Raw genomic sequence first — 288,358 nt, forward strand, 5'->3', positions numbered from 1 at the left:
TAAATGTATCAATCTCAGGATGGAGGCGCTGATTTTGATTTAAACATCCTTTATAAAGCCTCACGGCTATCTCATTAGAGGACATTTTACATAGCTTGAAGCAACACTTGATGCACATTAAAGATGTAAACAAAGCAATAGCCTCTTAATTTGAAGCATGTGTGGGAGCTGCAGCAGAATCTGAATGGTAAATATCAATAGAATGAGGAGCGTCATACATTTGTATGGACCGAGGCATGTTAAGTATACTGTATATAGAACGTTCTTTGATGCTTTGTTTCATTTACAAAGCTGCTGGTGTTGAGTGAAGCCACACCCTGTGCCTCTTGATAGAGGAAACAAGGAGCAAAAAACACCACACACACACACACACACACAGTCACCAGTAAGGTGTGAAAGGAGGGTACAATATGCGTCTTTCACCTCCTCTCTTACCCATTTCATTATTTTCATCAAGAGCAGTGTTACATAAAAATGTATTAGATCAATTGGTTTTTCACTATTTAAATTTATCTGAGAAAAAATACCAGATTTAACCAAAAATTTTAATTTTGGTTTATTTAATCTACATAAAAGTATACAAATTGGACTTTTAATGTGCATAGAATGCCCTAATTATAGTATATATAATACATACAATAGTGGTGCTGTACACTCAAAAAAACGACTCAAGCCCATCTTAAAGGTAACACATTTTTATATTATTAGTCCAGTGAAAATATATTACCTACAGTAAAAACTAAAAAAAAATTAATAAGTCTGACTGGAGTAAATCTCATTTGGACCTGTAACACAAAAACAATGGGTCACACAAAAGAACAGACTCAAGCCCTTCTTAGAGGTAACACATTATTATATTGTTAGTCCAGTGAAAATGTATTACCTCAAATAAAATTCAATAAAAATTAAGAAGTGTGACTGAAGAGAATCTCATTTGGACCTGTAACACCATAATATTGTGTCGGGGCAAGACCACGCCCCTAAACACCTTGGCCATTCTCTCCCTACTTGTGCGAGCACCCGCGTCCGCCATTTTGGGACTCAGCAATTTTACAAAGTCAGCGTCCTTGGATCAGGGAAAACAACATTGTGTTTTGGGTAAGTATATTTTAGTATTGTGAAATGTTCTGGAGGTTAGTTGTTGAGCAGGACAGTAAGTTAGAGTTGCCACCGCCATTGTTCTGACTATACTGTGTGCATGCTTGCTTCTTTTGGTTCGCTTTACAAACGTATTCAACCATTATTTAATTTCGAAGCGAAGTTCGTTGTCCAATAACTTTAATAAAAGGCAGTTATCCCTTCATTTTAACACTAGCATTGCTACTTTGCTGCAAGTACTTTGCTCTCGCTTTCACGCCACGGCGACAAGCTACGGCAGGGCCTGTGGGCGCGCTTATAGACTGACGTATTGTGTATATTCAAACAACATGGCGTTGCAGTTTCGTGTACGGTGGACATGTTTTTGTTATTAGCGGATCTAGTCCGCTAAGAAGACTATGTGCATTCATTCATGCATGTCGTGTGCATGTCATTGCTTACAGGCTTGCTGTGAACTTGCCCAGGCATATTTAGCCTGAGCCGACAAGTGTGTAGCGATGCTAAAATCTGACAATGCAAGCGAGTCCGTGCAGGGGACATCGGTAAAAATGCATTTCTTTCACAGGAAAAGATATATAGATGTTCGTTTGGTAAAGCTTCAATTTAAAATATACTGTGTGTTGGACCACATAATCTGAAAAGAATACTTTGAATATTAAGTCCATTACATTAAGCCTTTGAAACTAATGAATCAGAGCTTCAGGACAAGATAAAAAGTGTGTAGGATATAAATTGACGTCAATATCTATCTGCAGATGAAATTTCAGTAAAATCTGATGGTGCAAAATGTTTTTGACCTGGATTTAGTACTGCACGTCACTATTTCATTGTCCTATTTTCAATATGGATGCTCAATGTTCAATATGGTTTGCTGTGTTACCAAGCTCTCTTTTTGCAGCCTCTCACAGTTTGTAAGTATTTAGGTATATAGTTTTTTAATTTATCTACACTATTAATTTACTGTGTGTGATTTGTTGTTTTTGTTTTATAGGTTCATAAATGTGGACTTGCAAAGAGTGCAGTTTGGAAGCGGATACCAGGTACTTGGTGTTGAAACATTTTAGGCAGGTGCATGGGCATCTTCGAGGTAGTTATCGATATCCATGTCCCTACACCGATTGCCCTTGGAGTAAGCTATCTTCATCAAGCACTGGAGAGGCTGACCTGATCCCCTTGTTGAGTATATGGTTGGGGGTTTGCGGATGTTGATATTGAAAAGATTAATCATTGTCAGAGGTTAGTACCATTTTTAATAATCAGCCACTGATCAACTTATAATGCTGCTTTTTTCATCCTCATTTAGTATTATAGTCTAGGAGTAGCCCTAATGTTGACTGTAGGAGGCAACATGGCTCAGGAGGTAGAGTGGTTGTCTCTCAACCTGAAGGTTGTGGGTTTGATCCTCCATCCTCCCATGTCTCTAAATATCCTTTGGGCAAGATATTAAACCCCCGTTTGCTCCTGATGCATCAGTAGGTAAATGTGCTAACAGTATCAAAGAGCCTTGGAGGTGGAAAAGCACTATACAAGTGAAAGGAGGTAGTCCTAGCTTATTTGCAGTGATAGATGTGCTAAAATTACAACATATATTTTTTTTTATCTAAAACACATTTGTTTGTTTTTTTCACAGAGTAAGAAGTGTTTGAAAATGACATGTCCTGCTGTTCTGCGAATCATCTTCGGTGATGACTCCGACTCAAGAAGACTACCCCTGGTGTCTGGACTTCCAGCAACTGTGGAAGAGCTCCAAACAACGTTAAAGACATTTTTTCAGCTGGCAGAAGATTTCCGCCTCCAGTATATGGATTCTGACTTCAATGCTTTCATGAACCTAACAGATATGTCAGATGTTCAAGATAAAGGCACAGTGAAGGTAATATGCACGACAACCATGCTGCCTGAAGAACCTACCATTATGCTGTATCCAGTGGACCCAGGGCAGTTGAATCCACACCCAACCTCACCTCCTGAAACATCTCCCGACTCCCTGCTACCCCAAACCACTTCATTGGCTTCATCCAGCAGTGATGATACAGTCCACACATCAACACCACATTCATCACCTCAAGTACAGCTCTCCAAGTGCTCCTGCTGGCCTAAGATTTTTGTGGTCCCAAAGTTTTCATATGAGGCTGAGTTGGAGTTGCAGTTGAAAAATGATGAGTTTGAGAGAGATGGCGCATATTTCTACCCAGGACCAAAACTTAAAGGACAAATTCTTGATGGACTGGCTCAAGAAATAATGAAATACACAAAGTATCCCAAAGATTATCAGTGTGAAGAGGTGGCTGAAGCCTTAACTAGAGCCCATCCTTGTCTGGGGCAGTTGGGGAACAGGACAGGATTTTGGGGTTGGAAACAATCACTGAAATACAAGCTGCAGAACTATCGGACAAAACTGGGGCGGCTAGGTAATCCTGAAATTCATGTGAACTCCTTAAAACACAAGAGGAAGGGACAAGGAAAAGCAGCAGCCAGTATAAAGAAGCCAAGGAAGGCAGAAGTTCACTACATTCCTTTGCACCCAAAAGGCGAGACTGCAGAAAGTCTGGAGGAGGAGCGAATCAGTATACTATCAGAAATGAAGAAACGCTTCAATGAGGTGGTGATAAAGACAAAAATGGAAAAGACTTTTTCCCCACAGACGACTGGAAATTGTGGATGAGAGACCAATGATCGAAGACTTCAAAGACCGATGGCCAGCCTTGTTTCAGGAGAGTGGTGTAAGTATACACCACGGTGGACTATTGCATTTTGATATGGTTTAGAACTGGGTTGTTGACAGCTGTTCAGCTGTTGTTGTTATTTCTCCTAGCTTTAGGTCCGGTCGTCCGGTCCTGGTTCCACACACTTGCTGTATGTGATTGTATTTACATTTAATTAGTTTTTTTTTTTTTTTTTTTCCCACAGGTGAATGATGAGTTCATGAGAATCACCACAAAACCACTACTGTCAAAGTTTTTCGGCCAGCTTGACCACTTTACTCCAAAGCTCAACTCCCTTTTCAAGTCCAAAGGAGGAGCGAAGGGACAGAAGATGAAGAATATCCTGGCAGTCTATGATGAGGTGGGTTTTAATTACATTGATGTTATCAAATTCATTCATTCGTTCATTTTCTACAGCCCTTACCCTCACGTGGGCATGCTGGAGCCTATCCCAGCTGTTCCGGTATGAAATTTAATTTTTAATGCCAAGTGGCAAATTATCATACAGGAATTGGTTAATTGGTGACTCCAAATTGTCCATAGGTATGAATGTGAGTGTGAATGGTTGTTTGTCTATATGTGCCCTGTGATTGGCTGGCGACCAGTCCAGGGTGTACCCCGCCTCTCGCCCGAAGACAGCTGGGATAGGCTCCAGCACCCCCGTGACCCTCGTGAGGAAAAAGCGGTAGAAAATGAATGAATGAATGAATGAATGAATTGATTTGAAGTGAATTCACTACTCTGTGCATTATTTTTTGTCAAAGTCAAAACATGTTTTTCAATTGTAAATTTTTTGGCTTTTTGATCATTTTGGTGTAATTATGGTTGATCCCCAGCACACGATAATTATTAACTTGAACTTTTTATCTCAGTCTGCAGAAGTATTTCCATTTCTCTTAAATTGAAATGAGCTTTGAAAACTGGAAGATGACTGATGTATTCATAGTTGAAATAGCTGTATCCCAATGACAGCATTGTAAGCTAGCTCATTCTAACTTGTTTTCTCGTGTTATAATGCACAGAAAAGGGAAAGAAATATGTTAATTTTTCACATAAAGATTGAGAATGATGGGCAAAATTCCAAAAACTGCAGTTACCCTTTAAAAACTGCAATGTTCTATGTAATTGATAAAAACAAGAAAAAGTCATTATCTCCACAACTGGCTTTTTACGTTGTTTACCATGTCCCCCTTATTAAAGCCAAATACATGTACATGTGTTTCAGTGTGATGAAATAGATGCGAAGAGGGAGTGTGTTCTGAAGAGCCTGATTATCTACCTCAACGAGGATCCAGCTTCCCTCGTCAAGGAGTACCTGGTAAATTTCACTTTTAACAAAAGAGCATGTCTTAGCACTGGTAGTATGTTCCAGTGTTTAATCTTTGTTTTCTTTAATTAATAGCAGAACATTGGGTAGTGTCTGCCAGTGTTAGTGTTAATTTTTTTTTTTTTTTGGGGGGGGGGGGGATTAGTCAAAAATCTATGTACAATTTTTCCTTGAATTGCATGCATGTTTTGGTTATCATACAATGGTCATGGTTTAATTAATTTAAACACGCATCACCTTACTTATTGTATCCTACCCTTCCATCTATTAGTTTTACAGTCTGTTACATTTGTTCACTTCCTTGACATACAGTACATTGTTGTATTGTTAATGCATTGTTGCCCATCTTTGTTCTTGATGTATGTTTATCAGAAAACATCAATTTTATTAGAATTCCTATTAGCTAACTAAACAAAATGGCTGGCAAACTGAACTACATTACATTGACCATCTATGGTTGACTCTCAAAAATGTTAACCCCATGTTAACATTATGTTACATGTGTAAAACAATTGTAAATGCGTAATATAAACTACAATGAAAGGAATAAATTCATAATGTAAGGTTACTTCTGCCTTAATTGAAGACGTGACTGTTGTCAATGTGGGATCAAATATCACCACCTTCAGTTTTACAGTGAAGGTAAAAGTAACCTCAAATGTTCATTTATTTCTTCCATTCATCATTCATAAACATTTCCAATTGTTTTCCACATTTAAAACTATAAAAAACATGTTTTGTCTTAACATTTTTGGAACGGATTAATTGGATTTACATTGTAGAGAAATGTATTTAGGTTAGGAAGGAATTCATCCATTAACATGAAATATTCAAAACTAGCATTTTCCTGAGCTTATTCTTTCTGTATATCTGTTTCTGTTTTTCAGGCAACTGCTATTGAGGATGCAGAAAATGATCTTGCAACAACTGTTATGTGCATTTTTGTTGTCAGAGGTGGTGAGCGTGACTTTCCTGATAACATATGGGTTGTCATTGAAGGAGTTAAAGTCCTCTCCAATGTCAGAAGTGTCATTGTGGCCTTTGCCTTGCTCTTTGGGCTTATCTATGCCTTGGATCTCAGCTATCCAGACAACCTAAAATACACATTTGAGTTTGTCCAGAAGATTCTCATGAATATGGATGGACACAAACTCAATGTGAAAATACAGCAGTTGAAAATGAAGATGTTCATCTAAATGGAGGTATGAACTTTGGCCTATTGTTTGTTCTGTTGCCTGTTGTCTAACATGTTTAAACATTTGAAATTGCACTACTTTTCTAAACCTGTTTACCTCAAGAAACCAAGTGTGGAGGACCAAATGGGACAGAATGAAATAGATAAATGCATCTTTAAATAATTACATGTCGGTAGTTAAATTTTACAAATCTTTAAATTAGTCATTACATAATACACCATTAAGTAATCAAATGCGTCAATAACTGTCTTTAAGTCAAATATCAGCTCATTTACTGTAGAAACATAAGTATTTCAAATTATTTCACTATTTAATTATTATTAGTTATTTTAATAATGTAGTTAATTTTTTCACTATAATTGTTTTGTGGAGTTGTGGTTGCATGTTTATGAATTGTGCGGAAATAACTCCCAACTCCCTGACTTATGTGATCTCTAGATCAGCAGATCCTGCTTCCACATACTCTGTAAGGTTTAAAATACCTTTCACCAACTCCCGGGAAAGTTAGGAGTTTGTATAACTTCTGGACTTCAGACCATTCGACCAGATTGACGTTAGTCACACCCACAGATTTTGATGGGTGTTTGTGATACATAATTCATGACGCTGCACCCCAGAGCCGTGAAATAATAAAATTTAACTATTAACTACTTGACACATTTAGTTCTTTAGAGATTGATTTATTTAATTTTGTCCCATTTGGTCCACCGCACATAAGTAGAAATGTAAAGGTACCATATTAGTAGTGACGCCAATATTAACAATATACCTCAGCCCATCATGAGCAGACAGTGTGACATTTGACATATTAGCACTTTGTAACTCACAAATGATAGCGGTTGCACTTTCAGTGGTTGATCTGGTTAAATTATATTTTCGGATTGTTATTTCTAATAATGACAATTTTGGAAGGAAAGCTGTAGTGCATCTCTAACATGTTTATTGTAAAAAGCTGAAGTTTTGGCTATGTTGTACAGAAATGTGGCTTTATCCCTTGTTTTAAATAAATTCTTGTCAGGTGTAGTTCCTTGTACTGTATATTCTTCAGGAGTTTGGGATTAATTTGACTAATTGTATTAATCACACATTTTTAGTTAAAATGAAGTAAAAACTATTCATTAGTTTAATTAAATTACTCTGTGTTAACTGTACTTTGTAGAAATTGATAGAACTGTCTCAATTACAGTTTGTTACCTCAATTGCTGTAATTTGAGTTGGATGAACAGAAAAAAAGATAAACTAACACAAATATATTACAATGTGCTAACATAGTTTTTTTGAGTTGGGTCTAAACATATTTATTGGATGGAAATTCTGCCTACTATTTAATTGAGTTAGTCCAATTCGTTATTTTTTGGAGGGTTTAATGAAATTAATTTGTGTTACCTGTAGAGTTGGATAGACCCATCTCAATTATATTTTTTTACCTCATTTAGATTAATTTGAGTTGGATTAACAGGAAAAGAACAAGATCAACTAACACAAATATATTACAATGTACAAACATACTTTTTGTGACTTGGGGCTAAACATTTTAATTGGATGGAAATTCTGCCAACAATTTAATTTCGTTAGTCCAATGAGTTATTTTTTTCAGTGTATCATACAGTATACATGTATTTTGTATTGCCAAATTGGGAAAATGATATGCATGACAGTGGGTTACATTTTTGAAGGCACCATATATTTTACTGCCTGCACTTTATTGTATTCCATTAACTAACATACCTTTTGTTTGACATGAGATGAGAAACACCATGCCAGTTTTGCAATGAGTCTCCACAGATGACCACGCCCTGAAATGCTGATGTTAACATGGGTGTCTCCCACAGCTACCAAACAACCCCCCATCCCTCCTGCACGCTGGAGAAAAGCCCCTGCAATGTTATACAATGTCCTTCTGCTTGCACTGTGAACCCCTTCGTTTGTCTAACTATATTTAATGAACACTTAAGCAGTATGGATGCACTTTAAAAACATAGAGGAAGTGTATATTTAATTATACACGTAGATGTTTGCAGTTTTGCACCATATGAAACACCATCAAATGAGTTAGTGTATGTAATTTCTTGAAAATAAGATTAAATAATATATTAAATGGCGAGGAAACTGACAATGAAGAATGAGGTATCATGAATGAGCCCATGATGACTTGGCTGATTATCACAAGGGCAATATTGATGCTTTTAGGCGGAGTATCTGACAGAGTATCTTCTTTGTCTTTTCTGCAACATCTTACTACAGGTCATGGTGATGGGGCTTCAGGGAAGGGCAGTGGTGTTGTATGATCAAACTGCCCCCACCTGGTATAAAACGGTACTTTCCATAAACATATAGGCTACTTATCTAAAAATGAAAAGTAAAATATGACCCATGTCCTTTGGAGCAATCACATTACTTAAATGACCAATTACACACACAAATGCAGTCACCGAGGACAAGTGTGTTGTGGGTTTGACCTTTAGATTATTTTGAGTCTTTGTATTTTATTTTTGTTGTGAAATGGGTGAACTATATATTAAGAATTTCCTCCCACATTCCAAAAAACATACTGGGTTAATTGGCGACTCCAAATTGTCTATAGTTGTGAATGTGAGTGTGAATGGTTGTTTGCCTATATGTGCCCTGGGATTGGCTGGCCACCAGTCCAGGGTGTACCCTATACACCTCTTACCTAAAGACAGCTGGGATAGACTCCAGCATACACCACGACCCTAGTGAGGATAAGCGGCATAGAAAATAGATGGATGGATAATTAAGAACTTCTGGGGAGCAATGTAATTGCTGTGCCTGAACAATAGTGAATGTTTTGTTCATAAGATATAGATAAAATCCATTGTTAACATCTCTACATTTTACATATACAATTATAAATATGTTGTACACAAAACAAAACAAAATCCATATTTCTTTTACCTTTCACATATGATTAAAGAGTTGTGAACTGGATTGGACTGAAATGGATAGTGCACCACGTGACTACCAAGGCGCCCTCAAATAGTGACGTAATTCAAAGCTAGCCAATCAGGTGGCATTATGTAGCACCACGAGGGCCTGACTTTTTTTGCACCGTCGCACATGCGCAATTCATTTTGAAAATGGCGGCCGTACAAGGCGGTATGGCTGACGCTGTTGAAATAAAGGACATTAAAACAGAACCACCCGTGGATGGCATTCCAAACAACAATGCGAACGATGGAAAGCTACATTCTACGTCCCCTGGGCCCGGTGCTTCGGGTGGAAGTAACAAACCAGCGACAGGAGCTCCAGAGGAGCAACAGACGTTGCTGGCTATTCTGCAATTCCTTAAAAAGAACCAACTGTCGGAGTCCGTCGACATTTTGCGTCGCGAAGCTGGATTACCGGAGGATTTGTTGGATTTGAAGGCGAGTGATGTGTCCTCAGGCTCTGGGGGTGCACCGGGAACTGTGGAGGGAGGAGGTCTGGATGCCAACTCTCTTCTAAGTCGTGTGACATCCTCCGCTGCAGCCCAGGCGCCAGTCAAAGGTCTGATATCACCATGGAAATTGATATAGCAATGTTGTTACTCATTTAATTTTAAAAATTGTACGGGTTTTATCACTACGTTCTATTATCTGCGATCACTCAGTTTCAACAGTTTTGGATATTAGTATTCATGAGTATTCATTTTACAAAGGTTCTTTTAACCCATCATCATCAGAATCTATTGTGTGGTAGAGATGCTGTGCTGTGTTTTTTTTTGCACAGGTCATGACTGACCATTATAATTGAATTGGAAATATGGCGTCCAACAATAACGCATTAAGACATTGCACATCCACGCTTGATGCATGATAACAGATGCAAAAAAATGCCCCCCTTATATTCTCAGATTCTGTCCGTGTAACAACAAGTTTGCAGTAATAAATTGGTTATTAGTGTAAGTGGGAACTTATATACAGTGGGCAATAGGGGAAAACAATCTAAATTAAAACCTAAGTAACACACACTGTACACCGCACATATGAACAAACCCAAATAAAAACATTAAATGAGAGAGTAATTTTTAAAAGCAATTTATTACTGTTGATTTCAGAGGAACAGATCCTTTCACAAGTTCAAGGATATAGTTTCTATCCATCATGATGGTATGCTGGAGCCTATCCCAGTTGTCTTCGAGCCAGAGGCGGGGTACACGCTGGACCGGTTGCCAGCCAATCACAGGGCACATATAGACAAACAACCATTCACACTCACATTCATAACTATGGACAATTTGGAGTCGGCAATGAACCTAACATGCCTGTTTTTGGAATGGGGGTGGGGGAGGGGGGCGAAGTACCCGGAGAAAACCCACGCACGCAGGGCTTCCTGATCTCCTGACTGGGTGGCCTACATGCTAACCACTCAGTCACCGTGCAGCCTAATGAGTGGAAAAACATGGAAAAAAAAACAAATGTTTCGAACAGCAAGTGTTTTCTTTTGATGCTTTTTGGGTAGAAAATGAATGAATGAACTAATGCATGCATCAATGCACTAGGAGCTAGCGAGTGCTAATGTGATAGTTGCTAACTTGTTTTTCAGCACCCCCCGGAGAGGACCAGCCAGATGTGAGTGTGGTTCTGTCAGCTTACAGCCAGCAAGGAGACCCAGCTCTCTATGAGGCGTACTACAGCGGCTTGAAAAAGTTTATAGAAACGGTTTTGGACTGTCACAGAGCAGAACTGTCCCAGGTGTTCTACCCACTGTTTGTGCACATGTACCTGGAACTTGTCTACAACAACCACGAGAATGAGGCCAAGGCATTCTTTGAAAAGTGAGTTTCCGCACAGTCAGCGTTACCTTTGTCCGCTTGCTTGACTTTTTAATCAATTGTTTCCACTTTATGTCAGGTTTAGCGGGGATCAAGAGTGCTATTATAAGGAAGACCTTCACGTTTTGTCTGGTTTGACAAAGAAGGAGCACATGCGAGGCAACGAGACCCTGCTAGACTTTCGTACCAGCAAATTTGTCCTCCGAATCTCCCGTGACTCGTACCAGCTCCTCAAGAGGCACCTGCAGGAGCGCCAGAACAACCAGATTTGGAACATCATCCAGGAGCACCTCTACATTGACATCTTTGATGGCATGCCACGCAGCAAGAGTCAGATCGATGCCATGTCTGGCAGTCTGGCAGGAGAAGCCAAGAGAGAGGCTAATAAGGCGAAGGTTGGCAATGTTTAAATCCCCCTCATTTTGAGAGCTGTCTCGTACGGTCAACTGGCTTTTATAAGAAGTGTGTCATGTTTTGGCTAGGTTTACTACGGATTGCTTAAAGAACCGGAAATTGAACTTCCACTTGATGATGAGGATGAAGAGGCGGAGAATGAAGAGGGTAAACCCAAGAAGAAGAAACCCAAAAAGGACAGCATGGGTTCCAAGAGCAAAAAGCAGGATCCCAATGCCCCGTCACAGACAAGGTATACATTTTCATTAATTTTTTTTTTTAGGCGTACGTGAACAATATTATCTTAAAGCAAATAATGGTCTCTCTTTGTCCCGTTATTGCTATCTTTCCATAACAATTACATGCACTAATGTCGACGATGAGCACTCCCAACACCAACACAGATAGATTGTAGTCCTGAGGCAATGCAAGGAACATTTCATGTAAACTGTTCTCTTTGTTTCTCAGAATACCTCTTCCGGAATTAAAAGATTCTGACAAACTGGACAAGATAATGTACATGAAAGAGGCCACCAAAAGGATCCGACTAGGACCAGATAACCTTCCTTCCATTTGCTTCTACTCTTTCCTCAATGCGTATCAGGTCTTGAACTCATCACTTTTTCATGAATGTTCAAAGGTGTCAAGTACACCAAATATGGACTACCTTCTTCTTTTGGTCTGACTTTTTCTATGTCGTCTGTTGACCTGCAGGGTCTAACTGCTGTGGACATCACAGATGACTCCAGCTTAATTGCAGGAGGCTTCGCTGACTCTTCAGTCAGATTATGGAGTGTCACTCCGAAAAAGCTACGCAAAGTCAAGTCGGCAGCAGGTAAAGTGAATAAACACTTTAATTCAATTTCATTTAAATATGTTCTCATGGGGAATGTCATGGGAAGACCTTGGCAAAAAAAAATGGATGAATTGTGCACGTTTGTTCGGACCCAGAGGCAGTACCATGTGCTTTATGGAGACATATATTCATATTAGAATAGATTACATTATATAGCATTTTGTTTTATAAACAATGGAGATGTATTGTCCTTTTTTGATATTTTCCATGTCACCATTATTTAATTAAAAATACTTAAAATCACAAAAATCTTCATTGATTGGTGGTGAACTCCTCCTGGCGTCCATGCAGCAGCGTGTTGCACATTGAAGCCAACTTTGTCCTTCCTTTCTTCCTCAAGACTTGAATCTGATTGACAAAGAGTCAGATGATGTGCTGGAGAGGATCATGGATGAAAAAACAGCCAGCGAGTCCAAGATGCTGTATGGGCACAGCGGTCCTGTGTATGGTATCAGTTTCAGCCCAGACAGGTAAAACAACAGCCGTGCTCCATTCATCACACACATTCTCCTGAGTGAGCTTGACCTTCAACGCCAAACATGCTATCATGTACTTTTAGAAACTACCTGTTGTCCAGCTCTGAAGATGGCACTGTGAGGCTGTGGAGTCTCCAAACCTTTACATGCCTCGTGGGCTACAAAGGTCACAACTACCCAGTGTGGGATACACAGTTTTCTCCACATGGGTACTATTTTATCTCCGGGGGACATGACCGAGTTGCCCGGTAAGAACTGTAGGAAATACAGTGTAAAGAAGATGAACTAAGGTGTGCTCTGCTCTTTCTCTTGCTTAGTCTATGGGCTACAGATCACTACCAGCCACTGCGGATGTTTGCTGGCCACCTGGCAGACATTACTTGCACCCGCTTCCATCCAAACTCAAATTATGTTGCAACAGGATCATCTGACCGCACCATTCGTCTGTGGGATGTTCTCACAGGAAACTGTGTTCGCATCTTCACTGGTCACAAGGTTAGAACTGTAACAGTAATCCATTTTAATGTACCGTATATTTGAATTGAATGCTCGCTCACACACACAGAGGTCTAACATCCAAGTATTGCATCTTCTAGGGTCCGATCCATGCTCTGTCATTCTCTCCCAATGGAAAGTTTTTGGCTTCGGGGGCGACTGATGGCAGAGTTCTTCTGTGGGACATTGGTCACGGTCTCATGGTTGGAGAGCTCAAAGGCCACACAGACACCATCTACTCTCTGAGGTTCAGCAGGGATGGAGAGATTCTTGCCTCTGGTGGGTACCCGCCTTCCGCAAAGTTTTCTTTTGATAAATTATTATTTTAGGGTGGTTTCTTCCTTATTTTTGACCTATGGTCTTAAACTTTTGATCAGCCGATGAACAGCCTAATTCAGTTTGTTTGGAATAAAATGCTTACTCGGTTTTTGTCTCACTCCCATTTCTTATTTTTGCATCTTAAAGTTCTACTTAAGAGCCAAAAGAGTACACTGTAAATTCTTGCAATATTTCAACTGGTCTTAACATTTTCATCAGCAGTATATGTGAACATGTTTATCTCCTCCAGGATCTATGGATAACACGGTTCGCCTGTGGGACGCCATGAAAGCGTTTGATGATTTGGAGACTGATGACTTCACGGCAGCCACGGGACACATTCACCTACAAGACAACTCACAGGAGCTTCTGCTTGGCTGCTACACAACTAAATCTTCACCAGTCATACACCTTCACTTCACCCGCAGAAATCTCCTGTTGGCAGCAGGTGCCTACAATCCATAAGACCAAAAAGGTATACTGAATTGAGAAACCGTCTACAAAAGCTTCACATCGAGCATTTTAGTGTCTCCTCCACAATCGACTGATCGTATTGGGCAGTGTGAAAAGACTTGCATACATTTTGTAAATGATGTTTGCCAACTCCTACACTGGACCTAAATGAAGATGTCCTAAGACGGTGCCATTGTAACTGGTAACAATGATAGAAATACTTTTGTATTCTTTTTATAGCTAAACATGTAAATAAAAAAGGGTTTTCTATGTTTTGGCCATAAACGATCTTTATTGTTAACATAAGGAAACCAAACAGTTATTTTATTACAAGTACACCCAGCTGCCTCTTCCACTCCCAGCAGTCAGACTTGGTCAATATGTACATCTGTGAAGGACATAGGATAGTTCAGCAATACATACATATGTGTGTACATTTGGACTACCTTTACTTACATTACTTTTCAGCGATGGCGGCTTGTTTCTTGGGCTTTAATTTGAAGAAAAGGCCAATGGCTAGTAGGGAAGCATATGTGGCCAAAACACACTAAGGACAGAAGTTACAAATTACAAAAAATACAAAAGTGAAATTACTTTAATAGCACGCGTACAGAACTACTTTCAACTCACATTCCTCCTGCCTACGTTGGTGTACGAGTTGAAGTACTTGGCAAGTCCAGTGAACTGGGGGTTCGATCCGCTGTCATGACCTCCCATGATGGATGTTGGTGATCCTACATCAGGATGAAGTTAAAGGGATTATATTTTTATCATACAAATGACAAAAGAACTCAGTGCATAAGATATAAGTGAGATAAGAGATAAGTGCATGAAACAATACAAAGTTAAATAAAGTTGCAGGTTAATTTTCCACCATGGCCAATATTTTGCAACACAATAGTGTTTGCACCTTAGTAATGTCGAATTATTTAAATGTCCAAAACTCACCTCAGTATGAAAAGCAAATAGGAGCAGATATGATGTCTCCGCTGAGATTATTGATATAGGTTTGCGCCCTATTATGATTCTAACAGCATGAATTGGATCAAACTGACATTGACTTGTTAGCATAGTATGCTAACAGCCATGTACGGAGCACTACAGTGAGTTATAAGCGCCTGGTACATTTGTCAATAAACTTGCAAATTATATATGAATACACATTTGTACAGTTACGCCCTAACAGATAGTGAGTGACGAGATAAAGTATTTGTTCTTACCTTTGCCACAAGACCCTTGAGAAACTAGAGAGACGTGTGCCCTTCAATTGGAGGCCTTGACGCTAGTAACGAAAGGAAGTCCCGCCTACTTAGTTCATTTAATGTCTGTGATACTATTGGTTAAAAATAATGACGTAGCAAAATAACCGCACAACCTGATTGCTGAATGGCCAGAAAAGTATCAATCATCTTTGTTGTTTGTGATTCGCCGGAATTTGAAACGCCCACTCTCGTTGTTCTTCCGGGTCACCGAAATGGCGTGCTGATCAACATGTGAGTTTTTAAACCCAGATTTTGAAACATCGATTACCAGCGGTAAGATCATTTTTTAATATATACATACATATATATGGAAAAGGGATGGATGGTGTTTTAATATACTGGCAAAGCTGAAATAGTGTTGTTATTATGTTGGCATTTTTATATAATCCTCGTTGGTTTTGCGCTGTGGCCTGGCTAACAGGACTATACAACGCTATTGTGTTAAATTTCATACAACATTTTGCATACAGTGCCACGAATAACAATGTTTGTGAATGATTTCATCGTTTCATTCCATGCAATAATGAGTTGGGAATTTAGACAACCTGCAATTAGATAGTTATTGAGTTGTAAGTTTTGCCATATTGTACCCACTAAAAGTGATGTTCAATTTGCAGAGTACGGAAACAACAGAAACCATGGAGACAACAGAGGCAGACTTCCCACGTGGTGGGACAGTTAAGACTTCCGAAAGTAAAATAGTCACACGGACTGAGATTGACAACCTTTTCCAGGTATAAGTCTCTTTAATAAATGTCTAATCTGTGCAGTCAACTGCTTCAAAATTCTCACAACTTACTCTCCTTTGGGCACACCGGATACATTGCAAGCAGTTCTTGTTGTCCATCATCCATTCTTTTGAACATATGTGTATTCTTTGTCACTGTTAATGCTGTAAACATTTTTTTCCATGCTGCAGTCAAATGAACCTAAAGGAACGAAGAAAAGGAAGGCGACTCCCAACGATGACAGCGATAAAGTTAAGAAGCAAAAGAGTTTTGAGGAAAAAGACGTCCTGACACTCAATGCGACTGCAAAGTCTGTGGAAATACTACACATGAAGGTACCTGCAAGCCGTTTCTGTTTGCTCATCACTGTCACTCGTATGTCCGTGTGTGAATGGTTCTGTGGGATACGTAACACAACATATTCCATCCATCCATTTTCTGTACCGATTGTTCTCATTAGGGTCACGACTCGTGGGGGTACACTGGAGCCTATGCCAGCTGACTTCTGGCGACAGGCGATGTACGTCCTGAATTGGTCCCCAGACAATATATTGAGTTAACGTAACTTATAGAGTGTAAATTACAGTTTATAATCAATGCAATAAATTAAGTTACATTTACAAAACGAATATTATTTGATTAAGTCAAGAAACACACATTCCACCAAGACAGTATACATTCACATACATCATATACACTTGTGGTTAAAGAAATGTAAAGAAAATAATTCCACCAGTATTTAATTTTAATTGTGTGTGTGTGCGGATTTCTAGAATTTGAAAATAAACTTTGTCACATGTTTGAATTTTGCGACTTCTCAAAAATTAATATCACTGTTTTGTGCATGAATGCGGTCTATTGGTCAAAATTATGCTTATTTAAGCCCTTTTGCCTATTTTTTTGCCAAAATGGAGTGTTCATAATGCAGGTCAAGTATGATTTTTTTGCTCATAGGTGACTATGTTTTTTTCCCACTTTGTTGCAACACACATGAGCACTTATTTATATCTTAAATGGTTTATTTTCTTTTATCTTGTTTATTAAATTGGATAATATGGGTGTAAAGTTGACTATTAATATCTAGATACTCGTTAGAAAAAGCCAATTGTTAATTATAGTGTCTCATTTCCTATTGTGTGTGTGTGCTGATGTTTTCGCAGGACCTAAAGGAGGGCATGTTGATGCTGGGCTGTGTGAAAGATGTATCAGACTTTGAGGTCACTGTTGGTTTACCTTGTGGCATGCAAGGTTTCCTCAGCATCAGGAACATATGTGACTCGTACACCAAGATGCTCACTGAACAACTAGATTCAACTGACACGAAGGTACATCTTTGGATTATTGGGTTCTTACATGTTTTATATCAAGAGCTTCTCTTGAGATCACTGATGAGGTCAAGAACCTGATGAAGGAAATGTTACCAAGGTAGTACAGGATGATATGTTCAGAATTGGTAATGTTGAATACATTAGCAATTGATATGAAACAAAGGGGTGGTAGGATTTAAATAAGCTTTACAGCTTCTTACTCCATTTTTGGACATGTGGAATTGTCAATTGTAACGTGATGTATTTCAATATAACATGCATGCCTGTTCAAAATGGATTAAACCATTATCATGTTTGGATCTAGCTCATAACAGCTTTTCTTTTACAGGATATTTTCTCTTTGCCACATCTCTTCTACTCTGGCATGATGCTGAGATGTGCGGTTGCCAAGTTGGATACCACCAAGGGAGGCTCTGTCAGCTTGCAGCTGTCAATCAACCCAAAGCTGGTCAACAAGGCTCTCACCCCTAATGCTCTGAAGGCTGGCATGGTGAGTCGAAAGCCAACACCAGCGAACCCCGGGATAACTTTCTGACCACTCGGTGATTCCGTTGTCTCTATTTTGTCATGTTTCAGGTTTTGAGTGGGTGTGTTGATAGCATTGAAGATCATGGCTACGTTGTTGACATTGGTGTCAATGGAAGTAAAGCCTTCCTCCCCAATAAAACGGAGAAAAAGAAACAGAACACTAACAACGGTATTGCCGTCAAGAAATGTCATTCTTTTTTTTTTTCTCCCCCTCTGAAACAACACACTTTGCAGTCAATTATTTGTTGCTGTCACTTGTCCAGAGCTGAAAGTGGGCCAGTACATGACTTTTCAACTACAAGAAGTGAAAAACGATGGACGTGTAGTACGACTGTCTGTCTGCCCGCAATCTGTCAGCGAGGCTTGTGCCGAACTCCAACACGGATGGACCTTGACTAACCTTTTGCCGGGCCTTCTTGTCAAAGCCACAATTGCAAAGGTAAGGAAAGCTTCCATGGTTTCCGACACGAGATGGGCACGAGATCCCTGGTTTCCGCAACATACATGTACGCACATACACACAAGGGATCTATTTTACATCTATATATATTTGTTGTATCCCCACGTCTTGTACAGCCGTGTGGCTAATTTATGACCATATTCTTATCTCGCGACTTCAGAACTACTACTAATCCTTTAAACTGTGATGCTTGTGAGTCGGTGAGGAAGCGGTAGATCTTTCCATGGTAGGACCTAATCATGAGCTATAAGGGAACTCATGACAAGCTTGTCAACGTAACTCAATTATACCAGTCTGACTCAGTGTCATCTCAGATCAAAGGCTAAAATCCTCACCCAGCAACTTAACACTCAGATAGGTAGGGTGGATAGATACGTTAATAAACCCCTTGGGGAAATTCATGTAGCTCTCATGGCGCAAACAATCAGTCGATGCACCCAATAAAGACTGAAAATACAAGCAATAAAAGCGTATGATGTCACATTTCCATAAAAGTGTTGCAGTATGCTGGAAAATTGTAAAAAATCAGGAACCTCTGCTTGCACAGTTCTGTTAAACAACCTAGTGGCTGTTGGAAGGAAGGATCTAAATTGTAACCGCATTGTGGTAAGGCACGACATATAAAAGTTTATCACATGGTGCCAAAAGCATTTTCAAATTACACACATTTATTACCCTCGCATTAACTATCTACAATTTCATGACTGTTTTGGGGCAGATTTTGCAACATTGACATCTATCATTTTTTTATTTGCAGGTGACCAATCATGGACTGATCCTGGATTTTCTGTCCTCCTTCAAGGGTCAGGTGGACTTTCTCCACATGGAGCTAGAGAAGACTTCCAGCTACACACAAGGAAGCAAGGTAAAGCTTTCCTGGCAAATCAGTGTACTACTGTGTACTTTAGTATGTCACTTTTTGTCTCATGGTGATATCTCTGTATGACAAAAGGGGTATCTGGTTCAAGCCCCAAGACTGGCTCTGTGTTTGCTAAAAAAGGATTTGAATTTTTTTACTGTCACTGTGCACAGAACTTTGGCCTCACTCCAGCAGCACACACATGCACGAGAGGGATTTTCCAATTGCATTTTCTAGTACCGCAGTCACCGAGGAAAAAAACAGACATTTTGCCGTAATCAACTGAGCTCTTGCTGTGTTCCACACCTCGAGAAGTTTGCCAATAAGCACAGAATGAGCCAGAGAGCGCTGAGAAGATTGCTGCTTTGGTGATGGTTCTCTGCCAAGGCCAGAAGACAACTTCACTGCATTGAGGGGCTGAGCAGCAGGGCCATGTAGAATCTTGAACGAGAACCTCCTCGTTCAGCCACAACACTGAACATGGTGTGACAATGACCGAAAACCGATAAAGCCAAAGTAGTAGCCTAAGACGACGCACTTTAGAGTTTGGAGTTGATCTTGTGGACAAATTACAGAAGGATTTGAGAATGTAAGTTGCCAAGCGACAGCCTAAAAAAAACACATGTTTTTGTGTCATCTGTTTAGGTGCAAGCCCGCGTGCTGTACATTGAGCCATCCACCCGTTTGATAGGAATGAGCCTGCGTAGCCATCTTGTTCAGCCCGAGACTAGAATCATTACCACTCCTGCCGGGGGTGACCGTATTGGGAAAATTGTGAAAGACTGCAAGATTAATTCCATGCACCACATGTCTGGTGCCATGTTGGAACTTCCTGATGGAACCCTGACCTTTGTACATGTAAGTAAAACTTAGAAATTGTTAATGATGAATGTAATGCGTATCTCCATATTTGCCTAATATATATTTTTTTCCTCTTGACAGAGGAACCACCTGAAAGAGCCAAATTCAAAAGTTAAAGACAACGCAGTGCTGGCTTTACCCAAGCACACCTGCAGGATAATTGACTTCAGCCCGATGGAACAAATTAATTTTGTTAGTCTGCGCAAGTATGTGCTTTTGTATTTATCTGCCTAGTTAGTCATTGATGCTAGCAATCAACCGAATTGCTGACAACCTTTTTCCATTTTCAGTAGTGTGATTCAGAGAACCTTCTTTCGATACCATGATCTTCAGGCGGGTCAGGTCATAGAGGTAAGAAGTGGCACTGGATCTATCGCAGAGGAAATGCCTCTGCTTGCTAAACTTGCCAAAAAATGAATTAAATTCTGTTAAGTGGCAAACATAATATGTACAGTGGAACCATGGTTAGCGTCGTTCATCCATTCCAGAAGGGCCCAGTCTGACCGAAACGGACGCTAACGGAATCAGTTTTTCAACCAAAAATAGAGTTGATTACCTATGTCTGTGTGTGTGTGTGTGTGTGTGTGTGACTAAAACACACAGCAAAAATACATTTAAATTAGGGCTGTCAAATTATTATTAAAGCACTTAATCGAATTCGTCCATTTCAAAATTAATTAGGATTAATTAATCACAATTTTAATCACCATATGTGTGAAATATGCCAATTTTTACTGTATTTTATTAAAAAAAAGGATAGAGGAGCAAAAAGATGCCTTACAGGCAGGGTTCAAACATACTTGTATGTATTAACAACTGAATATTAGCTTAAGCTAAAAGATAGTGAGCCATGAAGAGTAACTTTTAAGATGAATCCCCCTATTTTGAGTGTTTTTGTGATTTCCGAGCATACTTATATGCAACATATTGTACTTATGTTAGTGATAAGAATATCCACTTACTGTTTTTCTTTGTCTTTCTGTTGATTTTGAGCATGCATTAATTATGCCAACTTAAAATATGTACTTTATATGCAGTGGTGTGAATTTTTTAATTTTTGTTGCACGTTTGTCACACTGGTTTCATATCATCAAACAATTTTAAATATTAGTCAATGACAACACAAAGTGCACTTTTGAAATTGAACTTTTTATTATTAAGGCGATTGACCCGCTAAACCTAATAACTGGTTGTGCCACCCTAAGCAGCAACTACCGCAATCGGCTTTAACACCAAGTCTCACATGGCTTTTCTTTTCAGGGAACAGTGGCACTCTTGTCAGATGATGGGATGATTGTGGATTTGTCCAGCCGCATCCGAGGGCTGGTGCCTCGGACCCACCTGTCTGAAATTTCCCTTAAAAACCCTGAGAAAAAATACTCAAGGGGTATGAAGGTCAAATGTCGAGTGAGTCCATCCTTCGCATTACTAACAAGAAGACATGTGTCGTCTTTCACAAATCTAATTAGTCTTATCTTTGTGTCCTCAGGTGTTGTCAGTCGAACCGGACACCAAAAAGCTCTATTTGACCAGAAAGATGGCGCTTGTTGAAAGCTCCCTGCCCTTGTTCCTGAGCTACACAGACGCACGTCCCGGACGCGTGTCCCATGGTTACATCGTCTGTGTCAAAAACTTTGGCTGCATTGTTCGATTCTACAACAACGTCAAGGGTCTGGTGCCAGTCAGCGAACTCAGCTCTGAATTGATCCTAAACCCTGAAGAGGTTTTCTATGTTGGTCAGGTACGTAAATCATAAGGTGTAAAGGTGTATTGCAATACCTTAGCTGCTAGTTAGTACATTGACATTTTTTCATATGATGTTAAAGGTGGTGAAGGCAAGGGTTCTACAGTGTGAGCCAGAGAATGCAAAGATGCTGCTGTCATTTAAGACTGCAGCGGTTGGACGCATGGAAGAAGCAGCAGAGGTTCGCTTTGGTTGTGAGGTGGGAAAGGTAAGTTAACTGAAATATTTGATATTGGTCTGTTTTGACAATTTACAAAAAAAAAAACGCTTAACCCTTTAGAGGGCAAGTAACCATATATGGTAACTTAAAAAAAACAGGGTTTCCCCATGTCTCAGCATCAAACTTCAAACTTCATTCAGAAGTCGGAAATTGCAATTTTCTGACGCTTGCGGCCCGACACTCTCGGCCCAAACATAAAAACTAACCATAAGTTGATCAGTCACTCTAACTACAGTACCTCTGTTGATGTCACCTTGTGCACTTTGACCTGTCCCTTTTCCATACCCTAAATGGGCAAGGAACCGTATATGGTAACTTCTTTGATCTTGATTTGCACCCAAAACCTGAAACTTTTTTAAAAAGTAAAAAGAGAAAAAATGTTTTCTTATAGCCCCCAATAACACTTAAGGATTGATATTTTTTTTAAATTTCCAAGTATTTCAGTGAGTGCCCTATAAAGGGTTAAGTTACCGCAAACATTTTGTTTTTTTATTCCACAATGTAAGTAAGTGTTATTTATATAGCACCTTTCTCAGACAGAAGTCACAAAGTGCTTCACAAAAGGCAAAACACAGGGTTAAAATACACATAAAAAATACAATAAAACAATGTACAATAAAAATAGACATAAAACAGTACATAAAAACAGTATACAATAAAATAGACATAAATATATGATGGTCACAGTACCCTAAATCTACTGAGCTGGGTATGCCTGCAAAAACAAGTGAGTTTTAAGGTTACTCTTAAATGCATCGACAGAGTCAAGCGAACGTAGAGAGGGTGGAAGGTCATTCCAGAGCCTCGGCGCAACAACCTGAAAAGATAGGTCTCCTCGGGTCCTAAAACGACTACGAGGGACCATGAGTAAATTTTGATCTCAAAGATGTCAAAGAATTTCAGTTACCCTTGGAATAGGACTCAGAAATAATAAATTACAGAGCAGGTGAAATGTTGCTTAACGTCAGAGTTTATTGGGGCACATACAAAGATGCAGAACAATACTATAAAAGACTATTTTAATTAAAACCCCAAAATATTAACACAAGACACATAATTCTCCTTAACAATATTTTTGTTCCGTCTCTGTTGTAGAGACTGGAGGCCAAGGTGCTGAAGAAATCGGTCAATGGTCTGGAGGTGTCTATCCTTCCCGAGGAGATCAGTGCCCTGCTACCCACCATGCACCTCTCTGATCACATGTCCAACTGCCCTCTGCTATGGGAGAGTCTGCAGGAGGGAGACACCATCTCAAACCTCGTCTGCGTTCTCAAGAACAAGCAAAAGATTGTATCCTGGCTTTGATTGCAACCAACATAGCATCATGACATTGCCTGAACCTTTGCAAGATGTTCTTATTTTCTGTAGAGCTGATTTTAATTTCCTTAGAAGTTTGTCAGACTGTCAGCAAGAAGCCGACAGTGATCTGGTCACTGGAGGAAGGAATGATTGCTAAGGATTTCTCCGAGGTCACAGTTGGAATGCAGATGATTGGCTGGATCAAGAACATCATGGACTACGGTGTCTTTGTGGAGTTCCCATACGGCCTTGTTGGTCTTGCACCAAAGTCTGTAAGTCCTGGGTCGTCATTGGCAGTGATTCAGTCTTTCTTTTAAGTGTGATTAATTTCTGTCTCCTGCCCGCTTTTAGGCCATCACAGACAAGTTCATCTCTGATATAATGACAATATTCCAGCTGGGCCAGACAGTGGTTGCTAAGGTGACGAATTTGGATGATGACAAAAAGCGATTCCTGGTCACACTTAATATTTCGGAGGTCAGTGTGCCAGAGGAAGCTGTCCAAACCAGACTTATTAATGCCGTGCGGGAGAGACGATCTGTGGCTCAAATGATTGCATTGAGAGGTATGTGTTTGATTAATATTCTTATTAACACATTCAATCCCAGACATGGTTGTCTAAATATGCCTTGTTGTTGACTGATGACTAGTCTGATGACACCAGTTTTACCATATCAACCCCCACGGACCCTGTGGTCCTCAGGCACCGGCCTTTTAACAATACCAAAACCCACGGTGACGCAGCATTTAGCCACTATGGCCCCCACCTGTGGAACAGCCTTCCGGAGAGCCTCAGGACTGCGGAGACTGTTATTATATTTTTAAAAAAAGAATAAAAACACACCTTTTTAATCAGGCTTTTAAATAATATTTTTAATTTTTTCTCGTGTTTTTATCTTTTTAGTCCTATTTTATACTTTTAGTCTTTAGCTTTTAACTCCAGTGTTTCTCAGGGGGGGTCCTCCACACTGGGGGCTGTGTCGGGTCTGCTGAGGGGGTGCCATCCTTGGGTCCCTTCGACCCGGCTGGCTGGGGGTTCCTCCCTTTTAATGTGGGGGTCCGCCCGTCTGTCGGAGTCGGGGGGGCCCGGGTGCTGGTCCCCCGATGGCACGGCCTTCGGCTCCTCCCAGTGTGGACGGCCCCAAAGGTGGCGTTTGTATTTCCTTTTAATTGTGGTAATTGTTTTTAATTCTGTAAAGCACTTTGTGTTGCATGTCTTTGCAGGAAAAGTGCTATACAAATAAAGTTGATTTGATTTTAGTCCAGGGTGTGCCTCGATTCTCACCCAAAACTTGGTATCGTAATATCTAACTAGCTAGCGTTGCCTCGTTTCAGTGCTAAATAAATGCAGACTCGGTCATGTGCATCAGGTGCTTGAAGGTGATTGTGAATCTATTTATATTGACGTGTGGTTAATGTGAAGTTTGGCTTCCCTGTCTGACCTCTCATGTGTTGTTCCTCAGACACCACTGATCTTCGCCAACAGCTGGCTGCGTTATCTATAGGCCAGAAGCTCAAGTTGGTGGTCGATACAGAGGGTGACGATGGTGCCGTCTTCAAGTCAGATGATTTGCCTGGTGCCACCATACTGGCCACAAAGCATCACGTGACGGGTACGTCTTGACCTGAAGGCTTAATAATAAATTCTGCAAAATTTCTTTACTTTTTGCATCCAGTTAGAATTATTTGTAAATGATACAATGAATAAATATCTAATGGAAAAAAATATGTATTCACCTCATTTGCATTTAAAGTGCATCTTACAGCCCTAAAATCTGATGCCTTTAGAGCAAACCCTCATAGCACGTTTTTGTTATGATTTCTTGTTGCAGGTTTTCAGTTGAGCCCTGGACAAAAGCTTACTTCAGTTGTCCTTTATGTTGACATTCATTTGACCACTGTCCATGTGTCCCTACTTGGCAAGTTGGTTGCCAAAAAGAAAATGGTAAGTTATTTTACTGAACACTGATCACTTCCAATTAACTTGGGAAATTGTTTAACTTCCGAGACCCTAAAAAATGTTAATGCTTGAGATTTCACCCAAGAGTATTTATTTATTTATTTTATTTATTTTTGAACAGCTGACAGAAGAGGGCAAGTACACGGCCATGGTGCAACACATCGACAAAGACCTTGCCGTCATCTCATTACAAAACACCGCTCATCTAACCGTCGTTCAAACACAAACCCACCTGAACGAGGTCACCCTGTCGCCGTCGAGCAAGCTGAGGGTGGGAATGTGTTTGGCCGCTGAAGTCGTTGAACCCACCTGTGAGCAACTGCAAGGGCTTCCTCTTGTGTCGTGGAGGCGTACTGGACCCAAAGGGCAGCCCGCGGTCTCTGAAGGCTCCACGGGTCACTGCTTTGGGAACATTGTGCACGGCAAAGTACGAACCGTGAAGCCCACCAGCATTCAGGTGACTTTAGAAAATGGAAGCACTGGCAGTGTGCACGTGTCTGAGGTGATGGAGGCCGCGGAAGTGTTACCGGGATCCTTCCCTACGTCCTCCGTAAAACTGGGCAGTATGGTCACTGGCAGAGTCATTGGAGGACGAGAAACCTCCAGCCACAGGTCACTGCAGCCATTTTGTTTTTATGAGTATTTTGGTAATGATTGAATTTCAGAACTTTGAAAATTAATCTGCCTTCTGTTTTTGTTTAGATTCCTACCCTTTTCCCATCCAAGATTCAAATACACCATCCCTGAGATCACTCTCGTACCCAGGTAAGTGTAGAAGATAATTACTAGTGTAACAATAATTACATGGCTGTCTTTTTACCGTCTACCCAGCAAATTGGAGGAGACGTTTGTTGCAGCAAAAGACAAAGTGAGCAATTACAAGGTTGGGGAGGAAATTACATGTTTTGTTTCAAAGGTAGGTTGCAATTTGGCGCCCGGCATTCTGTTCTGCAAAGCAGAGGAGAATTATGGAAATAATGTTTTGGGATTGTGTTGTCAGTTTCATGCCGACCGTAAGAGTTTGGAGCTCACCTGTAATCCTGGTGTCACTGGCAAAGTAGAACTGCTGGCCATGATTACTGACCTGAAAGTAAGTTCCTTAAGTTCCTTCTCCACGATACATCAATAGCGGGAATTCAACTTGACTCAGATATATAGCTAATTTTAAAAATGCATGCCAAAACATAGGTGGTGCTACAATGCTTAACCATTGGCAAATCAAGAATGATTTAAAAAAGTAAACTAAAGAGTACTGATGTTTAGAGTGTTAAATAAGAAGCTAAGTCAATTTATTTTGGATTTTTTTTTTCTGTAGGATTCGAGCCACCCGGAGAAGATATACAAACTTGGTCAAGCAGTCAAGGCCAAAGTGGTCAAAGTGAGTTGCAAGCCTCGGTACCTTGCACTGTCACTCACAGGTAGGAAGCAATGAATTTATTATGGTGTTCATACTGGTTAACTGAACTGCTGTCTTTTTTTAAGGCTTTCATAAACTGGAGGCAGGAAGTGTCACTTTGGGGATGGTCACTGCCGTCCTGCAGGAAATTGGCCTCGTGGTCAGACTGCCCTTTGGTTGCAAGGGAATTGTGGCCGTCACTGACCTCTCTGACGCATATAGGCTCAACCCCTTGGCGCCATTCAGCAAGGCTCAGATGCTCAGGTCAGTGAGAGCATTTGGCTAACGTATGTTTATATACTGTATGTCTAGATCAGGGGTCTCAAACTCAATTTACCCGGGGGCCACTGGAGCTAGGGTCTGGGCAAGGCTGGGTCGCATCAGGTTTTCCAAAAAAAAACGCATTTATTAAAAACAGAAAAATATACAAACTTTTTCAGTGCTTTGGTTCCGATTTTCTACAATAAAAGCTCTGATAAAACATTCCACTGTTCTCAAATATCTTAATTTTTATTTTTCTGCACAAAATAAGATGAAAAATAAACAAATTAAGAAAATCAATCAGTAATAAATAAATATAATAATAATAAAAACTTAAGAAACCACATATAGTTGGTGGGTAGACAAATAATTTTTTTCAGATTAAAATGAACAAAGCATTATTAGAGCCCTGTAGACATGACAAAACACGACTATAGTCACATTTATACTCTTTTTATTTACAACATATTGCGCAACTGCAGGGTCTTGAGACACATGCTAACTCGCAAACTAGAGAGCTAGCGACCTAAACGGTAGCCTTCAAGTTATTTCCTTTCAACTTAAATAGCCAAAAACTTACCACTTCCACACGGATAGGGAGGATAACTATTAACAGTTATTTAACCTTTAACATTAATCAAACGTAATAATTTTTTCTGGGTACATGATACCATACAGCATCCATATCAAACTTGCGCCAGCCGCACTAACATTAAACTTTCATATCAAGGTGGGGGCCTCAAACTAGTGTCCTGCGGGCCGCGTGTTTGAAACCCCTTGTCTAGATAGTATACATAGACGCATATCCTGTACATATTTTGAGCTGGATGTGATTCTGCTGCAGGTTTTACCTTCTAAGAAGTGAAAATGGCAAGTGGCAGTTGTCTCTACGACCATCAAGGTACACTGTTTAAAAATAAAAAAAACCATCAGAGTGAAACACAGTCTTAGTGTGGTGTTGATGTCACCTTTCTCGTCTAGGTTGAACCCAGGGGAGGCCAAACCAGCAAAAGACCCGGAACTTTTGTCCTTCGATGACCTGCATGCGGGGAAATTAATCCGTGGTTACGTCAAGTCTGTCAATGAGCAAGGAGTCTTTATCGGGTAAGCCGGTGGTTCCCTGTGCACGCATCAAATTAGCAGCAGCACCAGCGTGATTTTTAATTTGACATGTCCTTTCTTCTCACGTTTCAGATTGTCAAACAATATTACAGGGAGAGCTGAACTCCAGCATTCCACCAAGTACTTCGTTTTCAAGCACAAGGACCTCTCCGATTACCTGCCTCTCAACATGCTGCTCACCACGAAGATCCTGAGGTAAAAGCTGTAATACACCAGAATAAGCGACAAGCACTCATCACAAACACTAAGGTCAATACAAGGGCTGGATTGATATTTCTGCCCGAACAAAGATTATGACATTTGTTATTTGCAGTGCTGAAGAGCTGTACTGCATCATCAACTGCAATAAATGAACCTATTATTAAATGAATACCTCGTATGATATTCATCAAAAATATACATTATATTTTTGAACTTTTAAAGCATCGGTTTCAGGCACCAAAGACGCTATGTGCAGGGCTAGTTTATAGCGTCCCACCCTTCCTGAGGTGGTACTCAGACCCTCTATTAGGTCTTTTGGCAAGTTGTTCCTTTTTGTGGAAGTAGTTGTTTTATTTATTCAATGTTGAATCAAGTCCAAATCAAAGTTTCCGCGGGAATGTACCATCTGAAATGAAGCTACCTAGGCAGGTTTCAGGTAGAATGCAGAGTTTATTCCAAGACTGATTTAAAGAAAGTCTACTTTTAAACTCTTCTGATGTCATATTGCTGCACAATGCGGCTGTCATCCTAAATCTTCTCCATGTGCCAGGACACACATAAACACATCTTTTGACTGGACCAGAGCAGAAGGTCCACCATCGTGACATGGATCTTGTGGTGATAGCCATATATGCTCAATGCTGTGTCATACACCTTTTGCACAATGGAGCATTCTGCTGTACAACAAGCAGTACTGAATTAGTCACCGAGGAGTCATATTGAGGTCAACTCTCCTGTGAGAGGTTACCTGAGGTCATCATGAAATTATTTTATCTACTAGAATCAGAATTATATATTTTTTAAAAGGATTAAAAAATAGTTTATTTTGCTCTAAAAATATGAGATTACTGAAAGATTTAGCCTATGAGCACCAACATGAGGGTATTGTGTAAAGTGCCTAATTCTGCAGCTGCCGGCTCTTGTTTTTCAGTGTCAATACAAAAAACAAGTTAGTCAACCTGTCCCTACTCCCCGAGGACACTGGAAAGCCAGACATCCTTCCAGAATCCCTGGGTCTGCCACTGCGTCTAATGGGAAAGGAGAAAAAGAAGTTTGACCTTGAAAAGAAAATGAAACGCTCACTGCCAGAATGTGAAAAGGTAATGAAATGGCGTCCTTGCTCCTTTTTCTTTTAAAGTTAAAACAAATATATAATAGGGGAACATTTCACCATAGACCATCTTGTAGCCGCTATTGTATGACGGTTATGAAATGTATTGCATTTGTTTTGCCAGAACCAAAAAGATAGCCCTGCACCAAAACAGAAGAAGCAGAAGAAAGCGAGCCCGGAAGACAGCGACAGTGGGGTTGAGGTTTACTTCAGAGAGGAGGAAGATCACAAAAATAAAGACTCCAAACCTGCTGCTAGAAAAGTGAGCGATATCACTTTTCTTCTAAACTTTAGTTGCAGTTCCACTGACATTCCACTGTCTCTCAGCAGGTTCGCAATTCTACTGGACCCTCCAGACTGCAGGTGGCGACTGGATTCTCCTGGGATGTTGGCCTGAGCTCGTTGCAGCCGCCCACAGCAAACAAGGATGCAGATTCCAGTGATGGAGAGGACCAAGAGGAAAGCAACAAAGTAAGCCAGCTGTTGATTTGTTTAAATTCTGCTGTTTGTCCTCACCGCTCATCTCCATCGATTCCTTTCTGGACCTTGTCAGACTCAGAAGAAGTCTCGGTATGAACTGGCTGAGGAGAAAAAGGCAGCAGAGAAAGCTTTGATGCGGCGGGAGACTGAGCTGATGGACCCTCAACTCAGACCTCAGGATGCAACATCATTTGAGCGTCTCCTCCTGGCCTCGCCCAACAGCTCGCTCCTCTGGCTTCAGTACATGGCTCACCACCTGCAGGCCATGCAGATCGAGCAGGCCCGCGCGGTGGCCGAAAGGGCGCTTAAAACCATTTCTTTCAGGTAGGATTCCGACATGGAATTTGCTGTTTTGTCCGCGTGCAAACTTTTGGAAAACAAATCTTGTTTTCAGTGCTTGAATTGTGCTGCATAATTATCTTCCAGAGAGGAGCAGGAGAAACTGAATGTGTGGGTTGCCCTCCTAAATCTGGAAAACATGTACGGCACAGCGGAGAGCCTCAAGAAAGTGTTTGAGCGAGCCCTCCAGTTCTGCGAGCCCATGCCGGTCTATCAGCAGCTGGCCGACATCTACTCCAAGTCTAACAAGATCAAGGTAGACTGACAGAATGACGCTACTTTCTATGTTTGAACCCGAATTGGAACACTAAGGCCTGTATGTGTCTATCTTTGGTTGGATCAGGAGGCCGACAACTTGTACAAGTCGATGGTGAAGCGTTTCCGTCAAAATAAGGCAGTGTGGCTGAGCTATGGGAACTTCCTGCTTCAGCAGGGGGAGAGTGATGCTTCCGCCGCTCTACTGCAGAGGGCGCTCAAGAGTCTGCCATCCAAAGAAAGTGAGTCAAATAAATATACACCCCCCCAGCCGTGTTTGGGTATAGATATATAGGTAACTGCAATATATTTCTCACAGCTACATTTTAGGGAAGTATGTGAAAACCATGTGAAAATATAATATTTTAATAACTTTCAGTGCCTTACCAAGATAAGACTTTCATATAATGCATTTTAATCTAATATCTCGTTATTAATTTTTCTATGGTGGGTTCTTATGTGCATGGACGGTTGTCAAACTGCTTTATATACTGAAAGCTGTTGCTAACATGTGAGATAGTCCAAACTTTATTGAGGTTAAAAAAAAAAAACATTGAATACAAGTTATAAAATGTAGGAAATAAGTATTTGATCCCCTAACGTAACATTTTTGAGTAAGGATGATTGTGAGAAAAGTGAGGCAACGGCCCACAATTACATCAGAGGAACGTGTTAATGATCTCAAACAGTATCCAGTATTAAGCCATCAAAGTACTAGTAGGGGGATCAAATACTTCATATTTAATTCAGTCAAGTACAAATTACTATTATTATTTTGGGATATTCTGTTTCCACTGTGCATAACATTTTTTCATTATCAGGCGTGGACGTGATTGCCAAATTTGCCCAACTGGAGTTTCGCTACGGGAATACTGAAAGGGGTCACGCAATGTTCGACAAAGTCTTGACCAGCTACCCAAAACGCACAGATCTCTGGTCCGTCTTCATCGACCTAATGGTCAAGAATGGGGCACAGAAAGAAGTCAGGTGAGGATAGATTGTTTGTTTGGTAGATCAATTCCGTGTGTACGGTTGTATTCATGACGGTGTTCCCACAGGGCTCTCTTTGATCGCGTCATTCACCTGAGCGTGTCCGTCAAGAACATCAAGTTCTTCTTCAAGCGCTACCTGGACTACGAGAAGAAGCACGGCACGCCGCAAAGTGTACAGGAGGTCAAAAAGAAGGCTGTGGCGTTTGTGGAAGGCAAAAACATAGACGCTTTCAACTAAAGAACAAACGCAGGTGTTGTTACTCTGATTCTTCATAAGGAACATCAACATTCTCCCTTTTTTATTAACCAACCTTTGTAAAAAAATATATATTAATGTGATAATGGTGAACCAGAATTTACCATTCCAACTAGATTCCCTTTTATTCATTGTCTCGCGTGAGAGAATTGTGAGTTTGTAGAAGCTTTGTAATGACTCGCAATAAAATTTCCACCATTACTTTACATTACATGACATTTTATTTTAAAAGCAACAAATACAAAATAACAATATACAGGGACACATTTACGTACAATACATACAGGCTAGTTTTCTATCCATTTTTTTATTTTATTTTATTTTTTTAAAGGAAAGCTCCCGGGACACATTCTGAAACGTTGCCTACTTAAATGCGTCTTGCTGGTTAAGTCATCCAGACGGAGTGGCTTCCTCTTACCAAGTATGTCACCTACGTACACAGTGGCAGTATTGATTGTAAGATGCATGTGGGAGTGATGGATGGACTGATAATTGTGCTGGCTGGATTGGAAACACCCCTGAGATGGAAGAGGTATCGGTACTGCTACTGTTGTGTCCAGCAGTGCAGAACTCTGTGGCCCCTTTTCCAGTCAGGTTGTTGCTGAACTGTGCATTATGGAAGTTACGCTAGGACCGATATAACGAAAATGTCCCATTTCCTGACCTTGTATGCTTCAGTTCCCACCATGTAATATTGCTCAAGTCTGCAGCATCATGGCCGCTTGGGATCATGAAGATGTCCTGTGATAACGGTCATCTGTAGTCGTATTTAAATGGTTGTGTTTTCTTCAGGGAAAGTCTGGTTTCATTCCTCCCCGGCCACGCTCACACCTCTTCTGGCTCCATGGGGCCCTCAGCCCCCTGCGGGGCGTCAGTGTGGAGTCGGAGGATGGGTTTGTTGCACATCGGGCATACACTCCGGATCTCCAGCCACTTGAGCAGGCACCTGAAAGAATAAGTGCCTTCTTAAACATGTACTGTATTTATAATATCACTTGATGCATTTAAATTAGGGCTGCCACATGATTACAATTTGAAATCAAATGAATCACTTGGCAATTATGTCTGAAATATGCCCATATTGTATTAACATAATACGTAAATGACATGCCATTGTGTGGAGCCCTTAAGAGTTACCGAGTGAGTGAATATCCGCCTAGTGTTTTCCTGTTTAGAGCACAAACAAGCATAATTAAGTTATTGTGATATCCGGAGTGTCCATGAAAGCACTTTGCGGTTCTTATTGTCGTGAGAATGAAGTGTTTTTCCTTGGATGAACGGATGAGAGACTTTGAGTTGGAGATACATGGATGGTGTAGCTTTCCATTATGCGCATGCGTTGATGAAAAAAAAAATTTTATGGAATAAATTGATGTGTTGTTTGTGACAGTCCTTATTTAAATGTATGCATTTTGTAATTGTGGAATTGACCACCAAATTGTGCCATTTTAGTTTTTTTTTTAAGTTTGACAGAAAAAAAACTGCACAGCATCACTGAAAGGGTAGTAAAAATATACTTTGGCCCTCATACAGTACACACAAACCGACTAATGCTTTTTCATACAGCTTTCGTTTTGCATCTAACAACTTTACATGTTTATATCTTTATACTTTTGCCAAGTGCTGCAATATCGCACTTGTTTGTCAGGCCTTGAACACCCCATGGATGCCAAGACGCAAACTTGATACTTGTACATAACACACTTGCAGCGAGGAGAACACACGCAAATGTAAGATGGTAAGTCTTTACTGGAATCCCAACACTCAAGCAGCGTGGATTATGTTGACGTGTCTTCTCTGACAGCTGGGATGACACAGCGGCCTCCACAGTTTAGGGGAGCAGCATGCTAGTGCTAGCCGCTTCGGAGTGAGGTGGAGGCGGCTCCATAACAGACGTAAGTGTGGTTGTCAGGCTTGCCTGTAACTTCGATGAATCACTGCTTGCGATCATGATTATCATTCATAAGCGGTGACTACCAATACATCATCAGTTAAAATCAGGTTAATAAGTGTGTGAGACATATTTAAGCCTTACATCTACATTTAGCTTGTTAGCTAGTTAGCTAGTTCCTGTCAGAGTGACCAATGGCGGTTGGAACCCCCGCGAAAAGCAGTCTCTACCATTAAAGTAATATTTGTTTTCTTTTTAACATGGCAAGTGACATATCATGGTTACATATTAACAAAATCTTTTAATAGTGTTAAAATAGCAAACGTATTTGTAAGTCATAATCAATAAGCAGTGTACACTCACTTCTTGTGAAATGCATGTGAGCATGGGCACACTCCCAGTTCATCTCTGGTCCTGAATTCTTCCAGACACACTGCACAGGTTTGCTGCCAAAACCACAACAATAATGAGGTAAGACACAAAACACAGTCCATCACTGTATACTTCACAAAAGGTCAACACGTGTATTTGAAAGCAGTAATTCTGAGTTTCAGTGCATTGTTTATAAGGTGTTCTTTTTCATATATCTCCAAAATGTCCACTGCCTTTGGAAAAATAGAAATGCGGTCATTAAGAAAGACAGACAACTGTGTTTCTAAAGAGCACAGTTATTCTTAGTAGTCCTGAACTCTGCTATGAGAAGACAGGAAAGCACTTGGATTTGTGATGCAAGAGATTTCCAGGACATGTCCACTGTGACTGTGCTGAGTGTTCATCGCAGCTGAGAAACACTGAATTGAGTGAAGTACTGCACGTAGTAGCTATGTTAGAATAGTCAGTGCAAGATGGCTTGCAAACACATGTACTGTGTACTGTAAAAGCACTAGAAAACTTAAAAGGAACTTACTCCCAAAAGGCTTAGTTTCTTGCTTGCTCCCTTCAGCACCACCTTAACCAGAAAAGAGAACATGTAAAGACACATACAGTATATTTAGTGTCAGGAAATTCTTTAGATGACATATATATCCTAATATGACCTCATTTTACTATTTGCTGCATGGTAAAGAGAGTCTAATATTAGCATTTGTTTACCCTTCATCTGATGGTTTGCATTACAATTTCACGCTGTCAACCTTTTGAAATGAGGGTGTATGTAATGATACATGTACCGAGTCAAGATCATTTCAGGGGGGTGGGGGGGCATTGGGTTTCATGGTTGGATTAAAAACGCCTGAAATGCTGCGGTAGTATTTAGAGAGCCTCAGAGGGTGTTTTTACAGGATTGCAATCTGTCTGTGGTGTCGGGCGGGGAGAGGTGTGGATGTCTACGTCTAATTTGCATTATTACAATCAAAAATGTGGCCTCTCATCCACGAAAAAGTAGTTTTTTCTCCTTCTTTGGATAGATACTTTATTCATCTCCAAGAGGAAAAACAGCTATACAACATTAGCTTTAGTTTTTAAACCTTGGTTAACAACAGAACAAGAAGTCATTGACCTAACAGCATTCATTCATTCATTTTCTACCGCTTATCCTCATGAGGGTCGCGGGGGTGCTGGAGCCTATCCCAGCTGTCTTCGGGCAAGAGGCGGGGTACACCCTGGACTGGTGGCCAGCCAATCACAGGGCACATATAAACAAACAACCATTCACACTCACATTCATACCTATGGACAATTTGGAGTCTCCAATTAACCTAGCATGTTTTTGGAATGTGGGAGGAAACCGGAGGACCCGGAGAGAACACATGCATGCAAACTCCACACAGAGATGCCATGGTGTGGAATCGAACTCAGGTCTCCTAGCTGTGTGGCCTGTGCGCTAACCACTCGCCCTAAATTACAGCAGTGCTTCTCAAATAGTGGGGCTCTTGAATACGCTTGCATGTGTGTGGGGAGTTGTAAGACAAGTCCCATTATAATGTGTTTATCATGCGTAGTGGCAAACCCACGAAAGAAAAAAATGAACGCCAAATGAAATGAATGACCGGATGTATAGGAAACACTCCAGATACTGTAGCGACATACCTCATTGTAGCTGAACTGCTCTCTTGTTCCTTGCTGTTTCAACCTGATAGCGACACAAACAGGACATAATAAGCAGATTTATTTGATACATACAGGCGGTAATAGTTGGTTGTTACTTGTGTTACACCATATAAATAACCCTGTCGTTTTAACTGAGAAACACCAACCAAGGTCACAAGATGAGTAGAGGGAAAACCTATGAATTTAAGATTTCAGAGCCCTTCTTCCACAGTTAATACATCTGGAAACAAACCCTTCGTAGGGTCACATAGGGACACTCCCAACTTAAGTGTAGTGACGGTATTTTGGAAAGCCTCCCTTGGGAATGACAGGGTCATCTGAGAAAGGCCTGACGGTTATTTATGCTTTTGCACAGGTGTATCTAGTCTTTTTACAGCTCATGTGCACATCCCTGGATTGGCAGTGTAGTGGTTCACTTTGCTGACTTTTGTCTTGCTGGTGTTACTGATTTCCACTCGCTACCACATTCGATATTACCCTGATATAGAAGATAAGCAGTACTTGAATTTTATCATCAAACCCAAGCCACACTAAAGCCAAACTAATGTAGGTGAAGATATGTTAAGCCAGCCAAGGATTATGGTTACTCCAGGAGTGCCTGTTGGTCTGAATGACACCTGTCATTTTTGTGCAGTCAGTGGTGTTTGTCCCCAGTCTGAGGTCATGAACAGATGACCGGACTTTCTCCTTCAGGAGTTTTTGATAGACAGCAGAATTCATGTTTCTATTTATCACAGAGAGTGTTCCAGGTCCTGAAACAGCCCCAGACCATTACACTACCACCACCATATTTTACTGTTGGTTTGATGTTCTTTTTTCTGAAAAGCAGTGTTACTTTTATGCTAGATGTAATGGGACACACACCTTCTGAAAAGTTCAATCTTTGTCTCGTCTTGGGGATCATCAGATGTTTTCTGGCAAATTTGAGAGGAGCCTTAATGTTCTTTTTGTTCAGCAGTGTTTTTTTGTTGTCTTGCAACTCTGCTATGCAGGCCATTTCTGGGTCTTTCTTAGGGTGGGGTCATGAACACTGAACTCAAGTGAGGCCTGCCGTTTTTTGAATGTTGTTGTTGGGTCTTTTGCAACCTCTTTGAAGAGTCGTCGCTGCTATCAAAGGGTCATTTTGGTTGGCCGGCCACTCCTGGGAAGGTTCACCGCGGTTCCATGTTTTCACCATTTGTGGATAATGGCTCTCACTGTGGTTTGCTGGAGTCCCAAATCTTTAGAAATTGCTCAATTTCTCAATTAATCTCAATTAATCTCAGTTATGTTTGGGGGGCGACAGGGCTCTGTGGGTTTGGATTTTTTTTCTCCCTTAATAATTTAAGCTTTCATTTTATAACTGCATTTTGTGTTCAGTTATGTTGTCATTGACCAATATTCAAATTAGTGTGATGATCTGAAGGTTTGACGCATGTCAAACATGCAAAAATGTAAGAAATCAGGAAGGGGGGCAAACACCTTTTCACACCAGTGCTGTGATTTTAGCTCAGTAGCTCAGATTTTTTTCATGTGAGTTTCCAGGGCAACTATTTGTCTTTTTATTTGTTAACATAAATTGATCAGGCAGTTGTTTTTGTAGTGTCGGAGAGGAAGTGGGAAGCACTGCAGCAGTAGTGCAAGTTTTAGGCTACGAACTAAAAATAGCTTGCCAAAAGCAGCAAAAACACAGCAGAAGTGTGGCAAGACGTTTGGCGCACACAGTCATTGGACTCACTGAAATAATATTCTTAGGATATGAAAATAGTGTTGACAGCCCCTGAGGGAAAAAATGCATATTAGTTTTTGAAAAAAAAAAATCAGTAACAGTGTCAGCTTTATCACTGCGGTGGACTTTGTAGCTATATTTTGTCCATGGTCAGAACCTGTTTTCTACCTCACACATCTTCTGTCCGGGTGTTTTTCAGCTCGGCACATTTCCACCCTTACACGCTGTTTTTCATCCCATGTACCTACCTGAAAAGGTAGCAGCAGAAGATAAGACTGAGCATGAAGACGAAGAGGCCGATGCCCAGCACAATGACGTACACATTGAGTGGCAGGTGATACGTGTCAGACGTCATGATGCAGTCGTGTTCAGAGCTCAGAGAATTCAAACCACACAGGCAACCTGACCAAAAAACAAACAAAAACATATAACAAATGTTTATTCACATGGTCATGGTCATTGGTGATTTTAATAGCTGACTTTAAGTTTAGCCAGTCTTCACTTAAACCCAGGAAAGTAAAGGTTTACATTTTTTAGATAAAAGAATTGTTTTGAGTGAAAACAATATAACAAAACAGAAATATTTTGAAGTGAATATTTGTTTACTTCTTTTTTCATACACTGGCCTTTGCAGTGGATTATTTGCTTTTTGGAAGATTCTGGAACCATCCATTCCTGTCCCTGGCTACTTTGTCCAGATCCCAATGCGTTCCTAGGCCAGTTGAGAGACAATCTGCCTGTCAATGTTGTATCCATCCTTTCCTGACTTGTGAACAAAACCCCTAAGTATTTAAATTCCTACACTTTGGTAGGATCCCTGATTCAGGGATGTTTATATTATATTTGCTGTTTATATTGCCTGTATTATCACAATTTTATAAATTATTACCAACTTAGATGTGTTTTCTGAGGGGGAGAAAAACCTTTTTGACCAAAAAGCTGCAAATTTGCATAGCTGTCAATGCCGAATCGTGAATGAGCTGTGTTTTTGTAGGTATGTTATAAATAGATAGTTGTTCTTAATGCATTTCTTGCATAAACCATCTTCATCATTCTATATGAAAGAGTAGAGTAGTAGTAGTAAGATCTCATGTTCACCACAGTGGACATTGGATACATGGACTTCATGTCACTTGTTGTGGAGTGTTTTGCATTTGAAACAAGGTTGAAAACCTTGTTAACAAAACACCAAAACCTTTTCTCATAATTCTATATTAAATTTCTGAACATATTTTTTTGAGGAGAGTTTTATTTTTTTGATGCGGCTGGGATGCAGGTGTGTCCATGGTGCCGTGGCTGTGGAACAGTGGTGGCAACCCGTGCACAATAATTGGCCATGAAGAAGACAAACACTGCAAAGTGACACACACAGCACACCACCATCTGTTCCCCAGACTCAATGGAGGAGTGTAGTAAAGTGTGTGTATGCGTGACAGCATCGAGGGGGAGGAGGGGTCGTAGTATGGAGTGGGGCGTACGTCTGTGTGCATTTGAAAGACCACAAATGTGTGTCCTGCAGGTGGCAAGGAGTGGGGTGTATCTAAACAAGACTAAACCTGGGACCATTTGGCAAAACAATAGCAAAGGAAGCCCCACTTCCAGTCACCGCATGTGACCCTGTTCATTTGCAGCAAGCAGGCTCTTTGCCACACTCTAATTGCCCATGTGCTCTATAGAGTCAATGAATGGGTTCAGCTTGCACAGTGTGGGAGGCACGGGTAGGATCATTTGATATAGCTGGAGGTTAGGGGGGTCTTAATGAAAGATGGGTAAAATGGACACCAAGCGTAGAAGCCAAAAATGGAAGAAAGACTTGCCCCACACTTTTTCAGCTATAACGTTCTTTTGGATTATTTCCGACAGATTGTCGGAATCCAGATAAACAGACACGGGGCTCATCATTTTCTGGGAGTTTAGGTCAAGGCTTTCAAGTAATCCAGCATGCTTTTTCGGCCCTTGCTTTGTGCACATGCTGGGACAGAAAAGGACCTTCCCCAAACTATGGCCACAAAGATGAAAGCATAGAAAATGTCTTTGTCAGCTCCAGAACTTGATAAAGGGACATCAGAACAAGAGATATTCTAGCTGTATCACTGAAATAAACATGACCTTGAATGCAGCGTATTTTGTGTGCTGTCTGCCATTTGCATCAAAACACTAAACTCAGGCCTCTGTGCTTTCCTTGAAGCCATTATGCAGAACCGCTAAACGGCCAGGCAGAACCGGAGGTTATGAGCTATAAGTAGACAAAGTACATGTGCCTCCTTAGTATTAAACAGATGGCAGAGAAATCCACTCACTTACCGTTACACCATTGGAATGGTTGCATGAAATTTGATTCCTGGGCCAGCAGCTATAAATTCAGACCCTTTTAAGAAGAAGGCTGAGCCTGAATGGAGACCAAAGTCCTGGGTTGGTGGTTGTTGCCTGGGATCAGTCACTGTGTGCTGATCTCCTCCAAATACAAGCCTTAAGTTTTTCAGATTTGCTCAGATTTCCATAAATCCTGGAGAGGTGTGGTTTTGTTGGCTCAGCAGTCTGTGCGGCCCAGCATTCCCAAATCTGGATTAACCACTATGTGTTAAGATCGGGATGTTTGGGACATGAGTCTGGACCTGGACTGAAGACCTCATGTGCTCTTGGATGCCGACGAGAATGATGTCATCAGCTGAGACAAAGAAATGTTGTTGTGTAGCTTGGCTTGTCACTTGCCTCATACCACGGGTTATTTCGCAAGTTGTTGTCAAAATTCGAATCATGCGCAGTCAGAACATCATCGGGAGCACGGTCAATATTGACACTCTCAGCACAAAACGGCCTTCTTTGACTTGACTTTTTGTGTGCAGGATTGTCTCCGATGACGTCCGCTGATCACAATGACAGTCGTCGATCAATGAAGGTAATAATCTGGATTTAGTCTGCTTTGTCTTCTCCCTCTAAAGCTGCTTTTTTAACAGAGGATTTTCACGGGTATCATTCACCCCCACCTCGCATGTCCTCTGCTGTCTCCTCCTTCAGTCGGCTGATGTTACAGAGGGTATTCCACCAAAATGCTCCCCTCAGAAACCAAACAATAGTGAGGACGGGTCCGTACGACAGTTCTCAAGCAGGCTTTCCTGTTGTTGCTTCTGAGTGTGTTTGTTTCTCACTCAGTGCATGTGTGTGCTTGTGTGGAGAGGGAGATCCTCTCCCTCCAACCATCTGCTCCTTCAGTCGGAAAAAAAAAAACAGACAAAGGCGTTGTGTGTAAGCAAAGAGCTTGTCTGTTGCCGTCAGTCCGCCGCACCTCCAGCTGGCTTTGTCATGGCAGTCTTCTCCTCTTCCTACTTCAGTCCATAATGGTGCTCAGCCTGCAGTCTGCCCTTTCCCTCCCGACGCCTCCTGCGCTGCTCTGCTCTGCCTTGGGTTTGTAAACAGATCTGTGCTCATGTGACCATCAGTTTTGCCTCGCAACTCTGCTCGGCCTTAGCCCTCCCTCTGCTTCTGTCCTCCAATCTGTAGACAGAAGGAAGGCAGAATGAGCCAGACGCTGACGAATAGGGCGCCTGCAAGCATGCTGATGTGTATGTGTCTGTATACGTGCACCTCTTTGCATGTATATGTGAGAGGGAGAACGGAGGGGGGGTTGGAGGGTTCTTGCAGCAAAGTCAAGGGAGGCCCCGGTCAGCTGCATGCATGCATGGCTGATGTCCTCACAAACAAAACAATGTCATTTCTGACAAATGGAAATCTGCAAAGTCACGTATGTACCTTTTCCCTTCCATCACACATGTCCACGTTGTATTTGTAGACATGATGTTTACTGCACAAACTCAAAAACAATGATATAATGAATACAATAGCTGATGAATAATAGTAGAAATTGATTAAAAAGCAGTGGCTTTGTTTAAGGTGATTGCGATTTTTCTTTTTCTCTAAGGTGTACTTATGTCTGATCCTGTAGGGTTGAGTGCATAATTGCATCTGAGAGAACCATAACTAAAAAATCAACACCTTTCTTGTCTGTAAAAGGCAATCAATACATCATATACGTATGATTACGGCTGTGTAGCTCAATGATGTGTTTATTACTATAATTCTAGTTTGCGCTTTAATGTCAAGCTGCACTGCATCATGCTGAGAGCTGTGCTGTCAAGAAAATAGCCAACATTACTCCATTACATTTAAATTATAAGACAAAGAAGTGCTTCTAATGTTGTAACTGATGTTCAGCATACCATCGTCACATGTAGTAGGCCTACTAGACAGTTTTTTTTAATGAAAGTTAAATACTAAAAATGTACAGGAAACTATTTACAAGAAGGAAGGGTAAATATGAAATTTCCCCATGAAAAAACAGCAAGGTTGACAAGTATGATGAGTAGTAGTACTCTTTATTGTAGAGGGCAAAAAACTGCAAGCTGGACAAAGACATACGAATGCCTGCAACCACTCCCAGCCCCCAACACACCAGCCATCCTCCCTGCCAGTCCACTAAGGGAGAGAACAGCTGCTGGGCGACTGGGCAAGCTTTGAGGCAGTCAAGGGGAGTGCTTCACTAATCCCCAAGGGGGAGGGAGGGACTACAATGGGATACATGCCATTTCCATTCACCCCTTCTTCCCTCCCTCTCCTGCGATGTTCGTAACGTCCTTGCGGACGAACAGCTGGATTGTCCATGCAGATGTGGAGCATAAATGCAGCCTGTAGATGTTATTGTTATTGTTGACATGACATGATGGTGATAACAGCGTCCTGCTGTCCTCTTACAGCTGATCAGTGTCGAACTATTCTGACTGTCTAACACAGAAGACACGAGGAATCCGTTTGAAGCTCAAGGCCGTGTCTGGCAAAATAAAAACACACAAGAGAGAGAGATGGATGCAAATGTTGACCTCGTGTTCTTAGCAACAGGTAAATGGTTGTGAGCGCTGCAACCTTTTCTTTTGCATAAATCAAACAGACTGCAAATACAGTACAAGTGGAGCATTACCTGCCCTCGCATTCTTGTCAACATGCCCCTATTTCAGTGTGTTTTTGTCATGTTAGCATTTTGTGTATCAGAGCTTGGTAGTTTTTCATGGTGGCCCTTTTCTTGGGAGCAACAACACAAACAATTGTTATGAGTGTCATCACTGATTTGCAGATAAACAAGGGGTGTCATAAATGGAGCTTGGGGACAAAATTCAACACGGCCCTCACTTAAACATTACACAGAAAACCCCCCAAAAATAATACTACTAATAACAGCTATAATTGTACACAACACAGTAACACACTAGCCACTAGGTTCCACTGTATATGGGCTTTGATGATTTTTTGCGTCCTCTCATGATGAACATTAGTTCAGCCTAACCGCCATTTCCGCTTGGACGCATTTTACTGCAGCACACAACTTTCCGTGGGAGGAAAGGTTTTTTTGGAAGGGCTGTTAATAAAACTGCGTCTTGCATGGTCGCTACATTTTCGATGATTACATTGATCGGTTTCGGTCAAGTTTCGGTCAAGTGTTCCCTTTGACTTAAATTCTGAGGCGTGATACAGCACATGAATCTGTTAATATTGGAAGTGGGCATGTAAACTAAGTATAGCATAGAGGAGTGCCATTCAGCATCCACTTCCATAATATTTCCTGCGCTGATTTGCAGAAAATATGCAATGAACGACACATAATAGCTGGTCCAAAAGACAGTGGCCACCCCTTGTCACTTTCCAGTCACCCCACTCGCCATGTAGACAATTTAGGTATCAACTTATTGCCACCCCTACCTGAGTAATGGTCTCACCTTGGCCACCCCAGTTAAACATTTAGCATAAAGTGTCCTGTGAGTGCATATTGTTTGCATTCAGTACAACAGTTAATTGAATGTTAAAATCACTGAAATCTGTACCCAAGCCCAAGGCGGTCATGCATCAGCCATTGTCCCTTTTGCGGTCAGACTTTACTGTAGTACACTGCCCATTCCTTTTTGTCCACATTATGGGTGTGGCCGTTTGCAAACCCATTTACTGCTCCATTGGCCTCCCCGTTCAATTTGCATTTGTTTTCGCCATTTATTTGCTCCTTTCTCAGTGCAAGAGCGGGCTTGCAGGTGTGCCAGTTCCACAAAGCTTTATTCATGTCATCCTGGGCCCTTATACCCAGCAGTTTCTCTTCATCGTCCCTCCTCTTGTCGTCCTCGTCATGGTCGCTGTCATATTTGCTGGAGCGATGGCGATGTAAGCTGCGCATCTCTCCGCTGATGTTCTCAAAGTACTGATGAATGCAAACCTTGGCAAAACTCTTGGCGTGCTCCTTACAAGTTTCATCAAACATCTTACGCTCAATATCGATGTAGTGAGACCAGTATTTGGTTTTGAGGAAAGCGGCCTGAGTGAAGCATGGCCGAATGGCACGGATCAGGAAGGCTGTGAAGGTAATCATGAGTAAAAATATCCAGCCACAAGCCTGCGAACAAAGACAATATAGACACGTATTAACAGCAAGCTATCTATTTGATCTGGAGCATCTTGATTAGACATGACGGAAACAGACCCCCAACTGTTCATAGCGCTATAATAGAATCACTTAAAATGTGTTCACATCTATTAAACTGCCTTCATCTGATCAAAGAGCTAATAAGAGAGTGGGTGTTTTGGATAGATGAAAATAGTTCCATGAATAATACATTTGGAGGCTTATCGTTCTTATTAAGCCACTGAAAAGCCACAAGTGCGGTTGACTGCACATTATAGGACTAAAGTACAGCAATGGAGATGTGCTTTGTCATCATGTTTTGTTATTAAATTGTAAAATTACAACCTTTACTGAAGTTATGGAAGTGGAATTTTGGATGTGTAACACGGAATTGTATAATATGACTAATAGTGTGTTGTTTTTGTCTGATGGCGTATAGCCGTTATGCATTTTTTCATTGTAGTTTCAGGTCAATATATGCAAGCTGAGAGCATTGGCAAGAAACATGAAGCACAAAAAGATCAGGCCACCTGTGATATGCATTTGATGTACCGTGACGCCGCTGCTCTTATTTCGTGATGCTCAAACAAGTCTTTACATGGAATCTTCGCCAGTAGTTTTATCTTCTCTGTCTCGGGCATCTCCTTGATGAGACTGTAATTCCCAAACTTGTCAATATCCAAATTGATGCTGAAAGCACAGAGGAAGCTCTTCCCATCCATGAGAGTGACTGACACCCACACTGCAGGTGCAATCAAAGATCTCTGCGTGATGGAGCAGAACATGTAGCGAAGGATGGAGGGATCCTTCCTCCGTTTTCCCGTCGGCCTTCTCCACTCCTCAGCCAGCACGGACACGTTATTGTTCAATACAAAACCTAATAGAAAGAACCATACAGGAGGGATGATGAGCAGCCCAATACCGTAGCTGTAGTTGTACTCGGGAATACAGGGGCAGCTGAACTCAAACGCAGAATACATCTGAGCGCTAGCCAGAGCCATGATACCACAGATCCCATTCATAAAAGATTCCTGGTTGGACTGAAGGAACTGGAACATCATACGGAATTTATCCATCTTTACGCTCTTCTCTGGGTTTTAGCTCAAAAGTGATATCTGTAAAAAGAGGTACATCAGAATGTTAAAATGCAGCTTTTAAATCAGGGGTCTCAAACTCAATTTACTTGGGGGCCAAATAAAACAAATCAAGAATAAAGAAAATCAATCAGTAATAAATAAATAAATATAATAATAACAATACAACGGCAAATAATAAAAACTTAAGAAACCACATAGAGTTGGTGGGTAGACAAATTATTTTTTTCAGATTAAAATGAACAAAGCATTATTAGAGCCCTGTAGACATGACAAAACATGACTATAGTCACATTTATACTCTTTTTATTTACAACATATTGCGCAACTGCAGGGTCTTGAGACACATGCTAACTCGCAAACTAGAGAGCTAGCGACCTAAATGGTAGCCTTCAAGTTATTTCCTTTAAACTTAAATAGCCAAAAACTTACCACTTCCACACGGATAGGGAGGATAACTTAACAGTTATTTAACCTTTAACATGAACATTAATCAAACGTAATAATTTTTTCTGGGTACATGATACCATACAGCATCCATATCAAACTTGCGCGGGCCGCACTAACATTAAACTTTCATATCAAGGAGGGGGCCTCAAACTAGTGTCCTGCGGGCCACATTTGGCCCGCGGGCCGCGTGTTTGAGACCCCTGTTTTAAATGAACAAAACACAAATACAAGACATGAGAAAGCTAGTAATGCCTCAAAAATAAAAAAAAAAGTCACTTCCAAATCTTGTGAGGCTTCAACTGTGCCACCACAGCAAAGTGGTATAGTGGTATTTACAGTATAGATAAAGTAGGTAACAATACAGGTAAAATGTACACCACACTTTAACTATGAAATTGGTATCAAGCTCAGTTTTGACTATAGGTGACTCCCTTTTTTTCTACAAGATTAGAGATATTTTACACAGCTACAATATTATTAATTACATTTTATGGCTGACAGAGTCCTCAGTTGTATTAAGTACTAATAAATTCCCATCAACACTTCATGGGGTTTGTCTTACTAAGTGTCACCATATGTTCCTGAAGTACCAAGGCTTAGTCTAAGCCAGCTTTCATACAGAGATCCTGGCTACGTGAGTGGATATTGATCACAGAGTTAGACAAATTGCAACACTTACTGGATTGAGGGGTGAAGAGGATTAGAGCTCACACATTTGAATTGTCCATTTGAAGTCGTTTGCTGCCTTCCCGTTGCATGTCAGACTGAATGAAAGGTGGTTCCCTGACTCTCCGTGGGGATGGTCTTTATCTCGCACCACGCCTAGCCTCTCATAAGCACCTGTGCTTACGGTGACGTAAAAAGACATTTTCATATGTCTATTTCTCTTGATCATTCATTACATACAATTTTTAACAACATTTATTCCACATAGCAACAATCTCAGTTGTTCTTGCTTTGCTGTATCTTTGTATGTTTGCGTTGTGTTAAGTACTTGGACTAGACTGGTTGAGACATGCAAAATGGTAACAAAACATTCAAATATCTGTGGCTCATCTCTATAGGACAATTTGGAAACGCTTGATGTTCAATATCGAAGCACTTCACTCCACTGAGTTGGTTTGTAGGGGATTTGTTGGAGCCCCAAATGCTCTCCTGCTCCGTGATGTCGGATGCAAAGAAGTGGTGCATCGGAAAGCCATCAAAGAACAGGCTGAGGAGGTGGAGAAAGGCGGTTTCTTGGCTGTGCGGGAGTTGGGGGCCAGACAGAGAAACATGGACGACTGGTGGTACCCAGCTGATGATCTACATAGGACCATGTGTAGTACCTGCATAAAAGGTAGAATTTTTCTGACTTTTCTGTTCTGTGGCCTGGAACTTCATATTTCATGTCAATGATTACACTTTGAGATGTGCTCTTTGACTGGTATACAGTTCACAGGAAGTATGAAGCGTGGGCTTTGTGTATGTATTACACAGGAAAGTGTCACAACAAGTGGGTGTGCAGGAAATAAGTCATTAACCAAAGACTAGTTACATTAAAATAGGAAGCAGCTGCAGAGGCTGTGACCGTGGGTGCGAGGTTAGTCTTGTTTGTTTCTTTGAAAAAAATCCTGGAAAAGTGCAAAACTGTAGTTTATTGTCCTATGTATGCTTTTTTTTTTGACAGTGAATGGAAATAATTTATAAATGTAGATTCTAGGCGATCTGTTCTTTCTTGCTTTGCATTTTCTGATTTGGGTTTACCTGCTATAAATAAGTACTAACAACTCTAATACTATATATTCTGTATTGATTCTTTCACAGACAAGAGTGAAAATGCACGGAAATCTTCTGAAAGTGGTTGCTTTTGGGCTCCTTGTGTATCCAAGAGACGACCCTGTGATTGAAGAGGAGGATAACATCATCTTTCAAAAGTATGATGAGCCCATATTCGAGGAGGTAGAGACCCGGGACCCAAGACTTGTGAGTGAGGAAACTGTGAGTGAGTATTTATGCATCTCATCCAAAAAAAGCTAGCATGCAAATCTCACTGCAAGATGTACCTGGCACAGGTGAAGACAAATGTATGCCCGACGTTGACATACATTGTCAGCCTGCAGAATGAGACCAGCGTTTTAGGAGGAAAATAATCATCTCCAAAGCAGAAAAAACACCTCAGTCCCACACTGCAGAAGAGGAAGGTTCAACGATGGCCGTCGCTGACCGGGAAAGGGATTATCTCTGGTGCATATGGAATATATTCTCGTTCATTTCGGTGATCCGCTTCATCTGGAAATATCTGCGGAATGAATCTGCTAATGCTAAGATCTTCTGTGCCGCTGAAGTGCCACTTCCCGACAGTGGCACGCTGCGGGAACTTAACTGGAAATGTCTTCAGGTTTCATCCTGAAAGAAATGCAGGGAGGAGGAATTCTTGGAAGGTTTAATGGAGGACCTGCTGGAATCCATGAGGGCTACCAGTGTTGGAAATGGCGGTATGGTCATTGGGGACTTTCAGATGATAGATGGACGGAATTTTATTATCCCATTGACTCCGGCTCATCCTTACACTTTTGAGTATCTGCTCTGCAACAAGCAGGCAACTGACCTGCTGCCAGACCTGCACATCTGGGGCCAGATAAAACTGGTGGAAAATAAATTCCAAAATGACTCTCCCGATGCAGATGACATGGTTTGCTTATTGCATGGTGAGATTGAGGAAGCCAAGACAAAAGCCAAATATTGTGCAAAAAACAGCCCGTTTTTATCAAAGTCACGGCTGAGGAGATGGATCCAGAGCACCGTGAGGGATGCTCGGTCAAGGATTTCTCATAAATACAGATTTGAACTAATCACCTGCTACAGCAAGGCGGCCGGTACCCTTGAAGTTCGATTTCAATCAGGAAAGAAGATTCGATTCAATATAAGACCCGTTTTTAAACTCGACACGGATTCCTACTTCTACAGCAGCCCATCTTCTAGCACCCTGGATGAAATCTGGACATTGTCACTGAACATCTATGAGGATCGACTCTTAGGACGCATGTCTAAACAGCTCCCTGAAAACTCATGCCACATTCCGACTTTAGAAATTGTTTATTTCCTTCACAGCAGACGCTGTCGGGAAGCAGCGCTTTAACGGATTGGCATTGCAAAATTGCACTAATGCATTTGCTTTTTGTCATCGAGCCAGCACGGTGGAGGCCAGAGTTTGTGGCCTACAGGCTGCGTGACTTACTGGTCTTCATAGAGAGAAGCCTGCGGGAAAAGCTTCTTTACCATCTTCTTATTGGAAACACTTTGGCCCAAAAGACTCTCACACACTCCCTGAGGAGTTGATGCGTGCTAAACCAGTAAACCTCTTCCATCCCCTTGTGGTGCACGAGTGCATCTACAGAAATACGCTTACTTTTTTCCAGGAGATGCTAAGAAATGCAAACATTCAAATACTTGATTATGTAGGCAACTTTCATGCAAATACAATTTCTTCCGGATGAAGAATTTGTCAACATTTGCATTTGAAAATAAAGGACATTTTTCAGAAAATAAAAGGAAAAAATTGGGAGGAAAATTTAACTTTTATTATTTTTTATTATAAAGTACAAATCACTGAATACAGGGCTGAAACAGCTGACTCTCTGGCTACTGTCAGTCAAAATCAATGACCACTCCTCCACCATAGACCCTCCATGTATTTCGGTATTTAAGTTCAAGTTTAGGGGCGGCACAGCAATCGAGTGGTTAGTGCGCAGACCTCACAGCTAGGAGAGCAGGGTTCAATTCCACCCTCGGCCATCTCTGTGTGGAGTTTGCATGTTCTCCCCGTGCATGCGTGGGTTTTCTCCGGTACTCCGGTTTCCTCCCTCATTCCAAAAACATGCTAGGTTAACTGGCAACTCCAAATTGTCCAGTTTCCCCTGTAGCCAATGAGCAATGGCCACTGATTGACAGGCATCACTACCAATTAAACGCTGCACACCACAGATGAAATGGAGTCACTTTATTTATAAAAGCACACAGACCTTCAATAGCTTGTGTCCCATTGACTTAGGAAGTCTTGATGCTCAGCTACATCCTCTGAGCTGGAGGTTCCCCAAATGGAGGATCCGGGCTGCAGCTCAAACTCCGGGTTTGCAGCCTCCCCTCCGAAGTTGACCCTCCACGAGGGGCTTGAGACCACATTCTCAGAAGCTGTTGGACAGATCATTTTAATCAAGTTAGTTGCTGTTACATTCAAAATGGCTTTTGAAGCATTGGTTATTGCTTGCAGAAAATACAAATATTAGATGGAGGCCAACTGTACCTTTTGTTTGTGGCAAGCAGGAGGATTCACAGCAGGCACACACAGCATCACTGCCATATAACTCCTTCCACCTGAAGCAAAGACAACAATTACTGACTGATCAAAAGCGGTGATGCAATAGTTAATTTGTGACAGTTAACTGACTTTTTAGACGCTTGATCATAATTGCACGCCTTTGAACTCTGGGTTGGTGAGGGATCGCCCATCGATAACTCACAGTGCAGGTAGAGTTGCTGAAACTTAAAAAAAAAGGGCTAGTGCAGCAAATATGCTATTTGTTTACAGTTTGGAGGCATGTGTGTTAAACTGAGTTTACCGGTGATGAAGTATCAACCATGTGCTTGAAAATGAAGGCGCTCACACAGAACCTTTGGACATTTTTGAGGCCCTTGAGAAACATCGAGTGTCTTGTCATCATGCCGTCGTACATACACCTGCAATGAAAGGATGATGGAACTGTGAGGTTGAAACGCGACATCAAGCTCAAAAAAAAAAAAGAGTTGAACAATTTACCCTTGGTTGTCGATGACCGTGTATTTAGGTTCTGAAGTAGGATCTTGGGAAACCGTCATGAAACACTTGTTGATGTAAAGCCTCTGGTGTGTTGCCGTGTTGCCAGATAGCTTTACCTCAAAGTACATTGGCTGTCCCAGGATAAACGATTTGTCACCAACGATTTCATTCCCAGATGCTGAAAAGACAAAATACTTGCCAAAAAAACATTGAAATTATTCAAGTGGAAGATTGAGGTTACAGGGAGAATTTTAAGTACCTGGGGTCAACAGTCCAGAACAATAGAAATTGTGAAAAGGAGGTGAAGAAGCATGTGCAGGCAGGATGGAACGGGTGGAGAAAAGTGTCAGAGAAAGAGAAGCGTTTTGGCTAAAATGAAAGGAAAGCTATACAAAACTGTGGTGAGACCAGCCATGTTGTTTGGTCTAGAGACACTAGTTCCACTGAGGAAAAGACAGGAAGCAGAACCGGAGGAAGCATAGATGAGGATTCTGAGGTTCTCATTGGGAGTGACCGGGATGGATAGGATCAGGAAGGAGTACATCAGAGGGACATTACATGTTAGCGGCCTTGGAGATAAAGTCAATTATGTTATGTTATTGTATGGAGGGGATTGGTTTGCTGTGGTGACCCCTGAAGGGAAAAGCCCAAAAAGAAAGAAGACTATCCGTGTGTGAAGCATATCATATTTTTTTAACACTGACTACAACTAAATGTGTGCATTTTTAATCAAGTGAAGTAGGGATGGGACAAAATCCTACCATCTTGTGGAGTGAGGATAAAAGAGAGTTTGGGTCTGAGGGGTTTGTACACGGTGCCTCTCCTTAGCTGGATAGAGATGCCAGGGTTGAAGGAGTGAAAATAGCTGCACAACATAAACATTGTCGGTTAATGCAAAATTATGACTGCCTTATCATGAAATGTCCTACTCTACACTGCATAATACGCAATCGCTTGAAAGTGTAAGAGATATGAGAGTCTCTTACCGCGGGTATTTGCACTGCAGGGAAATGCTAAATGGCATGTCTCGTATAACCGTCGTAGTTGGGTTGTACTGGAGCGTAATACTGACGAGTAAATGGTCTTTCTGACTCTACAACACAAACATATGTATAGATTGTAGTATGCACAGTGACGGAACACAAAGAAAAAAAAGAAGACACAAACCTCTCTCACGAATCCGCAGTCACTTTTCAGAAGGTACAGAAGGTAATAATGATCTTTGGTGCCTTCATTAACAGGACAGGAACCTAGTTTCAAGTCTTTAAATGCATCTGAAGTTGAGAAGAGCTCCCTTCTTACTCTTACGTACATCCGGTCAACATGGCACAGGACCTCAACAAGCTTAGATGGACCTGTTCCTCCCGGTGTGGCAATGGGGGGAGGTGGTGCAAGTAACATTTTCCTTACAGAGTCAGGGACAAACCTGAAACCTTTTTCGGGCTTGAAAAGCTCTTTTGGGTCCTGTGAGAAAGAAACAATTCGATACCAAGGAGCCATTTTTCTTTGAGGTGATGAGGATCCACTCCTTAAGAATGTGACATCAGACATCAGGGACACTTTTTCATCCATCTCTGGTTCCATTTCAGCCTCTGAGCTATCCGATTCTAATTCTGCATCTCCATTTCCAGGAACATGTGTAAATGAATTTGGACAAGCAGAACAAACCAGGAGTAAGAAAAGCCAAGTGGACGTCAACCCCATCTTCTTACAGACTTTTTTCTTCTACAGCTGCATGTCTCCTCAGCTAATCAGTGCCAGAATCTTCAGCTGGAGTTAATGCCAACTAAAGGTGGCAATCCAAATATCGATACCAGAGTAGTATCGCTATCCAAACAGGACTAGTGATATTTTTCAGTTCTCTTCTATGTATATTTTCATTTTGTTGTGTTGTTTAAATATATTGTTTGGGGGGCAAAAATCCAAAGCATTTGAATGTGAGCCAAATTGTAGTACTTTTTTTTGCAATATTTGCTCAAATTATATTATATTCATTTGTTCATTTTCTACCGCTTATTCTCACAAAGGTCTCAGGGTGCTGGAGCCTATCCTGGACTGATCGCCAGCCAATCACAGGGCAAAATTACATTATATATAAGTTATATTATTATACAGTTGTATTTATATACTTGTAAGTTTCTTTTCTACAAATACTGTTTGTCTTTCCTAAAATCTATGTCCTGTTTTTTTTATTTTGATGATCAGCAAACTAAAGGCAAAAATCACAAACTCATTAGATGAGCTTGAAAAATATACAAGTAAAAAATATCGGTATTGACAAAACTGGCATTTACTTGGTATCGGATCGATACTTACAAGCGTAGTATCGGACATCTCTAATGTTGCAGGAGTCAAACTGTCACCCAATATGTCAATACGTACTGGCAAGAGGTTTTTTTTATTTGTCTCACATGAGGATGATGCGGTTCAAAATAACATCACTTGAATATCTGGAACATTTTTGAACGTCGCCCGAACCAGCGTTGCCAAATGTACGATAATTATTCTATTTGTACAATTGTTTCACCCCCGTAATTTGTCCAAGCAATAATTTCACAATTTCATATTCGTAGCACAATTTTGACACATTCAATATAATTACAATAGAAAAACATAATACGACATGCAATACGGGCTGTATTGCTTCACATGCTTCTTCACAGCCAGATAAGGTCGCTGTTCTACTAGTAGCATTTATGTCGCCATCGGGGCTTGTAGTTTATATAAACGTCATACTGCATTGCGAGCCATACTAAACTCCGGTGAGGTTTTACCGTAGCAGATGGTTCTGAGCAACATCAAACTGTGTATGTACGATATTTTCCCTCAATACGCGATAATTACTTTCCTATCTGGCAACACTGTCCCGGACATTGCGTACCCGTGACGTTTAACCCGGAAGTTCCAACACCAACAACCAGAAGCTGTGCTGTGTGCGCTGCTTGTTGTTAAAAATTAATTGTAAAAGTATAAAATCTTGATTTTTCTTTAGCGTATTTTACATTATAGTTTTTTTTAAACTTTGGCGTCGCTACTTTACAAATACTGGGTATGTTAATGGTTAAAAGGCATTTGTTTCGGCTGTTGCTAGTTAGGCAGCTAATGTGGCTAAAAGCTAGTGTTGTTTTGAACCTTGGCATTACATTGACGGCGTGTCTTCATTCTTATCGTGTGCCAAATCACTAATGACTGTCATTTTCTTACATTTTTGCTTACAAATGTGTACATACAGTGTATGAATTACAGTAGCGTGTAAACGACAGTCATTTAAGTCAGGCACTGCTGGGCCGCCTGGTTTTTGCCTTGCCACTGCTAGTAAAAGGCGGCGAGCTTCACCAGCTCCCCTGGAACCGGATTCAATGCGTGGGATGATGGGGAGCCAGAGCAGCCCAGTCAAGAGTTACGACTATCTTCTGAAATTTCTGCTGGTGGGAGACAGCGATGTCGGTAAGGGGGAGATCTTGGACAGTTTGCAAGACGGGTCCGTGGAGTCTCCCTACGCTTACAGCAGTGGTGAGTCGTTTATTTGATGTACACCCAGCAATGTAACACAGCTAGCATCAGCTTATCTGATTATGTTATATTTTAGGAATTGATTACAAGACAACCACGATACTGCTGGATGGAAGACGAGTAAAACTGGAGTTATGGTAAGAACCAATGTTGGCTACAGTGTTACAGGTGTAATAATAGCACGGTTATGTGTGTCAGGGATACATCTGGGCAGGGGAGATTTTGCACCATCTTTAGGTCATATTCCCGAGGGGCACAGGTGAGGATTACACATTATTCCTATCAAATCTTACCTGTGTACTAAGACTTTTATCCCACAGGGCATTCTGCTTGTTTATGACATTACCAACGGCTGGTCATTTGATGGCATTGACCGTTGGATCCGAGAAATTGACGAGGTAGTCTGAAAACTAAATGTTAGCACATTTATACATAAAAAAAAAAACCTCACAATATTGTTTTTTCAGCACGCCCCGGGTGTGCCCAGGATCTTGGTTGGGAACAGACTTCACTTGGCTTTCAAGCGGCAGGTTCCAACAGAACAAGCGAGAGCTTATGCGGAGAAAAACAACATGACGTTCTTTGAAGTCAGCCCCCTGTGCAACTTCAACGTCATCGAATCGTTCACAGAACTCTCGCGTATCGTGCTCATGAGGCACGGGATGGAGAAATTCTGGAGGCCCAACAGAGGTGAGTTTTTTTTGCTTTTGATGTACTTTTGTTATTTGTATGTAATGTGAATGCACACCAAAGCACCATCATTTGCATGATGATGTGTTTTTGTTTTTCTGAAGTTGTCTTTGCTCAATAACAATAATCATACTAGCATCCAATGATGTCACATCAAGGCCATGTCTACATGGACATGGATATGTTAAAGAAAAGGCATATTTTGTGCTTTTTGTTGTTAAAAACGGAGGTTTTGGAAAACTCCGGTGAGAGTTTAAATAACTCTGGCGTCCGCATTTGTATGTGGACAGGTAAAACAGCTTTCTGGCTTCTCGATGTATGACCTTATGTCATGTTCACTATTACGTTCGGGTCTGGTACGAGTTAACCGCGATAAACGAGGCACAGCCGTATGGGGAATACTGAGTTTACGTTCCCAATCCATCTTGTTTAATAGTTCACAGTAGGGCTTGGCCTGCCAACGCCCAGAGACACGGGCATATGCCCAATTAAGTGACAAGTTCATGCTACCAGTTCTTAATAAGTTTTATGTGATGTCAAAAACATCGCACTCCTTAACTCCATTCAATACCAGACACTTTTCAAAAGAAATCCCCCTTAGTATTGATTTTTTAAGGCACAAAGGATGTTGTGTTGTTGGGGCCATGTAAACAAGGTATATACCGAAAGAAAGAATAGACTTTCATCAGAACAAACAAGTTCGTTTCTATCTTATCGTTCTTTAGTAGTCAGCAATAGAACATAGGCAAGTTTCAGCAAAATATCATCTAATACAGGGGTCTCAAACTCAATTTACCTGGGGGCCACTGGAGCTAGGGTCTGGGCAAGGTTCAGGTTTTCCCAAAAAAACAAAACGCATTTATTAAAAACAGAAAAATATACAAACTTTTTCAGTGCTTTGGTTCCGATTTTCTACAATAAAAGCTCTGATAAAACATTCCTCTGTTCTCAAATATCTTAATTTTTATTTTTCTGCACAAAATAAGATGAAAAATAAATAAACAAATCAAGAATCAAGAATAAAGAAAATCAATCAGTAATAAATGAATATAATAATAATAATAAAACGGCAAATAATAAAAACTTAAGAAACCACATATAGTTGGTGGGTAGACAAATGATTTTTTTCAGATTAAAATGAACAAAGCATTATTAGAGCCCTGTAGACATGACAAAACACGACTATAGTCACATTTATACTTTTTTTATTTACAACATATTGCGCAACTGCAGGGTCTTGAGACACATGCTAACTCGCAAACTAGAGAGCTAGCGACCTAAACGATAGCCTTCAAGTTATTTCCTTTCAACTTAAATAGCCAAAAGCTTACCACTTCCACACGGATAGGGAGGATAACTATTAACAGTTATTTAACCTTTAACATGAACATTAATCAAACGTAATAATTTTTTCTGGGTACATGATACCATACAGCATCCATATCAAACTTGCGCGGGCCGCACTAACATTAAACTTTCATATCAAGGAGGGGGCCTCAAACTAGTGTCCTGCGGGCCACATTTGGCCCGCGCGCCGCATGTTTGAGACCCCTGATGTAATACCTTTTGAACCACATCACACCTGGTCCAGTTGTATCATTCCGATTCCCGTCCCTTAACCTCCAGTTTTCAGCCTCCAAGACCTGTGCTGTCGTTCGATTGTCTCCTGCACGCCAGTGCACCTCATCGACAAGCTGCCTCTCCCCGTGGCCATCAAATCCCACCTCAAATCTTTCTCCATGGCCAACGGCATGAATGCGGTCATGATGCACGGACGCTCCTACTCGGTGGCTAACAGTGCGGCGTCAGGTAGCAGTAGCGCCGGAAGCAAGGTCAGCAGTCTCAAACGCTCCAAGTCCTTCAGGCCCCCACAGAGTCCACCTAAGAACTCTTCATCCTCCTCCTCCTCCTCCAAGGGGAACTGTAAAATAGCATAGTGCAAGTGCTTGACCGAGGCCAGTGTTTACGATGTTCCACAGGTGGCGGAAAGTCGCTACCTACAAGTCAGCCATATTGCAGATGATGAACGCTGCCATTTGGCATGGTTTCTCTTGTCTTTGCACTTGCTGCTACCATCTTGTGGAGAACGTAGGAGGAACCAGACAATGGACTAACAGATGAGGAGCGGATTATCCCTCTCTATGTGACACTACAAATGACGGGAGAAATGTCTACTCCGTTTATTTGGTAAAAAATGATTAGTTTTTTTCTATTTAAATGTTAAATATGGTGTCAACTATTTGAGTCGGTTTTCTGTTGATTGGTCTTGTGAGGAACTTCTTCTACTTGTTTTGTCTTGGGCGTGATTTACAAAGTGTCTTACAAATCTCACTAAAGTCCAGTTTCCTTTCGAGACATTGACGGGCGGGTGAAACCTCATGACGTTTTGAGGCTTTGCTTTAAACTGTGCAGACTCGGACTTTCGGTGGTTCTGTGAAAGCAACATTACGGACATCTGGTGGAAGAATGGCGTCAAAGTGAAACAGTGGTCGCCATTACTGATGGGACAAAAAAATCCCATGTTGTTCAGTAGGTTAGCGAAAACGAACCGTCAAACCAATCACAGCCACCAACCTTGGAGGTTTCTTTACCGCAAGCTCAATTGACTTCAGATTTGAAGATTAAAATTTCACTCCTTTTTAAGTACAACTCATTGATATTTACCCAAAGCCATGCATACTACTGAGTTTATTTCATCCACCATTGGACAGTCTATCAAATCCATAAGCACTTATACAGAGTGCTTGGTGCTGATGTGAAAACTACCTGTACAGCATTTTTTTTAATTAAATCCAAACAGGTTTGCAATCTCCCTTAACATGGATTTGTATAACATATTAATGTTGGTTTGCATTTTGAGTATTTTATAAATGCCATGTATTTATGAATGTAAAACTATAGTCACCTGCTACCTTTCTGTGGCCATATAGAATCACATGGAATGTTGTGTCGCTGCCTCTCTTGAATATTCGTGTGCTTTTTAAAACCCGCTTGGAAGTAAGCACATGACAGGGTGGTTGATGTTTTTTTTTTTAGGTTGCATAACACGCACAATTGATTGACGAGATGTCATAAGAGCACAATGTGTTTTGGTTTAAAAAAAGACCTCAATGTTAAACAATCCACAAAGACCAAACCATGTGATTTAACAGCCGGAACTTCTACTGTATAATATAATAAAACAAAAAAAGCCTGCTGCTTATTTCTGCATTGAATGTCACAAAGTCAACTTGAGCACAAAACGCGCATGATTGACATGATGACTTTAGCTGTGTTGGAGGTTTCATTCTCATGTTCTCATTCAGCCGCGTTGAAAATGAAGACACCCTTCCGGAATAAAAGGGTAAAACCTAAAGCTTCTGTCATTTTTCATGTTTTTTCTCACCCGCTTCATTTAAACATCTATGAAGGTCATTGTGGGAATATGGTTGCTCCTCTTTTGTAATGTGGGGGCCACCGGTGCTGAGGAGCTTTTAAACCAGGGGGGAGTTGGGGGCCGCTGAATTGATTAGCTCCTTTCAGGGTGTTGGCTACTTTCGGATAACCCCGGCGTGAATGCATCACGGTCAAAAGTCATGCTAAGGTTGCAGGGGTCACTGCCAATGAAAAGATGAGGGGGGCAGCTTCTCATAGCCTCGGAACAAAGATGGCTCGCACAAGCGTGGAAATGTGTCCCTTTACGTCCTCCCACCTGACAGTGGCATCTCTACACTTGGTGTGAATGAGGGACGCCACTAAAATGACGACAAAAACATGTTTTTGTACCTGGAACATACATGGCTCTTTGTGCGTTTTGCTTAAAACGCACAAATATTTAACAGTCAGACCAGAAAAGAAAGTTAAACTAGCAACCGGTAATGGGAACTATACTTGATATCCTGTTTACGGAGGCAATAAATGATGTCTGGACACTTTTAACGTTGGACTTCTCACCGGAACGTTGATGTGTGTGCGCACCCTTGTTGGCGCAGCGCGTCTTTTCTTTGATGTTTTTTTACAATGTTTGTGCAGTTGCTGTGCGCATGGCGCTGCTTCATAAAAGTTTCAAGCACTGGACGCTCGCGGGGGGGGGTCAGACCTGCTCTTCTGTCCTCCCACCCCCCCACCTCAACTATTCACCCGCTGAAATCCAGACGGGTGGATCGATCCGGATATCGATAGTGCCGATCTCAAGGTCGTGGTTACACAATCCTACTAGCAACTTTTTTCAACTGGTCTTAAACTTGTGATTAGGTTTGTGTATAATAATTTACTATATTATATAAAAAATGTGGGCGGCACGACATAGCTAACCACTTAGCACGCAGACCTCACAGCTAGGAGACCAGGGTTCAATTCCACCCTCGGCCATCTCTGTGTGGAGTTTGCATGTTCTCCCCGTGCATGCGTGGGTTTTCTCCGGGTACTCCGGTTTCCTCCCACATTCCAAAAACATGCTAGGTTAATTAGCCACTCCAAATTGTCCATAGGTATGAATGTGAGTGTGAATGGTTGTTTGTCTATATGTGCCCTGTGATTGGCTGGCCACCAGTCCAGGCTGTACCCCGCCTCTCGCCCGAAGACAGCTGGGATAGGCTCCAGGCTCCATTTAATAAAGTGTTCATAAACATAAAATGACATCAAAATCACAAAATGATTCAATTATCTTGCAAAATATCGGTATCGGTAATACTGGTCCTGTATCGACTTGGTATCTAATTGACACCAAAGTGTACCGGATCGCCCACCCCGACTCTGAAAGGCTGATGTTGCGTCTTTCTTTCTCATTGTGCACTTTGGTTTGCGTCTTCCTGTGCGGGTAAATATTCGCTGAGTGAAATTGTTTTGGTTTTGACTTTAAACGAGTACTTCTAACTTCTAACTAATACGCGTTTTTTTTAAAATCTACTTATTTGCGCATGCGTTCCGGTTTTCAAAAGTGGAATCATTTAACTTCCTTTTGCGCACAAGTTGGATAATCCTCGAGACGACAAGAATCGACTATTTTGGGACGTATATGAATTATGGATTTACTCAGGAGGCGATTCTTGCAGAAGAGCGACAATGTATAACATCTCTTTGCGCCATTTGTATTGCACATGCGCTCAGGAGGACACAATCTGGCGTCACGCAACAAACAAGTCCAACAAGCAAGGCGTGGGGTTCATACGTGGATATTTAATAACTATTTTGCTTTGTGATTTACTCGGACTTTCTTTGGGTGCAAGTGTATCCGGGTCCAAAGTGGACCATGAGGGTCTTTGTCCCAACAAGCTGAACAACAATCTCTGGGTTGACGCACAAAGCACCTGCGAGAGAGAATGCAGCCTTGATGAGGTGAGGTCATTTTATTCCATAAAGTCAAACATAACTTTATTCATATTTTGTGATTTGTGAGCAGGATTGTGCTGAATTCGAGAAGTGCTGCACCAACGTGTGCGGCCTCAACAGTTGCGTCGCCGCACGTTTCTCCGACGGGACCCCTGCTCAGCCTGATGGCCTTGGCGGAGGTAATGGGGACGGCCAAGGCTCGGCAGCGACATGCGATGGCTTTATCTGCAGCCAGCAGGGCGCCACTTGCGACATCTGGGACGGCCAACCCATCTGCAAGTGTCGGGATCGCTGCGAGAAGGAGCCCAACTTCACCTGCGCATCCGACGGCCTCACGTACTTCAACCGCTGCTACATGGACGCCGAGGCCTGCATCCGTGGCGTGGAGCTAAGCGTGGTCGCCTGCCGATTCTACCTCGCCGGACCCCACACCAGCCCGCTACCTCAGGACACGACCGCTTACCCAACCCCGACGTCCTCCCAGGAGGACCCGATGCCGCCCACGTTGTACTCCAACCCCCACCACCAGTCCATATACGTCGGGGGCACGGTCAGCTTCCACTGTGATGTCATCGGCATCCCCAGACCTGACGTCACGTGGGAGAAACAGAGCGAGCGACGTGAGCGTCTGGTCATGAGGCCCGATCAAATGTACGGCAACGTGGTCATCACCAACATCGGGCAACTTGTCATCTACAGCGCTCAGGTCTGGGACACCGGCATCTACACCTGCATCGCACGAAACTCAGCGGGGGTTCTTCGCGCTGATTACCCTTTATCCGTAATACGGCGGGCTGATGACGACTTCTCAGAGGATCCGGAGATGCCCATGGGGAGGCCTTTCTCGCCGGCAGACTGCCTGGCAGAAGTGGACGCCAGAGTGTGCAGCGGTGAGCGCCACGTGGATTGGTTCTACGACAGCAAGCTGGGATCCTGCTTGGCCTTCAGCAACGGCGGATGCGAGGACAGCCGCAACCGATTTGAGACTTTTGAGGAGTGCAAGGCGTCCTGTCAGAGGGAGGGAATGGGGGTCTGCTCCCTGCCTGCCGTTCAAGGGCCGTGCAAAAGCTGGGAAGTGCGTTGGGCTTGGAATACCGTGATGAAAAAATGCCAAGCGTTTGCCTTCGGCGGCTGCCACGGGAATGCCAACAGCTTCCAGACGAAGAAGGAATGTGAAGCAAACTGTCCCACGCCCAAAAGGAAACCTTGCAAGACGTGTCGGCTTAAAGGGAAGATGGTGCCCAGTTTATGCCGCAGTGATTTTGCCATCGTGGGGAGGCTGACCGAGCTGGTTGAGGATCTGGATTCTGGGTTAGCACGTTTTAGCTTAGAAGAGGTTCTCCGTGATGAAAAGATGGGCTTGTCTTTCTTCAACACCAAGCATCTGGAGGTGACGATAGACAAGATAGACTGGAGTTGTCCCTGCCCAAACATCACCGTGGAGGAAAACCCTCTGCTGGTGATGGGGGTGGTGCAGGACGGCATGGCCATCATCCAGTCGGACAGCTATGTCAGAGCCGTAACCGAACGCAGACTCAAGAAGCTGCGAGACGTTCTGGTTAAAAAGACCTGCCAGACATTGTAAAAAAAAAAAAAAAAACAACTCCCAGGACTTGTTATTGCACAAATGGCTGCAGGAACAAATGGCCCTGTGGAACATTTAAGTACTCGGGCTGCCATAAGTCAAATTATACATGATGTCACAGGAGCGTTATTATTATTATTATTATTATTAGTAGTAGTAGTAGTAGTAGCATCTATCTTCTACTTTAAAAGTAATTCACAGAGTTTTGGTCAAAAAAGTGTTTATTTCGATTTTTTTGTCCAGAAAATTGACCATTTATTCCACAGAAAACACATCTAATTCACTCTGAGTAATAATTTCTAAATATGTGATTAATACATGTAAAATGTATAGCATAAACATACCAGCCCACATCTTATTTTTACATGTCTTAATGCTTCAATTATTATGTTTTTTTTTTTTTTGCTAAGCAGTGAGATGTCGCACTTTGTTTGGCGGTCCTTGAACACACCGTTGTTGTGTGATGCTAAGCAAGGGTTGGCATTCAATTTTTGTCCAAAAATGAAATGTTGTGTCTGAAAATAGTTTTCCACAAAATACACAATTCACTATAAGTCATAAATATTTTAAAATATATGTGATAATACAGGTAAAACATACAGCATACATGTGCCAGCCCACATTTTTTAAAAACATTTGATGTATTTATGCTTCACTGATAATGCTTTTTCTCCAAGCGTTGCAACGTTGCACATTGTTAAGCTTTCCTTGAACACACCACAGTTAAGTGCTGCTAAGGAAATGTTGCGTTTAAGCGTTTGTGATGCCCAAAATTTGAAGATTTTTGGTGAAAAAAAAAAAGGCCAAAAATAGGTAGTTTTTCACCCAAAAATGTAAAAGATACATCTACCAGCCCCCATTTTTTAAAACATGTTTATATCTTTATGCTTCACTGAAACAGATGAGATGTCGCACTTTGCTCAGTGGTCCTTCAACCCACCGTAGTTAAAAGTATCAGTTAAAAGTATTATTCATTATCATTCACTGCTCTCATTCATTAGTTGTATACTTTGTGTATACTTTGTGGTTCTAAAGTGGTTCTTCAGCGTGCCGGGCATATTTAGGGCTTAAAACTGAATTATGTGGCGTTTGGAGGCCGTATCAATTACTCGCAGATTTTCATGGGTGGGTCCAGAACCGAGGGATCTACTGTACTACATTCCAGATGTGTTATGTCTTCTGATGTTAAAAATACTTTTCAATAATGAAAAGGATGTGAATTGTGTATATTTTTCCCTCCCAGGAATGTATAGCAGTCACATTAGTCTTAACTTGTGTTGCTTAGCAAAACGTAAGTTGTGTCTATTGTTTTTTTTTTATTAATAGTGTTTTATATATGCAAAAAGGTCTCATGTGCAACTTATAAATATCTCTTTTTCTGCAAACACAATTATAAATAGAATAGGAATAGCAGTACAGAAGCAAGGACAATAAATCGAGATGAAGCAAGAAGTTGCTTTTACTGATGTGCAGCAACGTACATTCATTCCGGCCGTGTATTCATCCTAATGTGTGAATTTGGCAACATGTCTCGCGTGCTTTTGTGTTAATTTAAGGCGCTTTTTACCGTCCGCAAAGCAACGAACCTTCACACCAAGCTCTCCTTCCTGAAAAGCAGGCATTTGTTGTTTGCTGGCATGTCCACCTAGAGAAGAAACAAAATATGAACAAATGTGTTCCACTTTGCTTGAAAAAGCTGATGCCTTACAATTTTCTCCAGGAATAAGCCATTTATTTCTGCAAGCGATTTAAGGAGGGCGATATCCCTGAGTCCCCACTCCGGGTTCCTGTAAAATGAAATGTATTATTTTTTCTGATGGGTTTAACTTTATTCATACAATACTGTTTATAACACTACTTTACCTCTGCCGTAGGCTTATGTCAAACTCAACATTGCTTTGTGGTGTGATGTCACCATTTATAGCATAGGGCTGAGAAACAGAGTGGAGATGGTATTGCTTATTGGTATGGATTCCATATTCCATCAAGGGCACACTTTCAAGTTGCTTTAAACTCACCCCATACGTCAGGAGTAGCGCTTGGGGCTTCAGCACCACCCCGGCCCCTTGGAATAAACCCTAAATGGGAAAGAATTGTGTTGTACATCATTAAGATTTTTCTTACTACTATATGTATTCTTAAAAAAAGGTTTCATAACCACCAGTGAAGTACTCCCTATGTTTGTAGTTCACAGTAATTCACCACCAAAATGTGAAAGCTTATTATGTAATGTGTTATAAATTTGATTTTTTTTTAACAATAAATATAAATAATGGACAAATAAAATCTAAGGAACCCAACAGAAGAATTAGATTAGATTGTCCATGTGTACCTAATGAAGTGGCCAGTGGGTGTACAGGAAAAAAACCAGTCCAGGCCTCTTGGCTAATATGAGATACCTGCCTCCGTACAAGCCATGGGAGAGATGTGCATCATGTTAATGTTGAGCACCAGATCCAGGCTCTCTGGCTGGATCCCTCCCCAGTGATGATGGGACAGAGAAGCATCCAGGTGGATGGCAGGCTTCACATTGTTCAGCTGATGGTGAGCTCTATAGGCTTCTATACTGAAAAGACAGCAGTATTGTTTGTCCGGCACACTCACACACATAATGTATAGTAGGTATAGTAAAGTAATACCTGGCCAAAGATCGATGGTCGTACTCTGACGGCTGCCAAGTGATGTTGTGGAGAACCCGAGCGAAGTGTACGACGTGCTGTCCGGTACCGGAGGAGATCTCCAGCGCTTGCAGCCGCCTGTCGGTGTTCACGCAGCCCAGCAACACAGCCAGGATAGGCTCCTTATTCCTCTCCGCGGCGGCGGCGTTCAGCATCTTGCCAAAGCCCGGATAAAACTGTGGGATAATGCGAGATAACCTGCGGATCCAATCCAGGACATACAGCTGTTAGCCGCTGAAAATGGAATAACTTGGATCGACTGCTCCGGATGTTTTGTTTTTGACTAGAAAATGCTCAACTTCCGCCTTGTCGCCTGTCACGTGAGTTGTCACAGCCAATGAGAATAGTGAAGATTCCCCTCACCCTCCCGCTTAAACAAGGACGCGTAGTTGTCCATTTTGTTTAAATGTTTACTTTATTGAAGGGATAAAACACAAATTATCTTATCAAGGATTTGCACGTTATATACACAGTTCCTTTAGGGTAAATCCAAAATCAAGTACTGGAACACCAGGACACAAAAGGTACAGAAAAAAACATTAAACTATCAAACACAGATACCCATGTACAGTATTTACAGTGCGCAAATACACAGACTTAACTAATGATTTTCTATGTAGTTGTGAAATTAGTTGTATAATAACCCCCAAGGGAATGGCCTCAACATGTGCTTTAATTGAAGCATACAATATGATAATATAACAGATGATTTTATTTATCCTTCTCTTCCAGTCCGCCACCAACATTGTGGCGCCAAACGGTTACTAACAGACTCCTGGCTCGCTGGTGGCTTTACATGTGGACTCGGATAGGAACAGGTCTTGCGTGCTCGGACCAGTTGTTCCTACAGAATCACTGAAGATTGTGTTAGAAAAGACAGAGTTGAGTGTGAATTGAGAGCTGATATCCGACTCCTGTACAGGGGGTTTGTGAAGTGCTGGGTCTCTGGGAGGTTTGACCGGAGGACTGGGCTCCAGCCCAATGTTCTCACTGACTTCTGCTTGTTGACCGGGCTTGAATGTTGTTTCTTGTTTCTCCTGGTTATTGCACTTTTCCGGCACCCTGCAGTTGCTGTTGATGCTGGGGCGTCTGGACGGGCCATCAGCTGTGGAAATCACACTGCTGGCACGTGGGAGACCTTTAGGAGACCTGAACCCCTTTAGTCGCCCGTCTTTTCCCAAAGGATTGGAAAAGCAGTTGAGGCACCCAGACATTGAGGACGACTTCCCCTGAACATAGAACACTGTAACTGGTGCACAAGCTGAGGTCTTAGTACATTCAGTATTACTGGAGCTAGATTTTACATTTGCGCTAACCGTGCCGCCTAAATCTGACGAGCGACGTGTCTCTTTTCCTTTTGATCCCCGTCTAATGCTCCTCGTTCCCCACGTGAGGAAGAAGTCTTGGGTTGATGCAGGCTCTTTTTGATTAAAATCTGAGTCATGCTTCTTTTCCATGGGCATGGTGGATTCTGTGGACGAGTCCTTGTGTACATGCTGGGGTGTGGAGGTGTCACGGGGTGGTTGGTATGACGAAGAAGAGCGGCGAGACAGCGACTGCTGGACGGGGCTGCTGCCATTGGACCAGGGTTCATTATCCAGGCTCATGCTGAACTCACCACTGCTCTCGCTTTGAGCTCGACTCTGGACCGCGTTAAGCCCTGAGGAAGAACAGACTGTTTCATTCATTGCACAATCCACTGAGCTTAGTTAAGTGATGTACAGTAACAAAATATTGCCTTTATAAAAAAACAATAATGCTTATTTTTGATTATTACTATGAACAGCGGTTGACATTCCCATTCCCAGATGTGCAAAAAAAGCATTGAGGACAACTTAGCTCCGATGATCATCGGGACACATCGTGATAAGGTAAGAGACAAAAGTATGTAATCCTAACCAAAGTGTTATTATGCTAAATTGTCAAAGTCAGTATGCAGATCTCCAAAATCAGGAAAAGCCAAAAGAAACCGACAGCTCTCAGTATGACTGCATTGCAATACTGGGAAGTACAACAATATCCATGTTGTTCGTTTGGTTAACTTGTACAGGTGTACCTAATGTTTTAACCAGCGAAAAAGAATGAATCAGACACAAACACATGCATAGAATCGTTAACGACAGAAAGGGGGCAGTAGAACCACGTGCTCCTTGGGAACGGTTTTCTGCTTGTGTGGTCAGCATGCAGATTAATATAAAACAAGGTCATGATAGCGATTTGATGGATTTATTCTAATTCCTGCGAGGGTAATACATCTGTATTTGCGGAATCCTCTAAACGACTATCCACAAAGCTTTACCATGATGATGCAGCACGTCGTTGTCCTCAAAACCAGATGGCACAGCACTGTCACTTGAATCCTTATCTGTTGGGCAGAATAAGTGAATAAGTAATTTTTTTTATAAAATATAAATTTCCATGAACTCAAGAGTTGATTCCAATGATGTCAATGAATGAATGACTTGCAAATGTTTATACCTGTCAGTTCTGACACATCTGGGACATCCGTGTCAGTGGCTAATGGGTGGCGTTGGATGGGTGGATCAGTGGTGGGATGCAGGTGGAGGATGGACATGATGGATGTGCTAATGAATGAGGTCAATGCTTTTTTCCTGTCCTGCACATCAGCCTTGCACCCTTCCAGCTCCTCTGAGCTCTCTGCCCGTTTCACCTCCTCCAATAGGGCTGACGGACACACCATGCTGCTCAGGGCTGCATTGTTGGGGCAACGGATGAGGATAAACAAGTGGACCAAAAGGCATAATTCATTTAGAGGGAAATATTGGTGAATTTCTGTAATACTGTTTTATGCACTGCACAGGTCCAAGAAAAATATTCTAAAATCAGACACTGGATGCTCATATTGTTATGGCTAATTACGTTCTGGGAATGTGATGGGGTAGCATGGATGAGCAAACAGTACATTGTCATAGCAGACAAAGTGTTAACAGGCAAGATGGAGTCTTACACAAGGAACGTCGGATGAGGGACTTGACTTTGCCTTTGTTCTTCAGTCTGTTCCTCATATGGGGAAACAGTTTGAGAGCGGCTATTTGACAGAAAACCACATGGGAGGTAAAGAGAGATGATTCACGGGAAGGGGTGGTGTGTATGAAAGGGTAGGGGAAGAGGGAGTGAAGAGAAGGGGAGACATATTGGTTGTCGCATAAGGAAAAATGAGGCTCTGGACATGAAACAAATAGAAGTATCCCCAAGTGATAGTGAGATTGTATTCATGACTCATTACTCATACTCACTGTTGTCCCGCTGAGGTGAGACGGCGTCGCCTGCTGATGTGGAAGTTGAGCCTCCAGAGCCGTCTGAACTGATGATGGAGCTGCTGTCGTGACATGAGAGTTGTGCCTCGGTCGGCTCTGAGTGTGTTGGTGCGAGAGTGTGATCCAGTCCTTTTTCACGGCTGTTAGATTTGATCAACTTCTTTAACTTTAGAGTAATCCAGCTGCCTCGCCTGTAGAGAACATGTCAAGGTTTAAAAAAAAACATATTCTCCTCCCAGGGACAAAAGAAAATCAGTTCAGGTACACCATACAGCATAATTAACGCCAAGGATATATCTATTATGCACATATATATATATATTAGGGCTGTCAAAAAGAATACGTTAACTAATTTATTTAATTATGTTAATTGATTGTTAGTGTAATTAACACATGCACAACAGAGCTAGCACGCCTCTCAAGCACACCTCTCTTTTAGAACTTCATTCAGACATCAATAGCAGTACAATGCCAACACATTATACTGTAAATATACTGTATCATATACATATACTGTATCTTGCCACACTTGCCACATTTAAGTATACTGGAAAATACACTGAAAATAAGTACATTTACCTTAAATTACGTGATGACTTTGAACGCAACTCCTCGTTGCTCATCATAACTTGGTTTAAAGTGTGATTTAGATGTTCTGCTACTATTAAACAGGCTTGTGTGGTGTCTTCAGCTCGACATATTTTGTTCACTTTTAAGCTGATAATACATATAAATACGTACATATCTTCCTGTCATGTCATGAATGGGCATATTTCATACAGTTGCTAATGGTGATTAATCATAATTAATCAAATTAAAAATTAATCTGATTAAAACTTTCATTTGACAGCCCTTATGTACAGTCATGGAAATAACCTCCCTTTTTCTTCACTTTAATGCCTGATACAACTAAAGATACATTGTTCTGGACAGATATAATGATGATAACATCAATAGCTCAATAGCTATTTTTGTTATATGTGTCCAAACAACTGGTAGTTGTACCAGGCATTAATATGAACAAGAAACTGAAGAAACAAAGTGGTCTAATAATTGTTTGCTTGTATATAGTCGGTAGCAGGTACATTTACTCCTATCATTCTTTTTATTGTGCGGTTACAAGTGTCAAGCTACTTACCTGCGAGGAGGCGAGGGCTCATAAAACCTATACTGGTCCATTATCTTCTCCTCCAGCTTCTCTTTCTGCCTCCTCAAATCATTAAGCTTGTCACTTAACGTACATAATGAGAGAAAAAAGATTTGTTTAGATTAGAATGTCAAAAATGTTTAGTAGGTGCACAAGGAATTCTGTTTGTATTTATATTTGGGTGACATACAGTAGTTTAGTTTCATGTTTTCATGTTGGAGGTTGCATGATTTCCCCATGCACGAGCTTTTTCCCGATACTCCGGCTCATTTGCGGAAACTTCCCACATTCCAAAAACACTCAATTGTCCATAGGTGTGAATGTGAGTGTGATTGGTTGCTGACGAAGCTGGAATGAAAAGCTACACAGAGAAGCTCGTTCTAATGTGTTTGTGAACATCCATCCAGCCATCCATTTTCAAGACTCATACATCCTGGACTGGTCGCCAACCAACAATAGAGCATGTACAGTCAAACAACCATTCACACTCACATTCACAGGTATGGAGTTTCCCAATTAACCCAACAATGCATGTTTTTGGAATGTGGGAGGAAGCTGGAGTACCTGGAGTAAACCCACGCATACACGGGGAGAACATGCAAACTCCAACCAGAGATGTTCAACAAAGATATGAATCCAGATCTCCTGATTGTGTGGCCAACATGCTAACCACAAGATGATACTAAATCTGTATATGATAAACAGTGAGACGGTTCTCTCTTCTTACATATACTGCCGTTCCTCGATGTGAAACAGATCCTTGCTCTCCATAGTCTGCTCTAACAAGGTACGGTTCTGCAGCATCAGTGTCTCGATCTGACTGAGAAGATGGTGATTTTCCTCCTCCAGGTTTCCCTTCAACTGGCTTAGCAGCTGGGCATCACACAGGTAAGCGTCGAGTGAGTATTCAAAACATTCAAGTTAACGACAAACTGTAGAATCCATGTTGTTATTACACCTCGCACTGGTTGGTGAGCTTTGTGGAGGTGATGTCAAGCTGCTGATACTCTTTTTTGAGCTTGGAAAAATCAGCCTCCAGCCAGGTGTGCTCCAGTTTCGTCTCATTTAATTGGCTCTTAAGCTGCTTGTGATCTGATGACAGCAGTTGATTGTCGTTCAGGAGCTGTCGATACGTTTGGTTTAGCCTGAAAAACACACGCAACGTGCCCTTTCGTTGAATATGTTTATGTGTACACCCACATCTGTCCATTGATGCCTCTGTTCTGGCAATTATGTGTGTAAAGCTTTGTCACTTTGCATACCAGTCTTTCTCATCCCGCAGCCTGCAGCATTCAGCAGCAGTGGTCCTGTGATGTTCCTTCTCCATACTTATCCTCATCTGCTCCTCCTTCAGTGACTTCTCAAGATCTTCTAGCTTGGTCCGCTGTTGTAAGAGGCTGTTGTATCTACAGTACATATACACAATATATGCATGCGTGAAACACAACATTGCATTGGCACCACAAACTACAATTTAAACATTCGTTCATTCATTCATTCATTTTCTACCGCTTATCCTCACGAGGGTCGCGGGGAGTGCTGGAGCCTATCCCAGCTGTCTTCGGGCGAGAGGCGGGGTACACCCTGGACTGGTGGCCAGCCAATCACAGGACACATATAGACAAACAACCATTCACACTCACATTCATACCTATGGACAATTTGGAGTGGCCAATTAACCTAGCATGTTTTTGGAATGTGGGAGGAAGCCGGAATCCCAGGAGAAAACCCACGCATGCACGGGGAGAACATGCAAACTCCACACAGATATGGCCGAGGGTGAAATTGAACTCGGACCTCCTAGCTGTGAGGCCGGCGCGCTAACCACTCGGTCACTGTGCAACAATTTAAACATTTAAATAAAGTGAATATGACTGACTGATATGCCAACTAAACTGCTAATCTAAAATGGTACACATAATCCACCTGTAAAATGTACTCATTCGGGTTGCAGATGCACTGGAGCCAGCTGACTTTGGGCGAGACCAGGTACACCCTGGACTGGTCGCCAGTCAGTCCCAGGGCACATAACACTCACACCTAAGGACAGTCTAGAGCCCTACATGCATATTTCCCCTCACCTGTCCTGCAGTGTTCGATGCTCCAACTCCAGTGTGCGATGAGCTTTTTTCAGACAGCCGTGTTTCCCCATGAGGACCTCATACTCCGTGGCTTGGCGCTCATGAAGAGCCGCCAGCCGCTCATGGTCACGTAATAGTTGATCATGAGCGCCACGCAGCTCTTCACGCTCCCGCATGGCGCTGTCTTTCTCACTTTCTGTCCCGGCCTGTTGCTGCTGCAGCTGGGCATTTTGAGCCATCAGGGAGGCACTCTGCGAGTTCAGTGTGGACTTTTCCACCTGGAAAAGCAAAAAAACTCAGTTTATTTGAACATACTGTAGATGTAGTTTACTGATAATATTTTATTGTTCCCCTACCTGCAGATTTGCGTTGTGTGTCTGCAAAGTAGTGTTGATCTCCTGCAGAGAGGCTGCTTGCCTCTGAAGGGCAAGGATCTGAGCCTGTTGACCGTCAGACTGACTCTCCAGTTGCTTCAGCTGGGCCTGCGTCGCCTGGCGCTCTGTCTCCAGAGTTGCATTCTGCATCCGAGAAGAAAGAGGTTGATGACAGGAACTGGCCTTCGTCAAGTGCAATTGGAAGTAGGAGAAAAGGTTTGTGGAGTTTTAAAGAGCGACTTATCCATCCATGTTCTATAGCTATTTCCATTTATGCTGTTTAGTGTCATGGCAAGGGATACCCCAGATGACTTAGGGTAGAAGGGATTACGACCAATGACAGGATAAAATCATAATCATACGCCGATTTAAAAAATGTCCATTCTTATTGTCATGAAACTATATCTTACATTCCTCTCCACTTCAATCAGACGGTCTTTGAGCTTCAGCAGTTCTTTGGTTGCTTCATGACTTTCACGCAGCCATTCACTCATTGCCTTGCCATCCTCCCTCGGTGAGGTGGGGGCGGAGCTTGATGCCTCCTCCTGTTTCTGTTGCAAGGCTTCGTAGAGCAGTTTCACCTGTATCGTGGAACAAAGTTCAAACACCTGGAAAAAAAACTGCCAACTTGTCTGCAGAGTTGCGTCATGACTTACAGTTTTGAGCTCATGGCGTAGCTGTTGATTAAGCGTCGAAGATTCTTGAAGACGGGCCTCTAGGACAGCCATCTTCTCTTCTTTAATTTGAACAGACCTTTTCATGGACAACTGCAACTCTGATTCCAGCATCTTGAATCTACTGCAGAGACAATTGCACTTTTAGTTATATTCTTCCTATATTCAAATACAAGCAGTACAAGTGAACCTGTCTGCGGAGTTGAGTTCCACTTGTTGTTTACTCTCTTGGTTGAGAAGCTTCAACTCCTGCTCATGGGCAAGCTTCTCTAGTTCAGTGTCTTTCTGCTGGGTCTTCAGTTTCTCACCAACAAGCTCCTAAAGCAAGTCAATCAGAATAAATGCATGGACAATATTTAAGATGGCTTTTTAATCTTTAAGCAGGTGATTCATGTGGGACCGTCCTATTTGGCCCTAGACCCTTGGCAGTGGATGTTGAGCCACAAACGGGAACAAATATGGAGCGGAAATGGTGAAAGAAAAAGGTATTTGGAATGGTAAGTTTAGCTTCAAAGCCCTGGCAGATGACTCTCTCAACAAGACCAAAGTTATTCGTACCTACGACCACTGGGTGGAGTTTCCTCGTAGTATGTGTTTTTTATTGTCATTTATACGGTGGTATTTTTGACCTCACCTTGTCACAACGAACAAGTGTTTTTTTAGATGTGATTTTTGTGCTTTGAACTGAGACTTAAAATTCAGGTTACAAGCTGTTAGTTCCTGGCAGAGATGACAAGGATGATGATTTATTCACGATTTATTAGCGTTTGTGCTTAAATTGCAGTGTTTGTCAAAGACGACAGAATAAAAGTTGCATGTTGAAAGTCCCGCAATATCATACTTCTGTGCCATTGAAGTCGCCACACTGAAAAAAGTGTGTCAGTGTGTCTAAAACAAGTGCAAGTGCAGTATAAGCTATAGCCTTACTTCATTAGAGTATATGGCCGCAGTCCTGATTCTGTATACTACTGACTATTCTTGGGCACTCTATTTTTGTCCAAGTTGTCAATACTTATTTTTTCTAACACTCTGTTTTCATTTCACTTAGGCGACCCTTGTGAGGATAAGCGGTATAGAAAATCAAACGGGTACATTTGACTTGCTCTGCACTTTTGACCATGCTTAGATTTCCACTTTATGCAGCTCAGTCTCCGTTTTACCTCTCTAAGAGTGGCCAGGGTCTTCTGGTCAATAGCAGCCTGCTTGGCCAGCTCTCTGTTGTCTCTCTCCAGGCCTTTTATTCTTTCTGCCGTCTCCCTCAACTCCTCCACCTCCTTTACGAGGTAGCGCATCTCCCTTTCCAGGCTCGCCATGCAGACATTGCTGCTGTCTAAATTGGCTTCTTGAATTTCACTCTGAGAGCAGGAGATGCAAGTTGTTTAGATTATGAATATTCGAAATACGTCTCCTTTCACCTAATGGAAGGATTGACTTACCTGCTGGCGAAGTCGTCGATTCTCTTTCTCCAGCTTCCTTTTTTCCTTCTCCAGAGTTGTGCTTTCCTGTTCCAAACTCTGCTTCTCTGCTTCGATTTGATCCAGGCGGCGTGCAGTAATCCTGAGTTCCTCTAAAGTGGCTTGGAGGCTTTGGTTGTCTGCCTCCAGCTCCTGAACCTCAGATTCCAATCGCTGCACTTTCCTTTCTAAAGAGAATGAAGAAAGAGGCAGGATGTGGGAATTCAAGGGAATTCCTCACTTGAGCTGAAAATTGTATTCTTTTTTAAAATTTGACAAAACCTACCAATGTTACCAAGAGAAGCTTGTAGTTGCTGATTAACAGAGTCCAGGGTCCTGCACTTGCCCTCCAGACGCTCTGTGTGCTTGTTGGCATAAGTGAAGCGTGCTGGCAGGCCCGTGAAGATGCCTTCATTGCTGGAGCTGCTGCTTATTGAGCCAGGGGAGGGATCATGTGCTCCAACAGAGTGACTCTTTTCATGCACTTCCAGGTCAGATAGAAGCACTTTGAAATGCTCTCCGCTCTCATCACCATCAAGCTGTTCTTTCTCCTCAATATTGGGAGCTTTATTAGCTAAGAGGAGGTCCATACGAGCTCCCTCGGGTTCTTGTGTGAAGAGTTGCTGGTATTGAGGATCCATTATGGATATCTGCCGTTTTACCAGACTTAGGCTAGATGCATTTGCGGTGTTCCGTGACATTGTTTCTTCTGTTGATGAGGTCCATTTATCTGTACTGCACAGCTCGTGGCGGACAAGGCCTCTGTCGTTATGGTGGACGTGTTTCTTGGACTGTGTGTTACAGTGAATGGAGGCAGCCTTGAGTTCCTCAACAGTTTTCAGGAGACGTTGGTTCTCCTTCTCCAGTTTTAGCAGCCGACTGCGGATCCGCTCACTCACTTCCTCACTTAAAGTCTGCTGCCCTTTAGACAAACACATAGTGGTGATTAACATTAGCTTAGCTGAGAGTTTCCAAGTTTTCCGAGATTTTGCACTTTATATCTCCCTGAAAGGTGGGCATCACCCCTCATTTCATCCAAATACCTGCTCTTACCATGAGAATGATCTGTGTTTTTGGAAAGCTGCTCTAGCTCCCATCCCAGGTGTTGGGACTCATCCATGCTCCTCCTCTGTGCTAAACACAGTGTCAAGTTTTCGTCCTGCAGCTCCTCGATGCATTTACGATCTGCCTCCCTTCCCTGAAGTGAAGACACGAGGTTGATGAGCTGGGTTCCAGATGTTTGAACCAAGTGTAGAAGAGGATTATTTCAAATCTACATCAGCCATGTCCTTCTTTTGTAACGATTACTAACTTGTTCCATGTCGTGGATCCGGGCCTTTAGGAGAAGACTATGTTTCTCCAGCTGGTGGATTTTATCCGAGCGTGCCCTCCAGCCTGCCAGCTGATCCTCCAACACCTCCTTCGTCTCGTGGAGCACTCTGTTGTCCTCCTTGAGCTCCTGAGGTACACGTACACAAAAACAAAAAGTTAAATGTCTTAAGTGTAGCTTCTGTTTTAGTTCTTATTTGTATTAAAATATGTAAGATTATATACTGTACTTAACATATTGTATAATTTCGCTCAAATTCCGTCCATCTCACAGAAAAGTTGCATCATTTTTTCAAAAGGTGCTCACAGTAAAAGCCAGGCAGTGATAACTTCAATATAAAACGTTAGTTCAGTGCCTTTACAGACACTATTATGCGTGTTAATCAATAGTGCAGATCTATGAAACATTACTGGAGTCTAAATTGTCTATAGGTGTGTAGTGTAAATGCAAGTATAATCAATCCAGTTACATTTATGTTTTTGTTGTGTGCATCAAGGTAAGATATTTAGTTGTATGAACCTCCACTTTGGCCTTGTAGAACTCTATCTTGTGCAGTTGTTCCCTGTAGCGTCCAACCTCGCTCTCCAACCTATCTGCTTTCATTGCTTGCTCTCTCAGAGCATCCAGCTCGTCGCGATAGGTGCGGGCTGCTCGGGCGTCGACGAGCAGCTGCAGATTCTGATAAAGGATAGAATCGTTCATGATAAAATGATTCTCCAACAAGAGAGACAGATGAAATTCAGAAAATTCCACTTATGAACCAGACATCAAACAGCAGACCAAGCAACATTTTTAAAATTAGACTGTGACCATAGTTATTTATAAAGATGCTTAATACTGCCTTCTTACCGATTGGATACCCTGATCTTCACGGCACATCTTCCCTCAAATTAATGTCAGGTCACATTTCATGTAATGATGCTTCATTCACTGTAATGCATTTTTGCCAAAAAAATATCAGCAAAAAATACAATACTAATATGAACCAATATTTAATTTATACGCCAATATTGGTCGATATCTGTCAGATAATATTATTATATTTATAATTATAGGATATCTTTAGTAATTTCACAGATTTTTAAAATTAAAACAAAACCGCTTGTGTCTGTAGATTGTTTCAAATAAACATTTTCCTATTTAAGCAATTTGGGGTATTAACTAGAGATGTTCTTCAAATGCCGTATGAAATCTTTTTAACGTGATACCCTTGCAAAATAGTTTTCGTGGCATGTGTTAATTTCAACATGGCAGACATGAAAGGTAAAAGGTCAAACATTATCAATAAAAATCAATGGTATAATTTTATTGCTAATGAGTGTTGCCAAACTAGGTTCCAAAGCTTGATTAAACTAAAACTTGATCTCCTGTTCAAATGCCAGTGTTAATCTGCACTAAATGAGAGCTTTAAATTGCAGTCGGTAAGCACAGTTCGGCATCTGAGTGCGGTGTGCATTAATCTGTGTAATCTGGACCCGGGGTCAGAAGGCTACGGCATGTGTTCGAAGGAGACGCAATTCCATGTCTGTCTCGTTTGACTTCTAACCTCCTGCTGAATCCTCTTCAGCTCTGCCTCCATGTTCTCTAGTTCATGTCTGCTGTCCAACATCTGTTCACTCTTCTCTTCTCTGCAGGATGGACAAACAATAAGATGAGTTGTTAGGGCAATCTTTGAAATGACCCTTTTCTCTTTGCTATGCCTGTAACAAAATGCATGATGCATGGAAGGTCCAACTCTAATTAAATAGAGACGTCATGCCCATAAAAATTAAATAATCAGAACAAATCAAAATGTTCCTTCACAGGAAATATCAGTGTCTGACCCTACAAGCGAGGATAATACAACGATGAGAGGGTGATTATGAACAGCAGTGCTAGAGCAGATCTTGAGATCAGGGGCGGTGTGCATGTGCATGCACTCGACTCGTGCGACAAAACCAATGTGGGTCAGTGGTATAGTGCACACCCATGGAACTTGCCAGGCAGCCGCATTAATGTGGGCCAAACTCCCCGGGGCATCTTTTATCCTGTAGTATCTCTCTCATTCATTCTCTATTGGAAGTTCTCCAGAGGAGGCAAGATACCAGCAACCCATGGCCACCACAGCAATACATTGTATTTTATGCAAAATCTAAATGAAAATCTAATTTTTTAATAGCTACATACAAATAAACAGTTGAACCTCGGTTTTTGTATGCCTGGTTTTCACAGGATTTGGTTTTCAACGAAAATGTTTGCCACAAACAGGTGCCACAAATAGATGAATTTAGATGGGCATTCAATCGCATTATGTATTTCTACATGCTAAAGGCGTCTGCGATTTTATAACATTTATTTTGCAAAAAAAAAAAGTTCTAAAAGCAGAAAGCAATCAAGTGACAATCTATCTGATTACAATCATTGTCTAAACATTTCCTGTCATAAACCCCGATAAACATCCTCGATTAATCACACCCAATAACTTACTCAGATAAAAAGGTTCCATCTTCACCCGCTAGATACTCACAGCTCCTGTCTAAGTCGTCTGATCTTGGCCTTTGAGTCAGCAAGTTCCACCACTAAATGTTGGTGATTCCCAGTCTGCTGCTGTTGCTGTTGCATGCTGGAAGGATACATGGCGGGCTGAAGGTTGGATGGGATGCTAACCCCACCTTCCCTTTCCTGTGTTAGTTCAGCGATAGTCTTTAAAAACAAAGAGATATGAGAATAAAACATGTTACAGGTTGATTATACAGTACATATTGAAGAACATAAAAACAACAACAAAAGACAACATTTCTAACTATTAATACGACCTACTTCCAGATGTGCATCTCTCTGGGTCAGCAGATGTTGGAGATGCACGGCCATATTCTTTGCCAAGACCTCCAGCTCATGAGTGGGTATGCCGCACGACTCCAACCAGTGTAAGTCTAGTAGTTTGTCTTGACTGTGGGTTAGCTGGAGAAGAGTGTTGGGACGTCACTAACTTTTATTTACATAACCATAACATGTACAGCCACAACTCTTGATTTGTTTTATCATGGTCGACATACATTGCCTGATTGTTTCCATTTCTATAATTGATTTTCTTTCAATGTATCTTTTCACATATTTCCTAAAAAGCAGCCATAGAGACTTGTAGGAGCATGAAGCCTTCATACCTCTTGAATATGCAATGCGATGGCTGCTTTTGTGTCAAAATCAAGCGTCTGGATTCTCTCAATGTACTCCTGTTTCTTTTCACACTGAAAATGAAACATAAAAATTGCTCATAGAGGTTTATGATAATGAGTTAAGAGATTACTATCGCAATGAAACCTGGATAGAGTAGTCAATGTATAGCTGGTACAGAGTATGGCTCAATACATTGTCATTCGGTCTCAACAGCTAGCAACACAATTGAGTACAAAGATAATTGTGTACAGCCAAAAGTGGTGATATCGTCATGGTCTCAGGCTACATGAGTGCTGCCAGCACTGGGGAGCAACAGTGATGTTCTGAAGCAGTCCCTTCCTTGGGAAACGGGATCCCATGGCAGTTTTCCAATGTGATAACGTGCTTTGTTGGGGAAGCTAAATGTGATGCGGTAGCCAAGAATATACAGAACCAAATTCAGAACCCGAGGAGTATTTTCACACATGTTCACTGTGAGATGTACTAACTAATGTTGCCAGCTATTTAGACAAGATGCAGACAGTACATCTACAATATACTTTCACTTATATTCAACTTTAATTTCTGTAATGGTGTCCCTTGAGAAGATACTGGTGAATCAAATAGCTGAAATATTAGTGTAAGAATACAATACATGAATAATATTGATTACCAGACATGACATGTTTACCTGTACTGCGCATCCTAGCAGCAACAACAAAAGTTTCTTCATTTCCTCCAGAGTTAATTCTGTCAAGAGTTACAAGAGAGAAAATACCTTTAAAAGCTAACTAAAGAACTAAAGAACATTTGACCAAGTATGGTGAATTTTTGTAAAGTAGCCAAAGCGCTTGCAAAACACTCCAAACACTTGCCCGGATGTGCAAATAACCTGAAATATAATTGAATTCATCGGATGAGATTACCAGCCTTTGTCATCGGTGGAAGACACTGCTCTCTACCTGTCATGCTAGGACTCCACTCATGTACTCTCACATTCAAAGTCTCCTTAGAGAAGACTTCTCATCCCCTGTAATTACCCGAGTGATATACGTTCTCTTAAAAAAGTAAGTCAAATATGTTTTTGTCTGAATTAAGGAGATTTTAGGGTTTCCCCTTTATACAGCACCCCTGTGTGATCGGTATTGGTATTTCACTCGATTTCGGTATCTGTATCAGCAGCATAAAAACCTGATTGGAGCATCGCTAATAGCCTTCACTTTATCGGCTAATACAAATACATAACGAAACATGATATCTTCGGGAGGAAGCTTTATTACCAGTTTGAGGAATCCTAGCAAGCAGCAGCACATTTGGAACAGGAATCAGAATCAACTGTCTCAGGTTTTCCTGCAAAACATCATGTGACCAAAAGGAAGACATGAAAACATGAAACTACATTTTGAAAAAGCCTGCATGAGATGGACTAAAAATGTTTCAGCCAATGAAGAGGTAAAGCATCTCTTGCTGATGTCACAGGGTAAAAATAGACATTTTGTGCTTGAACGAGAGGCGAAAGTCTTCAAAGACAACCTGCAATGGATTTAATGCCCTGAAAATACAATGATTGGATGAATGAGAGTATTCACACACATAACATAGAAAGAAATTATCATTATTATACAAATAGTTGGAATGACTACATTTGTTTTATATACAGTTATTAAAGAGATAGGTATTTTCTTTAATATGTGTTTTGCCACCTTGATTATTTAGCGAATTGACATGCTGCATTCTCCTTGAAATTACTTTCTTGTAATCTCACAAGACAGCTTATCTCAAACTGTGGTTAATTAATTTGACAGAGGAGGAAAATCCAAGCCTCATCACATCAGCAGTGGTGTGTGTTCCGGCCTCTAAATGCTTGAAATGTGCCCTTTCAAAACTCGGACTCCGGCTTTAGACGTTAGGATGGCTCATATTTAGGGCAGGCATCTTAAAGCAGAGCTAGATGATCAGCAGGGGCACGAGTACTACGGACTGGTGGGTTTGCGCATGTGTGATCCAGTGCTAGCGTGCTTTCATGTGCAAAATTGAGGTGAAATTGAAAAATCCAAAGCAAATGTTCCAATATCATAAGCCGATGTTGAGGAAGGGCTTAGCAACACGGAGCTTGAATGGATGCAGGAGAAGCCACTGGAGCAACTCACCAGATAATATGTCTTGATTTGCTGAACAAGGACGGTCAAGTTCCGGACCCTCTGACTTGGATCCTTGATCAACTTATTTGCAGTTTGATGTGTCACTGGAGGATTTCTGCAGACAGTATAGACAATTTACTCTAATACCAAGAAAAACAAACTGTTGTTTTGCAAAAGTGGAAAGTAGAAGCTGCATGTTCGTGAACATGATAATGATTGATTCCTCTTTACTGAGTATTGATTAATTCATTCATTTTCTATCGCTCGTTCACCTGCATTGGCCAAGTTGGCCAGTGACCAACCACATCCAAGAGATGGCACTGCAGTGGCATAGTATGGCTTCGCTTGTCATGATGTTTCAATCAAACTGGTCAGACAGACGTGTAGGATGCGTCAGATGGTTGGCAGACAGGAATGGGTTAAACGACAATGTTGTGATGCATGTTATTGTGAAGGCCTGACACTCAGCATTCACTAAAATGCCCTAGTCATCACACCATTCCGTCTTCTCATCACCATTTTTTTTAATGTCCCATTTCTGTGCCTGCACCTCCCTCCCATCTGTGTCCCAGTGCCACTAAACACCAGCAACATGGCTTTAATCCTGGAGGGTCTCCCAATCCAAGAGATTATCCCACCTCTTTCCCCTCCCCTCTCCTCACTCCTCAGCATTCTTTCTCATTTTGAGCTGTTTTTTTGTGACCATGGCAGATAAAATGAATGAATGAATGCTAAGGATTCAGGTTTACCAGATATCCTTAAGGATATTGGTTGTCAGTTTCACTCATTTTCAGAATAAGAGCGTCCAGTCTGTTACTCGATGCATGTTTAAAGCCATAAACTGCAAGCAGACCATTTTTTCTAAGTGGCAGTAATTCTTATAGAACATACGGCGCTCAAATCATAATCTCTTAAATAGCATCTTGACCGTATTCATGTCTCCTCTGTTTTGCATAGATAGCTTCTATGTTTCCTTCGACAGTGTTTATACATTTATTATTATTATTTATTATTATACATTTATACTAAGCCAGCCACAAATAACTTTTTTGTTACCAATACCATGACATTCAATATTAAAGCCTGTATGATAGGAAAATACCTCTTTGTAAATGGAAAGAATACATTTGATTACATACATTGAACCTGTCTTAATATTGCAAAAATAATTATACACAGTATATTGACTAGAAATAAAGCATCACTTACATTTGGCTCATAATATCATTCAATAAGACTCCATCCAACAAGTCAGAAAAGTCCAAGTGTCGGCCTTCATCGTGTGAAACAAAGGTCTTCACCTGCAGAGAAGCAGGTGATCAATCAAGTCCACCAAAGTTTCATATAAGGGTCCTGCATAGTGGACCAGATGCACTTACCCAAGTGACAAGTGGGCTCAGCATGAACTGATCCAGGGAGGACGTAAAAACACACTTTTCCATCTTCACCACAAAGTTCGAGAGAAGTATATCCACTTGGAATTCAAACCAGTTTGTATTTTTAACTACTCCATGAGGCAGTTATACTTGTAAACATTGTAGCTGCTCTAAAAAAAAACAACAGTCCAATTCACCTCATTTAATCTCGCTGACGAGTAATTTCTTGGTGGTCTATTGAGTCCTCATACATCAGGTGTAATGTGGCCTGGATGAATCAGACACGATGCCATTCCATCCACTCGACAAGCATCCTCCAAGTCAGTGACATGTCGCAAATGAAACGGCTCTTTGAAGTGAACGCCACTGGGTGACACCCTCCTTTTTTGTTTCTCCTACCCATTCGCTCGTTCGCTTTTTTCCCTCTTCTAGCCCCACGTGATTGGTCAGTATGTGGAGGGACGTCTCTGCGCCTGCGCTGAGCAGAAGTGGCGTGAGCGCCAGGCAGTTAGAGCACACGTGAACAGAACAGGAGGGAGGAGCCGTATGAAAAGAGTCGGTTCTCAGAAAAGTACCGAATTTTCCGTCTGTAATCCAAATGCAGGCAACAAAACAGAGGCCACTTTTTATGGTCCAACACTACCATCACGTGTCAAGTCTGAGAACTACAGGTCAACTGCTAAAAGCAAAAAAAAAAAAAAAACATACACTGGCAGTTATTAACCAATAGCCACATATATGAGTGATTGTGTAACAGTTATACTCGGTGCAGACAGTAAAATAGGCTAGTGATAATAAAACTAAGTAATCTAGACTGAATGCTTTTAACCGTCCCATCATCCTTGGCCAAATTGACCCCATTCTATGTTTGTCATTCAAAAATATTAGTTGACTTTTTATGTATTGCTGTATATTTATACCATAGTTCAATTCCACCCTCTGCCATTTCTGTGTGGAGTTTGCATGTTCTCCTCATGCATGCATGGGTTTTTTCCAGGTACTCCGGTTTCCTCCCACATTCCAAAAACATGCTAGATTAATTGGCGACTCCAAATTGTCCATAGGTATGAATATGAGTGTGAATGGTTGTTTGTCTATATGTGCCCTGTGATTGGCTGGTGGCCACCAAACAAACTCCACTAACAAATTAAACACCACAGTGTTCCGACCAAAAAGACAAGTGTGAACTGAGTTTGATTGGTTTCTTCCCACTTTATCAATCCAAAAGTCACATACAGAAAAAAGATTTGACTTGTATCAGTACTTGTACAGTAGTTGCATATATATTTGGTTGAATATTTCATATATTGTTTTAAATATCCACGTTATACTGTATTATAAACCAGTGTAAACATGCAAGTCTCAAGTCCCAAGTCAGTGGCTTGAAATTTTCAAGCCATTACATAAGTTTAGTGTCTCCCAAATAAGATTCAATTTTAACAATCTATTAAAGTTGACAAATGCAGTGAATGCATTTTGAATTGTTTTATTTTTTCAATAAAATGAGACCAGTGTGACAGTATTTGTTTGTTCTTAAACCTGATTGAATATTTATAGTTGCTACCAGTAGAGGGTGTTGTATACTCAGCTCCACTTCTCTCAGTATGTGTTTACATGATAGTGGGGCGGCCCCCCTGGTGGTGGTTTGAGGGACTGTCAGGAGGGTACAGAAAATCATTCAGAAAAGCACTGCTGTAGGGGCATATTAGGAACCCAAAGTAGACAATAGCCAAAATATACAGTCGCGACAGTCTGATTGGCTAAGAGAGAACGCCTCCATTGTGTTCTGCGTCTTGATTGGCTCTAGACCATTGCCAATCAAGCTCGTGGGTGCCGCTAGCAAACTATCTGTGTGAACTTCTTGCTAACCGCCAATAAACAATAGAAGAAGAAAATGAAGCCGCAGCTAGCAAGCTAAATGGACGACGAGGAGGATAACGACGGTAAGAGTAATAAATGCGCCTGAGTCACTTAATAATATCTTGTGTCCAACCTAGTAGAATGATTATTACATTTCAAACGAAACTTGAACTTTGAGAGTGTTTAAACATGAAAGAAAATGTTAATGCCCGTCTGAGAAAATTGTATGAAGTGTATTTTCAGGGATTTTACTGTCGTAAACATGTATGATAATTGTAAACAAATGAAGTTGACTACTTCACTGATTTCACTTATTGCAGGCTGTTTTGAGAACCTATCCCCTGTGATAAACGAGGGAATACTTTGAATGGGGACACATTTTACTCCACATACTCGCTAAAAATGTCAAGTATTTTCAAGTCATCAGATTAAAGTCCGAGTCAGGTCCTGACTGGAGTCTGACTCGAGGCCAAGTCACATGACTTGAGTCCACACCTCTGCTGTATACCATCTATTTATATTCATGCAGCATTGCTTTCCAATATGACTGTCAACAAGTACAGTCGATGATTACATAATGGTTAACATTTGAAAATCAAAGTCAAGTATAATCCATATATAGTAGTGCATAGTACGGATATATAAAGTCTAATAATGAGCACATTAAATAGAAGTTATATAAATGAAATGCAGTCTTTGTTTATAAAGATAAAGGGTCATTCCATTCATGTTCCTTCAGAGTCTCCACTTGGTGTGGATTTCTGTATTTGCTTTCTTGATTTTTGTTCCCCAGCAGGCGTTTAGAATAAGGGGACATCCAGTCTCTTTCAAAGGCAGCTTTGACTTGTTCCATGAGTTTCCCTCCCTGGTTTTTCATCTGGACCACCAGCCCAACTCCGCCATTATCAGAAAAATCATTTCCAACCCAGTCGTGGTTCCCTGTGGAGGCAAAACAAAAAATTAAAAAAAGAAAATGAGATTTTGACACCTGGCACAGTCCTCGTGTGACATTAGTTAAAAAAATAGGCATATTTTATTATGTAATAATAATGCAAAATACATTGCCTACCAACGTAAAGAGCGTTGTCGGTCACCATGTACTTGTTGTGATTAAGTCCATGTTGAATGTCGTCCATCTGCTGCTTGTGACTGAAAAATCTCTGGAATCATATATATACTGTATACAGTCCAAGACCAGTTGAAAAATGTACATTTTGCATTGCTGTATTTGTTTCAACAGGCAAAATGAAAAAAGATTTTAAGTAACAATCATTAGTGAAATAGGCCGTTCATCAGCTGATTAAAAGTTTAAGACTACAGCCTCTAAATGCCACAAAAATGTGAATTCCATATCATTTTCTAAATTAATGTTGTTACTGGTGCAGAGTGCAGTACAACAACCGTCATGCGGCATCTGAAAAATAAGTGTTTTAAGAACCAAAAGCATTTAGAAAGGCATTGTCTACTTAAATGTCACCAAAATTGAATTTTGCACAAGAGCACCAAACATGGGACATTGAAAGGTGGAAGAAAGTTTTACTCTTTGATGTGGAAAAAATGTAACCTTGACGGTCCTGATGGCTTCCAATGTAACTGATATAACAAGGAGATCCCAATTGAGATGTTTTCTGCACAGGGTGCAGTGGAAGGGCCACCATTATGATCCTTCAGTGGAAAAATGGAACTTCAGGTTCTGCTGGCTATGTGGAGTTGTTTCAGGGGGCATCCCTCATGACCGAAGGCCCTCCTCTGTGCGTGTTTTTCAACAGGATAAGGCTTCAGTTCGCAATGCCTGCCTGCCTGCCTGAGAAATTACTTCTTCTGAAGGAATAACCTCATTTTTTCCCCATCCTGCGTGTTCCCCTGACGTTAATCCAATTGAGAACATTTGCTGATGGATGGCAAGGAAAAATTACACAAATGGACATCAGTTCCAGACAGTGGATGCCCGCCTCGAAGCCACCTTCACCAACTGGAACAACATTCCCACTAGCCTCCTGGAAACACTGCAATAGAGCATGCCCAAACCGATTTTTGAGGTGATTAACAAGAATAGCACAGCTACCCACTACTTTTTTAAATTTAATTTTTGTTTTATTTACATATTTGTATGTTTTTTTCTAGTTATACTATTGAACATTTGATAAGCAAATGAACAGCCTATTTCAGTTTAATGGTTGTTTGCAATTGCTTGCTCAAAATGTTTTTGTCTCACTCCTATTTCTTATTTTTGCATTTTTAAGCTCTACTTAGAACCTATAAGTGTAAGTAAGTAAATTCAGTATCCTGTCCATTCACAGACATACATAGAGAGGAGTTCACGTACGTACCACATCCAGCGAACAGTTGTACAGGTGGATGCACAGGGACCTGAGAGAGGTGGCAAAGTTAAAGGTGAGCTGGTGAGTGTTCTTCCAGAAGCTTATCAGCAGGCGAACTTTGACCCCTCTCAGAACCACAGCCTCTCTAATCATCTCATCAAGGTGTGACCAGTACCTATTGATAGAGACATTTTAATTAGATGAATCCTTCACTGCCAGGACAAAGAAAAGTTAATCTGCTGTGCTGATTTTGCACAAGCAGCAACCCAAAGCCAGTCCAAAGATGTTCAAATGTGCAAGTACTGACATAAATGAGCCTGACATATAGCATGTCACATGAAGCATAGTTTTAAAAAAATTCAAAGCTCAGTACCTGGTGACCAAGTTTCCTCTGAAGCGCCTGCTCACCAGAGGGAGGTAGTCCGTCACGGAAATGAAGACAAATGTCTTGGCAGTCTGCATGACATGATATATGGCATCCACATCTCTAGTGCGATCTTTTGCACAGAAGAGATCAGGGGAGGACTGCAGAGAGCAAACATCAGTCAGGTGAGTGTACACCTACAGTAATTAAAGATGCCGTACTATAAGAGTTTACACGTCTGTTGCAGCCGAAATCAAACCAGTTTTTGTTATTTAGTTTTATGTGCCATCATTGCAGTACAAGATGGTACATGAGCAAGTTGCTGCTGATAATAAAATGGCTGCAATGGTTTTGGAAGATGATGAATGGTTTCAGTGTAAGTCATTAACAATTTGTCATTTCGTGAACAGGGAGACACATTATTGTCAATTTACTGAATCATTTTTACTCATGGTGTCAAAGATATATCCTAACATGATTAATCACATCTCTTGTGTGCCTATTATTGGCTGGCAAATAACCTTTCACAAGATGCTATTCTGAATATATCCGCTCTTTACCAAAATAACATCTTTAGTATTGCGCGTGTCGGTTCCAGTGGTGCACACTGCAGCGTAATGACCCACAATTAAAAATGACCCACAATTCGTGCTGTCAAAGTTGACGTGTTTATTTTTTGACGTTTGAATAACTTGCCCCTTGGCCCACACTGTAGTTTGATTGAAGCTCGGTAACTCTGTCGCCACAAGCTGGAACAAATATTGAGCAGAAATGGAGAAAGAAAGGAGTATTTTGATTGGTAAAGTTAGCTTTAAAGCCCTGGCAGGTGGCTCTTGTAGCAAGACCAAAGTTATTTGTATGTACTGTCGCTGTGTTTGACCAGAGACTGGAGCAGTGCAGTTAATGTTTTTATTGTCTACATTTATTGTCTAAATGTACAAAAACTAGAGCGTGAATAAGTTTGTGTGAACTTATATCTTTTGGCACATTTTTCAAGTGGTTAGGAGACTTTAGGACATTTTATTTTCATTTTTTAAGTAACCTCCCAAATCCGTTTGGGTCATATGCTGTACTTTTCATACAAACTCTACCTTACATTCGTCAAGGATTTATGTATCTGTACTATATGCTACAAAAACATCCCACCGTGAAAAATACGTTTTTTGCCTGCACTTTGCCTTGCGTCACGACCAATCCACACTGTGACAGTAAAGGTGACTATAAGGGCGTTTCATGTCTAATGTTAAAAACTGTATTTAGACGGTTATGAACAGGTTTTTAGGAATCATACTTTGCAGAAAGCTCTCTGCCCCAGGTAAAAGCATAAACTATTTAAAGAGAAGAAATTGCTCGCTTACGGACATATATGCAGCTGCAGGGGTATTGTTGAGTTGTAGTTCCAGGGCCTGGTGTCTCCCATAGAGGGCTGTAACTCTCTTAGACCAGATGGAGGGGATATAGTCCCTCTCGTGGAGCTGCCAGTAAAAAGAAAAGACTCTGTGGAGGTCCAGAGCCAGACAGCTGCAATTGTAGACCATCAGACCCAGCTCCTTCCTCTAGATAGGAGCAGGCAAACAGAAACAGGCGACAAGTTGCAGCAAGATTTTACATGGACTGACTGTTGACTTGAGAGAAAAGGAAAGGATGTTAACATGAGTCAGCAGAAACATAAACTGTTCTAAGTATACAGTACAGTACTCATTAGAGGGCCCCGGCAATCCTGTAATCATTCATTTTGAACATGCATACAAGTTACAATGGAATACATCACATAGTACAAATCACAGTTCCACATGTTCAAACCGGAGTAGGAAGAGGCAAAGCTTATTTAATCCTACCCCTTTCTGTTTGACATTAATTACAATGTATTTGTTCACTTCCTGGATCCCAAATGTACTCTTTGACAATTTCAAATACACAGGAAAATGATAAGGCAGTATAACAATGTCGAAACCCTTGCGTAAGTTTCTATAATAAATACATTGGAGGCTAACAAGTTAGCTTGGTAGCATACTAATGCTTACAGTGTAAAGGTCAGAATCCTAATAACAACACTGGCAACTGTTGCAGTACTAGTCACCGCAATAAACGAGGGATTACAGTACCACATTCAGTCTGAAAAGTTGGAAATGTTGCACACCTATACGCCATATGCTGCAAACAAAATGAAATCCTACCGTTGGATCTCCTGAAATAACTGCTTATTGACTCAAATATTTTATCCTTCAATTGTATTTGTGCTTGGTCAGCCTTCTGTTCAGATACACCGTGAACGGGTCTAATTAGAGTAGTTCACCTTGACTATTTTTGCACAGCACATGTAAAATGTTGATGTTACCTTAGAGAATGACCTCCAGTCCATATCAGCGCTACCGACATAAAAGTGTGTTCGGTCCACGATCCAGAACGAGGAATGGAGGCCCCCTCTGGTAAAAGCTGACATGTTAACTAAATGGACCTCTGCATCTGTGCAGGGAGAGAAAGACCAATAGACCAAACCAAGACCAAACGTTCTAATGAAAATTGTTTGCAAGCCACCTACTGTGTGCTGCCAGAATTGTCTGTTCTGCAGAGTTAGTCAGACTGCTGGCAATCTTGAGTTTGACTCCACGAGATTTCAAACTGAGCAATCTCTGAAATAATAGTTGACCCTGTGGAAATGAAGTGTGCACAGTACGCACTTAAGAGTTTGACACTTAAAGTATTAAAAGGTCTGAACTCATTAAAAGGCGACACATAATCTTTACTAGAAAATAATTAGGTTTTTTTTTGTGTGTCGACCACAAATGCAAGTGGACACATGCTCATTTGGAAACAAAGTGATGCATTCAGACTCAACTTGTACCTGTCTGGCTGTACTTGGCATGGTGTCCGGGTCCCATGGCCTCAAGTTCCAGACCGGTGACACCACTTGGACTGAGTGCTTTGCTTGGTCCAGCAGGGTGTGAAAGCCATCTGAGAGTGAGAGGTAGGGTCCAATGTGCTGATTGAGGTCTGCTGGGATTGTCTCCATAAGGACAATGCTGAAATGAACAAACACAGGTGGTCCTCGGGTTACGGTGTTCCATGGTTTACAAACGTGTGCCCATAAATTCATGTGATTTTGATCAGTAAAGACTTGATTCGCTTGAGAACTAGTTGCAGTGTGTGCAGTGGGTGCCAGAATGTACAGTGTGTCTCATTTGTGTTATTGTGTACCTTGTGTGTCTAACTCAGGAATAATGTATCTACAGTAGGTATAATTTAGGTACCGGATTCAACTTAGACCAAAACATCACAGTCTAGGAACGGAACTCGTTTGTAACCCTATAACTGATCTATATGGGACCATAACCAAACCAACCGTCTTCTTATGGTTTTATATAATTCCCTTGTGTAGAACATCTCACCGGCAGTCAGTGCGGCAGTTCTCCTCCGTGATTCCATCCTCGCTATCCCCCCAAATGTCAACGGAAGAGAAGATCAGCACCAATAGCACAGCGAAGCAGCACAGCAGGGCAAAGATGGCGATGCACTTTTGCTGTGTCTTGACAGGTGAGAGACACACAGACACAACAACAACAAAGATAGAATGTCAACATAAAACGAAATGGGAATTTATTATCCAGCCTTTGGAAAGGAACGTAACGACGCCATTGAGGTTAATTTTCTCAATTGATTTAACTAAGGGAGGCAGGTTCCTCATCAATAAACCCTTATTGTCTTTGTACAGTAATTTGACAACAGAAAGAGACAAATGACCACAGTGTTCCATGACAGGAAAGCAATCACAAATGTAAGGATAATGTAAGGCTTGGGTTGATTACTTCTTTGTTGTTCAAGCATGTCCCAAATGAACGGGATTTTATCACCTCAGGCCCAGGTTGGAGCAGGCCAATGTCTTGTAATATTAACGGGGATGTGTGTGTGCATAAGTGTATATTATGGTTGCAATAAACCTGGGGAAGAGTCAGCCAAATGGTGCACCAGCCCTACTGTCCTGATCCAGTCTCATAAGCCTTGATTTGTCTGCTTTAAACAGACAGTGGGGTTCTTCTGTTTTTGCATACATCTGCAGACTTTTTGTCATTGCTTTCTCTGCCCGATGTGACATTGTTGGTTTAGGGAGCTGTCAACATTGGCATATTACATACTCACTCGGAGGGGCATACTATTAAATTATGGACCCCCATGCATAAGCCTCCTGAATAATGGTAATGGTTTTATTTCATTTGAACATGCATCAGATTACAATTGAGTGCATCCCATAATCAGTTCCCAGTTCCACATGTCCAAAAGGATTGGTACTTTTCCAATCAGTAAGTGTTACATTTGTTCACTTCCTGCTTTCCATAATATAAGGACATCCCCACTTTTCTTGACATTTCCATTTTTCGGAATGCAAAATGCCTTTGATGTAAAGAGTTGCACTTTTATGGTAGGTGTTACGTTGTTAAAATGCTAGTATGCTAATATTGACGTAGTATTGTTAGCATTACTATGTCAATATTATTATGTTACGCTGTTAAAATGCTAACATGCTAATATTGCCATAGTAATGTTAGCATTACAATGTCAATATTATTATGTTATGTTGTTAAAATGCTAGTATGCTAATATTGACATAGTAATGTAGCATTACTATGTCAATATTAGCATACTAGCATTTTGACAACGTAACACCTACCATAAAAGTGCAACTCTTTACATCAAGTATGCTATTACTATTGACATAGTAATGTTAGCATTACTATGTCAATATTAGCATACTAACATTTTTAGCGATTTTCATGTGTAGACACATGAATACTTACCATATTAGCATTACCATAATAACATTTTTAGACTTAGCACTTAACACTTTAAAAAACTTTGTAACATTAGCATAGTTGCATGTTTATCCATTTTCATAGCTTGACATAGCATTGGTAACATCGACAGCATGCTAACATTAGCAATCTAAATATATAGATAAAATAAAAATTATTTTGTTGTAACTCACAATATGGGGGCAACTTTGGCGCTTGGTGGAGGTCTGATTTTGTAGTTCAAAAATGTTTTTGCATTTTTAAGCTTTACTTAGAGCGTCATTAAGACCCAACAAAGCAAAATATCAATTCTTTCAATTTTCCAACCTGTCTTAAAATTTAGCACAGTAGCACGGTTAAGCAAAACCACAATGAAAAAAAAGTGAATGTAACAACTAAAAATAATGTTACCCATATGACAAGGCCTTACATGATATTAGGACATTGTCAGCCCCATCTCTGATCTGCCCTGTCTTCCATCTCAGCTAATAAGGCTGGTGCAGCACAATGTATTGTACTCTGGTCTCATATCCACCGAGACCCTGAGGTCTTCATTAGTCTAACCTGAGGCAAACATCATGCTTGACTTGCGGATATGCACATTACTGCTTGGAAAGTCCCATTGAGCCCTGGGTTGGTGTAAAGGTTATTTTTGTGCTGATTCATCGAAAGCTCACCTTAAAAAATCAATTATGGAAATTAAAAAAATGAGAGTTGCTGATTGTTTACATTTAAAAAGAAAAACATATGACATATAGCAACACAATTCCATGACATTTACATTTCAACATAATGATTACATACATACATGAAACAATGTGTCAGGAACGCCATACATGCATGCACAGTGAAGCATATGAAAGCATGGGGGCACCTCACCTTTACGGGTTCCTGTGGGGTCGGTCCCGCCATGACAGCTGCACTGCTACAAACTTCTGTGACAGAAGCTCATTTGCATAATATTCACCAGTCCGTTTTTACCTTTCAATCAGCTCTTCTCCATACTCCTACTTTCAAGCCTCAGCATGCTTCACGCTTCACTGTCCTCACGCATGCATGTGTGTATGTGCGCCCGATGTCCCGATGTTACCTGCAGTTTGAGTTGTGTGTGAGTGTGTGTGAGAGAGCAGTCTTGAGTGTGCTTGTGACACAACAGAGGCTGCTGGAGAGATGGAGACAGACCCTCCCCCCACATCCCACCCCCTTTGAAACCACCAATGCAAAGCTGTTGTTGCGAATCCCAGCAGACCCCTCTCCTTCCCTTCCATACGTCCTTTTTTTTAAAAGTTGTGTAGCTACCTTGCGATCGCAAACTGACATACAGTACACATGAAATAATAATGCATTACCATGCCACTGGCGACACACACATGTTCAATTGATAAATTAAAAGACACATAAGTACTCCTTCCTAACTACTTCATCCATGCAATACTGTCTGTTTTAAATCACTAACAAATGGAGCTTTTTGGAGAAATTTCCAATAAAAGTGCACCCATTTGTGTTTTACTGCAGCATCATGTCCACATTCTCTGCAAAACTCATTAAAAATCCTCAGTAGAGCAACACAAAACATCGGAAAGACTCTCTCTCTTTTTATTTACCTCAATCAATAGTGTTGCCTAATAGCAGAAAACATATGTTGCCAACAGCAGGCAAGCTGCTCCTGTTAAGAGAGGCATGGAAACAGAGTAGGGATGGCCCATTTCACTTTTACTTTATTGTAACTTTGGGTCATGTGAAAATACAAAGACTGAATGTTTTTGTTAAATCCCTCAATATTTAAAAAATATAACTGGGGCTTTTCCTCTTATAGTTGGTGAAATACAAATGAAATTATTACTTAAGTAATACCTTAAAATTATTTTTAAAAATTGTATTGGCTGGGACCACCAGTGAATGCCAAGAAAACATGAGTAATTGATACACATATACAAAATTTCATTTTTTGAGACTTATCAAAACACTTCTGGCAGCTTGATGTTGATGTTCTTCCTTTTCTCTTCAATTGCCGTTGTTCACAAGCCAGGTTTAAATATGCATCTCACACTTACTAAACACATTTAAAGTATAAAAGTCTATCTAATCTAAGTGACAATGTGGTGAGTAGCGGCACACGGCAATGGTGCATTCAAGAACCGTCGAAAAAAGTTTGAAATTTCAATGCTTGTTGAAGAAACAGTATCAATGGAACATGAATGCATAAATATGTCGAAACTGTGGCCTTTTTAACAGTAATACATGTATGCTGTACTTTTTTACCCGTATATCACATATTTATAAATGATTACCAACTTAATGTGAAATAGATGTTTGTTGAGGGGAAAAAGCCTATTTTAGCTAACATACAACAGTAACTTTCATTACTTTCTAACTTATAACACAAATGCCAATCTTTTGTACAGATAACTTATCATATATTGACGTCCAGTGGTTTTAGCATCTTTAATGTACACATGCATCAAACTTGCCCCGCATGTCCTTCAACTTTTCTTTTTCAAGGAACAAAAACAATGTCACAGCATGAATGTTCGGGCTCCTTAATGCATGTCCTCTCCTTGGTGACAGAGCAAAAGTGTAGAGAGGGGCTAGAAAGGTCTGAGTCACTACCAGAGGGAGGTAACGGCTCTTAAAACTGCATCCATCGGGGCCAACCCTATTTTTACACAGGACAAAGTCTTCAAGTACGTAACGTGCCATCAGCCAAATAGAAGCTGTAGATACAGCAGATAGATGCCGAGTGAGAGGGATCACCTGTGAGAGCAGTTTGTGGCCCTTTTAAATCTGCTGATTAATCTTGTTGGCATCCCTGACATGGATGCTGCCCCTTTTCTTCAAAACTTGATGGGACATAAGTTATCACGTTTTCAAAATGAGTAATGCATTTTGGGACTGAGGACACTGGGGCAGTAAAATATTTCAGGTGTGTATCTCATTTATTCCTGTGAGGTGTAATGGGTATAATTTTTTATTTTTTTTATTACGATGTGGTGATTAAAGGTGGCGCTTACACAGAATTCTACATTTCCTGTCAACCAAAAGCACCTTAGTGAATGCCTGTGAAGGACGTTTCACTGTGGGTGTCTCACCTTCACACCAGAGGCTCAGCGGCAGGTCGCAGAGCATGCTCAGGATGCGTTGGCATTTTATGACTTTTTTTGGGTTTTCCACGTTACTCTAACATCAAAGTCAGGGCGATATTTGCTAAGAGAAGGCTGACTGGGCACAATGCCATGATGGAATACAGCTGGGCCACGTGCCAAAAGCTGCAGATTGGGGTCCAGTGGTAAAAAAGGATCTTGGCCGTCTACTTGAAAGAGCCCAATCAGTGTCTGGACACAGTACGACTTTTTCAAAAAACCACGCTGCAGGTTGCAGTCAGCTACATTTTTAGCTGAATCACGGACTATAATGAAGTCATTTATTGATGGTAGCCATAAATGTTTATGTCCACTCGGGGAGGATAAGGACACCCATTTGATGAATTCCCTTAAATGGATAGCTTCTGAAAAAATGTAGTTATGAGCAGGGAGACAAGAAAGCAGCAATGAAACAAAGAACAATGTGTCATATTTTGACACCATCTCTGCTGTGGAGTGCGGGAAGATAGACTATATTCCTTCATGCTGAATGATTAATACTAATACGTAGAAAGCTTAATGTGATGCATTAAGTCTGCTAAGAGCTTAGCAACCTACTATTGGTTTCAGGTTTTGCCAATATTTGTCATTTGTTCACTTCCTGCTTTCCATAATACAGTTTAAGGTTTTTCTTTGTTTTTTTTTATAATACGTCTCGTACTGAAATATGAGGTGATATGAACATCCAATGCCATAATGTGTACCATAGTAAGTGTCAATATAGTGATATATATAGCACATCATGACTGGTTCAAGACTCTTCATCCTTGTATTTAGCAAACATCAACTGCTTGTATTGTTTCTTGAATTGGCTCATCGTTGTGCATTGTTTGATTTCCTTACTCAATCCATTCCATAGTTTGATTCCACATACTGAAATGCTATGGCTTTTTAACGTAGTCCTAGCATATAAGTCTTTCAAACGTAGTTCTTCCCTGACATCATATTTCTCCTCTCTTGTAGAGAAGTATTGGATAACATTTTTAGCTAATTGGTTGTTTTTAGCCTTATGCATTATTTTTTTATTTTTTTATTATTATTATATTATTATTACTTTAGCTATTTGAAAATTAACTATATCAGCAAGTTGAAGTATAAGTGATTTTAGAAATAAGGAGTTAATATGTTCTCTGTAGGCGGCATTATGAATTATCCTTACTGACCTTTTTTGCAGTACATTTAGCGAGTGAAGATTGCTTTTATAGTTATTACCCCATATTTCCACACAATAAGTAAGATAAATAAATAATCATCAACTTGTTCAAACTCACCGTTTCACTTGCACCTTCCTAAATACACAATGAATCTGCAAGTCAATCTACAAATAATTATCTGCTATTTTATAGAATTGCATAAACTGACCAACTAAGAAGAAAACCTTCTTGGCTAAGAGGTTTAAGTCTTGTATCTTTTGCGTGCTGGCTGCGTGGTAGCAATGAGGAAAGTGGTGATCAATACTCATCTGAGGCTACAGAGCTCAGCTACACGTCTCGTCCTGCAATCTATTGTGCTAAACATGATGCAGTTCAAACATGAAGAGTTCTTCACTGAATGTTCTTTCACTGAGTAGATGTTTTCCTCTAATTTTACAACCTTGATATATAGTATATATAAACCTTATAATCTCACCATTAAATATCCCTGGTTCCCTTGCGGAAAAAGGAACATTAGGAAGACAAACAAACATTTGGTCATTAAGTTTGAAATGTCGCCTTACCTTCTCCAATTTGTCTTTGCGGCGCAGAAAGATGGTTGCAGAGTAGCCCTGTTGTTGGGCAGCACTGAAGCTGCTGTTTTTCACGTGGGACAGATCGGAAAGCAGGCCTGGGGGTACCTCCTCATGCCCCCTCGACCTTGGATCATTTGACAGTTCCATTGATGGCCCCGTGTGTCTGTGTCTGTGCTGCATGCAGAACCACACACAGTCTGACACGAGCTAACCTAACAGCGACATGCTGTCACTCCTGTCTACATTTTTCCTCTCCATCTGTCATTTAGCGCTGAATCAGCCACAAGTCATGTTTTCTCTTTCTCTCAGCCATCTGACTTGCAGGCTGCTGCTCTCCCTGTGCTGTTTGTGACCAGAGCCAACGCCTCTTCTCACTTGTTAGGGAGGGTCTGTCTGTCTCTGTGTGTGTGTTTGTATCTAGTTGATCTACTATTGGCAGGATGGGAGGGGTGTGCAGTTGGTCTCTGCCAGACTCTCTGGACATGATGCAAATGCAACAGGAGATGCTGTACTTGCAGAAAGTGCGGAATAAGGTATATTGGAAATTGAATTAAATATAGTACACACAAAGACCAGGAATATGAAATACTGACCTGCAGCATCAGTGTACTGAGTCATTTTCAGCAGAGAAAGCTTGCAGAGAAAGACACCATATGCCTGCTGAGGATGATTGGAGATTCATATAGCCTGCATAATTCATGGCTACAAATAGGTGCCGTATAGAAGCATTGACTTTACTGTACTCTATGCACAGTGGATATGAAAGTAGACACACGCATGTTACAGACAATTTTTATATGAAAAAGCCCACACAATATGAATGTTGGCCTGTTGGCTAGTTAAACTGTCAATCAAATGCAGTGGCGGGCAGTGCATTTAGTAGTACTTGGGCATTCAGTGGACCAGAAGAGTTGTTTTCGCCAAACAGAGCCAGTACCGAAAAGCAAAAAAAAATGAAGTTACTGTATATGTAGTATTCTGGTCAGTAGGCTTCAGTAATGCATTAGCTTTCACACTGCCTGGCGAATGGCTACCAAGCAAGCAGAGCCGAGCTGACCAGCCATGCCAAGGCTGAGATCGAATTAAAAAAAAAAAAAGGTTCTCCCCTCATTCTGTGTGGAAGTGGTACATTTTTAGCTTCTTTGTCATTCCCTACTGCGGTTGAACTAGGCATCTTCCTTCTCTCGTGTCACATCCAATATAGCAGTGATGTGTGGACGTATGATTCCATGCTCAGTTGACCAAGTTTTCCCTTGCCCAAACGCAGATCATCGGAGTCCTCCCCTGGAGCCAGACCAATTGGCTGGGCCTGAACCCATCAGTACCCAGCCGGGCACAGCCTCAAGAGGAGGGAGGAGGGACCAAAGGGGTCGAAGATGAGCGGCAGTCAAAAATGGTGACCTTGGCGAAGCTGGGTTTGTACATATTATACAATATTACGTTATTTATTGTTTCGCCTCCGGTGTCCCACATTGGTCACACAGTCCAAATCGACCACAAAGTAACACCAATGCATACAATATACAGTATTTAGCAGATTGAAAATAAAGTCAATGTTATGCTTAATCAATTGTAGCGAAGGTCATGATGTATGAAGCAAAAAAATTAAATACAACTACTATTTTTTGAATCACAAACATTGAATCGGGTCAAATTGACACCAACACCTAAGAGGATTAAAAGGTGGTCTGGAATGTTTAAAACAGTAGTGGAGCTACGTGGTGGCCAGTGGCCACCATTTGTCATTCTCCGGCCATCTCGACATTTCAGGTGTCAACTTATTACCACCCCTATGTGAGTAATGGTCTCACCTTGGCCGCCCCAATGACACATTTCGAGCTACAACACAACCCTCAACTGTCGGACACCGATTCCTCCGCTGTGCAACTCCAGCTCCAGCTTGAGTTCTGTGCTGTGTAGACCCAGGCTAAGGTCTTTTGAATAGAACCCATTCAGTCTCACCTTTTTAAAACGTACATTCTTATAAATAAAATGTGTGTTTGTTAAGTCACATTGTAAAAAGTAAAAATAAGATTATCATGCATTTTATTGGAAACAAGGCAAACAATACACAGGTATTGTGAACAACAACAGATCAACAATTATAACAAAATCACTACAAAGGAAAATAAATGTACAAACCATCCAAATAAAACTTTTCCAAATCATCAAGTGCTGATCACAAAACGCAGTTAGTAATCTTTAGTAAATTTGTTTGGCTAAAACGTATTCAGGTTATACATTCATGTGTAAACATTAGTAAGATGATACACTGTCCATCCCTCCTTTGCAGGACTTGGAGGTAGACCCTGTCTACAGTTTGCTGGCTCAAACACAACAAGTAGAAAATACTCTGACAGACTTTTTCCCTATAGACTGCAACTCTGCATACTTTTTGGTTAAAAGATCACCATAAAGGAATGTTTAAGGGGCATGTCCTGGTGTGTCGGATATTAATTGTGTTACACCAGCATCAAAATGTGCAAAGAAACATTTTTATGACCCTTTGACCATCTCATATGCAATGTGGGATTTCTATAATGATTGCTCGATCCAGGGCACTTGTGACAAAATATATGAGGAAGAGGAAAAGCCTTTCGAGAAGCTACATTTCACTTATTCATACACAGGTTGCTAATGAAGATTTTCACAATGAAAAGGCATGTTGTAGGTAGGGATTGAGTTTAGGTAAAGTTTTTTTTCACAGCAAATAAAGTTCTGCAAATCATTACTGAGACTGACCTTGGGAATGCCGACAATTGATGTCACGTATTTACAATTAGGTCTTGTCGTAGCAGATTTTTGACACCTTTGTATTTCTCTGTTACAGTATTTAATCATTTGCAAATCAATGACAAGTAGGCAAAGAAACGTTTATGAATCACACACATACAAGACTTTGGATAATAATATAGTGCAAAAAGATGAGTTTGTACTTAGCCAAGTCAGAGATGCATACAGATTTGGAACATTTAACTTACTTTGTCCAGTTATTTAAGGTTCTTAAATCAGGGGTGAGGCCACTTCTTCTCATTAAAAACCAAAATACTCAGTCAAAAAAGCATGTTTGTTTCCAGGGGATCCAACGTGTCTCCAATATAAAGAGTGCATTAATCAGACGCCTTAAAGGGTTAATTATCCAGAGGTCTTTTGGGAACCTTGTGACGGTCCGTGAGGTTCACTGGGCGCCACTTCATGCTTTGTGTCTGACGGTGCAATAGACGAAGCTTCTGCTTCTGCTTGCTGAGCTGCAGGACTCTTCTGGTCAGTCAAAGGGCTGGTTAGCCCCAAGCTGGTCAGGGCATCCAGAGTACCATCTGGGTCCACCATCATGTCAATGACTGTGAGAGCAAAAGAAATCAGAGTTCATATGCTTCCAAATTAGATCTTTGGCAAGGCTGCGTTCTGAATGGATGGGATCGACTAGACTCTGATTAGACAATACTCTGACAGCACATTACTGGAGGTCCTTGGGTTACAAACAAGTTCTGTTCCGAGACTGTGATGTCAATTTTTTCTGTGTAGTCGGACAATTCTCTGTCAACAAATCAATGGACGTTGTGTCTCGCTTCACCTTCCAAAGCGAACCACAGCATGTCATTGATTGTTGACTGTCAATTGTGGGCACTCTTACAATGAGAATACCGTAAATTTGAGCCAAATTGACTGGGGGATAAGGTTAGATAATAGCATCCTTCTACTAGAAATATTAAGTTAACCAAATCCATACCAAGCAGTTGTCTTTCCACTCTCTTCAAATCTTGAATAATTGTGGAAATCTCCTGGCAAAAAGAACATAGATCAAATTCAAACAGAGCTCATTTAATGTATTTTTTAGGCATGACCTGTGTACACTCATTCATACTCTATGAGCTCTTCCACAGTGCTCAAGACAATCTGGGGTTCATATGAGGCATCTGGACACAATTGATGACCGTGTCCATGAGTCAAGCAGTACCTCTGAGCACACCAGGAACTCATAAGTCTTTTTACCCCATCAGATACTGTATCTGGTATTTTCTCTTCTATTCTAAACAGGAGTGTAGCACAGCATCATTAAAGCTGGCCTCACACAATCGTAATACTGTCAACATGTTCGATGACTTCCTCTCAAAGTAATCCGATATTTTATGTTTACTACAGAGAATTACTCGAGCCATGACAAATTACATTTCATGCTGTGTTATTTTGTATTTATAACAAAGTACACAGCGAACAGTGTTTACTCTACCATTATATTATTGCGTGCCGAAGGAAGGTCAAGTTCATTTTATTGTATTTTATTTCGATTTTCTGTAAAGTCAGATTAAGTAATTTAAGGATACCTTTCAAATATAATTCAGTCTGTTTGTCTTTTAATTGGTGGATTTATTACGCTCTGGCAGTGTCAGAGAACGTTATTTATACTTTTCCCCTTTGCTTCTCACAGTACATCACTGTGGCGTGTTCAAGTACTGCTGAAAAAGTAAAAGAAAATGACGAATGAATGAAACAGACACAAATTAGATGACGACAACAACACCCAACACCATCACAAATACATTGCAGTCCTGTGGGAAAAAGACAACTATTTATTTCATGTATATTTATCTATACCAGGGGTCGGCAACCTTTACTATGAAAAGAGCCATTTTACCCAATGCCCACTGAAGAAAAATAGCCTGGAGCCGCAAAACATATATTATGTTTAAAACAACATTAGAGGGAATTTGGGGGTATCAAAGTAGTTCAGATAAGAAAAGACGAGTTGGAGTACTCTTGCTAGTTTTGGAGATAAACTTACATAAATGTATGTGTAAACTACTGTAAACGTAAAAACAAGTTCCCATGCCGCTGTTTTTAAATTATCTCGAATTTATTTTTTAGATTTGTAGGTAAGTATTACTTGTTTTTCTTCATGTACTGAACTGGATAGCAGTCAGAACTCACTCAGGATGCATTCATGGTCTCAGACAAAGTTGGATTTTTTAAAACTCATTACAAAAGACGTGCATTTTCCCCACTCGGGTGTTAAAAATATTCAAGCATCGCAAAGGGAGCCACAATAAAGAGGCTGAAGAGCCACATGCGGCTCTGGAGCCGCAGGTTGCTGACCCCTGATCTATACATATATACACATATTTATCTATATTGTACCTACCCCTAGCATGAATTTTCAATTCTGTGATTATCATATGTAACTGTTGAGGAGTGAATACACTCCAAATTGCACAGAAATTATTTTTTCTAAATCTTTAAAATTGTGAGCAGTTAGGACCATCACCTTGTTGGCGCTCTTCAGCAGTAAGGAGTCATGCTCCGCTTGAAGTTTGTTCTCAATCTCTTCCCATTTCCTGTCTTTGTCCTTGAAAAGTATCCTTTGGGTTGAAAGCAGCAAAATAGATTAATCAAACAAAACAATGTACATATACAGTAGATAAAAGGTTTTTGCACTTTTCTGCTTTGGCTTCGTCCTGTGGTTTTTCCCAGGGGCCCGTTGTCCTTAGCTCTTTGTGAATTATGTATATTGTTGTATAAGTTTATGTAAACAAGTTCCTTAGTGATTGTTGTGATATGGAAAGGGGATTAAATAAGATCTGGTTCTTTATACTCCTTTTCAGACATGTTGAATTGTAGAACTGTACATATAAGCTATAGTAACCTTGTATGCATGTTTGAAATTAATCAGATTAAAACTAAAACTAAATTACATTCCTGTATTTTAAAGGTTTCCTCAGTGTATCATATTAAAATGTTATACTGTGCTATACAAATAATTAAACGTTTTATGTTTCCGATGAATCGTGATGCTTACCTGATCTTGCTGGCTGTTTTGTCGACTGATTGACGTATCCTGGTTGAGAGTTGATTCACGGACGGTAGAAGTAAACTTTCTAGAATTGCCTGATGGGTGTAAAAAATTTTTTTTTATCACACTGTGAAAATAATATTGCAGATGTAAAAATGAGCTTTAAACTACCACTACAACTAAGCTCATGTTAAATCTAAATTATTACTTCTATTTATTCATTTTGCACCACTCATCACCAACGCATACAACTATTACACATACAGGTGCCTTGCTCAAAGGGACTGCTGCATACTCCAACAACTAATCTCAATTCCCAAATCTACTTTGTGGTTTACAAGCTGAGCTACTGCTGTCACATTTTATTGTGTATACAAAGTGCTCCCTCTAGTGGTCAGTTGATTTTAAATCATGCTACAAATGCAAACAGATTAACATCAGTGCCCTCCACTTCATAAATGTATTGTCTATTGAAATACTGCTTGTGATTGCATGTTGTGATTGATTGTTTTGCTGCCTGTCCAAAGTTGAAAAACATCACGGAAACTCACCTCGTCTCTGTTCCACGTCTGTCGGCGAATGGAGCGAGACCCCTGTGACGTACAAGATCTCGGTCTCAGTTCAACTGACGTCCCGTTACTTTCCAGGATGCTGTTATGATCTGTGGAGGGACCCCCTTTGTCCAAGCTGTCATCACAGCCGTGCTCCTTCAACTTGAACACAATAATACAGATTCAGGGTATTCCAATGATTTGATGGGGGGATCTGCCCCGTTTGCATTCGTATTACATACAGAGCATCTGAATCTGAATCAACTGTTGTTGTACTTTAAAATATTATGACAATACCAAGACTCCAGAATCAGTGGCTGCTGGGCTCACTGTGTCAATTTCACCAGCTACGTCGTGAATCTCTCGTGCAAGCATGGCGAGGTCTTTGGCCAGGTCCTGGCTGATCCTGTTGATTAAATACAAATGTCCAATGACGACTTCAATCAGTTTAATATACAGTCATCTCTCGCAATATCACAGTTCGATTATTGTTCCCTTGTGGTTTGCCATGGCATGTCTGACATGACAAGTGGGAAATTTTTGGCTTCTTATGTTTAGAAAAAATCAACATGAGGCTAATTGGTTAGCTCGCTCATTTGCTAGCAGGTGGCTATCTGGAGTACTTGCAGAATAGGAGTTGCAATGTAGTGTAAACAATTAATAACGGGACTGTAAAGACGACTTAGAGTGTTATTTCATGTCTGCAGGGCACTAATAATGTTAAAAATCAGATTTGTCATTAAATTTAATATATATTATATATTTATAATATATATTTAAATTTAATATAATTTAATATTATATATTTATAATATATATTTAAATTTAATATATGACTTTCTAAATACAGTATTTAACATTAGAACCCTCTAGACATGAAATAGCAGCACTATTGTCACCTTTACACTCCTATTATTCTTTGTTTACACCACATGGCAAAGGTTAAGGGATCACTGCGGGGACATATGAGATGGTTGTCGCTACCATAGCAAGCTACCAAGTTGACTACTTAGTTAAGAAAGTGTTTAAAATGGAGTGTGGACAAAGTAGGAAAGTCAAAAACCTACCACTTCCACATGGAATGAGAGAACTTTTTTTCTCTCTGTGACGTTGGACAGAACGTCATGTCTCATCAAAGTAACATTACTGATGCCTATTGACCAGAATACTACATATAACTTGTCTTGCAATATTTTTTTGTACTAATAACAGGCCATAGTCAACCGCAAAACAGCGATCATGTATGAATTAATTAAGAGTCCAATCCCGCTCTAACTGCTTGTGTTTGACTTTTATTACAAACAGTGGCTAGTATTACTGGGGGTTTGAAAGCATAGTACATTTTAAAATTGCCTTTCCGTACCTGGCTATTTCCTCACTGTGTGCTGTCCAGTCTCTCATATATTCATCCTGATCTCTAGACTGTGGCTTGAGTCCAGCGGGATTAGGAGGGGTTGGCCCCGAGCCTCCTAGCTGGGCCACCCGTGTGGATAGAACCAGCCGCGCCTGGCCCTGTTTGGACATATGGCGGTTGGAACCGTATTCATCCTCTGAGGTGGAAGCGTAGTCTACGGGCACACGGCGCCATCGAGTGCTGACTGTGGAAAGAACAAAAGGTATTACTTCACATTTATAACAGTGAAATGTAACGTTAATAATCATATATAAAATATAATTTGTGACAGATTAATTTTTTAATTTTTCTACTCACCTGCTGGTGTAACGTTCCCATGAGAAGAGGTGGCTTTACTTTTGTCTGGCAGCTTGGAGGCGCTGTTAGCCCTGGCCCTCGGTCCAGCGACTGAAGACACACTGCACCCTCTTAGTCCTTGTCGAATAGCAAACTCACCGACGGTACTTCTGGTTCCAAATCCTCTATTCCTGGTCACAGTGGCTTCAGAATCACTCTGTGCTGAAGGGGAGCCAACCCTTGGCCTCCTTGGCTGCGCCAGAGCTTCTATCCTAGACATTCCCCTTTTTGCCATCTCCGTTCTGGATGTGGAGCTGGTGGTTGAGGCCTCGGAGGCCACAGACATCCTGTCCAGATCGGCAGGTTCGGTGTCAGTTGAGTCACCAAGACGAGCTCTCCTCAGTATGGATGCCCGTGTGGGTCTTGGTTTTGGGACACTTGTAGTTTTACTGGCTGGAAGAGAAGCAGGGGGCTGGGTGCTCTTAGCCCTACTGGACTTGGTGCTGGCTCCCACTGTTGTGCTTCCTGCCTGGACTTTAGCACGTGAACCTCGGGTTTCCTGTGTGGATGCGGGCTGGGTGTCAGAGAGAAGTGAGTTCGAATTGACATCATCATCTGTGAGGTCCAGAGAGGTCCACGGCTGCTGAGGACCTGGTGTTCTGCTCTTAAGCTTCTTGTCTTGAGTCTCTCGACCAAAAGCTGGGCCTTTATTGTTGGAGCAGACCACGGTTTTCTCTTTTTGCTGCCCTACTAGAATCCGCCGCTTTTGAACCACTTTCCTAGCTCCATCCGCCTGACTGACGGTACTAGTTGTGTCCACGTCGGACTCGGGAGACATGGAACCTTCAATGGACTGACTTGGTGGATCGCCTTGGTCTGATGTGGTGCCCTCTAAAAATGCCGCAACTGCCTCAGAGTCTTTCTGTAGTGTGGCACCGTCAATGCCGGCCTCCCGACTCGGGGGTCTGTTCCCATCAATGCGAGGTATGAGCTCAATGGGTACGTTGGAACTCGGTTTCTCCACAGTGAAGCTCTCCTGTCTCAAAAAGGGTTTTCCGCTACTGTCCCTGATCTTCTCATCTTCATTTTTCCTCCTTTGCACCTCCTCCTTTCTTCTCTCTCCGCTAGTCTTTGGACGAGGGGGTAGCTTGGCCATTGCGCTCGTCTGGCTTGATCTCCCGTGACTACCGTCCTGTGACCTGGCTGACAAGGAGCGACTAGGGCTGCCATGACCAGGAGCGTTCTTCCCCCTCACAATCTTTTCAGCCTGGTTTTCTTTCTCTTGCAGTTCTGTGTCCTGCTTCTCCCCCATATCTGTGCACATCGGGGTCCGCCTTCCCTGCGCAACCTCCTCACCGGGCACCTGTGGCAGAGTTCTTCTTTTTCGTTCTTTTTGACCAGATGAGCCGAAGGAATGGCTGGATTCGCTTACGTCTGCTGATATTAGAATAATAAAACAATATAAGCTATTGGTGGCGTTGGTGTGAGCAAAAACTGGTTGAAATGCTTGCTAGCCACATAAATCTTTCTCGGTGACACTTAAGATCAGTACCTTTGTCGGTTACTAAACTGTGACTCTCGCCACCCGATCCCTCTGGGTCTGTCCGAATGTGGCTGGCAGCAAGAATAGCCCACTGCGAGACCCAGCGAGGACCACCCACCACAAGCTCCTCGGGCAGTACCTAGAAAAAGGCAGCATGTACCAGGATTACATAGCAAAATTATCTAAAATAAGAATGTAGACCTCTGCCCGGTTAATCAGTTCTCACTTGAGTTATACAAAAGATACAACAAAAAAGGTCAGTAAGGATAATTCATTATGCCGCCTACAGAGAACATACTAACTCTGTATTTCTTAAATCACAAATACTTAAACTTGCTGATATAGTTAATTTCCAAACAGCTAAAATAATGCATAAGGCTAAAAATAACCAATTACCTAAAAAAGTCATCCAATACTTCTCTACAAGAGAGGAGAAATATGATCTCAGGGAAGAACTACGTTTGAAACACTTCTATGCTAGGACTACGTTAAAAAGCCATAGCATTTCAGTATGTGGAATGAAACTATGGTCTTGAACCAGTCATGATGTGCTATATATATCACTATATTGACACTTACTATGGTACCCATTATGGCATTGGATGCTCATATCACTTCCTACTTCGGTACGAGGTGCATTATAAAAAAAAAAACAAAAAAAAACCTTAAACTGTATTATGGAAAGCAGGAAGTGAACAAATGTAACAGTTAGTGATTGTAAAAGCACCAGATGGAGGGGTAGGATTTAATAAGCTTTGCTTCTTCCTACTCCTTTTGGACATGTGGAACTGGGAACTGATTATGGGATGCACTCAATTGTAATCTGATGCATGTTCAAATGAAATAAAACCATTACCATTACCATTACCATTACCATTACCATTACCATTACCATTGGAGCCGAATCCATTTTCAACATCTTGGGTTATACTCATATGAGCCCACAAGCAAAACTAAAACAAAAATGTAAAAAACCCAGGAAAAATATAATAACGCAGAACAATACTTTTACACTTTCATGGTAATTAAAATGAGTGTTTTTGTACCTCTGTTTCCATGCATACAGGTTTTCCACTGTCTCTGGTATCAAATCTCTGGGAAGGGAGGGTCTCTCGCAGGTCTGTAACTCCCCCTCTGGACACACGCACGGTTTCCAGTTCATCTACACCAAATACCTGAAATATATATGAAAATAAAAATGGCCAATTGCAGTGAACAGTAATATAGGGTGTCCTGAAAAAATCGACATCATTTTGCAGGCCAATAATTTTGTCAATTGTTGAAATTTTCATACAATGATTATTTTTGTTCTGTTTTCCGGTCAGCGTTGAGCTGGACTTAGTAGTTTTCAAGATAATTGCTTTTAAAATGATGTGAAATATTTTGGGACACCTTGTACTTCAAACGATAGGACGTGAAAGTTGTTTTTTTTTTTTAATTCCAACCTTGTCAATCATTTTTCTAGCCTCTTCTTCTTCATGATCTCCATTTTCCAGTTCAATGGTGTATGTCCCTCTGTCACTACAGTCATCTCCGTGGTGGTAGCATTCATCACGACTACTCGGTGGATCTGGCACACCATGTTGCCTTTCCACAAAGCCGATTGCCACTTTTGTACTCGAAGACCTGCGACGGCGTGCGGGGCTTTCTTCCTCTGCAAAGAGTCCCTCTGGTACGTTAGCTCGCCCTTCCCTGATCTTCATTCCTGGTCCGCTCCAAAGCCCCCACGTGCGCTCCTCGAGAGCGGCAGCCCTGCGTTGCTCACCAAGTGCGTTCTCTGAGTCGCTTTGCGTTCCGTCCTCGTGTTTGCTGTCTGGCATATAAAACGTCATTTTTAGTCATATTTATACAGTCATTTGTGTCGCATGTACGCACCTTTCAGACTCCTCAGCTGAACAGGTACATCACTCTTCACACTTTCCCCGCCGTCTTCTGCAGCTGGTTCTTTGAGAGTCAAAGGCAGCTCATTTTGGGCCAGCCAATCTGCTACTTTGACCTCTGCTGCCACCATGGCTGTCTGAAGTGGACTCAGCTCCTCCCCCACTCCCTTTTTCGGGCGTGGTTTCGTATCTAGGCCCATTTTTGCCACTCGATCTTTGACCGTAACTTTGCCTGATGCTCCAGGATCGAATTCAATGGTGAAGGATGCATGCCCAGATGAAGTACCGACCTCTTGGTCTTGTGATGGGCCCTCAGCGCCAGCTTTACCTGCTGAGGGACCATCCTTGGTTGGGATTTCAAAGTAGCTTGGCTCCTGAGTCGAGGTTAGTTGCTGGGCAGACTTTGACTTGTCTGCAGTCTTCTTGGTGTCTGGTAGATATAAAACAATGAAATGCATTTAGTACTTAGTTTACCCTCTCAACTCTTTGCATACAATATGGTGATTACTAATAATTAGGCCTGTCAAAATGAACGTGTTAATAATAAGTTCACTGAAATTCTGTGTTGGTCAAAGATGACAGAATAAAAGTTGCATGTTGAAAGTGTCGCCAGAGTGAGAAAAGTGATAAAGTGTGTAAAAGAGTGTTTGTGTGTATGTCTATGTCAAGTGTTTGGGAGTGAAAGATAAACTATGAAGACCTAGTTCTAAAACTAACTGAGTTGTCAATATTCATTTCAGTTACTGTTGGGTGTTTTTGCAAACCTTTATTTGTAATTTTAGTCACAATTACGATTTGTGAGAAAGATAAACATTTGAATGATGGACAGTTTACCTTACTAATACCTACTTGTTGTACATTGTGTTTGTTTTTTATACATTGAGGACCATTTTGTGTTGAGATTTAAAAAAAAAGAAAATTAATGAAGCAAATTATCCAGTTTCATGTTGATACTTTAAAATGATCGATTAGTTATTATCAATAGCACTTCTATCAGTGATTAAATGCGTTATTTATGAGTTAACTACTACAGACAATATGTGATTAGTCACGATTAAATATTTTAATCTATCAACAGCACAAGTAAAAATCAATTAACCTGAAATAGTTTAAAAGGCAGGAAGTGAAACTTGACCCTGAATGTAAGCACCACTTATCATGAGATAATGTACATTAGTAAAAAAGTAAAAGATAATGTAAATAGTATTATTTTACCAGTTTGAGCTTTTTCACGCTTCAAATTCTTTTCTTCAGGCTTTCCAGGGTGGTGATCATCATCCCCATCTCCCCACCAGGCAGGTTGCCCATAAAGTGGCGTTCCCCTGTGTAACACCGCAACATCCCCTGGAGGAACACACACACGTGTCACTTGGGCTTGCAGAGGAGGGACAGCAAAAAGAACACAAGAAAGAAAAGTTGCGCGGTGCAGGTGAGTAGAGTGACGTGCACAGAACAGACAACATCGAAACAACAGCAGAAATGAAACTGGAGGAAAACATGGAGACATTCAACTGTTTCCTTGAAATACACAACCTCAATATACAGTAGCTAAGGGTGGTTAACTCACAGTCTGCACAGTAATGATTAGTTAATAGGTTACAACTATTGCCTGGCAACATGAAGATATCTCATGATGTTTCTCATTAAGAAGATAACAAGAAGGAGAAAATAATAATTCCACTACTTTCTACTCCTTTTTTGGACACGTTTAACTGTGAATTCCAATATAGCTTGGATGCATAATAAATGAAAGCATCACCATTACAATACGAGTGATACACATGGAATAACACTGAGATGTATCCATGGCACTTTATCTTTATTGATTACCAACCTGTCATCTTTTCCTCAACTCTGCTGGGCTCTGGGGGATTAGCAGAGGCTCCCTCGCACACAGGTACTGATGCCTCGGAGGTTTTGCCTTCTGATTTTGACGACTCGCCCTCTACAGGCCTCCTGAGCTGAAGCTGGCTACTGAACTTCTCGTGCTGACAGAGGAGAAACGAGTAGCTAGGTGAGCTGACAGTAGTCAAAAAAATACACCATTTGGAAATTCTGGAATATGTTTTGGGTAAAAATGTATGCATGAAAATACATCATTGTTTGTGAATATTCTCATCCATCCAGTTTATTGTAGTACAGAGGCTCAAGCTGTCCTATTTAGTCTTTAACTAAACAGGAGCATTCAATGAGTGCTGTGAATGGAACCTACCAATTAAGATACAAAGTCGTGATTTTGCCACATAATGTATAATATATATGCAGCTAGTCTCACCTTTAGGGCTTCCTCAGGAATAAGTAGCTCTCCACGAACCACAGTAAACAAGTTGGTATGTGGGACAAGTTAAGGCGAATGACAACGAGATGTTTGCATAGCGAGAAGCTTGTGGTAATGGCGTGATCTATAATGTAGAAGAGTGCCACTAATCATATTACAGTACTACACAAGAACACGCTCAAAGGATATCGTAACCAAACCTCAGTTTGTCATCGATCTTCAGCGTGACATATATTTGCTCCTGTATTCTCACATCATTGACAAAGGTCTGCAAGCAAAAACAAGGTTGCTGAGATAATATTACAGAATACAAACTATTTTGTTTCATGCTGAACCGAATATAACATAACATTCCTAAAAAAAAAAAACAGTCTGTAAAATGCAGGTTATATTATATTCGGGTCCGCTGGACAATTAGTGTGCACACACTCATTCGTCACGATCCACGCAAAGACAGGAAGTCCCACACAAGGCAGATATGGTTGTTCTGAATGCTTACAGCTGGGGGCGGAGCTGATTGGCGGAAGGGATCGTCATTCTAAAGCAAGTATTGGCCGATATCGATACTGTACTTTTTAACAGCTATGTAGTTGCTCTGTGTTTAGCCAAACTTGTTTTTAAACTTTGTCTACAGTAACATTTAGAACAAAATCAATGAAAATCTGTAGCTTTACATAATACTTCTGAAATATATACTATATTTGATTAAATATTTGTAGCTATAAATATTTGTAAATATTTGCTGGAGCTGTGTTTGGGCGAGAGGCGGGGTACACCCTGGACTTGTCACCAACCAATCACAGGGCACATATAGACAAACAACCATTCACACTCACATTCATACCTATGGACAATTTGGAGTCGTCAATTAGCCTAGCATGTTTTTGGAATGTGGAAGGAATCGAATCTCGATCTCCTGACTGTGTGGCCTACATGCTAACTACTCATCCACCGTGCGGCCCGAATTGAAGCCAACAATTGTACATTTAAATTTGATATAGCTAATCATTACAGACCAAAACTTACCCCATTTAAGCTCCCCAGGTCCTTAACTTTGTGTTCATCTGTATCTTCCTCGTAGTTGATGACAGCATGTTGCTTGTCGACACTGCGGGACTAAATCACACAAAATCCAGCCCATCACTGCCAACCATGCTCATCTCAATGCATCGGATTCCAATAAAGCCACAGCTCGGTGTAGTTCATTTTTACCTGAAGCATGAGTTCACAGTCGTCTCTCCCCACAAAGATCATCTCTCTGGGGAGACGATGGCGTGTCCCACCGCCACTCACCAAGAACCAAGATGTCAGACTCATATCTGCCCTTCAAGATCACCTTAGACCTTTATTGCATCCTGCTGAAAAAAGGGTACTGCAGATGTACAGTCATTCAGTGCATAGTATAATCAGGTCCAATACAAGTCTATGTCTAAGTACATTTGTTTGGTAATACTATGTACACTTGTGACCAAGCAAACATCAGCACACAATTTTTTCGATTAATCGATGGATTTTTTTAGTCAATTTATCTGAAACTTGTTGTGTCAATTGATCGTTTTAATATGAAGCAAACACCTGCAGTTAGTTGCTGGGTCTGCAACCTTTTACATTACACCATTTACATACATACACAAAAAACAATCGATTATCAAATTAGTTGCCGATTAATTGGATTAACCATCGATTAATCAACTAATTGTTTCAATTGTTGAAACAGAAGCTCTGTCTTCCCGAAAGGACTGTCTATACCGAGCGGTTCGGTTTTTTGTTGTTTATTTATGCAGTTACTATGTTTTAACGGTAGAAATTGAGTGTTTAATCAATAATTTAAATGGCTTGTGCAGTCATTTTGATGATACTGAAAACATGACATTTATTCAACGGTTCCTGTGGTGGACTCCAGGACTTAGTCCTGGGCCATCGGTGCCCTTTGCATTCCTAGGAAATAAAATGCACAATAAGATTAACTGTAATGTAAGTGTCATACAGTATATACTGTATATATGTACATATATCTATATATATACGTATTATATTTGATAATGACAATTTAAAAAACTACAGTGAACATTGGAAAAATTGCATTTCTTTCCTGTCCCACTTTTTAACTTTAGTTGGAATAGTCTACAAGTCGGCTGCACGGCGGTCGAGTGGTTAGCGTGCAGACATCACAGCTAGGAGACCAGGAGACCAGGGTTCAATTCCACCCTCAGCCATCTCTGTGTGCATGTTCTCCCCGTGCAAGCGTTGGTTTTCTCCGGGTACTCCGGTTTCCTCCCACATTCCAAAAACATGCTAGGTTAATTAACGACTCCAAATTGTCCATAGGTATGAATGTGAGTGTGAATGGTTGTTTGTCTATATGTGCCCTGTGAGTGGCCGACCACCAGTCCAGGGTGTACCCCACCTCTCGCCCAAAGACAGCTGGGATAGGCTCCAGCACCCCGCAACCCTCGTGAGGAAAAGCAGTAGAAAATGAATGAATTAGTCTACAAGTCACATGGTCCACAGTAAAAAGTAAATGAAACTAATTTTCTGACCAAACAAAAACCTCTTGTAGAATATTGTTTTCACCCCAAATAATAATTTAATGCAAAAAAATTCAACTTTTGTAAATCTCTGCACAAATATCACAATAACACACCGACTCAACACAGTCATACAGACTTGCTGCAATAGCATCACAACAGGCCTTGCTGACTCATGGCGGCAATAGTGGGCAATAATTCCGGACGTTTGGCCATACAGTAACCGAGACTCCTTTAAGAGTATCATCTCACCCCAACTTGACATCCTCCCTCCTCTTGGGAGGAATGTATTCCACAGTCTCAGTGCCGTGGCTTGAGCGGGTTGGTGTCCTGTTAGACGCTTGAGCACACATTTACATGCTCGGATGTGCTGAAAGTCGCCTTTGGAAATGACAACACACCAATTGTGCTCGCAGAGGAGGAGGCAGTTGACGGCCAGTCAGCCAATGACAGCGGCTTCAAATTAGCTCTGTGCTGGGCTAATTTCCGTAGAGAAACAAGCTATTCTAATAACCACATCAGATCGCCGATGCCACTGTTTATACGTGGCCGTGTTGTGCTATTTACACTACCATTAATTATGTTTAATCCGGAAACGATGTGTTGATCCCTACGCATAACCGCCAATGATTTACACTCGCTCTGGATAAGTCAGGCTCATTTAAAACAAATTAATCCGTCCGCGAACGTTGCCTGTTTGCCCGTTTATGGTTGACATTTAAGGCTAGCCTTCTCGTCATAGCGATGCTCATCTCAACACAATCCTTCCGGAGAAATGAGCCTCTCGCATCAGGACCAAAGGCAGGAAAACATTTGGAACCATTCGACTCACCAGCTGCTGTGAGGGGAATTATCATCCGCTATGTACTCGCTTTTTGGACCTTGGACCAAACTGGAGCTGCTGGTGCTTCTTTCTTTCAGCCGGCCGCCCAACCCCAGTAAACGTTGTGGCGTCTTGGCCTCACGATGGCGCTGTGTGCTCATGTTACTTGCAGAACATGATACGGTTACATAATACTACACAAGTGACAAACTCCGAGTGACCCATATACTACAACCTTATATTAAAGTGGTGCCATGTTTAAACAACAAATACCACATGGAATGGTTTATCAAATTGATTAAATACTATATACTTTTTAAAACTTGCTATTATCATCATCATTATTATCCCCTCTTACAAATATTTATTATAGATAAATTAGATCAAAGTCATCAACCATAAAATATTTGTAAAAACATAGATTTAATTATTTGAAAAATGTAATTAAAATGCCCCTTTATTGCGTGAAGATTTATATTTATTCACTGACAAGAACACTAGATGGCGCCAAAATATCAAGTAATACAATCATGCAAAATACATTTTTTTTTAAATTTTATGTTTTATATAATAATTGAATCTTTAGCCAATTCCACACGGTCTTAATGATGTTGGATGAATGTTTATATCTTCATTTGTTGTCTTCCGATGGTGAAAATGCCAAAGGTCCCTTATTTTTTTTCCAAATTCTGGATTATAGTATCTGGAATTATTCCATTATCTGGATCAGTCTTTGATATTTTGTAGAACTTTTTTTCAAGTGCCCTTACCATTTTTTGGTGGTATTTTATGCAAAATTGGTCCTATCTCACAATGTTAAAGAATCCTTGAAAAAATATTGTATCCAGACGGTGATCCGGATCGCCCCCAACAATTAATCAATTCATCCATATCACATTTCTGGCAATTCCCGACAGTTTCAACCAAAGTGAAAGCCAGCACAAACAAACAGGCAAACAAACGCCAGCAAAAATAATAATGAAAATAAACATATTGTGAAATAGTGGGTAGTGTGCAGGCCACACAGCTAGAAGACATGAGTTCGATTCCACCCTCGGCCATCTCTGTGTGGAGTTTGCATGTTCTCCCCGTGCATGCGTGGGTTTTCTCCGGGTACTCCGGTTTCCTCCCGCATTCCAAAAACATGCTAGGTTAATTGGCCACTCCAAATTGTCCATAGGTATGAATGTGAGTGTGAATGGTTGTTTGTCTATATGTGCCCTGTGATTGGCTGGCCACCAGTCCAGGGTGTACCCCGCCTCTCGCCCAAGGTCATCTGGGATTATCTCCAGCATACGTTTGCGACCTTAGTGAGGACAAGCAGCATAGAAAACGGATGGATGGAAGTAATTTAGCAACACTGTGTATCCTGTAACAAACCAGTTGCTTTACACTGTGGGTTTGCATAATGACTCCATAGGAATGCTTGCATGCAACTATCTTACATGAATAAAATATAGACTACATTATGACCAGAAATAAAAGAAATTAAAAAAATAAATCAACACTTGTAATTATGCTGATACAATATGGAACGTAAGCGTCCTCCAATAATCAATCCACTTTATATTTTGGATAATAACTGCATACTGTATATTAACAGTATATACAATAGCTTGCAATATATATTTGTATGCATTTCAATAGAGTGGAAGCATTATGGTTAGTGTCATTTGTTGTTTGTTCCAAAAGGCCCGATTCTAACCAAATCATTTTCCCATAATAAAGACAAAAATGTGAACACGAGAGGCGGGGTACACCCTGGACTGGTGGGCGACCAATCACAGGGCACATATAGACAAACAACCATTCACACTCACATTCATACCTATGGACAATTTGGAGTTGCTAATTAACCTAGCATGTTTTTGGAATGTGGGAGGAAACCGGAGTACCCGGAGAAAACCCACAAACTTCAAACAGAGGTGGCAGACGGTGGAATTGAACCCTGGTCTCCTAGCTGTGAGGTCTGCGCGCTAACCACTCGCCCACCGTGCCTCTAATAAGCTTGTCTTATACTGTTTGTTTACATATTTACAGGGCATGCATGCAATAATATTATATATACAATCATATACAATGGTTAGCACTGTACTTTATTTATTATGTACTATTTATATTGAGGGTTTTCATTATGACTGCTTGTATGCATTTTACATAAGGAAGTTTTTTTCAACACTTTCAGTTACTTAATAGAATTTATTTACACTGTTTGCATACTGTACAATAAAAATACATACAATTGGTATAAATATAGATTTTTTCATTATTCAACAATTACATTTGCTGTACAAGTATAACCAATAGAGTTGGGTTGTGGATTACTCTGAATTTGTGTAATTGCAATAGTCTTACAGTATTTATGATAACCTCACAACATCACAACAGTGTTCTTTATTACTATCATAAACCTTAGTCTTAGTCCTAGTCCTAGTCCTAGTCCAGCCCCCCTGCATCCTCTGCCCACTGGCGTGTCACCCCTCCTCGGTTTCAATAGGTAGCCCATAATGAGTGCCCATTGGTGCATGTGTTGGGTGGTCCCGCCCACTGGCCGCCTTGGCCCTGCCCACCTTTTCCCTTCAAGGCTCACTTTAGCCCATCTCCTGACGTTCAAGTTCGCGGGAACGTCACGTCCACACTTGAACTTGCAGCTCAGGGTTTGGAGAGGGGAGGAGGTGGAGGAGGGAAGAAGAGGGGGGGGTCGGGGGGGGTCTTCTCTCACTGAGCGCCCCATCATCATCATCATCATCATCACCACCACCACCACTCTCTCTGTGCGCAAAAAGTCATGAGGATCTCCTACACGCAACCCGTAGCGCGCTACTCCTCCTTGGCCGTGTTGTGTTGTGCGTGAGATCCTTGGTGTCCACCTCACCCCGTTGCTGCTTTTTTTTTGGTGTTCCTCTCGGACGGTCAGACGCATCCATGAAGAGGTTTTCACTTGGAGTCTACCTGGATTTCCCAATGTGATCTCCGCTGAGAAGCCGCCACTTGATCCAACATGTCTCGCCGCAAGCAAGGCAAACCCCAGCACTTGAGCAAACGGGACTTTTCGCGTAAGTGCTTTTTGTTTCTTTGTGAACATGTGCTACCTTATTTTATTTTTTTTATTTTTACAAAGGGGTTCTCCCGTGAGACATTTTATGCGCGGAAGAAGACTCCAAACTGTTGGGGGTCCAATTGGGTTTTTATCGAAAAGCTGTCAAAACAACGAAATAACTTCAATGTGTTGTATAACGAAACAAAGTATGTTTCTATTAGCCCCGAAAGGGCATTATTGACGATACATGAGCAGATTGGAGTGTTTAGAAATGTGCAACAATCACAATTCCCGTCCATGCTGCAAGAGTTTTGTTCCGTGGTTGGGTCAGGAAGTGGTGTTTACATACCCACTTGTCCACAGCGCGGTGTTATTTTGCGTGTGTCACTATAAGAGCCTTCTAAATATGACATAAATGTGCCTTTACGTCGTATTAGCATATGTGTATATATTTATATTCACAGAATCAGTGAATTTCAGTGCTACAGTATAGGCTATGCACCTTTACGCGCGTCCAAGTAAATCTATCCGATGCCAAATAAAAGCACGTAGTCATTTTTTTTGCTTGATTTGCTGCCATATATGTGTTTTTCTCTTAAATGTATTTGACGTAAATGTGCCCCCGTTCCTTCCGGGTCGGCTGAAAGCAATTATGCTCTCGTAGAACGTATGCATTTGTTGGGGAAACTGCTATCATAGTGTTTGCCAGTGGGGGGCGCACTATGCTTGTACTCCTGTATGAACTTGAACTTGAGCCACTTTATTATTATTACTATATTGCTTTGCTAAAGCAATGCAGATTAACACTTGAGTAGAGATACATTATGTTGTGTTTGTAGAAATAGTAATAATAGAGAATAATATAGTCATGGGGAACGTGTATTCACCTAAAGGCTCCATTTCCTTGAATTTAATGTCCTATATTTTAAACAGATGTATCCAATGAAAACATTTAAAGAATATATATGATGACTTAAGTATGCATATATTTTAATTGTGTAGCTCTCAAGCATTCATAATGCTGACACGACGCAATGAACTAGCACACGTCTCATGTACGTAATTGCACACTTCCTGGTTTTATTACCAACCCAGGGCCTTACTTTAAATTAATTTTACATTTTTTAAAATTTTGCACAGCAAGACAGGCAGCTTATATATTGAGATACACGTAAAATGCTTGCAGCATCAGTGTTCTATTAAAGTAGAGTGGACCTACGGTTTACTTGTACCAATATTTAGTGACTGCAGCCTGCTGTTTATTGCCGTTTGCCCACTCTATAGTGGCCCACTACGACACCGACCCAAAACCACTTGAAATTCTGGTGCAGTTGCCTAATAAAAAGATTACATTTTCCCGTTGAAACTTATTCACATGACTCTTGCTCGCTATCAAAAATGAGATGATTTGGTTTTGAAGGAAATGGTTCTCCTTAACCCAACCTCACACACCTCGCAGATGTCCGTGGCGTAAGCTGGTTAAGATAAGCTTCAGCAAAAGAGCGGCGAATTCCCTCATCTTTAATGCAGTCCAACATACAGGTAGCAGACCCTATCTTGCATAGTCCCCCAACACCTTCTCGTCTGACCTGACATGGAATTAAAGGTTGAACCAGTGGCAAGAATTCATCACATCTTATCTCAACATCCCAGTTGGCGGGTCCAATGTCATTTACCATGTGGCGAAGATGAATTCTCTCTCTCTCTCTGTTGGTACTTCAGGGACCTACTCCACATCCAACCCACAATGTCTAACCATGGTTCACGAGATCCCAGCACTTTTAACGAAATGGGGTCCAATCATCTTGAACTCAAATTAGAATCTATTTTTTGATTCTCTGAGGTGTTAGGTTCATTAAAAAGCGAGATTGGCAGCACAATAAAGAGGGTCAAGCAACTTAATCGTTGGCTGCCTGGTTGCTGAGCTTATCGAAGTTCTTTCTTTTCCTTCTGTGGTTCTTCGCCGTGTTTCTACGTGGCTGTGCGCGTACGCCACGTGATTTGTTTACATCTCACATTCTGCTGACTTGTCTTTCCCCCTCTTCCCTCCAGCTGAGCCGCTATCAGGTGTTGTGCCAGACGAAGATTGTCAGGACTCCCCCAGACTGGGAGTTGCTCAGGGCGAACCCCGAAAAGGGGACCAGGACCTGCTGACCTGCGGCCAGTGCCAGTCCCGCTTCCCGTTGGCCGACATCCTTCTGTTCATCGAACACAAACGGAGGCAGTGCCACGGCGGCCTTTGTATGGACAAACCTCTCGACAGGCCGCCGTCCTCGCCGCTCTCCTCGCCCCTCTCCACATCGTCCTCGCACTCGAGGACCCACCACCCACGTAGGGCGTGTCACCCTGTCGAGGTGGCCGTTCAGGTGTCGCCGCAGCAGGACGAGGATTGTTTATCTGCACCCTTGCAAGGAATAATCCCCAAGCAGGAGAATATCACAGGTAAAAACACAAATGGCCGCCGCGGAGGAGTTAAAGAAGAAAGCTTTGGGTGGGGGGTGGTGTGTGGGGGGGGGGCTGGGCTACAGAAGTGTCTGCTGCAGGCCTTTCAGTGTCCTTCAGCTTGACCATCCTGGCAATTATTGTGAGGAACGGAAACATTTTCAGTGAAAAACGACACACAGAGTCAGACAAAGAAAGAGATTATGTAAAGAAGGAATGGATTACAGATGTGCATAGATCCTGTGGAGGGATGCATCGCTCTCCTTCCCTTCCAGCATTATTCCACCGTCACGTCTCTTCCTTAAAACATCTGCTATATAAAGCTTACCGATAATAAATAAAAATAGAATTCTGCTGATTTTTGGAGTGAAATTGGTCATTTTCGGAGCTCCAATCCTTGTGATTTTGAGTAATTAAGGCCTTGTTAATGCTGCTGGTTTTTATTGGCGGTCCACTGGGACTCAATGGGCCTTTAGTGATAACAAGCGTGGGTCTCTTATGGCTGGTTTTACATGGTGGGGTTTGATTTTGTAGCGGCAAAGCCTATTCAGATGTTTATTCATTTCCTCACCGTGTGCCAGTTTGGCCTGATTGGCTTGGAAGGGGTGGTTTAATTTGAAGCCAGTTCGGGCTAAATGTGCACGGAACGCCGCTCGACAATGTGCGCTACTGTCCCCGTATTAGCGAGATCCGCGGTTCTGCAGATGGCACCGCTGTTTGGAGTTGTTAGCTAGTTAGCTCCGTGCTGCAATGAATGACCACTGTTCATTAGCGTGCAGTTTGTTAAACATCTGCCCTCTGTGTGAGTGCACACAGGCTTACACACACACACACACACACACACACACACACACACACAAACATCCTCATACTCATATGAAGCCCACTTGCCTCTTGGCCTTGTCAGCTGCTTGAACATGCTTTTCTTTGCTCATTTAGATCCTCATGCAACACAATTCACATGATGTCGCAGGGTCAGCAGCTCACATCGGGGGCAGATATTTATTTATAGGCCTCATGTAGCTGGATATTGTGTAACGCAGACACTGCTTGGCTCCATTTATGAATAGTTCCATTCGGTCCAGGCTGATAAAAAAAAAAAAAAAAAAAGATGCTTTAATATGACAAAGAGCAGTTCCGTCTGAGAAAAGAAGATGCAGTCACGCTTGTGAGAAAGAGTCCATATCAGTCGTGTGCAGTAAAAAGCCGTCCCCTCCCACCTCTGTTGTACTGCAACCGAGATTGATGGATGCCGACTGGCAGTGCCAGTGAGCCACCCCGTTCTGCATATGGTCGCTGCCATGTTCTTTTTCCCTGCTCTGTGCGAGATGAGGCACGGAATCTCTTCCTACACGCTGGCAACGTTACATTCCAGTGGATTATGTTTTACAGCAGAGGTAGGGAACCTATGGCTCGGGAGCCAGGTAGGGCTCTTTTGATGACTGTATCTGGCTCTCAAGCATTTCTTACCACAATAAAAATGTATTTTTGGGTTATGAAATGGGTATTATGAAATACGTCTACGGAGTACGGTGCAAAACTATGCAGCAGCAAAAGTTGTATTAATGGCAACAAGTATTTGGTTTATTATTAGACACTGCGCTGCTCATGAAAGTGTGCTGGCCACACCCCATTGGCGTGGGGTAGTGTGCCTGGTCTACGTAATTAGAGCCCATTATCTAAAACTGTTGGTCTTACATAAAAATGCACACATTTTATTGCATTCAATGTTTAAAAAAAAAGTATATGTCTCTCACAGATACACATTTTAAAATATCTGGCCTTCATGGCTCTCTTCGCCAAAAAGGTTCCCGACCCCTGTTTTACAGTATGTGTAGTCTGATGTATCTTGTTGCAAAAATGACGTCATACAAATGGTAATCGGTTGTAGGCGCTACCGAAATCAGCGAGGAGCACGCTCGAACCCGAGGTTGTGGGGGGTGCCAGACCTGTGCCTCAATGGGACAGCTGAGGCTGTCTGGGAAGTCTCATGGCTGCAGCTGGGGGCTGCGGTCTGCAGTCTGGAGCCCTGGGCCGTTAGGAGAGGGCAGAGCAGCCTGCGTGTCGTCATTTGCATGATAAACAATTTAAGATATGCACAGGGACAACGTAGCTTGTCTCCAGATTATGGATGGCCCAGAAACACGGCAGATGACCGTTTCTCACACTAAACTATGTTTCAGATGGATTATATTGCATTGTGATGCAATGCAAATGAAAGTGTTATTTGTTTGGAATACATTTTTTTAATAATTTAAATGCAACCATCATTACGTCACTGTGCGCCATGTTGCTAATGCTAATGCTAATGCTAACAAAAATCCTAGCAGTTGATGCAGCAGTAGAAATGTCTATATTTGACACACAGCACTCTCTCTCTCCAAAACCCTTCTGCTACGGTGACGTTCTTCTCTGATTTCAGATCAACATTTGCAATAAGACTGACAGTTGTAATTATTAGATTAGATTCAGCTCTCTTGTTTCTCTTCAGTATAACTCAGACTCTAATCAGCATGTTTGACTGTATAAAATGTACAGATACTCACCGGTAATTAATGATAATTTGAGCTAATTGATGAACACATGGAATCATATATATAGATATATAGATATAAACATGTAAAAAATGTGGGCTTTTTTAGCAGTGGTACATGCATGCTGTAAATTTGACCTTTTTTTTTTGGACTTTTTGCAATGATTATGAATTACAGTGTCATTTGCGGGGCCGTCCGTGAATGTGCGGGGATCCTCTGTATAATATGGCCGTCATTTATCCACCCCGACATTAGCATCACCGGTGTGTTAATGAGGCCGCTGTAACACCCAATCGAACACCCTCTCACACTTCCGCATCCTTTCCAGGACGCCGATACTGAAAGCTTGACTTTGAATCAATGCTAACTTAATTATGGCAGCCACTTTTCTTTCCCCTGTTCGACTACGTGGAGACGTAGGAAAAACCTGATTTCTCGCAGTATCTCTCTGAGGCTTTTGTGCGTCTTTCGTGCAGCAGCTTGCCTGTCCTGTTTGTTGTGGAGACAAAGGTATTTAGCCGGGTTGGGATTGGAACCGTGCCAGTTTTCTCCAAACCACCAGTCCCCCTGTCCTTCACCAGCTTACACATATACTCACTGGGTATCTGTCAGGGGGGGTTTGGAGGGGTGAGTAATATGTGTGTGTGTAAGGGGTTGGGGGGGTGGAGAGGCTTCTTGATCGTGACGTCTTTTTCCTGTATCCGGCATGTGTGTGTGTGTGTGTGTGTGTGTGTTTGCGCATATGGTTGGCTTTGTAAGTTCACATACAGTGCTTTGTTGGGGTGATCACTTTAATTGATACTGAAAAGACCCAGACGCACGCTATTCCATCCATTCACAATATCCATTGTCTGAAAAATTACTGTAATTGGATCCTACAGTTCTGGGCTCTGATGAATTTGGTTCTATTTTTAGCCGTGGGCTCTGACAATTTTTAATAAAGGTAAACAGCAGGGGCATGGAAAGCCCAAAATCTTGTTGGTGGGGGGGGGGGGTAATTACAGTGAGGTGAAAAGGGCTTTTCTTAGAATAAAAAGAAGAAAATGATGGCACAATTATCTGCAAGGTAAAACATGCAGGGTGAATTATTTAGTATTTTCACTTTGAACCAACTCTATAATCTCGCAGTTTATTGTAAACAGTTTTTTTATACTGAAATTATAGTTGATAGTTGTATGCTTCTGCACCTGCCTTTTACACTAGCATCACTTTCTCCCAGAGTGCTTAATGCTGCTTGCCTCACACGAAGATATGAATAAATGGATGAATCCATATAATGAATGTTATTTAGAGAGGTAATAACATCATGTTTATAATTTAACTATTATATGTGTAGAATATTTAGTTTGAATGCATTCCAGTGGAAAAAAAATGGTAGGTGCATATCTTAAATTACCTTGACATCAATGTACAGTGAGGAAAAAAACAATTTTAGTAAGATATTCCACAGGGGTCCACTGGAGCTAGGGTCTGGGTGAGGCTGGGCTGCATCAGGTTTAAAAAAAAAAAAAATATATATATATATATAAGAAAAAATGTAAAAAAATTATAATAAAAATATTAATAAATATTAATTATATTAAATATATATATATGTATAATATAATAGTCTTCAATGCTTGTGCTATACCCTCCACTTCTTTCAGTGCTTTGGTTCTTTGCAAAAGCTCTGATAAAACATTAAATTATAATCAATTATTTTAAATACATTTTTATTTATTATTAAATTATTAAATAAATGTTTAATGTTAATTTTGACACAAAATAAGATGCAAAAATAAATAAGCAAATCAAAAAACAAATGAAACAAGTGAAACAAATTAACAAATCAATTTTTATTTATTATTAAATAAATGTTTAATGTTAATTTTTATTTTTTGACACAAAATAAGATGGAAAAATAAATAAGCAAATCAAAAAACAAATGAACAAATAAATTTTTATTTATTTTATTTATTTATTATTAAATTATTAAATAAATGTTTCATGTTAATTTTTATTTTTCAACACAAAATAAGACGGAAAAATAGCAAATCAAAAAACAAATTAAACTTTCATATCAAGGTGGGGGACTCGCGTCCGGCCCGCGGGCCGTGAGTTTGAGATCCCTGTTCCACAATGTAGAAATGCTATTGCAAACTAATTTCATCCTGATAACTTTGAGAAGAAGCGTTTATGAATATGAAATGTGCGTCTGTGACTTTTTGTGCGGTTAGCATGTTGACCAGATTGGGAAGATCGGAGTTCAATTCCACCCTCGGCCATCTCTGTGTGGAGTTTGCATGTTTTCCCCGTGTGTGCGTGGGATTTCTCCGGGTACTCCGGTTTCCTACCCACATTCCAAAAATATACACCTTAGGTTAATTGGAGACTAGTGTGAATCGCCCAGAGGTATTATTGTGAGTATGAATGGTTGTTTGTCTATATGTGCCCTAAAATTAGTCGTGCACCTCAGAGGTATACCCTCTTCCCTGAAGTAGCTGGGATTGGCTCCAGCACACCCTTACGACATTTGTAAGGAAAAGCAACAATAGAAAATGGATGGATTATAATAACACATTTGATTCCTACTATAAAATGAGAGTTATGTCATTTATGCAGGCCAGTAGCTTTGGCTTCATACAAGCGCTGAAGTGAAGTGGATGTTAACATCTTGGGTGTGAATCTGCAAGCGTAATAATGCTCGCGCGTACGTGTACAAGTACGATTTTAACCACTTCAATGTTTATGGCGTTGTGTGCATGTGTGTGCGGGCTATTTGTTAAAGCTTTACTACCCTGGGCGTGCAAGCTGAACATGAAAGGGTCTTTGACTTGGCAAGCCCTGCCTCAGGACACCCCTCTGTGGACCATGCCAGCCCAGACTTGGCACAGAGTACCGGTCCTGGGGGACGGGCTGGGCCTAAATACTTGCGTGTGAGAAGGTGCACAGTGTGTGCGCGTGTTCAAGTGATGTTTTGCGGGCTTAGGAAGCAGACCCTATGGTGAGGTGGCAGGTGTGTGTGTGTGTGTGTGTGTGTGTGTGTGTGGTAGACAACGGGCGAGTACGTGTACTTATGAGTAGGTATGCAATAAAGTGTGTGTGCTGTCCTCGGGGCTCCTGGCTTGGGCTTCCTGTGTCTCTGTTTGTCTTCTAACAACCTTGGTACCACAGCCTCGGGCCATTCAGGTGGAGGCTAGTTGAAGTATGCACACACACACACACACACACACACAGGGCATACACACATGCACACTAAAAAGCATGCATTTACCCACAAATGTGCACAGACCCACACCTGCCCTCTACTCAAACGTTACACACACTGTGTAACCCCCCCCCCCCCATCTGTGAACCAGTGTTTTGTCAGTAATAAATGCATTGTGGCAGAGGCCCCATCATGTGTAGTGACTTGATAAGATCTGTCAGAAACATACGATCTTCATTTCACCCCCCCCTTACACTCTTGTCCCTCCCTCACGCTCATCCCTCGCTCTTTCAGGCAACGTTAGCATGTCTGCACCTTCTAAAAAACATCTAGAGCTCATTATCACGCCGCCAGCTTTGTCTATTGAGCACACGCGTGTGTCATGCAACAGACACGACACACCCATACCTCAGAAACCCCCCCTACCCCCCCAACATGTTTGTCGACAGTCAAGTCACACAGGATAAAAAATGTATCTATAGAAAAAAAAGCCTGTCCTGTCAATAGCGTGGCAGACAAGTCACATCTCGGGGGTCGGGGGTCATCTGACAGCGTCAAGGCCTGTCACGCCAGCCGCCAACTTCACCACCTGCAGGTTAATGACTTTATTTTTAGACATAACAGAAGCAGAAGACACAAAAAAATGACTTTGATGCAGCTGTACCTGCGGAAGTGGCAGGCAGCAGCAAAGACGGAAGTGGTGATGGTACAACTATTGATGTGTACTTTTACCTATAGTACCAATATCCGGTACACGATTTTCTGTACTTTTTTGTGTGCTCCACAAGAAGTTGGAGCTACGTGCTATTACGGTGGGAAAGTGGGAGCAGGACGCTGCCCAAGACGTTACTGAGGCCAAGACACTACACTGCAGGGATCACTGGGGGACCACAGGTCATCGACTTTTGGGATCTGTGTTAAAAATCAGCATTTGTCGATCACTTGATTTTTCGCAGAAATCATCCATTACTGATTGGTGGCATCTTTGGTTCGTGTGGTCCTGACAGAAAAAAATACCAATGTGGTAGATTGACCATCATTATAGCCTACAGATGACAACCGGACGTACGGAAGATGTATGAAATCCGAATGTGTGTTGGGTGCACCAATTACGACACGACAATAGGAGTTGCCCATTTTGCCCAAAATTGACACCAGCAAAACATAAAAAAAAAAAAAAAAAAAGAAACACAGATGACACACAAACACGTACAAAGTACTTGCAACCTGAAAAACACGTAATCACCCTTGGATGATGTTTGACATGACAAAGAACCGTTTCTAGAACAGCCATACGAATGACACATGACATATTGTGTCTGTTATGACTTATTGAAATACAAACTGTCTACTTTGTAGTGAATTACTTGTAATAATATGTCAATGATATATTAGTTACTTACTAAATAAGGTATTACTAAATTACTGATTTATTGTGATTTTCAGTCATTGGTATTAAAAGTATGCACAAAAGTGATGTTTTGGTGGTTTGGTTAAAATATAGCTCTTTGATCTTTTTGGTCATTATTAGGTCACGTAAATGTTATTGTATTCACATCGTGTATTTAAAAATATGACTTATTTTACTTTCTGTAGCTTGAGTTTGTTGGTGTAAAGATTGCCGCCTCATCTTCCTCTGTTATGACATTTAGGTACCGAATCATTGGTACCTTTTGATTTCCTCGGTAGTATCGATGAGATTGTCTATAAAAGTACCGTTTTCCGTATCCATCCCTGGTTTAGGACAGAAACAGACCTTGACAAGGTCATTTTCATCCCCAAATGTCAGGATCATTCAGGCTAAAGATTGAACAGGATGACTTTGAATGTAGTTTCTCCGTGTTCCTGCACGTTTATCATACCGTGTTTCACCATTCAGTGTGTCGGGTCATCCTCCTGTGTCGCTATTGTGACTTGTATTTAAGGCTGTGGGGCCGAGGTACCTTTTGCTTTGTCTTCTTCACCGCCATGATGATAATGCCGAAGCCTTCAGAGAGTCACATATACAAGGGCGTTGTGATAATGTGAACCCGTTGATCCTGGTCACTATCTGTCTTTAGTCTTTCTTGCACCACTATCTTCTCCATTGCAAGTCCCAGTGCTGGGTTTGGCCTGTCCGAGTGTGTGTGTGTGTTTGTGTGTGTGTGTGTATGTGGTAATGTATGACTCCGTGACTGTATTTGAATGGGTGGTGGTCTATACCGCTGTGTCTTGCCACCCTTATCGCACATAGATATGAGACCCATATGGGGGGGGCCCAGCCTGTGTCTGACTTTACACTTGCGAAAACTCACCTCTCTCTGAATGTGTGTGAGGGAGCGTCTAAGCCAGGGGTGGGCAAACTACGGCCCGGGGGCCACATCCGGCCCGCCAAGTGTTTGAATACAGCCCGCCCAATCCTTCCAAAGTATTTCATTTAAACTCAACATACAACCTGGCATCATGGCCTGAGCCAACCTTTTGATGGTTTTATCAATTTCATTTTTTGACATGGTCTGTTGTTTACAAAGTGTTCCTGAAAAAAGGGACACAAGCACATAATAATAATAATTATTATTATTAGATTATTATAATTATTATTAGAACTACTATGATTATTATAATTATTATATTAATGCTAATTATTATATTAATCATATAATATTATTGTTATATTTGCATATTTTACATAATAATAATATAATTATTATTATTTTAATTTTATTGTAATTATTATAATATTTTATTATTTTTAAAATATTTAAATATAAATATAAAATAATAAATAATAATAGCAGATTGCATGACAATTTTACAGATACAATAATACCAGGTGGACTGTTACGTGTAAAATACATAGTCTGCCCCCCCCGTAAATTTTGTCATATGAATGCGGCCCGCGAGTCAAAAAGTTTGCCCACCCCTGGTCTAAGCATTCATTCGCACACACAAAGCGTGTGTGCTGCTGCACGTATCCTAATAGGCGATCTTTTCCTCTGGGAAGGTTGCGTTCAAAAGTGCAGTGCCTTGTAATAGCTTAAGTTAGCAGCACATCTTAACTTAAACGCCTGAATCTTTTTAATGATGATCACAAGACGGCGCCCGCTTTGATTTAGGAGTTGAATGCGTTATAAGGCATTTATGGAGTTTCAAACGTGCAAAGATGTTTGTCGGAAAACACACACAAATACACTCGTACTTAAACATCCACCGCATTACCTCGTCCACAACGAGCCCCGACCCAAACACACATGTGCTAACGCTCATAAATGCACACTCCCGTCCCAGGCACCCTTTACTTTTTGCAGGCTGAATCTCACTGATAACATGCTGGTGCCCTCATTTAAATTTGAAGCGCTTCTTTAATCTTCAAAGGCCTGATTGCTTTATGAATATGCATAGACTGCGCTGACTCTCAGTTCATTACCTTGTTGTAAATTCTAATGACCATTAGGGCCCTGCACGGTAATTGCCAATTGTTTTGCATTTTTGATTAGCCCATTACTGGAGCGCATTCTGAACATGTCTGCCCTGCCAGCCTGTCAGGCCAAGACTAGAGGCTGAGATGAGTTGAAAAGAAAAGTGCACGGGGACTGGCGGGTGCGGATGTGGGAGTGGCATTAACATTTTTAGAAGCTTTGCAAAATGTAAGTTTTGTTTTGCGGGTGAACAGTGGTGACTTATGACAGACACAAGACAAGAATTGTTGGCCTTGATGTTCCCTAAATAAGGTTCATTCCGTTTTTTTTTTCTGGAGAGCTTGAGTGGAAGAACGTGTACCCGACTGCATTCATGTCAGCATGTGCTTTTGTTGATTGTGTGCATGGATGCCCGTCCGACTGTGTGTACATGTCTTAAGTTTGCGTGCAAGCCAGCGAGTTGAGCGGGGCCGCTGGTGTGCTGGGAGTGGTTGGGAAGTTCTGGTGGTATATCCCCATGCTCGGCGTGCCTGGGACTCATGAAAGATTGATGCTTCCTAGCAGAATGGCACGGCCCTGCTACAACTTGATAACATCTAATGGATAATTTAACGCTCTAAAACCGGCAGGCTGGTCCCCCTCTCCGGCGGGATGGAGCGGACAGCAGCTGCTGGGCTTTTGGGGGAGATGCTGCTTTGACTGTGTGTCAGAGGGAGACTTGAGGACAAGCAGGAAAGGGGGGGAAAGACAGGGAGCAAAGGAAATGTGTGTCCATGGCGTGACTGGAAACCCCACTCTAGTGCCCACAGTGAACTTCATAGTGTCAAAAGTTGATTAGGCAGCTCTTGTCACAGTTGTTAAGCTGTAAAAAAAAAAAAAGTTTGCTCTTCAACTTAAATGCACTCCAATTTACCATTTTGTGCAATCCTTTTTTCTATGTGAAAACAGGCGTAGGAACGAGCAACATGGCTGATATGTTTCACTGTACACTATACAATAAAAATTATATTTTTATGATTTAATTTGTAAACATGGTTCCCATCCACTAGGTCCATCAAGACTAAGTGACTATCCACACAGAGACATTCATTCATCTACCGCTTATCCTAACGAGGGTCGGTGCTGGGTGCTGGAACCTATCCCAGCTGTCTTTGGGCAAGAGGCGGGGTACACCCAGCCAATCACAGGGCACATATAGACAAACATATGGACAATTTGGAGTCACCAATTATCCAGTGGGGCGGCACGGTGGACGAGTGTTTAGCGGGCAGACCTCACAGCTAGGAAACCAGGGTTCAATTCCACCCTCGGCCATCTCTGTGTGGGTTTTCTCCGGGTACTCCGGTTTCCTCCCACATTCCAAAAACATGCTAGGTTAATTGCCGACTCCAAATTGTCCATAGGTATGAATGTGAGTGTGAATGGTTGTTTGTCTATATGTGCCCTGTGATTGGCTAGCCATGGTAAAGCATAATCCATTGCTACACAATCTCTATTTTTTCTCTTTAATTAGAAAATGATGACATGAACACAGGGAGTAAACAAACATTCAATGACAATATGAATATATATATCATATATCATAAATATGATATATAAATATATATGTGCCAACATGTACAAAAAATATGATATGAGCAAATCATCAATGGGGAAGGATTAAATAAGTTCTGCATCTCCCCACTGCTTTGCGGACATGTTGAATTGTGCCCATGAGCTGATATGTGCCCTGTGATTGGCTGACGACCAGTCCAGGGTGTACCCCGCCTCTCGCCCCAAGAGAGCTGGGATAGGCTCCAGCACCCCTGTGACCCTCGTGAGGAAGAGCGGCAGAAAATGAATGAATGAATTAACCTATGAATGTGAGTGTGAATGGTTGTTTGTTTATATTTGCCGGATTGGCTGGTGAGCAGTCCAGGGTGTACCCCGCCTCTCCCCCGAATAGGCTCCTATTATTATCCTATAGAGGATAAGCGGCATAGACGATGCATGGATGTAACATATACTGTTGTTTACAAACATCAGTGTGTAAGCGTCTATTTTGGTACTCCCATAGTCAGTGTGTGCTGCGCATTGATCCATTCTTTTAGGACAAAACGCTCATCTAGGAGGTGTATTTCTATCAATGACGGTTGAAGTTATTACTCTCATTTTTGTTGGTAACAAGTTATCTCGATAAATTGACCCATATTCTATACGTATGATGCAAGTGTCGTTAGGGTGTGTTCAGTCCTCGCTCCCGTCCCATTCTCTCATGGAGGATTCCTAATCTCTGCTGTGTGTACACGCCGCTCGGAGGTCTTCAGTTTGTCTCTTATTCCCAGACTATTAAACCGTTGACAGTTTGGTTAATCGGCTCGCAGTTGGACTTCAGGGGGGATGGAAAAGGGGTCAGCCGAGTCTTTTCCAGAGGTGTGGAGAGAAAATGGCTACACCAAAACCAGGTGTACGCACTGTTCTTTGCTCAATGGTGGACTTCAAGCAGGCAGTTTTAGTCTCGGTTTAAAAAAAGGATAGTACGGAGAGTAAGGGTGAGCAAGCCGTGGCGGCTGGTCTACGTCTGTCCATGTCCAGCCTGCATGTGCCCCCCGCTCCTGCACACGCTCGGATAGGAAGGTAGCAGAGTCTGCTTTAAGGCGTCTCATGGAGACAGCATGATAGATGGCTTTGTTAAAGGGTCCCAGGGTGTCCTCTGAACTTGAAGCACTGTGTTTATCTTGAATGGGAGACGTGCAGAGAGTTGGAAGGGGTGGGGGTGGGGGTGGGGCAGTGTGCAGGAGGAGAAAGGGAATGATATAGCTTTCAGAGAGGAGGAGGGTGAGTAAAGGTCTGTATCTGGGCAGCCCTAGCTGGGGGTTAGGGGGTTAAGGGGGGGGGTCGTGAGCAGGCACGGCTGTTGGAGGGTAGCACAGGAAGAAAGGGGGACGGGGGGGCGAGGTAGGGCACCTCTCCTGTAGCTGTCCATTAACAGATGAACTTGGCAATGGTCCAGGCCTCAAAGGTCTTGAGAGACAGGCATACACACATTGACTTGCTCACGCAGACATGGACGCCCACTTCCCCGGTACCTGCTGACTGTTTCTGGAATGCCACCAGAGTTCTTTTTGTCCACAGGCAGAAAGGAACACGTCTCTGGTTCACCTATGTGAGAACCAGTTCAGGCCGGTTATCCAGCCAGCCAGTCCAAAAGAAGGAGGTCGGAGAGGCCTGGTTGCCCTGCCCTTCTCTCATTCTCTCAATATCCTGCCCGTCTCTTCTTGTCCTTTATTTTTTAGACTTAGAGGAGTAAACTGAGAGAACCTCTAACCTGAGGGCACAGGACAATGTTGAGGGGAGACAAAAAGACACGAGGGAGCGTGGGAAGAAAGTCAGAGAGGAACGGACCCAGTTGTAATCAGGGTGGGAAGACGAAGAAAAGGGTTTAGTTGTGTTGGTTGTGCTCCCCCTTGACGGGGCAACAACACCACCTCTGCTGTTGTGTGCTAAAAACATTACAGTAAACACGAAGGGAGTTCAAACGTCGTGTGGGGGTCGTGATTGAGAATTCTTATTGGGGGAGGAATTATCGTAGCGTTAATGTTTTATTCACAGCATCTTTCTCTTTTCCTTATTCATGTCTGTGTTTGTGCTCGTCATACAATATAGATGTAGCTCTGCTCCTAATTACAACTTGGATGGCTCCCGTGAGTTTTGAGTGCATTCCACTTCAAATGCTTTCAGCTCACACACAACACAAATGCGACCTGAAGATGTCAGCTCATGAAGCCGATATTCAAGCACTTTTGTACATTTGCACAATTCAACATGTCCGCAAAAGCAGTAGGGAGATGCAGAATTTATTTAATCCTTACCCTTGATGATTTGCTCATATTTTTTTGACATGTTGGCACATATACATTTCTTATGTTTTGTCATTGAATGTTTGTTTACTCCCTGTGTTTATGTCGTTATTTTCTAATTAAAGAGAAAAAATAAATTGTGTAGCAATGGATTATACCGGTCGCCAGCCAATCACATATAGACAAACAACCATTCACACTCACATTCATACCTATGGACAATTTGGAGTCGCCAATTAACCTAGCATGATTTTGGAATGTGGGAGGAAACCGGAGTACCCGGAGAAAACGGGGAGAACATGCAAACTCCACACAGAGATGGCCGAGGGTGGAATTGAACCCTGGTCTCCTAGCTGTGAGGTCTGCGCACTAACCACTCGACCCGGAGTAAACCCACACATACACAGTGAGAACATGCAAACTCTGCACAGACATGCCCAAACCGGGAATTGAACCCGTGTCTCCTAGCTATGTGGCCTGATTTAATGATAAATGATTTCGGTGTTTGTGTAAATGTTGTGAATATTTTTGTCATTATGACTTTTACAAACAACGACAAAGAGCATCAATTCAGAATATTCTACTGCAGCATGATTCAATCACGCAATTAAGCAATGATGGCAATCATGCTATAATTACGTCTTGGCAACGCAACAAACTAATTCATCCAATCAGATTGCTGTGATGTCATCCCTGCTTGTCGGTGGGTAGTTGCATAGTATGTGAGGACTGTTATGACCGGATTTGATGGACAGTATTAAGCATCCATATACTTTGCAATTCATGCGGCTATTATTTCATGGGATCCTTAGCTTCGTGACAGCATCTTTCACATGCATTTACCAGATGGAAGTGCTTTTAAAAAAAATGTTGACTCATTGGCTGGAATGTACTGGCAAGTATTTTACCTCAAGATTGTCGTCAATTTTCCATTAAAATGCTTAGTCAGGCATTGTTAACTCCTTTCTCACAACAATTCATTGTGTGCCAAGATGTTTACCTGCCATGTCAGTCTGCATTGAATCAGCCGCTCACATGTGCGTTATGGCGCTCATTGTCCGAGAGCGCCTCCTGTTTCCACGCCACGGAGGATCCAAAGGCTGTTTAGTTGTGTCAAAAGCCGCCGCCGACTGATGGAGTGAGTTGCTTATGAATTCATCACATGCATGCTGTAGGGCTGACATCGATAATGTATGTTTGCGTGTCTGCGTGTGCATGTGTTTATGCGTTGCCGTGTAAATGCATGCAATCTCATTTGCATGTATTTCACACACGCTCACAGTTAATTTGTTCTTTAAAAAGACGCTTTTCCCTTTCATGTGCCTTCTCCTTTGCTATTTTTCTTGCGGCCTTCCAGCTCTTGGTCTATTTGTTGGAAACATGCTCACTTGTGCTAAACTCCTGGTCATGAAGCCGACTAAATTTCTTGCTGCTGTGTGTGCAGGGCTGTTTTTTTAATGCCCCCCCCTGTAAATTTGCATATGTATATGTGCAGATTGTATGAGAAGGGCTCTCACACTTAAAGCAGTTGGGGTTGGGGGGGCGGGGGTGATGGGGGATGTCGCAAGGCCAAACCAGTGTGTATAGTTTATGTGTGTGTGTGAAGGGGGTCGTGTTGGCACTTTGAGACCTCCCTAAACCCCCCCAGACAAAGCCATCCACCACTCCCAGATGGTAGTCTGCTCTCTTCGGCCATGTGTCTAGTGTAGATGTGTGGGCGTGTTTTCGGACAGGGAGAGCTACAAAGACAGAAAGAGTAAAGGAGAAATTTGCAAGTGAGAGTTTGTGCAGAAAAGTGCAAGACTGATGCGGAGAGAGAAGGTGTGTGTGTGTGTGTGTGTGTGTGTGTGTGCGAGTGTGCATGCATGCATGCTTGCATGTGTGGAGTTTAAAACGTATGTGTACTTATTATAATACATAATGCAAGACACGGGGACAAAGAAAAGGAAATCGACGTAGGGTGCAAATAGAGAGCTGCACTGGCATGGCAGGGCAAAGGGTGGGGGTGGCAGTTTTTTTACTTTGATATTGGGCACTGGCGATTATTTCTCTTTGTGCTGATGACCTAAAGATGGCCATGGATGTCTGGCTAATGGGGTCAGTCAGCGTTAAAGAGTACGCATTGGGATTATGTCTTTGCCAACTGCCTGCTGGACACTGGGACAAAAAATGGGGTTAAATTGTAGCGAACATGTGAATGAAAAAGAGGCTTATAAAGCAAAGATGCCCATCTTTTAGGCAATGGCTTTTTAGCCATTTGTACTGCAATTGAAAATATGTGTAATGATTTTACCTGCTGTTGAACTTTGCAAGAAAGTGAGCAAATATGCAGCTCTAACCATCCATTCTTTAAAGTTACGTTTGTATATGTATGTCGCATTATTTTCTGCATGTAAAATTTTAATAACAGTGTTCCCTCACAATTTTGCACATTTTAAAAATGTTGCTCTACGTCCTTGTGGTGTATGACAGCGATCTATCAGCGCTCTGTTGTGCGAATCTGTCATTGTGTTTACTCGCTCATTGTGTTCTGTGTCCTGATTGGCTGCAGGCAATTTTCAATCAATCTCCTTTGTGCCACTAGCAAACCAACTGTGAGCTGCTTGCTTGAACTGTCAATAAACAGTAGTAGTAACAGCTAAGTTAACAATGATGCAAAAACTCTACAGCTGAATGGCGCCAGGATGAAGCACTTATAGGAGTCACTTGATAGTTTCTTGTGGGCGCACTAGTAGATCGATCATTAAAATTCTAACGAAATTTGAACTTAAACAAGAGAGAAATATCATCAAATGTGAATGCCGACAATTATTCTAAACAAATGAAGTTGGCAAATTTGCAGATTTCACTTATATAAGAGCACTGCATTCTCTATAAAATGTGTTTCGGTTTTCAGTTGATCTTTTGGAATGGATTAATGACGAAAACCAAGGTTCAACTGTGTCTTTAGACGTACGTTAAAACATCTCCATCCTGGTTGCTAAGGCTCTAATAAGGATCCGATAAAAACCATGCCTGGAGTGCTGTCTAAATCCTGTTGTTCCCCTGGGGCTGTATGTTGAAACAGGCCTGCAGCTCTGTTAAGAAGGAGCTATCTATCGCCTGGAATGACTCCAGCTTCTCTGACCTTGATGTTTGTTTTCCTTGTATCCTCAGACATAAACATGGCTCACACGTTCAGACACAGCGAGGAAGAAAGTTATCCTTTCTCATGTCGTACTTAGTTCTCGCTTCTTGGTAAATACTGCATAGATATATGGGATTTTGACATGTACTGTGTGATAGATATTTGAATGCCCTCATCCCCCCCATCCTTTGCTTCTCCCATACCTGTTAGACTGGTTCTCTCTGTCTTTCATAGAACCAAAGCCAGCCTCCCTTTTCTTCACCAGGTAGTATTTTTTTTTAATCGGGCAGGAAACCAGACTCCCTTATGACAACACTTTAGCCCATAGTTCAAAGTGCCAAGATAACAATCCTCTAGTTATACCTTTATTGAGGCAAGCCCTTCTCTGCCAATAAGCAGTCTGGCACAGAGTTTTCTCCATGCTGGACATGCCCTCTTCTCCCCAGGCTCTGGTACTGCTCTGGTCTGCCAAGTTGCGGGGCCAGATTGCCTGTAATAGGCCTGCCATTTCCTTCTCATCATCTGTCAGCACTTTGGATTCAACTGCATGGTCCAAAGAAGGCGACCACTTTCCAATTAAAAAGGTTAATTTGTCCTTGCCTACCCCCCCCACCGGCAGTTTGCAATGTCTTCATTAGCACTCATTTGAATCCCCGTATGGTCCTTCCTTTTATTGTGTATTTTTCCATTACATGGAAAGGTAGGTTGTGTGTCCATTAGTATGTCATTCTCAGCAGACAAGTGCTGTTTTTATTATGTTTACCAGTTTTCCTCGGATAGAGGGCCCATTTCTAGATGCAGTGTTAATGTGTAAATGAATGGCTGGGTGGGATGTCAGCTTGAAAGACATCATTTCTCTTATGCGGAGACAAAGGATTGACAAAGAGTAAACTGTTCACATTTGAATTACGTTACCGACTTGCTAACCAAAAGAGCAGCGACTCCGAAAGCATGTACAGAAGATCAACACTCCACCCCAGCAGCAAACTGATATGCACATAAAAACGTCTATTTTTAACACATGCCTTGCTATTACCCCTCCAAAGCCCCCCTGCGAGCTTAGCTCATTTGCAACCAAAGTGGCAGTTGTAATTATTAGATTACGTTCAGTTCCAGAGCCCTCCACTTCTCTCTTTAGTTGCCATTGTTCCACTAGTGACAGTTTTAAGCTCTAAACCTGACTCACACGCTTATTAAGCGCATTTATTATAACGAGTATACAGTAGCTACTTCTCACCACTGATGGATGGTAACGTAAGGTATTGATAAACAGAAGAGATGACAGCATATGGCAATGCTGCGTTCAGGGACCGCCAAACAAAGTGTATCTCATGAAGAAACATTATCAGGGAAGCTTAAAGACATACACATGTAAATTATTTATTTTTTAAAAAGAACGGTACATGTATTATCACAGATTTGTAAGTGTGTGTGAATGATTTTCCGCCTAAAGAAGGAAACGGCCGTGGATGTTAAATGGCAAACGTGCGTGGATCTACTGTACTGGAAAAGATGACTTTGCTGAATAGTGTGGAGTTTTACCAACTGCTACTCAGATTTAGTAAACGGATCAGTACACCCACTTTTTACAGTCTTTCTTGGCCTATGCAGTAAATACGGTTTTATCATGGTGAACCTTAAACATATGCATTCACATATGACATCATATATTTTCAAATTTAAACAACTCGGTAGGGAACAACAACCTGGGGCCAATTGCACAAAACTATGATAGTATATGACAGGGGTCTCAAACTCAATTTACCTGGGGGGCCACTGGAGCTGGGGTCTGGGTTAGACTGGGCCCCATCAGGTTTTCAAAAAAAAAAAACAAAAAACGCATTTATTAAAAACAGAAAAATGAATAAACTTTGCTTTGGTTCTGATTTTCTACAATAAAAGCTCTGATAAAACATTCCACTGTTCTCAAATATCTTAATTGTTATTTTTCTACACAAAATAAGATGAAAAATAAATAAACAAATCAAGAATAAAGAAAATCAATCGATCGGTAATAAATAAATATAATAATAATAACAATAAAACGGCAAATAATAAAAACGTAAGAAACCACATATAGTTGGTGGGTAGACAAATTATTTTTTTTCAGATTAAAATGAACAAAGCATTATTAGAGCCCTGTAGACATGACAAAACACGACTATAGTCACATTTATACTCTTTTTATTTACAACATATTGCGCAACTGCAGGGTCTTGAGACACATGCTAACTCGCAAACGAGAGAGCTAGCGACCTAAACGGTAGTTATTTCCTTTAAACTTGAATAGCCAAAAACTTACCACTTCCACACGGATAGGGAGGATAACTATTAACAGTTATTTAACCTTTAACATGAACATTAATCAAACGTAATAATTTTTTCTGGGTACATGATACCATACAGCATCCATATCAAACTTTAAACTTTCATATCAAGGCGGGGGCCTCAAACTAGTGTCCTGCGGGCCACATATGGCCCGCGGGCCGCGTGTTTGAGACCGTTGGTATACGCACTGATCCAGGATCAGTTTCACCTGGCTTGATTAATCCATGTCCACTCATCCTAGCTTGGGTTTTTTTTCAAGCCTAGACGCTCTTATTTTGGCTTCATTCATCCTGGACGTCTGAATCCTACTTTCATGCAAAGAACCCCAAGCTGAATGACGTGTAAGAGCATCCTCTGTCTCTATCTCCGCAAGCTTCCGTGCACTCTGCTCATTTCAGTACATGCGCTCCCCACTCGTACCGTCCTTTTACAGTATCTGAGAGCTCAATGGAAAAAGGGCCCGGTGCATTTCCTGCTCCTCTTCCTCTTTCACTGAGCTGCGGTGGTGGCATCACCAGGCCCAAATAGCCCCCATCTCCCCTTCACTGCCGCGTCTTTCCCCCACATTATCTGAATAAAATGTACCGTATGTGGTTTCTTTGTGCACCTAAAGCCCAGCAAGGAAGCGTCTCCTAATCACCGCCTGTGCCATTGCATCGTTTCCACTGCTGACATAACTTCTGCTCTCCGTCTGACGCCTGACGCCAGCAGAGCCAGCAAAGTGTAGAAACCTTATTCGTATTTACTTGAGAGCATCTCGACTTTTACGAGCCGGATATTGAGAGTGTAATTCTTTGTGAAGGATCTTTGTTGGCTTTTTGACTCATCTTATTCATTGCTTGTTTAATTACCACTGATACAATTATTTTCAATTAGATGGCAGTGGATCTGTATAAATGTTTAAATTTTAAAAATGTTCAGGGTTTCCGCTACATGCGATTGATCATGACGCAGCGTTTCTACATTACATGTAAAAGTGAAACGAAATGATGGTAGACTCCTGGAAGTTGAAATGACTTGACGTAAATAAAGCAACGGTAGCAGATGTGTCATCATCTGCTGTTAAGTAGAACGGCATACTAAATGAAATTGGGGGTCACTCTTGGTTGTTTTGGTGATTAACATAATCTAATGACTTGGAAAAATGAACAGGAGGTGGAAATAAAGGGGGGGGGGTGTTGTCTATTAAGGCGCTGCCTGTGGACAGCGTGAACAGGCCAGTTTCCCATGCACTGGCGGCTCAGACGAGGCCTCTCTGGTTACACAAAATGTCTGCCTGTCCAGCCACGGAAAGAGAGAGATATTAGCATTATTTTTGCCTTAGTTATCTGAGAGCATTGTACTTTTAGACACCGTGTTTGAGTGCCTGGCAGACACTTGAGTTTCTGCAGCAGATTAAAGGACATTTTAGCAGCTTTTTCTTGGGGCCAGGCCATAAAAGCACACAAAGGGAGCAGCTGCCACTAATGTAATCTACAATAGGCCACTGCAATGTAAAGCTGTCCGGTACTCCTTTGTTTTGAATTTTTATGCCATTCTTGACACCCTCCAACACCCATTCCTCTTTATATTTGAATTCCTTGTTCAGCGCTAATGCTGTCTACTGAAAAGGTGCTGAAAACGAACAACAGCAAGGCCATATGTTCTTAAGACTTTTCTACGTATAGTATATAATTCCCGCTTTCCGACGGTGTTACATTCCAGGACCACCAGTGAATGGCATAAAAAACGGGAGTAATTTATGATGGCTATTTTTGACACATGGCTTGCCGCCTCCAAACCCTTGATGTAGGCATTTTTGGATCAACATTTGCAATAAAAAATTATTATATTCAGATTTAGTTTCATAAGCTTCTCATTCTCTCTTCAATTGCCATTGTTCACTTGCGACACCAGCTGATATCATAAAAAAATAACATAAACATGTATTACACATAGATTAAATGTCAAAACTTTGTATTTTTATTAGTTATTAGTATCAACATTTTTGCCTTTTCTAGTTATATTATTCCTTTTTTCCTCTATATTCCACTTTTACTGCAGTGAGCCACGTTATTACTGCGGCAAGGCCATGGAGGATTGTATCCAAGGTCTTCCGTCTTGGTTCTGTTGGTCAGGAGTTACATTGTGAGGAGGTGTTTATTATTATTATTATTATTTTTTTTTTTTTACAGCATTCAGACCTGCATTGTACGGCGTTACAAATATGGCACTCACTCCTGCTCGCCTGCTCAGCTGATTCTCCACCTTTGTTGAAAGAAACTCTATAGGCGCACCCTTAGTCGCTAAATATATCAACAATGTCAACACAGATCTCTTCTATGTATGAGGTGCTTGAACGTCGGCGCTGAGACAAATGCTACCAGCGTCAATGGAATGGCTCTGTGATTAAGGATGATTTACGTGGGTCGATCTGACTAATCTTTAAATAAAGTTGATCAAATGTAGAATTACTACAGCTTCTGCTCGGACATCAACAAGTAGCAAGCAGCTGTTCAACTCCGTTGGGAAAAAACTGCCTCACGTCACTCGCTGACGCTGTAAACACTGAAATTGGCTGGATTATAAGAGCATGCTTCATACACTTATCATCGATGTAGCGCTAGTAGTGATGCCGTAGTTCATGCCAAAGCCTGATTGGCTTCTGGCTACCCTGTTCTTGACATACAGATTTTCTCGTCAGGTTTTAATAAACAGTACTCACCACTAATGAATGATTGATGAGCCACTAATTCTAGTAATTGTAATTTTAGTAATGACTTACATTAATCAATTAACTTGTGTTCACTTCTGTGCAAGTTTTGAGTTTGGATTGACAATCGTGTTACCACTAATAAACGATAATTTAATGTTAATGGTAATGGTTTTATTTCATTTGAACATGCATCAGATTACAATTGAATGCATCCCATAATCAGTTCCCAGTTCCACATGTCCAAAAGGAGTAGGAAGAAGCAAAGCTTATTAAATCCTACCCCTCCATCTGGTACTTTTACAATCACTAACTGTTACATTTGTTCACTTCCTGCTTTCTTAATATAGTTTAAGTTTTATTTTATTTATTTTTGTCACAAGGTGATATGACCATGCAATGCCATAATGGGTACCATGGTAACGGTCAATATAGTATATAATATATATATATTTATAGCACATCATGACTGGTTCAAGACTGGTAAGACGATTGCCGAAGACTTGGAATCGGATTCAAGGTATAGCCTTTAGCCTGGTCGTCAGGCTAACACTAGAAGCTAACAGGCTAAAGACGGCATTTTCACCACTTGCTGCAAGTTTTGAGGCCAGATTGAGTGTTGAAGCGAGTACGTCCGTAGCCTAAACACACGACTATGGTGTGTGACTATGGTATGAAATAACGTCCATAAACACGAAACGTTAAGCATGAAGACAAAGATGTAAAATGATGAGCTTTCTTTCTATTATCACATATTTATACATTATTCCAATGTGCAGGGATCCGCTGTATCTCTCCAGTAATGTCAAAGTACACAAGATAACGTCCAACGTCCAGCGTCCAGGCACTTCCCCACATTTCCTGTGTGCTTTCACAGTGTTAGCTGTGGAATGAGTATATAGGATCTTCCCAGTGTGACCTTGCCCCATGCAGCTCAGTTCTCAGAATGCAACTCAAGCTGTCCACTGGGGTGGATGCCCCAATGACCCTTACGTCAGTCAGGGTTTTTTCAGCTTCTTTCAAAATGACAGGGTGGATCCGGAGAACCTGAGTTCACCGTGAAAGGAATACATACGCTACATGGCTGTCAGAACTGTTACTGAAAACAGAAACACGAGAGGTGACCAGTCGTGAAATGGTTATGCAGCTTATCATTTTTAAAAAAAAGCTATGTGAACGACTGGAGACTGGACACTGAACAGTGTCAAAATTATAATTGCAGGTTCAAGCACACAAAATGTTGCTGAGACTACATTGAGAAGCAGTCGTTTCCGACTGTAAATTCAGTTTTATAGCACATCAGAGAAGAAATGGTATAAACATCTGGCCCATAAATCTCCGGTGCTGGTGCTGCAGGAGTGTAGTTTAAGACGTTAGCTTCACACTCATCCTCTGATTAGCCATTAATCCAAATTAGTACACACATTTATTTGTACAAGTATATGGTTCGTTAGCTGGGGTGCATGCATTCCACATTCTGTAGATCAGGGGTCTCAAACTCAATTTACTTGGGGGCCACTGGAGCTAGGGTCTGGGTGAGACTGGGCCACATCAGGTTTCCCCCCCCCAAAAAACCCGCATTTATTAAAAACAGAAAAATATCCAAACTTTTTCAGTGTTTTGGTTCAGATTTTCTACAATAAAAGCGCTGATAAAACATTCCACTGTTCTCAAATATCTTAATTTTTATTTTTCTACACAAAATAAGATGAAAAATAAACAAATCAAGAATAAAGAAAATCAATCAATCAGTAATAAATAAATATAATAATAATAATAATAATAAAACGGCAAATAATAAAAACTTAAGAAACCACATATAGTTGGTGGGTAGACAAATTATTTATTTCAGATTAAAATGAACAAAGCATTATTAGAGCCCTGTAGACATGACAAAACACGACTATAGTCACATTTATACTCTTTTTATTTACAACATATTGCGCAACTGCAGGGTCTAGAGCAGGGGTCGGCAACCTTTACTATGAAAAGAGCCATTTTACCCAATGCCCACTGAAGAAAAATAGCCTGGAGCCGCAAAACATATAGTATGTTTAAAACAACATTGGAGGGAATTTGGGGGTATCAAAGTAGTTCAGATAAGAAAAGACGAGTTGGAGTACTCTTGCTAGTTTTGGAGATAAACTTACATAAATGTATGTGTAAACTACTGTAGGTAAGTATTACCTGTTTTTCTTCATGTACTGAACTGGATAGCAGTCAGAACTCACTCAGGATGCATTCATGGTCTCAGACAAAGTTGGATTTTTTAAAACTCATTACAAAAGATGTGCATTTTCCCCACTCGGGTGTTAAAAATATTCAAGCATCGCAAAGGGAGCCACAATAAAGAGTCTGAAGAGCCACATGCGGCTCTGGAGCCGCAGGTTGCTGACCCCTGGTCTAGAGACACATGCTAACTCGCAAACTAGAGAGCTAGCCACCTAAACGGTAGCCTCCAAGTTATTTCCTTTAAACTTAAAAAAAGCCAAAAACTTACCACTTCCACATGGATAGGGAGGATAACTATTAACAGTTATTTAACCTTTAACATGAACATTAATCAAACGTAATAATTTTTTCTGGGTACATGATACCATACAGCATCCATGTCAAACTTGCACGGGCCGCACTAACATTAAACTGTGGCCCGCGGACCGCGTGTTTGAGACCCCTGTTGTAAGCTGATGTGCTGAGCGGACATGCATTTTTATGTATGCATTTGTCATACTTACCCATTGGCTACATTTATTCTGTACATGTATGGGTGTCATGTCCCTGCCTGTTGAGGAATGTCTGACTCCACTGACCCTCTCTATGCAGAAACGATGGATTCTAGACGGACAGCCATGCATGGAGCACACCAATGCATCTACACATGCGTGTGTCCTCACTTGCAGCTGGCCATGAATAAATCCTTCTGTCACTATAAGCACCAAAGCATTCTGCACATATCCTACTCATTAACTCCTTCCTTGCTGGAGATAATACTCTTTGACATATGTATGTTTGTTTTTTTTAACCTGTCATGTTCAGCAGCTTAGTCATGCAGTATGAGTGAACTATATGATAACTATCCGATTAGATCCAATAGAATACGGTTGGAGGAACGACAGACAAAGAAGAAAGCGACAGGAGAGAGAAGAGACAGCGTTAGGTCACATCAATAACTGTCATCAGAGTGGATAATAAAGAGTGGCGGATATGGAGAACCCATCCACATGAGTTAAAAAAAAGTCAAGTTAAAATAAAACAACCTTTTCTACCTGTTGCTAACATATCCTCCAATAACTTCTTGATAGCATGTCCTTATTTCCCATACTTTGCTGCTCTTTGTTTCTTTGTTGGCAGACCAGACTTTATCTTAATGCTGCACATATGCATGCATGCAACACACACACTCTCATGCCAACACGGCATATGTTTGCTTAAACCTGATGACCCAATAGAAATAGCCCTTGCACCCCCTCTGTCGCGCTCCTTTTCTGCTCCTGTGTTCCCTCCTCTTCCCCCTGGGGTAGGTTGCTATACCCCCCTTATAAACATAGAGATCTATAGGAGCCCAGAACCCAGACAGGTTCTTGGCAAGATTGCACAGGTAGTACTCCAGCCTGGTTTGAGATCTTAAGGCTCCAGCCTCGTTAAAAGGCTGATTTATGCTCTACAGCTGGGCACAAAGGAACTTACAGGTTGGATACCTAATTAATATCACGCTCGCTACTGCTTAGATGCATGTTCCTGACAAACCTCTAGGGAGGATAAGCGGAAGGGTCCGCATGATGCATTTTTAACACGGCATATACATAGAGTGTAACTAAATATGCACAGGTAGTCTAGTCATTTACAGAGACACACGTAATCATACTTAATCACGCATACTATTTAAAATGTACTTCGAGGTGGTAACTCTCACTTGGACTACAAGTACAGACAATGTTTCCACCATTTTAGATGCAGCATTTGGACTGCGGCTGGTCATGCCACATGTTTTCAATTAGTGCGAAGGAATCTGTTACGGTGAGCGTCGACGATGAAGAATTGTGTAAAGCGTGGTCTGCCGTTGCCAAACATATGGCTCATCCATCTTATGGTGAGTTATTGATGGTCAACATTACCAGTAGGTAATCGCTGGCCGACTGCCTCTCTTTTGAGGGTATCCGATACTAAATAATGCAAATACGGTATAAGATGATTGCATCAACAGTTATTAGTTTTTTGTATCCAACCCTTAGACTTATAGTAGATCCCCATACATTCACAATGCAGCATTCCTAGCCACCAGAGAATGCATCTTTTTCACCATGTCAGTGATAATTTACAATAACATGACAATAACAATAAAATGTACAACATACACGTGGCACTGTTACTCCCACACCTCCTCTGGGATAGGCTCCAGCATACCCATGTGACCCTATTGAGGACAAGCGGCATAGAAAATAGATGAATATGTCTTATGCGTCACTGATGAGATTTCACACTTTGTTCAGCGGCCCTTGAACACACCTTAGATGTGTGCTGTGATAAACATATGATTCCATATGTTTATTAGCATTCGTTAGTACGTATACTTTGAGTGAACAATGAAGAAATGACACAACAATAAGGGTAATTGAAGAGAAAAGAGGTTCCGGAGCTGACAATAACCACTTTTATTGCAAATCTTGATCCAAAATCGGATATCACGCACGAGGAGGAGTGAGCTGTATGCGAATAAAAAGATATTTATATGTGCATTTTTTTTTGTAATTTGCAAATGTTCCTGAATTTGCTAGGTTTCTTTGGATATGTGACCCCACCTCATTCTGTCAAGTTCCTTGCAGTGTCCATCAGAATGTCTTTAAGGGGCTGAACAGGAGGCCATTTTGCAATTTTAATCAAGATTTGGAATGCAACTGGGTTAGGAAGTGGCACAACAATGCTTTCTCCCCAATTAATTAATAATAGGGAAGGGACTTGGAGGGTGAATGGATGGTGATTGGTTAGGCCATTTAGGTGTCTTTGTACCCTGAAATGAGTTTGCTAAATGTGTTTTTTTACGCATATGGAAGCGCTATGTCCGCCATAGTCCATACACAGACATCTTGACTTCCAACAAATTGATTTGTATACGTCTGACCCCTTTGTTGCCATCTGATCATAAGAGTCAGGCTGTTGCCTCTTCCTTAACCACTCGACCATCGTGTCACACAGTCACACACACCAGATGGGATGCATGTTAAGGCCTCAGTCTCCACAGCTCTGGGCCACGGGACGCGCCAGCACACTGGTCCTCTTGTTTTAAACGTCCATGTCCCACCACAATGCCTTAAGGCTGGTCTGCATAACGAGCTGCGATGCTTGGCCCGAGCTCACATGCCCTGGTCCTCTCACCCTGCGGTGGTAGGACATGATTGAAAAATACCGACGCGTTCAAACGCCTCTTCATAAGAGTCTACTGAGGCTACTTCAAATACTTCAGGAAGAAACAATAAATAAATATGTTAGTATTTATTGTGCATTACTTCAGCTTCACCTACTTCAGCAGTAGTATTTCATCTCATTTATATATGTATTTATAACATACTACAGTAGTAATTGGCCCTGTACCCTAGAAACCACCCACGAATGATACGGGAAAAGGCCGAAATGATACCGTGTCAAAGCCCAGGGCGGTGATACTGATAAAATATAGAGTTTAACCATGTCCAGTATCAGCCCTTGTAGCTGTCCACTCTGGTATCGTGCCCGTCACACAACCAATCAGAGAACAGCACACGAGCGTGAACACACAGCGTTTGTTTTGCTGCCGTTTGTTGTGCTCTGTCAAAATGTCAGCGGTTGACGCTCCCGGCGAAAGACAAATAGGGAAAATAGCAAACAGAATATTAGAAATGGAACGTTTTATCACTATTAATGAGGAGGACACTCTTGAAATGATCGAAAAAACACAAAAAAACTCGTAAAAAATGCAAATACAAGTCGCAAAACCAAGGGCGAAAACCTCAAGATTTTTTCTGAATGGCTCATCAACTGCAAGAACGAACAAAGACTGGTAGAAAGTATTCCCCCGCCTGAGTTAGACAAATATGTGTCTATGTTTAATCAATCAATCAATCAGAAAAGAAAATGTGGATGAATACGAGCCTGATTATTGTTGAAATATTTTTGCAATTATGGTGTTTACACTGTTTAGATATAATACATGTAATAAACTGAACATTTTCTGGAAACAAAATGGTCTTTTGATTAAATAGTACGTGATAATAAGCTCATGATTAAATAGTATGTGATAATAAGATCATCACATGGTTTGTCTGGTATCAGGCCCAGTATCGTGCCCCCCGCGTGTATCACTGGATATGGGAAAATACATTGTAAATAAATTATGATTAATTATTGAGAGCCAATACTTGTAACATGTAACCATAGAAGGTGATATAATTTAGTAAGTATGCATGGGTAAGCAAAACAGAGGAGTAATTGTTGTAGATGTGTGTGTGTGTGTGTGTGTGTGGAGATGATGTCCGGACTGCTATTAACTCCCAGATACCTTTGCTGCAGGTCTGCACATGCCCATAGTCTCCTTTGCCCTCTATGTTTATGTTTTTCACGTTGAAAACTCTTCCATTTAGCCCGTTCATTCATAGGCTTAACAATGCCACAGTTGCTTCCTTGCAGGTTCACTTCTGGTTTTCATTCACTTCCACATTGATCTTGTTTTTTATATATACATACATAATATATATACAAAACAAAATCATCTGTCCAGGACAGCCTGATTGACTTTTAAAATGGCTTGTCTTGATTGCTTTGTCCATCTTCCTGCATGTCAGCGAAGACAGAAGAGGGCTAAAGCGGCGAGGTCAGATACGGTGCCCTCTATGCTCCGGTGAAGCTGAATTGCGTACCGGCAAATGGTATGCAGGCTCATAACGCGCTCCACGCGTACAATAGCTAGAGACGAAACAGTTTTGACAGTGTCGAATGCCCTGCCCTGGGGGCCTTATCATCCTCCGCTGCTTGCTTTGCCTTCCTCCTCTGTTTCTGCCCCCCCTGATGCTATCTGTCTGGAGATTTATGCAGAAATGTGCAGCAAGCCGACCTCCCGGTCCCCCTCCATCCTTTCTGCGGGGACGCCATGCTGTCATAAGCAGAGCGATGCGGAGATAGTGAAGCTCACGCTGCTGCTGGCCTCATGTCTTACAGAGGCTATCTGTGCCTGTGCTCCTCTAACCTGACTGATGCTGCTAAAGACAGCATCCTTTTATCTCTCGTTTTTTTGGAAAGGAGCTTGCATTCTCTTCCAGTCATACAGTGTTTGCTGTTTTTTTATTTGACATTTTTTGATTTGCTTTCTGTTAAGTTGCATGACAGTAGAATCCCCGTTCTTTGCACGGGTTACATTATGGGGCCACCAATCAGTGGCGAAAGCCAGAGTGTAATTAATACACCCATAAAAATGTATATTTTTGACACATGGCTCCCTCTGTCCACCTCCAAAACTTCCAGCTAGCTTGATATCCGATTTTGGATCAAGATTTTCAATAAAAGTGGTTGTTGTCATTATTGGATAGGATCTAACTTCTTCTCGCTTCAATTTCCCTTATTATTGTCATTTGTTCATTGTTCACTTAATGTATAGGTACAATTTTAGATGAACATTTGCAATAAAACTTCCTCCTATTATTACATTAGATTCATAATCATGATACAGTCAACCTTTAATCCCGACCTATGCCTCATTCATTTTATACCGCTTATCCTCACGAGGGTCGCAACGGTGCTGGAGCCTATCCCACCCTGGACCGGTGGCCAGCCAATCACAGGGCACATATAGACAAACAACCATTCACACTCACATTCATACCTATGGACAATTTGCTTTTGGAATGTGGGAGTAAGCAAACATACAAACATACAAACTCCACACAGAGATGCCCGAGCGGGGAATCGAACCCTGTTCCCCTAGCTGTGTGGCCTGCACGCTAACCACTAACTCACCGTGCAGCCATTATTAAATACATATAAAGTAGAAAATACTGGTACTTATCACTAATGAATGATAATGTGAGATGATTGATGAACAAATGTAATCGGAGTCGGTAGTCAGTCATAGCAGACAACTGTGGTGCATTCAAGTGCCCCCGAACAAAATGTGAAATCTCAATGCTAGACAAAAAAAACCAAAAACCTCATCAGTGAAGTGACATTTACCCTCTGATGCATTCAGACGCTCCTTTCCCGTGTAGGATGCTACCAGAATCCAAAAATACTCCTGCTTGATTAAGCCTTTTGATGTACCTGCCTGTGTCTGCTTATATTCCCAATTGGCATTTTCTCAATGTATTCCTTTATTTAATTCCTACTCCACAAAGCGTTGGCTCATCTGACAGCAGTTTGATCCTGCGAAGCACATCCCGATTCAATAAATAATCACTGCAGATGCTCACATAAGTGATGGTCCATTTAATTAGACTAGTTAAGCTTAGAAGCCCTAAGGCCTTTTTCTATGTACCATTAGAGCTACAATGAGAAACTACAGCATCCAGCCTCCCACTGTTGTTAGTAAGCAGAGAACAAATAATGAGACACGGCTGGCCCAGATTTATAACAAGGTCTGCCGGACCAAGCGGCACCCAAACATGAGGCTGCCCAGCTGAGCTTTGTTTGAATGGATGGATAAACGGAAGAGGGATGGATGCATGAATGTGGGTGGATGGTCAGTTCAAACATGGTTCAGCGGACTGAAAAGATCAAACACAATAAGGTTACACGGGGAGACAGTCGATGTGATGCTTATTTTCAAAACTGTGTTGCTCTGTTCCAACACACAGTAGACTTTGGGTTAGCTTCACCTAACGTGAAAACGTGAAATGTTTGATTTACAGGTTGACCAAAACACAGAATCACAAAACATTTGAAAGAAACATTTAAATTCTCAGGCACACAAACAAGCGCTCTAGTGTGGGTACCATCTGTGTCTAATGGTTTCTTCATGGCCCAGACGCCTCTGTTCCAATGAGAACTGGAAAGGTAAGGACTGTGGAAGTCTGATTAAAGCGGATGACTTTATATCGGGTGCAATCCCTTTAAAAACCACCGTGCATATTTTATCTGAAGATGTGCCTCTTGTCCGTGCCAGCGCCAACTTTTCTTCTCCTTTTTCGCTCCCTTTCGTTTGGCATTTTGGGTCTCCATTTTTCTAGTAGCGGTTAGTGGTCAGTTTCTCTGAATTGTGTGTTGTGTGTGACTTGTACAAGACCGGGGTTTAGGTCTGCTCTGTCGGCTGGCTGGGTTTCTGTTTAGTAAACAGCATTCCCTGTATCCGGCTTTGTCTTCGGAACAAGTGTTGGTCAAACAAATCTTTTGTGTGCGGCCACCGGCTCAGCACGCCGCACCAAGTTTTGGCCGGTGACAAAGAAATAAGTGTTGTGTTTGAGCACGTGCGTGTGTGTGCGGTTCTGTCAGAGAAACACAAGCAGAAAAGATGAGTTCCAAGGCCGCGCTATAAGATCTTGTCAAACATTTTTTCCATCCAAGCTTTCCCAGCAAAGTCACGTCAAAGTTATGTTGAGTTCTAACGACATCCTCTCAGCCAACATCACCCTTCACCTCTGTCCAATCCCTGCCTGTGAATACACAAATGACATAAACAACATAGTAATCGCATTAACGCCAGTTACGGCTGAAGCGCTCTTAAGAGGCACTGTATTGACAACCCTCAGTCTTCCCGAGGCGCACACTCCCAACACCTATAAACACTTTTGAATATTGGCAAAGACCTGCTATTAGCATAATCACTTTAGCCGCGTGCGAGTACTCCCAAGCCCGGGCGACTTATAACTTTGGGAAATGCCGATGACATGTGGTGTCTCAGCCGTCGCTTCTCTCGCCACCTTCCTCCTATTCCTTCTCCATTTGGAAGACCTGCAAGTTAATCCTGTTAGCTCTCTCCTCCATTAGCTAAATAACCAATATCATTGAGAGCTATGTGGCCTTACCAGGACAGTAAGGTCCCTTGATGAGGTTTGGCGAAGGACATGGAGATCAAAACGCAGTTGTCCAACTTTTGGATACTTAGCTATAAAGTTTGATAGCTTGATGGATCGGAAAAAAACAGGAAGCTATGTGTTGTGTTTTGCATGTTTAAGAAGAAAGTGGTTTTTAACTCCTTTGTGCATGTGTCTCTGGTGGTCATAGTAAACACATAGTAAACACAGTGTTAGTACTACTATAGTACTACTATTAATCGACAGGGCTGGCTCTTTCCTCTTATAGCCAATGGCTTTTTGCCAACGAAAAAGACGTTGCATCTGAGAGCAAAGCATGTCATGCACAAGTTTCCCATGGTGGCACAGAACCGTGGAAGTTTAACACGATCTATCGCATCATAAATGTGAAGAAGGATTTTTAACAATTACACGACTTCCTGAAGCATCCATGCTGGATACTCCCACCGTTCTGTGCCACCACGGGAAACTTGTGCATGACAAGTTTTGCTCTCAGCTGCAACGTCTTATGTGAAGAAGGATTTTAACAACTACACCACTTCCTGAAACATCCATGCTGGAAACTCCCACGGTTCTGTGGAAGAGGAAAGCAAACTCCCACCGTTCTGTGCCACCACGGGAAACTTGTGCATGACAAGTTTTGCTCTCAGCTGCAACGTCTTTTTTGGACTTTAACAAAAACACAACTACATGGCTGACATCACTTTGACTGCTTGCTAAACATGGTAGCACAGGCTGTTGTTGTTATGACGTGGGTTCTATTAAGATGGCTGTTGCTAGCATAGCATGCTGTCATGCTAGCTAGTTAGCCTCTCCAATGTCGTTATTAAACTTAAGAAAGCGTTTCAAATGGTGTGGGGAAGAAAGACAGTGTAAGAAGCCAAAAACATACCACTTCCACACGGTACGGGAGAAGAAAGTATCATGTCAGACATACCTTGGCTCGCATTGCAGCGTGAAGCTAATGTCGTGTCTCATCAATGTAACACTAGCGCTTAGTGACCAAAATACTACATATAACTAATCTTTCAATATATTTAATAGGCCATAGTATCCATGAAACAACAATCATTTATTAATAATGTTAATAAAACGGCAATATAGCTCGGGTTGATGTATGGTCGGGTATTTGAGCGCTTTAGACATAAACGATAAGGTCTGAGGCTTGGAAAAAAAACATACAGTTTTAGTGCTGATCCAGAAATGTTTATATTAAAAAGCATTTGTATGGCATCTCCCTTCCAGAAAGATGGTGGACATTTCATCCCCCTAAAGGACAGGTGTTCATTTGACCGTCTGCCCTCTATTGATTGCTGCGTGGTCGTGCTTGGCCGGCAACAAGGAGCACCGGAGTGGATTGGTGGCATAGTAGATTGTGTGTGCATGTGGACTGCATGTGTTAGTCTGGATTTGGGGGGTTGGGTTGCCAACAATAGAACAATCTGAAGGGTGCTTGCTGCCTCAGCCTCCAACTGGTTTATGTGCTTGGTCAACAATGTGTCTGGAAGAGTGCTGAGAACATGGCACCAGCGACCGCAGGCGAAACCATGTGCTCTTTAAGGTGCAATTAATTCCTTGCGTCAGTAAGCGTTGCGCTCAGGATGGTATTATCTGCCTATTAGATGACAACCGTTTTTCTTATTCAGTACAGTACCCTTGCCTGCTTAGTGTTGCAATGTAACGAAATGGCTTTGGAGGACTTGTTAACCTCCTTTTTTCCCTTTGACTTTTTTTTCCAAAGCTATATTTTTTTTTTTATTTTTCTTCTCTGTCTCACTTAACCCCGTTCTTTTTCTTTTCACTTTTCATTTAGGCTTCTTTGCCTTTACTCCACCAAAGTCCCCTCTTTCAGCCCTTGCCATGAAATGGTAGCTACAGGGTTGTCAGTGTGGTTTCTCCTTTCGGCTGATCCTATTTCAAAGGAAGCAGGAGATCCAGCATTAGCCCAAGCTCTTCTACCCTCAGTCCTAACACACCACAGACTGGAAGGGGAGACTCAGACAGAGAGAGTGAGCTCTCCTTTATTCCATTAGAGGACAGACTCGTTTATAATATCATTCTTCCTCCCTCCTACATCTCTCCTCTCTCCCATGGTAGAAAAAAAAAACTCTTCAAGGGCATCAAACGCCATGTCAGAATAATTTTTCTTCGTTTGAAAAACTGTCCTTCCATCCGTTTGAGGACAGCGATTAAGGACAATGGTGGGCTTATTTAGATATCTGCTCTGCTGCTGTCACCACGCTGGATATAGTTTGATTTGGCCTTTTGATGCCCATCAATGTCCCCACCGCCTGGCTGGAATAGCAATTATTTGTGTTTCTTTTGCTTTTGAGCAGGTTGACTAATGTTTAAAGATGGCTTTCTGATTGCACAGCACAGGACATGCTGTCTTTGACACGTAAGAAAATGAACTCACGAGCAGCACGTGCAAGTGCGATGTTGTGTCCTTCACAAACATGCCGGGTTGTCATTATGAATGTCGCCTTTCACGCCACAATTCTCTCCTTCCTCTGATCCCCTTTCCCTGCTCTCTTTCCTTTGCTTCCAAGATCCTGCAGTGCTTTTCCTCCTCCGTCAATCGTAGAGTGTCTCGAAGGGGCCGCCCCCCACTCTTACCCCACACTCCCGCCGCTTGCTTCCTCCAATCCCTCCTTTGTCGTTTGCAATAACAGAAAAAATAATTTGTTTTCTTCCTCATGCATATACACCGTCTGTTCACACATGGGGCGAGGAAATATATACAGGCTGCTAATCAAATCAAAGTGAACAGGAGATGTCAGGTTATTGCAGCCATAAACCATAAAAACACACACACTGTTTCAGGAACTGCGTAGCGCCAAAGTCAACGTTATGAGCACAATGTATTTTCGATTGTGAGAGAGGGAGCCAAAACATGTATGGACAAATGGCTTTTTTATGATGGAAAAATTCCATAGTGGGTCAAAGCCCCTTGCAGGTGGCAGCAATTAACGGCAGTTTTTTCAGATTGTAATGATCCATAATTTACCAGTATACCCCCTTCCAACTCCTTTCACTCGGGAGAAAGAGGAGTGCATGGAGGTTTGATTGGGTGCACATTTTATGCCAGGTTCTGGTCTTGAAGTAAGATTGTTCACAGGGGGCCACCCCGGTTACGGACCCATGAGATAGAAAGGAGGCCCACAAAACGCCATTGGGTTTCCATTATCGTTCATCCTCAACACTTATTTTACCTAAGCAACGGTCTCTTTTTACTGTTCCATCCTCACCTCTTTGTCTTAGTACGTTTGCCATAGTGAGTTGAAAACATGCAAACCTGACCACCATCTTAGGGATCACTCATACACACAATCTATGGCTTCCAGTGGACAACCATTCTTTTGTTTTTTTTTTTTTTTGCAAATGACTTCAGAAAATTGTCCCCTGTGAAAGGATAAAGAAGGCAAGAGATGAAAGACGGTGCACATTTGCAAGTGGCGGATGCTTCTTATTTAGCATATTTCTCACTTCTGCTTTCCCTCCTTCTCCTTTTCTGTTCACCTGAGAGGATTTAAATAAATCCATACAGCATGAGATATAAAAGCACTGCATGAAATGCATTTTGAAAAATGCTTCCCCCGGTGACGCAAAAAACACATTTTCATTTCCAAGTGAGAATGTCTACGATTTATTAACATGTGACCTTGTATTTATAGTCACTGTTAATATGCAGCGTTAGATACATGTCACAATTTAGCCTTGTTTATTCTGAACACGAGGGAGGCGGGGGGGTTAAAACCTCAGGGCGGCGTCCAAAAAAAAGCATTTTTCTATTGAGTGTTTGTGGCTCAAGAATTTTGCAATGATTACTTTTCTATTGCTTATCTATTATCTTCATTCCATGCTGCAGTCTTCCACAAGCTGCTATTTGGTAATGGTAATGGTAATGGTAATTTCCCAGTTCCACATGTCCGAAAGGAGTAGGAAGAAGCAAAGCTTATTAAATCCTACCCCTCCATCTGGTACTTTTACAATCAGTAACTGTTACATTTGTTCACTTCCTGCTTTCCATAACACAGTTTAAGATTTTTATTTTTATTTTATTATTATATTTTTGTTTGGATTTTTTTAAGTGTTTTAGGATGGCATTCATATTTTAGATGATAATAGATAATAGAAAACATAAATATAAGTCACCACCTGTGAATCATCTGTGTATTACGTTTTAAAAATAACGTTATTCTTTCTCTTTCTCTCTGTGACAGATAAAGACGAGCCCAGCAGTTACACCTGCACCACATGCAAGCAGCCTTTCACAAGCGCCTGGTTCCTTCTCCAACATGCCCAGAACACCCACGGTTTCCGCATCTACCTGGAGAGCGAACCGGGCAGCCCCCTCACCCCTCGTGTAGGTGCTGCTCCCGGGATGGGAGGTGACTGCGCTTCGTCCCAGCCTCCCCTTCATGCTGTCCACCTGGCTGATGGCAGTCCCTACAGCCTGCTGCGAATGCCGGGTTCCGGATCCGGACGGGATTCCGTATCCACTCCTCGTGAGGGTCGTTATCCCCGGACCCCACCTCTTTTCAGTCCACCTCCGCGCCATCACCTCAGTCCGGACGACTTGGCCTTGGCAACCCACCATCCAAGCGCTTTTGACAGGGTGATGAGGCTCAACTCTGTACCACTTGAACCTCCTCCTAGCATGGACTTCTCCAGAAGGCTCCGTGAACTGGCTGGAAATGCCACAGGAGCTTCGCCCCCGCTCTCTCCCAATCGGCCCAACCCTATGCAAAGGCTTCTTCAACCATTCCAGCCAGGTTCTAAGCCTCCGTTTTCGGCAACTCCACCTCTCTCGACTTCTCAGTCACCCTCTGGCTCGAGGTCTACCCCGAATCCAGTATCCAACGCAGCTCAACCCAGCACGCCACTGAAGGCAAAGTCTTGTGAGTTTTGTGGGAAGACCTTCAAGTTCCAGAGTAACCTTATTGTCCACAGACGTAGCCACACGGGAGAGAAACCGTTCAAGTGTCACCTGTGCAACCATGCGTGCACCCAGGCCAGCAAGCTAAAACGACACATGAAGACGCACTGTCAGAGTAAGTCTTTGGTGCTGGGAACCAAGTCAGAAGATGGCCTCTCAACGGCCAGCTCTCCTGAGCCGGGTACCAGTGAGCTGATGGGCAGCGCCACCGATGCCCTGAAGTCAGTGGTGGCCAAGTTCAAGAGCGAGAACAACGGTCTGGTGACTGAAAATGGAGAAGAGGATGAAGAGGAGGAGGAGGAAGAAGAGGAGGAGGAAGAAGAAGAAGAGGAGGAGGAAGAGGAGGAAGAGGGAGAGGAGGAAGAAATGGAGGGTAAACCTGTGGTCGGAGAGGCCGACGAGGGCAGGAATGACTATCGCTTCAGCCTGAGATTGGAAGGCGCCCGCCACCACCAGAACAGCGTCGCTCTGCACCCTCGGCATCGGAGCACGCCGCAGGAGCCCTGCGACGACGACTCGGCAATGGAGTCCGACCGAGCGGATGATGGAACCACCACAACTTTAAATGGTCTCGGACCTTTATCTGCTGACGGCCTTTCCAGGAAGTTGTTGGGTGGAGCCTTGAGCCCGGGTTCCCTCAGTCCTCTGTCCAAACGCATCAAGGTGGAGAAGGATCTAGACCCCCCTACGCCCACCATCCCTAACTCAGAGAACGTCTACTCCCAGTGGCTGGCGGGGTACGCCGCCTCACGACAACTCAAGGACCCCTTCCTCAACTTCACGGGTGGAGACTCCAGACAATCGCCCTTTGCCTCGTCATCCGAGCACTCGTCCGAGAACGGCAGCTTGCGCTTCTCTACTCCGCCCGGCGAGCTGGACGGGGAACGCGCCGCTTCGGGACGCAGCGGCACGGGCAGCGGCGCCAGCACGCCTCACGGAGGCAGCGGGAACGGCAGGCCGAGCTCCAAGGACGGCCGCCGCAGCGACACCTGCGAGTTTTGTGGCAAGGTTTTCAAGAACTGCAGCAATTTGACAGTTCATCGACGCAGTCACACTGGAGAGCGACCCTACAAGTGCGAGCTGTGCAGCTACGCCTGCGCCCAGAGCTCAAAGCTCACGCGTCACATGAAGACCCACGGACAGATGGGCAAGGACGTTTACAAATGTGAAATTTGCCACATGCCTTTCAGTGTCTACAGTACTCTGGAGAAACACATGAAGAAGTGGCACAGTGACCGCCCTCTGGCTAACGACATAAAGACGGAGTAAGCGGCGAGCGGCGGCATCATGCTGGACGTTTTCTCACTCAGCTGGCTAAAATGCAACCCTGGCGACGGAACCGATGGATGGGGATAAGGAGCACAGGGTCAGGCAAGCGTACGCAGTACAGCCCTGTTATCGTTCCCGACCACCGGGGCAATACTCATGTATCAAACACAAAAAAAAATGTCGAGCCTTTCTATTGTGCAATAATTTACACATTTTGTAATTTTTTGTAACTGGACAGCATGCTTGGTGTGTTTTTGGCTGCGTAGAGAAAAACGATCAGTGGCTGGTGGGGTTTAGGTTTTACTCGTGTTGCTGTTGATTCTTTTGATTTAGCCAAGATATTTCAACTCGCGCTGCATTCACTGCATATTGTTTTACATATCATGTACAGTTTTGTTTTTCCGACGGTGTCATCATATTATTCAAACATCAAGACAAGCAGGGTCACATTTGAAACTGAATGATTTTCCATGCAAGATTGACTTAAAATACCTATATGTACATAAATATATATACAAGGATTGGGCTGCCTATGAAGTGCTAGGCACAAGCACCATGACCTATTTCTTTTACAAACAGCAATGAAATTAATAATGTGGTGTAAAATGACAACAAAGAGTGCCTTGGATATTTTACCTGCATTAGTTAGTCCTCCTTTTGCTATAAGCTCGGAGTTTCAGATTAGATAGTAGATGATTACAGGACATTTTGTGCACATATGGAATGAGCAGGTCCTTGCATCAAGCACCTGTGCAACCCCCACACCCCCCCCCCCCACACCCGTGGTGTCGTGACTTAGCAGCGTGTTAAGGAACCAGCTGAAATGAAATTGAAAAGACAAAAAGATCATGTTTATCTCTGGTAAATCATTTATCTGCCTGCCTCGTGTATATTTTCATTCTTCAGCTTATGGTTTTGTTTACTGGCATGTTACATGCTCAAGGGTTAGTGTTTATGTTTTCTGGTACATGTGTATCATACTGAGAGGGTACTCTGAGGAGTTGTTTTAAACCAACGTGAAGCTCTTAATTTTCCAGAGTGTTTATGTTCTTTTAAAATGAAATTTAGCTCTTTTTTTTTTTTTAAGTAGCACAGTTTTTTTTTGTTTTTTTGCAGTCAGTGTAGCCAACAGTAACTTGAAGACCACGCAGTGGATTTTAGTCTTTTTAAACCAGACGGATTTTGATTTTGGTGAGGATGGGGATGCTGTGGTTTCAGGGTTATGGGTGGGGAATGGGAATGGGAATGAGTTAGTATCCTCGTTATCCTCTTGATTGCATTAGATTTAAACTGTTTGACTTACATTTGTAATATTCGAAAGTTTAATTCCCAAATTGAATAGTAAAAGCAAGCTAAGTATTCTCCACCCTCATGTTTTAAAATGTTCTTTTTGAATGAACAGCCACTAGAAGTCATTTTATCGGTAGTAGTTCCTCTCTCCATCCCCTGTCATTGTTAATGATATAGCACTTGTCACTCTGCCTTGGAGTCTGTATCTGTCTCTCTAATCGGCGGTACAGTTGGTTGAGTATAAAATGAGGACCGGATTCCATATCTGGGACTATTTACATGCACTGTTCCATTTCCCCAGTTTACAGTTGGACGCTCAAGGGAAAAAAACTTGGCTTTTATGCTGACAAATAACTGTGGTGTCATTAGTTTGAATTAAAAAAAATAAAATAAAAAAAAGACAAAAAAAGTGAGCTTCAACTATCGCCAGCCATAAGAGCAAAACATCAGTTTGGCTCGTTGGGGTATCCATGCAGGAAACGCCATAGAAATGTCCTGCATCATACTAACTTTAGAGATGAATGAAATGATTTTTTTTAAGAGGCTAACTAAATTGTGTTGTTTTTTTAAAGAACATGTCAATGTCTTTTTCGGGGAAACGTTTATTTAAATGTTATTTTGAATTTCTATTGTTGTTTCTCTTCCCTGTCTTGTTGACATTCAGGACTTGATCACTATGTAAAGAATTGTAATGTCTCGCATCTTTTTTGCCTTTACTATACACAAGTCTTCAGGTTGAACAAAAATTTTGCATCGGGGGAGATATATGATATATAAATATATAAGAGAACTTAAACACATAGGAAAATGCACACTCATGTAAGTTCCTAAGTTCAAAACACATTTATGGTCGACTTTTTTCCTGTATTTAGAATGGTATTTGAAATTAATGTTCACTTAGTGTAGGCACTTATAGTATTTATGTTGGAGCCTGTATTTTTAATGGTTTTTGCCTGTACTCTTTAAAGGTTTCAATGTACCCTTTTTTTCTGTAGTTAAAAAAAAAATCCCAACAAGCTGCCACCGTATATTTTCTTAATTTGGCAGGATAATATAGTGTGAATAATTTGTATGCTTGAAAATAAGTATGTTTTTCAAAACTAAAATGTTGTGGTGTTCCTCAAGGGTGAGAGGTCATATGATGGCCTTTTCAGGCAGTCCCGCTGAACTTCCCACAATGAGGTAAAAACAGGTGGTTGTACATATCTTTTTTTTTTTTTGTTTGTTTGATTTTTTTCCTGCCATTTTATATGCAGTAATACAAGCTATTGTTGGGGTTTCTTGCTAGCCAACTTTTTACTGTCCTTAAACATGTACCACCTGATGACATTCCAGCTGTTAATGAAAAAAAGTAAACTTTTGTCATATGCAATCAATACAATATGAATCTGAAAAGCATTTTTTTTTTGTCTTTTGCAGAATTTTATTTTCTTATTTTAAATTGATTTCCTGTTGGTTTTATTTTTTTATTTGCCAAACGAACCACGGTGCTTTATGATTTCCATAAGGTACATGTCATATCATATGCAAGTCGTTCTCTCAAAATGACAAAACGGGAGAAAGAAAGGTTTGGTACATGTTTTCTCTGCTGATGGTACTGAGGTACGTCCACGTTTCAGCTTGATCTCGTCCTGTGTTCTGTATTTACTCGAAAGTTATCTGCTCTCAACTGAACTTGAAGTTGACCCGCGGCATTGGTTGACATTATTTATTATGACTACACCCACATACTGTACACTATATGCTCCGTTCGAAGAGTCACAGCAAAACACATCTGTTAATTTCCCCCCCCCCTCCCGTGAGGAATTCTGATGGCTTAGGTTCTTTTGTTTGATGACCAAAGGTCACAGACCAACACTTAAAGAGTTCCAGCTACAAATATTGTTTTTCAGTTACAAAACTGTCAGTCTGTTTTCAGCTGTTGCCTGCATTAGTCTCTTCACTCAGCCATTTTGTCTTGGAAAAAATAAAATGTATTGCATACATACTGTATATGATTTTGGTGTTTTTTTTAATATATAAGACCTAATTTCCTTCCATTTCCCAGGTGCTGGTGGACCACAGAGAGAATAGCGGTACATTAAAATAAATTTATATAATTAAAAGTATGTTCATTCCCACTCAATACTTAGTTGGGGCTCCTTACTGCATCAATGCGGCATGGCATGGAAACGATCAGGTGTAATGGAGGTTGCTTTGATTGCAGCCTCCAGGTCATCTACATGGTTAGGTTGTCTTGTCTTCCTCTTGCTGATACCCCACAGATTCTCCTTGGGGTTCAGATCAGGTGTGTTTGCTGGGCAATCAAGCACAGTAACACCACGGTCATTGAAGCAGCTTTTGGTACCTTTGGCAGAGCGGGCAGGTGCCAAGTCCTGGAAAATGAAATTAGCATCTCCATAAAGCTTGTCAGCAAATGGAAGCATGAAGTGCTCGAAAATTTCCTGGTAGATGGCTGTGTTGACTGTGCACTTCAGAAAACACAGTGGACCAACAGTGGACCATAATTTGATGACCAAAAACCAGGACACTCAGTCTGGCCTCTCTGACTTTATCTCGAAGGCCTCTAACATGTAATGTCCCACTGATGTACTCCTTCCTGATCCTATCCATCCTGGTCACTCCCAATGAGAACCTCAGCATCCTCATATCTGTTACCTCTAGGTCTATTTCCTGTCTTTTCCTCAGTGGCACTAGTGTCTCTAGACCAAACAACATGGCTGGTCTCACCACAGTTTTGTATAGCTTTCCTTTCATTTTAGCTGAAACTCTTCTGTTTCTCTGACACTTTTCTCCACCCGTTCCATGGGTCTAAAGTGTCTAAGGTGTATGTTAGGGGTTTTGCTTAAAACAGAAAATTGTAAATAAAAAAAAAGTTGGCTACTTCACAGATTTTACTTTTGGGAACCTATCCCCCACGATGAATGAGGGAACACTGTACCTCATTTATTCACTCAAAAACTATTAAACTAGAGAAAGAACTCATCGCAAAGTAAATGGCGTCTATGTGGCTGATGTTTCCAGGTCGTACGGGAGGTCCTGAGGAAGAAAGGAAAAAAATCAAGGAAGCTAATTTTGTGAAAAAAAGTTCAGAAGCTGTGGATCCCGTCCTCCTCTGGTTTTTGCATGTAATGCAAAGCTATAATTAGTCCCTATAAAATAGCCATCCATCAATTTTCTATGCCGCTTATCCTCTTTAGGGTCACAGGTATGCTGGAGCATATCCCAGCTGTCTTCGGGCGAGAGGCGGGGTACACCCTGGACTGGTCGCCAGCCAATCCCAGGGCACATATAGACAAACAACCATTCACACTCACATTCATACCTATGGACAATTTGGAGTCGCTGTATGAAATGTATATTTTTCCTGAATATTTGACTTTTTAAATTTCCATTTTGGTGGAACGAATGAATTGTATTTATATTATTTCATATGAGATCTTTTTTTGTCATTATCTTTTCACTTTTTGCAAAAAAAATACTTGCAAAAACCGAGGTAGAACTGTATTTTTTATCAAATAATTCCCACTTCACCCTATCAGCTGTTGTCCTTCCACATCACCTGTTCAGCTCCTACGCCGTTACTGTGTCGTCTGCACGAGCCCCTTTTTGATATTCCGTATTCAACTACATATTATCTTCCTACGTCCAAATCCCTTTTCTTCCAATCTTTCCTCCCCCCGCCTGCTGAGGCACCGGAGGGCAATGTGACAGAGTAATCACTCTCCTTGTCCGAGCCATGGTACTGTTTGCCTAGCAGGGCCAGATTAAAGTTCACAGATAGAAAGAGGTTCCTGCTTAGGCCAGGTGTTGACAGTTAAGATAAAGCAGAGTTGTAAGGAAGTGAGGCTGGTCGGGTGGGTGTCGGGTGAGGATTGTTAGCCTGTGTGTGTTTTCTCTCCCGAGACGCCACATATTCCAAGTTCAATGTCAAGAGACCAACAATGCCTTGGCTAACAAATCCTGCACCGGCGAGCCTCTGCAGCACAGCACGCATACTTTAAATAGAGTTTTGGTACAATCCTGATTCTGACACTTTTCGTTGATGTATTGGAGTTTAAAAGCAAAAGTCATATAGATTAGCTAATTCAAGGTGGTTCATGAAAAGACAGACCTCTTTTACTCTCCCTTCCTCCCCTACTTCTGTGTCCTGACTTGCTGGAGGCCTCCCAGGCATAGCTGGGGAAATCCTGTCCTGCTTGTTGAATCCCCCTCTCTAATCCTCATAATATGACCCTCGTTCTTATTTGCTGCTCTGCTGTTTGGCTTCATTCTTCTTCCTGCAGTTCTAGAATCTGTTCCGGCCTTGCTTTATCTTGGTTTTTTTTTTTTTTTTACTCCGTCTTATGAGTACCAGTGAGAAAAGGAAGGCTGAAGAGCAGAGATGGAGAGGCAGACTGCAGCTGTGCGGTCGAGCAGTGAAGAGGGGGGCCTCGTCCGGACTCCTCGAAACAATATAAAAGCACTAATCACCCAGGACAGCTGACACCCAGTGCCACACACACACACATACACACACACACATGCACACACACACATCTGAGAATTGCAGTAGTGTGGAAAAAGAGCTCTGCCCAGACAAGACTTACAGGTCTGGCCCAGCAAGAAAACAAAGTCTGTGTTTTGTCTATAGGCAGCAACGCTTCGGGGCTGAAATGCTTTCACACAAACATGCACCTACACATTGTACAGTAGAACTTGTACACCTTGAGAACCGGGAAAGTTACGCAACATGAAATAACACACAAATGTCATGTAAGACAGGTTTGAAGTAAAAGCAGAATCAAAGCGGACCGGGCACACACACACACACACACACACACGTGCATACACAAAAGTGTCCTCGGGAATGTGACCTTTCCCCAAAAGCCTCCCTTTCCTGCCCCGGCTCCCCTCCCCCTCTGGCTGTGTGAAGACTGAAGGGGTCAGGGGTCAGGTTTTGGGGGGCTGGAGATTAGGTTTCACATGACTGAGCACCTTTGTTGGAGCAGGCCGGCAGAAAGGAAACGTCCAGGAGGGTTTCTGTGTCTGTCTGAGGAGAACCAAGAAGGGGGAGGGCGAAAGACGAGACAGAGGGATGGCTGAAGTTGAAGTTTGTCCAAGCTGAAGTTGAAGTGCGCCACCGAAGGAGAGATTGAGAAGAAAAAAGGTAGCAAAGATGAAAAACTGGAACAACCTAAACCACATTTCTCACCCTATAGCTCTGCTTGATTCTATACACTCGAACTCCCTCTCTTGCTCTTTTTTGGCTATGTGGCTTATGTGTCGGCCTGCAGTGTCCTCAGAGCATGCTGGCAGGACTGATCTCCCACATGACCACACAGCGAGAAGAAAGCCTCAGCCAAAATAGTAAACTGGATCACAGAAAAAAAAAAAAAATCCCCCTTCTCCACCTCCCTCACAACATTGGAGTCCCGGGCTGCCCCTGAGACAATAAGTGCAAAACTGAGAGGGAAAAATCTTGGCCGAGACTTGGATTACCTTGCTTGTGAAGTAGCACTCCAATGTGTATCTGTGTTTTTCCAACATTTCAGAAGTACACCATGCAACGGTTTCAACTAAATGAGTCACAGAGGTGGGACTGGTACTACTGATGGCTTCCAGATAAGGTGAAAACTTTGACCTCGCACCGAGGGTGAAGGTAGAGGGGGAGGGAATGTCTTCAATACATGCTGACCATAATTGAGAGGACAATTTTAGTTTCATGCGCAATCAAAAGTCCGCCGTAGGGTATCATTATTAATTCTCATCTTTCGGCAACTGCTGCATGTTACTAATTTACCAGTGGCTTGGCTATTTGCTCCATATGTGCACTGTTATAGAAATAAAATGGCTTTACAGTATGTCTAACTATTATATCATTATCTGTTTTCACAATGAATCAATAGAATTGTGCACAAAAACATTATGCACCAAACTTCCATAGGCATTCTTTCTGCAGAAAGTGCATCTAATTCTAATCCCTATGTGCTCAATTACACTGAATTTCCCTTTGAACAATTATAATAATCAGTATAGTCCAGTGTTTTTCAACCTTTTTTGAGCCACGGCACGTTTTTTACATTGGAAAAATCTTTTGGCACACCACTAACCAAAAATGTTCCAAAATGTCACCACGACCTCACACGTGCATCAATAAGTCTATCGGAGGAACAAGGTAGGTGTTGCCACACGGACCAATATTACATTGCTCTGCCAGTCTTTACACCACAGACACTCCACAGTAGCCATGTTTTTACATCACCACTTTTTCTCTTTCCGAATGACCTTTCGGGAAACAATGGTATCCATAGAAAGGAATATTCCAATCTCTTGTCTACATGCGCCGTGAAAATCAACCAGAATAGTCAATAGGGCATGCCCAGTAAAACATAAAAATCAACATCACGTGATACCGGCTTCCCCGGGTTATTCTTTCACTTGTTGGAATAACTCCGTATTGCCAGTTTTTCGTCTGTCCAGTCTTGAAATTTAGTTTGAATCAAAAACAAACTTTGCTTAGTCCAGTGCCGATTGCTGGCCTCCATTTTTAAAAGTGAAGAACGTCTGGATCTGCGTGTTACGTCATATCTGAGCATACGCTGAAAGAACGCACCCGGGATCAATTTAAACAGAAAAAAGATCAAATTCAATCTTTTTAAACTCAGGACATGTTTTATATAGATATATATTTTCTTTTTTTAATAAAACTGCACTTGTGAATGGCGTATAGAAGGGTTTAGATTCTGTTCCACAGATGGCGCTAATGCACACGAAAGCTGCTTGCCAACCGCCAATAAACAACAGAAGAAGAAAAACACCAGGAAGAAGAACGCAGTATTACAACTTTCCGTTTGAGCGGGTACAAGATACCTCAATCGGATTGGTTAAAGGAATATTCCATCCCTGTTCAATTCTTTCCGTTTGAGCAAATAAGCCAAAGTGAATTGGAGTATTTGGGTCTATGTATACTGTAGTGTTTTCAACGGGGATGTTGGTGACACCAAGCTAAACCACGAAGGAAGACCCTGGAGTTCCACTGGAAAGTTTAATTGTCTTATTTTACATATATGTCTGTGTGTGTTCGCGCGTGGTGAAAACTGTAACAGAAAAGGTGCATCTCAACATCTTGAGCGGCTGCTACATTATAAAATGCCCCAAGCCCAATCAATCACAAAAAACAATATCCAAATATACCAAAATAAATCACAATGCAGTCAAACTCACGGCATTCCTGCGTGATAACTCAACGTGGGTAACATCCACAACGTTCCGTGCAGTCTCAATGAGCGATCTCCTTCCTCGCGATATCCGGAAGTGAACCGGAAGTGCATCTCCGAAAATCGGAAGTGGGCCGCGGCGATTTTTTTTTAAAATACGAATTTGTATAAACCATTAATTACTTGCCTAAACAACTTTTAATCACTTCTAGCAAAATACTCACCCTTAACATTGCTTATTTAAACCCATTAACTTATATTCGGAAAATTGCCTTAAGGGCAGCACATATACTATTGACATAATGGCTATTGACATAATATTTGCAAATTATGATTAATAAATGTTAATTATAAAAAGTGATATTGGATAATTCCCAACGGCACAGTGGCACAGTGGTTGAAAATCACTGATCTAGTAATAGTCAATAGTAACAGTGTCCAATAGTAACAAGTCCATTGGTGGCTCACTGCAGAGAATACATGAGTGAGTGTGAAGTTCAGAAAAAATGTAAAGAAGTTGAACCAAATCCCGGACAGCGGATTCCTAAGATTGTCTGACCTGACCTTGAACCACGGGGTGTGTAGCGCCAACTGTAAAAAGTCTTAGTGCGCCACTGTCACGGCTAAAAACAGCATGTTCATGCATGCATCGCGATCTGCATGTAAGAAGCGGACAGGCTGTAATGATAGACGTGTCCTCTCTGCTTACAGTCTACTCTGTTCTCGAGGTGCAGCACTAGGGAAACAATTATCTGACCGGTAAAATGGGGTCATTTTGTCTGTACTCCCTGACCCTGGTGTGCTTTCCAGTGCGCACGTAAAAATGTTCTCTATGCTATGTGTGCGGTGTGAAACACTATAGGGCACGTCTTTACCGTCCTGTAAATAAGGAGGCAAAGTTCAGTCTCCGGACTCTGAGCCATAATGTCATAATGTTCAGGCTGGACGGTAATTTAGCAAATACCTTTCTACTGCTGAGTCAGGATTCACACAGAGTAGCTGATGTCTGACTAAAATATAAGAAGTTGTGGTCAACACCCCGGTCACGAATGTAATGGCCGTGTTGGACTTTCTATGGCATCTTTGAACTACTTTTTATGGAGTTTCAAGGGTGGACAGCATACAATTTACTATGAGAGATGGCTGCATGTTTATTGTTTGTACGCTACTGTATAAATGTTTAGACACTACAACAAAATGCTGACACGTCATGGTCAGAAGTTTACAGAAATAAATACTTAGACCTCAGGGCTCTACATTAAAAACAGGCAGGGGTCTCAAACTCAATTTACCTGGGGGCCACTGGAGCTAGGGTCTGGGCAAGGCTGGGCGGCATCAGGGTTTCAAAAAAAAAAAACAAACGCATTTTTTAAAAACAGAAAAATATACAAACTTTTTCAGTGCTTTGGTTCCGATTTTCTACAATAAAAGCTCTGATAAAACATTCCACTGTTCTCAAATATCTTCATTTTTATTTTTCTGCACCAAATAAGATGAAAAATAAATAAACAAATCAAGAATAAAGAAAATCAATCAATCAGTAATAAATAAATAAATATAATAATAATAATAAAACGGCAAATAATAAAAACTTAAGAAACCACATATAGTTGGTGGGTAGACAAATTATTTTTTTCAGATTAAAATGAACAAAGCATTATTAGAGCCCTGTAGACATGACAAAACACGACTATAGTCACATTTATACTCTTTTTATTTACAACATATTGCGCAACTGCAGGGTCTTGAGACACATGCTAACTCGCAAACTAGAGAGCTAGCGACCTAAACGGTATCCTTCAAGTTATTTCCTTTAAACTTAAATAGCCAAAAACTTACCACTTCCACACGGATAGGGAGTATAACTATTAACAGTTATTTAACCTTTAACATGAACATTAACCAAACGTAATAATTTTTTCTGGGTACATGATACCATACAGCATCCATATCAAACTTGCGCGGGCCGCACTAACATTAAACTTTCATATCAAGGCGGGGGCCTCAAACTAGTGTCCTGCGGGCCACATGTGGCCCGCGGGCCGCCTGTTTGAGACCCCTGCCTTAAGGTGAGAACTACGTGCCCGAACTTGCCCCATGTAAAACGAAAAGACTGCCATAATGATATCATCTCATTTTTGTGGCATTACATGAGAATCTCTTGTGGTTGTTTTCCTACATAGATCATGACGTTGCATGGAAATCCGGATTTCCATGACATTATTGAATAGACACATTTGTGTACTAGTAAAGTGTTTTTAATCCAGAAAAAAAAATGCTCAATGGTTAAACAATAATTTGTGAAGCAAAGGTGAGAAAAATACACAGAGAAATGGAAGCGCTAGATTTTGTAGCTTGTGCAAAATCAGCACTCGGTATTGGATCTAATCGCTGGTGTTTTCATTGGGACCACTTCAAATTGTCACAGCAATGTGATTCACTCACCTGTGCCATCATTTGATTTGCTAACCGCTAATAAAATACTTGTTTAGGAGGCACTGGTTCATCACTTTTTGCTGTTTTCCTTCAGAAGTTGTTGAAGAATTAGACCATTGTTGGCAGGGACGCCATGATAGATGTTTTTCTAGTCAAACCATCGCTGATTGGTTGATCGCGAACATGAACGGGTGTGGGTAAAACGCGGACTGTGGACTGCGGACCGCGGTCTAAATAAACGATTCTGATTGGTCCATTTCAAGATTTGCAAGGATTGGTTTGCAAATTACCACCGGAATTACGCAGTCCGTGTTTTACCAACACCCAACAAGAACCGCTTTAAAAAAGAAACTCACGCCAAAGTACACTTGCCTGACGGGAATATCACTGATTGGATTTACTTGCCCGAATTTTGTTTGAACTTAATCGCTACATCGTTATTATCGAGCCCTGGACCTGATGATATGAAGGAAGTATCTTCCTTTGCCACTTTCATCCAAAAGCAACGCCTTGCAGGGTTGGCTTTGCTCTTCTATACGTACGTGCTGCTCTTGTGTCAACCCTGCTGGATGTTTGTGTGCATTAAAGGTGTATGTGGCTCTAGTTGGCCTCCCCGGGGCCAGCAGAGCGCTTTGAGCCACTCCAGCTGTTGCAGGGGTGAGAGAGGCTAAGACCAACCAGGGTTGAGAGGTGAGAGGGCTCTGGAAGTTTCTGAGAATTGCAGTGCCACTCCAGGTTCATTCCTGAGGCCCGGGGGTCAAAGAGAGCATAGTGGGGGAGGGAGGGTGTAGGGGAAGGAAGAGGGGCTGCGGGGCCGTGGTCACATGCTTGACCTGATAGGCCGACCTTGCTACTCTGCACATACTTCCTTCTCTTTGCAGTGGTTGCTGTTTTCACCACAGATATTTCTGTTTCTTGTGTTAAGAGGATACTGAATGTGTCACACAGGTAAATACTTTGTAAACACTCCCTAAGTCACTCCCCGGTTTGCTTATATGTTACTCTTTTAAACTGAACATAATGTTTTAACAGTTAGTTGGGGTTCACTTGTAAATCATCCTTATGTGTAGTTTCTACTCTTAAGCCAGTCCTTTAATATTGCAGTCTTTTTGGGGGCCAACCAGTGGTCCTTGGTAGGGGCACATTCATTGTGGGCCTCTGTCCGACAAAGCACTTGTCAGTCATTGTGGCGAACTTGTGTTCTATGCGGCGCTCGAGCAGCCCAGCTGTCGTCAAAAAGACCCAAGGCTACTCTACATTGGCCTGAAAGAAACAAACAAACAAAGCCGTAAAACAAGAAAATGAAGGACAAAAAAAAGGGTCACAAATAATGAGTGTACAAAAACCATCCTGTCCAATTGCACCTTGGGAGCCTGCCTTTGGGAAGAAGGCTAAGAAGCTTCTGAGCAGACCGGGGGCACAAAGGGACTTGGCCCCCCCTGTGTTACTGTTAGACAAACCCTTTGGATGAACTTGTCTCCATTCAGCTGGCGCTCTTATGCACAGGTGTGTCCTTGTGTGTGTGTGTGTGTGTAGCACTGACATCTCTTTGGCCCCAAGTGCTCTATTGAAAATAAGACGGAGAGCGGAGCGAATGAAAAGAGATAAAGTGCAAAACAAGGATGGAAGGAAGAATAAAAGAAGAGTGGCTTCCTTGCTTTTCAGGACAAGGACAATGTTCAGGCCTTACTCCCACGCTCTGTACAACTCTGTTTGCACCCACGGTCTTCTTAGTTGACCACACCTTCCATCTATGGGTCATTTCATTGGAAGGCATTCGGAAATTAATTGCACTCTTAGATAAAAAGTTGTCTTTTTATTGTAATTCTATGTAATCAATTGGAAAGTATAGAAAAAAAATCTGTCAGCCTCATCTTAAGGATATCGACGATTCCAGATAAAACAGACTGGCACTGAATTACATAACGCGTCTTTTAAGAATATGTTACTTTTTAATAAATTTGTCGATATTTTCCTAATATCGCGATGGCTGCATAGATCTCTTGGGTTGTAGCTCACTGGCCGAGCAGCCGCCCAGACAGGCGAGTGAATGGCTCCATGCCAAGGCCAATTGAGAGGTGCTGCTGTGGTGGAGAGCCAGAGGGGAGATGGTCATCCATTATTCATCACTAAGCCAAATAATCCCCCACAGAATTGGTCTGGTCTTGTCTGGCCTAACGGTTGAGGAATGGATGGGATGGTCCGGGGGCAAAAGGGGAGGGTTTTTGAGGCTGGGGGGGGGGGGTGGCAGGTTTGAGGGTTTTTTAGGGGAAGTTTAGTAGGATCTTTTGGGGGGGTTGAAAGAGGGTAGCGGGTTCTCTGTAGGAGAGTGGAAGGGGGGGTTCTTTGAGGATTAGATGCAAATATGTCTTTGATAGCTTTCACAGTCTGGGAGTCCTATTCTGTTTATGGATATTCATATTAAGTCTAATCTTTGGAAACAATCCTTGGCATGGAGCAGTGAGAGGCTGCTGGGATCAGGATGGAGCACCGAAGCAGCAGGGGGTTCATGGTGCTGTGGAATGGACCTGAATGGGGTCTCTCTGACCCAGATCTGGGGCAAGACTGGCAGTGGGTGCTTGTGATTAAACCACCTTGTGGGCCAAAAGGCCAAGTGAGTGGTGACCCTCGCCCCCCCCCTGCTGACAGCATGCAGCTATGTAAGCGTAAACATACCCACACACCATGGATTTTGTACAGAAACATATGTCGTTATACCGTGTCATGTATACATCAAGTGTATTTGTCCTCCACGTGGGTTCATGAAACTGTAGTGTTTTTAGTTAGGAGCATTTGACAGTTTCAGTACACAACAGTACACACAGCACTTTGAAATGTGCATTATTTAAATATAATGGGCATGAATACATGTTTAGCAACATTTACTCCAGGGTTGATTCCGGCACGTAATGGTCTGTACGGCACATACAATGAACAGAAAATCTAGAAAACCTACCTTGGTGTATTGTTGCGTACACGGTACATTCATCTACTGCATGCTCTTTGTTGTTCTGGTTGTTCTGGTGCTTTTGCCTCCTGACACGGATGATATAAATAATTGACCTGCTTTCTGTCAACGATAAATTGTACACACGTAATAATGTTAGTGCAGCTGACTGCATCATAATAATTGCAGGGAGAGAGTGGGTGTGAGCTACAGTCACACGGGTGCCAGAAAACACTCAGGATCCACATTTCAAGGTAAGTTGGAAAATTGCAAGAATTTACATTTTACACTGTTACAGCTTAAGTACAGCTTAAAAAATAATTTACGATTAAAGTGAAATTAGGATCAAACAGGCCTCCTGCTGCGTTCCATTGCTGCTGAGGTCGGACACAGTAAGACCTACTTTAAAGATTCTGATGGTTATGGAACAATAAATAAATTCATGCCAGTAATGTTTTCCAACATTATCCACCTGATATGTTTTTTCACACAGTACAGTGGAGGGGGCAACATCATAATCTGGGGTACTTCTTCCTTCAACGGAACATTTGGGTTTCAGGTTGTTCAGGGGCGTCAAACGGCAACTGGGGGTATACAGCATGTTATATAAAACTGTGAAATATGGAATTTGATGCCTGAGCTATTCAACTTTTTTTTTTTTAAGGTGAATGCTGGTCGCTGATCCTAAAAATGTTATCGGTTTTTCTCCATCAGTTCTGGTTATTATTATTATTTATGCAAAATTATTTAAATTATTTGTGCAATTTACTGTTTACGCTGTACATTGTTGATCACATTTGATGTCATCTATTTATTCTCCACATTATTATTTATTATTTATTATTTATTATTTATTTTTAATTTTTAATTTTTAATTTTTAATTTTTAATTTTTAATTTTTAATTTTTAATTTTTAATTTTTAATTTTTAATTTTTAATTTTTAATTTTTAATTTTTAATTTTTTATTATTACACGGGAGCCAGGCAACGAAATTTCGTTGGCAATTTCACTGCTGTGTTATTGTGGAATGACAATAAACAAAGTCTATGTCTATGTCTGTTGTGACACGCTTGTGAGATATATTTATTATCTCCTGTTACACGTGTTCAAAATAACTTGACAGTTTATTGGATTGTTGGAAATGGGATATGGAAGAACTGACTAAATTTCGGGGGTGATCGTTCTTTAATTTTTAACATTATGAGATAGGACCACCACCAATATTTTTATGGATTACTGGTAGTATAAGTATCTTATAATAATAATATTAATCTTATAATAATCTTACAGCATACACAACTCCCACTTTCCTCTCTTTATAACACAGTGGCGTTAATTCAAATAATACATTTCCAAAAATAGTCCATGCTCATGATACAAGTCCCGTTTATTCATCCATAGCACGAGGTGGTCCAGACACGATGACTCCTCCCCCTTTTTCAGCAGGTCAGGGAGCAGAGGGTGAGGTGAAGGGAAAAAAGGAAGGAGCGGAGGTCTTATTTTCCTCCCCCCAACCCAGCTGGGCCCATGGTCTCTCCTCTCCACACAACCGTCCTTCCATCACCTCCCCCATTTACCTTCCAACTCTGGTAGGCTGAACTCTGCCTCCGGGTCAGGAGGTTCATGAAGGATGCAGAGTGTTTCACTCCCTTTCTGAGACTTTGTGTGTGTCTTCAGCCCTGTGATCATGTGTGCATTTGTGGGTGCGCGCATAGTCGGTGTCCCAGGGGGCATGAGGGGAAAAAGGAAGCGTGCGATACAACAGATCATCCCCTGAGTTTAGACATAGGTACTTCTTTAACGCATATTGTATAAGAAGAATAAAGTCTGCGAAAAAAAATATCCGCTAGTGCAAAACATGAATGTAACTCAGGTAAGTTCCTGTAACATTGTTGCGACAATGCACGGCTCTGTTTGCAGGCTAGTGCAGCTATTTACATCACGAGGAGACAAAAAATTGGTCACAATGGACTGTGTTTTCCATTTGAATGTGCTCGCCCTTTTCTTTTATGAAGGTCCACGGGTGGGAGGGATCGAGTTGAGGGTGTCTGGAAGTAGACTCTCAGTGGATGCTGACCAGCATGAGATACATCTCTCTTGAGGATTTCATTCCAAAAAAAGTAAATATACTTCACTATTACTGTATCTTGTCTTTAACGAGTACTCAATTAAGATGGTGGATATTTACATGTATATATATGTGTGTGTGTGAAGACTGGAGGGGTTTGGAGACATGGGACCCCCTTTCCCAGACATGCAGTGACCTTTCCAACCAGACATGGATAAAGGGACAAGGAGGGAGGGCACAAGGGCACTGGTGTGTGGACGTGTGTGTGTGTGTGTGTCCTTATTTTCATATGTGTGTGTGCAAGTCCATGGCAACGTCCATGTGTTTGTCTGTTAACCGATACTGTGAATCCCTAAATCAGGCAGTTCCATCAAACACACCTCACTCTCTTTTGTTGCAAGTCATTGTGTGTTCTTCATGCAACAAAAAACAACAAAAAAACAGTGACACTCTAAAGTTCACCAACTATGGACCCTTGCAAATCAATTTGACAATGGAAGGGCTGAGGGCAACGAGATAGGATGGGGGTGTTGTGGAGCCCTGATCAAGTGCGGGGTAAATTAGGTCTGATGTATGTAACTTTTCTCATGAAAATATAATCATTAGAGAAGCTCAATATTGAATATTGCACAGCATGCATCTCCAGGATAAGCAGCGATTTATGCTATGTTCCACATGACAGGTTGGACGTTTTCCAATTTTCCTTACTTTTCACACCATTTCTTGTTTTGATTTTCTGATTCCTGTTTGGTGCGACATGCTGGATAGCAGTTTTATCTGCTTCTCATTAGTAGTCAGTACTACTATTTATTACATAACACTTTACAGCAGGGATGTCCAAGTTTATTGAAAAATGAAAGGATGCAAAGGGCCACTTTGACAATTTGCAAGGCAAAACTGCGACAAAAAATTATTTTTCATATTGCAGGTTTATTCTTGGAATATTGTGACTCTTTTCTATTCATATTGGGGCTTTTCATAAAATAACAGCATTTCTTTCATTTTTCTTGTAATTATAAAATTCTTGCCATACCTTGACTTTATTCTCCTCACATAACTTTTTGTGAAACCTAATTAAAAAAAATTTTTTTTTGGTTTAGTTGTAAAAAAATACAATATTTTTGTAATATTTCAACTTCATGATACTAAAATATTTAATTTTCCCTAGGTAATATTATGAGTTCATCATTGGAAAATCACAACTTATTCTTTTTAGATTACATTTTTTTCTCGCAAGAGTTTGACTTTGTTTTGAAAATGAAAATGATGTTGTTTTGAAATGTTCTTGTTAAATTCTATTTTTAGAATGTGCCTTAGGACATATTTTCCATACAATGAACTTTGGATACTCCTGCAAATTGTATATTTACAACTTGGAAAATAATTCTTGATGGTGCGTTTTGCTCTGTGCAGCACGGTGCAATTCGATGGTCTCACTTCTACACAAAAGAAAATGATACCGATATGGGCTAATGTCTCATTTTCATCCGATATAATCGGACGTCCCTCATAATAATATTAATATTGTCACCTCTCCATTTGCAGTAATTGTTTAAACCAAACGCTAGTTCAAGCAAAGCTAGTCTGAACATTTGCAAGACAAACTGTCGATTTGCTGTTTTCACAATGCAATAATGATGTTGTAACCAATGTAATGGCAACCAATAGAACATCTGCTTGTTAGTTGGTAGTTGGTCTACAGAACTTCCACCAGATACGTCCATTGTAACTATCGGGAGTTGTAATAACTCCATTTGTACAGTACTATCAGTAATGGATTGTGCCCCATTAAGTTTTTATTTAGTGACTGACAGATATTTTTTTTTTGCTGTTGTCAAACAGAACAAAAGTAAATCTAGATTGACCCGGCTGAGAGGGGATCAGACATTGATTGTGGTTGTCTCTCTGTCGAGTTCTCTCTCTCTCTCTCTCTCTCTCTCTCTCTCTCTCTATCTCCTTGGATTTAGACAGGAGGGTCCCTGAAGCATGCAGGCTTCACAGGGTCTTTGCTTGACTGGAACAACAATGATCAATACCTGTCACTTCTGTCTCGTCTGACCAGAGCCGTGCTCCCCTGCCCCCCAGCACACAGTGAGGGCCGGACATGCACACGCACACACACACACACACACACACACACCAACATGCACAAATAGCTAAATATGAAGAGGACATATTGTACACACACAAATGTCCACAGATAAGTGTGCACGCAGTATATGCAGTACATGTGATCCATTACAATGTGCATGCATGATATGATGATATGATGATAGGGATGCACATGATGCATCTTGTCATGTGGACGGAACCCCAACCACACACACACACAAACACACACACACAAACACACACATAGGCAAGCGTCAGCGAGGTCAGACAGGGCATTCAGACCCAGACACCAGTCTCTTCTCTGGGGTCAGACCACAAGGCCAAGGCCTGCTCTCTAACCCCAGTAGCCCTTAACGCATACACACACACACACACACAAACACACACACACACACACAGACACTGAGCAAGCCAGGATAAGTACTTTGGGGAGGGGTGATATGGGAATGAAGGAGGGTGGATGAATACATTTGAATTAAGGCATTTAAACTTGGGAGCAAATGGGTATTGAAATATAAATATGCAACAGCTTTGTGTCATAGCAACCATAACTTTAATATAAATCAACAGATAAAGACGTTTAAAAGCTCGCTACCTTTAAGCCACTCCCATATAGGTTTACGTACTGGATTTTTTCAGTCTCTGGATTGTCAACTCTTTCCCTTCTTCCTTTGTTCTCACTCTGCTTACTCAAGAGACCCTTGCTCGACCAGACCAGAGCGATAAGGAAGTGGAGGGGCCAAGTTTACCTCAGCAGATAAGCTGTAATTGCAGGGTAATAAAGTGACTGACAAAAAGAAAATGGAGACAGGAGAGGAAGCGAGCGTGGACACAAAGGGGTGAAGTGAGCAGCTAGAGAAATGATTGATTTAACTGGTGACACGGTGGTTCACTGACGGTTATCAGCCAGGGCAACCTTTTGCTCACGACAGTCATCAATGTGCGGCCAGAGGGTCAGCGGCTGTACTCAAACAATAACCATCAGCCTTGACCTGTCTGATAAACAGCATCTGCAAACTAAGCTAAACAATCGCTCCTCTGTTCCTCAAAACTGCAGTGATGTTCTTGAAGTCTTCGCATCTAACATTGATGTTGTACCCACAAAGAATTTATATGGTTGTCATAACCTTGTTGGTTATTCAATATTCAAACAGTGGCTTTTATCTACTGAAATGAGCCATCTTAGCTTGATCAGTTAAGTTGAGGAAGCAAAGAATTTAAGAAAACATGTAACAGGTTAAGAACTCACACAGACCAAATCCTGCAGTCACAAAACCGGATCCCGGCCTAGAATTTCTGTCTATAAAAATAATGTAAACGGAATCTGTGGCAAAGAGCAGCCCCATGGAGTCCAACCTGCACCGGAACCGAGTTTGACTTATCGGCAAACAACCTGGACCAAGCTCTGACACAGGTCACACTTGCCGAAATTAGATGGTCCGGTACCCCATACTCTAAAGAGTACCCATGACAGGAACAGGGTCAAATGCCTTCTCCAAGTCCACAAAACATATGAGGACTGGTTGGCCAAACTCCCATGCAGAGAGTGTAGAGTTGGTCCACGGTTCCACGAACACATTGCTGCTCCTGAATCCCAGATTCAACAATCCGCCAGATCTTCGTCTCCAGAATCCCTGAACAGACCATACAATGACGGTTGCGGAGTGTGATTCCACAACAAATGGCACCACCCCAATGAGTGTCAACCATCCACCCCCGGGGCACTGCCACTGAGGAGGCCAATATTAGCAGCTTAACAAGATAGTTTGATCCAATTTAAGGAAGTGATTTTCCTGGTCTAGCATGACCAGACAAAACAAAACAAGGTCCACTAAGACATTCTTGGATGAGCATGGTGCCCTGACCTCAGGACTCTCAAGATGAATTAGGAAAGACGAAAGAGATGGTTAAGTTCTAGACGTGACCGCTACAAGTGAATTTTTACAACACAGTATTCAATATTATTAAATAGAGTATTTTTGTAGGTAGAGCATAGAAAACTTGTTTATGACTTTCTAAATATGATTATTACCATTATTAGAGCCTTGTATACATGTGTAAAGTCACCTTTACACTCTCATTATTCTTTGTTTACAACACAGTGTTCAAATGTAATGTGCATGCTATGGGATCATTGTAGAAACACAAGAGACGGCCGCCGCTTTAAACGCAGCATACTACCAAAATAACAAGTTAGCTTCAAATGTATTTATTCTAAACCTGAAGAAAGGATTACAAATGGAGTGAGCTTCGAAGAAGGACCAAATAAGAAGCTAAAAACATACCACTTCCACACGGAATGAGAGGAGAACTATAGCATGTCTGACAACATGCAGTGTGAAGGTAATCTAATCTAATGTCATCGAGTGAAAATAATACTACAGACACATTATCTTTTGGTATTTTTTGACAAATAATAATAATTCATGAATTAATTAATTTTCAAAAAACCCTGAGTGAGGGAACAATGAATGACTTCACAAATGTGCTTCTTGATGTACAAAAAATCCCTCAGAAAGTGGAATGTTTGGCTTTACTGTATGATGGTGGTGACTGAATTATAGTAGTATTGCATTATTTACTGGTGTATGTATTCATCCCCGTCTGTGTCTGTGTGGTAGGTCTTGTTGTCTGCTCACCTCCATTGCTTGTGTCCAATGCACCTGTCCCTTGTTCTGTTTAGTCTACGTGAATTTGGCCTCCCTTATTTTTCATTGTTGCTGTCTGTTGTGCTATCCTTCCCATGCTCAGTCTGCTGACCTTTGCCCCCGTGCTCTTTGTTTTGGACTTTTTGAAGGATTATACACCTCAAAGTTTCTAAATGGCCCTGTTTGCATTAGTTTCTCAGGCTTCCTCCCACATCACAAAAAATCGTATATTAGGCTGATTGTCCATTGGTGTGACTGTGGAATGTGAACGTATATCATGCTTAGATATAGTTTGTGGAGTGCCCCAGGGGTCTAGACTGTGACCAAAATTGTTATTTTATATAGAAATTATACAGTGTTCAATTTATATTTTGATCAATGTGTATCATATGTGCCAAGAAAATACATTTTGTTAGTGTTTCAAAATATGGCACTGCTTTTGTCGGACATAGTTTAATACTATAGACACAGAGAACATATATCTATACATAAATGTGCATTTTATGGAAGAAAAGTGATGCAAGAACATACAATCTCCACACAGAAGCAGACATGCTAACCACATACGGTGCAATTTTATGAGCGTGATAATACTATGATAGAGATATATAGATAAATAATGAACAGTTTATGGTTGAATTGGGACACACAGGTGCTCGTCTCCATTAACAAGTTAGTTCATCCTAATTCATTTTAAAAACTATTTTATGCCATGCCCCCTTTGGGGACAGAATTTGCTTCATGCCCCCCCCCGACTTGAATTGCTTTTGAGCACTTCAGTTCTGACTTTTAGGTTTGGAGTTCCCCTCTCTACTGTATAAGTCCCTGGTGGGCTTGTCCCCTGGGGATGGTCACCACAAGATGTTGTTGTGGTGGTGACCCTGTTGCATAGCGATAGGTCCTGCACCTGGCTGGTGGCAAAACAGCTCGTTAGAGTCCATTCTTCACATACAACGTCCCTAAAATCTCACTGCATTCGTATGAATACTATATACACCCTGTGGTAAAAGACTCTAACCTTGATGAAGACTCGAGATTCCCTGACTCACCGTTACTGACAAAGACCTCGGTACTCAATCAAAAAATTGCATTCTACCAAACAGAATCAAAGCTGCACGGTGAACGAGTGGTTAGCACGGAGGCCACACAGCTAGGATACCCGGCTTTGACTCCCCGCTCGGGAATCTCTGTGTGGTGTTTGCATGTTCTGCCTGTGGGTTTTCTCCGGGTACTCCGGTTTCTTCCCACATTCCAAAAACATGCTAGGTTAATTGGCGACTCCAAATTGCCCATAGGTATGAATGTGAGTTTGAATGGTTGTTTGTCTATATGTGCCCTGTGATTGGCTGGCCACCAGTCCAGGGTGTACTCTGTCTTTCGAAGACAGCTGGCCTAGGCTCCAGCATACCTATGACCCAAGGAAGAATAAGCGGCATAGAAAATGGATGGATGGATGAACGGAATCAAATAATCAAATTTGCATCATTGCATGAGAGAGGTATTTGTTTATTCTGAATCAAATTATATTTACTATTTATCATATTTATCATATAAAAGAAAACAAACATATTTTATATATTTACATATATTAACAACAGCTATTTCTTATTGGGGTTACACCAGTGAAAGGAAATGCAACTTTGTGTGTGTGTGTGTGAGGCGGAACAGACAGCTCTACCGTTGGTGTGCTTGTGTTACCACCAGGCCGTACTTCCTTCCTCTCTGATGGCCCGAGGAAGACTGTGAGTTCTGTTGCTCGGTTCCTCTGGGGCCAGCGTGTGTGCGTGTGTGAGTGCGACATTGTGGGTACACGTGTACATTTGTGTGCATTCGGTCACAGTCCAGTGCTCACACGAGGTCAAGTTAGATTGGGTTTAGTTTGTGGTTCCAGGAAGAGTGGACAGCTGCAACATCTCATACAAACGTTGCTACATGACACACACATATTTTACACACTCTTCAAACACTAACACTTTTGTAGCCCAGTTATTGCTCTTTAACACAGGGGTCTCAAACATGCGGCCCGTGGGCCAAATGTGGCCCGCAGGACACTAGTTTGAGGCCCCCGCCTTGATATGAAAGTTTAATGTTAGTGCGGCCCGCGCAAGTTTGATATGGATGCTGTATGGTATCATGTACCCAGAAAAAATTATTACGTTTGATTAATGTTCATGTTAAAGGTTAAATAACTGTTAATAGTTATCCTCCCTATCCGTGTGGAAGTGGTAAGTTTTTGGCTATTTAAGTTTAAAGGAAATAACTTGAAGGCTACCGTTTAGGTCGCTAGCTCTCTAGTTTGCGAGTTAGCATGTGTCTCAAGACCCTGCAGTTGCGCAATATGTTGTAAATAAAAAGTATAAATGTGACTATAGTCGTGTTTTGTCATGTCTACAGGGCTCTAATAATGCTTTGTTCATTTTAATCTGAAAAAAATAATTTGTCTACCCACCAACTATATGTGGTCTCTTAAGTTTTTATTATTTGCTGTTTTATTATTATTATTATTATTATATTTATTCATTACTGATTGATTGATTTTCTTTATTCTTGATTTGTTTATTTATTTTTCATCTTATTTTGTGCAGAAAAATAAAAATTAAGATATTTGAGAACAGTGGAATGTTTTATCAGAGCTTTTATTGTAGAAAATCGGAACCAAAGCACTGAAACATTTTGTATATTTTTCTGTTTTTAATAAATGCGTTTTTTTTTTTTTTGGAAAACCTGATGCGGCCCAGCCTTGCCCAGACCCTAGCTCCAGTGACCCCCAGGTAAATTGAGTTTGAGACCCCTGCTTTAACATATAATGTGGCATAACAAGAATTATACACAAAGCTACTCCTTTTCCACATGTGGTCCCTGTCTGGTATCTAACATGTAATACGTCTGACCACCTTTGTAATCTCATCCTGTCTTATCTGTCCACATTGCTCTCATGTACACAGATGAATCTTAGCCGCCATAATAACAGCTTCTCCCTGTGCTCCTATCTTCACAGCTATTGATAAGATACCTGAGCACTAGGGAAACGAGCGAGGAGTCCAGTCAAGGTCATGCTTTCTACTTCTCACACACACACACACACACACACACACACACACATGCATCCACACAGGACCATAAACAGGTTGTCTGCAAAGTATCAGCGACTGTGATGCATTGGAAGAGCCTCAGCCTCCTTCTCTCTCTTAGCTCTGTGTAAATACTCTGCTCATTGTTTATATAGTGTGGCGTGGATTCAGGTTCCAGGGACCATCACTCTGGGTCTGGGTCAGGTCGCCAGGAACACATACACACAAAACTTTGAGAAGTGCACACACACGCACACACACACACACACACACATGCATGCATTTTCATACTAATGCAAACCAGACTCTTTCCCCCTCTGCCGCTAAGAAAAGAGGGAGGGAAGGGAGCCCAGTTGAGAGACCGCACAGCGTTGGATCTCGGCCAAATGGACCAGCGGAGCTTGTTTGGAAAGCTTTCAGTCAGAAAGCCACTTTTTGGCAGGGGCCCTGTGAGTGCTGCTGAGCCCTGTGAAGCTGGCTGGAGCTGCTAAAATAAATAATGGTTAGGGCCAAGGGGGTAAGAGTGGCGTTTTGGGTAGGGTGGGGGGTGGATGGGGGGGGATAGGGTGTCTTGATTGGGCGCGGTGAGGGGGGAGGTTTTAGAGACCGCTCCTGTAATTATATCTGTCAGTCGACACCACTTGTGTCGCCGGCGATCACGGTTCTTCTCCTCTTTTTTCTGTCAATAGAAAAAAATGGCGATGGCAAGAGGATGAGCGAGCACATGGGCTCTTTATGTGTTTAACCATACGTGCGTGAACAACGTTGCAAGCTTCCTGAGGAGAACAGGCCTGCATGTGTGTGTGTGTGTTTGAGATGATGGGCCTGCAGGGAAACAAACCTGGGAGGGCGAGATAAGAAGGTGTTTCACACAAGACTATGCTGGTCTTTCAGCAGGGGGCAAAGTAGTGTCCCATCTGTAGCCAAAAACAGCTTGTTGCACTTGAAGTAAGCACTAAATATGTGAAACTGCACCAAAAGCGACTTGGTTCTTTCCCCTGTGAGATGAACAGATCATTTGGTCGTTGTCTATTTCATGCCTGGAGTGGGTATGTAATGGGATCTATATTATATAAGTTGAAAGTCTTTTGTTAAAGGATATATTGCTAATATAGTTTTCCTGCTTCGTCTAATTCATTTTCCGACATTGCTTTCGACGTTGCTTTCCCGACCTCCCCAATTAAGGAACTTTGTAAGTAAAATAATAGTCACTCAAGAAGGAATGTTGGCAGTCAAGATTACACTCTGCTAGATTGGGGCTGTGGACCATACTTCCCGTTTTCTTTGATCAATCCAATTTGTGTATTTAAAGCTGCAGTGACGAACACTTACCACGGACAAGCCCAAAAAGCACAAGAAAAAATCTTGTTATTATCTGTTTGACAGATCGTTGCAGGCAGGATGATAAAAAAATCTACCAAAACTTCCCATTTAATTTTGTAAAATGTGTCAGATATTGAGCCATATCTGTAAACATCATAATATCAACAATGTTTTTTCCCCTTTCCTTATCACTCTAAGGATGCTCCTAAAGGTAACGTGTGAAGTTGGACAAAATATGCATTTGTTGACATCTTGTTTAAAACTAATTAAAGCTAATAAATACTGTGCCCCTGTGCTGATGTCTGTACTTTTTTCAAATTGTACGGCTGCAAAGTAACCCACCAAGATACCAAAGACAGGTGCAAGTGACAGAGATAATAAAGAAGGTAAGAAACACTCTTAAATTCATGGAAGAACTCATGGCATACTACAAATTATCGTTGTGCCTGCGGCTCAAGTTTATGATAAAGTTGAGATGAGTATATAACGCTCACCTTACTTTTGTTCAAGTTAATTTTGAATTTTTTAGCGGACTAGAGTGAAAAAGCGCCCATGTGGCTCCCCTCCTCCGTCCACTCATAGCCGTGTTCAGCAGTCTTCATAAAAGATAAAAGCCGTGGTGGGTGGTGCATTTGGCACCTGGGCCTTCAACGGGGACGAGACTAGCCAGAATTTAAACATTTTTTTTGGTAGACACTGTAACATGAAAAAACATGAAAAATAAATTTATATATACATATATGTTACCTGCAAATTAATTATATTAATAGCCTTTTCTCATCACAATCAATGGGTCTACACAAGTTTTTAAGCACGTATAGTCCCACAAAAAACAAGTAATGACCACATTTGCACCACATAATTATCAAATCCTATACCGACAAAATTAGTTAGCGGTTCGGCAGCTGTCTGGAAGTCCTCGGGAGCCCGTGGGAGTGTGACCAATCACAGTTGAGTGGGCATGCCTGGAGGTGGGCCATGGGTGGAATACATTAAAACAGACCGTTTTGATGGGAAGCAGGAAATACAAGCAAACACAGCTGGTATAGGTGTAGATTCTGGACGATCTAGTAAGCTTTCTGCGCGGGTTATCGTGTACGAGTCCAGAACTCAATACAAAGGGCCAAAAATGAGAATAATAGGTCCCTTTTAATGCCACATTTATGGTATTAATACATTCATTCATATGTTGTAGTTTCGGTTACGACAAATTCAAAGTGGCAATGAAACAAACCATCCAACTACCAAGCAAATACACAGTATTCTCCAGATTTCCGCTTCTCTCTCCATCTCACACTTGTTTTTTTTTCCTACTTTGTAGTCATCGGCCTTGCCCTCTGATCTCAGCCAGGATCAGGTCCAAGGAGATCACCCTGGAGACACAATTATCACACCGGGCTAAGTGTGCCGCCTACAAGCAGCAGTTCCTATCGAAGGCCTTTCAGTCCTTACGTTTTCCTTTTCGTATTTTTTCCCTTCCAATCCCTTCAGTCTTTCTTTTTCCATCACCACCATGTCTTGCTTATACATTGTTTTTGCTCTTCTGGCTGCTCCTTTCTTAACCCTCTTTAACAACTTGTGAAATGACGTTGACGATGAAGAGGTAATTGAACGGGTGCGATGAATGAGTTACAATCAACACAGCATCTTGATGAAAGCAACCTGATGCCCCCCAGTGCCAATTGAGATATAAAGAATATTCCTAACTGTGTTGTCAGTTGAAGCAGCACCAAGATAGACAGTCGGGCCGAGCAGCAGGCAGTCGGCGGTGGTGGTCTGAAGCTGTTCAGAGCGCACGAGAGGTGTTGATTTAGCTGTAGGAAGGAGGATTAAATGGCTCATTGGTGGGGCTCGGAGGGGAGAAGGTGTGAAGCCATCAGCCCCCTCGCTCCCGCCACCCCCAGCAGCCAGGAGAGAAGGCCATTGGGGCTGAACAAACAAATCACATGGCCATCAAGCGCTACTTACTACTGCTGCATTGGGACTTCATTTAGACGACATTTTACTAGTCTCCACAGTGTGTTCAATACCCACAACCAAGGATGTGCACTCCCAACACACATACGTATACGGTTGAGCCCCCCATTGGCCAGACAATGATTTTACAAGTCCCCGTAGTGTGAGGTCTCTTATTCCCTGCGTAGCTCTACAACAACATCAGTACAAGCTGAGGGAGAGGTGGGGGGGTGAGGAACAACTTGACTATTGAACTGCTGGTGCTGGGCTTTGTAGAGTTGTCAATAAAGCTCATAAAAAGGGTTGTGAAAGTTGTAACTGTTTGGTAAAGGGAAGTCTGTGTCAACTCCTTTTAAAGTTATGACCCCTTTAAAGAGAAGTGCGCTTTAATGTGACGAGGATGCACCTTGCAGGGCGTTTAGATTGATGGGAGGAAACTCTAAATGGTCGTTACGTCTGGGACTTAAACGTCGTATGTGCTGGCAAGTGTGTGTGTGTGTGTGTGGTCTGCGAGGGTGCACGTGGTAGGACAATCTGCCAGTAACAGAAACCATAGGCTGGCATTTTTGTTTTAAAAATGAAACTTTCACTTTTATGTTCTCTCCGTCGGCCCCTTGGCGAGCCGCTAAATGTCACTCCCTCCTCTTAAAAACAAACAGAAGCAGTCACGTCTCATATTAGTCGCTATTTGAAATGGCTCAGGGCCTTTCAAACGAGCATCAGCAATTCCTTCAAATATCTCCATGCACCAACAGTTCAAATCAGATGGAAGATGTTAGCGAAGACAACGGCTGGACTTATAGCTCACAGATGCTGGTCATTAACTCTTAGATATGCAACACTCGTTGAATATTCAAAATGACTAAAAAGTAAGCTGAACTTGCATATTACAGAGAAAAGTGGGTTTTGTTTTTATGACTGTTTGCGGCTCTGAAGTTGAGGTCCATGCTGTAGTTTTCCTGGTAAAACTGGTAAAAAATTTTCATACAACATGCAAAATCTGAATAAAAGGTAAATACAATGTCTAAATATTAAAATTGTGGAAAGTGGAAATAAAACAAATAATAATAAATTATCTTAACTTGTGTGGGATCCCTCTTGGGGAACTACATCATCAATTCCATTTCCACATTAATTGTTTGTTTAATTAGATAATTGGCATTCAGGTGCCAATGCCAGAAACTGCCACTGGTTATATTTCATTAACTATCAAATACCTTCATCTTAGTTTATCACATCCATTGCATAATATGGTATATACATAAAATAATGACATCTCTCAAGGGTTGGCAACCTTTACTATCAAAAAAGCCATTTTGCCAAGAAAAACAGTTAAAAACAACACCTGTGAAACGGAGAGGGTTCTCGGCGTGGTGAGAAGGTCTCCAAGGATGAACTGGTTTGGAGCGGTCGAAGGTATAAAGGTGTGTTCAAGTCAAAGAACACGGCAGGCCGTCCTCTGTTTGGTGGATTTATTAAGGCTTTATGCTGTGGTACTGTAACAACATATATACAATACAAATACTTAAATAAACGATAAGTAAAGTAATGTAACTAATATTACATAAACATAATGATGAGCCAAAGGTGCATTAAATACAGAAATCAACAAAGAAATTAAGTAAATATGACGCTTATTAGAACAATAGTTGGTCAGACAGTTAGCTTGAATGCTAATGTTAGCGCCAATGAACAAAGGAGCCTCACTTAGCAAAAAAAAACAACACAGCTCCCACAATGGAACCAAAAACTCACCTCTATGCATCCACGCACAGAATCAACCCACGGAGATGGTGGATGAGGCTCAGGAAAGCCTTCAGAGAAGAAGAAATAGTAAAGCTCAACTGACGTAGCGGCGCTTACACTGTGGTGAGTTTGTTGACCGTCGAACACAGTGGGACAAAACAACGCTTAAAGCTCAATTATCAGTGACAAAAACCATATAAATTATGGACTTTCTAACAACCTGATCAACTTTTTAAGGTTTGAATCTCTCTTAATTGATCTTAATCTGCTCTGTCTGTGTTAGTATTAACCCAGGGAAGATGCCCAGGGAGCGTTCCCGATCATGTTAGTATTAAATTTGTCACTTTGAGACAGTTAATCTGAGTTAATCCAAAGAAAAGTATAACATGTGTATTTGAATCTTTTTTAAATGCGCTTTTTATTTATATGAAAAGTTGAATTAGAGTAACTGGACTTCTCAGAAACATCATGGATTAAAAACCTTTGCGGACAATTTTGGTTAAAATTATTGTAACTTTGTGGGGAAAAAAGTATTGCGAATGAGTGCAGGAGTTCTACCGAAGCGAGTTAGTAAACCTTAGTTTCAAGCTACATTACATCCTGGCTTTGTGAAGTGAAGCACACATTACATAAAGCTATAGCTAAAGATAAGTCCTGAGTGGCCTATCTGTCATAACATAATCACAAAGAGCTTAGATGAGCCCTGCTGCCCTTGGCTTACGAACACTCGTCGTGTCATTATTACCCTTAGTGTTCCATCAGCTGCAGGCCCGACACAGGGCCGTGCTAATTCCCCACATAGATCTACAACTGACTGACAAGACAAAAAAAATTTTTTTCTGGCGGGGGAACCTGTGTGTTCGTGCATAATGCACATGCACACAAACCGCCACGGCCTCCAGGATGTTGCGCCATTGCAATTGCGCTAATTCTTGTCCTTGTTTACAATGAGAAATCGATGCTAATCTCTCGTTGGTATAGTGTTATCTACTTCCTATGAGCAGTATGGGCAGCATCAGGTGCTAACAACAAATAAATATCATAGCACACCAAGTCTGACGTCCTGTATTGCCGACCTTAACACACCACAACAGCAGCACCATATTCTTAAACTTAAGTTTCACCAATACTTTCTGCACCAGCAACACCCAGCCTTCTTTGTTTTATCCACCAGTCCTACTCACAGCAAGGTGCATTTGCAACACAGTCTGAATCCCCGCCATCACCGTTGCAGTGCCCCCCAGAGAATGCCAGTACTCCTGGGTAACTGCCTATGTAGCCCATACCGCATCTTCAACAGCCTCTTTTCTTCTTTTCCATGTACGATGATGTCATCAAGGTATTCACGGAATCAGCTTGAGACATCAGGCATGATGTGTACAAAAGTGTTTGATGTAAACAAAAAAGTTTGTTGGCTGTAACGTATGCCGAATGGCGGACTGCGTGGCAATGTCTGAGCGAAACCTTAACTCTCTGCAGTTGAGGCAAGCTACACTTTTTACAATACATGGATGACCACATGAAACAAGCGAGAGCGCTTACATTTGGTCAGCCTGCCCACACAAGAATGTTATTGGATTGCTGTCCAGTACTCGGAGTGGTCCAAAACATGTAGACTTTTGGTGGTTTTAATATAAAAATAAACAATATTGGCTGATTTCTGTGTAAAATCAAGTGGTCGACATAAGTATGTCAATAAATGCCTTTCAGCATCGATGGTAAAAGCCTGTGACTGTTACTACTGCAGCCCGTGGTAATTTCTACAAGTGATATATGTTCTCTTGAAAAAGTACGTCAAATATGTTTGTCTAAATGAAAGTGACTTCATGGTTGTTTTTTTTCATATCACATATCCAGTAGCAGGGGTGCAGCCAGGAATTCTGGGCCTCATAATGCTCAAATTCTGTCAGTCAAGGAACTTGGGAATTGTCCTGACTTCCCCTCTTTATACTACACCCCTGACCAATAGCAGTCATACATGTGGTCTGTATTGTATTGCAACAAATATTTGATATATCTGTCACTGATGTTGCTGGGACTGGTCCATTAAAGCCAGAACGTAGTACTTTGGTATGATTATCTGCTAAATCCGTGTTGATTTGGTTGAGACAGGGAACTATCCAATCTTATTAATACACTTAAATACAATTAAATATCCTACTTACTAATAATTGACTATTTTTGGGATACATTACTAGTATAATTTCACTATTTTGATTCACTTCCTTGCCGACTGAGTGGGATTAAGCAAAGGGGTGTACTGTGTTGACAAATTTAGTTAGCTCCATTAAATTCTCAGTCGGAAAACTTTGACTTGGAGGCCACTTGGTTTCAACCGTTTCAACAAAAGAGTGCAAAGTATTTTGTGTTTCTGAAAAAGACTACTACAACAGGTGAATGATTTCATGTTACTTAACAGCAGCATGCAGTAGAAATAGCCCTGTAAGTCCGAGACAATGCATTGAGAATTTTTTTCAGGTTTCAAAATGAAAGTTGTTAAAAACATTTGCGTTATTGTTATAGTCAAAACAGCGAATCCGCAGGAAGTGGCTTCTTAATTTCCTCCCGATGCGTGTGTTGCATAAAACAGTTAACCACAGCATGTTTAATGTCCCAGATATCAGGGGCTGAATTTCCATTCCGGTGACAAGCAGATCTACCTGAATGTTACAAAAATGAATTTTTTGCACCGTTGTTCTCTCAGGGCAAGGTGTTTGTCAAATCTCTGTCTCTATCGGGATGCAGTCTGACATCTGTAATGCATTTTTCTGTTCTTTTTGCATGATTAAGCAAACTTGGCATGCAGGTGCTGCCCAGTGGACTGCACCAGTACAACAATATTCCCAGAACAAATTAAAGTAGCTGTCGTATGGATCGGTCTCGCCCTGTCTCTCCCGTTCCCTTACACACACACCCATTTACACACACACACACACGTGCATACAAACATGCACACGTGAAGAAAGCCGGGCTAAATGAAAACAACACGTCTCACAATCTGACCGGATGAGAGCTTCACTTCAGAAAGCTGTTACCACAGTAATGGTAACAGCAAGACGGTGCAGAAAATCCTCCAACCCAAATCACCCACATCCCGCTCTAAGACTAATGAAGGGGCCTCAAGTGACATCATTAATGCGCTAACTAGTTTTGGTCCTCTGCAGTCTCATCACTTATTCAGATAGACTGAGGGAGACACACAGACAGACATAATCAGACAGAGGTGACACGCACTTCACACTCTCAATTACGCAGTGGAGCTCATCACTTGGCAATCTGTCCCGATCATTTTAATTGGCTTGTAATACTGCCTCTGATCTCGTCGCCCAATTAACAGGCCGGTCTGGCAATCGGGCTTGGAGGCCCGATGAGCATGTGATGCCTCCCTGTCTGTACCATATGGTACAGCACCACTTAGAAGGCGTCGCTTTGCCCCTCAACATGGCTGCATGTTCATGCATGTCTGTGCACGATGGGGGGAAGTCACAACTGTAGTTTTACATGGATAAATATGCAAAATACGGTGTTGCGGTTCTTGAATATGATTTGCGGCAATCAATGTGCCATACTCGTACTTGTACTGACAAATTAGAAGCGGTGTTGGGACACCTGACAATTAAAGCTATTAAGGTGGAATTAAAATATGGAGTCGGTCCATCTTTTACTGTGGCAACATTCACTCTTTTGCAAAGACAGGGTTTTGCTGTGTGATGCATTTGTGAGGTCAGAGGACATTTATGTTGGACCTGAGAGAGCGCCTGGCTTATGGTGGATGGTGGACTTGTCAAAAATGTCCCTGTAAGCCGAAACATTAAGAACGGAACTACTGTATGCTCTCCATGCAATTGTGGAATATTTCCAGTCTAATTCTGAGTCATTCTGATTATTTTTAATTCTAAGCCTTTATTTTCTCAAAAGCGACTAGTGACAAATCTAGCTACTTTTTTGGTTGGTTTAAAAGTGAAACCATGTATTGGGAGAACTTTGTGTGATAAGTCCTAACTACACGATAGAAGGTTAGCTGGAGGCAAGTCCAGATGTAATTATTAACGCTGTCTAGACTTTGGAAGGTGCAGACCAGATTTTGATGACGTGATGGTGGCCAGTTTTAACCAAGAAGTAAGTTTATTTGGAGTACTATACGTAATTAAGGTGTTTTTTTTCTCCTATGAAGTTATGCCTTTTTCCTACAGTATATGTTACAAAATCATATGCAAATAACATGCAAATGAGTCGATGAAGTCTTTTAGTGACTTTTGGCGACTTTGAATAGTAACTTTTCTGACTGAGGAGTTGGCTCGGCTCGACCCGTTTCAGTTTCGAGTGGGCCCTTTTGCCATAATAGTCAAATGGAGTAGAAGAACTACTAGACTTCAGGCCTTGGATTTGGTTTTCATTCATTCATTTTCGACCGCTTATCCTCATGAGGATTGCCAGGGCGCTGGAGCCTATCCCAGCTGTCTTCGGGCGAGAGGCGGTGTACACCCTGAACTGTTCGCCAGCCAATCACAGGGCACATATAGACAAACAACCATTCACACTCACATTCATACTTATGGACAATTTGGAGTCGCCAATTAACCTAGCATGTTTTTGGAATGTGGGAGAACATGCACGGGAAGAACATGCAAAAAAGAGATTGCCGAGGGTGGAATTGAACTTGGGTCTCCTAGCCGTGTTGCCTGTGCACTAACCACTCGACCCGATTTTGGTTTTATCAGTCGTATTTATGCATGTAGTTTATGTACTGTATTACTTAACAATAGATGTCATGTTTTGTGACTTTTGTCACTATATTGTCTATTATAAATGTATTATTATTTTTATAAGTTTGGCTTTTAGAAGCAACTTTTAAGGTTAAGCATTTCCAGAAAAATGTTTTGACATTGATGTGACATGACATTGATAGATGTCTCTTGCTGACCTCGTTCTACATTGTGGGAATGTAGATTCCCAGTCAGTGATTGTAGCCAACCTATTGGTTTATCATGGGGAGGCTAAACCAATATTGATAAGGAAAAAAAAAGGGTGATTCACATTTGTGGGAGCGTCATTATCACGGCATGAAATTACAGTTTGATTCATTCACATCAGAGGAAATCAACCATGCTTGTTATGTAAGTAAAAAGTAAAAAAGTCAGTATATGTACATATATATACGTATATATATATGTATGGTGATGGCATCACTAGACATGTTTTATTGTTAAATAAAGTGTCAAGCTCTACAAGACTAGTTAGAGCAGGGGTCCCCATACTGTGAGGGCTACATAACTCTGATGGGGGACCAGAGTCAGTTTTTTTGTTCACGTTCTATGACGTTTTATGGCAAAGTGAGGTTGTACTAATATGGCTCACAATAGGGGTTACCATTTCTGGTCCATGACAGAAACTGCACCCTGTCAGAAATGTATGTACGTGCAGGTACCGAGCAGGTACAGTTTTTGTCGTGACACGGGTTGTATCGTGGTAGCATATGTGGAAGCGGGCCATGTGTGTATTTTGGGGACCACTGGGTTAAAGTCGTGTTTGCTTTTTCTATGTTATGTCATTGTCTCCTTTTTGGTGCCATCCATTGTGAGTTTGTGCCTCGCAACGTACTTTGCAGTTTTATTTTTTGTGATCCTCTGTGTGAGCTGATTGTTGTTGCATAAAAAGGTTAATAGAAATAAAAAAATTCTTGAAGATACCCATGTCCACATGGACAGAGCCTGACATAAGAGCAAAGCACGGTTCATAGAATGAAGTGTAAGTCCTCTCAACTCTCCCTTTTTAGTTCCGTGCAGTTTAAAATTCCTCATTGTGCTGTAGCTAAAGCTGTCTGTCCATTAGAGAGAGAAGCAGCAGGAGCACATAATCTCTTTCCATTCCTCCTTCATTCCCAGAGGATGCAGCGATATAACTTGAGAGGAGTCAAAAAGTCAAATCACTGTAAATCTTGTGACTTCACAGTCCAAGGTGTTAAACTTGCAGCGGCTCTGCCTCCTGACCAAAGCTCAAGCTTGACAGATCTGGGCCTGCAGACCAGCGTCCCCGAGTGCTGAATGCTTGGCACATCTCAACTACTGTAACGGCGCATGGTGCAGACTGGTCCAGCCGTGCTCCATTTTGGAATGCTTCCATATTGGAAGTGACAAAAATGTTAGGTAAAAGAGAGGATGGAGTGAGGAGTGAGCTTGTCTGGCCCCGTGTTGCTGTCCACTCCTTTTTTTTTTTTGGCTCTATTAACGTGTCTACTGAGCCATCCCAGCACTGCTATTCCCCCATTAACAGAGACCCACATCTGTTTCTCTCATTCCAGTCGTGTTTTAAGGTCCCAGAAGGTGCCGTTAAATTAGAGCCAGTACAGGTTTATAAATGTAAAATCCCCCAATAATCTGGAGCTGACATGACCCCTAATCTTCTTGCTCTTGTCAGCGGGGCGATTAGCGCTAACTAGCTCTTTGGCAGCATCAACATGTGTTTTCTTGGCCAGACTTTCAAGCCGTAGGTGGGGACAAGAGGGATTTTATGGGGGGACTGTTATTTGTGTCTGGAACATGCTTGCAACATGTTGATAGGTGAATGGCAATTCAATGGGTGGTTAAAAAAAAAATATGGATTAAAAACAATGACACATGTCTTAGTCACTGAATTAATTAGTTAATTCATGAAGCAATCGGTGTATTGGTTGGCAAAGACCTTTGAGAAACCAACATCAGTTGACCCACTGACCTCACAAATGTTGTTCACGATGAATGTACACGGAAATATATGGTAAAAAGTCAGTCCGTTAAATTCCGCTTACTCATTATGAAGTATAAGACAACAATATATCAAGAAAACGTCAAATTAGGGGAGTCATGTCCTTAGAAATATTTTTTGTGAAAACTCACTTCTGGTCATGGTGGGTCATGACATCATCGTTGTCGTATTGCGTTGTCGACATGGCTACGCTAATCCTGCGTTTTCAGATTTTCCCACTCTGGAAACCGTTGTCAAAAAATACCACAAAGAGCGCCGTTGATGAAAGGCTGAAACGATAACGCTTCCGTGCGGATAGTTCCTTAGATATATAGAGCAAACTATCGGAATAAAATTAATATACAGAGAAAAAACATGATACAATAGTTTTTCTAGTCCTCCAAACTATCCTGTTCCATAAATGGACACATGGAGAGTGTTTGAAGGTTCGCTTCCCTGCTGTGTTTCTTGTTTCTGATTGATAAACAAACTAAAAATGATGGCATCCTTTGTTGTGTCACGATGACATACCAAATCTCCATGCTACATTTTTTTTTAGGTCCAATTCAGTAGAACGATAATTCACTGAAGTCACCTTGTTGAGCCTCGCAATCACAACATAAGTCCCAATCTCTTTGCTTGGATCTGCATTTATTTATTCTTGACATTTGAGTTTTTTTTTATTTAATCCAGGAACATATGCACATGAACTCTGCATATTTTCTGTGAAATCGTGTTAATGCGTGCCCTTTTCTATAACCTTGATTATTTGGTTGCGGACATTGATTTCTGCCCGGGGCTACGCTACTGAAAGTGGAGCAGCGTAGCTCAGCGAATATAATGAACTTAAGAGAAAGCTAGCTATTACCGCAACCTCTGACATTTTGACATTATCAAATGCCTTTTTTAAATCGTACATATGGAACAAAAACACCACATGATGTGCATATCATTTGCATGCCATTTTAATAACCGATGGAGAGTATCATTCTCACAATTATTTGATTAAAGTTTGTAATCAAGTATTAAAGTTGATTATGTCATTGTCATGTACAGCTGGGTGATTTTTTTTTTTAATGAAGTGGGTGTTAGTGGGTCTGTAGCAGTGGTGTCCAAAGCACAGAACCAGGGCTATTTGTTGCCCACTGTTGTCTTTTCATTGGCCGGAGGTATATTCTAATAATGTTATTTCATAATAAAGCTTAAAAAAACACAATGGTAAAAATTGAAAAATCAGCAGTAATTGTAAAGGAATACTGTTAAAATATGAAACTGTAATCTAACATACTAACTATACTAACTATACTTTTATTAGAATAACATAAGGTTATGAAGAAAAGTAGTAACATTTTTCAGTAGCACAAAGTTGAAATAAAAAAAACAACCCATAATTTGTTAAATTTGTCATGTTATCAAAAACAAAAACATATATAGTATTTTTTGGGAAAATTTGGTTAAAAGAAAATTTACATAAAGTTGAAATAGTTGGAAAAAAAATTAAAATTTTTGCATGGCCGTCGAGTGGTTAGCGTGCAGACCTCACAGCTAGGAGACCCGAGTTCAATTCCTCGGCCATCTCTGTGTGGAGATCCCCGTGCATGCGTGGGTTTTCTCCGGGTACTCCGGTTTCCTCCCACATTCCAAAAACATGCTAGGTTAATTAGCCACTCCAAATTGTCCATGGGTATGAATGTGAGTGTGAATGGTTGTTTGTCTATATGTGCCCTGTGATTGGCTGGCCACCAGTCCAGGGTGTACCATGCCTCTCACCCGAAGACAGCTGGGATAGGCTCCAGCACCCCGCGACCCTCGTGAGGATAAGTGCATAGAAAATGAATGAATGATTGAGGAAAAAATGCAATTTCACGAAAATAAACTTATATAAATAAACGTAAAAAAAATTTGTAGCATATATAGGTATATATGTAGTTATTATGGGAATAAAGTCAGAATATTACAAAAAGATAATTTACTTGACGTTGATAAAAAAACTTCTTATCACATCTACTTGTGGCGCTTGCATCCGTTCGTCTTCCAGTGTTTTTCCCTCAGAGGAAAAAGTTTGTACACCCCTGGTTTAAAGGTTGAGGGGGGGGCTCCACTTACCCAGCATAACCTTTGACCGCATTAATTGTTCTAAATTGTAACCCTTGAACATATGGGCTGGTGAAAAAGCAGGAGGCACCCTAAGGAATGCCGTGGCGTCCCCGAGAGGGCAGGTATGAATGTGAGAACCGCCGTGACCCAGGATGCTTCTGTGTGTCGGGGTCCATCCAAATTGACCGTGTTTATTTTCCTTTCCTGAACTTGTTTTCTCCCCCTTTCGCGGTGTGAACGTGTTTTCACTTTCTGTCTTGATCCTTTTCATCATTCTCCTCTTTAGTCTCCCGAAGCCCACCCCCCTTTGTCACCTTCACTCCAACCTCCGCACCCCCCTCCCTGTCCTTCTCGCTCTGTCTGGAGAGGAAACGGTGGCCATTAAATGTGTCTGCTGGGGTCTGGGGGTCTGGAGAACAACCGTCACATTGTGTGACCCCGCCTTGGACCCCAGACGGACTAATGAATAAGGGTAGCGCTGCACCCCCACCTTTTTTTTTTTTTCTCCATCCCCCTTCATGCCAGACCTCTGGTAGGTAATTCCCGCACTTCTTTCACAGGATCCCAGACATCTCCCGCGGCCTTTGACTGAGGGCTTATCTTTTCAGAGGGAAATGTGTGTCATTTGGGGTTTAAGGAAAAAGCAAAACAAAAACATTGTAACTAATGTACAGTTCAACCCCCTGTCTTCACCCGACTACGTTCTCGTCCAAAACTTCCAGGGTAAGGACACAGGATTAAGGAAATAGTTTGAGACATCTCCAGTCTCCCCAATTATCTTAAGGAATATGTAAATTAGGGATGAGACAGTAGCAGGATTATTTGCAACTGGCAACACTCATGACAAGAAGTGGACGAAAGGGTCGGTGGAAAACAGGATTATTCTAATACGGCCAGGACAATGGTGCACTGAGACAACTGTGCAGAATTTCCAAAACATGTTGACAAAATATGTCTAAAAGGACCAGAAACCAGAAAAAAAACAATAAAGCTCTGAAAGTTGAAACAAAAAAATGGTCCATCTTATTGTTCAGGGACGCCTACGCTCGCAGCAGACTCTTAAATAACCGTGTTTCCCTCCGAGATTTAACAATGGTGACGTGCATGAGCTCAGTGCATACCAAACATCTCGCAGCTCCTGCTGGGTCTCATCCATGTACCTTCCTTGGTCTTCTCTTCTCCTCATATTTGTCTTGTGCATGAATTGTGCCGGATGAGTGGTTAGTGCACAGGCCTCACAGCTAGAAGACCCGAGTTCAATTCCTCGGCCATCTCTGTGTGGAGATCCCCGTGCATGCGTGGGTTTTCTCCGGGTACTCCGGTTTCCTCCCACATTCCAAAAACATGCTAGGTTAATTAGCGACTCCAAATTGTCCATAGGTATAAATGTGAGTGTGAATGGTTGTTTGTCTATATGTGCCCTGGGATTGGCTGGCCACCATGCCTTTCGCCCGAAGACAGCTGGGATAGGCTCCAGCACCCTCACGACCCTCGTGAGGATAAATGCATAGAAAATGAATGAATGAATGAGGAAAAAAATGCAATTTCACGAAAATAAACTTATAATGTTATGACAATATAGTAATATAAATAAAGAAACAAATATATTCTTTTAAAAAAGTAATTATTAAGAAACAAACATAAAGTTGCAATTAGATTGGGGGAGAAGATATAAGTCAAGTTATTATGGGAATAAAGTAAGAATATTACAAAAAGATAATTTACTTGACGTTGATAAAAAAAAAAAAACTTCTTATCACATGTACTTGTGGTGCTCCTGCTCCTGCTCGGTCTCATCATCCATGTAAGTTCCTTGGTCTTCTCATCTCGTCATGTTTTTCGTACACGGCGCCTGACCGCCTCGTTATGAGTGTTCCTTCAGTAGCTTAACGCACTTACACTTACAACTAATGTATTCTGCACGCAGCAAGACTGACTGCCGCTATCAAAGGACTTGCCTGAGCGCTTGTAATAACTGGAAAATTATTTCTGATAGCCTGAAACAATCTTCCAAATCATCACAGAACTTTATTAAAATAATATCAAATCAAATTAGCCAGTGTCCCCCTGTAATGAATTAAGTAAAGGGTTATGCCAGCATTAATCCCATCATGCTCTGAGGCACAGGGGCGGTGGGAGCGTTTAATAAACCAGTCAGTCCCTCCAAGCAGATGGGCAGGCTATGGCTACACAATCCACCCCGATGCCCGCACTGGAACAGGGAAACACATCAAAAGACTTCCTCTCGCCTTGCTCGCCGTACCCTCCAACCCTCCATCTCCTTTTATTCTCTCCATTCCGCTTCTCCCGTCTCCCCCTCATCCTCACTCCCTTTATTTCTTATTCCCCCTCAAACTATCACCGAGCCATCCTGTGTCTTTCTAAATAATCTGTCGCTTCCCTCCTCCCTCGCAATGCACCATTATGCCGGTGGGTGAGATTATTCATAAGGGGGTGAATCTTAGTGGAATCTCAGAAGGCTGCTGATAAGTGATGAAGCCCTTTGGGATGGATTGGCCTGTCCTCCCAGTAAAGGCTCTCCCACAGAACTGACGGAGACTAAATCAAATAAGCTCCTAAACCATTGAATGTGGAAAATATATTTGCTATTTAAGTGCAGTGAAATGTTCATGTAAAATTGCTAAGGACATATTACATTGAAAACGGAAACTACGGTTTGAATCTGAATACAAACAACAGATTTTTAATCTTCAAGACATTTTTAGAGATGCCTATGAGGGGAGACTTGCTATCCGTCTAATTTCTATACCGCTTTGTCTTCATTAGGGTCACGTGTGAACCGGAGCCGATGCCAGCTGACTTTAGACTGGGCCAGTCAATCACGGGACACAATTAGGCAACCATTCATATGCACATTCACCACTATGGACTATTTATAGTCTCCAATTAACTTAATATGCATGTTTCGGGGGGGGGGGGGGGTGCACTGGACACACATGCAACTCCACACAGAGATGCCGCAGCTGAGACTCGAATGCTCCACTTCCTGCAGACGTGCCAGCATGTATGCATCTTCCATACTTGGCGCACATTTTGATCCTTGACGATGCTTCAATGTTCTCTGGGGATTCATTTTGTTGCATTTTGCAGGTTTCCGTTTCAGGTTTAGTCTGAAACCGAGATCATGGTCCTGCTGTTGCTGCTCACTCCTTCCCATGCAAACCCTCTTGCTTAGCGTAAAAAAAACAAATCTAACCCTGTCCTGTTACAGAACTGTAATTGGTGCATGGAGGCCACAATTTGAGGAACCAGTAAGTAGAAAACTGAATAGGACATGAACACATTTGTAAGTCTTCTTAAAGGAGACCTATTATGTTTATTTTTCAGTCCTTCGTATTGAGTTGTGGACTCCTATAGAGCAGCTACACACAATAACCCACATAAAACTTTTTAGATCTTCCAGAATCTGCACCTATTCCAGCTGTATTTCCTTGGAATTGGGCTTCTCGCCTAAACGTTCTGTTTTAATTTATCCCACCCATGGCCCGCCTCCGGGTATGCCCACTCTGCTGTGATTGGTCACACGACCAAAGTGCTTCCTAACCCACTTTCTAATATAGTGGGTATAGGAGTTGATAATAAATGAACAAAGTCTTTGGAGAGCTAATTGAAAAGTGTTTAGGAGCTACTGGCAGCTCATGATCCACTGGCTGGAGAACCCTGACTTACCGTGAAGCTCAGGAGAAGCCGGACATGTGGCAACCTCGCTTGCCCGAGGGATAGCGCTCATTGTCGGGCACACTTTGGCAGAGGCGCTGTTGGTGCGGTGGAGTTCAGAAGCTGGACGTGAGGGCGCCGCTTTGACGCACAGCGTGTCCGAAATTATTGCACCTTTCTTGGCGAGAGCACGTTGCTTCTGGCTCCAGCAACATTTTGCCTGATTTTTTACGTTCATGTGTGAAATGCCGTTGATAGAATACAATACAACTAAATACAATAACGTCTGCCTGAGCTTGTTTCGCGAACAGAGTAGCAGCGCTTGGGTGAGAGTAGAGAATTTATCTGGTTTACAGCCACGCCCATATAAGGAAGTCTGCCCCTCTGTGACATCACAATGGGGCAGTTTTACCACACCTTTTGAACTGAGCCTTTTAAGCCATCCCCAACTTTTTTCAGGGCTAACTTCCAAATGTGCAAACCTCATTATCTGAATCTGAATATGAGAATACAACATTCTAAGTACATTTATAGGTCAGAAAAGTGCAAAAAGCATAATCCCCTTTGATCATTCTTATTATTACACCTTGTACTTCTCTACGAGGTGCATTATTAAAAAAAAACAAAAACAAAAAAAACCTTAAACTATATTAGGAAAGCAGGAAGTGAACAAATGTAACAGTTACTGATTGTAAAAGTACAAGATGGAGGGGTAGGATTTAATAAGCTTTGCTTCTTCCTACTCCTTTTGTACATGTGGAACTGGGAACTGATTATGGGATGCATTCAATTGTAATCTGATGCATGTTCAAATGAAATAAAACCATTACCATTACCATTACCATTACCATTACCATTACCATTACCATTACCATTACCACTACCATTACCATTACCATTACCATTACCATTACCATTACCATTACCAATTCATATTTCTAATTAACCTTAACCATAAGATTGGTGTAACAGCCACATTTAAGATGATGTGGCCAAGTTACTTTTTAGTACAAAAGACAACCCAGCAAAAGACTGTTTTACAACCGTGTACTCTACATGACATGCATCATGGTACTTTGATTGATATGACCAGCATGGGCAATCCCAGCATATTTCACTACTCCCACATTGACTCAGGAAGCTCCTTTGGCTGTGAACTGCTCACCCACAACAACCACCACCTCTACTCCTTATGAAAGCTTTTGGACAGCATTGGTAGGTCCTGTTGCTGCACAGCGCAGGTCCCGGTGCGGGTCAGTGTCGTTGCGTGCAGGTGGAGATGAGATAGCATCACCACGTAGGAGGGCACGGATGGCAAGACGAAGCCAACGTTTGATGTTGGGTAATGTCCGTGTGGCGGCGCAACAGGCCTGAGGGCCAGTCAAATTCTTCACCTGCCTCTAAATATGTTGAGACGTGCCTTGATATCGCTGCATCTTGAGAGTTAGTCACTGCATAGCTTGTGTGTGAACGCTTTGATGGGCATCACTGATAACCTCGTCTCCCCCACTCACACACTTCAGCGTGTGAGAAAGTGTGGGTGAGTGAGGGAGGGGGTCACCACGCTGTCTTCCCCTCCGGAGGGCTTGTCCTGTGCCATCTGGCACCTCAGATGCATGGGCATGGCAGGAGGAGGGGGCCATTGTGTGTGTGTGTGTGTGTGTGTGTGTCCATGTGTGGGCGTTTTAGTGGGGAGGGAATTTGAATGCAAGTAGATGGACAAAATTATTGGGATAGTTGGCCATCACCCAGGAAGTAAATATGGTAGAATACAGTGCATTCACACATATTTTTTTGTCGAAAAATCTACACAAAAAAATTATAAAATATATAAATATGTGATAATATATATACGTATATGTGCCACTGTTATAAAAAAAAAAGCCCAAAATTCACCTTTATGTCTTTATGCTTCACTGATTATGTGAACAATGACAATTGAAAGGTTTTGGATCATCTAATAGTTTCAACAATCGCTTGTATTGCAAATGTTGATCCAAAATCAGAGGAGAAGGTCAAAGCCAAGTTGTTTTTATATTTTAAGGGGGTGTCAATTACTTAGTATAGATTTTTGTCTTTTTTTTGGTACATATGGACAGTAACTGGTGAGGTGTTCTGGGCATGCCCAGCCGGGAAAAGGCCCCGGGGCAGACCTAGGACACGCTGGAGGGACTATGTCTCACAGCTGGCCTGGGAACGCCTTGGTGTCCTCCTGGAGGAGGTGGCCGGGGACCGGGAAGTCTGGGCTTCCCTTCTAAGACTGCTGCCCCCGCGACCCGGACCCGGATAAGCGGAGGAAAATGGATGGATGGATGGATGGATGGACAGTAACTGTGGCTCATGTACTTTGGCGCAAGACCAAGGAAAAACTTGTAGAGCTGTTTTAAAGTCTATTCTCTGGGTGACAGGAAGGCCAGTGCCGAGACCTGAGTACTGGACCAATATGGTCATATTTGCTGCTTCTAGTCAGGACTCAAGCAGCAGCATTCCGGATGCACTGCAGCGGTTTATACTCGGTTCCACTCTGCTAAGAAGACATTCGACTAGAAAGTGTCTGAGGGACTTTTTTTTTTTATCCTTTCATCCACAATAACATTTGGGAGGTCGGAGGTCACCGATGCTGAATGAAAGGGTCAGGCTCACAGTTTTTGATGTTTTAACTGAGGTCTGTTCTTCCACAACAAACGTGCCTTCATCTTATCGGCCTCGTGATGGACGAGTGGTTAGCACGTAGACCATACAGACAGGAGATCGGGAACACCTGTGTTCGATTCTCCGCTTGGGATCTCTGTGTGGAGTTTGCATGTTCTCCCTGTGCATGCGTGGGTTTTTTCCGGGTACTCCGGTTTCCAAATTGTCCATAGGTATGAATGTGAGTGTGAATGGTTGTTTGTCTCTATGTGCCCTGTGATTGGCTGGCGACCCCGCCTCTCCCCCGAAGTCAGCTGGGATAGGCGCCAGCATATCTGTGACCCTTGTGAGGATAAGCGGCATAGAAAATGGATGGAAAACATTGATAATTAACATTTAGGGGAATAAAGAGTTCTAGCACAATTTCTAATTGATGAATTAGCCAATAAAGAGAAATATGCCCAAAGTCTAGTGTGCCTCTTTGGTCCAATAAGGACTACCTCCATCTTTTTTGATGTCTAGATTTGGCAACACAACATTCCTCACCCACATTTTTTTATTGCACCTCCCCTTCGTTCTCCTCAGAACCAACCTGAGATGTGAAAGGACATGTTTTTTTGTGCAACAATGACCTCTTTTTCCATTCTGTGTTTTTTTTCCCTTTCTTCCAATCACTTTCCCACTACTTTTACTCCTAACCCTGCTGATTGATTCTGTGTGTTGGCACTGTGGTTATTGTCTCTTTATTCCACTGCCTCCCTCCAGTGTTCCCCTTTCTCTCCTGAGTGTGTGACGCATGGGAACAGCTCAGCCAGCTGATGAGGGCCGGTTAGAGATAGCACCCAACCTTGACACCCACAGCTGCAGTCCACACACACACACACACACACACACACACACAGGGATTGAGGGCATTGCGCTATGTTAAATATCACAATGCATTTACATTCATTGTGGTGTGGATTTGTTGCTATAATAAGGCAGTAAAAATCATGAATATTCACACACACTTTAAGCAATTATGATAATCAGCATTAGTCCTCGCCTCACCGCTATCTGTCACAGGAGGCGAAAAAAAAAAAAAAACTAGGTTGGGGTAGTCTTGCACCGGTTTTGCATTGTAGAAATTATGCTGAATTATTCCTGCTTCTTATTTTCCGCTCATCCCCTTCCCTTCTGTCTTTGTCCACCTCATTGTGCTCCTTCACGACGATGTTTCTTGGTTCCTCCTCCGCCTGTGTTTTTTATCTCCGTCTTTCCTCATATCCTACCCTCTTCTTGGAGACTTGTTCCGCGCTAAACTCCATTGTTGCTGTATGAAGAGGAGGGGTAGAATCCCGGAGTGAGAATGGCCCTTGGGTGCCGCAGAGCTGGCAGCAGTGTTGGTCTAATCTTCCGGGTCAGGCCTGCTTCTTTCATCTTCTCTCACTTGGAGCCCCTTGTGTTTGATGTGAACTTAGCTCAGGAATAACCATTCTTTTCTTCTATGCTAACCTGGTGCTGGAGCAGAGGAAAGCACTTTGTTGTTGTCCTCCGAGTCTTAAAATGCTGGAAGGAGTGTAGAAAACTTAATGAAAGCCTTTTGATCCAGACAGATATTAAAATGCGAACCTTGAGTAAAGAGACTGTGAGCGAGCTCGTTGTATAAAGTGCAGAAATCGCAGAAATCAAAATGCAAATTACAAAGGAACAGCAGGATGGATTTTTTTTTTTGTTTAATTCACAGCCTTTGAAATTAATTACTTCAGACTTGACTCCGATTGTTTCAAGTTGCAGGTGAAAAAAGAGTAAAGAAAAAAACCATTTACTGTTAAAGTAGAATAACAAAATATCCCAGAAAGCCTAGCAGGGTTTGAATGATTAATTTCACCATGCGCGGCTGCACGATGTACGACAGCTTCTTTGCCTTTCATGATGCGAGAGGCAAGTGGAACCTTCAAAGTCCAACTCTGTAAAGTTGTTCTTAATACATTTTCTAACAAAATTGAAGTAAAAACTCAGGGATCTTCCACTCAGTGAGCATCCAAAGAAAAACCTCCACAGGTGGTTTACTTTTTCTATGTCTTTTGTGGGTCCAAGGGTTTCAGTTTAGTATGAATTAAGTGATTAAAATGAATTTATAATCATTTACATCAGGGGTCTCAAACTCAATTTACCTGGGGGCCACTGGAGCTCGGGTCTGGGCGAGGCAAACGCATTTATTAAAAACAGAAAAAGGAATAAACTTTGCTTTGGTTCCGATTTTCTACAAAAAAAGCTCTGATAAAACATTCCACTGTTCTCAAATATCTTCATTTTTATTTTTCTACACAAAATAAGATCAAGAATAAAGAAAATCAATCAGTAATAAATAAATATAATAATAATAAAACAGCAAATAATTAAAAATTAAGAAACCACATATAGTTGGCGGGTAGACAAATTATTTTTTTCAGAATAAAATGAACAAAGCATTATTAGAGCCCTGTAGACATGACAAAACACGACTATAGTCACATTTATACTCTTTTTATTTACAACATATTGCGCAACTGCAGGGTCTTGAGACACATGCTAACTCGCAAACTAGAGAGCTAGCGACCTAAACGGTAGCCTTCAAGTTATTTCCTTTCAACTTAAATAGCCAAAAACTTACCACTTCCACACGGATAGGGAGGATAACTATTAACAGTTATTAACAGTGACTTCAGATATTCAAATACAGGTATCGGATTATCCATCTATCCATTTTCTATCCTTATCCTCACAAGGTCATGCTGGAGCCTATCCCAGCTGTTTTCGGGCGAGAGGCAGGCTACACCCTGGACTGGTGGCCAGCCAATCCCAGGGCACATATAGACAAACAACCATTCACACTCACATTCATACCTATGGACAATTTGGAGTGGCCAATTAACCTAGCATGTTTTTGGAATGTGGGAGGAAACCGGAGTACCCGGAGAAAACCCACGCATGCACGGGGAGAACATGCAAACTCCACACACAGATGCCCAAAAGGGGAATTGAACCTAGGTCTCATAGCTGTGTGGCGTGCACGCTAAGCACTCCACCACCATGCAGCCTTGCCTGCAACAATGTTTTTGTTAACCAGTTTTAACAAATGCACAGTGTTCAATTCTGAGGTTCCACGACAAGATTCCGTCTTTTTCGCATTGCAGCAACGTAAATCAACCAGGAAGTTGTGACTCTTCCGATATTCAAATAGGCATCGGACTAAAACGCACCAAAGCAGTCACAAAGTCATATATTTACCCACAACTGCTTTTGAAGTGTCAAAGCTGAGCCTCTCAAGTTTTAAGGTGAAAACAAAATAAAACCCAAAGGTCAAGCTAACACTTATTTTCAGAGAAAGCAAATGCACCTTGTTTTTTGACAAGCTGGCTGCCATGGCGATAGCCCAAATCTCTGCGCAACAGCAGCACATTAACCCCTTTTGACCTTTTATTCTCACCTGTGATAAAAGAGGAAGAAGAGAAGGAGGAGATGCCCCCCTTTTTTCCACAACGCCACACTTTCAAGCACCCGGGCACCAGCAGGCCCTTGAGAGCCCACAGTCATTAGGAGTGCTTTATTCTCGGCGAGGTAGAGAAAAGGGGAGAAGAGGGAAGGATGGGGAGCATTTAGTGTGGAAGATAATGTACGGTCAAGACTGGAGACTTGTGGGCACCGGGTGAAGAGTGGGTCGGGGAGAGAGGCGCTCCGAGCTTTTTAAACAAGAAGTGCGAAGCGAGGCAGCTGCTTTTGGGACTTTTGCTTGTCTTTCATTTAAAGTAGAGAAAGGTAGGCTAAAGAGCTACGGATAATTGGTCCGGGGCCACTGGCTGTGGACACGGTGCATAGTTTCCAATTCTTTGTTCCTCATGTTGCTTATGTCTGATTCTGTTCTTGGTGTGTTTTATGCACATGTCATTTTTCATGTTTTTGCATACACATAAAGGCACTAAGCCGCACACGAGAGGGTAGCGTGTGGCGACACGTATACTGATAAAAAGGGCCGGGCATCCTTCCATTGACTGGTGGCACTGAGGGGGTAACCTTAACTTTCTCTGGGAGCTAATCCCTCTGATAATCAATAATAAAGACTAGCTTTCATCCTTTCAGCCTTGATAAAGTTGAGAGGCCATGAATGAATGAATGGAGCGAATATGTCCCGTAAGACCCTGAGAAGTAACGGTGGCGAAAACATAATAAATGCTCCTCCCCCAAAATAACCGGGTGCGGCTTATGCACATCTGATGAAGTGATGAAAATAAATGAATTATGCATTGGCTATCAGTGAGGGAGCAGAAGACGCATTGCTTCGGGCCATTTTTAAGCCTCTATTCATAAAGAAGAGACAGACACAAAGGCCTAAGGACTGTGGGAGTCCACCATCGGGAGGGAGGAAGGAAGGAGGACACTCATTTTAAGAAGGAAACTGTTTTTCTGTACTCTGCCCTTGTGCGGTATCATCTTCGGTCATATTTTAAATAATAAATTGCTAGGAATATTTGTTGACATGCCTTAAAAGGGCTGTTAGTGGGAATAGAACTTTAATATCTGCAATAAAATGTATTCATAAAAATGCATCACTTCTGAAATGAATGCCGGGTATCTTTTATTGGTGATTCGGCTTCAGTGTTTTGTAATCGAGCCAATCGATACCAGCGTCACCTTGCCTGATGTACTGTATATCCAATAAACATTGGATAAGGTGGTGATTTAAAATACTCATTTAAAAACATTAAAAACAATATCTACATACCTGAAAATACAACAACCGTTACAATGCAATACAATAAAATACAATTCAAACAAACAACCCAGATTAGGCACAGCAAGTGAAGACTGGGGCTGCTGGAGCTGGTCATCGGTAAAAGCTGGCTTTTTAATGCACAAGACTAGACACGCACAAACTAATAAACACGTCTAAAAACCTCTCAGGTCGGGTTTAACAAGAAGATACTGATGTTTGGGTTGGTCACCTGTTCAGACGCAGTCTCAAGTTCTTGTTTTTTTTAATGCACAAGATTAGACACATGCAATCCAGGAAATGATATGTAAATGTCACAAAAAAGTGGGCTAATAAATTGACAATAAAAACACAAATACTGCAGATTTCAGAAAATAATAGATGGAATGATACAGCACTCTACAAGAAGCAATGAAGTCTGTAAAATTAAATAATAATAAAAAAATTCAAAAATTGTTAACTATAATATAATATAATAATGATAAAGATTATAACAATAATGATAATAATGATAATAACAATAATAATATTACAATGGGGCGGCACGGTGGTCCAGTGGTTAGACCTCACAGCTAGGAGACCAGGGTTCAATTCCACCCTCGGCCATCTCTGTGTGGAGTTTGCATGTTCTCTCCGTGCATGCGTGGGTACTCCGGTTTCCTCCCACATTCCAAAAACATGCTAGGTTAATTAGCGACTCCAAATTGTCCATAGGTATGAATGTGAGTGTGAATGGTTGTTTGTCTATATGTGCCCTGTGATTGGGTGTACCCCGTCTCTCGCCCAAAGTCAGCTGGGATAGGCTCCAGCACCTCCGCGGCCCTCTTGAGGATAAGCGGTAGAAAATGAATGAATGAATGAATGAATATTAAAATGATAATAATAACAGACATGATCATTAGGTAGGCATTTATAAGCTTTTGCTTCAGTCTACTCCTTTTTTGGGCTTGTGATCAGATAGCTGAATACAGATGTAAATAATGGAGAGTTGTATTTTGATTGGTGTGGGAGATGCACTGTGGTGTTCCATGTATTTGCCCAAATAAATATATAATAATAATAATAATAAATATATAAAAAAAAAACATGCAAAAAAAAATATCTTCCTAAAGACGGGCAGCTTGAATGCAGACCGACACACCAATATCTACTGACCCTGAAACATGCAAAGAGAAGAGTACAGGGGTGTCCGTTCTTTACCTCCTTTTGCGTCATATTTTAGCTGTCTGTGCATATACGTGTCCGACCCTGTTCATCACTGATTGTTAAGTGTTTGGAGAACAAAGAGTTAATCCTGGAGTCCTCTCTCCAGTTATTCCACTTCGAAATGTCTTCTTTTGTCAGTTTTCCCATTCTTCTCACAGGCCCCTTTTACTCCATATTTAAGTCTGAAGGATAAATACCTCGGTTGACTTTGTGACCCAAGGCCAGCTTACATTTCACAACATTCCTGCTTGGGTGACATTGACGAGTCTCAATTATTATCTGCTGTTGGTTTGTGAGGATTGCACAATGAAGGACACTCGGGCTTTAACTGGAGCTACATAATTTCATCTTCAATGGTATCTATTTAAAACAGCTCTTTGCTTGGCATTGGTAGCTCTGCTGCATCACTCATGGAGAGCATGGACATATGTATTCAAAACACTTTTAAGGACATCATAGCGCCCTTAAAATACCAATGGCGATATTTGATATTTGATATTTGACTGACTTCGGCATTCACAGCCTTGCAAATGTGAAGATTTGGAACTTAACTGAGATCTACAGTATTTATAATGTTTTACTGTGTTATCTACCTGCCAGTTTGACTCCTAATCGGCGTCCCAACAGCCAACCATTGGAACGGTTGCAGCACTTGTGTTAAGACCAGATAAATGGGATTGTTGCATCGGGTTCGATCAGGCTTTTTGTCATTAAACCTATGATGCACAACAGTTTTATTATCAATGGACGCACAATGACTTTCACACAACATACAATAAAAATATATTTACCACTGTTTGTTAATACTGACACTAATAACAAGTTTTCTTAGGTGAAAATGCATATAATATTTGTTGTTTTGGGTACTTTTGAGCCTTTTTTTGCCTGATAATCCACACTGTCTCCAAAGTGCAAGTGCGCCAAAGAAAAGGAAAGACAAATGAATATCATAAAAAGCTTAGAGAAAAGAGAAACACACCAATTTTGAATTGCTTGACCGTTCTGACAATCACTAGGGGGAAATATTATTGAATGTTAGAAGGTTATGTTAGAGGTTATTCTTCCAGTCTAGCCTGGGACAATATTTTAAGAAAGCGGAAGGAGACTTGTACAAGAGCAAAGGCTAATCGTCTTTTTATAATAATTACAAATTCACCACATGTAGAAGATGGCTCTGTAACATGGTGACATAGTTTGTCTAAAAATCAAATTGCACCCAGTGCTGAAGCAGTACTTCACAGCAAAATATGAAAAAAATGCACAGAACGAGCTATTTCCAGTAACCTGTGCTTGCACTGATTGTCCTCGTCCGTTTTTGCAGGTGTGTGCGAATGTGAATCACGTCGCTGTCTGCACACATACATTTTCAAAAGTAAACATCGTAAAAGTGCTAAATCAGTTGAAAACCGGAAATAAAGTCGACACCTGAAGTCTGCTTCATGTTACTAATATGATTGCTCTGCTCCATACTCAGGTGCTGAGTATGGACACTTCCATGACTTCAGTACTCTTGGAAGAGAAGAAACTGGGCCCCGGCGCTTATGCACACAAACCATACGTGTCGTATAACTACTGCATGGCTCCTTCTGACATTTATTCATGAGAAGCTCCGCCTTGCACAATAGAATTAAACATAACAAATAGGCATGTTACAGTAGGTGCCACTGTCCAAATCCCAGGTGCCAGAGTGTGATTGCACTTTTTAATATTATGTAACCAAAGAGGAAAAAAAACTTGAAATTGTGAGAAGACAATGATGTATTCCACATGTTCAACAGTGAAATGAGGGAAGTAAAGCATTGCATATGATGGACATTACATTTATTATATGTCAACATTAGGTTGGATCCAGGAAAAAAAGGACATTCCTAATATGATTTCTTCCTTATCCGAGCAACTTCACATGAGCTATTACTTACAACATATTCTCCTTGAGGTGTCGCCAAAGCATGGCCTGGGGTTCAGTTGAGGCCTGTGGCTCAATTTTTAGTGGCCCTTGGCAAATTTTAAATACAAAATGAAAAATGATCTTGGATCAGAACAATTACAGACGATGTTACAAACTGCTGTTTTATCATTGAATATATACGAGGTGTACATAATCTCTCCTTTATCACAGTTAATTAGGTCCAAACCCAACAGCTCCCATTCCCTGAAGTGTCAAAGCTATGGTAATGGTAATGGTAATGGTAATGGTAATGGTAATGGTAATGGTAATGGTAATGGTAATGGTAATGGTTTTATTTCATTTGAACATGCATCAGATTACAATTGAATGCATCCCATAATCAGTTCCCAGTTCCACATGTCCAAAAGGAGTAGGAAGAAGCAAAGCTTATTAAATCCTACCCCTCCATCTGGTATTTTTACAATCAGTAACTGTTACATTTGTTCACTTCCTGCTTTCCTAATATAGTTTAAGGTTTTTTTTGTTTTTGTTTTTTTTTAATAATGCACCTCGTAGAGAAGTACAAGGTGTACTAATAAGAATGATCAAAGGGGATTATGCTTTTTGCACTTTTCTGACCGATAAATGTACTTAGAATGTTGTATTCTCATATTCAGATTCAGATAATGAGGTTTGCACATTTGGAAGTTAGCCCTGAAAAAAGTTGGGGATGGCTTAAAAGGCTCAGTTCAAAAGGTGTGGTAAAACTGCCCCATTGTGATGTCACAGAGGGGCACACTTCCTTACATTTGTTCACTTCCTGCTTTCCATAAAACAGTTTAAGTTTTTTTTTTGTTATTTTTTTTAATAATGCACTACGCACCAAAGTAGGAGGTGATATGAGCATCCAATATAATAATATAATACATAATGGGTACCATAGTAAGTGTCAATATAGTAGCACATCATGACATCTAGAGATCCTTGTATTTAGCAAACATCAACTGCTTGTATTGTTTCTCGAATTCACTCGGCCACATGTTTGCGTGTCACAGAGCACACACTTATGATGCGTTCAAAGACTGACATAAAAAAGTGCAAAACCTCAACGTTTGATGAAAAAACACAATATTATCATTGAAGCATAAGACATAAACATGTAAAGTCTGTGAGTCATATGATGTTATTACGTATTTATGAACTATTACTGATTGAAACAGGGGGTCTATTTTTGAGGAACAAATACAAATTAATATTTATTTGCGATCTGCAAATTTGCAGAGCTGTGAATGTTGAATAAGTATTTTTGGAGATTATGGGTTCATATGGCTAATTTTGGTGCAGTGCAGCGCACCGATTTATGTTTTATGGCACAGTGAAGAATGCAGCAGGGCCTGAAGGCCACGGCTCGAAACACGCGTCTGTTTCTTGTCATGTCACATTTCTTGGAAGGAACGTCTGGGGTATGCTGGCATTTTCTCCTTGAGGGGTTGTGTTTATGTGGCCGAGGGACGCTGCTTAGTCTCATCAGCCTATAGCCGCTAAACACTGGCCCTCATCACAAAGACACTTGTTATGTTTTTCAGGCTTTGGCTTGGAAATTTCCTTTCCCTGTAAATACGCCATTATTTAAACCATGAAATGAAGTTCTTGACCAAAACAGCCTTCGATGTCAGCCAGGGGACATTTAGTCATCAGCAACATTTCAGCAGGCAGCCTTTATAAATGTTTTGACATGTCATTACAGGGCATCTGATGAAAAGGGCAGTGACATACAGTGACCATTCCGCCACTGTTACAACGCGTTACTTCACCCGGGCTCCACATAAGTCAAACGAACCAATGACACAACTCCTGCCAGTGCCCCAACGTCCTAATGTCACACATGTCCCAACAGGTTTACTTCAAACTTCTCTCGTCACCCCTCCAACCCCGCATTGGCCCCGGCCCGTCCCCCTCTTGTTGCGTCCGCCCTTTCATGCGCGGCCTCCTCGTTCCTTTCAACATCTCAATGCCCTCCCTTCTATCCTCTGTCTGTGCGTCCATTTGTCATACTTATCATGCTTTACCTACTTTGCTTCACCATCTCAGCTCAATCGCCCCCCCTCCTCCTTTCTTGGTGCTTTTGTCCCTGCGTAGCATATGCTTAGACTGGCATGGCATCTCCGAGGTGCTGTGAGGCTTGTCCATATCACGTCGTGTGAGGATGGTTATTTGAAGAGGCCTGCAGGCACCTCTCTTTGTCACCAGCTCTTAGTCTCAACACTGGCGCAAATCTGCAGTGAATACTATCGAGGATACAGCATGTTGCATGTTGTTGCAAGTGTGAAAGCGTGTGCAGACGCATTTGAGACGCACCCATATAGTATACTCAATTTAGTTCTTCACCCCATGTTGGGCTCTACCTAGTCCTCACCCGCCCGTATGACCAGAGCATGTAGATTTCCTTCAGACACAATAGCGGCTTTGTCTTGAGGTTGTGCTCTGACAGTTGTCACGGCCTGATCCCTCCTGATATGATAATTGCTTTGACAACCGATGAGTCTGTATTGGAAATTAAGAGTCTCTTTGTCCTATTTTCCTTAACAGCCTTTCAGACCTGCCATCTAAGGCAAAGCTATATTCAAAAGATTACGTGGTTCCCCCGTCAGGCCACAAAAGCCTTAGAATATTTCCCACATAAGTTATGCTACATATACAGCCTCACCATGTCCATCAGATTGTAAGAATCACAAAGACAATGTAATGAGAGGTTGTGGGTGCTGGGTAATATGCTAATTATGACTAATAGCCATTATACGTATTGTTCTTGGTGCCAGGAAAGTGTCTACAGCAATTTTAATTTTGTGCTCTTAAATGTTCTATGATAAGGTTAACGCACGGTGTTACTTCACAGGAAATGGTGGGATTTTCAGAATAAATCAGGGGTAAGGTTAAATATTATAACACCCGTGAGATTTTTTCGTTATCTCTTCATTATACTGATCTGCTCATCTTGTCCTGTTCAAGCAGTGAGAGTTGGTTTCGCTGTTCATCACGGGAATCATGGAAAAACGGGAATACAAGCGCACTGGAGTGAACGGGAGCGGGAATCTGGACTTATTAAGTGCATTTAAAGTATCAAATGTATGTACATATAATGTGAGATGATTAATGAGCAGATGTACGTAACCGGTAACGATAACTTATTGACTTGTGTTCACTTCACTGCAAGTTTTGAGGCCGGATTGACTTTGGAAGGTAGTACTTCGGATTGACTTTGGAAGGTAGTACTTCCATTGCCAAAAAAAAAAAAAAACACGTCTGTGGTGTACAAAACGGTAAGAAAAGAGTCGATTGTTTTAGAAATTAAATTAGTAGTTTTCATAAATTTCTTATATTCTGGTCTCGTCTTGTTCTCGTAGACCCAATCTCGTAAAGCAATTGCACGTGGGCCGAAAACTGGACATTAACCGATTGACCGATTCTGTACAATATTTCCCAGCATGCTCTGCTGTAGTTAAAATGATGGCTTTTGACTGTCTCATGCCTTTTTAATGTGTTATTTTGTACAGACACAGTGTTTTTAGTCATGTACTGTTAAATTATTTCAACATTTGGTTTGTATCTTGCACTTTTATTAAAAAGGTTGTGGATTTCATGCTATATGCTAGTTTTTTTTTCCACTTTTGAAGTCAAAATAATCATTTCATTACTCGGAGACAGGACAACTCAATGCTATTTTCCAAACAGTTCTGCGGGCAGAAGAAATTTGTGCCACGAGCCAGATTTGGCCCCCGGGTCTCCTCTTGAGTGTCTTGTGACACGTTTAGTAACAAGATGTTCCTTTTTTCCTTCAGATTTGAAATTTATGTCTTCTTTCATCATGTATTGTTAATTGCACATGTATGATATGTCGTGATTAATTTATGATTTAAGGAAGGCATATTGATACAGCTCTAAGTGTGTGCGAAAGTGTTAAAATATTAAAGAGAAGCTTATAGAGTATCATGATACACCTGAAGGGAAAAGAATGAAGTCTAATCCTTGCAACAGTGGAAAAATATTTCATTTAACTTTAATTATGATGATTAAGGGAAAGAAGAAAAATTCTGGTGTTTCCCTGGAGTGTTTTTTAATTGCCAAACTTTTATTTTGAAGGCCTGTCTTCATGGCTCATAATACGCGCGTATTGCCTGAATAATGCTGCAGGAACTGGAACCTCTGCTGCTCCAGCAGTACTGGAGAGGGCGCTGGGAAAAAGGATCAAAGATGTGAGTTTCCTGGGGAAAATGGGAGGGTTGACAGGTGTGCTATAAATTTTGCACCTGTAAGCCCCCCCCCCATGTGACTGGTAGCACACACTTTTTCTGGAAGCTTACACTGGCACAGAGAGACATGTGTGTCTGTCTTGTTCCATCTCCAAACAGACAAAATGCAAGACCAAATATTATATTTATAGTATATTTTGGGGCTGAATCAACTTTCCTTTGGACACGTATGAACGGATCATCATCTCCGGATCAGCCGGCACAAAAGGCAGGCCATTTTTAGTGAGCTGATCATGCAGTGCCAGGAAAAAGACTATAAGAAAGCATAAGAATTCAGGTCCAAATTCAGAGTCTTAATCTGCTTTTCGTCCCAATTAAGACCCCCATGTCGCAGTCATGCAGTGAATGGACCAGGAAAAAAGCTTGTAGTGAAATATCACTCTCTTTGGTGTTGAATTCGGTCCATTCCTCTAATGTCTCTGAATGTGTCTGAAAAGTTGTGGTGGGAGGACGGCAGCCTCGGCCAAGATCATGATAAAACACCGCAGTTGTTGCAGCAGAGACAAAAAAAACTCCAAATGTTGGATGATGCCGTTGTAGCTCCATCAAACACATCTCAAATGTTTCAGATGTGTTTGGTGGAGCCACAATAGGAGACTATTAAGGTTTTGGGGCCAAAAGTGGGGTGATGTAAAAATATTTTTTTTGCACGTGTGATATTTTTGTCTTTTACATGGACACTAGCAGTCCACTGTTCTTCTGAAAAAAAAAAAGTTGTATCCACACTGTGCTGGATCGGTAAAGAGTTGCATTCAGACTGCGAGTGAAAACCATGTAATACACAAGGACACCTACGTTTGGCGCTGTGAACAAACACACGGCTGGAATCAATTGACACACCAAAGCATAGAGGAAGAAAGAATGCATGAGCATAAGTCGGTCATTTTTCAACACTCATTTCAACTCATTTAAGTGGAATTCATTTTAATGTACTTCAATGAGTGTACTAAGGCAACATACTTGTATACCTGACCTGCAGTTCACCGACGTGGCTGAGTTTTTCCATGCATCCATTTTCTATACCGCTTATCCTCAGTAGGACTGCGAGAGCATGCTGGAACCTACCCTGGACTGGTCTCCAGCCAATCACAGGGCACATATACACAAACAACCATTCACACTCACATTCATTCCTATGGACAATTTGGAGTCATTAGTTGATGAATACAGATTTCTCATTAAGAGGAAAACAGTTAAAATTTTGATAATGGTCTAATAATCCCTTACCTGTGTGTTAATAACTTTGTTTTCAAACACAATAAGTACTTATGCAAGCCGATTCACAGCATCATCTCCCGACAGAGGAGCAGTTTTAGGCAGATTACTATCACTGTCCTTCTCCATCAAAAGACTGAGGAAATCATTCTTGCCCCACACCATGCGGCTTTTCAACACAACAGAGGAGGAGCAATATGAACACACACAAGACCGGACTTATTACCTTATTATGTATGATTATTTAGTTTTTAAAATTATTTTTCATTATGCATTATTGCACGACAAATTTGATGTGATCTGTTCCGTATTTATTTATTCATTCTTATTTATTTATTCTTGGCTTGGTTGTTTTATTTTGTGATGATTAGAACATTTTTACACAGCTGCTGGAGATGTGAATTTCTCTTGGAAGTATGTATTTCCATCCATCCATCCATCCATCCATCCATGTTTTATCTGTATATGAAGTACATGCACTCCACCCGTGTCCAGTAAACGTTCTGATACTTTGTTATAAAAGTACTTATGCAATCCGATCCACAGCATCATCTCCCGACAGAGGAGCAGTTTTAGGCAGATTACTATCACTGTCCTCCTCCATCAAAACACTGAGGAGATCATTCTTCCCCCACATCATGCGGCTTTTCAACACATCCATCCATCCATCCATCCATCCATCCATGTTTTATCTGTATATGAAGTACATGCACTCCATCCGTGTCCAGTAAAAGTTCTGATACTTTGTTATAAAAGTACTTATGCAATCCGATCCACAGCATCATCTCCCGACAGAGGAGCAGTTTTAGGCAGATTACTATCACTGTCCTCCTCCATCAAAAGACTGAGGAGATCATTCTTCCCCCACATCATGCGGCTTTTCAACACATCCATCCATCCATCCATCCATCCATACATGCACTCCATCCGTGTCCAGCAAAAGTTCTGATACTTTGTTGTAAAAGTCTGAATACCTTCTATTAAACCTGGAACTATGATCCATATCTTTTAGCATCTGATGCTAAAAGATGTTGCTAAATCTAGGATAACGGCGAGCGTTCCGAGATACGCCTTTAATAAATTTTCTGGAGTAAAAAAATATATCTATATACTGTATATTGAGTACAAGTCTGCATATTTGCGGGGGTGTGAGTGCTGCATGGAGAACGTGGTCCACTGTAGTATACTAGGTCTCTACAGGTTTTTCCTGCTGCTTATCATTCAGAGCATCTTTGAAGTCATCTCTGGCAGTTTCGGGTCAAAACCTACGCCGGAGGTCACTTATGCTGACCCTATCACCACAACTAAGATCTCATCCTTGCTCCCTTCATCTCGAGGTCGGTTAATTGCTATTGGCTAATCATCAATTCTCAGCTGCTCTCTGACACCACTCATGCACTTGTTAAGTGCGCCATTTTCCCCCCCACGTCGTCTCAGCATGTGAAAGATACCGAAACAAAAAGAAGACAGCGGAAAAAACGCAACATAAGCTGGCCTACATTTTGGAAATGATCTGGCATTAAATAAAAATACTGTACGCATGGTGTTAAAGAATATACAATATCTAGGGCAATTGAAGGAAGCGCGTATGAACTGAAATCAGGTCGTTCCTGCAGGCCACTGATAATGAACTCGGCGATGAGGACCGAGGAAGACGATGTGGAGCCGCTGTTTAAAGGCTGACCTCAGCAGTAATGCAACAGCACGCTAGCATGTGCTCAAACTTATAGACACTCACCTTTTTCACATCCTGACTGCAAAGTGCTGTAAGTAATGACTGAAAGTGATGATCCCCACTGAAGGTGAGCGTGGCTTTAAGAGCCATGTTGAATGGAGAGTTGTCACTGTGACATTTTCTGGGCTTCTGAATTACACAGCGAGCACACGGATTAGTGACTCTCATCCCAGAGGTGACTTTAAGTGACAATTTGATGATACATGTAATTCCATACAACTGGTATTTAAATTGGAATATTTTAATACGGTATGTTCTGAGCAAACCTTATGGAAGTTGTCTAATATCATCATTTCAAAGGAGAATTCAACGCTAGTTTAGACCTCCATCACTGTCCTCACTGTCAGAATATGGGTCAGGTCCAAATTCTACACCTTCATGACCTTTCTCCTGCATATGTCTGACTTCAGACATTAAGGAGTATGGATTAAGGATCGATATTTGTGTTTTTTCCTTGTATCGGTATCGGCTGATACGTGCGGCAGAGGACCCCCCGCAACACATGTAGTCACGGTACCCCGCCCCCACTGTTGAATCATATCAAGAGCGCATCACACTGCGTAGGAGCAGTCATCACATCGATGCTAGATAAACTTAAACTACGACAGAAAATGTTTTGCACGTGGTATTTATTTATTTTAATAATATTTATTTAATAATGTAATAATATTTATTATTTTTTAAAGTTGATAATGCCGTTTAAATGTGTGTTTAAAAACACACTGAATCCTACTGTGTTCAGTGTTTACATTTCAATAAATATTTGTTATCATGGTCATTTTTTCATGTAAATTGAGGGATCAAAAGCAGTATCGGCCACAAATATCAGCCCAAGCAAAATCGGCCAAGGGTGATGGAAAAAATCGGTATCGGCATCGGCCCCCAAAAAACCATATCGGTCGATCCCTAGTACTGGATATTGTGTTTTGGGCTCTCGTCTACACACAAACTTAAAATCTGAGCCTTTCAAAAACTCCAAACTGAGTGGAAAGTTTCTTTTCTTCAGCATTAAAGAAATGTGTGACATTACGTATCTCATGTTCCTAACAGCGGTTGGTTTCAGGCGTTGGTGTATGTGCTGATTTTAAAGATAACGCACGCACCATTCTTCAGTCTTTTTCCGCTGAAGGTCACATGATGAAAACTAAAAGAATGCAAGGACCATTTTGATACGTTCCAAACCAAAACATGTAGGTGTTGTAGTATATTTCAAGGAAAAAACTGCATCTCAATGTTCTAATGTAGTGAAAAACCATATTGAGGGTGTGTTTATGTGAACAGTTGTGAACGCTACTCATGTGGATGGAGATTTTTTTTTTTTTTTAACACTGAAGCAGGGGAAATGTGCATTTGTGCATAGAGTGGGTTCCCACTCTATTCCTGAAATTCATTTTCCAGAATGTTCATTTGGAACAATGCTATAGCGACACAGGTTGCTGATATGTCCTTAATAATAATACTTTTTTTAATCATTTGTCCATATGTTTTACACAACTAGAAAACTTCCAGGTTTTCCAGGAAGCGTGGGAACCCTGTTAATGTATTTGTTCATCACTTGGAAAGATGATTAACGCAGTTAAGCCCTAATTTTTCCAACAGTTTGCGTTGACTGCTGATAAGTTGTGTAACAGATATGAATTAATGAACATTATATATTTTCTTATAGTATAAATATATTCAGAAATCATCTTTTGACTTTGTAAATTTTCTACATAACAAAATACGGTGTTGTCATGAAGTCCACCAAAAACATCGAAAGCAGCCAACGCTTATTGGCGGAACTGCGGTCATGTCGCTTTAAGATTGATAGCGAATCTGACCAGTATCCCTCATCGTTATCCCCTGTGCATACATAACTGTCTCATCTGCCCCTCTCTCCCATCTCCTTGCCTGTCCGGGGGCCTAATTTAGCCATAGCAGGCTCTCCCGGCGCCTAAGAGAATTCCCCCTTATGCAAGCCAGGTAAAATAAAAGCGCAGCACAGATGAGACCCCTCTCCATCATGGCGGATAGGGGGAGTCACGGGTGACACCCCCTGATCAGGTGTGCATGCGTAATGGCCGTCCCAAAATAATCACTGCTTTGAATAATTTCCCCGGCTTTATCGCTGGGTGCGTGATTCTTGCTGCTTCGACTCGTTTTTGTGGCAAGAATCCCATAAATCCTTGCGGTAAATGTAAATCAGCGGTCCGGGTGTGTCTGACAGATGGGGGCCGCAAGAAGTCCTGGGAGATCTCTCCTCTCACCTTTTCCTTCATTCGGAATGAATGAATCACTAGCATGGCTATCTAAATAGTATGAAAGCGTAGAAATATGATATATATACCATATATGAGCCAATATAATAACCACAGGACGAGGCTTTCATGAGAAGGATGTGAGCATCCTGCCAAGGCGTGGACGATACGAACGATAGTAAACAGAAATACTACCTTTGTTGTTGTTGATGTGATGGGGAAATGAGGTTGTGCAGGTGGAGGGGATGCAGGCGTGCGGAGCTCCGAGCTGTCAGTTCCTTGGAGGATTGGAGATCTGAAGGGGTGGAGGGGAGAAATGTGGAGGAGGAGGCGGGGAGGGTCCATCCTTGGTCTCCTTGGCTGTCTGTGGAGCAGAACCCATCTCTCATTAAGGGAGAGTGCCGAGGAGACACTTGAAAGTGACATTCACCCTCCCCACGCACCCCCCCTTTCTCCATTTTAGAGATGCTATGCATGATGGCCACTGCCACTCAGCCAGCAGGGTCACCTCTCTCTTCCTCACTGTCTCCCTCGCTTTCTCTTCCTTTGCCTGGGGGTGAATATCAATGCCGTAGTGCTTTTGGCAGATATACATACAACACCTACACCCTTCAATGCAATCCATCAATTACGGACCCCTTACAGAGAGAAAGATGACAACAGTTACAGACGAGCGAGACGAGGAAAAGCGGATAATAAGACTGCTTTATTAGAAATGAGGAGGGTGGAGTCGCATAATATGCAAAGCGATGAAATGACATGTGTTCTTGATGGGGAGATGAAAAAAAGAAGGCACGGAATCAAAGGCTGCAGCCCACTGTGGGGTCAGGGACCCCGAGAGATGGATCATCTCTGCCGTGGCAGAGTGTCGATTTTCGCCCCCCCCCCAGTTCTAACCTCAGGCCTTGACTCCACGGCTCATATCCATCTCTTTAATCTCCAGAAGCTCCACCTAATGAGCTACGTATAGAAACAATTGGGGCCTCTGTGCTCCTCCCTGACCATCAGGCCGTGTTGTCGATAGTTGCAGTGCTTATGATTTTCATATATTTTTTGGCACACATCATATTTTCTTTCTTCTGTAATGACTTGACAAAACATGATCTTTAGAAGAACCATTTCCTGTTGTGTTCCCGAACCATTCTGTCTGTGTCCGGCGATTGTGTCGGCTCTGTAATTGCCACAAGCTGCTTGAGCTCCGCTCCCAACCAATGAGACTCCAGAATCCAACACACTCATAAAATATATTACCAAAATGGACAGTGCTGTTTAACAAAGAGCCTCTAATTAAATTCACACAGTTATGCTGAAAAAAAAAAAACCACCCTGTCAAAGAACTCTAAACAGGAGTTGATATACGGCACGTGATTCATACTCAGCCATAAATCCTGACTAAGCTATCCACTCATAAAGGCGGGTATAAATGGCTGCCGTCACATATGCTCACCAGAAGAACTGTAAGTAATTTGTCATGGAATCCTGTCATTTGCGGTTTGTCACTCGGCCTATTTTGGACGAGGCCTAAAAACGCAGTTTACGGTTCGCAGCCAGAGCTTCGTGATGGGTGTTGATGAGATGAGAACGAAGAGCACATGTTCAAATGTTTCCGCACAATGAAATGACAGAGATGAGCTCGTTTGATGTTAATTGCTGTTGTTTATCTTTAAACTTTGTATTGACATGTCACTTTAAACTGTAAAAAAAAAAAAAAAAACGCTTTCATGAAGACACCTGTATCATCGTGACCTCATACTTGACTGCGAATACACAATAATAGGACTTCATTATGCCACCTTATTAACTCGAAAGCTGTATTTTCTGAATGAAACATACAGTAACTCTCACCTTTTTTTTTTTTTTTTTAGATTACACTCAGAGTAGATACAAAACGCATTTTCTTGGTTATTTAGCCCTTAGTGCAGCCGTCATCACACTGGCAGAATAGCTAGTGCCTGTGTGAGGGATAATTTGTACCTTCTCAATGAATGAGGAGGACAGGCAAATTACTGGCTGAATAAGGACTGCCTGTGGATCCCACTGTCAGAAAGAGCGAGGAGGGCAGAGAAGGAGAGTGTAATTATCAACTACCAAAGTGCATTCATATCCTATCACAAAAGAATTGGGATGTGGGTGGAAGAGAGAAAGACTAAGAGAGAGTGAAGGAGGTAGAAAAATGGCGAGAGATATGGAGAGGGGGAGGGACGCCGAGTGAAGGACTCCTGGCCAAATGGATGCAAGGCCATAAACAGGGTTAAAAACAGCCTTCTATGGTCTGCCTCCATGAATGCAGGCACATTAAGACCTTTTAGCCCAGCGCACAAGCACCTCTTTGGAGTTTAGGACGAGAAGAGCTGTGCAAGGAGATGGAACACGATGAGGACGTGAGAGGAAGTGAGAAAGGTGGTATGCTTACAATTAAAAGCGTCCATTCATTCAAAATGTCCACGATAAGGACCCAGGGATAGAAGGAATCGTTCCTTTTTGGTAGCTGACATCGCAGAACAAAGCTAGTCTATTAGTGACCCTGGCCTTTATTGACAAGCCCGCTATTACTCGTACTTCCTGGGGTCTATGGGGTCAGGGGTCATGGGCAAAGGGCATGAAGGGGGCTGCTGAAGGGCCTGGGGAACACATTTAGAGAGCAGGGACACCTGTAGGGTTGCAAGTGGTTCAAAACATGACCGTGAACAACAGTTAAATCTTTTGAGAAGGTCCGGACAATACGGGCCCCGTCAACACCGGCTCCTCCCAAATCACGCCTCCTCTTCTTAGACTTGCTACCTTTGAGTTTAAACATCTTCTGCCTGTGCCGGCTTAAGAAGATTCAGTGCAAGAACTGCCCAAAAATTCATTGCATTTGTATTATATCAGTGTCAGTTGAGGACACGTGTGATTCCATTAGATGCTTGATATTAGCTTTCTTATCAATATCTGATCTAAAGTAATCCTTGTTCATCGCCGTTCAGTGGTTCCAGACGTCACCGTGATAAATGGATTACCGCCACAAAGGATTCAATAAACGGAATATTTTTGGAGTTAGTTCATCCAAAACTTTAGCACTTTCTAAATATATATTTTTTGTCTGTAGACATAAAATACCGCCCATATAGTCACTGTTACGCTCCTATTATTCTTCTTTGTGTACATCCATATTGAGTAACACTAATGTGGAGGCGACGGGATCAATGCAGGGACGTAAAACACACAAAAGCCTCCAATTTATTTCTTCTAAACTTAAGTGTTTCAAACAGAGTGGGGAATAGGGACAAAGTAAAGGCCAAAAATGACCACTTCCACACCGAAGGGGAGGATAACGTCTCGCTTTCTCGCTATCATAATAATAATAGCGCTTTTCAAAATACTCCAAGACACTTTACAGAAGAATGGAGTTGAATAAAAGCAAGTAACAGAGTAAAAGATACATAAAAATACAACATTCATTGGTTAATACACAGTTAAAACATGAGTAAAAGTAGGACGGGATATAAAAAGTTAGACATTAAAAACAGATTTAAAGAGGTGGGTTTTTAGTTGTTTATTGAAACTGGGAAGGTCAGGGCAAAGAGTTCCAGAGGGTGGGGGGCAAAGATGGAGAAGGCTCTGTCTCCCCAGGTTCGGAGCTCGGTCTTACAGGGGAGTGCCACGAGGTTGGAGTCTGAGGAGCGAAGTGGACGCGGGGGATTGTGTGGATGGAGCAGGTCTGTGAGAGTCTGATCGTGGAGGGCTTTGTAGGTGATGAGAAGAATTTTGAAGTGAATGCGTTGGGGAACGGGAAGCCAGTGGAGGTTTTGGAGGACGGGGGGTAATGTGTTCACGGGAACATGTGGAGGTGAGGAGGCGGGCAGCAGAGTTCTGAATATATTGTAGTTTGTTGAGGGTTTTGGACGGTGTACCGTAGAGAATACTGTTGCAGTAGTCGATTCCGGTTGTGATGAATCATGTCGGACATGCCGTGGCTGACTCCATGCAGAGCGTTAAGGTAATCTAACATATGTCTCATTAATAAAACCAGTGACCAGAATACCACATATGACATATGAAAAAAAAAAAATCAGACCATATGTCAGTTTGTTTTGAGGCAGTGACGAAAGATTGCGCACGGTCAAAGTTCAGCCTCAAAACACTTAAAGTCACACAATCAATCATAGCCTTAGACTCTAGCACGGTCAGTCGTACGCTACATCAATCGGAGCACATCGCAGATGGTGAACACACACTTGCCTCGCAAGGCAGGCAGGGTTTAGAGTAGCGAGAGCTAAGTGATAGCAGCATGCATTTGATATGTGTGACACTGCAAATGGAGGGCATCAGTGTTGTTTGCTGGCACAGCATGGCCGCGTGTGGTGCACCGCGGGCGACTGGCACACAAGCCAAGCCTGGCATATCCTCTCCCTGATTTAGGAAATGAATCCCCAGTGGGTTTGCTCTCTTGAGTCGGTGTGCATGTGTCTGTGCATGCCGACGCTGGACTCGGTGTGATAGTTGTGTTGCTTTGGGGATAAGTCTAAAAGCCATTTGGTCCATGTAGACGGATACGCACGAGTGTGGAGGCACACAATTGGTTTTCTAGCGTAATATAAACAATATACTGCATATTTCTTTTGCAGCACCGGTGTGTTTTAAGTTTTGTGCTCGGGTGGCAGCAGGTCCAATGCCGTGGCCCAGCAGTCAGGTGTTGCTGCATATGTTCCTGGTGTCAGTTCCCTGTTTTCCCAAGCGAGCAGGCCAACTTACTGCCAGCTTCGTAATAGGAGGGCTGGGCAGGGGCCATGACTACCACTTGGCACGCCACACTGCCAATATGGCTGGCTTTTTGTTCTACCTCCCTTTGAAACTTAACCACTTCTGTGCCAAGATTGATTGCTCCACATTTGCATAGCATCGTTATTGCAGCTCATGTCAGCGCAGTTGTCGGAAATGTCTGGCTTTATTGTGTCATTAATCACCAGACCACACAGTAAGGTGATAAGACCTTCGGATATTGGGCGCCGGGTCTAAAATAGATGATCATGAAAATTATATTTGATTATAACTGTACACAAATTCACTTCTCAAGTTTTAACGTTGACTGATTTTAGCAACCTTCATAGCCGAGTGCCTCTTTTTTCCCCAACCCAAAAAATTCACGTCTTGCATGATGTCAATTTGATGTCATCACACGTCTACGCCACTATGTACATCTGTGTAATACTTTGTTTTTTTTATATTCAGTATGGTTACTCCAGACTCCATTCACTGTGCAATACCTGATCAAGCTCCATGTGCAATATTAAGGCTCTAAGTGCAATATATTAAGTTCTAAGTGAAGTATTTCTATAATGCCTCATCGTTAACTCACTAGCAAGATCTCATAGTATATATACTGGTCATATATTTCATCTCATTTCATATTATCTGCAAACTGTATTTGTATATAACTTAATATTTGGGTTTATTTTTTTATATTGTGTATTTTGTACTGCTTAACTGATTCTCATATGTGATTTTACTCATCTGTATACACCAGTCATTATTTGACCCATTTATCATTGCACTAAAATTAATATATCTGCAATATGTCCGCTCCTGCATATGCTCCTGTGCAATACTATGTGTATATTTTGGATATCTTGTATATATCTTGTATATATCTTGTTAAATTGTTTTACTTTTTCCAAGCAAATAACAGTGAAATAAAGCATAACAAGGATACAACAACAAATGCTGATCAGTTCATCAATTGTAATTACAATGTGTCCTAATACTTGGTTTTCATTAATAAACCTTCCCAAAAAGTCAGACAAAAAACGTAATATTCTGAAAACGGAGACAGTACTCAAGAACTGGGGCGATATCCTGTCGAAAATTGCTATTGAAAACCAAATCATAAAAAAGTAGGCAGTCCCTTCAAAGCTGATTTCTATACATTCCAGGTACACTCTGGACTGGTGGCCAGCCAATCACAGGGCACATATAGACAAACAACCATTCACACTCACATTCATGCACGGAGAGAACATGCAAACTCCACACAGAGGTGGCCGAGGGTGGAATTGAACCCTGGTCTTTTAGCTGTGAGTTCTGCGCGCTAACCACTCGACGTCCACCGTGCCGCTGCTCTTTTGGAATGATTTAGAACCTAAATTAAATATCAATATCACTAAAAAAAACCACATATGGAAACTCATACACTTGTGCCAATATGGATTTCATACGGTGTTGAGCTGTGTCCTGGAGTGTATTCCAAAGCCTAAGGGTCTTGGCTTTGACAAGGAAAGAACATTGTTTATTTTCTCCTGCTGTGCTGCCCCCCCCAACACACACACACACACTGACCAAGACGTGTGTGCATATTGGATATTTCATATGCAAAGACGGGTTAATTACAAACATACTACACATTCCCGTAATTGTTACACGATGTTGGACATAGTATTACTACACAAATGAGTACTGTATATAGAGTGGCCTGACCTGGCCAGAGCGGCCGGGGTCGGCACCAGGGCAGCCTACCACTGTACATCTCTGTTAGTCATCCATGTCATTCAGGTCAGGATCACGAGGGAGGGAGGGAGGGACGGAAGGGAGAGAAGGAGCGGGATAGGAAAGGAGAGGCATGGCTTTCATTCAACCCCCACACTGTTGGCCTCTGCTCACCCATTGCCTCTAGCAGGGGCCACCCCCCCCCCTCCTCCTCATGTGTGCACACATACGCAAACCTACACACACACACATCTACTTCATCCCTCGGGCCCCAGTCCCGGCTCCTCTAGTATGGGTCACTGCTAAAGAGGACGCATGGCAAAGGACAGATAGACCCAAGGCTGCCTGGACCCCATCAGACCTGGTCAGAGACTGTGGGAGGGTGGGAGTCAAAGGAAGAGACAAGTTTGAGGCATTTATGTGCGTTTGTGTGCTCTTTGTTTAGGATTAAGATTTTATGGGGTGAATCTGGCCTCAAATGAATGTATTATGTCAGGGGTCTCAAACTCAATTTACCTGGGGGCCACTGGAGCTAGGGTCTGGGCAAGGCTGGGCCGCATCAGGTTTTCCAAAAAAAAAACAAAAAACGCATTTATTAAAAAAATATACAAACTTTTTCAGTGCTTTGGTTCCGATTTTCTACAATAAAAGCTCTGATAAAACATTCCACTGTTCTCAAATATCTTATTTTTTATTTTTCTGCACAAAATAAGATGAAAAATAAATAAACAAATCAAGAATAAAGAAAATCAATCAATCATTAATAAATTAACATAATAATAATAATAAAACGGCAAATAATAAAAACTCAAGAAACCACATATAGTTGGTGGGTAGACAAATTATTTTTTTCAGATTAAAATGAACAAAGCATTATTAGAGCCCTGTAGACATGACAAAACACGACTATAGTCACATTTATACTCTTTTTATTTACAACATATTGCGCAACTGCAGGGTCTTGAGACACATGCTAACTCGCAAACTAGAGAGCTAGCGACCTAAACGGTAGCCTTCAAGTTATTTCCTTGAAACTTAAATAGCCAAAAACTTACCACTTCCACACGGATAGGGAGGATAACTATTAACAGTTATTTAACCTTTAACATGAACATGAATCAAACGTAATCATTTTTTCTGGGTACATGATACCATACAGCATCCATATCAAACATTAAACTTTCATATCAAGGCGGGGGCCTCAAACTAGTGTCGTGTGGGCCACATTTGGCCCGCGGACCGTGTGTTTGAGACCCCTGTATTATGTTATCAAATCAACATGGGCATTTCGCTTGGAGTAAAAGCTGAGCGTCGGCGAGTGCGGTGACATCGGCCCGACACAACCTAACAAGGCAATTACGGAAACACCGCGTGCCACTAGTTGTGTACTTGTAATTGTCGGAGAGACACACATCTACATAGTGTCTCTGGAGTGTGAAGATGAGCGCGTCATTGGGGGGGAGGCTCACATGCATTTCTGAGGACTGCCGCTAATACGGCATGAAATTCAATTTAAATCTTGGAGGCCGTCTCGTTCCCCTTCTTTGATTGAGCGCCAGATCCCGACAGCAAATGCGGATCCACAGCTACTGAGTGATTGGAGCATGTTGGCGTGTCGTTGGAAACACACATACCTCGAGTAAATAAACAAGGGAAATAAATAGCGCTGCGGTTGCTGATGATATTTTCTGGGCTCGGGGACTTTGTCACATCAGTCTACGATTTGTAAAATGAAAGCAACTTTCGTCAGAAGACCGGCTCGCATCAAATTGGGAAAATACTGCTTGTGTTAAAAAAGAATGCTTGATTATGAAAGAACTTGGTGACTTTTGTACTCCAAATGGCATGGGACCATCACGGACAATAACAAACGCATTGAAGGTCTACTTTTCATGGTTGCCAAGGCGTTACTTTGCAAGCTAAAATTGCTGTTTAAAATAAAAAAAAACAATGGTTGAAAAATGACCTGTCAGTCAGCAGCCCCCGCTAACAATACTGCTGCTGGCCCCGCAACGCTTTATGTTCAGGCACCGAGCAGGGCCCCTTTCTATCCTAGAGACCAGGGTGAAAGGCCACTGTGGACCTCTGGACATATTCTGTGATAACACCACCGGCTATGTTTTGTGTGTGTGAAAGGGGGGGTTTATTCAAGAAAGAGATCAAATGATGAGCAAGAAATGAGAAATAAAAAAAAGGTTGCATTTAGGAAAGACCGGAAGGCACAGATCATAAGATCAGCATGCAGGTCATCTGTTTTGAAATCCATTTACACGATTCAGCCCTGGGATGTCAACTGCATACAGCCCAACACCATTCAGACCCCCCCCCCTTCCTCCTCCATACGCTAACCCTTACAGTGTTTTCTTTCTCCACCGCAGCCTTTTGTGGCTTTCCATAATTAAAGAAGGCATTTGACTGGGAGCTAAAAGAAAATGGCTGCCACATTTCATGGAAAAGGTTAGGAGAGTATGATGGGATGCAGAGGAGCTGTATCCCACAGTGCGCAGCGTGTGACCTTGTCATTATCTTCATAGAATGCTGCTCACGCCTTGTCATGGACATGACAAAAATGTATGGAAATCAGCTTTGAGGGGACATATGATGTGGACATATATGACATATATGATGTGGAATAAAGTATCGGCATCCCTAGCCATTACACCTACAGGAAGTCAAAAATATAACAGCTTGTTGTTGTTTGAGCGCAAATTGATAAATTCATGAAGAAGTGTGTCCTCAGGTAAATGCATTGGGTGCAATGCACACTTTTTTCCAATCATATAATATGCAAATAATAAAATTCAGCATTCACGGCCCACAATTGAGCACATTTTCTCCTCTCACCCCCAAAATCTGCCATTTTTTTTTGTAGAAAACTGATCCCATTCGCCATAATTGGAAAATAATTAATTCTGTAAATATGTGATAATGTGGGTAAAATGTGCACATTGTCCATAGGTCCTTGAACGCACCATATTATGTGATAATGTGGGTAAAATGTCCAGCTAATGCCCATATTTAGTTCAGGTTTATGCCTTTATACTTATTGGTGAAGCGATGAGATTGTGCACATTGTCCATAGGTCCTTGAACGCACCATAGTATGTGATAATGTGGGTAAAATGTCCAGCTAATGCCCATATTTAGTTCAGGTTTATGCCTTTATACTTATTGGTCGAGCGTTGAGATTGTGCATATTGTCCATAGGTCCTTGAACGCACCATAGTATGTGATAATGTGGGTAAAATGTCCAACTAATGCCCATATTTAGTTTAGGTTTATGCTTTTATACTTATTGGTCGAGCGTTGAGATTGTGCATATTGTCCATAGGTCCTTGAACGCACCATAGTATGTGATAATGTGGGTAAAATGTCCAACTAATGCCCATATTTAGTTTAGGTTTATGCTTTTATACTTATTGGTCAAGCGTTGAGATCGTGCACATTGTCCATAGGTCCTTGAACGCACCATAGTATGTGATAATGTGGGTAAAATGTCCAACTAATGCCCATATTTAGTTTAGGTTTATGCTTTTATACTTATTGGTCAAGCATTGAGATTGTGCACATTGTCCATAGGTCCTTGAACGCACCATAGTATGTGATAATGTGGGTAAAATGTCCAACTAATGCCCATATTTAGTTTAGGTTTATGCTTTTATACTTATTGGTGAAGCGTTGAGATTGTGCACATTGTCCATAGGTCCTTGAACGCACCATAGTATGTGATAATGCGGGTAAAATGTCCAACTAATGCCCATATTTAGTTTAGGTTTATGCTTTTATACTTATTGGTCAAGCGTTGAGATCGTGCACATTGTCCATAGGTCCTTGAACGCACCATAGTATGTGATAATGTGGGTAAAATGTCCAACTAATGCCCATATTTAGTTTAGGTTTATGCTTTTATACTTATTGGTCAAGCATTGAGATTGTGCACATTGTCCATAGGTCCTTGAACGCACCATAGTATGTGATAATGTGGGTAAAATGTCCAACTAATGCCCATATTTAGTTTAGGTTTATGCTTTTATACTTATTGGTGAAGCGTTGAGATTGTGCACATTGTCCATAGGTCCTTGAACGCACCATAGTATGTGATAATGCGGGTAAAATGTCCAACTAATGCCCATATTTAGTTCAGGTTTATGCTTTTATACTTATTGGTGAAGCGTTGAGATTGTGCACATTGTCCATAGGTCCTTGAACGCACCATAGTATGTGATAATGTGGTTAAAATGTCCAGCTAATGCCCATATTTAGTTCAGGTTTATGCTTTTATACTTATTGGTCAAGCGTTGAGATTGTGCACATTGTCCATAGGTCCTTGAACGCACCATAGTATGTGATAATGCGGGTAAAATGTCCAACTAATGCCCATATTTAGTTCAGGTTTATGCTTTTATACTTATTGGTCAAGCGTTGAGATTGTGCACATTGTCCATAGGTCCTTGAACGCACCATAGTATGTGATAATGCGGGTAAAAAGTCCAACTAATGCCCATATTTAGTTCAGGTTTATGCTTTTATACTTATTGGTGAGGCGTTGAGATTGTGCACATTGTCCATAGGTCCTTGAACGCACCATAGTATGTGATAATGTGGGTAAAATGTCCAACTAATGCCCATATTTAGTTCAGGTTTATGCCTTTATACTTATTGGTCAAGCGTTGAGATTGTGCACATTGTCCATAGGTCCTTGAACGCACCATAGCATGTGATAATGCGGGTAAAATGTCCAGCTAATGCCCATATTTAGTTTAGGTTTATGCTTTTATACTTATTGGTCAAGCGTTGAGATTGTGCACATTGTCCATAGGTCCTTGAACGCACCATAGTACGTGATAATGTGGTTAAAATGTCCAGCTAATGCCCATATTTAGTTCAGGTTTATGCCTTTATACTTATTGGTCAAGCGTTGAGATTGTGCACATTGTCCATAGGTCCTTGAACGCACCATAGTATGTGATAATGCGGGTAAAATGTCCAACTAATGCCTATATTTAGTTCAGGTTTATGCTTTTATACTTATTGGTGAAGCGTTGAGATTGTGCACATTGTCCATAGGTCCTTGAACGCACCATAGTATGTGATAATGCGGGTAAAATGTCCAACTAATGCCCATATTTAGTTCAGGTTTATGCTTTTATACTTATTGGTGAGGCGTTGAGATTGTGCACATTGTCCATAGGTCCTTGAACGCACCATAGTTGTATGCACACACCATGAGTTTGTGCATACATTCCATCTGTTCATTGATCAACACTAATAATGTTATGAATAATTTCACTGTTCCATTATCGTTTATTGGTGGTGAACAATAACTCAAACACAACTGAAGAGAGAAGGGGAGGACAATGTCAACGTTAACGTCATGCTAGCAACAAGGTTCGGAGGGGAGTTAGTAGTGGTAAAGGTGCAGAATAAAATTTTAATGGGCTTAAATGCATTTTTCACCATAGTTGTATGAATGAGGTACAGCATTATATATATACCGTGATACTTCAACATTTTGTTGTTATTTTGATGATTTATCCTAGCTGTCCTCAAAGATTAATTTCAAGCAGACTCCTGCAGGACGAGAGATTCCATTTATGTATACTTGAGCCTTCGAGTGAATGCACATGCAGCTTCCATTACCTTTAAACCACTAGATGCATTTGATCATATTGGCCCTCAATTTATTACTCAAGACAGCTCCAAGCACTTCTGTGAGTTATATGAAAAGGTCGGCTGGTCATCTACAAGCCGTCATCTCACCTGTGTACATTTATAAAAGCTTGCTGTCAAAGATGATGACATATTTAACATCCTTGCTGTAGTTCAGAGTTAATATCTACAATGTCAGATCACCAGGGAGGATGTCTGCTAAAGTTTCTCACTTGATTGGCCAACCTGGACCTTTTAAGACGATGCAGTCACAACAAAGTACTGTACTGTGAGCTACTTTAAAGTAGTAACATTGAGAGTCTACAGTATAAGCATTTGGAGTCCAAGCTTACTTTGTGTGATTATAAACAGTATTTAATGGCTAAACATCACATCACAGTTTGGTGCCGGATTATCATCCTTCCTCACAGAGAAACGTATTTGTTGGACTGATTGTGGTGTTGTTTGTTGTTGTTTATTTCTCCCTGTGTCCTCTTGTGTGCCTAATATAGGGCCCTATAATTTCCGCATTAATGGGATGATATAGCGGATTTGGCCAATAAAAACGTAATCTACTGTTAAACATGGAATCTGACAGAAATTGACAGTGTGAATTGAATTCATGGAGGAACATTTGTGTGGGGAAATATTTCACATTCATTTAGTGATGTCCACGTTGACACCCTCAGCCCTCTCCTGAACTTAACATGTTGTATTATAATGTTGTATTATTTTGTTAAACGATGCCAAAGTTTCAGATCATGAGGTGTGAGCATTTGGAAGTGAGCCCTGAAAAAAGTTCGGGGTGGCTCAAAAACACTTGGTTTCAAAAGGCGTGGTAAAACTGCCCCTTTGTGATGTCACAGGGGGCCGGACTTCCTTATATGGTTCATAGCACTTTGGCTAGAGGCGGGCCATGTGTGGAATAAATGCATACAGACCAAATCAAAGGAAATATAAGTGAATAGGTGCAGATTCTACAAAATCTAAAAAGTTTTCTGTGCTGGTTATTGTGTGTAGCTGCTCTACAGGAGACCACAACTCAATACAAAGGGTCGGAAAAATAAGCATAATAGGTACCCTTTAATGCAACGCTGACTTTGTGCAAGTTCTGCCACATTAAAAATTAATTTCAACACACACCACACTTCCGGCGTTCAAAAAAAGAGAGGTTCAGATCATGTCTAATATTGGTAAGAAAATTAAAAAAAAAATTAAATAAAGCAACTGCACGTCATCCTTAACCACAAGCACAGATATGATTGTTTGTTGAACATTTTGAGCAATAAAAGGTTACATAAATAGATGTAAGGAGTTTTGCGTTGAATTAACTGACACAAAAACACACAATCTGTGGTGATAAAATTAGTGTCAAATTCGGGGAAAAAAATACAAAGAAAAAATAAAAGGGATTTCATAGGGTCCTACTATTGGCCTTGATCCCCAGTTGTGTTTTGTGTCGTCTTTTTAAAAAAAACAATTTTTACAATTATTTTGATTATATTTTGTTTTGTTTATCGCTCCATACAAATGCTATACAAGTTGTTTACATTATGTCAAAGTTACATTCACAATAAAATAACATTTCCTTTCAACTGAACATTGGAACATTATGCTAAAATAAAATTCTATTCTCCCACGTGCACCTTTCACTCCCCGCAGAGGTGACGGTGAACAATGGCCGCACTGATGAAAAACAAACTGCCACTACTTTGCCTTGTTCCCTCTTGTCATGTGACCCACATGCTGGACAGAATGTCACGGCTAGCGTTGCCTCATTTGCATAAGACAATCACCCCTTTCGGACGCAGGGCACAAATGTTGTCTAGACGACATGCATCATTCGGGGTGAGCCACCCCCCCCCTCCCCCCCATCGCCCCTCCTATACACACACACACACACACATAGACCAGCACCCACCGCCCACGCATCCACATGCATAAACACCTATATCTCTATCTCGACATCAACTCAGTGGTGTCACTTCAAACAGGCCAGACGGTGCCTCCAGCCAGTTTAAGACGATAAATCAGCTCCAGGTCTGCCTCAACTTCATCCACATGCTGTGTTATTATGGTGCGGTGTGGTAGACCAGACATGGGAAGTCGTGTTAAATACATCACACGCATGCAAATCCACTCTGATGGAATGACAGCTCAGCCCGGCCAGTCATTTGGATATGTATATGACTCTATAGTTTGGGGATTATGCCATTATTATGGTCTATGTGCCACCGTGGGTCAAAGGGACAATTCCTTTGATATGAGATATGTGTTGATGTGATGACAGTTGAGTGTTGGCGGTCTCTAAGCAAGCGAGTGTGTGTATATGTGTAGCATTGTCTGCAGCTTGTTTGATGTGTGTATTAGTTTGGGTGTAATGAATGTGGAAGCGACAGGATGGGTCTCCGGAGAGCTGATTACATCTGTTTGTCGTCTGTGGTGTGGATGATCTTTTGACACCAGGTACATCTACAAAGCTGATCTCCTTTGATATCGGCAGCGGAAATGGACTTTTACGTGTGTGATGTATATTATAGTAGAAGTGCTTTGCATATAAGAGGCAGTTTTACACGGAAAACCCACAGCGTGATGTGGCTGTCACTTTGTTGTGCATGTCTTATATTAGAAGACGCATTTGCATGAGGGGACTTGACTTCCTGTTCTGTTTTTCTTCCTCATAAAAGTGGCACCAAACATCTGTCTGCTGTCACCGTGGCAACACTAATGGTGCGGGCTGTTGTCATTAGTGCAGTGGCAAAAAAAAAAGGATGAGAGAGAAAAAGAGCCATGCCCCGTGGGGGAAATAGAGCAAAATAAGAGAAGACAAGAAGAGATGGAAAGATGACCAAAGAACATGCGGGTCACTTCACCGCTGTCCAAAAAGTTCTCATTTTTACACAGCTCAACCCCCCTCCCAATGCTCAGAAAGCAGCCCAAGGGCAAACATGAGCTTGGCATAAGACAGCATCTCCACTGTCAGGACAGGGGCGTGAAGGTGTTTATGAGGAACAGACAGAATTTAGCTATTATTGTTGACCGAGGGTGTGTGCTATAATTTACCTCCGTGCGCCAGGCTTGTCTCAGCTAAAGCAGTTTGCAACAGCACTAATCAACACCTTTCTATTCACACACTAAGCTAGCAGTCATTAACACATATGCTGCCTGATTGGAGTCTGTCGGCACTTTGTAATGGAGCAGCTTCCTCTAAACAAGCCAATGTAGGTTGGGAATTTGCTGTAACATGGAATAACCTGTACTGGATGTAATATTTTGTAATGATATAGGTCAGTTCTTAATATTGCCATCATTCTATGCTAATATTTTTTTTTAAACAACATTTAACTGCAATCATCATCAGCGCTCACACTGACTCTAATTTGTAGTAATGGATATGCTCACTCACAGGAAATGAAACTGCATGTGTAAATTAATTCAGCGGACTTGACTTTCGCAGAGTACACATATAATATGTGGACATATGCATATGATTTGTATGGTTGTGTAGCCTAATGCACCCAGTCGACTGTAATATGAAGAGCGAACATGCTCAGGCGCATAACATTAGGTACACCTACACAACCGCATGACCTCTAATACAAGAGCTGGGTTATACAATAATGAACCAGTGAGTCATATATTGGCGGTCCTTGTATGTTTGCATTGAAACCCTGCAAATTTGCAGCAAAAAATATTGTATTTAATGTTGTTTTGTTGCAGGGAGTATTTTTTCAACACATCTCATTCACTATAAATATTCAATAGTTTATATATATGTATGTGATAATACAGGCAACATGTACAGCATACATGAAACCTGCAGTTTTTATATGTCTTTTTGCTTCTCTGATAGTGTTTTTTCATCAAGCATTGACATTTCGCACTTTGCTTGCAGGTCCTCGAATGCACCACTGTCGTGTGCGGTGACGCAAAAGTTTGCAGTGATGTAAACACAAGTTAATATAGGGAACTGATCAAAAAGACGATGCGACCACGTTCAAGACGAGAAAGCTTCTTAGCTTCAGCCACCAGGAGAGCATGACCTTGAGGATGCCTGAAAAAAATGGTAATTTTGAGCAGTTATATTCATTGTTATATCATTTTACATTTTTTATCATTATACTTTAAATGCATTTATTAAGTATATGAGGCATACTATGCAGGGCTTCAACCGGGTTGTGAGTGAACAATGGCAATTGAACTGAATTTAGCTGAATCGAATTTTATAATTAGATTAATAATAATGTATCAGGCATTTTTAATAATAATAATAAAACATTTTATTTGTATAGCACTTTTCAAAATACTCAAATACACTTTACAGAAAATGGAGTTGAATAAAAACAAGTCGACTATTTTTATTGCAAATGTTGACCTGAAATTTGAGGAGAACATCAATGCCAATGAGGTTTTGCAGAGTGTGTCAAAAATAGAAATTTCTATGTTCTTATTATGTAATTTAGTTAAATTTGCTGATGGTTAAATCGATACCTTTCATTATCATCTTTGATAAGGCAAATATTTTGAGGCAGTTCCTGGAAACAAACAGTGGAGCATGTTTACACAACTGAACTATTCATATTTTTTTTAAGTATTTAGAATACAATGGCTGTTTGTATTTTTCAGCTGCTCTGCCCCTAGGCATTGATAAAATTATAACTCTTTATTTTTAACGCATTGCTCTCATTACCAGAAGTAATCAAAGGTGTTAAATAAGTGAAATACTGAAATTTGGTGACTCTTGAGGGCAAAGCACAAACAAGCGGCACAGCAGCTGAATCTCATGTGAGGCAGGGATGATTTTCATGGATGAAATCGTGTATTAGAGTTTCATGTTACATTTAATTACGTCTGTCACATCGTTTCAGGGTTGCCAGGTTTGTGAGCATGGCAGGAGTGTGATTTTGATTCAGTGTGCACCATCACACTTGTGACACCTAATCATGTTCATGTGTTTGGCCCAATACAAATGTACGGTGCCTACACATGTGGCTTCGAGATTTACGGATGATCAAATTTAGTTCCTATGTAACTAATAAGCCTATTTAGGCAGTCGATTTATGTTTTTTTGGAAAACAGTGATACACAGTGAGGGCTCAATGTTCAAAACTGTAATGTAATGAGCGACGATCATATAATCTGTGGTTGCTTTCATATCACACAAGAGAAATATATATATGACTGCAATAACATATGGGATAAAGGACTCACAGTATACGCCACAATCTCATGTCCAAGGCCTACAGTGTGAGAGGGATGGTGGATTTAACCTATTTAGTATCCTCTATTCATCCCAAACTGTGCCTTTTAATTCCACTTCCCACGTTATGCTTCGGGTGGATATCGTTGAGCCGGAATAAGACTTGCCTGCCTACACACATACTGTACATGCATGCGCATATACATAAACCAACAATGCACTACTCGACATTTTTTTTCTGTGCCTTCAGGAGGCAAAAATCTCCTTTTAATCTTTTTATGATATCCTTTGCCTGGCAGATATGCCTCAGGTTTTTTCCCATTAGCCCCTGGCTTCCTTGACCTACATTTGTATCTACAGGATATATACTCATTATACTGTGTGTGAAGTTGCTTAAAAATACAATAAATGTGTATGCTGTGCTCACATATGCAAGTGATACATAAATGCGCATTTGAATGCCAAAGTCCTAAATATCTACATGCAACATTGTTGAATTTAACAAGTCATTTCAGCAAACATGGCGCCAATAGTAGTTAATACTTTAAACCAGGAGGTGGCGGACATCTGTAACTTTCATCTAAACAACATTTGTGGGCGTGGTTTTACGCAAAGTATAGGCGTTAATACACTTTCAACTACTGTGTACTGATAGCAGCAAGTCCATATACCTTTGCCGTTGCAGGAGGGGATGTGGTGGGTTGTCAAACACCGCTATTGGTTAGGGGGTTAGCGAGAATGTAAAAAAAGTGAGTCATATATTGGCGGTCCGTGTACGTTTGCATTGAAACCCTGCAAATTTGCAGCTTTTCGGTGCAAAAAATATTGTATTTATTGTTTATGTTGTTTTGTTGGGAGCATTTTACTATTTACTATGTTGTACAGGTTTTTGAGTGAAATAAGAATGACATTATCAGACATTATCAACACACCGGCTTTCAAAATAAGAGCACTCTTTGTAACATACTGTCTAACTGTGTAAACAAAATAAGAGTGTCGTGAAAAATATCTTACATTAATAACATAATTGGAATTCCATTGGTGATTCTGTCTTCTCTACCCACAAGCATGGGAAGACAAGGTTTAACAAGAATTTGGACATTTCTTGTCGGAAAATTTGCGTCCGTTTTGGTTAGAGTCCATCCTTCTGGAACAAATTAGTAATGGAGGTACTGACCGTGAATGAATGATAATACAGTAAAGTCTCGTTATATCGATATTCTCGGGAGTCGGAAAAAAATACCGATATAACCGGACTATCCATATATCCGATCCTGCGCCGAACTGCATTAAAAGTGGGCAATAATGTTCTATAGTATAGAACAATGTCGAGCAGCTTAAATCAATCTTTGCTTAAGGATTTCAATACCAAAAAAGAACACGGCGAACGGCTGCTTCCAGTCAACTTTATTTTTCACACTTCCACCACCAGAGCGCAACACACACACCGATTCCCGCACTTCCTGGTTCACAGGTCATGCTCAACCCGCCCCACATAGCTGGCCAAACACATGCCTGCAACAGAAGAACCAACTGACATAGCATAGCAGCCGTTCATCGTGTTCTTTTTTGGTATTGAAATCCTTAAGCAAAGATTGATTTAAGCTGCTTTTGTATCGATATAAGCAGACCAAATTGGCTGGCGGGAGATGAAAAGGGCATCGTAGTAACCGGATTATCATAATAACCGGGTATCGTACTAACGGAACTAATTATATCATAAAAGACTAGAAATTTAAGATGGTATTTTAAGGTTGACTTGAAGACACGTTCGCGACAACCCAATGATAATTTACCTTCAAGATGACCACTGGTAATTTGATATAATTTGTACAGTTTTACAGGACCCACCCACCCACTTGTCTGAATGAGAAAGGAGCTTTGGGTCAGGACGGGCGGCGGGGGGCTGGCAGTACTTTGAATTAAATACAGTGTGTATACTGCGTACACCGTGCAGCTCCTGAGGCTGCAGTTTTTGACCGTTTAGTGATATCCCAAATCGATGACTGTCATCGGGCACTTGCCCAAAAATGGCGTTTGCAGTATTGATCTACTTCCTCTTCTTCTCACCTTTTTAATTGTGAACCACTTGAGTTAGTCCCTCCCCTTGATGGCGATGATTGAGGGTGGTTAGGGTCCAGCGGTATGCCGCGGTACGGAAATCCCTCAAGCCTATGACTCAGTAAGAAGCTGAATTGTTGGGTAATGTTAAAGCAAAGAATACGGAAGCGTTGATGGTGGGTCAGTAAAATGAGCAAGTTATTATTTAGAAGCTGACTTTGGATGCAGCAAATCCATTTGACCTTTCGCTATGAGGATGGAGCAATATACTATTTTTTCGGTAAATGCACAGGTATCCCGAGATGTTCTGGTTCATAATCTTTGTTTAAAAAAAAATGAATAAAGGCAGCGTTTTACTTGTATTTGTATGCAAATGCGCACACAAGCAGCCTCAGCAGTTACAGTGGCTCACCTGCTGTTTACAAAGGCAAATGCATTTCCCCCCATTCTGTACACAAAGCATCCTACAGCAGGAACCATGTTAGAGAATTCATCAGGCATATTGATTTAGGCGGTGAATCATGCAGTGAATATTTATGTAAATCATATTTTAGTGCGAGGCCTTTTGAATAAGCCCGACTAGCCCGTGTGATATTTTTGATAGCCTTTGCTGGACGGCATGTGTGACTTTACTTTGACTGACACACTGAAACCCAGCGTGGGGAGATAATGCCGTTTTCTAATCCCACGGAATAACCTCAAGCTATACAAGCATACTTGATATTACTGATAACACTCTGACTGTGAGATTGTGTCGAAACTGCACTCCATCCCCGAAGCCATATCACATGCTCCCGCATTGCCTCATTCCAGTTTCAATCAAATGTGTGTTGAACGTTTTACTTGATGTGGGCGAGGAGTAGGTACAGGCCATCCGAGAGGTCAGTTTGTGGACTTCCTGTGCATGAAGTAACACCTATTATCGTGAAACCCGAGAGCATGTTGAATTCAGTTTTACAAAGACGTTGATTCAAGTCGGTACCGTGTTCGCACGTTGACTCCATTGTGAAAAATTAGTCGCAGCAGTTAAGTTTAAACTTTGGCAGAGTGCAGACCTGTGTGCTTCTGTTCCATTTTTCTCCGCCGTTATGTTAACAGGACACTTCCTGGTTCATGAACGGTAATGTAAAGATGACAGGAATGTACCATGTTTTACTTTTGTGGTTAGGGAACGACTGCTACCATTGTGACTGGAACTCTCCATATTTTTACATAAACCAAAATATAATGACCTCTTCCTTGACATGTGGCACCCCTACAACCTTATGCTATTTTTATCTCTACAGTTTTAGGCTTTGGTGACACAAAAATAGATAAATAATTTGGTGTGTTGTATGACAATTAAATATCTTCCCCCGTAGACATTTTACCTTTGTTTGAACCCTTAAATAATGCATAAATGTTGCATATTTTGTGTCAAGGTTTATGGGATCACAGTTGCTACATTTGCATGGCCCCAATGTAATCTCTGAAGGCTTTTTGAGGTTACATAGCAGGGATAGAAAGGTGCATTTTTTTTATTTAAATGATGTCTCATGCTGAGTTAAGGTTGAGGTCTCTTTTTAGGGTTAAAAAAAAAAGTCTAATTAGGCCAAGAATTTCTGTAAATACACGATATGAATAATCATTAGACATGCAGGTGAGAATTTGGGTAATAATTGTTATGCATATTTTAGAAATGGAGCCGCACGGTGGATGGTGGTTAAGACTTCTGTTTCACATCAGGAGGTTCAAATTTCTGTTGGAGCATCTCTGTGTGGAGTTTGCATGGTGTCATCGTCATTGCATAGCTTTTTTTCCGGATACTCCAGCTTCCTCCCACATCCCAAAAATATGCATGTTAGGCTAATTGTGGACAATAACTTGATAGGACAGGTGTATTCAACTTACAGCACTATTAAAGCTATTTTAATAGGGATAAGGATAAGTGAGCTATTTTTGTTATATATGACTGGCAACATTTAAATTGTACTTTATTTGCAAAGCACAAAATGACTGTCTTCCCGTGTCCGACCTCAGCAGCTATGGCACGGTCATTTTAGTGTTTTATTGTGTACTACTACTCATTAACTGTTACTTTTTTTCTGTTTTCTTTGGCTATTGTTAAAGTGGAATGATTAAGCATCGCCTCTTAGTGTGTTTTACAGCAGCAGGCTGTTTTCCATGCATTAAGATTTGGATCTGCAATCGATGCGATTGGACTCCCGTACAGTGAGTTAGCAGGAGATGAAGAGGGCTTGTTACCACATCTCTGTCAGCCTCATTACCTCAGGGGGACCGAGACAAATGAAAATTGGATAAATAAAGTCAACAACTTCCATCATCATCCTTGGAGAAAAAGCAAGGGAAACAAGATTTTGAACACGATACCCACATCACCTCCATGTTAAGACAATTTATTAAAATGATTAAATGAAGAAATTAATTTCATAGCCTTGGTTGCATCTTTAAAATAATGAATATGTTAATTATATCTGCATTTTCTTGAACAACAGGACACTTTGTTTAGGGCACGGGTCTCAAACATGCGACCCGCGGGCCAAATGTGGCCCGCAGGACACTAGTTTGAGGCACTAATGTTAGTGCGGCCCGCGCAAGTATGGTATCATGTACCCAGAAAAAATGATTACGTTTGATTAATGTTCATGTTAAAGGTTAAATAACTGTCAATAGTTATCCTCCCTATCCGTGTGGAAGTGGTAAGTTTTTGGCTATTTAAGTTGAAAGGAAATAACTTGGAGGCTACCATTTAGGTCGCTAGCTCTCTAGTTTGCGAGTTAGCATGTGTCTCAAGACCCTGCAGTTGCGCAATATGTTGTAAATAAAAAGAGTATAAATGTGACTATAGTCGTGTTTTGTCATGTCTACAGGGCTCTAATAATGCTTTGTTCATTTTAATCTGAAAAAAATAATTTGTCTACCCACCAACTATATGTGGTTTCTTAAGTTTTTATTGTTTGCCGTTTTATTATTATTATTATTATATTTATTTATTCCTTTTGTGCAGAAAAATAAAAATTAATATATTTGAGAACAGTGGAATGTTTTATCAGAGCTTTTATTGTAGAAAATCGGAACCAAAGCACTGAAAAAGTTTGTATATTTTTCTGTTTTTAATAAATGCGTTTTTGGTTTTTTTTGGAAAACCTGATGCGGCCCAGCCTTGCCCAGACCCTAGCTCCAGTGGCCCCCAGGTAAATTGAGTTTGAGACCCCTTGGTTTAGGGGAAAATTGACAACATTTCACAAAATCTCTTCTGGATCAGAACTTTCACTGTTCCAAACCATGACAGGATGAACCAGGGTAGGAGACAGATAAGGAACATTAAACTCTGCTAAACTAATAAATAAACTCCTTACCCTTTGCTCATTCTTGCTCTATCTGCGGTGCGACTGCACCTTTAAGTATGTTGAACACACCTCCCTCATATATATCATGAAGACATATGTGAACTATGTCTAAGGAATGTAACCTTTGCCGACACCATCCTCCGGGTACTGTACAACAGTGTGTGTTGCGTGTGTGCACCGGTGTCAGTGTGTTGTGTATAAATGTGTGTGTGTGTGTGTGAGAGAGAGAGGTAGCAGGGGTCCATATCTGTGCGAGAACCTTTTCACCTCAACATTCTACGTTGTCCGGTTTGAGTATGTGCAGAGCATGTGAAAAAGAACACATATGGGGTTATGGAAGAAATATGGCTGAATGTATGAACTTACACCCTGCTGAATGTATACGCGCGGGTCACGGAGACTATTTCTGTCACGTAACATGAAGACGGTGGCTTATCGTGAGGGTGAAGTGCACAAACTGTGATCAGAGGACTTGTGTTCGGCGAAGGGGGTGAAGTGTGTGTATCGGTGCTTAACAAGTCGTCTGTTTGTGTTTGCTTGGGTGCAATGTTCATCATCACTTTTGTCTTTTTTTATTATTTACAACTCAGGAAGTGTGCTCCCAGCTGAAGAGATAACGCAATGACAGCTTGAGGTCGCCCGCAGCCGAGGGGTCAATTGAGCTATGAGGAAGGCAAAATATTTTCCCGCGTTGAAGCGTGTTTACATTTCAGTTCCGCAAAGGCTCTGCAATTGTTCCACTGGTGCTTCAAGAGACTGGTTTTGTTCATATTTAATCTCTAATATCTTCTTACTTATAGATGTGAGCAGCGCGGGTGCAAGCAGCTATCTTCTCCAATCTGTCATCTTCTGAGGATTTGACTTGGAAGGCTCATTGACTATTCCTGTGTACAGATGCTGATGTTCAGCTTTAGGTGGTCCCACAAGGACTTCTCTCTGTCCATGAACCCATTCCAGGGTGCGTTCAGTGGCTCTTTCTTTTCATATATCAAAACACGGCGCGGAACTATCATCCTCAATCACCCTTTTTCTGTCTGTCACTCAGAACCTCACGCCATGTTGGCAGCACTCCCAAAAGCTAACGTGGCATCACATTCTTGACTAAACGTGCATAAAAACAAATTAGCCTGGCCCATACAATTTGCAAAGAGATGTGTGCAGCCAGCCAGCAAATAGATGTCATTCCAAACCAAGGTCATGCCGATACTGAGGTTGGAACTTTACGATTGATGTTTGTACGTGTTGGCCTCCTCCACTTTCACTCACATCTTGCCGTGTTGCATGAAAGCTTATTGGACGAGAGGTGAAAAACAGCTCAGAGGTGAAAGTTTACATCTTTTTTTGGAAAAGTGCCATCAATTATTTGAATGTTTAATCATTTCACTTCAATAAGCTGTCCAACAAATCAGAATCAGAATCAGATTCAGAATCAGAAAAGGGTTTATTGCCAGGTATGATCAAACACAGACTAGGAATTTGTTTTGGTGAAGTAGGTGCAGACACATCTATTAAAAAAGAATGAAAAATACAAAATATACAGAATAAACAGTATAAATATATGTACACCAGGGGTCTCAAACACGCAGCCCGCGGGCCAAATGTGGCCCGCAGGACACTAGTTTGAGGCCCCCTGCCTTGATATGAAAGTTTAATGTTAGTGCGGCCCGCGCACGTTTGATATGGATGCTGTATGGTATCATGTACCCAGAAAAAATTATTACTTTTGATTCATGTTCATGTTAAAGGTTAAATAACTGTTAATAGTTATCCTCCCTATCCGTGTGGAAGTGGTAAGTTTTTGGCTATTTAAGTTTAAAGGAAATAACTTGAAGGCTACCGTTTAGGTCGCTAGCTCTCTAGTTTGCGAGTTAGCATGTGTCTCAAGACCCTGCAGTTGCGCAATATGTTGTAAATAAAGAGTATAAATGTGACTATAGTCGTGTTTTGTCATGTCTACAGGGCTCTAATAATGCTTTGTTCATTTTAATCTGAAAAAAAATCTGTCTACCCACCAACTATATGTGGTTTCTTAAGTTTTTATTATTTGCCGTTTTATTATTATTATTATTATATTTATTTATTTATTTATTACTGATTGATTTTCTTGATATTCTTGATTTGTTTATATATTTTTCATCGTATTTTGTGTAGAAAAATAAAAAGTAAGATATTTGAGAACAGTGGAATGTTTTTTCAGAGCTTTTCTTGTAGAAAATTGGAACCAAAGCAAAGTTTTTAAAAATTTTTAGTTTTTAATAAATGCATTTTTTTTTTTTTTTTTTTGTAAAACCTGATGCAGCCCAGTCTCACCCAGACCCTAGCTCCAGTGGTGAGACCCCTGATGTACACAGTCTGTATTTTGTTTGTTATTCCGGAAGTGCAGTCTGATTGTCCAAACTGAGCGTACGTACATACGCATACCTACATATACAGTATGTGTATATACAGTATCTATGTATTCCTCAACTTATTGGGATGCATGTCTGATACACAGCTTGTAACATCTCGCTCCCTGGTATGCAGAGTGGGGTTGTGTTGAATAGAGCAGAGCTGGTCTAATAAGTCCCCAAGCTATGGCAGGCAGGCCTGTGGTAGGTGGATGATGGATCTCAGTGCCAGGGTACATAATGGTGGGGCTGGGGAGCACTGGGGTGAAGGACAACACTCTGCCCTCTCTCCTTAATCAGATGCAGATCAAGCTAAAAGCAACGGAGCAGCAAATCCCTCCTCTAAGAGCGAGCCTCTGGACCCGGCACAATCCCTTCTACGCTGCCTCTCTTCTTGCCTCCGCCGGCCCCTCCTCGCTTTACCCCCCCCCCCACACACACTCCTTTCCCTCTGATTATCTTAGCAAGGGAGCTCAGAGAGTGGACGAGAGGAGGAGATGGATGCTCGCAGGCCTTTACCACAAAGATCATACGGGGTAAGTGCAAAAGCCTCTTGTGGCTTGTTGATAAAGTATTGATTTTTTTCACAAGCGGCTGTTTATGAATCACCTTGGAGGCACTGACCCCCAAGACCTGAGAGTGTGAGGTAGGAGCACGGTGAGGGGGGGTGGGCATCAAGGGACACAAGGGGATAATGTGAAAAATGAAGAAAGAGAGAGGTAGATAGCTGGAGAACCAGAGGACAGGGGGTGGGATAGCAATTGATTGGGGACAAACCTCAGTGTTAATTGAAGCGACGGATCAATGGTGGCGGAATGCTGAATTTTGGCTAAACGAGGCAAGGGGTGCCAATATATTCAGGCTATCCTTGTTGAAAACCGCTTGCATGAATGCACAGACACACTCAAACGAACACAACGTGTGCACTCCGGTGGCCTTATCCATTGTTTTGTGTAAGATCGGGCCTTTGGTGTCACGACTGTTTCACTGTCAGCAATGCAAATGTAATCCAAGACATCTTCTTGTCCGGTGTTCAAGTAAACCATGGAAGCACAAACCACCACACTGTCAGTACTTGATAGCAAAATCATTTACTACATTGCATACTGATTCCAAAAAGCAGACGTTGCCAGTTGAGTTACGTCACGATCAATACAGACTCTTATTTATTTGCCATTTTGCATCGATATTCTATCAATATTTATCTGCCTTCAGTTCAGTTAGCGTGCGGCGAAAACAAGGCCCTGACATAAAACAGCTGCACTTGCTAGCCATCTATTAGCACAATATAGTAATAGATCTAGATCTAATAGAATCTAGCACAAATACCGCGGATTTCAGAAAATAACAGATGGAATGATACAGCACTCTACAAGAAGCAATGAAGTCTGGAAAATTAAATAATTAAAAAAAAAAAAAGGACCAGGGTTCGATTCCACCCTCGGCCATCTCTGTGTGGAGTTTGCATGTTCTCCCCGTGCATGCGTGGGTTTTCTTCGGGTACTCCGGTTTCCTCCCACATTCCAAAAACATGCTAGGTTAATTGGCCACTCCAAATTGTCCATAGGTATGAATGTGAGTGTGAATGGTTGTTTGTCTATATGTGCCCTGTGATTGGCTGGCCACCCAAAGTCCACATATAATGATAAAGATCATAACAATAATTATAATAATGATAATGATTCTGTAATGTAAAGTGCAATATAAATAAAAAATGTCATTATTATTATTATTAATAACAATAATAATATTACACTGATAATAATAACGGGAAAACAAGACAGTGGCATGAACATGATTATATCTTGCAAAAAGGGGTAGGTATAAGTTTTTGCTTCAGCCTACTCCTTTTGGGCTTGTGATCAGATAGCTGAATACAGATGTAAATAATGGAGAGTTGCACTGTGGTGTTTCGTGTATTTGCCCAAATAAATATAATTTAAAAAAAAAAAAAACATCTGATCGATAGGTCACTATTTACTGAAAGCGTTACCTGTGTGGATCTGTCCTGTCAGAAATATGAGTAATTCACAGGGCTTTCATGCCGACACACACACAAATACACAAACACACACAAACTGCTCATTAGAAACAACCCCTGGTCCTGGACATCTTGTTCACTCATCCATCTATTGAGACTTAATCTAAAACAAAAAAAGACCAAAAGCAAGAATTGGGAAATCAAATCTGTACCCGGCACCCACAGAGCCACCTTGTAACATCAGCGGCATGCGAATGTGGCTGTTTTTGGTGCATCTAGTTGTAAAAAGATAGCAAGAAAGGCAGGGGGGGGGGGGGGGAGATTGCCTTGGAGGATTAATGACATCATTCTGTATGCACCTCTGGATTCCCAGACTGCTCAGATATTACCAAGCTCTGACATAGAGGGATAATATTGGTGGTAGGAAGCCTCAACGTTCGAGGCGCAGTATCTTCCTGCTGGTGCACAAAAATAATGGGGCAGGTTCATCATCAGATTGCAGTGTCAGGTTTTGGGGGGAAAATGAATAAGAATATGGCATATTGAGAATAGATGGGTCTGAGGCTGTAGGCTAGTTAGAGTGTTGCGCCTTGGTGGGTGTCAGTCTCTCTAATGGTGGCTCGGTCCAACACGGTACACAGCGCCAGGGTGCGGTGTGCGCCTGCGACATGCAAACAATATGGTCGACTATCCATCAACCGTGCTGAATATTTTAATGCTTTCATTAGTCTCCTTGTTTTGTTTATCAATGTCACAGCCTCCATCATCAACACATATGGACTTTAAGGATGGCAATATAGTAGACCCCCGCTCTTCAAGCGGATTACTTTGAATGGCGAAGTAATTAATACTCCCATAAAAATATTTTTGACACACTCCCTCTTATCCCAAACCATCCTGCTAGCTTGACCTTGACGTTCTCCTCCAATTTCAGATCAACATTTGCAATATGGATGTTGAATTAGATTATTAGATTAGATTCAGATGGCCGTTGACCGGTCCAGAATGTACCCTACCTCTGCCAACAGTCAGATAGGCTAGGATAGGCTCCAGCATACCCCTGCAACTCAAATGAGGACAAGCTGCATAAAAATTGATGCATTTAAAGATTAAAACACATACAATATATCAGGGGACTCAATTTACCTGGGGGCCACTGGAGCTAGGGTCTGGGCAAGGCTGGGCCGCATCAGGTTTTCCAAAAAAAAAAAAAAAAACGCATTTATTAAAAACAGAAAAATATACAAACTTTTTCAGTGCTTTGGTTCCGATTTTCTACAATAAAAGCTCTGATAAAACATTCCACTGTTCTCAAATATCTTCATTTTTTTCTGCACAAAATAAAATGAAAAATAAATCAAGAATAAAGAAAATCAATCAATCAGTAATAAATAAATATAATAATAATAATAATAAAACGGCAAATAATAAAAACTTAAGAAACCACATATAGTTGGTGGGTAGACAAATTATGTTTTTCAGATTAAAATGAACAAAGCATTATTAGAGCCCTGTAGACATGACAAAACACGACTATAGTCACATTTATACTCTTTTTATTTACAACATATTGCGCAACTGCAGGGTCTTGAGACACATGCTAACTCGCAAACTAGAGAGCTAGCGACCTAAACGGTAGCCTTCAAGTTATTTCCTTTCAACTTAAATAGCCAAAAACTTACCACTTCCACACGGATAGGGAGGATAACTATTAACAGTTATTTAACCTTTAACATGAACATTAATCAAACGTAATAATTTTTTCTGGGTACATGATACCATACAGCATCCATATCAAACTTGCGCGGGCCGCACTAACATTAAACTTTCATATCAAGGCGGGGGCCTCAAACTAGTGTCCTGCGGACCACACGTGGCCCGCGGGCCGCATGTTTGAGACCCCTGCAATATATACTCAGAGTCATGGTGGAGTCAAATATGGTGCATTCAAGTACCGCAAAAGTAAATGCGAAATGACATTGCATTAAAAACATAAACATATAAAATGTGTGTACTTTCTGCCAGTGGTACGGGTATGCGGTATATTTTACTTGTATGATCACATATTTATACATTGACTAATTCTTCATAAATTATTACCGACTTATGGTAAATGAAATGTCACCCGTGAATACTTAATCGCAAATGTGTGGGGATCTGCTGTTGACCACCTCATAGGATGCAACTGTTCAAGTGCTGCTGAAAGAAAATATGCAATCATCCATGCAAAATGGAAATTAAATATCAAAATGGTTCCATCCAGGAGATGCCTGGTAAGAACAAGTCCCAAAAAACCCTAAAACATTTGTATTAATTATTTGTTTTTATGACCCTCGTAGTGTCTACTGACATAAACGGGGTATATATATATATATATATATATATATATATATATATATATATATATATATATATATATATATATATATACATACAAGGAATACAAGAGTCTTCAGGGGACAATGGGAGAGTCGACAAGTATGACTTTGCTTGGCATTGATGCAATATCGGTGAAATAAATATTCTATACGGAGACAGCCACACAGTAGTTGACCTGACATTGAAAACTCAAAGCAATAAAGAATATTTTCTAATGTGGAGCACCAACTTAAACTATCCCGCAAGTTAATTGTGAATGCCTTGAAAAGAAAAAGAATATACTGAGAAAAATTGGAATGTGCTTAGGAAATCTACAGAGGCCTATCACTCGTAATAAATTGGAATAAATGTCCAAAATGTAGCTTTTTTTGCTATGCATCAGCATAACATGGACACAGTGTTCTCACGTCATGCTGTCATGGAAGCCTGCCTGAACATTATGGGTTGCACATGGGAAAGGGGGTGTTTCTCTTTTTCCGTCTGCGTCCCTTTCATGCACATCCACTTCACTATCCTGATCTATCCTGTTTATCCTGCCCTCTGGACCTTGAGGCCCCTGGCTCCAGGGCCAGGGAAGACCAGCCTAAAGCCTACAGACTGCCCTATCCTGTTTCAGGCCTCTCAAAGCCAGCCACATCTGTTTAATGCATACATGCAGCCATGAGGTCACAAGGTGGGAATGTGACAGGGAGCAAACAAGGCTGTGGACTTTGGGATTATTAGTATATACAGTATGCATACAGTGGAACCACGGGGAGAGTATTTTTGGGAAAATTTACGCTACAGTATTGCCTTGGTTTGCATGCGTTCTCCTGGTTAGAGTACAATACAGTCCAAGTGTGTTCTTAATGTATTTTTTTTTAATCACAAATGTCCTTCCTTGTTAGTATCCTATTAGCTAGTTAAACAAAAGGGTCGTTAGTACCAGATGTTACGTCGCCTGTCATCAGTTGACTCAAAACATGTTTTTCTAGTCATAGATTTATGGTTTTACATGCATAAAACAATTCTAAATGCATATAAATAACAAACAAAAGGAACATTTGAATTACCGTTCACTGAAGACATTTTCAATGACACGATGCGGCAGTGAGATCGACCACCTTCCTAGTTTCAGTTATGTCAAGAATCACGTCTTCAACTCAGGTAAAAGTCACCTTGAATTTTCATTTATTCCTTTCATATATCATTTATATGTACTATGTATATGCAAAGTGTTTTCTGTATGTAAAACACATTGTAAAACTAGAAAAACATGATTGACCATCTGGAACTGATTAACTGGATTTACATTATTTCTTAAAGTTGATTCGGTTAACATCCGTTTTGGTTAGAGTCGGCCCTTCTGGAAAGAAAAAAATCTCTGCATAATAGAAAGCATAAAATACCTTCTTTGTGGATCGGACTATACAATATGTCATTTCTAAAGGTGAACTGAAAGAAGCTTTTTTTTTCACTCAAGAACTTTGTTGTTGAGACATAAGGCCCCTTTTGGCTTCCATCAAATGGAGAGGAGAATGGATCCCAGAGGAAAGTATCAGTGTCCATGAGATGATCTGGTCCTTCTGCGGATGGCCAAGAACAACACACCAAGCTCAGTGCTCAGGACCCAGAGAGGAAATTATGAGCTAAAGACCCTAGATCTTTGGACATTTCCAGGTATGGTAGGACCATTAATCCACTGGAATCCTTGATGACAATATTGTGTTTTTCTCCTACTTTCTTTCTAGCCGCATGTCCAAGACGAAGCAATGATAAAGTTGCATGCAGTAATCACAATATAAACAAACATGTACGCAAGAATGATTACACTTGATTGTTCAAAATCCCGACTGACTGAATTACCCATTTGGAAAAAAAAAACTGCAGCTTTACATACTCAGATGCACTTGAATGCTTGAAGGTGGTGTACTGCATCTGTGGCACACTGCCACTCGCTGGTCTGTGAAGGGTGCTGCTTGCTGTGTCTCTTCACACACATTCAATCACCTGAACAATGGAACTAATTAATACTAAAAAAAACACATTGGTAAATGAATGCAATGAAATGAGGAAATGTTCGACATCTTTGATGGAGCTCGACTTTGCAGGTCAACCTCATACTGTGTAAATATACGTACAGTCACTCTGAACACTGTAAAATGAGATTTGGTTCTGTGTAAAAAGAATTGTGCACGGTGTCCAGCGGGCTTTTTTCTTCAAAGGTGAAAGTGTCGTCCTTTTGAGCAAACTGCTCTTCACCATCAAGCTCTTGCTGGTTTAATGGGATACTAACCTTCTTGCTACAGCAATGACTGTGTTTTCAGAAGACAAGGAAGAATGAAAAGAGGGCAAGGAGTAAGAGGGAGAAAGTGAGAAAGCAACGCACTGTGTGACATGTGGACAGATGGTTGCCACGCTGCATAGCTTCCGGGGCCACATGCGATAGCCGTGAACCATGCTAGAGCCTCCCACACCCACGCCTCTCCTGTTGACACCTCTCAACATACTCAGGCAAAGACAGAGGAGGGCAAAGGTGGGAATGGGAAAAGGGTGGGGGGATGCTAGCACATGGGGAAGATGCTGGAACTTGCACTGAAAGTGAAGTGGCATCACTTATGGAGGAAAGCGGTTGAGATTCACTGACACGTACCCTCAAAAAAATTCTTAAGAATCCCCCCAAAGCCCAAAACACATCACTTGGCTTCATCTTGGTGAGAATCCAAATGCTTTTTCTCTTGTGTATATACACCCATGTCCAATATGTTCAGCATCATGTTGCTTATTTATAAGAGAATTAACAATAATAAGAAATGAAGTCCACAATGTGAGTTGGTGTATGCAAGGCATTTTGTATTTCTATGTTAAATTATTAGTCACTAATTCATTCAGTGGCTCTGAGAAGAGGGAAAAATGAGGGAAAATGAGGGATAGTCAACTGTTTTTCACTTGTTTTTCACCTGTGTGCAGGTTTGCCAAGAAGAGTCTGCAAAAAAAAAATTAATTTACTAATTTTATTTGTCATTTATAATTATTTGTATTGTTTTCCCGAGTGGTTAGCATCTATATGTGCCTTGCGATTGGCCTTGTGGGGATCAGCGACATAGAAAATGAATGGATGTATTTTTGTCTGGATAATTACTTTCTATAAAATGTATTTTGTTGTTATTTTTGTGTGTCTTGAATGGAATAATAATGGATTTTCATTATGTCCAATGGGAAAAATTACTTTAGTTTTTGCATGTTTTGGTTTCCATTTGATCTTTTGGAAAAAAATTAATAACAACTTCAACTCTTCACTAGGGATCCTTACCAAAACTTGGTGCCATAATAACACAATAATGGTGCCGACGTAAACGGTAGTAACCAGACCGAAAAACTAAATATGGACATCAACACCTCATTTAATTTCTAATTTCTATGTTAAATTATTAGTCACTAATTAATTCAGTGGCTCTGAGAAGAGGGAAAAATGAGGGATAGTTTCTGCCGAGTCAACTGTCATGACGTTAGTTTTTCACCTGTGTAGCGCCTTCGGTGCAGGGTGCCTAAAACCGCTCTTGTGACAAGACAAAAATATTACAAACTTGTACTCTTTTTTTCATTTACTCAGCACAACATGTGATCAGTGTGTACCAAAACAGCAGTCACCATTTTATGACGTCACTCAGGCTCTCCAGGCATGACTAATCAATCCAATCAAACTGTTCCATTGTCCATATTCCTACATGAAGGGGGTGTAAGGGTGCCCCAGCACGGCCTCCATTGGTGTCCAAGCCTCACAGTCATCCTACAATGTAACTGGCAACTCGAGTATAACGGCCACAACCCTTTGGGAGGTCTTCACAGGTGTATGATGTCAAAGAACGAGGGGACTTCTTCCTATGGTAGGACCAATATAGCCGGGACCACCACCAGTGTTTTTTGTCACACACCGGATACGACCCTGCACAACAGTCCATTGATGAAAGCCAGCCGGTGAAACTCAGTCTCTTCAAACCCTGACTAGCAGTGTTCAACTTCTATCTAGGTCAGGGGTCTCAAACTCAATTTACCTGGGGGCCACTGGAGCTCGGGTCTGGGTGAGACTGGGCTGCATCAGGTTTAAAAAAAAAAACGCATTTATTAAAAACTAAATTTTTGGTTCCAATTTTGTACAAGAAAAGCTCTGATAAAACATTCCACTGTTCTCAAATATCTTACTTAATATATCTTACTTACTTAATTGCGCAACTGCAGGGTCTTGAGACACATGCTAACTCGCAAACTAGAGAGCTAGCGACCTAAATGGTAGCTTTCAAGTTATTTCCTTTAAAAAAACGTACCACTTCCACACGGATAGGGAGGATAACTATTAACAGTTATTTAACCTTTAACATGAACATTAATCAAACGTAATATTTTTTTTCTGGGTACATGATACCATACAGCATCCATATCAAACTTGCGCTAACATTAAACTTTCATATCAAGGCGGCCCGCGGGCCAAATGTGGCCCGCAGGACACTAATTTGAGGCCCCTGATCTAGGTGGTCTCCTGCTCTCCTCCATCTTGACTGATGCCGGTGTCACAGACGGCAGATTAAGGTCTGGTCTACGCAAGTTTGGAGGTCAGAATATAAACCGGGCATTGGGCTGGAACTGCTTCACCCTCTCCATGACACAACACCAGGAGCTCAACTATAATTCCACTCACAACACCACATGTACAATCATATCCAAAATATTCCCTATTGATTTGATTTTATACATATCCAGGTCAGGAAAAGTATGGAAAATAGAAACTCAAGAATGGAATTTAATCAAAGTCTAATTAATGGTAAGGACTTTATTTTTTATTATTGTTGGATAACATTAATAAAAAGAACAAATTCACAGATTTTGTTATTATATTCTAAAACTGTTGATTGATATGGCTCTTCCAGAAATATATTGGAAAATATGCATCTTTCATCACTGTCTTAGCCAGAAATGTTGATGTTCAAGTGAGATGAAGCGAATGACAGTAGAATGAACCTGCAGTGGAGCAGCTTGCGCTTGAGTGGCCTCCATCCTACATTAACCGAGACCTACGACATGAGCAGGTGTCTCCTCCTGAAAGGAGCAAAATTATAAATCATTTACTTCCCAGTTATCTCTGTTTGTCTCCATGTCTTTATGCCTTTTCCACACTATGCAACCTTTTCTGTCCTCCCCTCCCTCGGTGCCTCCCTCTCCCATTAAACCCGCCTCCCTATCGGCCTGTTTTCATGCGCTTTCCCCATCACCATGCCCGTGCAGGTTGGTCTGTATGGTCCGTTGTGTTGTTTAATATGCGCAGCCTATTCTAGCTTCTTTATTATCGTCCCGCTGGCGACGGAGGCCCTTTTCTTTGGCCAGACAATGGATGCCGTCGTGACAGAGAGCATGGTGGTCATGTCCCATTTGCCACCCCGTGCTATCTCTCTATCCTGCCCCCCTTCTCACCCGCCGTCTGCTTTTCAGTAGCACCCTAATACTGTTACAGGAGAGAAAGACCTGGGAGCCTTCAATATGCCCCGAGCCTCTGGGGCCACTGCTATATACATAGTATTAGCATAATTATAGCCTGGGAGAGGGAGAGCGAGGGAAAATGCAGATAGACAGAAAATGAGAGACAGAGGGCCAGCAAAGGTGTTTGCAATATGACTGCCATCCCTCCCCAACTCCTCTCCTTAGACACACACACACATATGTCAAAAAGAATTCTCAAAAAGGGACATTTTAATAGATCTCGTGTTCAATTTGTACTGACCCCATCGCTGTGGGACATGTGGGTGGGCAACTCTCCTGATGGCTCCATGGTTGCCTGAGTTAGAACTTGAACTTGGAGCCCAAGGGAGGTCATGCAGATTGGAATTGAACTGAGGACTGCTCCCCCTGGAATTCTGAGCTGGTAAGTGCAAACTGGAGCAGCTGTTGTCCAGTATCACATCCTGGTTACGTTATGGGTGCTCATTTGTGTCGCAATTCAAAGAGTTGTGTCGCAATATACAGGCATATATAATATACATATTACAACGTTGCAGCTTGTTTGAAACCATGTGTGCCAGAAAAGAAAGAGAAATAAAAATTAAACATGTTCATTGTAAAACTACAGTCAAAACTGAGGTTTTAGGAAAACCTCAGTTTTGGTATGATTTGGTTCTCGGTTCTGTCTCAGTTACAGTACAATACTGCACATGACAAACAGTTGTATTTTACCCTTTTGGACCTTGAATGTTGTATTTATAAAGAGGTGGACACACACCAACAATAATGTGGGGACTCGGTTAGCCACATTAATCCTTTCTGGAAGGTCCAACTCAAACTGAAACTTACTCCAACAGAATCAGTTTTTCCTATAAAAAATAATGCAAAACTGTTTAATGTGTTCCATTAAGGAACATTAAAAATGTGAACACAAAATGTTATTGCTTTTCTTTTCGCAAGTCAAACGCATATACAATTATCCTTCGGAATGTTATGCTTTTGTGTCTGTCAAACCATATGTAGATTTTACCAAAATTAAGTATTTTCACAAACAATATAAAATGAAATAAAATATAAATATAAATATAAGGCGTTCCAAAGATATATTGACGTAGTATACTACACTCGTCACTAGGTGCCAGAAATGTTACTGTAATATTTGGTGCAACCGGGGGGAAAAAACAGGCTACTTTTGGGGCCATAACGCACAGCAAGATGAAACTCAACTCTGGACCCCTCAATGTCACTTCCTGTCCACCACATATTCTGCTCCCCTAAGGAACACATTTATAGCAACACGCTCCAGCATGAGTATTTATGGCTTATTTAGTCATATCGTCATATCATGTACATATGTAGCAGGGGTTAGCGCGCAGGCCACACAGCTAGGAGACCGGAGTTCGATTCCACCCTCGGCCATCTTTGATATTATGCACACAGAGATGGCCGAGGGTGGAATCGAACCCTGGTCCTCCTAGCTGTGAGGTCTGCGCGCTAACCACTCGACCGCCGTGCCACCTTGTTACATGTTCATTTATCAATTTTATTTGTCATTTATAATTATTTGTATTGTTTTCCTGAGTGGTTAGCATCTATATGTGCCTTGCGATTGGCCTGCGACCAGTCCAGGGCGTTCCCCGCCTCTCGTACAAAGTCAGCTGGGATAGGCTCCAGCATACCCCTGCGACGCTTGTGGGGATCAGCGACATAGAAAATGGATGGATGTATTTTACCACTTCCACACGGATTACTTTAGTAAAATTACTTTAGTTTTTGCATGTTTTGGTTTCCATCTGATCTTTTGGAAAAAATTCATAACAAAAACTGAGCTCCTTCTCTGGTAAGTGATGTTCAACTGAGACCGGCCGCTGTCTTTCACTGTTACCAATTAATATCCGTCCGAGCAGTGTTCAATAGTAAATCAAATGATGAAAATAACTCACTGCAACACTGCAATTGTTGTTTGAAGCAACATAACACCTGCACTGCATTGTGCAGGGCAAAAAAAGCTCCACGGAGTCATATGCTGATTCCTCCTCTACCCACTGCATATATTTCACAGGAAATGGTACCAAAGCAATAGAAAAAGCCAACTTCTCACCACCACAAGCCCAGTCATCCTGTTTTAGGGGCGGTTTTAAAGCATGTCACAAGACCTCATGCATAGTAAACAGTACGGCCTCCATGGCTGACTGGTGAGCAATTTGCCTCGTAGATTGCCTGGCCCCGGGGCCTTGGTGCTATGTTTATGTATGAGCCCTCCTATTTCATATGTATCGGCCCCGGATCATTTTCAACTCCCACCGCCCGCCCCCCAGAACTGAAGGCATACGCATCTACATAGACACACAAGCACACGTTGAAACGCACACAGCACAACATGCACATTAGCACAAACGCACACCCAGACAGACATAACATAAACATTAAGAGTGATGACCTGCACAAGGGGTGACACTGTCCCGGCAGATTACACTATTGTCAATACAAATAGAAATTTACTCGACATGTTTCGCCGCCGCGGCTGCTGCTTACCGTGACAGTTGTGTTTTGCAGGGTGACTGGAGATGTATTAGGAACATGTTGTCTGTGATAGCATTTCCAAATTCCGCCCCATTCCACTTCTCTAATGCCAACAAAAAACATTGTCGTAAAGAAGGATACGGTGTGAACATGTTGCATGATTTGTGAACTCATCTGCCCCTTTTCACGGCATAAATACAGAATAATCATGCAACTGAATACTGAAATAATGAAAAATGGAGTCACTATTGTTTCTCCCCATTCTATTTTCCATAGAAGTATCCCTGATTCTGTGCAAGGACTGTCACGTTTCGTAGTTTAGTGCTTCTTTTCTCTATTTAATGTGAGAGTTGAGCAGGTTTAACCATGCACAAAGCCCATCTTTGAACTGGCAAAGTGCTGCTCCGCAGAGGAACATCTTAGGGAATGTTTACGGCATCAAAAGTCAGGCGGAGGATGTCCTCTATGTGTCAGCTAAGGGTGAAGCATCTCTAAAGGGCCCAAAATGTAATGGGTTTCACAGGACACAATTTGTTTGATATGAAATGATCCTCGGCAGACACAAAGTGGCCTCCATTAGGAGCCAAGCAGATTAGCGCGGTCCTCAGAGGGTCTGTGGCTCAGTGTCAATGGTGGAGGACCCTTCTTATCTTTCATTAAGCGCACACAGCAGGGCGGATTCACCAGCTATTGGGGTGCAGGGGGGGTGGGTAGGAAGGGTGAGAAAGAAAGAAGAGTAAGAGAGAGAAAAAAAAAACGGGGTGGGAATCAGCGATTTATGGCAGTTAAAAAAATTATTTCCACATAATCATAGCCCCATCTCTAACAGTGCTGGAAGGGAAGGAGCCTTGGGGAATGAAAAGCATCTTCCCCCCCCCCCCCAAATGCCAAAAGTGACCAGCAGGCACAAAGGAAATGAGGCTGAACATACATACACACATAAATGAATACAAATACAAACATCACGTGTGCATATAGTATGAAGACTATTTTAATGGTCACGCATATTTCCATTGATGCACCCACAATAAAGGGGCAAGCTGTGTTATGCCCCAAGCAGGTGGGGGCTCATCACATTACTCAACAGTGGCACTTCACGATAAAACATACCACAAATGAATTTTATCAGACAGCTTTGGCAAAGAAAGCATAAATCACTCTGGACTGGTTGGCAGCCAATCACAGGTCACATATAGTCAAACAACCATTCACACTCACATTCATACCTATGGACAATTTGGAGTCGCTAATTAACCTAGCATGTTTTTGGAAACATGTGGGAGGAAACCGGAGTACCTGGAAAACCTATCAGACAGCTTTGGCAAAGAAAGCATAGATCACTCTAGACTGGTCAGCGGCCAATCACAGGGCACATATAGTCAAACAACCATTCACACTCACATTCATACCTATGCACAATTTGGAGTCACTAATTAATCTAGCATGTTTTTGGAAACATGTGGGAGGAAACCGGAGTACCCGGAGAACCTATCAGACAGCTTTGGCAAAGAAAGCATAGATCACTCTGGACTGGTCGGCAACCAATCACAGGTCACATATAGACAAACAACCATTCACACTCACATTCATACTTATGGACAATTTGGAGTCGCTAATTAACCTAGCATGTTTTTTGGAAACGTGGGAGGAAACCGGAGTACCCGGAAAACCTATCAGACAGCTTTGGCAAAGAAAGCATAGATCACTCTGGACTGGTCGGCAACCAATCACAGGTCACATATAGACAAACAACCATTCACACTCACATTCATACTTATGGACAATTAGGAGTCGCTAATTAACGTAGCATGTTTTTGGAAACATGTGGGAGGAAACCGGAGTAGTACCCGGAGAACCTGGAGAACATGCAAACTCCACACAGAGATGCCCGAGCGGAGAATCGAACCCAGGTCTCCTAATTACTACAGTGCAGCCTAAGTAATGCATTCAGAGTACATTTCATATTCAAGATGTTATGGTTTAATTGGAAGTTTATCCACCCGACTTTTTTACCTGCACACATAAATCAAACTCATGTCACCAGAAACAAATTTTTATTCCACGTTCTACTTGACCAAACAAACAAACAGACAAGGTTATGGCTGCCATATTCTGTAAATCTTTGTTTTTTCAATCCAAAAATTTAACCTTTTTTTTGATAGTTCTTGACACACCAGAAGCAACAAAAGTTTTAAAGCACTAAAGTAAGACACTCTCTCACACACACACACACACACACACACATATACCACAATGATGGCAGCATGCCATGCAGGTCCAGGCCTAATCTGTGTTTGTTAATGGTTGCCGTGTGCTAATTACTGTCACTGTTCACCCGAGGCCCTTTCTGGCCAGTTACCAACTCATGCAGCATCTGACCCGCCAATCACTCACTCATCTCTGAACCAAGAGGATTCTGTAAAGCGAGGGACTTTACAATGATGGTGAAATTGGCCTTGGAACGCTTGTCCGATCCTGGAACATGTTTTTGTGTAAGGGAGAAGAGGGAGAAAGACAAGGGTGGAAAGACAGAAATGTGAGACAGAGAGTGTTTCCATGTGTCTCATTGAGTGTGTGTGTGTGTGTGTGTGTGTGTGTGTCTCCATGAGTGCACATGTGGTGCTATGAGCCTGTGAGCTCGCCCGACTAGAAGTGTGCAAGCAGCAGAGGACAAGAGTGGAAAGGAAAACAAGGCCTGAATGTGGGCCAAGTCGACCACTCCACAAGCTCAAAGGCAGCCGTAATCCAGTGTTGACATGGTAATAGCCATGAGCTTAGTGTCAATTAGATAGAAACAATATGCTTACTCTACTGAAGTAAGTGGATAGTACCTTTTAAGTACAGCAAGGCGAGCAATAGTTTCAAATGCAAATAAATACCACTGTGAATTTGATACTTTCCCATTTGGTATTACTATATGCCTTATTTTAATAATTCATACTTTATATTTTTTGTTTTTCTACCAAATTGATATTCAAATTGGTGCAAGCACTAAGTGTTAGGATTGTACCAGCATATTATTGTGCCCTCAGAGCAGGGGTTGGGAACCTTTTTGGCTGAGAGAGCCATGGAAGCCACATATTTTAAAATTTATTTTAAATGTATGTAAGAGCCAAATAATATTTTTGACAATTAAAAAACTCCTATTAAATGTGTACATTCTTAAGCAATTCTTATTTCTTTTAATAATGTTGCTAACCAATGTTAACTTGCAAGTTAACCAGTACAGACTGATAGGGGGAGGAATTATCTGCTCGGTCTTTCAGTGGAGCAAGACAGTGATAGTAATCCGCCAATTCTGCATGCACAATAATGTTGCTAACCAATATTAACTTGCAAGCTAACCAGTACAGACAGGTAGGGGGAGAAAGTATCTGCTCAGTCTTTCAGTGGAGCAAGACAGTGATAGTAATCCGCCAATTCTGCATGCACAATAATGTTGCTAACCAATATTAACTTGCAAGCTAACCAGTACAGACAGGTAGGGGGAGGAAGTATCTGCTCAGTCTTTCAGTGGAGCAAGACAGTGATAGTAATCCGCCAATCCTGCATGCACAATAATGTTGCTAACCAATGTTAACTTGCAAGCTAACCAGTACAGACAGGTAGGGGGAGGAATTATCTGCTCGGTCTTTCAGTGGAGCAGGACAGTGATAGTAATCCGCCAATTCGGCATACACAATAATGTTGCTAACCAATGTTAACTTGCAAGCTGACCAGTACAGACAGGTAGGGGGAGGAATTATCTGCTCGGTCTTTCAGTGGAGCAGGGCAGTGATAGTAATCCGCCAATCCTGCATACACAATAATGTTGCTAACCAATGTTAACTTGCAAGCTAACCAGTACAGACAGGTAGGGGGAGGAATTATCTGCTCGGTCTTTCAGTGGAGCAGGACAGTGATAGTAATCCGCCAATCCAGCATACACAATAATGTTGCTAACCAATGTTAACTTGTAAGCTAACCAGTACAGACAGGTAGGGGGAGGAATTATCTGCTTGGTCTTTCAGTGGAGCAAGACAGTGATAGTAATCCGCCAATCCAGCATACACAATAATGTTGCTAACCAATGTTAACTTGCAAGCTGACCAGTACAGAAAGGTAGGGGGAGGAATTATCTGCTCAGTCTTTCAGTGGAGCAGGACAGTGATAGTAATCTGCCAAGTCTGCCAGTAGCCTGCCTTCCTCACCAGTTTGTCCAGGTGTTTGGCGTCCTTCTTCCTGAGGTTGCTACCTACCAAAATATTTCTTACCATGAATGCAACTTCTGGTGCTGCATGGTTTTGCACCGTGTTCATTTTCTTTCTTCTTCAAAAGATGCTCCACAGCATTAGCTAGCAGGCTATTTGATTAAAGGAGGGAGGCTTACTTCATGACCTCTCAATGACCCTGGTAGGCTACCGCATTAGCCAATAATAAATGGAGTTTGGGTGTCTTACACGGAAAATATCGGCAGGACAGCTGGGATTGGCTATGGAATTGTGGTAGAAGTGATTAAATGCTTAAACACGTTTTCTATTTTGAACATTATTTTTAACACTTGATTTTTACTTTAAAATGTCTGTGAAAAAAATGTAAATCATTTTTATTGTGTTAACAAATGACTTAGCGCCAGATGCAGTCTTCAAAAGATCCACATTTGACTCCGTAGCAATAGGTTCCCTACCCCTGCCTTAGCAGGTCCGTGGCCTTATTACATTTCAGTCACTGACAATGGGTTTCTGGGCCATGACAATCTCCAAGCTCACAAAGGCACCATCACACAGTATTGGTGAAAGAGGTCAGATACAAAGGGTGAAACCATCTTTGACATTCCTGGGATGGCCCTGAAGCCAAATGAGTGTAACGTGTATGTACAGTGTGAGTGTGTGTTTGTGTAAAATGGCTAGCGTACTTTGCTCCTATAATAATGCCATGGCACCAGCTGAAGCCAGAGGGTATGAAGGGGTGCAGGTTCATATGATTGGTTGATGCGCTCGCTATTTGAAACAATAGGGAGAGTCCATTTATAACACCCTGGAGGTGTGTGAGGCACAAAGACACCTGCACTAAATGTGTTAAACTGTTCAGTATGCACACTCGGGCCATTCACACGTACAGCATGGCTGCTTCCAGCAAGGACGTTGCATCTCAAGGGATGGCAGAATTCAGCTTTTCGTCCAACCCGACGTTCATGTTACCAATATTTAGGACGTAGAGGGGTTGCAAGTGAGTCGTACTTATGGAGCGAGTGATTTGTGACACCCACATACATGCCAAAAATCGACGAGCGAGTACGGCATGCAAAGTGCGACTCATGCGTGTTACGTTGTAGTCACCCTGGACATACTGTACGTGTGTGGGTGTAACGGCCATCTTGACCGGGGGAACCAGTGGGAGAAGCCGCCCGCTGTGGCCAAGTAAGGTGTATAAATGGCGAATGCGCTACGCCACCATGAGTCCACGGAGGTGGGGAGAACCACAGTGTTGGCTGGGAGAAGCTGCCGTAGCCGCGTAAGGTGCATTAGTGTCGGACACGCTATGTCGCGCTAAACTTTTTAAATCCCAGGAAACAAGCAACCCTTTTGAGAGCCTCTCCATTTTAGTCTCTTCCCTAGATCCCTTTTTTTTTTTCATAAGAGTATCTAGAAATGTCTGATTATGGCATATATTAAAATTTTCATACATTTATAACAATTATCCCCCCTTAATCCGTATCAGTATCATCAAAGCTCATAATAGTCACGTATAAATGGACCCAGATATTCAGTTTATTTGCTCAAATGTAAAGAATTGAACCTTGCATACACCTCATTCCGAAAGAAAAGAGCCAATCCGATTCACAGGGGTGGAATATTCTTTTCCCCAAACGGATTGAGGTATCTTGTACCCATTCCAATGGAAAGTTGTCAAGGTGCGTTCTTCTTCTTCTATTGTTTATTAGCGGTTGGCAAGCAGTTTCCGGTGCACATTACCGCCACCTTCTGAACTGGAGTGTGTAACAGAATCTAAACCCTTCTGGAAGCTGGAAAAATATATAAATCTGTATAAAACATGGCCCGAGTTTAATATTGGCAAGATTGAATTTGATCTTTTCCTGTTTAAATTTATCCCGGGTGCGTTTTTTCAGCACATGCTCAGATTTGACATCAAATGCTGACATCAAAGTTCCTTAATTTTTAAAATGGTGGCGAGCAATCAGCATTGGACTGCTGTAAAAAGTTTGTTTTTCATCCAGATTTTGAAATAACTGAACAAAATTTCAGATTTTTAGACTTTTTCCAACAAGTGAAAGGAAAACTTGGGGATGCCGGTATCACGTGATGTTGATGTTTACATTTCACATTCATCATTGACTATTCTGATTGATTATACCGCCGCATGTACACCTGACATTGGAATATTCCTTGCCATGTATACCATTGTTTTCTGAAAAGTCTTTGCATTGGTCATTTATCCTCATACTTAATTGAATACAATGAAATAATAATACAGTGACCCCAATTATAGTATTCCTATTAAATATTGGTTATTTTGTTAGCATAGTAAACTCAATGAACCAGAGTGATAATGGACAAGCTTATCTAAAGACAACAAAATAGAAAGTACACAGAGTGCATTTCTTTAGCATGGAATTGTTCATCCGTTATATGTTCACACTGTCTTTTATCAAAAATGTATCGTTTCTTTAAAAAGATACTTCAGTACGGGGATGCTGACTAATTTGGCAAACGACTTGAGAATCACTTTCCATCGGTCCACAGTCTTCCATCATTTTCTTTCTCCGTGCAACCAGAGCGGGTCTTTTCAAATGAAAAGCAGACAGAGTGCAAAAGGAGCGAGATGGTAAGAATAAAATACAGATAGAGACACGGGAATGGCAATTGGATGATTATATGTGAGCAGGCCTTAATGACTTCTCTTCCTCACACTCCTCTTTGCTTATTATGAGACCTTACAAAGAGCGTACTTGCACTTTGCACAAGAGCATAAAAGTAGGAGGCCTGCCAGGTGTGCCTTCAGAGCTCCACAGTGGTTTTGAGTGATCTCGGGTGATTTTAAGCTTGGGTGATATGCCCCAGTCAAAGAGCGGCTGTATTTATCTGCAATCCAAAATGTGCTGCCAATTTTCTTCCAAATATGCACGGGGCCACTGGTGCACATGCAGACAGCGTCCAGATCATCAAAGCCCTTTCAATACAATCCTGCATTCATGATTTGCCCAGGCCTGTGACTCAGTGTCTTGGAACATTATGTTTCGAGCTCCAATTTTATTTCCAAGGCTTCTGAGTTTTAAAACAAGGTCACTTGTTTCCTGTATTCTCTTGAAAACCGGTGAAGCCAAAGTTCACTGCCAGTGCCTGTTCGCCTTTCTATTCTGAAATTATAGGGGCTTTCAGTGAGGTCACGGCGCTGCCATATGAATAATAGATTTTAATTGATTTAACCTGGCCCTTAAGTGGGCTAAAACGCAAGCCCTGTCACTTTCAGAGGGCAGCAATAGGGGAGCATGGTCCAGCACACATCTTTAAAAGCCCCTTGACGTGAGTCCGGGATGAAATATTTACACTGTAGTGTGGACTGACCTCCCGTTGCAAACCCACATTTTGATCTGCAATTGATTTCTGACAAGGCAATTGGGGCGAGACAAGATGTCGGCATGTAGTGTCCAGCTGTCCAGATATATGTGCCGGCATTGCTAACAAAGCTACCTCGACAGATAGATCAATAGATCCTTTTGTTACGTGCGTCCCTCATTCTGGTTGCTCAAATGGAATCCTGAATCGTTACTGTCGTTTGTAAGTCATCACACTAAATCTGTTGTCTTCACACATCTGGGCTCTCATCTACACTGACGACGGAGGTGTCAGTAGATGAGCTGATGATGATCCCTTTGGAATATCAAAGTCTAATTCAAATTTTCCCTTATGAAACAATATAAATCCAATCAGTCCCTTCCAAACACCGGCTAATACTAACAGAAAGTTATAGTTTTACATGGGAAAATAATGCAAACTGAACATTTAACACCACTTATTTCCTGTACTTTTTAGCAAAAATGGCGATAAATGGTGAGGTTGGAGTTACATATGTTTGTCAGAATCAGCTGTATTGGCCAAGTGTGCTTACACAAACAAGGAATTTGACTTCGCTTAAATTAGATTTCACTGTAAATACACTTAATGAATAAATAAATGGTAATGGTTTTATTTCATTTGAACATGCATCAGATTACAATTGAATGCATCCCATAATCAGTTCACAGTTCCACATGTCCAAAAGGAGTAGGAAGAAGCAATGCTTATTAAATCCTACCCCTCCATCTGGTACTTTTACAATCAGTAACTGTTACATTTGTTCACTTCCTGCTTTCCATAATACAGTTTTTTTTTTGTTTTTTTTGTTTTTTTTAATAATGCACCTCGTACCAAAGTACAAGGTGATATGAGCATCCAATGCCATAGTAAGTGTAAATATAGTGATATATATAGCACATTATGACTGGTTCAAGACTCTTTAAATCATTAAGAAGTAATTAAAGAGTAAGATTGAGATGTGCAAATGGTTCTTCTTTCTCTTTCTCTCAGTCTCCTCCATCCAACCCTTTCTTCTGCATCTGTCTCTCTCACACCAACTACCCTCATGTCCTCCTTCACTGCAACCATAAACCTCCACTTTGGTCTTCCTCTACCCCTCCTACCTGGCAGCATCCTTCTACCGATATATTCACTATCTCTCCTCTGGCCTCTCTGACTTTATTTCCAAGGCCTCGAACATGTAATGTCCCTCTGATGTACTCGTTCCTGATCCTATCCATCCTGGTCACTCCCAATGAGAACCTCAGCATCCTCATCTTTGCTACCTCCAGTTCTGTTTCCTGTCTTTTCCTTAGTGGCACTGTCTCTAGACCAAACATGGCTGGTCTCAACACAGTTTTTTATACCTTCCCTTTCATTTTATGTGCAAATTGATAATAGAATAAAAAATCAACGCGTTCAGGTGTCGATCAGAGTGACGGCCTTTGAGAAGAACTTGTCTCCGTGCTTGAAAGTTTTGGCATACAGTGCTCCGGAGTTTGAAGAAACAGGTTGTCTCCAGGGTGTGATGTGTCTGCAGTGATTTTCTCGGCCCGTTTCCTGGCCCTGCCCCATACAGGTCACATATGGAGGGAAGGTCTGCTCCAATTAATTTTTTCTGCAGATTTAATGGTCGTTTGTAGTCTGTTCCTGTCGTGTTTGGTTGCAGATCCAAACCAGACAGTGATGGAAGTACACAGAACAGACTGAGTAATTGCGGTGTAGAACGGAATCAGCAGCTCCTGGGGCAGATTGAACTTCCTGGGTTAAAATATTTTATTATATTATTATTATCATATTAAGAAGGGTATAGGCAAGTATTCTATGCTCTAACTATGAAAATATCTTATTTGTGGACAATCCCTTATCATCGTTGGGTCTGGAACCAGTAACCACTCCTGATTCTGACGGGCCTGGGCAGATTACATTGACATGGCAACACACAGAAGCTGAAATCTGATTGGACAAAAATACAAGGAAGCCGTGCCGCCAAACAAAATGACACACTACAAAATTAAGATAAGAGCCTGTTTGGAACACATTAATACAATTTTAAAGAAAAAATACTGATAGTTTCTGATATAGTGCTTAGGCCAGCAGAGAAGGTTATGCTGGCCCTGAAACCACTGTCAATATTGAACATGAACAAAACACATCTGTTACTAACCGATGCAGTAATCAGTGTTAAAATTATGTAGATGTATTCAAAACATTAGCATGATAAATTGAGTACAAAATGAAGCGGCTCCACTTGAATTATTAAGATTATGAAAAATTATAATGAAAGCTTTGCTCTTGATGTGACTTGTTTTCCCGATAAACAAATGCCTCTAATTACCGCAGAAACATCTGGGACTTTGGTAACCTTCATTAATCTATCTCAATCCCAGCATACATCTCCCGGCAGAGTTTGAAATTCAAAAGGATAAGAGTACCAGTGACATTGCATATAAATGCTCAACAGCTATCAGATAGAGTCTTCCTACTTGCTGGCATCTTTCCTCACCTCAGGGATATTGCCCAAGAGATGCCTTCTGCTGGTGTCACATCCTCTGATCTCCTTGTCTCAGAGTGTTAATTGCAAGATAGTAAACACTGATTGCAAGTCAATTAGCTGTGGCTACATGCAGAGAGTTTCAGTTTCAATCCAAAAAAAAAAAAAAAAAGTAGACGAGAAAAATCTGCGGAGAAAGATAGACTTCTTCACTCTTTGCTGCAAATCTTCCCAAAGGCGAGAGCACTACGAGTTCATCCCAGACATGATAGTAAATGTCACATTCAATCTGGCCTCGCACCACATACAATATATCCATATCCATAGTATTTTTTTCCACAAGTACGCATCCACCCTAACATCCATCCATTATAATTCACTTTCATGTTTAGGTCATCTGTGAGTGTTTGTGTGATTCCGTGTTTCGACTCTGCTCTTAATTCCTGGATAGAGTGTGAGCCAAGGATAGAGGTGTGTAAATAACCCCTAGGACCAGGAGCCCCCAGGATGACAGACAACCTGGCGCAGACAACGAGAAGCAAACCGGGATATGAGAATGGACCAGACGTGGAGTGATGGAGGGCCATAGCCGAGGTGTGCGTCTGTGGAAAGCAGGTGATGGAGGATTTGGGATATGTAGCGTCGAAGGAAGTGCGGACAGCACTGTCAGACTTATTTTTAAGTTTCAGCAATCATTTGTTTAGTCGGCGTGTGTTGTGTGCACCGTAGTGCATTTTGTGTGTGTTTGCGCGCTGCTCCTTCTCTGACCTGCACCGTAGGCTGGGGTGGGGGGGTGGGGGGATTCCTGCTGATTAATGGGTCTGTCGGCTCTCCCATGGTGGCACGTTTCCAAACTAAATTTGGCCACCACTGGCTACTGGGGTCAGGTGCAGGCGATGGAGACATTAGCGAGGGCCTCCCTCACAGCACCGATATCTGCTGCACCTCAGTGGCAGCTGAAACCGGAATGAATGATTAGGATGGACTTCCTTTCCGAATTTGTTAATTGACTATTTTTAATTTCCTGAATTTTTATAATGACCACAGATCAGAAAAACGGATCCATGCTGTTGTTTTGGTTTATATTTTATATGTCGCATCTAGGAACAGATCTATGATGTGTGTATATGAATGTCATTGTTTTCCAGTAATTGACAGTTCCTTTTCCAGTAATTAATTACTATAAAAAATTCAAAATTCTCCTCATAACCTACAAAACCCTCCACGATCTGACCCCCACCCAAATCTCACAGACCCGCTCCATCCACACAATCGAACTGAATAACATAAGATTCAGGTCATATCATAACCCCACCGCCACTACTGCCCACTCCATCCACAACACAGGACAGCATATTCACTGGACTGACGTAAGAGATGCTCTAGATCGGCGTATACGGTATTTGAGAGAAATGGTTAGCACACCAGATACTGCATGGTTTTCGGACTACCAGCTTCCCAGTCACACAAACTGAACCAAGCGTGACCATGGCTGGAAGATGACATTTTCATGTACTTCATCACTTATAGATGTTGAAAGGGGGCCATATAACAAAGAATATCCCACTTAAGGCCATGGTCATCCCCCACAGTGACATTTCCTTTATATGCAAGGTAACAAGTGCTACTTGACCAATTACAGACAAAATGATTGACCCCACAGCTATTTTTTCCCAGCACTGCCATGGCTAGCTTTGCAACAGATGGACATCAGGACTGGATAGCAGGTCACTCAAGGTGGGCAATGTGAGTACATAATTACAGCTTGGGAACATTTGCCCTTTGCAAATTGTATGAAATGCATAGTGGCTAATTGGGCCACTTTGGCATTTGAGGAGTTCAGCGGGTCATCTTTTATGTGACGGCCATTATCAGTGAAGTGATAAGAGTGATTGGCCCACTCGTGTTCCTCTGCTTCTTTGACTGTATCCATAGAAATAACTGCCACTGGGTCAAGTTGACAGGAACCCGACATGGTCCAAAATTACTGCACTAGTTTGAGTCAAGCAAACAGTTTATTTTTTTCCGTTGCGTGGGATGAAGGTTAAACACGTCGGAAAAATTGTACTTCTAATAATTATTGTGAAATTTGAATGGAAACTATTTATAGTATATCATACAATGAGTATTGTGGTTTTATGCCAAACACACACATAGATACGCTCTTTGTAATCTAATATCTCAAACAACAGCTGAATCCCCAAATTGTCTTCACAAAGATATAATATTACCCTGTTTGATTGACACAGTGAGACAGCAATCCATTTAATTACATTTTTATTACTGAGGTTGTGGTTGGCATTATAGAGAAAGCTATTTCTAATATTATGGTGACCTTCTTTAGCGACATGGGGTAAAATGCTAGAAACCACAGGAATAAACATACTTAAGATGCAGTGTCATTATTGGGAATTTCTCTTTACAATCATCCAAATACAATAAATAAAGCATCCATCCATCCATCTTCTATGCTGCTTATCCTCACCAGGGTCCAAGTGTCAATAAACAATGAATATTTCCGCCATGCACGATATTATTTTAGAATAGTTTATCATAGTTGTACAATCATAAGAGATATTTCATTCTGTGTACAGATACAGATACAGATAATTTGATGGGTGAACAGATACCGATAGTAGTGTACCCGCTCATTCCTACAATAAATCTTGTTACAATGTTGTATTCTCATGTTAAACGATAATGAGGTTTGCGGATTTGGAAGTGAGCCCTGAAAGCAGTTTTGGATTTTTCTCAGTCTTGTTTTTTTTCTAACGAGTTCCACTGACGTCACTGACTTCCTTATATGGGCTGCAGATTGTCTGGATCTACGTATCTGGAAGTCTTCGGGAGAGCTTGGGAATGTGACCAATCAACAGCAGAGTAAGCGTGCCTAGAGGGGGGCCCGGGGGTGGACTAAATTCAACAGACCATTTGGGTTGAAAACAGGAAGTCCGTGGAAACACTGCAGAAAAAGGTTGCAGAATCTGGAAGCTTTCTGTGCGGGTTATTGTGTGTAGCTGCTCTATAGGAGTCCACAACTCAATACAAAGCACCAAAAATGAGCATAACGGGTCCCCTTTAATGTCAGCTGACTGATGTCACATGACATCTACATAGTGACCTTTATTACCGTATTTTCTGGACTATAAGTCGCACTTGAGTATAAGTCGCTTTTTTTTGCGGGTAATTTATTTTGTAAACTACTTGACCAAAACATCATCTTGGTAGGCAAGTTCTAACAATAAAAGAATAGAGAACAGGCTGAATAGGTGTAAGATATGCTAACACAATGGTTATTCATTCATTTTCTACCGCTTTTTCCTCACGAGGGTTGCGGGCCAATCACAGGGCACATATAGACAAACAACCATTCACACTCACATTCATAACTATGGACAATTTGGAGTCACCAATTAACCTAGCATGATTTTGGAATGTGGGAGGAAACCGGAGTACCCGGAGAAAACCCACGCATGCACGGGGAGAACATGCAAACTCCACACAGAGATGGCCGAGGGTGGAATTGAACCCTGGTCTCCTAGCTGTGAGGTCTGCACGCTAACCACTCGACCGCCCCAATAGTTATTCATTCATTCATTTATTCATTTTCTACCGTTTTTTCCTGGGGTGCTGGTCTGGTGGCCAGCCAATCACAGGGCACATATAGGCAAACAACCATTCACACTCACATTCATACCTATGGACAATTTGGAGTGGCTAATTAACCTAGCATGTTTTTGGAATGTGGGAAGAAACCGGAGTACCCGGAGAAAACCCACGCATGCACGGGGAAAACATGCAAACTCCACACAGAGATGGCTGAGGGTGGAATTGAACCCTGGTCCTCCTAGCTGTGAGGTCTGCGCGCTAACCACTCGTTAGTTATAACCAATAGTTATACAGCTACACAAAAAACAAACATGAACAGAAAAGGTGTCCAGTGTTTATGTAACATAAACACTGTTTTCACTTATAAGTCGCTCTGGAGTATAAGTCGCAGGAACAGCCAACCTATGAAAAAAAGTGCGGAAAATACGGTATGTGGGTGGCACCCCGGTTTCCAGTTTATAGATGATGTTTGGGAGGTCAAATGAAAACATTTGTTGGGCTGCGTAATCAGGACCTAGCTTTGAAATGTAAAAGCAGGGGAGTCGTCCCAGCAGTCATTGTCGTACTCTGTTCTCATATAGACTGATAAATCTCTCCCCTTGTATCCATAACCTTACATTAAGTAAAGGTAGCTCCATCTGCTCCCCATTAATTCCCCAGCAGGCGACTTATCACCTCAACCCCTGTGACCCCCATGCGCCGCCACCATCCTCTTCCTTCTCGCTTCTCTTCACCTCGTTTTCCTTCGCACCCTTCCGTTCTATAACCCCATCCGTCTCAGGAGCTGCAAGTTTTATACACCGCAGTTGAAGAGGTTTGTTGACATTTTATTTGACTGCGTTTTAGAATATGGATTTATACATGCACTTCACAGACACACATGCTCAGTGCTAAAAAAAAAAAACTACCCGATTCCCTCCCCCCTGTATGTCCCCGTGGTGTGTTCCGTGGATAAGTCTGGTCCTCTAGGTCAATGGCAAATGAGAAGCAGAGCTTTAGGATTAGGGAGGAGATAGTTGAGGGTTCAGGAGTCTTTCTCTGGCTTTGATTAGCTCCCTTACTTGATTAAATGCCCATCGTTGTGGAAAAAAGAAGACGAAAATTGGATGAGGGGAAAAGAGGAGACGAGAAGGGAGAGACGAATTCGAGGCCATTTGTTTTCTCAGCTGGGGCTAGTTCAAGTGGTCGTCTTTTTGGAGCCCTCTGGCCCAGGTTCACAGACACACATACACATGCATTAAAAATGTTCTAGGGGAGGACATAATAAGTCAGAAGTTTCTGGCTCCCCATCTCACTCCCTCAGTCCCATCCCTCACACTCTTGTTTACCCCTCATCTCTAGTTCTCTTTATCCAAACCTTGCTCTCCTCCAACTTGGTCTGTCAGAGTAACCTGACTCTGGCGGCTTCTGACACGATCCAGACCGCTCGTAGCCCCTGCCCAACACTTTCACCACCAGAGCCAGACAGTAAAACAACCAGATTACTTCCACATGTTCCCCCTTTTTTTCTTTCTTCCTTTCACACACACACGCACATACACACACACACATGCACACACACATTATGTTGTTGGCAAGCATCCCCTGCCACCATCGCTGAAGGTGGACTCTGGAATACAAGTCACAGTAAAAGTCCAAAACTGAGGTAAAGCGACCCAGCTTATGTAGGCATGGAAAATTGGCTGCAGTCTAGAAGTTGGTAGGATTATTAATGTAATAAAAACTCATAATAAGGCACCCTCTCATCTTATTATGATCTTCATCTTGGATAGTTTAAAGGCTGTTTCAGTTATTGGATTGGAACAGGTATATTCTCTGCATGTTTATATGTTAGATTAGATCTTACTAGGCTGTCAAAACTGATCCAGATTTATTTAATGACTTAATCGGACGGGGCAACGGTCAGGGAGTTAGTACTGAATAGAATGATGTCAGACTTGAGTTGAGTTTTAGTATCATTTTTTTCCGGCTATACTCTGGCTGGGTTTTGGTAAGAAGATAATGTTGTATTAATACAGCATAGCAGTGGGAGTGGAGCTGGTGTCAGCAGATAATCTGCCCCAGTGATGGTAGGTATAAAATGAAAAGGAGGGGGCTAATAACAGATCCATGGGGGACACCTGGGAGGTGTTCTTGGATAGAATTGAAATCTGTCAGAGCTGTGCACTCCAAACCAGGAAGGGTCTGTGCTAGTGATGCCAACAGTGGATTCAAGGCGTGTGGCGAGTATGCAAGAGGTTGAGGACGATGACAGAGTTGGTGTCGGATGATAGCAGATGGTTATTAACGACTTTGATGAGGGCTGTCTCTGATGTGTACGGAAACCAGAAACCAGATTGGAAGGGTTCAAAAGATGATTTGACGCAGGACTTTGGATGAAAAAGGAAGATTTAACGGGAGAGGGTTGGGTAATGGGTTGAGGCTCACTTTCTTGTATGCGTGTCTTTAGGGTAGATGGGGCATAACCAAAGTAGCGAAAGGAATTTATAGTTTTACCACAAAACTGCAGTCAGTCCGTACATGGAAAAATTAGCATGTTCCGAGAGGTCTGACCTTAAACCTTTTCTAACTCTGTCATTTTGGATGAGATACCAAACTGGAAAATGGCTATTCTGTTCGAATAACAGACTATTTGATGATTCAATTTGAATGTCTGTATTGTACTGTATTGTAGAGACGCATGTACAGTGTTGTGTAGTTCTGATCTACTGTTCAAGGTGTGGGCAGAGCTAAGAAGTGTTCATTTTTTGATGGTCTTCCTGCTGGTGTGTCTTTCAGGCATCATTACAGTATTTGGTAATGGTAATGGTAATGGTTTAATTTTATTTGAACATGCATCAGATTACAATTGAGTGCATCCCATAATCAGTTCACAGTTCCACATGTCCAAAAGCAGTAGGAAGAAGCAAAGCTTATTAAATCCTACCCCTCCTTCTGGTATTTTTACAATCACTAACTGTTACATTTGTTCACTTCCTGCTTTCCTAATATAGTTTAAGGTTTTTTTTGTCCCGTACCGAAGTAGGAGGTGATATGACCATACAATGACATAATGGGTACCATAGTAAGTGTCAATATAGTGATATATATAGCACATCATGACTGGTTCAAGACTCTTCATCCTTGTATTTAGCAAACATTTAGTATAAAAATGTCTTGTGATCATATTGTACCATTCTGATTACATGGGGTTGATTTTTACATAGAACCCATTTTAGATGCACTTTTCTAATGTGTAATAAGGTCACCTTATGGGAAAAAAAATGATGATGAGTTGACTATGGAATAAGTCTGGCCAATCAGATTTGACTATGAACATCTTTAGTCAAAAACAACCCTAGAAAATCTAGCATATCTAAGTTTTCCTCCATCCCCTGCCATTGTCATCATCATCAGGTTGTATTTATCTATTATGCATTATCGACACTGCTTTTCACCATATGTTAAGGGACGTCTTCGGAGACACACAATACCCATTTGACATTACACCTGAGAGATAGAACGTTCCCTCTCTCCTCTGCGCTCGGTTGCCAAGAGCCGGCTTGGTCATTGTGCATGCCCAGGCACATTATCAACTTGCAATTAGCCTCTCTGTACTACCTGCTCAAATGAACCAGCCGGAGTTACTGCAGCACTGCATTAGCATCACATTGACTGCTTGCATTTTCTTCAACAAGAGGTCTTCCTACAAGTAACCCTAATATGAATTTAACGTGAAATAATGAATCTGTTAGAGCTGTATTCAAGAATAGGTTGCTGCAAGTTAATACAACAATATTGTGATGGGTGGGGAAGGAGAACTCTGCGGACGAGGCTTTAGATTAGGCCCCTAATGGCTCTGAAGCCGGAGGCTAAATTGAAATGTAAAACCCTGAGTGAGACCCTAATTCACCCTTATCTATGTGAGTGACGAGCCTGCCTCCCCCGAATAAGATTGGGGCCATCGAGTTGGATGAACCGCAATTTGCTTTGTTAGAGCTAGGTGTATATGCACGGACGCCCCAGTCGGAGTATGGCCATATAGAATGCGTGTTTGGAATGCGTCCGAATAAATAAATGAGGTTCAAAGGTCTTCCGTCTTCTCTCGTACGCCTCAGTTTTATCCAGAGTATAAAGGGGATTGGGGTTACATGATGGATGGCACACGCACACACAACTGAGGCTGATATGGCACTGCATGATATGAATTTCTTTACCAATTAATATTTTATCATTACAGCCATTAAATGGACACATTTTGCTGCTACGGTGTTAAGAACACCTACGAAGGTTTCTTATGATAAATCTAATGATGGGGTGCCCGGGTACACCATCATCATGGTTCGATATGTACTTCAGTTTGAAGGTCACGGTTTGGTTAATTTTCAGACTGCAAAACATATAACCTTGAAAAGATACATTTATTCAAATAAAACTACAAACTGCTGGCAGGTAATTCTTTAATGAATGCAATTGTCAAATTAAAAAAAAAAACTGTAAAAATACTCAAGGAAGATGAACTGTAATCTACACTGGCCACTAGGTGTCACCAGTATCGCATGCACCGACTTATAAGATAATAAAAAAAATCATCATAACATAACACATAATCCAGCTAAATTATTTGTACATATTACTGTTTACGCTGTACATTGTTCATATTTGATGTAATCTATTTATTCTCCACATTATTATTATTATTATTATTATTATTATTATTATTATTATTATTATTATTATTATTATTATTATTATTATTATTATGCGGGAGCCAGGCAATTACATTTTGTTGGCAATTACACTGCTGTGATATTGCGCAATGACAATAAAGAAAGTCTATCTATCTATCTAAAACTCAACTCTGAATCCCTGACATCACTTCCTGTCCACATGCCCAGAATACATTTATTGATAGCATGAGTCCTACATCTTAAATGGCTTATTGTTTCTGATTATACATACATTATATTGGGGAATATGAGTGTATAAGTGACTTTAGGATTCATATTTCATGTGTAGAGGGCTCTAATAATATTAAAAACTGTATGTAGAGGTTGTAAACAGGAATTCTATGTTGTAACTATGAAAATATTTGATTTATAAATAAGGAATCATACTTTTTATTTATGACAGGCAAAGTCTGGAAGTAATTAAGACAGTAAATGATAACTATTTACAAATGATTCCAATAATATTTACCTGCAGAATCTACTTTAGCTATTTATTTTGGTTTAATTGTATTGATATGTCCAACATATTGGGGCAGCAGGAACTGTTGTGTTTTATAAATAAACCTTGACCTTCAATGTGCTCATTTAGGAAAGCAGTGTTATATACAGTCGTCCCTTGTTACATTGTGATCTCTTTCTCACGAAAAGGGTAAATATGATAAGCAATCTGTTTGTAAAAGCAGATTTGTTTGTATTGTGTTGTGTCTCTAATTGTTGCTGGTTGGATGCATGCTGCAGAAGCTGGAATGAATCAAGCAAAAGAAACCATCCCCCCCCCCTTCTGTCCCTCCTCTTATTACCTCAGTCAACAGGCCACTCGTCCACCTGTTCCCATTATGTTACCTCGGTGATCTCTCTCTCTTCTCCTCCTCCTTCTCATCCTCCTTACTTCCTCCCCTCTCACCCTAATATCCTCTTTTTCCTTTATCTCACTTATTTTTACCACCACTGGCGCCGCCATTGCTGACCGTTCATTACCCTAATCAAATCCAGCAGCTGAACAACCTCACTGCTACTCCATGAGCTGTTTTTTTTTTTTTTTTTTTCTTCTCTCTCTCCTCTGCAAATCCCCGGACTCATTTGCATATGCGTTGAGTTAATTAGTGCGGGGGCGCAGGTGCGTGGTGATAATCATTATTAAACATGACAGTCACCTGTGACCGCGCTGCCCTCCCCAACCCTGATTGCGCTACTACACGCACGTGCACGCGCACGCGCAAACAACTCCGCCTCTGCAAGCCCCATTCTCTTCACTTGAACCATTACAGGCCATTGATGGGCACGAGCAGCTATGATGTCATTTCCTGTTTTAGTAGTTTTAGACATTTGTTGACAGCAGATAAAGCTCCATAGTAAAACAGTTTGGTTGATGTTGTGTTTACTTTATTTGGGGGATTTTAGAATATGAATATCATGTAAGTGCGTGAGAGATATTGTAATTGAATAATGATAGGACATGTTATGTACAGTGCTATGGCATCATTTTACCCATTATTTTATGAATATGTCATAAATTCCTCGATGTATATATTCATGTAACTACAAATTCAACAGAGGGCTGCAAGAGTAGCTCTATGTTGTACGTTAGTCAGAACTCTACCGCCCTCTACTGTATTTTTGCTGCAAGTACAAGTAATTCATGGTCACGTGGGATCTCTAGGCATGTCAGTTTGGTTTGTCATAGTATTAAGTATTAATTTACCAATATCTTGGTCTATCTTTGGTTAATCTTTTAAAATTCGGTTATCTTTGGTCAATCTATCTTTGGTTGTAGGTGTTTCTAATAAAATGGTTAATTTGTAAAAACAATAATAATATTATTACAAACATTTTTCATTATGATGAAGTGAAATATATATATATTCATTCATAAATTTTCTACCGCTTATCCTCACGAAGGTTGCGGGTGTGCTGGAGCCTATCCCAGCTGTCTTCGGGCGAGAGGCGGGGTACACCCTGGACTTGCATATATGAGAATGGGCCGCACGATGGCCACAGTCAGGAGTTCTTAAGAATTAATCATTTATTTGTATGATTTTACTCGTTTTCTTTTTACTACATGCTACTATAGTAACTCAATGGAGACCAGCGCCGTGAAACAGAATAAAAAAGACACACACAGTAGCATTTAGTTTCCATATGGATGAATTATATATATACTTGCATGACAATTTTGCGTCATTTAATGAATATAGTACTTAAAGATTTTTATGTTAAATAATAAGTAAATCACAACATCAAGAAAGGGAATTTGTATATTGCAACGTGAATTATTGGGTATTGGCTTACACTCTAAAAAGTATTTCTGAGTATCTGTTGACACCACTTGATTTAATACATAAATGCAATGTAAAAAATGTAATTAATTGATTTAGATAAACTTTCTAAGTTGCTAACTTTATTTTTTAAGTTATGTTCAAATAATAATGTTGGCTTTTACATGGACTTAATAAATTAGCATGTCATATACACTCAAATTTTATTGTTGGTAAGCTTAAAAGAAAATTCAAGTTGCCATGACTTAATAGAATTAGCTTGGTAACATAATACACACACACATATATATATATATATTTTTTTTTTTTTAGGCTAAACATTTATTTTTTGAGTGTAATTTTGAAAATAAAATTGAGTTTTTAGTAGGCTTTTTGTATGGACTTATGTATGGACTTATGAACTAATTCAAGATTTTGTAATAATAAACTATAATTGCAGTAATAGTAGCAGTAATAGTAGTACGATATTTCTATGAACCAATTTAAATGTGGTACTTTCATTGTTAATTCTACCTGAGAATTATTGGTTTATTATTGAACCAGTAGTCAATTATTGGTAAAACTACAACAACAACAACAACAAAAAAGCCATGGTAAATTCATCCTTGACTAGTAGCCAATCACGTTTGGAGGCAGCATCATCAGCACCATCCTCAACCTCAGTAGCATTACATCATCCTCAGCTAACTGTGCTGGCAAACTGACATCCACTAGATGGCAGTAAGCACATTCAGCAATCACCAACTGTGTTGCTGGAGTCCAGTGGGAGAAAGCTGACCCTGCCCTCAGCAGCCTGACATAGCACATCCTGGATAGAGGATGCTTCACATTGGCAGTGCAGAGTAGTGTTTTTTTTTACAGTTACGGTCATAAAATGGGACACTAGTGTTATGTAGTATTACTCACCTGTGCAATGATTGTGCAGTACAGTGTATGACATGAGAATATGAAACATTTGACTGAGCATTTTCATGCATACGCACACAGCATCCACATTTTATGTTTGCATGTATGAGCACATATATGCGTCTAGTGTTGAATAGATTTGTCCATTATTGCCATAATTGTGATAAATGTGTCAAAAAAAGCAGCACAATGAGACCTGAAGTGTACAAAGTAGCCATTTTTCAGCACATCCCACTACATATAATGCTAAATGTGTGCTACTACAGTTTGAATAGAATAGAGCAGGGGTCTCAAACACGCGGCCCGCTGGACACTAGTTTGAGGCCCCCGCCTTGATATGAAAGTTTAATGTTAGTGCGGCCCGCGCAAGTTTGATATGGATGCTGTATGGTATCATGTACCCAGAAAAAATTATTACGTTTGATTAATGTTCATGTTAAAGGTTAAATAACTGTTAATAGTTATCCTCCCTATCCGTGTGGAAGTGGTAAGTTTTTGGCTATTTAAGTTGAAAGGAAATAACTTGAAGGCTACCGTTTAGGTCGCTAGCTCTCTAGTTTGCGAGTTAGCATGTGTCTCAAGACCCTGCAGTTGCGCAATATGTTGTAAATAAAAAGAGTATAAATGTGACTATAGTCGTGTTTTGTCATGTCTACAGGGCTCTAATAATGCTTTGTTTATTTTAATCTGAAAAAAATAATTTGTCTACCCACCATCTATATGTTGAGCTTTTATTCTAGAAAATCGGAACCAAAGCACTGAAAAAGTTTGTATATTTTTCTGTTTTTAATAAATTAAATAATTTTTTTTGGAAAACCTGATGCGGCCCAGCCTTGCCCAGACCCTAGCCCCAGTGGCCCCCAGGTAAATTGAGACCCCTGGAATAGACCAATAATGCGATGATGCATTCAGTTGATGATTTGTGGAGTAGGTGTTGTTAATTGTGAGTCAATGAGACACTTCAGGTTATAACATAGACGGAGTCTAAAGTATTGATTAAACCCTTTGGCTATTGTGTTTTGATTGGGTCCGTTCAAGAACAGAACGTGGATCAATAAGAAATGTTAACCACGCCAGCATTAGTAGATGACAGATGACGGTGAGAAGAGGGATGCGGAAATTGGATGTTAATCTTATGCGGTATACGCATACCAATACAACAGAAGATTACATATTTGCAGCAATTCTATCTTATCAAATATTGTTCACGTTGGAAATATTAGCATACCGAGACGGTGAGGGCTTAAACAAGTAACTAATGCTGATGTACTATATTGTGTGATGTTTTCATAGCATTGTACCCTAAGTCAGCTTTTATTCAGGTGCAACATGGAGTTTGCACCTAACTGGAGTAGTGATCACAGAAGTGGGGGAGGGGAACATGTTGCCTGATGCTGGCCACTGTAGAAGGCAGAGGTCGGTTGTCTTCAAGGTGTCCTGAAGATACTGTACACTCACTGGCCTCAGCATTAAATACAAATATTCACACTCAAGAGATGCAGCACAATATTGTTATAGGAAAAAAGGCTGCCTTTTATGGAGATCATTAGAGAAGAATTAATTTCACAATATGTGAAAGATTATCATTGTGGTGATGCGGAAATGCATTTATGCGAGTCATTTACCCAAGTCCTGTACTGTACTGTATACATTATCTGGACATATTGCTATTATATCTGCTTTTGAGACAAATATAAAACTGTGCTCAAAATGCATCCATCCATTTTCTATACCGCTTATCCTCACGAGGGTAGCAGGTATGCTGGAGTCTATCCCAGCTGTCTTCAGGCGAGAGGCGTGGTACACCCTGGACTGGTCACCAGCCAATCACAGGGCACATATATACCAAACAACCATTCACACTCACATTCATACCTATGGACAATTTGGAGTCGCTAATTAACCTAACCTGGGTTAGGCTCCAGCACGACCCTAATGAGGATAAGCGACATACAAGATGGATGAGTCCAAATTGTGAAAATAGTGACGTAAGACCGTTTCCCGTTTTTTTTCCGAGTGTGAGAATGATGTAGACTAAATCAGATTCCTTGTCGCCCCAGCTAACCTTGCCCAGAAGCATCTGGAGGGCAACCACCCAAATAACCCAGCCATGAAAATAAAAATCAATGCCGGAAGTGGATCTGTTGCCCGGAGGTAATCCTCCAAGGTCACCAGCGATCACATTCAGCTTTCCTGCCAGTCACACCGATGGAGACAGACAACACACATGGAAAGGGCAATGCCTGCAAAGAAGATCACGCTGCCATCAAGGAGCAGCAGTTAACATGTTTCTCGAAAGCACTGGCTGAGGGGTGAATCGCTTTTTTTTGCGTAGACGCAAATAACTCGACATTTGCATTCTCCTTAGCAACGAACTGTTCAACTGTCCACTGCAGCTGCACAGATGTTCTAGAGTGTCTCTGTTCTGTTCTCATCTCATAGTCTACAGCAGGGGTCTCAAACTCAATTTACTTGGGGGCCACTGGAGCTAGGGTCTGGGTGAGACTGGGCCGCATCAGGTTTTCCAAAAAAAAACGCATTTATTAAAAACAAAAAAATTTAAAATACTTCGCTTTGGTTCCGATTTTCTACAAGAAAAGCTCTGATAAAACATTCCACTGTTCTCAAATATCTTACTTTTTATTTTTCTACACAAAATAAGATGAAAAATAAATAAACAAATCAAGAATAAAGAAAATCAACCAATCAGTAATAAATTAATAAATATATTAATAATAATAAAACGGCAAATAATAAAAACTTAAGAAACCACATATAGTTGGTGGGTAGACAAATTATTTTTTTCAGATTAAAATGAACAAAGCATTATTAGAGCCCTGTAGACATGACAAAACACGACTATAGTCACATTTATACTCTTTTTATTTACAACATATTGCGCAACTGCAGGGTCTTGAGACACATGCTAACTCGCAAACTAGAGAGCTAGCGACCTAAACGGTAGCCTTCAAGTTATTTCCTTTAAACTTAACTAGCCAAAAACTTACCACTTCCACACGGATAGGGAGGATAACTATTAACAGTTATTTAACCTTTAACATGAACATTAATCAAACTTAATAATTTTTTCTGGGTACATGATACCATACAGCATTCATATCAAACTTGCACGGGCCGCACTAACATTAAACTTTCATATCAAGGCGGGGGCCTCAAACTAGTGTCCTGCGGGCCACATTTGGCCCGCGGGCCGCGTGTTTGAGACCCCTGTTCTAAAGTGTCCTGTTCTCATCTCATAGTCTACAGCCATGCGTTTGCTGTAAATGTGTGTGTATTATGTAGAAACGTCCTGGCATAATTGTCACTCTAAAGTGATTATACGCAATAAAGTATCTTTATTGCTGCAAATGACGGCTCAATTAGTAAAACAAAAGAAAAATAACTCCTCTTGCTTGATCCATTTAGAGCAATTGACTCAACAGCATTCTTCCCACTTCAGCTTCTCTGGGGGAAATCCAGTGGAAGGCCCTTAAAACATGACGAGAGGAACACATCAGTCACACGTTGCTATGTTCAATTCAACGTATTTATGTACCGCCAAATCACGACAACACATATCTCTTGCTTAATGGCAATATTTCAGTTGCTGGAGTCTCTGCCTGGTTTCTTGGTGACTTCGATACTTCTCATAAAGGTCAGAATGAATGAGTGTAAAAGACTGGAAGCATCACAGCTGCCTGAGCTGTTCATCTATTAATAATTTTAACAGATTTCAGATATTCACAATTGGTTGATATGTACAGATCTGTCAATGTATTTTAATTAATATTAATTGTAAAGGTTTTCCATATTTGGTGTGTTCCTCATCCCGAGGAAAGTGCACACCGATATATACTGTTAACAACCATTTCTCACCAAAGTCCGGTGTAGCTTCCTGCAGCATTTTTCAGTAGCTCAGTCTCTTAATGACTGTGCAAAGGTCACAACAAGCAGCCCTAAATTTGCTTACCTATCAAGATCTTTGGAGGATACGCAGGTGAGCCGGGGGGGGGGGCTGACAATCAATTTCAGGTCACATGCGAATCCGCTTCCTCTGTCATTCCTGGAAACAACAGACGGGTGAATAATGCTAATTAATGAATGGAGAAACTGATTGCTAAAGGTTCCCTTTAATTGCAGCAACGATTCCCCAATAAAAACACTCAATGTATTTGTCATCATTTGTTATTTATGTTAGCCCACCCAGATAGCGTTAGGAATAATAAGCAAGAAGGTCAACAAGAGAGCTACAAAGATAATATCAGAAATGTATTAGGTAAACAATATGTTTACTGTTGTAGTTGCAGGGGAGAACTGCACTGCATATATAGATCTAATACAGTGAGACCTTGGTTAGCATTTTTTTCAGTTAAAAATGTCAAAGTTTTGCCTCAGTTTGCATGAATTCCCTGGTTACTGGTTGGGTTTTGAGTCTTCTTAGAGGCACCACGCAGGGAATCATTGCCATCTTGTCTTCTTCTTCTTTCTCTTTGGGCTTTTCCCATCAGGGGTCGCCACAGCAAATCAATCTCCTCCATACAACCCTGTCATCTGCATCTGATGTACTCCTTCCTGATCCTATCCATCCTGGTCACTCCCAGTGAGAACCTCAACATCCTCACTTCTGCTACCTCCAGTTCTGCTTCCTGTTTTTTCCTCAGTGGGACTGTGTCTAGACCAAACAACATGGCTGGTCTCACCACAGTTTTGTATACCTGACACTTTTCTCCACCCGCTCCATCTTGTAGTACCTTGATATCATCTTGTAGTGCCTTGGTATCCTTGTACAGCGGTCTATTGTCCTCCTTAATGTTGATGACTTCATCATGGATCTCCTAGAGAATGTCTCCTAGAGGCTGTTGTTCTGTGATTGTGCATTTTCAATCCGTATTAACAGGTCTCTTATATCTTACAGATTCCCCCATGTAGCTCTATCATCTCCTCCCTCAAGGCATGAAATTACTTCCAATGTTTATCATCTAAATATGATGCTGGACCCAGACCTCTTGCTCGTTACGTCCTTTCCAGCCAACAACAACAAAAAAGGGATTGTTAAATTAGTCACACTCAACTCAAAGTTATATTTGTAAAGGCGGGATATTCGGTACATTTTATGTTTATTGTGATAGTTTGTAGCATACACATGAATTACTGCAGTATTCATTGAGAACTGCACAGTAACCATAACACTCACCTTTGTACTTTGCTGCATCAGAGCCTGCGTGAGTCTGCACAGGACAGAACAGGCACTAAGCTGAGAAACAAACGCTGAGGTATTAGTATTTAAATATGTAATGCGGTCTTTTCTGTGTTAGCAGACGATCAAATTCAAAGGTCAGATTCATTGTCAGAAGCTACGATCACATCCCCGGAGAGATGTTTACCAAGGAAAAAGAATGAAGAGTACCTCTTCCAGAGTATGTGGTTGTGACTCAGCTGCAGTGGAAGAGCGTCGGCCTTGCTGCATGTAAATCTAAGCGCCCACAGTCACTATGACTGGCAATCTAATTCAGCAGGACCTCAGCGCCGCATGTGCAATGGTGCACTTAAATCCACACAGAAGAAATGCAAGAAAGTTATTCATTTGAATCATTTCAGAAGGTTCAGAAATTGAGTAGAGTGTCACACACACTAAATGGACAAAATTATTGGAGAACACGGATAAGTAATCTTCAGGTTACAGACGTGTTCTGTTCCTTGACTGTGATGTGCACTCAACAAAAATAGTTTTTTGTTTTTGCTTCAAGCTGAACTCAAAGATCTAAAAATGTACACAAGAGACCTATCACGCTCAAATATTTTTCACAAATCTGTGTTAGTGAGCATTCATCATTTATGATCTATCCATCTCACAGGTGTGGTATATTATTATATGGTATATATTATTTAAATTATTTGTACAAATTACTATTATTTTTTATTTTTTATTTTTTATTTTTTATTTTTTATTTTTTATTTTTTATTTTTTATTTTTTATTTTTTATTTTTTATTTTTATTACACAGGAGCCCGGCAACGACATTTTGTTGGCAATTTCACTGCTGTGTTATTGTGCAATGACAATAAAGAAAGTCTATGTCTATGTCTATGTATATTAAGATGCTGATGAGACAGAGTCATTATTACACAGGTGTGCCAGGTTGGCCACAATAAAAGGCCACCCCACAATGTGCAGTTTAACTGTACCGGGGGGGGGGGGTCCAAGGTCCTCCAAAAAACAGTCAGCATCTCTTATGAGCAGCATTAGCTTCAAATACCGTATACAGCGACCCAGAGCGTCCCAAACATGCTCAGCATCCTCAGTATGTCGAAAAAGCAGACGCTGAGAAATCTTGGCTTTCCATTTCAGCACTAGATAAAAATTACACTTAGCTAAAAAATGATCTAGACTTAACATAGAAATAAAATAGACATCGGTTGTTGTAAGGGGAAAATAATTAGGATAAAACAGTGGAGGAGGAGATACGAGATGAAAGCAACAGGATCAAAGTGGGGAATGAATGGGTGTGAGAAAAGAAAGGGATGGGTAATGGTAATTTATGGCCGCCATGTGTCCCTGTTATCCATTAAGACTGCCATAACAAATGGTTGGTCCCTGGAAGTGACACCTTGTAGAGCCTGGGCTGATTAAGCTGTGACCAAACCAGTCAACTGCCGTTGCCATGAAAGCAACAAAAAAAAAAAACCTCAGTGAATGATATTTGATCATCGTCAGTTCAGAGACTTGGCCACACCTTTTATCCTTTTTACGGTCCTTTCTGTCTTAGCGCTTTGTGTAGTTTCGTATTCTGCTGTCTTTATCTCATGGTGGTCCATCTGCTCTACAATTGTGTCTCTATTGGTATCTGTCTCTACTTGACTACGCCTAATCAGAAGTACGCATTAAAGAAATGATCCATGGATTATGAATGCATCTTTTGACATTTGATATGAATTTGATAGAGAAGGCGAGGAACACTTTAGGAACACTAAAGTACAAATATGGCGAGACAGATCTCGTCAGGATGTATTCGTTATTAACAGTGATCACAAAAATGTTGACAAAGTGTTTCTGGTGTGGATCCTCTCTTCTTTCTCCCATCATCCCACTCTGCTCCTCTCTTTGTTTATAATTATTTTGCATTGCTTTCTGCACGTGAAAGTAAAATTATTGCAAAACGTGGAGCTTGTGTAATAACTTCCGAGTAATAATGTTCTGAGTGGATTCTGATTAAATTCTAAGGCCTTATCAGAAACAGAAGGACTGATTATGTTTTTTTTGGGGGGGGGGGGGGGGGATCACCATCTGGATGCAGGAATTTAAAGGATTTTTTAACGTTGAGACATAGGATCATTTTCAGCATTTGTCCTCAAAAAATGGTTCGAGCATTTGGAAAATAGTTTCCAACAGTTCTGCAAGATATCTAGATAATGGAATCATTCCGGATACTATGATGCGGAATATGAAAAAGTAGAGGACCTTTGGAATCTTCATCATAAGTAGACAACAAAGGAAGCTATAAACATGCAGCAAGCCATTATAGCATTATATTAACCTTTATATACTATAGCCAACAACTGTGAAATCTGGAGTACGCCAACACATTTTATGTACAGTAAAGTCTCGTTATATCGATATCGGTTAAAACGAATTACTACTTATTACGATACTATTTTCATTTCCCGGCAAATTTCTAGTCTTTTATGATATAATTAGCTCTGTTAGTACGATACCCGGTTATTATGATAATCCGGTTACTAGGATGCCCTTTTCATCTCCCGCCAGCCAATTTGGTCTGCTTATATCGATACAAAAGCAGCTTAAATCAATCTTTGCTTAAGGATTTCAATACCAAAAAAAGAACACGGCGAACGGCTGCTTCCAGTCAACTTTATTTTTCCACACTTCCACCACCAGAGTGCAACACACACAGCGGAAAACACCCGTCCCTCGCGCCTACCCCTCCGGGTGGCAACACCTTCCCTATCGATAGTTCCGGGGTGAATTATGTCCCGGTAACCGGTAATCACTACAGCGTAAGTTTATTTTTATTTAATGTAGTACAAAATTTATTGTAGTACAAAAGCATGCTAGATACGCAATCCATGAACTCAAGGAGAAAATTACATGCCATATCAAAGATCCGCCCACTTTTAATGCAGTTCGGCGCAGGATCGGATATATGGATAGTCCGGTTATATCGGTATTTTTTCCGACTCCCGAGAATATCGATATAACGAGACTTTACTGTACTTTCAAAAACTATGGAGCTAAAAAAAAATAATTGTAAATAAGATTTTTCTGTATACTTCTTGACTGTTCATTGTGGTAACATTTAATAACCCTCAAATTGAGATATTGAGCCATTGCGTATATTTTTGACCACCGGATTTTCAAGATAACGACGACACCAAGGACAGTGTTTCATTCTGGTAGGAGGTGTACCTGACAAAGCTACATGAGGTTAGCACCGGCACCTTGCTCATCCTGGTCTGTCAGCCTCTTGTTTTATTAGTGTAATATGTGTTTTGGCCTTGATCCAGCGCGGGGAAGAGCACCTATAACAACATTATGAGTGAGTCCAAACTTCATCACCTGTATGCTGCAGTGTCAGGGGAGATAAAGTGATAGGGTGATGTATGATCTGATATAACAAGTGTAAGTAAATTTCATCGATCTAGATTAATAGCAGGAAGCTAGCAGTTATGGTCAATGGAATGACTTTTTTTTTTTTTTACAGCGTCCATGATGCAGCATAACAATAATTGTAACCATTACACTTGACATTCAGGGGTGTTTTACGAAACTGAATTTATTTCGTTTTTTGTGAATTTATAACTGGTCGATTGGTTAGCGTGCAGGCCACGCATCTCTGTGTAGAGGTATGAATGTGAGTGTGAATGGTTGTTTGCCTATATGTGTCCTGTGATTGGCTGGCGACCAGTCCAGGGTGTAGCCCGCCTCTCGCCTAAAGACAGCTGGGATAGGCTCCAGCACCCCGCGACCCTTATGAGGAAAAAGCGGTAAATGAATGAATGAATGAATAACTGGTCAATTGGTTAGCGTGCAGGCCACACAGCTAGGAGACACAAGTTCGATTCCACGCTCGGGCATCTCTGTGTAGAGTTTACATGTTCTCCTCGTGTATGCGTGGGTTTTCTCCAGGTTTCCTCCCACACTCCAAAAACATGCTAGGTTAATTAACGACTCCAAATTGTCCATAGGTATGAATGTGAGTGTGAATGGTTGTTTGTCTATATGTGCCCTGTGATTGGCTGGCCACCAGTCCAGGGAGTAGACAGCTAGGATAGGCTCCAGCACGGCCACGACCCTCATGAGGACGAGCGGTAGAAAATGAATGAATGAATCATATTCATCCGCTTCGAAAGCTAAGCATCTCAGAACGAAACCTGCATCTTTTGATGGTTTGATGCTGCATGCACAAAAAAAGGCCTCACCGCTCCATAGATGGTGGGGCCCAATGGACAGCGCATGTTCTGCGTGTAGGGAGGGGTGGCTCCCACCGGCCTTGGAGACTTAGTTACCATAGTTACCAAGGCAAGGCGCGGGAATAAATAAATAAAAAAACACACGTCCATCAATCAGTCCATTATTGATCGGCCCACCATGGAACTAGCAACTGCCCCTGGACTGTAGTATTATCCATTCTCTCCTGCCTTTTTTGTCTTGTGGGTCTGGTAGTTCCATTGACTTGTTCCCTATTGATATTGGTCATCTGATTCACACTGTGTTTTCTCTGCATCTATCTTTGTTGCTGCCGTCTGGCGACCCTTATGGAATTCTTGCCTACCTTAGATTTCCCTGGGGGGCATTCAGACTTTGTGCAGCCTATTCAAGACTTATCTATATCTTATTCTTTACATCTTCTCTGGGTCCATAACTAAGATCCATAAATAAGAGCACTCTCAGTGCTTTTGACTGTGAAATAAATACCTGGAAACTGGACAATGCGGGTGACATTTCCTAGATTTGGGTTGAAAAAAACATATAGAAATGTTTTTGGTAGCAGATGAGTTAAGTGTTCATTAACCTTATAGAGACACAATGTACAAGCACATTTCCTGATTTTTAATTAACAATTTATCATTGAGTTTTGCATAATGGAATAAATGAATTAATAGATTATTACTTCAAACCCGCCATCTGCACCCAGTGGTGGTTGCAACGCACAATTATTATAATTTTTTGTTCTTGTTGTTAAATGGATGTGTGTGTGTGTGTTTGCTCCTCCATGGGCTGTACCTTCCAGTGTCCGTGATGTTCACAGCGACTAACTACAAGGATTTGCCAACAACAATTACCTGATTTTCAGATCCCACTCGTTCACCGAGCTGACACCGCCTTTGAGGAAAAATGAGGCTGACATTTGAATTTGCATCTTTGCAGGGTTTCTGGCTTGTGGAGCGGTGAGAGGAAGTACTCCTCTTGACCGTCGTGGTTCCGTTATGTTTGTGCGTGTGTCAACACCAATTGGTGTGTTGCGGGTCAGAGGAATGCGCGCTCTATCCTCCATTCGGCTTCAGGAAGAAGAGTAGACACAGAGGGGAGAGTAACGATGAGTTTTATACATTTCAAGTCTTTTATCACAGTAAACCTGATCTAAAAGTTCTGCAACACTCAAGCAAGCATGTTTCCATCGGCAGTTTAATGGTACAGTAACTGCTCTAATGGGAGTGAACTTTGTTTGGGCTTCCTTCAAGAGCTTTTGCCACCCTCATGTGTTTAGTCCAGGTGTTCTAATTAAGCTGTGTTCCCTGTTTTGTATTTTGGGTTCTGATTTCCTAGACCAGGCGCAGGTGCGGCGCACCAACGCATGCGTGGCGCACCAACGCATGCGTGGCGCACCAACGCATGCGCGGCGCACCAACGCATGCGCGGCGCACCAACGCATGCGCGGCGCACCAACGCATGCGCGGCGCACCAACGCATGCGCGGCGCACCAACGCATGCGCGGCGCACCAACGCATGCGCGGCGCACCAACGCATGCGCGGCGCACCAACGCATGCGCAACAATGTATGACCAGCACACAGGCTGCACTACGCCTGCGCCAAGAATAGACCAGGTCGTAGCTGCCGCAGACATTTGTCGGACTGTTCACAAAATGGTCACTGCGCCATGCTGAAAATGTGGACACCTCCCCTGGCGCACCACCACGCCCATCTCGGCGCAGTCCAGTCGACCAAATTGACTGCGCACAGTGGTGCAGTGGACCAAATTACCACTAAATTAGAAATTAGAGCCCTTAGTATTTGTCTGGTGTTTCATGTGTCAGTTATGGTGAGTCTACGCCAATGTAATGATTATTTTGTAGCTTATTCCATATCAGGTTTTGTGTGTTTTGGACATCACAAACTGGAACTTTGTATTCAGGAAATTGAGCAGCAGTACACTCCTGGTTTCCCTGCACTTGTGTTCACCTCCCCTTGCCACCACTTCTGTAACATTGAAAAGTTCAGTGAGGAGTTTCTTTCACATTTTGAAAACATGTTTTTTTTTGCATCTAAAGACTAAAAAAAAACCTTACAAGGGAGTCAACATTTATAGATGAGTTGCATGCTTTTATTTTGAAGGCTCAACAATACCAACTACAAGATCTCTTAAGCTGGTGTTGCCGAGCTGTGGAACTCCAGGAGTGCCAGAGGGGATTTTTTTCACAAAAGTACAAAATATACGAGAAACTATTAAACTGCGGAGGTGCCGAAAGAAGGCCTAAAATACGAGAACTGCCCAGGGAAGACAGGAAGTTATATGCAAACTGTGTAAGTTGTATTAGGACACCCCTGTTGAAATGTGATTGGACATATACACATGCACTACAGGAAGCAGTGCATCCAAGAAACACGCTACTTAATGTAGATAATAAACTGTCTGGAATAAATAAATAGAATTTAAAGGAACATATATTAGAATTAAAGCTAGATTCTGGTAGTGGTTAGGCCAGCAGAGAAAGTTTTGCTGGCCCCCCGACTGCCCACCACTGGTGTTTTCGTACGTGTTTGCAAAAATATACATGCACAATATGCATGAACCTAAGATTTCCATTGCAAATGTGACCACCAAGCCAACTCTGTCCTTTTCTTCTCTCAACCATAACGGATGATGAGATAGCGTGCCCTATTTGTGTCATAGCTTATTTACCCATATAAATGAAGGGAATCGGATATGAAACTGGGAAAATAAAGGTGTACAGAATTCCCTTGTTTATCACAGTTAACGGATTCCAGGCCTAATGTGAATTTCCGCAATGCAGGATTCCTAATTTATAAATCTTTTACCCCCTATTCCTGCACATTTAAAAAAACATACCTTTTTATGTACATGAACTTGAAGTGGCAAATTAACGAAACCTCAGTGCCAGTGTCCAAATACATCTGAAGCTAACTCTTTTATACGGCCACTTCTGTTTTTTTGTAGCTCTGCAAACTGTTTTCATTTCAGCCTAATGTTTGTATTACAGTTTGGGAACACATGTTTTAGTTTGTCGTTGTGTTGTTGTGAATTACTTTCTAATTGCACAAGACGTTCTTTCATTCAGCAGTAAAGGGCCTGAGGCGAGAGGCCAATCTCTTTGTTCTTTAATCACCCTTTTTGTCCCTCAGGCCACACATTGTTTTGCTGAACATTCATTCTGTAAGAGTTCACTCTCACCCACCTGGAAAAAAAAAATCAATACAATACAGAAAGGTTTTGGTGAAAACTCATAGTTTGTTACCATGGACATGGTAGAGAACAAGAAATCACATTTAAGATTGGATTTTACAAAAAAGGACGTTTTTATTATTAACTCTTTAGGTATTTTCAAGAAAATATTCTGTTTTAATATTACTATTTCAAATAGTTGTATAGTTGTATAGTTGAACACTGCTGCTTTTTATGAAATTTGAAGTCATTTCCTGTAGTGCATTTTCCCGCGGCTGTGGCTACTTCGGTGATTTTTTTTTTTAACATCTCCTACCTTCCCTCACCGTAGCGGTGTTTTGACCACCCGTGATGATGATCAACGTATGCCTTTGTCGAAACCCAGCTCACGTTCCCTGCTTAGTGGGTGAACCATCCAACGCTTGGTGAATTCTGCTTCATAAT

At 41.4% G+C, this 288,358-nt stretch overlaps 15 protein-coding genes and 1 long non-coding RNA gene across 26 annotated transcripts; 8 read left to right on the plus strand and 8 right to left on the minus strand.

The window, feature by feature from the left end:
- The first annotated feature begins 3,748 nt into the window (after positions 1–3,748).
- On the plus strand, positions 3,749–6,935 carry LOC144899853 (uncharacterized). The gene is made up of 4 exons (XM_078793763.1): positions 3,749–3,821; positions 4,009–4,164; positions 5,029–5,121; positions 6,018–6,935. Exons 1-4 carry the CDS (start codon positions 3,771–3,773, stop codon positions 6,324–6,326), a joined length of 609 nt encoding a protein of 202 aa, XP_078649889.1. The 5' UTR covers positions 3,749–3,770; the 3' UTR covers positions 6,327–6,935.
- Positions 6,936–9,398: 2,463 nt separating this feature from the next.
- Positions 9,399–14,436, plus strand: taf5 (TAF5 RNA polymerase II, TATA box binding protein (TBP)-associated factor). The gene is made up of 11 exons (XM_058058411.2): positions 9,399–9,833; positions 10,872–11,103; positions 11,180–11,495; positions 11,583–11,746; positions 11,962–12,097; positions 12,208–12,328; positions 12,690–12,819; positions 12,909–13,073; positions 13,143–13,320; positions 13,422–13,599; positions 13,889–14,436. Exons 1-11 carry the CDS (start codon positions 9,425–9,427, stop codon positions 14,101–14,103), a joined length of 2,244 nt encoding a protein of 747 aa, XP_057914394.2. The 5' UTR covers positions 9,399–9,424; the 3' UTR covers positions 14,104–14,436.
- atp5md (ATP synthase membrane subunit k) lies at positions 14,355–15,429 on the minus strand. Its single transcript, XM_058059132.2, has 4 exons — positions 15,312–15,429; positions 14,722–14,825; positions 14,548–14,638; positions 14,355–14,479 (listed from the first exon to the last, which is right to left on the minus strand). The coding sequence occupies exons 2-3, from the start codon at positions 14,806–14,808 to the stop codon at positions 14,549–14,551; spliced, it is 177 nt and encodes a 58-aa protein (XP_057915115.1). The 5' UTR covers positions 14,809–14,825; positions 15,312–15,429; the 3' UTR covers positions 14,355–14,479; position 14,548.
- A 68-nt stretch (positions 15,430–15,497) lies between these two features.
- Positions 15,498–31,959, plus strand: pdcd11 (programmed cell death 11). 2 transcript variants are annotated; one of them, XM_058058201.2, is made up of 36 exons: positions 15,498–15,626; positions 15,971–16,087; positions 16,273–16,416; positions 17,242–17,406; positions 17,738–17,899; positions 17,986–18,106; positions 18,201–18,376; positions 19,155–19,262; positions 19,902–20,114; positions 20,199–20,323; positions 20,408–20,468; positions 21,378–21,524; positions 21,607–21,858; positions 21,944–22,069; positions 23,177–23,371; positions 23,482–23,652; positions 23,732–23,945; positions 24,844–24,993; positions 25,213–25,325; positions 25,462–25,952; positions 26,043–26,105; positions 26,172–26,256; positions 26,341–26,430; positions 26,656–26,758; positions 26,823–27,000; positions 27,842–27,898; positions 27,979–28,101; positions 28,192–28,314; positions 29,252–29,420; positions 29,556–29,693; positions 29,759–29,902; positions 29,985–30,235; positions 30,338–30,506; positions 30,594–30,747; positions 31,327–31,492; positions 31,564–31,959. In XM_058058201.2, exons 2-36 carry the CDS (start codon positions 15,992–15,994, stop codon positions 31,733–31,735), a joined length of 5,415 nt encoding a protein of 1,804 aa, XP_057914184.2. In that variant the 5' UTR covers positions 15,498–15,626; positions 15,971–15,991; the 3' UTR covers positions 31,736–31,959. The 2 variants fall into 2 exon arrangements, with proteins under 2 accessions (XP_057914184.2, XP_057914269.2); XM_058058286.2 differs by having other exon boundaries at positions 29,762–29,902.
- On the minus strand, positions 31,956–40,833 carry LOC131108155 (RING finger protein 122). The gene is made up of 6 exons (XM_058059011.2): positions 39,706–40,833; positions 37,650–37,803; positions 35,673–35,715; positions 34,552–34,593; positions 34,008–34,090; positions 31,956–32,699 (listed from the first exon to the last, which is right to left on the minus strand). Exons 1-6 carry the CDS (start codon positions 39,728–39,730, stop codon positions 32,579–32,581), a joined length of 468 nt encoding a protein of 155 aa, XP_057914994.1. The 5' UTR covers positions 39,731–40,833; the 3' UTR covers positions 31,956–32,578.
- A 2,199-nt stretch (positions 40,834–43,032) lies between these two features.
- Positions 43,033–44,957, minus strand: calhm1b (calcium homeostasis modulator 1b). The gene is made up of 2 exons (XM_058058776.2): positions 44,368–44,957; positions 43,033–43,828 (listed from the first exon to the last, which is right to left on the minus strand). The coding sequence occupies exons 1-2, from the start codon at positions 44,911–44,913 to the stop codon at positions 43,316–43,318; spliced, it is 1,059 nt and encodes a 352-aa protein (XP_057914759.2). The 5' UTR covers positions 44,914–44,957; the 3' UTR covers positions 43,033–43,315.
- A 1,434-nt stretch (positions 44,958–46,391) lies between these two features.
- On the plus strand, positions 46,392–48,922 carry LOC131136174 (inositol 1,4,5-trisphosphate receptor-interacting protein). Its single transcript, XM_078793111.1, is given in 5 exon segments — positions 46,392–46,720; positions 47,188–47,361; positions 47,495–48,476; positions 48,479–48,681; positions 48,684–48,922. Coding segments are annotated over 4 exon segments (1,524 nt in total). The 5' UTR covers positions 46,392–46,720; positions 47,188–47,199; the 3' UTR covers positions 48,861–48,922.
- A 436-nt stretch (positions 48,923–49,358) lies between these two features.
- On the minus strand, positions 49,359–51,848 carry zp3c (zona pellucida glycoprotein 3c). The gene is made up of 8 exons (XM_058058539.2): positions 51,347–51,848; positions 51,166–51,272; positions 50,941–51,044; positions 50,180–50,357; positions 49,983–50,100; positions 49,811–49,905; positions 49,667–49,737; positions 49,359–49,554 (listed from the first exon to the last, which is right to left on the minus strand). The coding sequence occupies exons 1-8, from the start codon at positions 51,761–51,763 to the stop codon at positions 49,388–49,390; spliced, it is 1,257 nt and encodes a 418-aa protein (XP_057914522.2). The 5' UTR covers positions 51,764–51,848; the 3' UTR covers positions 49,359–49,387.
- Positions 51,849–53,053: 1,205 nt separating this feature from the next.
- On the plus strand, positions 53,054–57,575 carry LOC131108090 (ras-related protein Rab-40C-like). Its single transcript, XM_078793159.1, has 6 exons — positions 53,054–53,692; positions 53,769–53,829; positions 53,891–53,951; positions 54,013–54,090; positions 54,160–54,382; positions 56,009–57,575. The coding sequence occupies exons 1-6, from the start codon at positions 53,539–53,541 to the stop codon at positions 56,317–56,319; spliced, it is 888 nt and encodes a 295-aa protein (XP_078649285.1). The 5' UTR covers positions 53,054–53,538; the 3' UTR covers positions 56,320–57,575.
- A 1,695-nt stretch (positions 57,576–59,270) lies between these two features.
- Positions 59,271–61,283, plus strand: wfikkn1 (WAP, follistatin/kazal, immunoglobulin, kunitz and netrin domain containing 1). The gene is made up of 2 exons (XM_058072161.2): positions 59,271–59,698; positions 59,763–61,283. Exons 1-2 carry the CDS (start codon positions 59,426–59,428, stop codon positions 61,275–61,277), a joined length of 1,788 nt encoding a protein of 595 aa, XP_057928144.2. The 5' UTR covers positions 59,271–59,425; the 3' UTR covers positions 61,278–61,283.
- Positions 61,284–61,659: 376 nt separating this feature from the next.
- mettl26 (methyltransferase like 26) lies at positions 61,660–64,275 on the minus strand. The gene is made up of 6 exons (XM_058072162.2): positions 63,917–64,275; positions 63,681–63,843; positions 63,296–63,355; positions 63,141–63,208; positions 62,986–63,064; positions 61,660–62,922 (listed from the first exon to the last, which is right to left on the minus strand). The coding sequence occupies exons 1-6, from the start codon at positions 64,108–64,110 to the stop codon at positions 62,866–62,868; spliced, it is 621 nt and encodes a 206-aa protein (XP_057928145.2). The 5' UTR covers positions 64,111–64,275; the 3' UTR covers positions 61,660–62,865.
- An 88-nt stretch (positions 64,276–64,363) lies between these two features.
- Positions 64,364–81,319, minus strand: LOC131136421 (girdin-like). Of its 2 annotated transcripts, none has more exons than XM_058083220.2 (29): positions 80,949–81,319; positions 80,779–80,870; positions 79,579–79,684; positions 78,709–78,778; positions 78,120–78,178; positions 77,437–77,520; positions 77,093–77,233; positions 76,800–76,975; positions 75,840–75,921; positions 74,813–74,971; positions 74,276–74,422; positions 74,017–74,161; positions 73,250–73,885; positions 72,946–73,151; positions 72,670–72,864; positions 71,700–71,827; positions 71,492–71,630; positions 71,246–71,416; positions 70,818–70,979; positions 70,462–70,739; positions 69,643–69,786; positions 69,339–69,525; positions 69,108–69,253; positions 68,372–68,464; positions 67,213–67,424; positions 66,924–67,004; positions 66,434–66,667; positions 66,255–66,320; positions 64,364–65,615 (listed from the first exon to the last, which is right to left on the minus strand). In XM_058083220.2, exons 1-29 carry the CDS (start codon positions 81,009–81,011, stop codon positions 64,720–64,722), a joined length of 5,298 nt encoding a protein of 1,765 aa, XP_057939203.2. In that variant the 5' UTR covers positions 81,012–81,319; the 3' UTR covers positions 64,364–64,719. The 2 variants fall into 2 exon arrangements, with proteins under 2 accessions (XP_057939203.2, XP_057939193.2); XM_058083210.2 differs by having other exon boundaries at positions 71,492–71,633.
- Positions 81,320–82,146: 827 nt separating this feature from the next.
- pld5 (phospholipase D family member 5) lies at positions 82,147–95,534 on the minus strand. 3 transcript variants are annotated; one of them, XM_058064167.2, is made up of 10 exons: positions 95,135–95,534; positions 88,880–89,016; positions 88,336–88,513; positions 88,033–88,141; positions 87,829–87,956; positions 86,849–87,046; positions 85,500–85,651; positions 85,136–85,301; positions 83,875–83,965; positions 82,147–83,744 (listed from the first exon to the last, which is right to left on the minus strand). In XM_058064167.2, exons 1-10 carry the CDS (start codon positions 95,324–95,326, stop codon positions 83,506–83,508), a joined length of 1,590 nt encoding a protein of 529 aa, XP_057920150.2. In that variant the 5' UTR covers positions 95,327–95,534; the 3' UTR covers positions 82,147–83,505. The 3 variants fall into 3 exon arrangements, with proteins under 3 accessions (XP_057920150.2, XP_057920224.2, XP_078649287.1); XM_058064241.2 differs by lacking the exon at positions 95,135–95,534 and adding an exon at positions 91,157–91,464; XM_078793161.1 differs by lacking the exons at positions 87,829–87,956; positions 88,033–88,141.
- On the plus strand, positions 82,660–102,154 carry LOC131114400 (uncharacterized). Of its 2 annotated transcripts, XR_009124243.2 has the most exons (5): positions 82,660–82,888; positions 85,106–85,199; positions 88,870–89,024; positions 96,414–96,561; positions 101,462–102,154. It is a non-coding gene; the product is annotated as an uncharacterized LOC131114400 (long non-coding RNA). The 2 variants fall into 2 exon arrangements; XR_013628083.1 differs by lacking the exons at positions 82,660–82,888; positions 85,106–85,199; positions 88,870–89,024 and adding an exon at positions 94,794–95,679.
- cep170ab (centrosomal protein 170Ab) lies at positions 97,176–112,342 on the minus strand. Of its 6 annotated transcripts, none has more exons than XM_058059490.2 (19): positions 112,237–112,342; positions 110,089–110,234; positions 109,903–109,992; positions 109,063–109,144; positions 108,874–108,929; positions 108,433–108,586; positions 107,814–107,942; positions 106,594–107,028; positions 106,164–106,531; positions 105,765–105,893; positions 104,728–104,857; positions 103,197–104,612; positions 102,849–103,083; positions 101,783–101,891; positions 101,486–101,647; positions 100,941–101,029; positions 100,410–100,503; positions 98,877–98,928; positions 97,176–98,487 (listed from the first exon to the last, which is right to left on the minus strand). In XM_058059490.2, exons 2-19 carry the CDS (start codon positions 110,191–110,193, stop codon positions 98,282–98,284), a joined length of 4,041 nt encoding a protein of 1,346 aa, XP_057915473.2. In that variant the 5' UTR covers positions 110,194–110,234; positions 112,237–112,342; the 3' UTR covers positions 97,176–98,281. The 6 variants fall into 6 exon arrangements, with proteins under 6 accessions (XP_057915473.2, XP_057916320.2, XP_057914705.2 ...); XM_058060337.2 differs by having other exon boundaries at positions 110,089–110,248; positions 112,237–112,338; XM_058058722.2 differs by having other exon boundaries at positions 110,089–110,231; positions 111,657–112,311.
- A 2,493-nt stretch (positions 112,343–114,835) lies between these two features.
- LOC131110505 (BCL11 transcription factor A-like) lies at positions 114,836–158,322 on the plus strand. Its single transcript, XM_078793162.1, has 3 exons — positions 114,836–115,283; positions 117,320–117,709; positions 153,030–158,322. The coding sequence occupies exons 1-3, from the start codon at positions 115,229–115,231 to the stop codon at positions 155,012–155,014; spliced, it is 2,430 nt and encodes an 809-aa protein (XP_078649288.1). The 5' UTR covers positions 114,836–115,228; the 3' UTR covers positions 155,015–158,322.
- The last annotated feature ends 130,036 nt before the right edge of the window (positions 158,323–288,358 follow it).

The sequence above is a fragment of the Doryrhamphus excisus genome, linkage group LG9 (assembly GCF_037039965.1).
Source record: "Doryrhamphus excisus strain RoL-2023G ecotype Guam linkage group LG9, RoL_Dexc_Guam_v1.1, whole genome shotgun sequence".
In the NCBI taxonomy this organism is placed as follows: domain Eukaryota; kingdom Metazoa; phylum Chordata; class Actinopteri; order Syngnathiformes; family Syngnathidae; genus Doryrhamphus; species Doryrhamphus excisus.

Bases quoted from the DNA above. Each gene is read 5' to 3' on its own strand.
- atp5md (XM_058059132.2), bottom strand. From the start codon at position 14,808: ATGGGAGGTCATGACAGCGGATCGAACCCCCAGTTCACTGGACTTGCC. The intron at 14,639-14,721 runs GTGAGTTGAAAG...TTCTGTCCTTAG, and splicing joins CCAACGTAGGCAGGAGGAAT to TGTGTTTTGGCCACATATGC.
- taf5 (XM_058058411.2), top strand. From the start codon at position 9,425: ATGGCGGCCGTACAAGGCGGTATGGCTGACGCTGTTGAAATAAAGGAC. The intron at 12,329-12,689 runs GTAAAGTGAATA...TTCTTCCTCAAG, and splicing joins CAAAGTCAAGTCGGCAGCAG to ACTTGAATCTGATTGACAAA. The intron at 13,074-13,142 runs GTAAGAACTGTA...TCTCTTGCTTAG, and splicing joins GGACATGACCGAGTTGCCCG to TCTATGGGCTACAGATCACT.
- pld5 (XM_058064167.2), bottom strand. From the start codon at position 95,326: ATGCAGCACAGACACAGACACACGGGGCCATCAATGGAACTGTCAAAT. The intron at 88,514-88,879 runs GTGAGATGTTCT...TGTTCATTTCAG, and splicing joins AACTGCCGCACTGACTGCCG to CATTGTCCTTATGGAGACAA. The intron at 83,745-83,874 runs GTAGGCAATGTA...TTGCCTCCACAG, and splicing joins CGACAACGCTCTTTACGTTG to GGAACCACGACTGGGTTGGA.
- cep170ab (XM_058059490.2), bottom strand. From the start codon at position 110,193: ATGAGTCTGACATCTTGGTTCTTGGTGAGTGGCGGTGGGACACGCCAT. The intron at 108,930-109,062 runs TCCTTTGAGCGT...TTGTCCCACATA, and splicing joins ACTGAGGTTTGGTTACGATA to CCAACTTGTTTACTGTGGTT. The intron at 98,929-100,409 runs GTGATGGTCCTA...TCTTTTTGCCAG, and splicing joins TGCTGAAGAGCGCCAACAAG to GAGATTTCCACAATTATTCA.
- LOC131136421 (XM_058083210.2), bottom strand. From the start codon at position 81,011: ATGGAAAAGTGTGTTTTTACGTCCTCCCTGGATCAGTTCATGCTGAGC. The intron at 70,980-71,245 runs GTAAGATATAGT...TCTCGGATGCAG, and splicing joins TGATTGAAGTGGAGAGGAAT to AATGCAACTCTGGAGACAGA. The intron at 66,321-66,433 runs GTATAAACATTT...TCTGCCCAACAG, and splicing joins AGATGTGTCAGAACTGACAG to ATAAGGATTCAAGTGACAGT.
- mettl26 (XM_058072162.2), bottom strand. From the start codon at position 64,110: ATGCTGAACGCCGCCGCCGCGGAGAGGAATAAGGAGCCTATCCTGGCT. The intron at 63,356-63,680 runs GCAGGTATCTCA...TTTCCCATTTAG, and splicing joins CTCCCATGGCTTGTACGGAG to GGTTTATTCCAAGGGGCCGG. The intron at 63,065-63,140 runs GTAAAGTAGTGT...TTCATTTTACAG, and splicing joins GACATAAGCCTACGGCAGAG to GAACCCGGAGTGGGGACTCA.
- LOC131108090 (XM_078793159.1), top strand. From the start codon at position 53,539: ATGCGTGGGATGATGGGGAGCCAGAGCAGCCCAGTCAAGAGTTACGAC. The intron at 53,693-53,768 runs GTGAGTCGTTTA...GTTATATTTTAG, and splicing joins TCCCTACGCTTACAGCAGTG to GAATTGATTACAAGACAACC. The intron at 53,952-54,012 runs GTGAGGATTACA...TTTATCCCACAG, and splicing joins CATATTCCCGAGGGGCACAG to GGCATTCTGCTTGTTTATGA.
- LOC131110505 (XM_078793162.1), top strand. From the start codon at position 115,229: ATGTCTCGCCGCAAGCAAGGCAAACCCCAGCACTTGAGCAAACGGGAC. The intron at 115,284-117,319 runs GTAAGTGCTTTT...TCTTCCCTCCAG, and splicing joins GAGCAAACGGGACTTTTCGC to CTGAGCCGCTATCAGGTGTT. The intron at 117,710-153,029 runs GTAAAAACACAA...TCTCTGTGACAG, and splicing joins CAAGCAGGAGAATATCACAG to ATAAAGACGAGCCCAGCAGT.
- zp3c (XM_058058539.2), bottom strand. From the start codon at position 51,763: ATGGAACCAGAGATGGATGAAAAAGTGTCCCTGATGTCTGATGTCACA. The intron at 50,358-50,940 runs GTAGGATTTTGT...TTGTCTTTTCAG, and splicing joins TATCCTCACTCCACAAGATG to CATCTGGGAATGAAATCGTT. The intron at 50,101-50,179 runs GTAAATTGTTCA...CTTTCATTGCAG, and splicing joins ACGGTCATCGACAACCAAGG to GTGTATGTACGACGGCATGA.
- wfikkn1 (XM_058072161.2), top strand. From the start codon at position 59,426: ATGTATAACATCTCTTTGCGCCATTTGTATTGCACATGCGCTCAGGAG. The intron at 59,699-59,762 runs GTGAGGTCATTT...ATTTGTGAGCAG, and splicing joins GAGAATGCAGCCTTGATGAG to GATTGTGCTGAATTCGAGAA.
- calhm1b (XM_058058776.2), bottom strand. From the start codon at position 44,913: ATGGATAAATTCCGTATGATGTTCCAGTTCCTTCAGTCCAACCAGGAA. The intron at 43,829-44,367 runs GTGGCCTGATCT...CTTTGTTCGCAG, and splicing joins ACATCAAATGCATATCACAG to GCTTGTGGCTGGATATTTTT.
- pdcd11 (XM_058058201.2), top strand. From the start codon at position 15,992: ATGGAGACAACAGAGGCAGACTTCCCACGTGGTGGGACAGTTAAGACT. The intron at 24,994-25,212 runs GTACGTCTTGAC...TTCTTGTTGCAG, and splicing joins CACAAAGCATCACGTGACGG to GTTTTCAGTTGAGCCCTGGA. The intron at 29,694-29,758 runs GTGAGCGATATC...ACTGTCTCTCAG, and splicing joins CCAAACCTGCTGCTAGAAAA to CAGGTTCGCAATTCTACTGG.
- LOC131108155 (XM_058059011.2), bottom strand. From the start codon at position 39,730: ATGCAACCATTCCAATGGTGTAACG. The intron at 34,594-35,672 runs GTATGTCGCTAC...TTTCTGGTTAAG, and splicing joins AGCAGTTCAGCTACAATGAG to GTGGTGCTGAAGGGAGCAAG. The intron at 34,091-34,551 runs GTAAGTTCCTTT...TGGTTTTGGCAG, and splicing joins AGAAACTAAGCCTTTTGGGA to CAAACCTGTGCAGTGTGTCT.
- LOC144899853 (XM_078793763.1), top strand. From the start codon at position 3,771: ATGATCGAAGACTTCAAAGACCGATGGCCAGCCTTGTTTCAGGAGAGT. The intron at 3,822-4,008 runs GTAAGTATACAC...TTTTTCCCACAG, and splicing joins CCTTGTTTCAGGAGAGTGGT to GTGAATGATGAGTTCATGAG. The intron at 4,165-5,028 runs GTGGGTTTTAAT...CATGTGTTTCAG, and splicing joins TCCTGGCAGTCTATGATGAG to TGTGATGAAATAGATGCGAA.